The sequence below is a fragment of the Oenanthe melanoleuca genome, chromosome 1A (genome assembly GCF_029582105.1).
Source record: "Oenanthe melanoleuca isolate GR-GAL-2019-014 chromosome 1A, OMel1.0, whole genome shotgun sequence".
NCBI classification, from domain to species: domain Eukaryota; kingdom Metazoa; phylum Chordata; class Aves; order Passeriformes; family Muscicapidae; genus Oenanthe; species Oenanthe melanoleuca.
The window spans coordinates 34,943,324-35,231,681 of NC_079334.1; the positions used below are offsets into that span (position 1 = coordinate 34,943,324).

The 288,358-nt window shown below is 39.6% G+C and overlaps 6 protein-coding genes across 14 annotated transcripts; 4 read left to right on the forward strand and 2 right to left on the reverse strand.

Moving 5' to 3' along the window:
• Nucleotides 1-19,689: 19,689 nt before the first annotated feature.
• On the forward strand, nt 19,690-25,798 carry KRR1 (KRR1 small subunit processome component homolog). Its single transcript, XM_056512572.1, has 10 exons — nt 19,690-19,823; nt 20,075-20,250; nt 20,729-20,863; nt 21,109-21,234; nt 21,323-21,406; nt 21,983-22,039; nt 22,537-22,707; nt 22,873-22,950; nt 23,078-23,168; nt 24,781-25,798. The coding sequence occupies exons 1-10, from the start codon at nt 19,727-19,729 to the stop codon at nt 24,921-24,923; spliced, it is 1,158 nt and encodes a 385-aa protein (XP_056368547.1). The 5' UTR covers nt 19,690-19,726; the 3' UTR covers nt 24,924-25,798.
• Nucleotides 25,799-28,317: 2,519 nt separating this feature from the next.
• Nucleotides 28,318-39,669, reverse strand: LOC130264426 (glioma pathogenesis-related protein 1-like). 2 transcript variants are annotated; one of them, XM_056512597.1, is made up of 6 exons: nt 39,324-39,669; nt 34,504-34,749; nt 32,411-32,520; nt 30,500-30,582; nt 29,310-29,336; nt 28,318-29,227 (listed from the first exon to the last, which is right to left on the reverse strand). In XM_056512597.1, the coding sequence occupies exons 1-6, from the start codon at nt 39,501-39,503 to the stop codon at nt 29,076-29,078; spliced, it is 798 nt and encodes a 265-aa protein (XP_056368572.1). In that variant the 5' UTR covers nt 39,504-39,669; the 3' UTR covers nt 28,318-29,075. The 2 variants fall into 2 exon arrangements, with proteins under 2 accessions (XP_056368572.1, XP_056368580.1); XM_056512605.1 differs by having other exon boundaries at nt 32,411-32,516; nt 34,500-34,749.
• Nucleotides 39,670-41,243: 1,574 nt separating this feature from the next.
• LOC130264418 (glioma pathogenesis-related protein 1-like) lies at nt 41,244-47,543 on the reverse strand. The gene is made up of 6 exons (XM_056512584.1): nt 47,364-47,543; nt 45,038-45,283; nt 44,495-44,607; nt 43,706-43,788; nt 41,932-41,958; nt 41,244-41,847 (listed from the first exon to the last, which is right to left on the reverse strand). Exons 1-6 carry the CDS (start codon nt 47,541-47,543, stop codon nt 41,636-41,638), a joined length of 861 nt encoding a protein of 286 aa, XP_056368559.1. The 3' UTR covers nt 41,244-41,635.
• A 4,752-nt stretch (nt 47,544-52,295) lies between these two features.
• Nucleotides 52,296-60,164, forward strand: CCDC107 (coiled-coil domain containing 107). Its single transcript, XM_056482130.1, has 6 exons — nt 52,296-52,504; nt 54,997-55,202; nt 56,359-56,425; nt 57,540-57,630; nt 58,769-58,878; nt 59,483-60,164. Exons 1-6 carry the CDS (start codon nt 52,336-52,338, stop codon nt 59,770-59,772), a joined length of 933 nt encoding a protein of 310 aa, XP_056338105.1. The 5' UTR covers nt 52,296-52,335; the 3' UTR covers nt 59,773-60,164.
• Nucleotides 60,165-65,248: 5,084 nt separating this feature from the next.
• On the forward strand, nt 65,249-88,153 carry CAPS2 (calcyphosine 2). Its single transcript, XM_056516255.1, is given in 14 exon segments — nt 65,249-65,439; nt 70,474-70,611; nt 74,515-74,582; nt 76,894-77,013; nt 78,110-78,184; nt 79,437-79,532; nt 79,638-79,731; nt 80,928-80,987; nt 80,989-81,044; nt 83,072-83,148; nt 84,737-84,891; nt 85,434-85,553; nt 86,610-86,706; nt 87,978-88,153. Coding segments are annotated over 14 exon segments (1,470 nt in total). The 5' UTR covers nt 65,249-65,301.
• A 16,338-nt stretch (nt 88,154-104,491) lies between these two features.
• KCNC2 (potassium voltage-gated channel subfamily C member 2) lies at nt 104,492-200,364 on the forward strand. 8 transcript variants are annotated; one of them, XM_056481954.1, is made up of 4 exons: nt 104,492-105,236; nt 189,973-190,903; nt 193,272-193,439; nt 197,260-200,358. In XM_056481954.1, the coding sequence occupies exons 1-4, from the start codon at nt 104,607-104,609 to the stop codon at nt 197,394-197,396; spliced, it is 1,866 nt and encodes a 621-aa protein (XP_056337929.1). In that variant the 5' UTR covers nt 104,492-104,606; the 3' UTR covers nt 197,397-200,358. The 8 variants fall into 8 exon arrangements, with proteins under 8 accessions (XP_056337929.1, XP_056337930.1, XP_056337932.1 ...); XM_056481955.1 differs by having other exon boundaries at nt 104,514-105,236; nt 199,235-200,364; XM_056481957.1 differs by having other exon boundaries at nt 104,514-105,236; nt 198,091-200,358.
• Nucleotides 200,365-288,358: the final 87,994 nt, after the last annotated feature.

Consider the following 288,358-nt stretch of genomic DNA (forward strand, 5'->3'; position numbering starts at 1 on the left):
TGTGCTCTTACCATTTCATAAGCAAGCCAATTCACTACTTACCTTGTTCTAGCCTGGCCATTCAAATGCTTTTGAATTTTTGTCACTAAATTAGTGCTAGGCTTTGGATGAGCAAGGCTGCACTGCAGAATTAACAAGGATAAGGGATAAAGTAAATAGATGCTTGTGTTCATTCTGTAATTTACCAGTTTTTAAATTCTGAGCTCTGAACGAGAAGCTGTTCATATTTCTGAATATGAAACTTAACAGAGGTGTGATTTGGTTCTCAGCCTGCCTTCCAGCTGGGCTCCTTGCTTCTGGCCCTGGGCAGTCAGTAGCCCTTTATGAGTCTCTGTTGCAGCAGGCAGCTTTATGTCAGCCACTCTTAAAATCCTCATGATGTGTTGATAGTGCCTGCTTTGGGCATCAATGTCTATGAGTTATTAGTCCCCAGCAAACCTGCATTAGGCTCCTTGCATTCAGGGGAAGAAGAAAATGCCAGGATGATTTTTTTTATATGTTCCAGCCACTGAAATGTGATATCAGGAAGAGCAGCAGAGACAAACAAAGATACCATCCCAAGATAGTCTGTTCTGAGAAGCCCTTAGAGATAAAAAGAGGAGTATTATTAAATGTATTTTTGAGGTATGGCTTTGCACAGGACTGAGTTCTGCAGGTATGCAAGTCACTCAAGATTGCTCCCATCAAACATTCTGCTGCAGACACTTTCATGTACTCTGAGAGTACTTGTGGGAAATAAGTATTTTAGACCCTTTTACTCATTTTTATCTTTCTCAGACTTGTTAATGTTTCATTTGGAGTTAGATATGTACAGGATGAAGGTGGAATTATTTCATCAGGATATCCTCCCAATTTAATTTCCTCTAGGAATCAATCAAAGTGCATTTAATGCTCCTTCATGCTTCACAAAACACTACAGGAGCATAAGAATGAAAGTAAAGATGTAATTGAGCATCTGTGTCTGTAAAGACTTGGTTAAGCTCTAGGAGGGTTATATCTGTTAAAAACAGACAGAATTCAAAAACACAGCTTTGCTCTGTGCTCTTCTTGCATTGAAGAAGACTGAGGTAATTCAAAAGGAGGCTTTATTTATGCAGAAATGACTCAAGACAAGAAAAAAAAAAAAAAAAAAAGAAAAAAAAGGAGAGATCTTTTAATTACACCCCAGTGACAGAAAAGTATGAAAGCACTATTCATAGTACCCTGGAGATCACACGATATCTTGGTGGCAGTTGTTCTGTCCAAACAAAATTGCTTGAAGGGAACTATTTACATTTTGTCTAAATACATTCCCCTGAGGATTAATATTTATGGGAGATTTGGAAAAAATTGGTTTCAAATCAACACAGATTGTTTAAATGAGAAACTGGACATTAAATAAGGGATGAAGGATTCCAGAAGAATATAAGATCAGTGGCTCTGTTTTCTAGGACAGAGAATCCAGGTGCTGGGAGTCAGTCTGTAAACCTGGCTTTTAGGAATGGGGTTTTAATTGATGCTGGCCCCACTGAGGATGCAGATGTGGCACAAGCAAAGAGTGTAACCCTGGGGAGACAAGGGACCATACCTACCCACTTTGATGGAGGATGGTGTTGGGGTTTGTGGAGTTCTGCCTCATTCTTTTGTTCACAGAAACAAAGACATTTTCAAGGTGTGTCCCTGAAATCCTGCTGCTCAGCATTGCTAGCCTGGCTGACAGAGAGATGCAGCAGATCACAGACATGGGCATTTGCTTTGTCAAAGGCAGTTCTGATAACAGAGAATGTTGATTTTCATATGAAAAAAAAAGGAAAAAAATATTGCTGTTCACTTCTATATTCCTTATTAGGTTTGCATCTTTCCCTCTGGAGGGTTTGCACCTTTATTCAGGGTGATGCTGGGGCTGGTGAGCTATTTTGGTCATTCTCCATATTTAAAATTTATAGCTTTTTGATGTATGTTTTTTTTTTTAAAGCTGGGGTTGGGGGGGAAGGGGAGAAAGACAATCACAGCCTTTCAAGGAAGGAGGGAAGGCCAATGGGGATTTTTGGTGTGCTCCCAAGTCATTAATTAGTATCAGCTGATGAGTCAGAAAAATGTGGCTGTCTGCTGACTTGTAATGTGCTCTAGTAACAAAACAGGTTCCTGTAGAGGCAGTTCACCGTTGCTAATCCAGAGACAAGCCCTCTGTCAGCCCCACATCCAGATAAAGGGCTGCCTTTTGCCTCTGATCTCTTGGTCCCCCCTACCGACCTCTGCGGGCAGCCTGATGGAAATAAGGTCTCTACAGCATTCTGCAGCTCACTGTGTGTAAACACATATATCCAGATGGAATCAATAAGGATATTAGATTGTGCAGTATTTAACAGAACAGTAACCTCCATGTTGAGACTGGAAAGCTGCAGAGGGTTTCAGGTCATTCTCGTGGTGAAGTGCCTGAGGCAGTGGCTGAAGGCAATCCTTCCCCTGCATGTCGTGTCCCCCTGCAGCCCAGCACTGTCCTCACTGCCCAGGAAAGGAAGCAGCCCCAGCTGGGATACACCACTGCAGAGACCTGGCTGCATCTGCAGCAAGACAATCCCCAGGGCCAGCTGTGATGGAGGAGAAAGGCAAAGGCAGATGGCAAATGGGCTGCTCCTGCTCTGATGGAGCCTGGGCTACACCCACACCCTGCTGAGGTCCCTTCCTACCTGAGTCACCCTCTGATCCTCTAATCCACACCAGGACAACTCAGGACCAGAAGTCCTTGCACCCACTTGCCTAAGTCAAATATTTTGCTCTCTGGCCTGTTTCCAGATTTTTGGCTACACATTTGTACCCACATCATCATTTTGTGAGTTGAAAATCTGGCCCCTGCTCTAAATCTTCAGGATGTGCACAAAATAGAAAAGGACGTAGCATTTTATGTTAGGGAAATTATCCAAACCTGTGTTTTCTGGTAGATTTTTATGGTTTGAGATGCAGACTTTCTATCTGCTACCAAAGCTGAGAGACAGGATTGTGGTAAGAAACCTTAAGAACTGTGACAAAAGGCATTCAGGGAGGCTGAACTGGCACCACGGGGGTATTTGTCCTCTATGATGCTGTGACACACTTTGCCCAAGACAGAGATTCTGTGCTCTCCTGACCAGGATGATGCTGTGACAATGTCACTATGAGAGGTCAGACACACTGGGATCACAGCAGAGCTCCCAGCTCCTTCCCTCTGCAGTGGCTGGGAAGCTGTGCTGCCTGTTTGGCAGGATACACCCTCTGTCTGATCCAAGCTCTTCCTGCCTGTCCTGCACAGTTGTGTCACATGTCTTCATTCCTCTATCCAGGCTGAAAAAAACACATGTAATCAGGCAGGCAAAACTAAGAGAGACCACGTCAAGCTGTTGAAGGATCACAGCATCCACAAAGAGGAAAGGAAAGGGGAGGTTGACCTCTTCCCTCAAAGGGCTGGGATCAGGGGAGCACCCAGCAGGAGTCAAAGCCATCACTCATTCTCCCATGTTTAGTAAAAAGAGCCAATGATCTCTGCTTTGGGACTACTCTCAGTGGTCAGATTTCAAAATCACACGAGTGTCTGGTAGCAAAGAGCAATGAAAGAGCCACATGGATTCCTTGCAGCTGTTGGTTCACCTTCTCTGTGCTTCCCCCACCAGTACAGACCTTGCTGTGCAGATCAGCTCAGGCACCTTGTGAGCCATTCCCCAGCTCCAAAATTCACCAGTGTTTGAGCAGCTTGGGAAGCTGAGCCCTGACTGCCCATCTCTGGACAGATGTAGCTGTTCCTGGCTCAGACACGTCCCCATCAGTGACACAGGCTGCAGGCAGCTCACTGCCCATTGCCCACTGTGCCCTCCTCCAGCTACAGCCCATGGCAAACACGAGTTTGGGCTGGATGGGGAAGGCTTCAGCCAGCAGCTCATCTCTCTTAATCCCATGAACCCATCTCCTCATGGAACCATCTCAATCACAGTGACTGGGGGGGAAAGGGGCATTTCTAAATGTCTGCCCAAGTGGTGTGACCAGCAGTCTGTAACATCTGTATTTCACACTGGGATTTAGAGCTGGAGTCAAACCAAGGTGCTGTGGATCCCTTCACTCCCTTATACAGGGTAGTGACTGCATGTGAATTATCTAAATTAGTTAATAACTCTGATCAAATGTGGTTATCCACTAATATAGTAGATAATTGCTGGGCCATAACCCCATAAAAGCATTTGCTTAGGAAGGGCAGCTTGGTTCCAGGCACCTGCCGGTCATTGCTCAGAGTGTTTTGAGACCTAGCTGGCAAGTGAATTGGGTTTTTTTTTTCTTTTTCTAGTCTGACTAGTCTTACTTTCCTCCCGGTGAAGTTCTTGCTATATAAAAACCAGTTAAACTAAAAATCAGCTCATGAGGCTGTTCTGTGTAGCTTCATGGGTTTCTATGTTAGTTTTTTCCAGACAATTGCATATTTCTAATCACTCCTGTTTGACAAGCTCAGAGGTAAGGAGCTAACTGCCATTTATTCATGTTCAGGAGAAACTCAGGCACATCTCAGTTTAATCATGATCACTGAACCTGTTTTTGAGGAAAAATGCTGTTCAGAACATGTACAGTGTCATGGACTGTGCAATGTTTCCTGTAAATACAAAGTGAATTAAGAAGCAGGGTGGGAGGGACAAAAATATTTAACACAAATAGACAGAACAAAATTTTTTTCTAGCAGTTAAATTTCAAAATAAATATCCTATAGGATTTCAAAATAGAAATCCCTTTTACATAATTAAATCTTTTGAGAGGTTCATCTTCATGCTTGTCCCTGCTGTGGGATGGCTGCTTTGCTCTCCATAATCAGGCACAGATGGCCCCCTGTAGCATCCCAGTGAATTTGTAGTATGGTCTGCAGCTCCCAATGTGTTTGTGGGGCATGTGGCCTCAGCTCCAAGCAACCTGGGAGGGGAAGGGCTTTAGAGAGGCCCAGCTAAATTAATGAGAGAAATTAACATAGTCCCCAGGGGCCAGATTTTCAAAGATAAGCATACAAGCAAGTTTCTAGCACTGCTTCACCAGTAGCCAGTGTTGTCCACCCAGTTTTAACATTTATTTAGAAATATATAATCTGAATATAAAGCAAATGGAAATTATGAGCTATTGCAGATCTTTATCCCCTGTTCTGCATGAACTCAGGGTGTGGAAAAAAATGTGTCTGCAAACATTAGTAGTACTCCACACTAAAAATAACTGGGTAGTTTTTGAGCAGGCTGCTTTTGCATGTGGGTGTCTCCCTTTCTGTCATCAGGCTTCACAGATTTCTCTGCAGAGCAGAGAACAACAGCCTGTTATCTTTTGGGGTGCCTCTGTGTTTAAGACCTTAGCTGCAGATATCTTGGGTATAAATAATCCCAACCACATCGTGCCTGAGTGTGCAGAAACAAGGCACCACTGCCCAGCCAAGCAGTCAGCACCAGGGACATAGGGGAAGGCATTTGCTCCCATGGCAAATGCTGGCAGGCAGCCTTCGTTCCCCAAAGTAGGGAAATGCTTGGGGAGGGGTGACAGAACCTGACAAACATGTCCTGTAGATAGATTGGTGCCAGCAGGGGGCTGGGGAGGAGGGAAGCAGCCCCCGTGCCCAGCACACACTCCTGAATCACCCTCAGACCTGGGATGAGGTGCTGTAGTGGGAATGGTTATTTTATGCACACAAAAACACAGAAAGTTCTTCACAGTGTGCTGCACAAGGGACCTTCCTGGGTCCCAGTGCCACCAAGGCACTGATCTATGCCAGTGCTGTGTGGGAGGCAAGCATCCAACAGCCATGGTGCTGGAAAGCTCCTGGAGATCTTTCCACCATGGGATGCCCCCAGGTGCCTTTCCCTGTGGTGACACCAGTCAGGCAAAGCGTCCCCAGTGCCACCACACTGCTTTGCCTGCTGCCCTCCTGGGTGGGAGGGAACTGCCCAAGCACCTCGTGCCAGGCCAGGGCTGATTTTCACTGGTGCCTTTTGCATGCTGCAGGAGCTCAGAGGTAACAGATGGCAGCGTTTATTGCATGGCAGTGGCGTCCCCTGCCAGCTTTGCATTGATCCAAGTCTGCAGCACAGGACAATCCCTCCCATTCATAAAATCCTGGGATTGTCATTGTTTCTTTGACGCTGGTTTTTTTGAATGATACTGATTTATACTCGTGAACGGCTTAGCAATCTTGTGACAAATAACACCGTGGCATGGGGTCAGGGGCAGGGAGGCAAAACCATTTTTCTTTTTGCCCCAGTTCTCTCCCAGGCTGGGTGTGAATTATGGTCTGCAGTTAATGATGAAGTGCTGAGGCTGCCAGAACATTCTGCTAACCCAACAAAAGGAACAAAGCACATCTTTAAACAAAAAGCAATATTTTTCTGTATTTGAAAGCCCAATGGTGCTCAGAAAGCACTGAGGCTTTGAGGTGTTTGGGGGGAGGTTGAGTGAATGCAGCAGTAAAGCTGACAGTTTTAGCAGAGATACCTAAAAAACCTCCTCTAATAGAACAGTGGTGCATATAAAACGACCTGGATGGTGTATAGGTTTAACTCCTGCTCTGGCTACAGCTAAGGGTAAATGACTGCCAGAATAAAATGCTGTTATGGTACAGTGCTTTCACAGTCCCATATGCTGCTACAGCACAATTATAACCTAAAGAGCTGGTGAAAGGGGACCATAAATGTTAGGAACAAAAGGGCAATACAACAATATAATGAAATTTCTCAGTACTAAAGCTGTGAGTCTGCCCTGGATTTCATAAATATATGAATTAGTATCTTTGGCATGGAGATTCAGAGACACCCTGGGCCATAAGGCCTCCCAGTGGGTAGCAGTAGCCTTGGATGCAGCTAGAATTCCCTGAAGTGCCCCAACACTTTTCAGGAAGGAAGAATCACTGCCCTGAAGCACCTCACTCCCTCTCCAGAAGAGGAAAAACTGGGAAAGCTGCTGCCCCCACAGCGTGATAAGTACCCACACCTTACTCAATCCAGCACCTTTCACATGGTTCCTATCTTTACTATCACTGCTCTCTGCTAGCCTAGCCTGGTCTTTCACCATTCCCTGAGCATGCTGGGTCACAAATTTCATTACATGGCTTCCATCTGGTGGAGTGGAGGTACACAGCACTGTAATTCACACTGGCAAGGGATAACAAATAAAATTAAATATTATTTATTATTTGAACAAATACAGCATATTTCTTACAAAATATTATTAAATATAAATTTAAATGTATATGGACCAACTCACATATTATTTTAAACTTAGCTCTTTTTTTTTTCCTTGATGTAATTATATATTTGATATTTAATTCACAGCCATGATTGTCTATTTTAAGGTTATAGTAGAGAATTAAAATAGCTTGAACTGAATAAACACTGATAGATAATATTCAAACATCACTTGTTTGTTCTTAAAGTCCTTTAGACAGTTGGAGCTCTAGGACAGGAGCTGATCATATTGAACCAGAGTTTCATCAAGGAGATGCAGCAGCAGCAGCACTTCTCCAGGTATAGAAGGAATATCCACTCTGTTTTGCTTTAGTTGTTTAAAATCCATGACTATGGATAAGGCTTTCAGTAACCAGGCTATTAATTTCCAGGGCAAATTGCAGTTTGAGAAGAGTAACTGAAACATATGAAACCAATTTACCATAGTTTCAAATTTCTGAACTTTTGTTAAATCCCACTTTCCATCCAGAAACAGCAGGATGCAAAAAAGAGTTAGCTTTCTCAGTTTTCATTTACACAGCATGAAGAACTGAAGCAGGGTATGTTAAGTTATGTAATGGCTTAGACATGTTCACCATGCATCCCTCTGGAGAACCAAAAAAAAAAAAAAAAAAAAAAAAAAAGACTAATTCTGTGCAAAAACAGTGTACAACTTCAAATCAACACATCTTTGTGGCTAGTAATCAGCAAGGTCTACCTCTCCCTTGCATAAGAATCAAGGAGAAGAAATTATTGAAATTAAAATGTCTTGCTGCTAATTTATATTGTAACTAAAGATACTGATTATAACCCCTTTGATTGAGATGAGTCCATTCACGTGCATTGCTCTCTGAAGATGCCTTTGACTAGAAATCATTGATCTTGGTGGAGAGAAACTTTGAGGAAAAACCATTAGCCCTCTGATGCAAGTGGAGTAACATGAACACCAAATCTGAAGCAGGACCTGCTGGCTAGGCAAGGCAGCCAAACTGAGTGCCATGAGAGGAAACGCTCTTGCTGCAGAAGTGGGTGAGCATAGTCATGCTCTCTTCTCTCAGCTTAAGGACCTGGTATGAAAATGTTCCTGAATTAAAATCTTGTCCTGTTGCAATATGTGCCCTGACTTTACTTCTCCAAGGCAGAGGTAAGTGTTATGGCCCTCTGGAAGGGATATGTGAAACGTTCCTGCTGGTCTTTCGTGTGTGCTACAGGAATTATTCATGAGGTGGTATCTGCTCTGAGGTTCCTCATTCCCCAGAAAGATGTCACAGACCAGCTCTTGCCAAACACAGTCTCATGAGCTACAAGGAGAGAAGTTTCCTCCTGTTTGAAAAGGAATAAATGATGCATTGTGGTATTCAAAACATCAGAGGAGTCATTCTAACTATGAAGAGCATTGTCAAATGGCAGGTGTTGCCTTGCTGAGATTTCATAAAATCCCTTCAGCAACTTGTGTCCCATTTCCAACTGGCAGTGCTGTATGCAGAAACCAGCCCCATCCTGCTTTTTTGTTCACCAAGGGCCAAGAGATGCTAAAGTACTCTGGAGCCTTTCAAGTGATTGCAGAATACTGCTGGCTCTCAAGAGCACAATTTCATCTGAGCTGCCAGTATTTCCCATGGTGTTTATCCCTCTTGGTTTTGCAGTCTCAATGACTCCTGAGTCTCTGTGGGTCTGCTCCGAAACATGATGCATAAACATGAACATAAACAGCTCAAACTCTTTCACATCTTTGTCTCATTCCCATGTATCCTTTGGTATAAGATATTTAATATGTTTTAAGTAGTTTTTATCAGTGATGTAGAGTTACTGTTCAGTCTATTATCTTTTGACCATCATTTAATTATAGTGATTACTATATTCCTGCAGGGTAGATTTAACTAAGTACATTTGACTATTCTCATTTGAAAAACAATATTCTTTGCAATATTACAATATTATCTTTTTTTCCCTCTCCTTTTTTTTTTTTTTTTTTTTTTCTAAGTGATGAAGCAGTCTGTGGTGTCAATACAAATGCTGTGACATTTACAGCAGTTCAGCTGGGAACACAGCACCTGCATGTTCCTTTTATTCCTAATTTGCTGATGATTTCCAGCAGTGTAAGAGCACAAGCAAGCACTCTGTTTGATAGCAGTGTCTGCTGGTGCCCTTTTCTCTTTTTGTACAACCCTTATCTAATTTTGGCAGGACCACAGTTCCTGCTCTTAGGCCTGATAACAGGATCAGCACACAGCCCAAACCTATAGTGAAAGGCTTTGAGAGCATTTAGGTGGATTCTCAGTCCAGCACATGCTGAACTGGGGCCACCTGACCCACGAGACAGGGTATCCTTTGGTTCCAGTGAGCTTGTTGGGTACCCACAACCCAAATAATCCCAGCACTAGTACTGCACTTGACATGTCCTGTCTGTCTTTCTGACTCCCTTTGTTCCCTCTCTCCTGATTTGTAAATGGTCTCAAATGCTCTGTAAGAACTGCTGCTTAACCATGGAGTTTTACAAGTTTTTACATTTTCTAATTTCTTTGTGGTTTCCATGGTGCAAACCTCAATGTGCAGAACAATGTGGGGAGAGAACTGGGAGGGTCACCAATCTTAAGGCAAGAAAGAGACATGAAATTTAGCACAATCACAGGCAAGGAACAGATCATTCAGTTTTGAGTATTCCTATATTGAGATCAATACACTAGAGCATGTCATCCAGAAAGGCAACAGGTCATCAGCTGATGCCATCAAGAAGTGGAGAAACAATTTACATCTCAGCCCCTTTTTAACCACACTTGTACTCATGTACAAATCCACTTGAGTAAGAAATGCGTTTCTTACTTCTGCTACCTAAACCTGATAATTATTATCTGTTGATGATATAAATATTACCACTGAATCATTTATCTGAAATATTAATACCTTCTTAATACTAGGCATTTTAAGACACTATAGAAAAAATTATATTTTTTCACAGAGTCTTGGCAATTTTCCTGTGCTCCAATTGTTTGGTAGGTCTCTTCTGCAAGTTAATTTAATTTTGTAAGAAATATAGTCATTAACTTGACACAGGGGTTCAGGATCACCTCACCGATGTTGTATTTAAGCATTCATTGCTCACTATTTTCTTGTCCATACATTTTTAAAATTTATTTTTTCACAGCATTGTTCTGAGCACTTCAGTGGCATTGCTTGACCTCTTTTCATTCACAAGCTCTACAGAGTAATTTCTTTCCAGAATCTTATTACCTGCCACACAGATCCAGCATTTCTCATCCCTAGATGTGTGGTTTTGCACTGCCTAGTGTTACAATAGTTCTTGTTTGGGTGATCTGAGCTGAGCAAGCTCAGAGGTGCTGTGCCCTGGTCCTGCTGCCTGACTCAGAAACGTGACAGTCCATTTCATGACTCTTCCTCACTGTTAATAAGCAAGGGCTTAGTCCACTGGGTCTGTCCTTATTATGTAGTGAGGAGTTTTTGTTGATACTGGTGGGGTTTTTCTGAGATAACACCCAGCTAGCTTGTCACAACAAGTATGGATTAGCACTATTGCCTTTTCCAGGGAAACTTATAAACCGGAAAAGTAAGAGATGTATTAAACAAAGTCAGCTTGTTCTTGTGAAACAATGGTTTCAGTGATGAAATGTACTTCTTCTTGATGTGATCTTCTTGATTACTGAATTGCATATCAAGCTTCTCCATAGTTTCACTCAGGATGAAAATCTTTAAACCAGTGACTTCCTACTCATCCTGTTTAATTAGCACATCACAATCTTGTTTCAAATTTTCTATAATGCCTCCATACTCAAGAAGTTACTGAAAAAACCATTCCCTTATCTTTTGGGACATTTGGGATGTGCAAGACTTGCTCTGCTTTCTAACAGAAGCCAGCATCCTACATCCTCCAAAAGTCGAGGAAAAGCACTTTACTGAATGTTTCTATCCTTTTTTGTCTCATTTGAAATGCATTTTAATCTTCAGCTATTGGAGGCCTTCAGTCATTTTATGTTCTTGTTTTGAGTATATCTACCCTGAATAATTTTCCTCTAACAAATGGTAGATTGCCACAGTAAGAAGATGCATCTATCCAGCCTTGTTCATGAGACACATGTACTAGGGTTACCATGATGGACTTTCTCTGAGTTTGGGAACATCCTAGCACATAACTCATGCAGCTCTGGAGTGATGGGATGAACGTTGGGATGGGTGCAGCTGTGATGCTCTGTATGGGAAGCTGTGTAAGGTTCCCTCTTCCCTATAACCTAGTGGTTGTGCTAAAGGAAGGCTGGAGCCTGGCACCTGCTGCCTGCTCCACAACGGTCTGCCCATTCTACTTCCACTTTTCTTCAGAGGATGCAGCAACAACTTTGTGCTTTACAATTGTGACTTCACTTGAGAGAATTCCAAAGCACCCTGCAGCTTTCCCAAGCTGCTCAGACTTGGAGTCTCCTTGTATGACAGCCCTTTGAATTGACCACAAATATGTTTTCTCGTTATCCATTCATGTATTAAATACTCATCTCAATGATGAAATGCTTGCCTGGATCTCTCTTAATGAACAAGTGTCAGATGTTTAGCACCAGTAGACTTTATTGCTCAAAGGCACAGGCTTCTTGGAGTTCCTCTCCGTTGCTTCCAGTTCTGTCTGACTCAAAATAATGGGGAGGGGGAGAAGGAAAGGAAGAGGCTGTTCCTGTCAATGGGATTCCAGCTGGTTTGTATATAAAATCTTTCCAGGACACCCAAAATGCTTTATTCACCAGTTGGATGTCATATTCTAAATAAAACCAATTATTTGGTTGACATCTACAACCCTGCTGAGGTATGTGATAATGGTGCCCCTTGTCTGCTCAGACAAGCACATGCATTCTCCCTGCAGCCAGCAATCGAGCAGTCCTGGCCAGCCCCGGCAGCGGAAGAATGCCCCCCTATTCCCTGCCTCCTGCTCCCTCCTCCCGCCTGTCCTGGCGAGCCAAGCCCCTGAGAATACCCTGGCACAACTTCCTGGCAAGGACCATAATTTTTATGTTGCTTTTGGGCAAACTTCTATGACTCATCTTGTATTCATGCTCATCTATGGTTGGCTTTTCTAAATTTTTTTTTTCTTCGAATGTTCTGATCTGCCAAGCTGTGAGTAGTTTGCTTAACAATGTGCAATGCTTGGAGAACAGATGGGCTCTTTTCTTCCACCCAGTGGCATGCAAAAATGAAATTTTATTCATCAAACTTCAGACTGTGGCATTTTATTTGGAATGGCTTTTTTTCACAGCTACTTTGCCACCCAGCAGCTCCATTGTATTTCCTTCAGCATTGGATATAACTTAATGACAAACTCAGCACTGAGCAGTCAGCAGTCTGCATTGTGGTGGTACCTCACACAGGATTACCTCAAATTGCCCTCCTGCACAAACACATACTTAGAAAAAGTTGGTGTCCTTGAAAATGTACAGTGTAGGCAAGGAAATTGGTTTTCCAAGTGTAGTAGCAGCTCTGGAAATGGATACCCAGGTTCTCAGACACACTGTAGGGCTAACTACACCTATAGACTCCCCTTTTCCAGGACTGGTGCAAACTCACTTTTTTTAAACCTACATATTCTGCTTTAACCCAGAAAAGGCATTTTTGAGAAATAACATGATGTCTTTCCGTGTGCCATTTCATGAAAAGCTAAGGAAAAAAATAAGAAGGAATGCTTCATGCTCTGCTGCTCAACTTGTTCAGACTGCCTTTCTAGAGAGTTGACTAGTATAATTTTTTTTTCAAATTGAAACTGTTTTGCCACCTTTAGTACCAAATGGCACTTTGCTTAAATGCATGATGCTCATTTCCATGAAATACCAAGGGGAATGGCTGAAATCAGAGCTAGCCTAGGACTACTGAAAAAGTCACATCTAGGACTGCTGCATTCCATACACTCAGTCCAAAGTGCTCTGGAAGCCCTTATGGCCATCTGTGCAAAGAAGAAAGAGTCTGTTCTTTAGCTGACTGACATACTTATTTCCCTGTAGGTAAAAGAAAATAGATGTAATAGCTTGGACATTCCCATATGTTGCTGGTGAATCTCAGTTTCTTGAAGCTGTTGATAACTGGTGCAATCTTGCCTAGAGCAAGAGCAGCACACAGACATGATAGGTTTTTGTGAGCTTTAAAGATGGATTAAAGCAGAATATTCACAAAGGCTAATTAAGCAATAACAGCTGCTATTCACAGGTCATTCTGCAGGCAGTGGGCAGAGGGAAGCTCCCCTGGAAATGACTCAGAACACATCCCTACATTAAACTCTTGTTCTGAATCACCTCCTGGGAAAGCCTCTGCTCCTCTCCCAGATGCCCATCTCCACCATTTCACATCATTCATCTTTCCAGCTGTGTCCCCTGGGCTCCTCTGCTGTCACTGTGGACACAGACCAGGGGAAATTGCTGTGAAATCTATTGCAGGTGGAAGGATAAGCGTGTTGTAAATGGCTTCACAGACTCAGATGGGCTTTGATCTTTCCAGTGATATAACACAGCTTGCTAAATTCTGTGTTTTGAAACTCACTGCTAATATTTTAAAGTGAAAAACAATAACCATATGGGATTTAGCAATTCGCATGCCAGGTTATGATGAGCTGCTTGGTTTGTCAGTTCCCAGCTGTTCCTTTGAAAAATCACCAGGGGATTTCCTCACTGACTGGGCTGCCAGCTATCCTGGGGTGAATACAGGGGACAAGAAGTTTTGTATTAGATTTTATGGGCTGGAGCCTTCAGCATGCCACAATCCCTCTGACCACATGAATGTGAACCTGACAAACTGACTCATGAATCCTGGTGTTTAAGGGGAAAGAGCTCTCCATGGACACAAAGCTGGTGAAGGAATATTTCAGACACATATCCTATGGCACAGAGAGGTAGGAGGATGGAAGATATGTGGGAGTAGGACTCCTCTGGGGCTCATCCTCTGCCTGCTGGCTTCCTTTGAGCCTGAGTTACAGCTACAGCAGATAGGTGCTTTTACAGCTTCTAGGGACAGCTGTTCATCACCTACAGCTACACATGTTTACTGACACATACGTCTAACAAGGACGAGAACTGAGGTTTTATGTGCTCTGTGGCACAGAAAGTGTGAGAATGTTCAGGGTGAGCCAGTGGGCTGTTGGCATGCCCTTCACCCAAGAGAGCCTTATCAGACTTTGCCTCCTGTCTGGCACTGACAGCAGCAGTGAACTCGCCCACACAGCCTGGCTCAACTCAGTGCAAGGAGAAGCAGTGTGTTGGCTGTAGAAAGCTCTGTATCTCAAAATTAATTTGCCTGTGGTTCTGCTGACACCTTCTGATTATGCTGTTCTCCCAGTAAAAGAAAGGGTGTGCTGAAATCAATTTCCCACCCCCTATTCCACTGCAGATAGAAGACAAAAGATATATTGCTAATTAAAATGTTCTAATCTGCTGGAAAGCAGTTTTGTAGGATTGATTTGAATAAAAACTGATGATGCAGCCCCCTCAGATCACTGGGAAACGACCTCTCTATTATGAAGTCCCAGAATAACACAGCCAAGCAATCTTGATTTCCCAATATCTGTCAAAGGAAGAACTTCTTAGTTAGTTACAGCATATAATATGGATATTCCTGAAATGTCCTCTGCTTAATGAACAGCTGATATTGGCTAACCTCACAGAAATAAGAGAGAATTAGTACCAGCTGCAAAATGCATTCACTGGATAGTGAAACTGGCAGTTGGTATTATGCCTGCTATAAATATTTTTAATTAAAAATTGTTTTCTGTCTCTTCAATTGGTATAATAGCGATAATGCTTACTGAGAGTTACTGAAGATGTAATAGGATTCCCCTTCGTGTATAGCAGAGCTATTTATTCTGCTGTAATATTGCTATAGTGGAAATCTGCATAATAATGTCCAGATTCTAGTGCAAGAGAAAAATAGACTGCGGGAGTGTTTCAGAATAAGGCACATGAGCAGGCAAATTCCTAAATAAAAACCATGCTCAGACTCTGCTTTCTCAGGTATGACTTAGAAATTATTATTTAAAATTATATTAAAAACCTTTGTGGGGGGAGAGGGGGAATTTTCAGCTTCAACCCACAGCCCTGGAGTATTGTATGCCTGTAAGAACAGGTTTTCTCTTTGCATGCTTACAGAGAGCAGTACAGCAGATCCTCTTGTGCTGCTCTGGCACAGATGCCCTGGCAGCCAGATAGGGGTTGGGGGTGCTTCTCCTGCCCTCATTCAGAAAGGACCATCCCCTTTGCCCTTGTGCAGGGGCTGGGAGAGGCACTGGCAGAGGGGACTCTTCAGTGCTGCAGCAGACCCGAGCCTCTGGGCACCTGGTCTCCACTTGGTGCTCTACTGCCATGACCACCCACAGGTGATGAGGGACACCTCCTCCTTCAGGGAGTCAAGAGGCATTAGACCAGCTATGCTGGCAGGCACAGCCCATGTTAGTCATTACCTAAATAGGATGGACGACAGCTGGAGAAATCTGTTAGCTGTCCCTACTGGGCCTTTGGGAACTTGTGCCTGCTCTCCACACTGTGTGGGAGACTTTCTAAAGCTGATGGGACCAGTTGCTTTCTCATCCCCACTTGACTCTCTACCCCTCTGAGGCTTTGGACCAGTATAATGATATAGGCATTTTCTCCTCAAGCCCTGCCTTCATCCTCCCCAACTCCCAATACACCTATCCCTGACCAGCATTCACCTTCACTCTGGTTTTTAGTCTCCTCTGCATATCTCAGAGGTCCTGGTGCAGCTTGCCTTGGTCTGGTGTTTACTTTCTGACAATTCCCAGAGGCTCAAGTCAAGACAAAAGCCTCATTCTGTCAATCACTGTATGAATACAAGATTAGGCACATTCCCTGCTCTAAAGACCTTTTGATCTAAACCTGCTGGTTTTATTTCATGACACTAAATTCCTTTCCCAGTTTGGCTCTTCTCATCCTTTTCTTACCCCTAAACTGACAGCAATTTTATTGCAAGCAAGTAATTTCCCAGACAAAGTTATGGTCTCTTTTACCAATAGGTTCTTCCTTCTTATTATGAGTTCTTTCTGCCACAAATTTGCTTTGCTTTGCTATTCCAGCCAGTCCTTTAAGATGCATTTATGGTTTACAGTCCTTTTCCAGCTCCTTGCTACTCCTAGGGTTCAGCAGGTACTGTCCTCTCTGCTCTCTTTCAAGGGGAAAGATGAACTCTGCTTGCTGGGGCATTTCCCAAGCTCTCCACAGAGAATGCAGCAGCCCTGCTGCAGTGTGCCCCTGCCTGGCTGGGTTTGCAATGGACACCAACACCATCATCAGTGAGCACCTCTGTAGATCAGTGGATTCCGAAGCAAAGAGGAGCAAAACAAAACTAGAGGAGTGACTCACACCAGTGCCCAGTGAGATAAAGGAAGGGAGAGAGGGAAACAGAGAAATGACACCACGACCTCATCCGCCTGAGGGCACAGGGGTCATGTTAGCCAGGGAATGAAATAAAATGGACTTTTCTGAGGGTGGCTGGGCAGGGGGAGTTTCTGTTTGATTATTTTAATTCTTCCAGACTCCCTCCAAGGGTCAGGGCACCTAATTTTACTCCAATAATGAAAGTACTCTATTATGAAAAAGGACAACACATGATTATTTTTTTCTCCATCCAATCCAATGAATTGGTTTTTGCAGCAAGTGTGAATGCTATTTTGACCACTTGACAGGTTTTCTATGAAATACCTGATAATTTAAGAGCCTGTTACACCAGGAGAAAATCTCACTCGCCTCTGTGCCTGTTTCTTGCCCTGTTGTAAACTAAAAGAATTAAGAACACCCTAAGCCAAGATAAATTAGAAAAACAATTCTCCAGTTATTTGAATCAAAAGGCAGTATTGATTATTTAATTACATAGAAATGATCCAGATGCTTAGCATTTACTACAGATTAATGACTGTCCCAGAGCAGTTAATGGCCCTTCTTGCTGCCATCAACAAAAGCTGCTTATTAATCCCTGGAAAATGGCTTGCATAACAATCATAACCTGCTGTTAAAAGTTTATAAATAGATAAAAGTGTCACATGGATTTACGAGTGCTAAGGCTGAATGGGATCTGTGTGGCACTTCTAGCAAATGAATGCCATGTGCATGAGCTCATCTGATTGCTTGAATTATCACAAAATCCCAAGTTGCTCTTTTGGATTGGAAAATGGCACGTAAGAAAGTGCCAAGTGGCTGGAGTCCTATCTACTGACTAGGAAATAATTACTTTGCTGCATAATAAAGAGGCACCTTCCTTCTAACAGCAGTGTTCTGCCCTTTTTATCGTATAAGGGAGGCTGTGCTGTTTCATTCCCCACCAGATGAGCAGTAGCTGGTTATTGCATTTGAGCTGTGAATAGTAAAAATTATATACACATGCCATTGTCTGCAAAAGCAAGGAAGGTCTGTGTGAGCATCTTGTTCCTGTTAAGAATTTAGGGAAGTGGCTTCCCTGTATCCAGCCAGACCGCAGACACTGAGGTAAGAGGACAGATGAGAAATTACTGTCTCCTTCAAAGAATCAGACAGAAGGGGACCTGATGGTCCTTCTCAAATCACACCTTCCAAGCCTGATAGCATTACTGCTTCTACTTTCTGTTATTGCCAGTGTATCTGTCTTGACTGGGCAAAGACACGCTTCAGTGCAGCACTGGACCACAGAGGGTGGAAAAAAAGCCACAGGGCCCCTGTCCCATGTTCCTTACCCACACACCATTCATTCACCCCAGCACAGAGGCTCAGGGGCTCAGTGACCCCCTGCAGCAGCAGCTGGCCAAGGGGCTGGGATGCAGGAGAGGAGAGGCACATGAGTAAGCTGTCACTGCCGCTCAGAGGGGTGGGATGTACACGTGGAGACTGCACTTCTCAGGAGCTTGGCAGGCTGGAGGCTGCAGCCTGTAATTCTTCTTCACACTCTCAACACGCTATGGACTGCAGCCTCTACCTCTCTCATCCCATCGGGACCTTACTGCCATTTCTTTGGTGGGCTGCACCACAGGAGTCGTCAGACATTAAACAAGAGCAGAACCAAACTAATCATCCTCCCTCAAACTCTTTCCAGCCCGTGGCCAGGTTTCAGTGAGAGCAATCTGTGCGCTTCACTGCACCGCGCCGCCTCCCCAGGGCCCCCGGCGCTCCCTCCACCGCCGGGTGCCTTAGTCGTGTGCTCAAAGGCTGACCGGCACACAGCCCCAGAGCCTCCGTGTCCAAGAGCCGAGGCAAATTCGCCTCCCTGCGCTCGTCCGGGGCACGGAACCTTCCAAGGTCAATGGCATTCGGCATCCCAAGCCCGGTGCCGGGCGGGCAGGCTCTGCGGGCGGCGGGGGAGCACATTCCGCACCGCCGCCATGGCTCCCTCCGGAGCCGTCGCCCCGCGGAGGCTCGGCCCCGTGCGGGAGGCTCGGCCCCGTGAGGGGGGCTCGGCCCCGTGAGGGAGGCTCGGTCCCGTGAGGGAGGCACGGCCCCGTGCGGGAGGCACGGTCCCGTGAGGGAGGCTCGGCCCCGTGAGGGAGGCTCGGCCCCGTGAGGGAGGCACGGCCCCGTGAGGGAGGCATGGTCCCGTGAGGGAGGCTCGGTCCCGTGAGGGAGGCTCGGCCCCGTGAGGGAGGCACGGCCCCGTGAGGGAGGCACGGCCCCGTGCGGGAGGCTCGGCCCCGTGAGGGAGGCTCGGCCCCGTGAGGGAGGCACGGCCCCGTGAGGGAGGCACGGTCCCGTGAGGGAGGCACGGTCCCGTGAGGGAGGCTCGGCCCCGTGAGGGACGCTCGGCGTGGCGCGGCGGCCGGTGCCATCTAGCGGGATCGGGCACGGACAGCCTGCCTTCCCTCCCACAGCGCCCTCTGCCAGCCTCCCCTGCCCGCTCCTTTCCCCTGGCCGGGAGCCGCTTCCGCTCCCCGCCTGCAGGATGCTGGCGGACGGGAATTCAGATGGATGGTTGAAAGCTCGCAGCAGCTCGGTGTCAGGCCTGCGGACGGAAAGGACCCTGCGAGTCCGCAAAGGGCGGCCGAGGGAAAACTGCAGCCACGTCCGAAGGAAAGCTTTTGGGAGGCTTAAAACGGATTTTAAAGTTAGTATTTTACTTAGGTATAGATCAGGTGATAGAAATCTCTTTCTCATCATTTAGGTAATTAAACATCGTTTTGATGAACACCTGCCAAAGACAACACTGTGCTGCCCCAGGGTGTTCTTGCTCTTAAAGGTCTCCTCCAGTTTTTCACCCTATCGGCTTTTCATATTTTTCATATTTTTTTTCAAGAGAGCGGAGAGGCACATTCTTGCTCTTTCACTGAAGGAAATGCTCAGCTACAGGTATAGGACGGAGGACGCAGAGCATCCCTCAGAAAACCTTAAATTACTTATTTATTAACCAGATTCATCAGCTGAATAGTAGGTTATTCAGCTGAAAAAGCAGGCCTCACTTTTCTTTAGTTCGGAGCACCGAAGTACCCGCGGCATTCCCGCAGGTTTTCGGGCGCAGTCCGGCCGGGCCGTCCCGCCCCGGGGACGGGCGGAGTTCCGGCGGCAGCGCGCGGCCCCGCCCCTTCCGGCGCGCGCGCGGACATGGCGGCCGTGCCCCAGGAGGAGGAGGCCGGGCCCGCGCCGGGCCCCAAGCGCAGAGAAAAGCAGAGGAACAAGAACAAGAAGAAAGCGGCGCCAGGTGGGGCGGGACGCGGGGCCGTGCGGGGCTGGCGGCTCCACGGGAGGGCCATGGGGCGCTGCGGAGGGTAGAGGCGGCGGGTGGGTGCCTGTGTGTGGTGTGGTGTGCCCGCCCGCCAGGTACTCGGCCTCCTCGCCTCAGTCTGTGCCTTGTTCTCTGTAATACACGTTCATAATCATCTTGTATATACCCGAGCAACAGCGCATATCTCAGCTGCGGATTTCTTAGCTTCTTTTCCTTTTTAATAACAGTTGATGAATCTGAACTCCTCACTGTGCCAGATGGATGGAAAGAGCCAGCCTTTACAAGAGAGGATAATCCCAAAGGGCTGCTGGAAGAAAGCAGTTTTGCAACACTGTTCCCGAAGTATAGAGAAGCCTACTTGAAAGAATGCTGGCCACTTGTCCAGAAAGCTTTGGGTGAACATGTATGAATTCTTAATAATTGTGATACTGCACGTATCCTTTAGGGACATACAGGTCTTACTTTAGCTAAAAAAACTAGTGCAAGCTGCTTTTCTCATACTATATTTGTACATTTCTACTGTGCTTGCATTTTGAATTATCAGTGTCATATTTTGTCATCAAAATTGGTGAAGAACTGTGTAGCCAGACTTCACAAATCTTTACAAATATTGTCAGCAAAGTATTTGCAGCAGCAAATACCTCATCATCCAGGCACTGACAGCTTTGTTGTGCTTGAATTCAGGGAGATGACAGAAGTGGTGCTTTGGGCCTTGTGACACATATGCAATCTGGGTTTTGTCTCTTGTGTGTGTGTGAATTTTCTTGAACTAAAAATCACTTAAGAAATTTTGTGAAGTAGATCTACATTCTGTTAGTTAACTGCTTACTGCCAAAACTGAATTGTGATATTGATCTGGTGTTTCTTTCCAAATACTGCAGTATGTGAACGCAGCGCTGGATCTAATTGAAGGAAGCATGACTGTCACTACTACTAAGAAGACTTTTGATCCATATGCAATCATTAGGGCCAGAGACTTAATAAAACTTCTGGCAAGAAGTGTTCCATTTGAGCAGGTCTGTAATAAATCCTGAAAATTTTAATCCATCATAATGCTTATATTTTGTCTTAAATTCTATCATAATACTTAAACAATACTAAGTTTTAAAAATGCGGGACTTGCATGTGAGTCAAGTAAAATAAAATATATATTTAAAGTAAATATTTCTGAAAGTAAGGGGAGAAGAATAAACTGAAGTATTCTCTTGACTCTTGTGAGTAATGCATTTGAATTCAGATGATATTGCCTGCATCTTTTTAGGCAGTTCGTATCCTTCAGGATGATGTTGCATGTGACATCATTAAGATAGGCTCTCTGGTGAGGAAGAGAGAGACTTTTATAAAAAGAAGAGCACGGCTTCTTGGGCCAAAAGGATCTACTCTGAAGGTATTTCCTATAGGTGTAGTAACCAGATAATACTGAGACCCAAATTTGTGTCAGGATTATACTAATTTCATTTCTTCTTTTGGTGTAGGCTCTGGAACTGTTAACAAACTGTTATATTATGGTGCAAGGCAACACTGTTTCAGCTCTTGGACCCTTTAGTGGGCTAAAAGAGGTAAGATGAGATAGATGAGCCCTTGGTGTAGCAAACACAAACTTCTATGCCCAGCTCAAGGATGGGCAATACACAAAATCTGGCAACCTCAGCCGTGTGTTAGTAAGCTACATTTGCATCAATGTCCATAGCATTATCATCTAAGCTGCTGAATTTTTAGACTCTAAGATCTTTCTGTTTGGAAGAAAAAGCATCTATATGTGTTTTAATAACTATGTGGGAGAAGAATGCTTGTCAAAAAAAGTTCCTCATGACACCAAAAGATCCATAGTAGCATGAATATAATATAATGTTTGTGGGGCCTGCTGGAGTCTGTTAGAAGCATGACAATATTATTGGCAGTTTTGAACTGCTGTTCCTTCCAGTTAAGCCTCTGCTTTACCTTTTTTAAAGGCTAGACTCAATGATCTTGGAGGTCTTCTCCAACCTTGATGTTTCTGTAATTTTAAGTCTTACTACTTCGGGGAGACAGAGGTGGGGAGAGGAAGCATGATACTTTATAGCTGATATTTTAATTGATTAGCATGTGAAATACTTGCTGAGTTTTATGTTATTTTTCTTTTGTATTCAATACAGGTTAGAAAAGTTGTTCTGGACACAATGAAGAACATACATCCCATATATAACATCAAGGTTAGCGTGGTCCACTGTGCATATTCATTTACAAGAAAATACTATTTCTTCCCAGAGGGTTGTATATTATTAACTTACATGTTTCTGTGTGGTAATCTATTTTTGAGAATATCTGTAGTGTGCTGCTTTATAAAAACCACTGACTTTGATAGCCATCATTTTACTAGGACACATTGCCATAACAGCATTATGGCAGTATCTGCAAAATCAAAGGAAAAGTGTGTATAAACTTTCCCCTTTGATTGTTGGCTTGACACTTGCTCATTTAAACTGAAGCACCTTCTCCAATGCATTCTGTCCCTGTTTTGAGACATCTTTCTGGTTCTGTTGTTCATAATTAAGCCCCTCTGCTCTTACTGAAGTGAGATGTGGAAGGTTTGGATGTAGCCTATTTCCTGTAAGAAAGTCTACTGAAGCTTCTGTTTTGGATCTCTTGACTTCTACTGTAATACTCTTTTTTAAAATAACTTCTTTGTGATGTTCTGAAACTACTGAAGACTTTGATGATCAAAAGGGAATTAGCAAAAGATCCTGAACTGAGGACACAAAGTTGGGAAAGATTTTTGCCTAAATTCAAGCGGAAGAACTTGAAAAAACGCAAGGAGCCCAAGAAGAAAAATACTAAGAAGGAGTACACACCATTCCCACCTCCACAGCCAGAAAGTCAGGTCAGTTGAAACTTTATTTGGTTTTGCAGGAATATAGCACACCTGAAATTGTGTTCATAAAAAGAAATGGGGATACTTTTTCTGCCATGGTTTGATACCCTGATATTACACATCTGGGTTATAATGCATAATTAACTAAGGCTTCTTGCTGCTTGCCTTACACAGATTGATAAAGAATTGGCAAGTGGTGAATACTTCTTGAAAGAAAGACAGAAGAAACGCAAGCAAATGGAAGAGATAAAGGTAAAGCTGTACTAATCCAGAGTCCAGTTAAAAAGCATTTGATTGCTGACTTGGAATCTGATTTCTTTTTTTTTTTATTTTTTTGCCCTGTGGTATTGCTACTTGACCCTTTTATTGGTAACTTCAGGCAAAGCAAGCAGATGCAGTCAAGAGAAGACAAGAAGAAAGAAATAAAGCTTTTATCCCACCAAAGGAAAAGCCAGTTGTGAAAAAGAAAGGTAACCATTTTTTGTGTGTTCTAAAACCTTCTGTTGTCAATTTCTAGGCTGAGTGATTTTGCAAATACAGCCTAGAGAAAAGAAAGGTCATGCAAAAAAAATCTTGGTGGTAAGATCCATGCTCAGAGTTGCCAGGAACAGCAGAAAGATCATCTAGCCAATAATTCCATACCTATAAAATCGCAGTTCTCCATGTAAGAGTCAATCTGAATTGGTTTTTCTAGCTTCATCAATTTTTGTCTTTCAGTTTTACAGTGAAGCTGCCATGAGACTTTTATAATGAAGTAAACAGACAGCAGTACTTGAAACACTTAATGACAACTTTGGTACAAAATAGGGTAAATAGCTTTTCTAAAGGTTAAAGTAAAACCACAGTATGGGCAGAGTAAGAGCTTATGTTCTCAAATGATTTATTTTTTAATGCACTACAGAAGTAAGTCTTTAGTTCTCACTGATTATGGTTTATATTCATAGTATTAAATATACTATTAGTTATACTACCTACATATTATTACACTATATATTACACACTTTCTTATGAACTTTAAAGCTTGTGTTTTGTAGCATTGATACAGTACTTTCTTTTGTTGTGATGGCAGTAAATTTCCAGTGATCCTGTTGTTTGCACTGTGTCTCAATTATGGTGCTTTTCTAGCTGCTGTGTGTTTTGAGCTGAAATCTTTCAGTCTTCCAAGGACAGATGACAGGAGAAGTTTGTATGGTACCCACCATTAGATTCAGGAATTAACTGTGCGAGGTGGTGGAGTTACCATCCCTGGATGTGGCATTTGGTGCCATGGTGTAGTTGAGGTGTTAGGGCATGCGTTGGACTTGATGGTCTTGAAGGTCTCTTCCAACCTAGTCATTCTGTGAATTCTGAGATAGGAAAGTTAGATCCCAACTCATGACTACTTGTGCTCAAAAGAGAAAATACCATCACGTGTGTGAACATAAGAGTAGGTTATTCACATTACTCAGCACCACATGTTTAACTTCAGTACTCTGAAGAAGCTTTTAATAAAGGTTTTCATGCAGGGGTCAAAGATCTACATCATATTCCCCCAACCCACCTTTCCTCATCCTTTGTCTGACAGTGGCCATTAATGGATGGCCACAGAGAGAGTATAAGGATGGGACAGGCATGTTTGGGATCTGAGCACTTTAGTTACTTGCAGAAAGACAAAATGCATTAAAAGCTTCTCTGCATATAAGCACTCAGCAGTTAACTTTGTTTCTTGTGCAAGACCAATCAAGCCTGTATCTCAGAGCGTGAATGTATTAATTCCAGAGGAGTACATCTGTGTTCTGAGGAGATGATAACAGTTTGTATCTCTGTCGGGTGTGGCATCTGTGTTCAAATGTTGTTGTACGGGATTTTTTTATATAATTATTCTTCAAATTCTACTGAGTAAGATTTGTAGATAATACTAGCTTCAAAAAAATTATTATTAGAATAATCTATAAAATTGTTAGTGAACATAAAATGAGTCCTAACCAATGCCACAGGATGCAATTTACTGTGTTTATATATATATGTAGTCTTCTTGTAGACTGTTAACATTTTTCAGAAGTAAAATTCATGTCTGTTACCTTTGTATTTCTTACTGTGTAGCCTCCACTGAGAAAAAGATTGATATTGAAGCCATCAAAGAAAAGGTAAAGAATGCAAAGAAGAAGAAATTAGGAGCACTCCCTGAGGAAGAAGTAAAGTTAAAAATGGCAGCAGATGAAAAGAAAAAAAAGAAAAAGAAGTAATTCACCACCCAAGATGTTTACTTGTCACCTCTGATAATGAACATTTTTACACTTGGAAGATGGGAGATATTTTGTTGTCAGTATAATATGGACAAGAAAAGACTTAAGTAGAACGACCATTCTCTTTTCCTAAGTACAGTTTATTTAGTGGACCTACAATAGCTGTACAGACTTAGCGAGGTTGGTGAAGAAAAGATGTGCTACTGTGTTGTTTGAGAAAGTTAATGTCTTTGGATAATACCCATCTGTCTAAAGGGAAGGTTTCACAAAAGAAACACTGAGGAGTGTGATGTGGAGTGTTAAACATTTGGGTCAGAGAACTCTGGGAGGTGAAAGCTCAAGGTAATTCTGTGAAAGACTACTAGACATATGCAGCCTCAACTTGTTGTGATTACTTTTGCTAAATGGGCTTATTACTATATTGTGCTTTTATTTTTGTAAAAGCTGATTATATTTGTGTGTCTTGTCTCAGTATTAATAAACTATTTTAATACAATGTTCTTAAATCCGTAGTTCATCTACTGCACCACCTCCGTTGTGTTGTCCAGGAAACAAACTCACAGTTTCATTTGAAAATCAGACAAACCATAATCTTCATTGCATACATTAATAAACTGTAATTATCCTGATGGGTTTTTCACAGAATATGGTACAAAGTAAGTGTCTTTACTTAGGGATTTTGCTGTAGGGAAAGCAAAAAATTGTTACTTACCTTTAAATATATTCTTAGTTTATTTCCTCCTTGCAAGAATGTCTTAAAAAATTGTGTTCCTCTTTTAATTTTTTTTTTAGGCACTTCGCCTATTTTAAAGGAAGTTTAGAGGTTTTTCAATTTCCTGAAACTGAAATGTGATGAAATAAAGTGCACCAGCAGAGCAGCTGTTGCTTATTTCATACTTCTGAGATTAAAGATACAAGTGTAATGAGGAGGAGATAGAGCCACACTAATTTCGTGGCTCTGAGTGCTTTTGCTGGGCTTTTTGGAATTTTGATCATGCAGTGGAAATGATACTCCTAGCAGCTTTTTAGAAACACCAATTGGTGTTTGGCAGCTGGCAGAGTAAAGGGGAGACTAAAGTCCAGGTCTTGCTGGGTAGTCCAGACCTCTCAGGTAGTGAAATGACTGATTTCAACAGGAGACGCTGCAACACTTGAGTTAAAATTCCTGCTCTCACACACGTGCTTCAGCAGAAGAGCGCGGAGCAAGGACCCATTAAGTTTGACAAGCCAGGGAAGGAGCACGAGTGCATTAGGGGAAGGAGGGTCCTTGGTTCTGATCTGAACTGCATCAGGCCCCTTTCATGTCAGAGGAGTGGCACACATTCCCCTGCCCATTGTTTAAGAAGTTAAAAACAAGTGTAATGTTTTGTATCACACTGGTCTTTTAGACTGGTGTATGTTTTCAGGAATCTGGCTGTGAAAGTATCCTAAAAAAGGGAGTTTTGAGCTGCATCTGCTAACTTGGTGCCTGAGTTGCATTGCAGGAAAATGTAGCTCAACTTGGGGCAGCCTGGCTTTAAATTATGTTTACTTCCATGGAAGTGCGCTTTTTAAAAATTAGGACCCCCAGCTGAGTCATTTATGTAGCTTTTACATAACATCTTTCTCTCCAGTAAAATTCTTAGTACACTTCAGGAAATCTTGTCCTACTGTTAAGGGGTGGAAAGGCATCACATGGTGTTTAGTATTTCTTGGTTGTTACTATTGACAAGTTTAAAGGATTGTTGGTAGGATATGAGTTACTTAAACTGGAAAATCAAGAAAGCTTATTCATATTCCCACAGGCAAGCCAAAGGATTTGTCTGCCCAAAGAGTCCATATTTGAATGGAAAGGGGCTGCAAGGTGTCACTTGCTGGTGCTTTGTGCACCTGTTTTCTGAGAGTATGGCAATACAGTTGTAACACTTGTGTAAAATATAAATAATAGAAAATAAAGTGGGCTTGTCAGATGGAAGAGGTTTTTTTTGTGTTTTCAGAACACCTTGAACTACTGTAAATTATGTTCTTAAACTGATTTTAGAGTTTACAGATTTGCAAAAATGTACCTGAAGTCTGTATTTCTGTACCAGGGTTTTCCATTTATCATGTGGAATTCATGGGCATATGCCATGTGGATAATTCAAAGTGGTTTGATCAACCAGAGCTAAATACCTGGATTATTGGATATCCTTGAAATGACAAAGCTGCTTTTTTTCCTCTTGACTTCTTGATTTTGAAGTTTTTGTTTAAAAGATGCCACATTGTAAAGTTTGGGGTTTTAATCCCCCGAGGCCCACAGTTTTTTTAAGGAAGGTCTTAAGATTTCCTAAGAGCTACCTAAGTATATAGTTAAATGACAGTGTTAACATCGTGAACTTTAAGGTCTCTGCGTTGCTTCTGTTTCTTCTGGAGACCTCTCATTTAAGAAACCAGGAAACGGAGAACTCCTGCTGAGCTCATTTTAAGCTCCCCTGACACATGAGTGTATCTGGTTCCCTTCCCTGTGTTCCTCTTTCCCCTAGTAGGATATTACCCTGCATGGGGGGCAGAGACCGTGCTGGGAGGTCTGCTGTGGAGCCCTGTGCAGGAGAGTGCCCCCACATTCAGTCCTGCTGCCCATGTGCCACTTGCCAGCCGAGGCTTGGCTTTCACACACGAGTGTGCTGTCGTGGCTAACGAGGCTCCAGCAGTCAACAAATTAAGATGTATATATATATATATATATAGATATATATATATATATATCAAGCATGAAATTTGTAATTTGGTCCCCAGTCATATTTGCATTTTGAAAAATTATTTATTCAAGGAGCACAATATTGAAATGATTCCAGTACAAGCAGTACTAGCAGATAGCTATCTAGAAATGTCATGCGAGAAATGCTGGGCCCCAATTCCAGTGTTTTCAGTTAAAATCCATGCCAGCAGTAAGATCAAGAGTCAGGGTCAGGAGTGGGCATGCAAAAACACTGACAGGCATTGTAGTAACAGTACCACAGAAATGAAGGGGTGAGGGGAACTTCCCAGCTTCCTCTACAGCAGTATGTGCAGAAGCTTCTAAAAGTACAGACCGGGATTGCTGTGGTCCAGCTGTGAGTTTGTGCAGCTCTGCTGCTTCCAGACTCTGCTTGAGCTGAGTGAGTGTGTTTGGTAGAGGATATACTGACCTGAACACAGCAGCTGTGCCCGCAGCCTTCTGCCTGCTCCAGATGTGCAGGTTCCAGGAGACTTGTTCTTTGGCAGCTGCTGAGCCAAAGTTGTAACTCTGGGCACAGTGTGATTTTATTTGGAGTTCTATCTTTCCCAGCACTGTTTCTAGTGTTGTGCAAGTTGCAGCTGAATCTGGGGTTATTTTGTGCACCAGCAGTTAAGCTTTAGCTCATGTTGCAAATTCATGATTGCCATACACAGGAAGCAGGAAATAACAATTTATTGTTTGAAACAGCAGTAAAACCTCCATGCTCAAAAAAACCAAAACCACAACAGGAAGGATTGCAGTGATACATAACCATGTAATCATAGGTAAAACTGGTTAGGCACAGATGCCATGAGTTTAAAAACAAATTCTAAGCAAAGCAAAATACCAGTGACAAGCACTCTGTGAGACTGGGAAGTGCGTTGCCTGCCACAGGATGCAAATTCCAGCACTCACAGGGATCCAAAAAATTCCTTAAAATTTTTTTTTAATTTTACAGACCACTCTGCATCTTGCTGTAGGAGCGCCCAAGATAAGAGTGCAATAGGAATGAGGCAGGTGCATGCTCTGTCTGTGCCTTAGCTGTGGGCTGGGGCCTGGCTCCTGGGCTGGACACTCTCCAGCCCTTCCTAAAGTGTGTTGGGCAGCTGCCTGCACCTTAGTGTGCTGCCTGGACTATGTGCTCCTGTACCCACGAGATCACGTGCACACTGCTCCACTTTAAAAGTATTTTAACTTTTTAACTTTTAAAAAAATTTTAACATCTAAAACCATTTTAACTTTTAACTGGTTCTGAGCAGTGAGAAAGCTGCTTATCAGTGCTTGTAACTATGACCTGCAATAAAGATGTTATTTCTGTATGTCTTAATCACCTGTGGATGCAAACAATGTCTCTACCAATGCTTGTGCTGCCTGTAACTTATGTGAATGGAAGAGATGAGTTGAGCCAAATGCTCTTGTGGTCTTCTACATGTGTGTTACCCACTGGCAGGTACTAGAGACGAATATTTTGGTATGAGCCAGGTGGCCACAAATGTCAGTATAAGGAGTAGAAATCTTAAAGTAGTAATGGAGATGCAGAACTCATCACATGCAGATCTGTCCCACTCTGGACGCCACCAGGAATCCTCTGTAAACAGAACAATTCACTGTTTTCAAGTATAACTGCAACAAAGGCAACAAACGGAAACAGTAATTCCAGTGGTACTTACCAATGACTTTGTCACGGTCTGCATTTCCTGGAGAGAGAAAAGAAGTAAACATAAGCACACTTATCATTTAGAAACAATTTGACTCTAACCAAAAGGGAATGAAATGTGACCATCACAATGGGCTTAAAAATACAGCAGATGTGTTTCTTCTCAGGAAGCAGCAAAGACCCGCTGGCTCTGGGAGAGCCCTGCAGTGACTCTCAGGACTCTGCTGAGGAGTGGTTTATCACACTTTTTTGACTTCTACCACCAGGGGCTGGAGTAGACAGGATTCCCCTCCGGGTGCTCCCCAAGATCACTTTGTCTTTTGCCCTGTGCCCTGTGTTTTGAGAGCCTGCAATTAACATTAAACAGCCCTGAGAATCCAGGACTCCCTTACATTCCTTAGGTACTGGTGTTTTAATGGGATCCTCCCACTCCTTTAGTTCACTTATGGTTGGGTGATGGGGAAAAGTGTGACCATACTCTCAGCTCCCTGCAGGCCAATGGCCACAACACAGTGCCTTGTCTTTATAGAAATTTCAGGTCTCCTTCCCTCCTGACTCCATGCAGCCATTACAAAGCCAAGTGCAGGCATATCAGGAAGGCTGCCAGACTTGGACTGAGCACCACATCTCCATGAAAGCTCTTGCATGTCAGCCTTGCTCTTTCCCAGTGCTTAAGGGAAAGCAGATGGCCTGGCTGATGTTCACTGGAGTGAGCAGCTTTGGCAGTGCCATGGCTGCTCTCCCTACCTGCAGTGGCATGGCAGGGGCAAAGCTTGCTTGGACCTGCACCAGCTCAAGCTACAGCTCACACGTCAGGTAATAACCTGCAACCCACAGGATAGGACAGGTATCCATCCCATTCTCTGCTTTCTGTTTCTGCAAGCAGTAATTTCTGGCAGGGGTAATAACACCTTAAACTGCATCCACCGTATCTCCTGTAACACACCCTCCAGCACCTGAAGAGCAGATCCCATGCCATCACTCCCCAGGGCAGAAAACAGGTTCCTTCTGCCATCCTTCCCTCTCTTTGTGCATCGCTACCCACTTGGCTTCTGACTGCAGTTTTCCAGCCTAAATTTAGGAACAGGAGAGCGCTATTCCTGCCTGCTGCTGGTATCTTTTGTGTGCTCTTTGCCCTCCTACATGTGCTTGGGGACCCTCCTACATGTGCTTGGGGAGGATGTCTGGTTGTCTTCTACTTACGACACAGCTGGTCGACACACTGCTCACCACCACACTCGCTGCATGCTGCTCCCGTCTTGTATGGGCGCACTGGGTAATTTCCACTGTGAAGGAAAATAACACTGCTCTCAAATATCCCTCGGGAAGAGGAATTAATTCCTGCTGTTAATTAGGTTTTAACCTGAGTTTTGATTCACTTGTGTTGATAGAGAGATGGTTTTTTCAAGAGTCCTGTCTGAGTGCCCTGGGCCCAAGACATACAGTGAAACAGAAGAGATTAAGTGTAATTGGACACCCTCTTGTTTAGGAACCCGGAGACAGCAGTATTGCATGACTGGGAATTAAAGCAGTCTCAGAGTTGGGTAATTTGTGTCTGTGGAGACTCTGGACTCTCATAGCTGGCTCTGGCTATGGAAACAAGAGCAGGTTCAGTTACTGTGTATGTATGTGTATATTCAGCCTTGAAGAGGGATGCTCTGGTTTTGGAGAATCTCTCATAGGTGGTGATTCCATCCATTTGTTGGTTAATGTTTTAGGAGTGATGTGGGTCTCTCTCATGATCCTGCCCTCTGCCAGTGGTATGAGTGGGACCAACTACCTCTGCCTAGGCTGATACTGTACCGAACACAGCTCAGTGCTTTGCTCAAAGCATGGCCAAAGTGAGACTTACAGCATGCCTCAAACTGTCCATGAACACAGAGACAGATTTTGTAAGAATGAAATCTCAGCAGTGAGATGAAACTTCATCGTAAAACCTCATTACTTTCAGCAAGGTGAGGCTTGCATTGCTTGGTCTAAGCTGAAGAGTACATTCACTTGAGGAAACTGAGTATGCATCTTGCCTGGGCCCTTGGTAGAGCTGAAACAAAGCAATGAAGCTGCTGCTTCTCAGAATCAACAGCTGGATGTGACATTACTCCATTTGTTAACATGCAAGTGACCATTTGTGGTGTCCTTCACACAGCAGGGAAGGGGCCAGCTTTAAAGCCCTCTCTGGAGTGCCTTGCCTCTCCAGAGAGCCTCCTGCCTGCTCTGCTGGCTGCTGGTGAAGGGGCCACTCCTCTTCCCCTTGCCAAAACATGGCAAGAAGTCTAGTGGAATTTTGGCCTTCTGCACATTTGGATGTGGGACTTCTGGGGAGAGCAGCAGTTGTGTCATTTCAAGGTATCTAGTCAGGGGTACATATTCTTCCAAGGATGACACATGGGCAAAAAGAATGCCAAACTTAAGCTTGACTTGAAGGGCTGCCTGGCCTTGGCCCAACATGGTATGCATGTAAGGCTTTTAAAGCTGCATTTATACTGTGGTGATACAGCTGGAGAAGAGAACAATACATCCATCCTAGCTGGATATCCTACTGACTATGCACATGAAGGACCTCTAGATCAAATTTTATCTTGAGCAGCCCCAGCCTTCTAAGCAGCCCTCAGCTGCTAAGAGTGCAGGCTGCCAGCACTGCACATTTCAATATTTATCCAAGCCATTGACTTAGGGGCTTAATTCTTCAGGCATATGTGGGAATATCTTCAGACTTTGGGTTTGCACCTTAGCAACTGTCTGGGGCCATCTTGGCAATCAGGAGCAAGGGATAAACTTTCAGATGATCACATCAGTATTTTCATGTCAGCATCATATATTTAATCCTTTCTTTTAGTCCCACTACTTTTTTTCTCCAATATATAGCCCTCATCTAGCAAAAAAAAACAAACAAAAAAAAAAACAAAAAAAACAAAAAAAAAAAACAAAACAAAACAAAACAACAAACAAAAAAAGCTGTACAAAGCTGGACAAAGGTGTACCTCCTCTCTATTTTGAAGACTATTTCCTCCCACAAAAAACAAGATTAAACAGGCTTATCTAATAAATTTTCATGTTGTGGAAGGGAAGGGGTAGGACCAAACCCTGTGAAATATTCACAACAAAAAACCTTACGGCGGCCCATAGTTGCAGACGAAGTGTGCTGCATTGCGTATGGAGATGAGTGCCATCTTGGGACAGAATTGGACAGCACAACCAACCTTGTAGCTTGTAGCCCAAACTACCTGCAAAGACAGATGGATACACTGGTGAGAAAGGCTTTGAGTCAGCACCTGAAGAGTCAGGACAAGACCTGCTCTCTTCTGTTTTATCACATACAAATGGGATGAGGACGACTCTTTTGGCAGTCTTCACAGGGAAAAGCAGCAGCAATGGATCTCAAAATCATAGTTGTTTCTGAAAAAAGACTGACTGTTTTACCCAATTCACCATGTATTTGTTAAAACTATGCAGAAAGAAGACACAACTGGCTGTAATAGGTTTTTTTCCTTTCTTGCAAAGGAGAAAGGTAAAGTTCATCTCCTTTGCTTCAACGTAATCCATTAACTTTCTGTCTTTCCTGCTTGGGAGCTGAGTTTGAACCTGTGTAGAAAAGGCTGCATGATCTGCTACAGCTCTTATGAGGGCTGGCTGCCCCTTTATTAAATCCTGTGGGGACACAAAGCAAATTTCCAGAAGGTGTTTTGGGAGGAGGATTGTGTTTGGGCTGCAGTCCAGCCTTTTAACATCATAGCTGTGACTAAAATAATCTAGAAGCAAGGCCATTACTTCACTTACTGATCCTCCCTCTACTAGCAACTTTTCTGTGGGGCCCAGCATTCTATCAGAGTGCAGCTAAATGCTTCAGTCCTGAAAAAGTAACTCCCATGACAACAGCAGAGGGGAGACAAGGGCACAGCAGTACTTGAGGGGGATAAAACAGCAGTGATGACTGACTACATGAGCAATACAGAAGGATCCTGGCAACTCAGAACATAAGTACATTTGTGCTTCCACTGACTTAAAGGGGAGGTCTGGCCCTTTCTGTTTATGGCTGTTTGGTACCAACTCTGGGAAGAGGGGACAATCCTCAGGATCTTGAGGGTCTTCTCAGTGCAGTGGCAGAGCTGAGGTTGCTCTTGGCACTAGCCATAGATAACTTCATTCCTGTGAACTGTGAAGGACTGAATAAAAGGACCTTCCCTATCCCAGGAGGCCACTGACTCAGCAGTGATTTGTGGTAACTGCAGTAATTGTGCCCAGGGAAAATTCTCCTCACCACAGTTGGGAAGAAGAGGAATGATGACTTCCCCGGCAGTAAAGACCTAAGGATGCCTCCAGAGGCTGCTGGATATACATCTTCTAGCTACAGTCATCATCACTGCTAACTCCAAATAAGAATAATCTTATTTTTTTATTCTACCCCCATGAAACTGCATGGGCCACTCCTCTATGGTCACCATGTGCTTTAGTGTCAGGTAAGGTGTGCTCCTTGCAGTTTCCAGGTGCTGGCTCTTGCAATGTCCTTGAGAGCAAGCTCAAAGAGCAGCACGTTCACCTCTCACAGCTCCTGCATCCAAGTCATCTTCTCTGCACACAAGTTCAGAAAGCCCACCAGCTTCACCTCATCTACTCAAGTCCTAAATGCACATGCGTATCTCTGCAAAAAATATTAAATAGCCTCAGGTCAAAATTTAATCCTAGAGCTGCTGTTGCAAGCTGTCCTGCTTTCCTACAGCTGTGGGTAGTGATTGCAGGGTTGCAAGGCAGTGGCAGTCCTTTTCCTCACTTTGCCTACTTCCTTTGGGAATAGCAGTTGGACAAAGTGTGCACATGATGTTTGCAGAACTGCAGACATCTCTCTTCACGATGGTACTTCTCCAGCCCTTAGAATTTGAGGTGTGCCTGACAGAGCTGAGACCTCATTCCACTCTTGCACTGCAGCCCACAGCCACTGCCATTGCCTGTTTTTTCGTCACTGCTTAACTAATCTGACTGCTTGATGGCTGCACTATTTTCTTCCAAAAAACCCCCATAACTGCTACATTTAGAGCAATAACACAGTGACCCTTTTCCTCCCATAAATGAGAACATAAGAACATCTTGAGCACACAGACATACATTAAGACTACAGAACCTGGAAAAGTTCACTGAATCTTCAACAGAAAGGTTTTGTATCAAAATAGCAAAGCTGGTTCATGGTTTAAATGGAGAAATGCAAAACCTACCTGTGTATAGTGGCCACATACTTTATCGCACTTATTGGTGTCGTAATCGTAGAATTCGACCTCGTTGAACCAAGAGGAGAGGGCTGTTTTCACAGTAAAGACAGAAACCGAGCCTGTCCAGATGTTTTCTCCAGCAAAATCAAATCTGGGATGAACTTTGCCTCGCTCTCTGAGGTGTATATTATGTTTAAATATGCATTTCTTTGCCCAAGCTTTTGCAGTCTTTGCCAAATCTGGATCCCAAGTCTGCAAAATAAAGACAATTAAAGATCACTTTGTTATATTGGCAGAGCAGGAATTCAGGGCAGCTCTCAGGAAAAGCTGTATCTCAATACTGTAGATGCTTTTGGTTCATTCATTTTTTACTTCTGTTGAGACTTACAGAGCTACATGGTAGATTGTGTTGTAGGTTTGTTTCTGATTTGAACTTAAACTGCTGATTAAGCTTGAGGAAATTTTTGGGGTGGTGTATGATCTTGGCTGACTGCCTTGTTGGACACCAAAAGCTGTGTATCACTCAAATACAGTGTTTGTGGCACAATGAGCATTTCAAGGCTGTGCTTGCCATGTCATAACATTAATTTAAATTAAACTGAGTCTCACATGGAATCTGAAAAATGAGGGTTATGCTTACCATATCAGTAATGCAAAAGTCTTGTGTAGCCTCATATTTGCTTAAGGCCATGGCTTGCAGGTAAGTTCACAACCACACTGGGATTCTGGGGACAGTTTAAACTCAACCCTTTGGTGAGCATCATTGTGTTTGGTGGCTTGAAACATTAGTGCTGAATTCATATTTGTGGAATGACTCATTCACTTGCTATTCAGTTTTAGAGAAAGTGGTTATTTAAGTAACTGAGTTATGTAAATGTCTTTTGTTTGCACTGGAGGTGGTGTCTGCTCTTGCTGGGTTTTCTTGTGCACACACCTTGATTGAGCAATTACAGCATTGTACCTCCTGGTAGATACAGTACCACAAGTATATGCTTGTAGTCCTACTTATATTTTGTATTTGTAAATGAAGTTGTCCAGCACTGAATTATTTTGAACTGAAGTTTTTTTTTAAATAAACCATTTATTTGTCCTCTTCTAAATTAATTAAAATAGCTTACTTGCTTCTGCAAATGATGGAAACACTATGGAAATAGTTTTGAATGGCTCAGAAATGAGGAAGGAAAAGGTGTATTTTACAATATAACTTTTTATAGATTTTTTGGTAGAATCTAACAAAGGTAGGTTGTTACATTTTATGCCTGTGTTTTACCTAAGTAATGTTTTTTGTACCATAGCTAAGTCTGAAACAGTGTGTATTGTTTATGCTACCAATTAGTAATTAAAAAGCACAAGATCATGCCAAAATGCATCTACAGAGATTTGAAAATATTTTTAAACCTATGTCTTCCATTTCTTCTTTTGCCTAATGTTTGTGGAGGGTGTATTTTCCCATTGTGGTGTGGTGAACACTGGCCAGATGCCCACCAAAGCCACTCTATCACTGCCCTCCTCAGCTGGGCAAGGCAGAGAAAATGCAACCAAAGGCTTCTGGATTTAGATAAGACTTTATGGTAAAACAGATTCAGCTTGGGGAAATTAATTCTATTTATTACAATTTGAAACACCTTCCTCCCACCTCTCCCTTCTTCTGGGATGTAACTTCAGCCCTGATTTTCCACTCCCTCCTCCCCTCCAGCAGCACATGGGGACACAAACTGGGGGTTATGCTCTGTTCATCAAACACTGCCTCTCCTGCTCCCTCCTCCTGAAGGGGAGGACTCCTCACACTCTTCTCCTGCTCCAGTGGGGTCCCTCCAACAGGAGACAGTCCTTTGCAAACTTCTCTTCCTTCTCATGGGGTATGGCTCTTCACAAACTGCTCCAGCATGGCCCCTTTCACAGGCTGCAGTCGAGTGGGTCCTCCATGGGGTCACCAGTCCTGCCAGCAAACCTGCTCAGTGTGGCTCCTGTCTCCATGGGGCCACAGCTCCTGCCAGGACCCTGCTCCAGCACAGGTTTCCACGGGGTCACAGCCCCTTCAGGCTCTCCATGCTCCAGTGTGGAGTCCCCCCCAGGCTGCAGTTGGATCTCTGCTCCTCCATGGACCTCCACAGAGCAGAGGGTCACATCCTGCCTTTCCATGGGCTGCACCATGGGCTGCAGGGAAATCTCTGCTCCAGTGCCTGGAGCACCTCCTGCTCCTCCTCCTGCACTGACCTGGGCTTCTGCAGGGCTGCTCCTCTCACATGTTCTTACCTTCTCTGGCTGTAATTGCCTGTGCACAATCTCTCCCCTCCTTGAGTGTATTATCCTATAGGCACTACCACTCTAGCTGACGGACTTGGCCTTGGCCAGCAGCGGGGAAATGACTCTGTGGGACATGTGGGCAGCTTCTGGCAGCTTCTCACAGAAGCCACCCCTGTATGGCCCCTCCACTTCCAAAACCTGTCAGTGCAAACCAAATACACCCACAAAACTAGGACTTATATAATTAAGATGGGCACTCAGTGTATCAAGTACTGCATTTGGGGCAGGGAGTCTTATTTCAAGTGAGCGGTTGGTATTTCCTTAGACACTTTTAAGGACCATGGATAAAATCTGGCATTGTACAGAACTTCCAGGACGGGAAGATAACTCTGGCAGTTAAGAGAGAAGCTTCATTTTACATTTTGTCAAGGCTCTGAGATGATTATGATGAAAGATGTGTGACTTCACAGTCTCTTTTTTTCCACATTCTGCTTTTTAAGCTTCTATGCACCTCCTCTCCTTCATCCTATAGTAGTCATAGGTTTAAATTTCAATAAAGGTATGCATAATACTAAATTTAAGGTTGCATAGTAAGTTTAAATATACTTTCCATTTTGTATGAATGCTTAAACTGGCTGGCAGATGAAAAGCAGTGTACAGAAATGTTCACAATGATCTTTAGTTTAACTTCAGTTGCACTCCTTATTTGCTTATAATACTGCTCTTAAACAGACTGGACTAAATGGCATGGGAAGAAAATGCACAGGACAGGGAGATTTGCAAATAGATATCACTGCTGTTTGAGGAAACAATACATTTTTTCCCCTCATGAATTGCTTCTCAGTTTACATTTTATAACCAGTTGCTTGCTGACTTAAGGAAGAAAAGTTTAATGTGTAACATGTGAAGAGTGATGGAAGGCAGCACTAATTCAAAGGAGACCATTGTGAAGCCCTGATGAAACTGGTGAGACTGCTGTTTTTTGAGGAGCCTTAGAACAGAACTAAGTGCTTTGGGTGAATAAGAAAGAGCTCGCACTTGTCAGGTAAAAAAATTTTAGATCAACACTCTCAATTTATAATACATGTATTACAAATATAATGATTGAGCTTTGTTACTTACAATTAAAGGAGTTTCCACTCTGCATTTTCTTTTAAAAACTACTTTTCCAAAAAATGGGAATGCCCTGAATTCAGTCTTAATTTTTACATATCTAGGTGGACAGTTACCTCCAGCAAAAAAGTTTCCTGTGAAATAAAAGCACCATCTTCTTTTCTGCCTTTTTGAAGTGCCAAATGCCACTCAAAATACTGTTTTCAATTCCACTGCTTTTACTTTTGTAATAGATTTTATCAGGTATTGCACTGCTATCTCCACATTAAATAGTTCATGGGAGAGGTCATATTTAAGATTAAGGGTTTTGCAGTGTTTTGAAAGAAACTTATCATGATTCAGTTTCTGTTTTAGATGCAATTTATTTGTCTCTTTCTTACGATGCCCTTTTTTTTCAGGTTTCAGCTTTTTAATTTTTCAAAAGAAATTAAGCACAATTTAAAAATACGAACACTGCACTTTTAACACATCCTAACAATATTTCGTTTGTTTAGGGCCAGTAAAGCAATGTAGAAAATAAAGAGTCCAAATCAACATGTTTTGAGGGTCAGAATGCACAGCTAAGGAGAGCTGATGTAAAAGATTCATCTAGAGGAGAAACTAAGTAAGTTTCCTGTCATGTTTGCCATTCAAGTTTGATTGCTGTGCAGCTACCCCTCTCAAATGGGGCACTTATCTTTTAGTGTCTTATAACCAGAAACGGTAAATGAATTTTTTTTTTTTTTTATTTCAGTGGGAGTGTTGCTAATTACAGCTGTGGTTATGTCTTCTTCTGGTGGTGACCATGCGAGATAGTAAGAAAGTGGGGCGAAAAGCAAGCTCAGAATTAGGACAGTGGTTGTGGCCCACTGAAAGACAGGCTGTGTTTTCCATGCTAGCTGCAGATGTTGCTGCTGAGGTGCCTGGGGAGCAGAGCAGTGGGGCCACGATTGTCTCCAGCACTCGATCCTTGCACTTGGTGCTCTTTGGCTTTCCCTGCAGGCCCAGCGCCTCGGAACCGCCGCTCTGCTGGCCCAGTCCGTGAGGGCCTCGCAGAGAATGCTCGGGGAAAGCTCAGCGAAAGAAAGCTCTCCAGCGCTGTTTGGCAACAGGGTCTGCCCTCGGCGACTGGAGCATGAAAGCTGTGCTCGGATGCGCACCAAAGCCCGCACCCCCGGCTGCCGAGCAGCGTGTGGCGCCTCGCAACAGAGGCTCCTCACACACGGCTGAGGGCTGCGAGCCTGCGCTTCCAGAGGGAGCTTCAGTCCGAGCAAACTCTGCACATACCCAGCTGCATAAAGCCACGCTCCTGAGGGTTAGAGCTTCCTCTCTGCTTCAAAAAGCAGTCGGTCTTATGACCTCAAGATTTTGTGGGGTTGTTTTCTGATTTTCTTTTTTTTGCATTTGCTCACAAAAGCAACCTTTGAGAATCATAAACTGCATCGCAATGCTACAAATTTGTACATAAGTCATGAAAATTCCCTTACCATGTAGCGCATGTTGCTGGCCGCAGGATCCACTCTCCCCCGCAATGTGTTATGGGTTTCCACACAGTCCCGAATAAACGTCGGATCCCGAGGATCAGGCAATGTCGATGCTCCATAAGAATCAGAGGAGTAACAAAAGAGTAGCAAAGCCAGCACACAAGAAGAAAATCTGCTTGTCATTGAGAAAGGGAGCAGAGGAGAGCCGGCGCGAGCGGAAAGTCACCGGAGCGGCGCTAGGGGCATGCCGGGGCGGCCGTCCCGAGCTGGCGGTGCTGAAACGCGCCCGGCCCGCGCCGCGCCTGGCCCAGCGCGGCGAGCCCCCGCTCGGCTGAGGGCTGAGGGCTGAGGGCTGAGCGCTGAGGGCGGGGCCTGCCCTGCCCTGCCCTGCCCTGCCCTGCCCTGCCCTCACGGCGGTGCCGGTGCGGGCCGAGGGGCGAGGCCGCGCTGCTCCGGGCTCGGACGGGGCGAGCACCCCGGAGTGCAGGTGCTGTTTGAGAGCCCGCTGCCCCTGCTCTCACTCGCTGTACGCGCCGCCGGGAGAAGTATCACTGGCGGTCCTGCGCCCGCAGGGCCAGCGCTGAAGTCAGTTCATTTCTGCGGTTTGTGCACAGACAACCAGTTCCGTTACCAAACACTTGCTTAAGGCGTGCACTGCAATTGTCATTAGCCCTTTCCTTACAGTCATGCTTCTCAACATCTGGTCTTCCAGCTTTAAAAGCAGAGTGTTTCAGCTGCGCGGAGCGGTTTTAGCTCTACCAGCAGCATTTTGCTTGGAAGATTTGTGGGCTGGACTTACCTTAGCCATGGTAATTGAACACAAAGTTAGTCACAGGAAACGAGTCATATTTCAAGAACACTGCTATGAGAATGAGGAAATTAACCAACAAGTTCACATCAAAGCGGTAGCAGGCTTGTTTCTTTCTTTTTTTCTTCTTTCTTTAATTGTGGTGGACAAGCATCTTTCTTGTCCTTAGGCTTCTTTGTTACTATTTGTTTGGCCCCTGTAATCCTATTCATAGCAATCACTATGTATTGCAGAAAAGTTTTGGATAAATTTTCTTCTTTCAGTGAAACTAGATTCTGTTAATATTGTTGCTTTTTCTCTTTCTTTTCCTTATAAATTTTCTTCCTTTCCACTACAATTAAACCATTATAAAATAAAGCTTGTTTATTTGTTTGTTTGTTTGTTTGTTTGTTTGTTTGTTTACTGGTCATTCAGTGTAATTTCACTCTAATCCACCCCAAAGGATCTATTAACAAAAGCCTCGGTTGGGGCCCATTTTTTATTCTGTGGGATGACATGCTGCAGCGTGGCACAGAATCTGAGTCACTGTGTTCTTAAAACATTAGAATGAAGACAAAGGAGGAAAAAATCGATTTAAATATTGATAGCACAATTATGCATTGCTAGTATCAGTCAGTAGCTCCTGGCTTGAAAGATTGGTTTATTCCCCTCACTAACAAACATATATTGGAACAATGGGGGTCAGGTTGAGGGCTACATGTCTCTTAAAACAAACTCAATCCATCAGAGTTTTGGAGCTTTCAAATGAGGCTGAGATATTCCATTTCTAAATCAGAATCTGTCCTGGGCCCATTTCATCTTCTGTCTCTGTTTTCTGCTACCTGAAAGTTCATGATGGTTACCATCTACTTTGCCTTTTAGATATTTTCACCATCTCACATCCTAAAATTAAGCTTTCCCCATTGACACCCTATCTTAATCTTTACTCTGTCAACTTTCCATGGTATTATTCTACTTATGGAGAATAAGGATTAACTGTGAGAGAAGAATTGAATAGTACAACTGACAAAAGAAGAACGGACACTGACACACATAGGCTAAATATAGCAAAGGGCAAACTTTATTCATGTTCATAAAAAGTAATATATACAGTTAAATCTCCATTATCTGGGGAAAATTGTGTCCGGAATAACTGAAGGTTAATGAAGATGAATCATTGCCTCTTTTGGATACAGTGTGCCACTTCAGACATGTCTTTGTGATGCTCCAGGCTTCCAGAAGGATTGTTAGCACATGGAGTAAGTCACATCAAGTCTCTGTTCTCCCTCTAGCAACCTAGAGCTAAGAGGTTTGTACAGACACAGGAGCATGTTGCAGCTACTGCCAATAAATTATACTACCTCTATGCACAGCCACTTATATTTTGTCTTGAGTGAAGAAGCAGCTTTTCCTATGCTGGATAAATGCTGCAGGGACAGCGAGAGATGACCAAATCTTTTTTTAAATGTGTGGCAATTGTGTGAGAGTAATACAGCAGTAGGATTACAATCAGTGTCTTAACTGACCATTACACATAAAAAAAAGTGTGTGGAAATTTCTGTTGTACTAGAAGTACAGCACCAGCACTCAATATGAGAAACAGTGGCCTTAAAATTAAAACACTAAGACAGTATTGGTCACAAGAGGGTCGTGAATGCTCAGCAGGTGGGACAGCAGGCCTGGGGGGATGGGGCTGTGGTGGGGACTGTGTATCCCAGTCTGGATACCAGTTGGCATAACCTAAAAGTCAGTGAAGAAACAGGTGTTAAGAGCTAGTCTTAGCCATACTTACAGGAAAGCCATTAAGAACACTTTGATACGTACTTATCAGCTTCTCACGTTCTGTATTTTCTGCAAAGAGATCAGAAGAGGAAAGTAATGTGAGTACCATTCAATGGCAGTTCTTAATGAAAAGAGGTAAGCCTTTGCTCCTGCCTGGCTGATTGCACTGATGATGCCAGTTAATGCTTAAAACATCCTGCAAGGGAGAAGCAGGCCAGCAAGAGCAGGCCCCCAACTGGTGTGGAGTTCATAGTTTTTATTGACTTGAAAAAGAAGCAGAAAAACAGCTGTATCAGAATGAATTTGTCATGGAGATCAGGGAATAAAAAATAACAACAAAATATGGAATTCATTTAAAATTGTTACACATACAAAATTTAAGTAGTTACAGACAGACAAGTATAACTACTAATTTATCACAGAAGTACACCTTTACTGAAAGTAGAGATGTATTTGCAGGATTGCCTATGCAATCTTATTGAAATTCCTCATTTGCCCTATAGGAGAAAATGATAAATGTGGGTGGTAGGTTCTAGCACTTAACTTTTAAATACTCTGTTCCTCCTGTCCCTCCCCCTAGTCTTTGAGATATTTCTAGTTCTCCTGTGATGCATCAGTCTGAGACTTTAAGATGAGTCAGCCAGGATATTACAGAAGGAAATAAGAGTACCAAATGCTCAATAATTTCTACAGCTGAAGCTGTCTAGAGTCTGGCTGGTAAAGACTGTCCCCATTAAACTTCTGTATAGAGTTCATATTTGATTTAAGACATTGCTGCATCTCCTTTAATCTCTGTTTATTTAAAACATTGCCCAGTTTGGGACTAGCTGAGTTGACATAAAGGTCCACTGCTGTTTGGAGCAGACTCAGAGTGATGAGGTATGGGCTGTGGGTTTCCCTGCTGTGCCCCCACTCAGACTGAAGAGAGGCCCAGCACAGAGTCACTCTGGCCTGTAAGAGGGGAGGCAAGGAGGAGGGAACAGGCTGAGCCCCTTGCCATTGCCCACTGCTCTCCCAGGCCCAGGCAGCATGTTTGCATGGAACACCTCTGCCCCAGAGAGGCTTTTACTCCAACCACACTGCTTTCATTGTTGCATCTTTGCAGGGTTTGGGAGTGGGCTGTGCTGACTCAGCCCCACACTGGCTCCCAGCACTGGCCAGCACAGCCCACAGCTGCCACAGGCCTGTTCCAAAGGAGTTACCAGTCATCTATTAATTGCTCCTTGAGACTTGATTAAAATCTCCTCATCCCTGGAGCTCTGTTACAACTGTTCATTTAATTATTTTCCACCAGCACTCTGATAATACTGAGCATAGTAGGGAAAAGATTTACAAACATGCTCTCACTGTTGTTTTTCAGAAAATTGTGAAAATTAGAAATAAGTGTGCTTTTTGGTACAGTCTTATTATTAGTTCAGAAATACAGTTATCTGGAAAATGTGTTAGGACATGCTAAACAAGCAAAAAAGAAGAAGATAAATTTCCTATTTCTACTGGGAGAGAGGAACTAGACAGTGAATATTTGCTGGGGCTAAAATTTTGGGTTTGATTTCCTGACCAGATAAAAGGGAGAAAATAGTCTAACTGATACTTCCCTGTGTCAGAAACTCTGGCTTCTACTTCTGAGAGCATTCAACAGCAAAGTATTTCAATCGTTTCCTTCTTACACTATTTCTACCAGAGTTTGGTACTGTTGCTGTGGGGTGCGCTACAGACCCACTATGCACTTAGTGCAAATTGACTTGTTGTCTTTCCCCTGCTAATTATGCCACTTTTATTTCTATGACATTTTCTTACTTCATTTCTTTGGTCTTACCACAGAGCCTGTCTACACACTTCTCATTACTGCATCTACTGCATGGCTGTCCTTCTTTATATGGTTTTCTTGGATAATTCCCCCTGCAAAACAGGAACAGTATTTTGTTAGTTGTCATTGAAAAGCTGTTTTGGGGAGGCAATACCCTAATCAAAAACTGGTCATTGCAACTATTTGAAATTCCTTTTAGATTTGATTAAAACTCTCACTGACATGGGGAGCAGTTGACTCCTGCCACTGGAAATTAATGAGACTTCTCAGGCAATACTGTATTATTGTCAGCATACAAGAATTTGCTTCTAGTCCCTCATTACCCATCTGGATTATAAAAACAAACCTGTAAAAAGTAAGTAGAAATACTGCAAGGTACCAGATAAAATAGAGAACGGTCTTCCTTTTATTTCTTAAATTACAATGTCTTGTTTGAAATTTGTGTAGGGCCAGAGAAAGAGGTAATCTTTCTGAAGTGTGAAGACTACACCTTTCCCACTATTTCTACAGAGACTGAAGTCAAAACAGATTTTCTTCCACCATCTGCATTAAGGTGAGTGGTCTCAGCTATGATCTGCTCTCCTACTTTTTTTAGAATGGGATTTTCAGACCTAGCTATGTCCAGTAGGCTCTGTTCTCAATGTCCAGGAGAAGTTTCCCTTGGACAAGTGACATGAGAATGTAACTTATTCTGAAATTTGTAGCAACTGCACCCATCATTGTTGACATCTGATACCAGATCAGTTGGGATATTTAAAACAAACAAACAAACAAACCCAAATGCCACAATTAACTTACGGTGGCCCGTAGTTACAAACAAAATGTGCTGCTTGGAACAGTCCTGGAAAATTTTCAACTGTATTACAGAAGTGAACTGCACAGCCAACTTTGTAGCTCTCTGCCCAGATGACCTGCAGGACACAGGGAAGTACATAATGCACTGTTCAAATACTGCCAACAGGATTAAGGGAAGAAGGAGAAGTGAAGTTTCTCAGGAAAATTTAAATCAGCTGACACAGGAGCAACTTAACTCTGGAGGGCAGCTGGGATAAATGACAGATTGATAGCCATTTTTGAACTCATTGTCTCCCCTGTAAGTGAGAAAATTGCAAAGTATAATCCCTTTCCACCATTACTGGAAGTAGAACTTGACATCCCTGGGGCTCATAATATTTATTTCCAATCTCATGCAATAACAAACTGGGGGGTGCAAAGCCCTGCTGTAATTCCTGTTCCAAATCAATCTGTTCCAATCTGTACTCAGATCTTTAGTGAAATTAGACTGTATATATTAAACTATCCATATGTTAGGCTATAAAGCACTGGGCATGTAAGACTCACCTGAGTATAGTGACCACACATGTCAGTACATCTATTGGTGCTGAAATCATAGCTGCTGACTTCACTAAACCAGGACCTGAGAGCTTCATCCACAGAGAAGATGTGGGCTGTGCCAGTCCAGATGTTTTCTCCAACAAATGGAAAGGTGGGGTGCATTTTTCCTGGAATTTTAAGGTTGGCATTGTGGGCAAACTTGCACTTCTTTGCCCATGCTTTGGCAGTCTTAGCTAAAGCAGCATCCCAGGACTACAGAAAAGGAAGAAAACATACTATAACCTGCACTGCAGTGACTTAACTGAATTCAGACATTTTTAAACAGAAACTTGCTAAGAGTTTTTTTCCCTTTTCTGCTTCCCATCCCTGCCTTCAGTTTCTTTTTCTCACTTGACATTTCTACTCCCATAACAAATTTTTGTCTTCTCCCTTAGCTATTGCAGGATATGCAAGATCTATCCACTGTCCTGTTGTATCTGACCTGTTAATGTATTTAGAGCTTGAGTGCAGTCTTTAAATTGCTGGAGGGGGTAACTGTGTGAAACTTCCAGCTGAAGAGGGGCTTGGGAGACTCTGTGCATAAGAAATGTTGTCTGTCCAGGAATTTGCACTTGGCAATTTTTACCAGTCTAGATCGGAATTCTGTTCCGCTAGCCAGGACTTCCTCAGCTCCTTCTGCCTCTTTTCTCTTCTCCCTCCTCAGCACATGGACAAAGCAAAGAAATGACCCACTCATCTATGCTGGGCTGAGAAGGAAACACTCCCATCCAAAGAGGCACAAGTGATAATTTAACAAACCAGTCCGGCAGACTTGCAGATTTTACACTGACAGGTAAAGTTCAGTACAGGGAAATTCAAGTTAAAGTATGTGAGAAAAAATTGAGTTGTGTTCCTCATAACAGGTTTGGAGATGGCTATTACCACTTGAAAGTAGTAAAGTAAAAAGCAAACAAAGTATTAGAAACTCTTTGCAAAGAAATGGAGAACAAAACCAAATATATAATCACACTTCTGCAGAAGTCCTCTTAAATGCTGTGTGCAGCACAACACCCCACCTCAAGAAAAGTACACTAGAACTAGAAAGTCCAGAGAGAACCTGGAGTAGGATAATGATCTTCAAGTTTGGAGGGCTTTCATATAGCAACAGAGAGTGCTCTGCAGCTTCAATCAGAGACATCTGGACATCTTGTGTGAAATAGGTAAATAAGCAGCATTAATTGCATCTTCCAATGCAAAGACCAGACACCATTAAATGAAGCTAGGCACTAATAGGCCCAAATAAAACACAAGGAAATAGCTTCACACAACCTGTGGTTAGGCTGTGCCATGAGATGCTATGACCTCAAGGCTGAAAAAAAGAAAAAATCCATTAAGAGCTTGTACCATGATTGGCACACCTTGTAAGTACACCTCTGACTCAAGAGGTTTAAATATATTCATCCTGCTGTTATTCCAGAATTGTTGGGTCTTTGTTCTGAGTAAGTAAGTTTGCTCTTATCCAATAGCTTTTTAAATTAAACATCACTTTTAACACGGCAAGAAATTAAAGTCACTGGTAGTCTGAATCTCACCCCTTTACTCTGAGCTTCCACTTGCAGAAATGATTCATAGTCTGCATGTGGTTATGCATTTAACTTCCTTTGCAGCTATGCAGCACTGCTGGAGGGCTCAGAGCAGTGACACTGACTGGGGTTAACTCCCTCAGCCAGCTATACACACTTCTCCTTATGTATTCCACTGAACAACATGCGACCTACCCAAAACCTGTTCTGATATCCACTGTGTTAGTAGCAAGCTCTACTTTTCAGTCTAGGTATCACTACTCTTCAAACTCTGTTACAGCAAATGAAGATCAGGTGTCTAAATGAATGTCCTGGAAAATCCCTTTATACAACACATGTTCTAGATTAGAAGAATCAACAGTAGATGACAGTTTTTCAACAAAACCTGTTGCAGACTGCCTATTCAGAAACTTTTCAAAAGCCAAACAGCTTCTATGAACCTGGCATGATATAAAACAGATTACTATCTCTCTTAGAAAGAAGTAGATGACATACTGAATTGAACGCTATTTTTTGCAATACAGCTCTTTGACTGGCTGAGGTTGAGAGTAGCTAAATCTTGTGCTAAAGAAGAAAATCCCTTCAAGTTATTAAAATTGAACAATTCTGTGAAAATTAATGTATTTGCTATTTCATGCAAAGAACCAACATATATGTTACAGAAATCATTAACTGATATGGAAAGAATAGCACAGTGCAGATGAAGAATAAGATGGGCTAAATCAGCAGCCCAGTCTATAATAATTTCAAGATCACAAACACCACCTTACCATGCGAAGCATATTGCTGGCTGGTGGATTCACTTTGGAGCGAAATGTGTTGTGAGCTCTCACACAATCTTCAATGAACTTTGCATCTTCTGTGTCAGGCAAGGGATATTGCAGATAAGCATGAAAGAAAGTGAAGAAATACAGTAAGAACAATGCAGCAAAGGAAAGTGTGATTGTCATAATTCTCCAGTGTTTCTTCACAAGTTTTAAAGTGAAAAATCTCCTAGGTGTGGATGATACCAACAGTATTTTCAGAGCAGTATTTCAGAGGTTGTCCCCTGGGTGTAGGGCGTTTGGAAGTGTCAAATGGGAAGTGAAGAGCAATTGCTTAATCAGGTACAACTCTATCTGACACCACATCTCGCAGTCAAAGGGTAAAGCGTGAAACAGGCATCTGCCATGCACATCAGCAAGGAGCAACACTCCAAGTATACTTCTGCTTTTTCTTTGAGTGTGCTCCATCTTGGGTGATTGCCATGCCATTCTGTGACTGTTGGTCTTATCTGCAGAGATGCTGTGGAACAGCTTTCTTAACAACTGCATCAAGCATAAAAAAATGCAGCTTTGACAAAACAGAAAACTACTATTCAGCTGATTTTCCAATAGTATTGCTTAGTCATACCAGCTTAGTTACAACTATGTTGCAGGACACTGCTTCCATATCAGAATTACTCAAGAAATAAACAAAATTAGGAAATCTGTGCTCAGCAGGAGGAAAAAAAGGTTCCTGAACAGCATCTTGCTGCAGAACAGACATTCTGGCCTGGTTTGCCATGTAACAAAAATAAAATTTGGAAATCCCAATCTTGAGTATGTGTTGATTCTCTCCTCAGTTATTTGCTATTACCTGCTAGCCTGAAATCACTGGAGCAGCTTCCTGTGCTCTTGGAGAGCAGCTACAGGATTAGCACTCCTGGTGTAACATTCCAAGTCTGATCACTTCTCAGGACAGTAGGATGGTATGTCTTGGCATTTGTATTATCTCTCCAACTGTTCCACAAGCTGGTTGATTTTTTTTTTTCCCAAATCTAAACCAAATTATACAAACATGCAAGAGCATAAGAAGAACCATATGTTTTGAGAGCTAAGGTCTTGTAACCTTGTTGTAGGTAGGTTTACAGGGAAAATTTGTTGCAAATAGATTGTAAAATATATTAATGAGTTTTATTCCCTGCTCAGTTTTTCTGGTCTGACTTAATGTAAGACTGTGATTATATTACAACTATATGCAGGTTACACAAAAAAAAAAAAAAATCATCACACTAAAACTGCACCATTAATTTAACAGTACAGTGACCTTGCACTTATATATACATGCAGCTGAAATTCTGTATTTGGAAAATGAACTGAGATTTTATGCAGTAGGAAATTTTGATGCATCCAGGGTAGTCCAGGTTATAAAATGCTTTTGTGCATTTCTGGCTCCATCTAGTGACTCTGTCTATAACTAAAGCAGAAGTTCAGCATGCTCTCGAGCATCTATGATATTTTCCCAAGAAGAGTTTTAGACTTTTGCCAGCATTAAGCAGTGGATCACGACAATAAAGTCGATTTGGATATCACATTATATAGTCTGGACAATACTAGCCATTGTCCATCCCTCCACAGATCTCAAGTGAAATTTAGCACCATGAGCTGGGTACATGCAAGAAGCTTTACAGCCTCATGATTTTGAAAATTTCCCCATGTTTACATCCCACTTTCACACTTCTGACCTGCTTTTAATTGTCAAAATGGCTGGAAAAAATAAAACCTCAGATTTTAAATTTTTTCCTAACATTCTATTTAGTCAGAGGACTAAAAACTGGTGAATTACAGCCTATTACAGATATCCATGATGCCTGGGAATCTGTGAAATTACATTTAATTTTTTTCTCAAATCATCAACTTCCCCAAAGAGGGGAAGTTCCTTATGTTAAGGAGAGGAGATGTGACCTTGACTTACTAGGTTCAGTTGAACAAATTGACTGGATCTGCTGGGTTTTCTTATTAAGGATTAGGCAGCTGCAAGATCACTTGGCCTTCCAGACCTGTGAATGAACTAATATACTGACATGCATTGCTGCTGCTATTACACAATGGCATGTCAGGGCAGAGAACAGATTACTGGACAAGAAGGTGGTGGTATTGAATTTCTACAAGAAATATTCTGTAAGAAACCATTTTGTATTCATTAAAAGCTAAAAATTCCTAAAATTATTTTGCAATAATGAGACTGTAAACAGTTTACTTAACATTAAAATTATTGACTGTTTTAGATCAGTGAAATACCATGTGTTTGCTCATAGATGAAACTGATTCTATTGCAAAGCTTATTTTTTCAACATGGGAATGAATAAATAAAATATTAAGTGTTCAAAAGAAATGTTTACATTCTCAGCAGCATTAAGTTTCTCAGAATTAGCACTGAGAAATCAGAAATATATCATAAATCCTGTTGTTGATTTATCATTTTTATGAGATTTGCAAGAAGGAAAATTTACTTTGGCTGTATTTTATCCTTCAATCGACATTTTTACTAAGAAATACCCACAGACATTCTACAATTCCTGTGATTACTTTGAACAGCATCTCCAGACTTAAAGAGTTCTGAACTGTGTGGCTTGGTAACTGGAGAACTTTTATTTTATATATAATTTTTATTTTATAAAGTTCATGTAGTAATCATGTAGTGAAATGAGAAGTGAGGCTTTCGGTGGGGTCGATACTGTGGACAAGAAGAGTGAATTATTGTAGGAGACACTGAGGTGAGACAGTGCAGGGGTAATGCAGTACAGTCATTGCTTGATATTAAAAGAGACAGAGAGCTGCCACTTGCTACCATATATATTATTTACATATGTGTTATTTACAGATGGCACTGATTTATGTGGTAGGCACTAACCAGGTATTTTGCCAAAGACAACTCTTACTTGAATGCAACAAATCTTAGTACAGTTCTGCACTACGAAAATTAAAAATCTGACCTCACCATACCAATTTAATGGCATCAGCAACATTGAAAACTTCATGGCTTCCAATCCAAGTATTCTCTCCAACAGATGTGAAATTAGGATGGTGCAGATGTTTCTTGTTTAAGAATATTTTATGTTCAAAAATGCATTTGTCTGTTCCCTTGCAGTCTGTGCCAAAGCTGCATCCCAAATCTACAAAGCATGAAAGGTGAAATAGTTGTGCAATGTTGAATTACAACAAAATCTTAAACAATCAGATAAAACCAGTCAGCAATAAGCAGATGAATATCAAACACTGGAGTTTCAAAAAGAAATACTTTCCCTTATTTAGGCAAGTACCTGTGTTTTATTTTAATTGACTTTTCCTATTGCAGCACAGAAATATGGACTAATTTCATTAGACAAGATTTTCCTCCCTTCAGTGTTGAAAATTAACTTTGTAAGAGTTCTTGCTAGCAACTGAAAAGATATTTGAAATGCAGTTTTGTCTTCAGGCAAGGAATCGCTGGCATGTTAATTAAACATGGAATTTTTTGGTTTTATTGTTGAACAGGTCATTAAGGGTTTTGATTTGATACATAAAAAATTAATTCAAAGTAAAAATGCACATATGCTGTAGATTCAATAGTACAAATATTTTAAATATTTTTAAGTGAGCCTCTTAAAACAAATATTTACTCTTCCTATGGAATGGCTTTAAATACACATCAGGGCATTTTACAAAGACAGCTTCATGAGGTAAACATGTCAATTCCTGGCCATCAACTCATTCTACTACCTCTTACTTCTTTGCAGCTGATTCCTGAACATGAACAATCTTCAGTCTTGTCTTCCAGTCATGACTGTTTTTCAGAAAGTTTACCATTAAAGTACTCAATTTGATACCTTAATAGAAGATGCTGTGATTCATTACCTAGGTTTATTGGTGCTTCTACATTTCAATTCACTCTTAGCATCTTTTTGGATTTTACAATTAACTCCACTGGCTGCTGATCTCTTTCCTCCAGAAGGCCTTTAGTTTTTGCTAAACTAAACTTTGTGGTTTTCCTATTCCTGAGCATTTAAAATTGCGTGTGGTGTCTTTTGCAAACTTAATCACTTTCCAAAATCACCACCCCTCCCTCATCTGCCAATCCAGCTGAAAACCCACCCAAGCAAAGGACATTCTTTGCTGAATAAATGCTCCCGAGTGTGTTCAGGATGTTCATCGTTTAGCTGCCCATTGCTAACATGTTCCTCTTGTGTCACTAAGCGGACTAAACATCAAACATCTGCTTTTTCTGCATCTTCTTCACTTTCGTTTAACCCTTTCCAGCAAAAATTTCACTTGCCACTGGAAAAGCCCTTCGGGCCTCGGGGTGCCGCTCGCATGGCTTTGTGAGGGGAGCCAGTGCCGTGCCGCGGGGCGCTGTGCCGTGCCGTGCCGTGCCGTGCCGTGCCGTGCCGTGCCGTGCCGCAGGGCGCTGTGCCATGCCGTGCCGTGCCGTGCCGTGCCGTGCCGTGCCGTGCCGTGGGGCGCTGTGCCGTGCCGTGCCGTGCCGTGCCGTGGGGCGCTGTGCCGTGCCGTGCCGTGCCGTGCCGTGCCGTGCCGTGCCGTGCCGTGCCGTGCCGCGGGGCGCTGTGCTGTGCCGTGCCGTGGGGCGCTGTGCCGTGCAGTGCCGTGCCGTGGGGCGCTGTGCCGTGCCGTGCCGTGCCGTGCCGTGCCGTGCCGTGCCGTGCCGTGGGGCGCTGTGCCGTGCCGTGCCGTGCCGTGCCGTGGGGCGCTGTGCCGTGCCGTGCCGTGCCGTGCCGTGCCGTGCCGTGCCGTGCCGTGCCGCGGGGCGCTGTGCTGTGCCGTGCCGTGGGGCGCTGTGCCGTGCAGTGCCGTGCCGTGGGGCGCTGTGCCGTGCCGTGCCGTGCCGTGCCGTGCCGTGCCGTGCCGTGCCGTGCCGTGCCGCGGGGCGCCGCCGGGGGCGCTGTGGCGGGCGCGGGGCGCGGGGCGCGGCCCGGCCGCGGGAGCCGGCGGGGAGGCGGCGGCCATGGCGCTCTCGGCCGTGCAGCAGGTGCTGGTCTCGGCCGTGCTGGTGCTCTGCGTCTTCCTCGTCATGCCCAGGATGTTCGGGGGAGGAGGCGGCGGGCGGCCCGGCCGGTCTCCGCGGGGCGGCAGGGCCGGCCCCGGCCATTACGATCCCCGTCAGCACGGCAGAGGTAGTAGCCGGGGCGGTGCCGCGGCCGGGGCTCCGTGCGGGGCCGCGCGGGCTCGGGCGGGCTCGAAGGGACCCCAGAGGGATCCGAGAGGGATCGTCCGGCGGGAGGCGCGGGTGTGCAGGGGCTGCGGACCGAGAGGCCTGCTCAGACCGCTTCCAGCTGGCCTGTGTGCGCCTAAACACCCCCGCTCCTGCGGTGTTTTGCTCTCCCGGTTCGCCGTGCTTTGGGTTTTGTCTGCGTTGTCTTACCAAAACTACTCTTACATTACCCGTAATTGGAAGCGCGGAGCGGTGTGACGAGCGGGGCACAGTCGAACGGATGAGCTGAGAGGTCTCACAGGGAAAAATCAATTGCAATAAGGAAGCCGAGTGTTACTGTTAGTAAATATATGCACAGAGTCGCACCAAATCTGTTCGGCAATACATTAAAAAAGAGTCCGAGATGCCTGTTTAGAAAAGGTATCAATGAAGGGGTTACAGAGTTTACTCCTTGTAGGAGCTATAGTGGTACCCGTGTATGTTAAGCCATGTCGGTGCATGTCACCTTTTAGCTCAAGACTGAAAGGTACGCCTTTGTTTTTGGCAGTCACAAAACGTCTGCTTTTGTGAGGTAGCTCTGAGATTCATTGATGATGCCTTCCAAGGTATTTCAATCCAAGAGATAGATAGCTAGTTGCTGTAATCCTCCAAATCTGTCTGTGCTTTTAGCTGCTGGCCAAGGACATGCAGGCTTGAGCTGCTACCATGTTCTTCCCACCTGATGTCAAACTTACTGTGCTTCATAAGCTCTTGCCTGGCCTGTTTTGTTTGATTATTTTTTATTTATAAAGTAGCTGTATGTTTCCTATAAATTTTAAAACTACATACTTAAAAAAAAAAAAAGAAACACTTCACATGCCTGTGATTGTACTGAAGTACTGGCCCAGCACTGACTAAAATAAATTTCAGACAGATCTCCTATTCTCATCTCTCTGGGTGGTGCTTTTCTCCCAGTTGGCTGGTAACTCACTTCATCATTTCTTCTGTGGGATAAACTTGGTGCAGGACACTGGACTCCACTAGGATTCAAAATTCCTCCTCTCCACCCTGAAGGTGTTTCCCTTGCCACATTCTTATTTGTATGATTTGTAGAAATCTTTTTTATCTGTGATAGTAACTATTTTAGTAAAACTTCTGGTTTACTTTAAAAACAAATAGAATTTAAAATAGGGAAAAAGGTGAGTGTAAATGTAAAATTAGGAATCAATATGAAACATTCTGAAAGGTGGAAAAATATATATAATATAAAATGTGATTTCCGAATTAGTTAGTGCAGTTTTAGCACTTGTTCTAAACCTTGTCCTTGTTCAGAACCTACTTCTTCTGAAAGGACAATGCCTGCCTGAATGGTGAAGGTAGTTTGAGTTCTGATTGTATCAGCTAGAGCATTTAGGTTTTGTGTAACATTAATTTTTTCTCTTATCTGATCATGGCTGTACTTTGCACATTTGAGTTACGTTACTGTGAGTTCCTGAAATGCCACTGTTAAAGTATTAATGGATAAACAGTGATTTACATAATGGTCTTTTGCTTAGGAGTTTTTATAGAACGTGAACCTTGCCATACCCATAGTCAGCTCTGATACATTAAGTTTGCAATTGTAAGTCTAGGCACTCGGTTGAGGCACCAGTGTAAAACTTCACAATCCCCCAGTCCCCTGCAGTCTGCCTCTGCAAGCATCTGCATTCTTTAGCTGATGGTACTATTCCATATGTGCATGTCCCATGAACCCTGGATTTAACTACCAAATAACCTGTTTCCTAAGTCAATGACTTTCCTAAGTCATCCTAAGTTGGAACAATGACATTGGCTGTTTTCTCATCTGCTCCCTGTTCCAGCAGGCAAATTACGTGCAAAAATACTTCTGACTTCCAAGGTTGCATCTCTTGGCTATTGTATAATGTTCTCTTGCTGAATATTTGATTTGCAAAGGTACAGTACTTCTGAGCCTGTATCCATGTAAAACTGAGTGTACTGTCAAAATAATGAGAACAGCAGCACAGTGTGTTTCAGCAAAACCTTTTATTTTCTGGGACCAGACAATTCAATTTGTAATTAACTCAGTTCCTTTAGTGCAAAGGAAAAAATATTAATTACAGTTTTCAGCATTATCAGTAGTTTCTCTGAGTATGCTTTGATTTCAAGTTTTAAATTGTTTCTTGTTACATCTGTCTTTCTGTGATTTGGTGAGGATTTGCCAGTGTTGCTGTGAAGCTTAAAAATTGTGCATTAAAGAAACCAAGCTTGGCTTGAGAGTTTTTGCTGCCTAGATTTAACTGCATCTGGTTAACATAAGAATAATTTTTAATTTTTTAAGTGATACAAGGCTGCTCACACTGTCTTAATAGAGTGATAAACAAAGATGTTACACAAGAAGAAAACAATTTAATTCCAGTTGTGGACTCCTGATTTTATTTCTTACTTTGTTATCTTTTCCTCAATTTCATTTTTAAGGTGGTCCTCAGGCAGTTTATCAAGGTCACCGGGATCCAGGAAATTCTGACAGTAATACTTACCAGAGTATTCAACAGATGAGAAATGCAATGGAAAAAGAGATAAAAAGTGAGAGAACGAGAGGGAATGGTCGAGAGTTAGCATTCACCCTCATGCCATTGTATGCTCTTGGAGTGGGAGTGTTTGCAGCATACAAACTTCTTAAGGTAAGCCATAGGAAAAGTATTAAATTATTGTGGTTAGGAGGAAATGTAACTGCTTGGCTTGTTTGTTTGTTTTTCTAATTCTGAGCCTGTGTATATGGTTGTCCAAAAGCCATTTCTTGCTCTGTTTGACTTTGAATGTGAAGTCCAAAGTTAAAATTTTAGCATATCTAATTCTTCTGGCTTACGTATTTTTAGATGCTTGAAGAAGTGAGAATCTTACCCTGCAGCTTCAAATGAGAATCTGAGAACCTAAACTGTGCTGCTACCTGAGTCTGTAACCTAAGTCTCATCTGTGTTTCAGTTCCTTTTCATTCTTCAGAATGAGACTGAGTATGGGAAGGAGGGGACAATTCCTGCTGAGCAGTGGTCTTAGATCAGCAATTAGATAGAATAGCGAGTAGACTTGACCTTTTGTTTGGACTTCTCATTTGATCATGCAGATGCAACATGGAGGTTTATTTCATTATGGCTACTTGTTCTACCATTTGTAAATTCAAAAAGGAGAACACATGATAGGTTGCTTTTTAAAAGGAATCAGTCTTGAAATGTATTATTTATAGTAAGAGATACTACAGGACTTACAAAGCTGAGAGTGCACCTGGAATATTGTTACTTGCCCTTAGGGAAAATAAAAACGAACAGGAGTAAGACTGGAGACAATGTTCTCATTTCTGGAGTCTGTTCATGTTAGTCTTGGTATGAGAAAAATATCACAGCTTTGCAAAATTAGTGTGGAGGCTTCCCAGTTTAGTATAAGATTTAAAAACCATGAAAACCGTATATGTTGCAATTCTTTACACTTGGGCTTGTGGGATTAAAATGTAAATATTTTTATGAAAGTATCTTTAGTACTTTTAAAAATAAATTCTGTATTGTAATTAATGATAAGAGACTGGAACCAGTTACCTAGAAAGTTTCTTCTACTTCTTTTTGAAATAGCAACTGTTTTCTTTTCCAGCTTTTGCCAGTCATGTTGTATTTGCTTAAAATCAGAAGTGTTAGTTTAAGATAGGAAGAAGGCATCATAGAAGAAAAGTTTCCTTAATGCAGCATATTTTCATGGTTGCTGTTTACTTTCACTAAAATTCTAAATGCAGTTTTGTTTTTACTACACAAATAGTGATGAAGTTGTTTAACTTGATTGTATTTTTAAAAGATGAAGTCACATGAAGAAAGTCACTCCAAAAAGGAAAAAAGTACAGAAGACAAAGCAAAGGAAACAGGTAAGATACCCATTCAGAATGCATATGTTCAACAAAAATGCTTATTTCCTACTGGAACAAAACATGTTTTCATTGATACAGTCTAGCTAAATGAAGATAGTCTTTCAGGTTACTGACAGCAGTTAGGAATCTACAAACACACACTTTGATTTTCTGTATGTTTGAAATGCTTGTTTGAGGTTTGTTTAAATTCTCCAGATGTAATGCTCTTCAAACAGCTGTAGTAATGCAGTATGATTCTCTGCCTTTAAAATGTCTGATGTTTTTCTCACTCAAGATCTATTCAGTTTTCTTCAGTTTAAATGGGATATAATTAAATAAATAGGGTGTTTAAAAACAATATGATTATCTGGTCTAGAACTGAACTGTATTGACAGTGGAACAGTGTGGCTAAACAGTTACAGAGATCATTTATGATTTCTAGGCCAAATGAGAAACCTGTCATAAACATTAAAAGTTAATGCTGTTTTCATACCTTTCTCTCCCTTGTATAGACACATTTTTAGTGAATTAAACAACTAGCAGCATCTTTTGGTATCTGCGTACATCAGGTCTGTAATGAGGTTCAGCAGTGGTTTGCTACATTGCCTACTCATCATCCTTGTGTGTTGCATTCTTCTTTCTTCAAAGTTTAATTGTATTTTAGGAGGAGTGACTCCTTTTGATTCTAGTGCATTAAGCATTAAATATATTTATAAGGTGTGAACAGACAAACACATGAAAGCATATTAAGAATAAATACAGGACTTACATCTCAAGAAGTCTTGCAGGTGCATAGTTTTTGAGACTGGGAAGGTGACCTCCACATTCTTGCTCAGTTTCTACAAAGGTGTCCTCTGTTTGGGCACTATTGGAGATAGGTTGCTGGGTGGAAAGGACTTCTGTTCACACATAATAAGGCTTCTGTTCTTACCCCACCACTCCCTTTTCATATTGTAGAATTTTATAGATGAAAGAAGCTTTCTGTTTTTGAATCTGTTGAATGAAAATATAAATTAATATCCTAATGATATTATAAAGACAGTTTTTACAAAGTTCTTTCTCTCCTGCTCCCCCTCTCTCCCACCTCCCTCTGTTTTTGTTGTACTGTTTTTGTTTGTGGTTGTTTTGTCAGAGCATCAGCTTTTAGAACTGGAGCAACATTTAGCACAGACAGAGAAAATGTTAAATTCTTTATTGACTCAGTTGGATCCACTTTCAAATTGGTGAGTGTTTCTAAAAAATCTGTGTTGTTTCCTTTTATATTGAAATTCACCAAAACGTTAACAAAGAGTTCTTAAAATGATCCTTATATATAGGTAAGGAACAGTTTTGGAACCTTCTTTGATTACTTATTGTTTCTTTAGCCTTTTGCAGGTAATACCAATTCTGCCATTTGTGAACTTTTTCACAGATACCTCCCATCTCTTGTTCACCAAACATAAAAGCAGAAGACAAATTATCATTTTTCTGTGGCTTAAAAAGGTGAACTTTAATATTGACCAAGGAGACTAAAAGTGAAAATAAACTCAGTAGCATTTGAAAGTTTTTGTGGGAATTAGATTTTGGTAGCAGAGTGAGTTTCTTCTTTTAGATGTAATTATAAGAAAAAAATAGTTTTCAAGGTATAGCTGCTTATTTTTTTGAAATGAATCTGTGAAGTGTGTTTATTTCAGTGAAATAGAACTTGTTTATTTTAGTATGATAAGGAAATCAGTAGTATAAAAACTCCTAATAGTTTTAGAAAAGTTCTATTCTTCTTAAGAACTTCTGATGAAGCTTCTTAAGAAGTTCTTCTTAAGAAGCTAGAGTCTTACTTATCTACTAGAAATAGAAGTATCCATGCAGTTAATTTTCTAGACTGACATCCTTCATGAAACACAGGTTGAAACATGAAGAATTTCATAATTGTTTCTTCAGTGTACTTCTGAACTTGATGTCTGCTGAAACTGTTAAGCAGCAAATTCTGGCCAGTTTGCCTAACAAATTTCTAGTAATGATGGGGAGGAAAGTTAAAAAACCTTGAATGAGAAAAGCCTTCAAACTCTAAAGATGTGTATTAGGCATTGTTGTACTACTAATAACAGTACTTCAGATAAGTATTATTTTCAGTAGTCATTACCCAACTTTGTCCATTGGAGCTCCAGTGTTAGGGTACAATGACATTCAGTAGTTGTATGATGTAATGGCCTGCCCACTTCTCAAGAGACAGTTCTCAAAGGAAGGCTTGACCTAAACATTTCATAAACTTACCTATGGTATTTATGTACAGAAAGAAATGCTGCAATAAGTGTATTATTATCAAGTACTCCCTTCCAAGATAATCTTTCAGCTGTTAAACATTTTGTCTTTTTTTTTTTCAAGTGTCAATGCTTTAGCTTGTGAGCAAAAAGATGAAATAATGACACAGCTCCAATCAATTAGACGACTGATGAAAGAAAGTGGATTGGATAAATCAGAAAACAAGATGAAAGGTAATTTAATTTTCAGACTGATAGATAATTAAGTAGTTTATATTTTAGAAGAATAACTAGATCTTACTATAATAATGTTCAGCTTCTGCACCTTAGGTAATTTGTGTGGAATTAGTTTTATTCTGGAGGAATACCATTCTTCACATTTGAGATGTATCCAATTTCAAATTTTTGATACATTATGATTTATTTAAGAATAGGTGCTCAAGACATTGAACTGGAATGTCAGTCACATTCTGTTTTGATAAAACAAGCTTTTGGGACACCGGTTCCTAAGCAGTCTGTTAGTACTGGACTAACTTTAGGTGAAGGATTTCTGAATGGGGACCTCTGAGGCTGAGTAATGCTTGCATAAAACACTGGACAGCAAATTGTATGTTAGTTTCAGCTGGAAAGAGAGCTGCAAAGTAGCCCGAGATAAATCTTAAATGTTAAGAATGGTCCATTAGAAATTTGGGAAAGTTTTGCATTATTTGAGTATTAATTGAATTGAAAAATAAAATATTTAAAATAGTCTACTTCTAAACTTACCCTGAAATTCAGAGCCTTTCAGAAATTCAGAGCCAGCAAACTTTAATTTTGATTATTTTTTGGGAATTTAAAGATCTTGGACACATTTGTAATGAGAAACTTGAAGATCTCATTCAGTCATTTGCTGAACATTCTCAAGAGAAAGAAATGGACAACAGAGAAGATGATTGTAATGAAGATTTGCTTGAGGATATTGATAATGATTACAAAATAGAAGAGCATGAATTACACAGTGAATGTGAAATACATCAGTTGGAGCCAGATGTTGTAGAAGATGAAGAAATGATAAGCAAAGATGCCATTGAATCAGAAGAGATGGGACTGAGAAGACGCAATAGATATGAATGGAATCTTCATATGTAAAACTTCCAAAAGCTTATGAATTCTTTTTATAATGTTGTATGCACTTTAAACTGAAATGAAGCTATGTGCACTGCTATATGCTTTAAAAAGAGGGGTGAAATACTGCCTTTGCTTGTATCTTTGACAATTCTGTAACTGACTTCAGTGGCAGCAGAATTTTACTCAGGATGTTTACATATTTTTTCTATTTATTTTTTCCCTATAAAAATATTTCTGTACTCTGTATATAATGCACTGTAATTATATCTGATGCTTCACTAAAATATTAGAATATCTTCTAATTTAGGCTATAAAGAATAGATGTTTCATAAATGTTTTGTAACTAGAAAGCATTATGCCACTTGAACTGTGACTTTCTTGAGTTCATTAAAGAGCATGCACTGATGAATTCAGCTCTTTGTGAAAAACTTTTCTCTGGGAGTGCAAAAAGCAGTATGGGTTAAGTCTTTGATACCCATTCATAGTCAAGTTTCTTTATTTGAAGAGAGAAATTTAGCCATGAACACTATATGAAAATAATGTCTGAATTTGCAGCTCCTGAGTAATGATGTTTAGTTTTGTATGTCAACTTAATCCCTTATGTATTACATTAGATCACTTAGTTTCTTCCCCACTTGCCACTGCTTAAACTCAGCAGCTGTCTAATAACTGATTGATACCCATTAGTATTGTATGTCTGTTTCACATTTATTTTAATATCATAGAATCTGATTTTTTGATTCATTTTAATACCCTTTTTTAACATCAGAATTAACAGATATGTTGCTATGTACAATGCAGGAACATTGGGTGGGGCATGGGATCTTTTTTCAATACACTATGCCAACTTGATAGGGACCTTTTTAGGTCACTATTAGGAAAAGCATTTATTTTACTTTGCCAGAGTCATTTTTGTCCACACTTCCATTATTTACTAAATTTTTTTTGTTCACTTAATGTACACACCTATGGTACTGCCATCCTTTAATGACAGGAATTGCCTTAGAGGTAGATCTGACAGTAAAGCTCTGTTACATTTTCTGTTTTATAATTGCATAGCTTTTAAGTAGGCCAGTTATGATGCCTGAACTCTTCTGGCGTCCTTATTCTTACAGGAAAAAAGCACGTGAATTGTTTTTTAGGGAGGAAATGTACTGTACTTAAAGGCACTAAATTTATTATCCCGTCACTCACTGAAATGGAATGAATTGTTCATTCTGGTGGAGAAACATGGTATGTGTTTTATTCTAAAACTGGATCACACAGGCTTGCAAGTAGCAGCATCCAGAAATACATGCCTAGCATCAGTGTGTTAGTAGTTTTGCACTTAGTGAGATTTTGCCTAACTTTGGAAAACTGGTTGACTACAGAGCCAGGGTTTCTCAAGTGGTGGCCGATTTTTTCCCCAAGACAGAACGAGTGAATCAGAACTAATACTTGGATACAACTTGATTTTAAAAAGAACTGATGTTGCTTTGGTCATTAAGGACAACTTTTTCTTTGAACTATCTAATACATTAAAGTGAACCAATGTCAAAGCCGTTGATCTGAGGGAACGATGGAGCGGGAGCCAGGTGTGTGCAGGGTGCAGGTCAGTCCTGCTCCTTCCCGGTGCTGCTGCCGGTGTCCTTTCCCCGCCTGGGGCAGAGTTTGAATTGTCCCCGCTGTGCCTCTCGCCTCTGCCAGGTTTGGGATGCTGCTGGCAGCTGTATCCCTTGTCCGAGAGGCTCTGCGCTACCGCGGGGTGATCGCTGTGTTTCTGACCCAGGCTACAGACACGCAGTTCCGAGGACTCCGGTTCCAGCAGCCGGGGTTTGCGGCTTTGATAAAAGTAACCCCAGCGGGTGAACCATTCGGCACAGCAAGGCTGTTTCCCCCAGCGGGGAGGATGCTCCGTTTGAGGAGCCCGGGGAAGGGGAGGGCAGTGCGGGTCTGCGGGCAGGCCCTGCAGCCCTGCTCCCGCTGACTAATGGAAATGCATGGTGGGCTTTTGGCTCAGAGCTGGCTGTGTAGGAGCAGCCAGCAGAGCCGGGATGCTTGGTGGAATTCACCCTGGAGCCTGGCAGTGTGCCGGGACGGCCCGTCCGCCTTCCTGAGATGTTCCCAGGGCACGGAGCGATGGAGAGCCGGGCTGCAGCTGTGAGAGGAGAGTACAAAAGGTTCGATGTTGCCAAGGGGTAACAAATTAGTAACACTGGAATGAGAAGGTATCGATAAGTGTAAGGGAGAGAGGGAGTTAAGCTTGAGGCGAAAACATAAATTTGAGCAGGAGTCTGATTAAGCATTACTAATAAAAGACTGAAATTAAGAGGCAGTGAAAAAGAGAAACCAACAGCATTTCATAGCTTGCTGAAGACAATACCAAAATTCTAATGCAGTTTTTTTTGTTTTTTCCCCAGAAGTACTTAGATTAAAAATACATGTTTTTCTCCATAGGATTTTCTGTTTTTCAGTTTTTTCTGAAAGCTGTCATTGAATTTGCATGGATTTGGAAGTCAAAGGAGTTGCTGCATCCCCTCGAAGGAAGACTGAGTTGTCATTGAGGGAGAAGAAATGTCAGGTAGTCAATGAAAGGCTTGTGGTTGTTTTTCTTCCTTACTTTGGCATTTTAAAAATATTTTAATCATACTTCAGAAAGTTCTTAGTTTGAGGTTAAAGTCCATTCTATAGAGAAGGCACCTTTTAAAGAAATTATTTTTGTTGGGAAGAGATAGTTTAGTGCAACAGCTTCTCAAATGAAGGTGAGAAATTCCAATATAAACAGCTATCCTAGAATAACTGCTATTCTGAGTACTTAATTAGAGTGTGGGGAATTTAAGAATGAGCTAGTACTTGCAGTTAAGAGCAACAGAGGCTTGAACACATACTGTGTGCTGTCTCAGGCTGTTGGTGAAACTGGCAACTGGTGTGTCTGTGTTTTTGTTTTGCAAGACAGCAATAAAGTAAAGCAGCCCCCAAATTATAATTTGAAGAGGCATGATTTCAGGTCAACATGAAAAATGAATCTCAGTGCTCTGTGTTCAGTAAGAAAAGAAACTACATTTTCCAGATATTCTTGGTAGTCTTTGCTTTGAGATAGGGTAGGTGTGCAACCCTCACACATTCACTCTAATAGAAACTTTAGGGCTAGCTTTTGATAATCACTACTAACATGATCTTGGATTCTGAGGGCCAGTATTTTCCTTACTGCTAAAGCAATCTCAGTATTGTTAGTAACAGTTGATTTTTCTCACAGATACTGTGTATTTTATGTCCATGAACTAAAGTTAATTGCTAATCCTCCCTCAGCCCCCAAGCACCCACTTTACTTCCGTATTTGTGGTGTGACCCCATTGGGAATTCTTGCAGTTTGACTGCCAAGTTCTTTTCAGTTTGGTTTGGAATGAAAAAAGACCCTTTGTAAATGATAACACATCAATGTTATAATGCTACTGTTAATGTTTTAACCACGTTTTTGAAAATTGAATACCTGTGGACAACAAGAACATTTGGGGCGTTTAGTGTAGGTTGTAAAAGAAAAGAAATGTCATTTTTCCTCTAATCTCTCATCCCTTTTTTTTTCTTTCTTGTGCAACTGCGTTTCCAAATTTCGACTCTCTAGTTCACATGACTTTTGATAGCTTGCAAAAATAAATCTTAAATTAAAATTATGCTGAAAACATGTGCTTCGTCCCAGTGTTCATAATGTTTTTTGTTTGCTTTCTTCCTGACTTGTTGACTCCTAGAAAAGGAATTATATCAAGGTTTTAGTATCTAGAATCAGCTGTGTTCTTTACCTCACCACAGTTGCAATGGTACAGAAAAAAGATAAATGTGAGATGTAGTGCCTTGTTTTTGATGCCTTGACGGTCTTGCATAGGTGACCACACGGTGGCGATGCTCATTACGTGCGGAGCTCTCAGACCTACCCAGGTTTGGGACCCGGGCTCGTTCTGGAGGCACTAGAGGGTAGTGTTGCTGAGCTTCTGTTTTGGGAGCAGCCACGAGGCTGGATGGCAAGAAAGGAGTTACAGTTTTGTGCTTGCTCTCAGATCGTGAAGGATGTTCGGGCACTGCTGGAAATAGGATTCTGCTCAGTTTAGGCTGTGATGCTGAGATTTATGACCTGAGAAGTGTAAAACCAAAAATGTTAGCCTTGGTTCTGAATGTTCTCAAACCATTTTTTGTTTCGGATTGGGAGGCCAGTTAGGTGAATCGTTACTTTGTGCTTGCCCCAAGCAGCCTTCCCCACGGATTTGCTGCTAGCTGTTTTCAAAAGCCATATGGGGATAGGTGATGCTTTGGCTCGAGTCTTTTTTCTTGCTGTGTTCTTGCTCAGTTGAGTTTGGAGGTCTGTGTGGTATGCAACCTTGCAAAATAATTAAAGTGAACCACCTAATCATCACGACTGCTGTAGTAAAGCTGAGATGAAACAGTTACACCCAATATCTGGGGTTCTTTGGGGTCTGAGCTAGCTCCTTGTGAGCCAGCAGTCTTGTGGTTTTGGTTTAGGGGTTGGTTCCCAAACAAGGACAATGTGACCTAAAGCCTTGTGAGCAGTGACGGTACAAAGCCTCAGGAACATGGATTATTTTTAATGTATTATTAATAGCTGATGTGGATGCTGTCTAGATTCTTAATGGCTGGAAATCTTTCTGTCATGATGAATATTCAGCCTTCTAGTCTCATGATGTGTAAGAATTAACTTTCAATGAGAAGTTTTTGATTTTTTCCCCCTTGTTAGTAGTGTCTTAGTCAAGTATGTCGGACAGATACTTTGATCCTCTAATTTTAGATATTTCTGGGAAAATTGAAAAGGACAACTATGTATTTTAATCTGGATCCCCTAGGTATGTAATAATGTGTCATTCTTTTAGGGCTGGAGACTGAATAGACAGGCTACACACAGTCCTCGCCCACCAGAGTAAGTTTGCTTCTATTTCTGATCAGCTTATTTAATTGTGTGTATTATTAACATAATGCATTTGAATTTGTAGTGACATGCAACTTAGTGTTCCATGAAATTTATCATTATAGGCTTGTTTTCTGTGATGTATATTTGGAGTAGAATACTTGATGCATTATTTACTTTGGAATTGATTTACGTTTGGCTGAGTGGAGGTGAAATTACAGAATGGGTAAAGATGGAAGAGACCACATTGGGTCTAACCCACTGGTCCACCTGGTCCAACCTTCCTGCTCAAGCAGGGTCATCCCAGAGCTCATTGCTCAGGATTCCTGCAGATGGTTCTTGAGTGTTTTCAGTGAGGAAGACTCCACAAGCTCTCTGGGCAACCTGATCCAGTGCTCAGTTACCTGTGATGATGAAGTTTGTTTCGAGTGGAACTTGCTGTGCATCAGTTTCTGCCCATTGCCTCTTGTCATATTGCTGGGCACCATCAAGAAGAACCTGGATCCATCCTCTTCAGAGGGTGTCACTCACTGGTTACATATTTATACATTACTTTTCTTTAATATTTTTAACATGTCTGCAAAAGGAGAAAAATAGTATTTTAGCTATTGACTGCTTTTACAAGTATTACAGTAAAAAATACAGAGAAACTGTTGTGAATGGTTTTTACAAGCAATGGGAAATTTCCCATTTTATATTTTTTTCCGTACACTGGAAGTTCTTCTCATAGGTGCCAACTAGATTCATCTTCAGAGTGGAGAACGTCATTACAAACTCCATGTGCACAGCATCAACATGTCAGTCTGCCACTACAAATATCTTTATAATATACCCCTTTAGCAGTAATTTAGAAAAACATACATATATATTTTTTATGTAAGTTCTTTTTCTTCTTTATTCCAGTTAAGCTCATATCTCCAAGTGTTGTTGGTCCAAAATATTTTTAGCAAAGTCCTTTTACTGGTATTCTTTAGAATATTTAGAAAGAATTATTTTATTACATAGCTAAGCTCTTTGTTGATTGATGCACTTACCCTTTTGTTGTACTTGTCTTTTAGGAGATATATTAATAGTAGTAATAACAAAAATTAGTTGTAGAAAGTGCATGATTAAAGACAAAATCCATGTTTACAAACACTAAATATTATTTTGATGGAGCAGTAGTTGCTTCTGGTGAAAATAAAACTTTTGAAGTTACTTGTAGCCATTTCATGTTTTTTCTGTTAGAGCTGTTGTCTTTAAAACAGAACTGGGACATAAACTTTGGGATTATGTTTAATTTTTTGGCACTCACTTTATTGTTGAAATTTCCTCATCATGTTAGCTTATTTTGCCCTGGATGGCTAAGAAACTTAATCACCACTAGTATTAGGTGCTTCTTAAGGAAAATCAGTAGCCCAGATGCTAATATTTTGGTTTACAGTACAGTACAACATTGTTCAGGATCAATATCCACTACAAAATTTTGAGAGTTAATTACTCAGTTACTGCACTTCCCTGAATGCAGGAAAAGAGTTCTTTTGAACTCTTATATCTGAATTTAGTATGAATAAAATAAATGTGACAATTTTTTACTTGATCATTATACTGTTTTCCTTAAACAGGCGTCTAGAAAATTGTGTTAGAACAAAAGGGAGGTAAAGAAGTTGAAAAAATACAGACTGACTTTTCTTCTTTCTCTTATCTCTTGTTGCTTTCTTTCTGCCTTCATTATGTCTTAAATAATGAGTGCTCAATGTATCGGAATGTATCTTCTGTTTACTTACCATTTCTCTCCGTCTCTCCCTCTTCCTCTCTCCCTTTTTTGCCTGACTTGCTCCCCATCCTCCCTTTTTTTTTTTTTTTCCTTGCTTCTGGGGCTCTGACCAAGTTTTTTTTGAGCCAGATAGATTCCAGTCTCTTCAGTAACTGTGTAAGTAAGTCTTCCTAAAATAGGTCACTTTTGAAAGAAAAATTTAAATATACTCTTATAATTCAGGAATTAACCAGGGAAGGGATCTGAGTCTTCTTTTGAATGAGAAAGTTGCCTCTTCAAAACATAAATATTTTTGGTTTTTGAGAAATGGTTTTCTAGAGCAGGACTGTAACAGTGTTGTTACAAGATGAGTTGCAAGTGTTGAGTAGAGATGCAAGAGAAGGCCACCTTACTTTTAGCACTGAAGGAATATAACTTAATATTGAAGGTGCTAGTTACTCATGGAGACAGAAGAGAATGGAATCTTGGACTTCTGTCATTGCTGCCCTTTCTACTGATCCCAGTTTCTGTTGTGAAGCCCTGAAATGGGTGTAAGGTTAGAAAGGTACTTAGCTGTGCAGCTGATGTTGTTCTAAGGAACTGTCCCAGTTCTCATCTGCCATACACGTGTATTAGGACTTCTGACCAAAAAACATCCATCCACATATTTTCAGCCATCCCAAAATTAAATGTCAATTTCCATTTTAGTAAAGGCAGAACCACTCAATCTGACTTCTTTCTTTAAAAGTGATATAAAATCATTTGAGTATGTATTTTTTAGATTTAAAAATTATAGAATTTGAAGAATTCAATGAAAAGTAAGCCTGAATATGTGGTCCTGTTTGCATTTTTTTCTTAATTTAAAGCATCATGGCAAAGAAGTTACAGAGATTATACTGGATAAGAACCAAAAAAATGCTGTTCTCATTCAATAGACCACCCAGAGGCTTTTATATTGATTACTCATTGTTTTTACATTCTGTTATGTAGCAGAAGACAAGACCAGAAAATCTGCTATCCCCCCACAGACAGATCCAAACTGAAGCATGGTCAGTATGAAGCAGGTACAAAGGAAGAATATAAGCAGCATCCTCAGAGAATTGCAGAGAAGGAAAAAGACCACCTCCAGTGTCAAGACACTTCAATAAAGGTAGCTGGCAAAGTAGAAACTGCATTTTTAAATAGCAAATGTACATCACTGTTTAGTTACACTGTTTGCAAAAGTTTGCACATATGCGGACTTAATTTCAATTTTTATTGTAAAGAAAAAAAAAAAGTAATTTAAGCAGCTAATGTTGAGGAGGAAGTAAACTGTAGCAAGGTTGTTTCTGTTGTTGCAGAGCAAGAAACTGAAGTGCTCTGAGAATTTATGTATGGTTGTGTTCTCTGGTAAGGAAAGTAATACTGGCCTTCCTAGTGCACCTCTAGCCTGAGCCTGAAGATTAGCATGATTGATAAGGAAGAATTTACAGCCTATAAGAAGAGGAGAGATAGCAGGAAGATCTTGGTAAAGTGTTATTTCCAAAACCAGAAATTCATTCCAGCTTTTTTGTTTTTTAAATCCAGAAGTATTTTAATTACTACTCTGTAAATTTGGACTGTATAAAGGACTTAAAAAAGGAGAAATTAAAGATTTAATCTGTTCCTTAGATAATTATTAACACTGAAAATGCAAAGGATTATGGGGTTAAAATAATGAAAGACATCTGTACTTTTTGCTTTGATGTTGTATAAAATTCAGCACAGTTAAACTGCAAGCTGTACTAATTCTGCCAGGTTTCTTTTGTTTTGAAATTAAGGTGCAAAGAAGGGAAGATCAGTAGAGAGAAACTGGAAAAGAAAGGGTTGAAAAAAACCAATTTTCATCTTGTTTGGAAGAGATAGCAGAGGAGAGTGGTTGAATAAGGAAAGGTGCATCACTGTAGGTGTAAAGAAACAGGAAACCTAAATAAGCAACAGCTGTGAGGACTGGTTGAATGCTAGATTCTGCTGAGGGTAGATGACCATTTAAGAATCTTAATGGAAAGTTAAGTATGCAAATGTTGATGGAACATATTGTGCTCATTGCTTTTCAGAGAAAAGGTTTGTGATGAATAACAATGAGTTTATTGGATTTACTTTCTTCACATTCAGTAGAACGAAAAGGGAAAGTTTTTCAAAAGAAATATTGTTTCACATAATGTAGATAGCTTTAAAAGGGCTTTCTCTTCATAGTCATGCTTCTAGGGATCAGATAAAGAAGAATTTGCAAAAACCTATTAATAAATATTCTGTGAATAAGAAGTGAATTTAAAAAAAAGGTATTTTGTGGTTTAGTTTTATGTTTGGTGGCAGATAAGATTTTCTGTTCTGGAGATTTGTTATAGTTTGGTGGGGTCTCTCCTTCTCCTCTCCTCTCCTCTCCTCTCCTCTCCTCTCCTCTCCTCTCCTCTCCTCTCCTCTCCTCTCCTCTCCTCTCCTCTCCTCTCCTCTCCTCTCCTCTCCTCTCCTCTCCTCTCCTCTCCTCTCCTCTCCTCTCCTCTCCTCTCCTCTCCTCTCCTCTCCTCTCCTCTCCTCTCCTCTCCTCTCCTCTCCTCTCCTCTCCTCTCCTCTCCTCTCCTCTCCTCTCCTCTCCTCTCCTCTCCTCTCCTCTCCTCTCCTCTCCTCTCCTCTCCTCTCCTCTCCTCTCCTCTCCTCTCCTCTCCTCTCCTCTCCTCTCCTCTCCTCTCCTCTCCTCTCCTCTCCTCTCCTCTCCTCTCCTCTCCTCTCCTCTCCTCTCCTCTCCTCTCCTCTCCTCTCCTCTCCTCTCCTCTCCTCTCCTCTCCTCTCCTCTCCTCTCCTCTCCTCTCCTCTCCTCTCCTCTCCTCTCCTCTCCTCTCCTCTCCTCTCCTCTCCTCTCCTCTCCTCTCCTTTCCCCTCCCCTCCCCTCCCCTCTCCTCTCTTCTCCCCTCCCCTCCCCTCTCCTCTCTTCTCCCCTCCCCTCTCCTCTCCTCTCCTCTCCTCTCCTCTCCTCTCCTCTCCTCTCCTCTCCTCTCCTCTCCTCTCCTCTCCTCTCCTCTCCTCTCCTCTCCTCTCCTCTCCTCTCCTCTCCTCTCCTCTCCTCTCCTCTCCTCTCCTCTCCCCTCCCCTCCCCTCCCCTCCCCTCCCCTCTCCCCTCCCCTCCCCTCTCCCCTCCCCTCCCCTCCCCTCCCCTCCCCTCCCCTCTCCTCTCCTCTCCTCTCCTCTCCTCTCCTCTCCTCTCCTCTCCTCTCCTCTCCTCTCCTCTCCTCTCCTCTCCTCTCATGTTAATCCTTCTCACAGGTTTTAATATAATTTCTATCAGAACAATTTTTTATGTTAGATATTATCACTACCTGATTAGATGAATAAATCAAGAGATTTCAATACACTTGTTTTGCTTGATTAGTGGAACAACTTATCTTTTCTGGAAAGAAGATGCTCATGGAGGAGATTGCTAACAACAACTACTTCTCTGATTTCTTTCCTATGCTACCTCTTTCCTGAGTTCTGTAAAAACTTCCTGTATCCTTCTTTTTCCCCATATTGTCCATGTAGGAAATATTTCTGTAATACCCTGGAACTGGTTTACAAGTCTGTTAGAAGCAGCAGCATGCTTTGGCTTTTCCCTGTCTAGGCTGTATTTAACTTCTTCACTGTCACAAAGTAGTATCCCTACAGTGAGCTTTGAGCTTTATACCTAACAGCAAATCCTCTGCTTCCACTTGACTATTCCTAAGCAGAACAGAAAATGGATGAGTTCTTGTCTTCTCCCCTGAGATACTAAAGTCTGCTTTCTCTGACTTGCTTGTAGGAGCACAGTATTTTTGAGATTTTTAAATTTATTATTTATTTCAGTATGAATGAAAACTCATAAGTATTCAAAAGATACAAATTTTGCTCTCTAGTCTTCCCTTGTAAGTTCAGTTTCTGTAGAAAGCTAGGCTTAAAAATATTCTTTTAATTAGCATGAAGTGGAAGAAGTAGACACTTTAAAAAGTAAAGAAGAAAGAAAGTAGTACTTTTAAATAAATTGTTGAGGAAAGTGTGTGGATTTTTTAGTTTGTTTTTATTAGAATTCAATAAATATGAGTTATGAAAATAATGTATTTTTGTGTAGGGTACACAGCTTGAAGATGGACATGATGATTTTGTAACTCTTGATAAGAAAGCTCTCCTGCAACAATGCTATACAAAAAAGCCTTATAATATGCAGCCCAACATAAGGAAATCAGAAGCTTTAAGTATTTGGACTGGTGTTATTCTGCTAACAACCTAGATGTGGAGAATGGCTTCTTAGATATTCAATAGAAGTTATGCCTTTGGGGATTTGGGTCTAGTAGGTAATTGCACCCATTGAAATTGTGTGAGTTTAAACTCAGCTGAACTGAGCAATCCAGTGAGCACTTTTTAAATCTTTTCTGCAGTGCTTGTATTTTATGCAGTAATCTGTAAAAATGAGAACAAAAATTATGAGTAATATATACAGATACATTCATACAACTAAGAATAACTGAGGTAGTTGAGTGAACTTAAACATAATGTTACATTCAGTGTCAGAAGTTGGACTTCAAGGATCCCTGTGGGTCTCTTCCAGCTCAGGATATTCTGTGATTCTATGATTTCCTCTGATCTGTAGCTTTTAGCTGAGCCTGTATGCAATGGTCCATGGATTCCATAATTCCATCAGCTAGTATTAGACTGGTTCAGCAACAACTTTGGCTGTGTCTTCAAGCTCTAGGGATAGAGCTTCTACAGTGTCTCTAGGCAACATCTTCATGTGATATTCTCTGTGTGAAGGAGTTCTTCCTATTGTGCACACCAATCCTGCCAAGGCTCAGTTTGTAACCTTTACCTCCTGCTATACTGCTGCCTTCTGTCAAAAAAAGTTTGGTTCTCTTTTCTTTGTCACATTCCAACTTTCTCATGGAATATTAAGCCATGAGAAATTTTATAATTTTTAAAAGTAAATAGCAATTTTAATTCATTTTATTTGCTTATCACTGTGCACTGAATTTTGCATCATTGTAAGCATTTATTTGATTTCTAGTCTTGTTGAAGTGAATGCAGATGTTGCTCTACTGAGGTCACTATTAATTTTTATGATAAGAAATCTTTTGAGAAAGTACTTAAGCTTTTATTTTTAGAATAAATTAAAAAATCTATACTATTGGCTAAAGATAATGGAAAAAAGTCTTGAAGTATCCCCAGAGTAACTACTTAATGCTAAAGCTAGTGCAGTGAAAGCCCTGAGAAAGGAGCAGCACAGAACCACAAAATAGAAGATATTCTGTAGCTGCCATGCTTTCAAATAAAGCCAGCAGGTGTCTGAGCAAGGTGTTACTGGGACCTTCAGAGGCCCCTTTGTAATTCATTAGCACTCATGGTCATTTCATTTTAAGGTACTTGAAAATTTTGCTTAAGAATACACAATGTTAACGTATCCTTTTACTGTAATCATTACCGAAAAGTCAAATTTTAAAGTAGAAATTCTCTTGATTTTTCTGTAATTTGGGATGAAAGTTCATTAGTGGGGTTCTGCAGGGCTCCATCTTAGGCTCTGTGCTCTTCAACACCTTCATTAACAACTTGGGAGCAGGACTGGAAGGGATATTGAGCAAATTCACAGATGACACAAAAGCTGAAAGGAGCTGCTGGCTCCCTTGAGGGCAGGAGGGCCCTGCAGAGACTCCACAGATCAGGGATCTGGGCAATCACCAACCACATGAAGTTCAGGGAGGGAAAGTGCTGGATTCTGCCCTGGGACAGGACAGCCCTGGATGGAAGGACAGACTGGGGAGTGAGAGGCTGGAGAGCAGAGCCTGGAAAGGGTCCTGGGGGTCCTGGTCCATGGCAAGTTGAACAGAGCCAGCAGTGCCCTGGAGCCAGGAGGGACAGCCCTGTCCTGGGGGCATCAGGGACAGCAGCACAGCCAGGCAAGGGAGGGGATTGTCCCCTCTGCTCTGAGCTGGGGCAGCCTCACCTCCAGTGCTGGGGCAGGCTTGGGTGCCACAATATAAAAAAGATATAAGGCTGTTAGAGAGTGTTCACAGGAGGGGAACAAATATGATAAAAGGTCCAGAGGGAAAGCTGTATGAGAAGCAGGTGATGTTGCTTGGTCTGTTCAGCTTGGAGGAGACTGATGGGAGACCTCAGTGTGGTCTTCAACATCCTCATGAGGGGAAGAGGAACAGCAGGTACCAATCTCTTCACTCTTGAGACAAGCGACAGGACCTGAGGGAATGGCCTGAAGTTGTGTCAGGGGAGGTTTAGGCTGGATGTCAAAAAAGGTTCTTCATTCAACCACTCTGGTGGTTGGGCACCAGAACAGGCTCCCCAGGGCAGTGCTCACAGCACCAAACCTGACAGTTCATGAAGTGTTTGGACAGTGCTCTTGGGCATACGGTGTGATTCAGGGATGGTCCTGTGCGGGGCCAGGAGTTGGTCTTTGTAGGTCCCTTCCAGTTCAGTTTGTTCTGTGATTTTGTGATTCACAGTCCATTGCATATAGATGTCATATATTACCTCTGAAGAAAGTTGGTTTTCTCTGAATGCTCATATTTAGGGAATAACAGTTACTAATTTTGTACCAGTGAGAGCTGCTGTGAGTTCAATGTTTGCCTCTGGCCTCTGCATTTTTGTAATTTCATAGTAGAGGTTTTGTCAAAGAGCAGAATGGAAGATGTTTCATGAAAGATTACATTCAGTGACCTAATAATATTCAATTGAAATTTAAGGTGTAAGGTTTTCTTTGTTTGTTTGTTTGTTTTTTTTTTTTTAAATCAGATTCTTTTAAGCATGCTAACTGGTTTGAATCTATAAGCCATGGAATATGTTATAATAAATATTGCTCTATACTATCACTATACTATCTATAGTATCACTATCCTCCTTTTCATTGTTCTTTTTAACATATCTGTTGCAACAGTTAATGGGTAAAGAATCAATAACTCAGAATAAAGCACCCTGTAGTTCTGATAGGTGCAAAAACAGTGCATGAAAGCAATCTAAAAAGCCCCTTATCTCTTATAATTCCAAAATCTTCTAAGGCTTAAAATCTGTTTGGAATAACCAACAGCTGGTTTGTTGTTGCATTAGTTATTTGGGTTTTATTGATTAGACTTTTTTTTTTTTTACTAGTGCCAGTTAGTATTTATTTGAAGATTGCAAATTCTACCCATAACATTTCTGTGGGATTAGGAATTATCTCTTATATGTACCTGGGAATTTTTCAGTTCTTCATCCACACAAAGGCTAGATCTCTTTAGAATTTGCTTTGCACACAAGACCAATTAAAGAAATATCTTCATTCTTTAGTTTCAGAATATTGAAAAATATGTAAGGTTGCATATACCCCTCAATAACAATAATCTCTACTTTCTCATATATAAAAATTATTTTTTTGGAATAAAAAGCAAATTTAAATGCAGTATAAAGGTTCAGAAATGTGGAAGATAAAGAGAGGCCTGATTACTGCTGGTGGACTCCACACTATCCTGGGCTATCCTCTTGTGCTTCGGTTTCTCTCTTTGAACAGGTTATGATCAACACCTGCACACTTTACAGTGAATGGCACAGGGTTATGGTTCAGTGTAACTCTGATAAAAATAATAAGAAGATCATGTTAAATCCCCTTTTCCCTCTTGAATGATATTTCCTGAAAGGTTTTTCAGATTGATCTGTCTCAGCAGAAAATTGTTGTGGCATGCAGGAAAGAAAAATCTTACAACTGAGACTAAGTCTTAAAAGAATTTTTTTAACTAAATATTGCTGGAGGTAAAGTTTTATTCTCTTAGCTGGAATCTGTGTCACCCATAAAACCTGGAATAATGTGGGTCTCCTCAGGCTCTATTGTACTTACAGAATGTATCAGAAACAATGCAGAAATAAGGATTTTGTCTGTCAAATATTAGAATTCAAAGAATTCTAGTCAAAATTCTCATATTTATTACAACTAATATGCATAGACAAATCAAGTGTGTAGCAGAGAATATTATATGTCTATTTTTCATGCAAATAGAACTCTATTAGAATGTAAAGAAGTATTAATTGTGGCATGGGTAAGTTTGTGACCTCTGAATGCTGTCTTAAAGGGTAACTTACTATTTGAAGTGCTTGCTGTTATTTTATTCATTTGTTCTCAGCCAGTTTTTCATTGCAGGGGGATGTTGCTGCAGAGAGGAGAAAACAGGCTGTTGTAGAACAAGTAATGGTAGATCAATTATGTAGGTAAATGAATTTATAATGTAAAATTTCAGTTTTCCCTACAGAAAAATTTAAATCTGTAATGTTTGGTTTTTCTTGCTTAAGAGGTGCTTTGGTCATCTTGTTCCAAGTCTTATGAAGTCCTATGTAGTAGTATTATTTGCAAAAATTCTCTAAGTGAAAGGTCTTTTTAATGCAACTTAAAATATCAGTTTAAAGTGCCATGTGTGTTATTTTTTTTGTGGAAATAATTTTTAATTTTATGCTTGAACTTATTTTAAGATATTTAGAAGAGTCTCTTGCACCTCAAGAAAATATATGGATGCCTGATATTATAAATTACACATCCTCAATATTTATTGTTCTTTCTGAAAATCTTAGCTTTATTAACATTTACTAATCCTTTATTAATACTGGAACAGCACCTTTCAGGCATAAAGGAGTATTATACTAATGCTGGGCATGTAAGGAAAAAAAGGCACAATTATAAATTGTTGATCTCCTGCCTTTGTTGCTATCCCTTTAGCTTCAAGAAAGCATTGCTTCTGTGCAAAAAGATCCCTCTATTTTAAGCATGCTTTAATAATTCAGGGCTTTATGCAAGCTGTCTGGTTATGACAATATAAGAAGATGCAAGCTAGTTTAATATAGTTTCATGTTACTTTACACTTACTAAAAATTATCTGTGGGTATGTCTAGGTTATTTTGCATTCTGTGCATAGTTTACAATCTCTGCAGTCATCTGCACTGGTGTTCCAGCCCATCAAATCCTAAGATTTTGAGGCTGAAATGTTGTTGCAATTCACCATTTTAGTTTTTCTTTGTTTCTGTTACGATGGCAGTTTAAATGACCTATATTGTTTAAAAGTCTATTAACATTTTTACACTATTTAAAAGCTGACATGACAAGAAGGTTGCCTGAGGGAAACAAGACTGTCATGAAACACAATGTTAAATTCCAATTTCAATTCTCATTTAGCAGGATTAAAATTATGGAACTCTACAGGGTAGAAACCCCCAGTTTTCAGATAAGTGCTTGACCTGTTTAATATCCCTTTAAAGATTATTACAGATGTGATCTTAAAAATACACTGGTTATGTTGAAACGTTTCAGTACTACTGATTTGCATTAAAGGTACAGCTTTGTGCATCTTGGATCATGGATGCCCATTCTGTGTTTAACCTCCTTCTGCTGCTTTGCCTTATTTTTTCCATGTATTCCTTCTCCTACTCTGAAGCCTTCTGTTGATAATGTCAAAACAATATTCAGTAGTGCTGCAGCTGCATCAGGATGAAGTTTTAATTTAAAAAATCTCTCTGTTTATGTTCCAAATATAACTGCCAGTATTTCTAAACAAACTGGTATCAGATATCAGGATGTTAATCGGAAAAGATTAGCTCAAAGCTGTTGCATGAAAAATAGCTATTAAAGGAAATACAAAGGTGTTTTGAATATTTTTTTGGTAGAGCAAATCTTGCAGTAAAATCAGTGTAACTGATGTGTACAAAGATGTATCTGTATAGATCACAGGGCAAGCTTAGAAAACTATAATAGCCATGCAAAATTATTTTTTCCTTTCTGATAACTATTTCAATAGCATAACAAGCATAATTTATTTTTAAAGGGTCTCTTTTGTTTACTTGTTGAACTGATACAGAGAATATCAAAATGTTCAAAACCCAGTTCATCTGTTTCTTTTGTGCTTGTTGGGACTTTGAGATCCTCTCAGCTGTGTAGTTAGCACTTTGAGGGAGGAAGTGCCAATATTTTTGTTGGATGACAGGTTGGATGGGGCTCTGAGCAGCCTGGTCTAGTGAAAGGTGTTCTGCCCACAGCATGGGGGTTGGAACTGGGTGATCTCTAAGGTCCCTTCCAACCTAGGCTAGTCTGTGATTCTGAGGTGATGTCACTGGCCAGTGCTAGTAACTGATATCACTGGTATTGGAGGGAGCCATGGTTAAAGAATATCACTGATGGAGTATTTATAGAAATAGTAGAAATGATGAAAAACTGCACAACCCTTCATAATACTAAGATTTATTTTATTAAAAGATATATAAAATATACTTTAAATAATACATGTCTGCATGTAACATTACTACATAGCAGTGCATTGCCAGAATATTATTGCATATGTTTAATTTTGAGAAATAGACTTAAGGATTTGTAAAAACAAAAAATTAGGCCCACAAATGTATGCAAGCTTAATGGATAATTCCAAGATTGTATTACTGTATTATTCTTGGGTGTTTTCTTTCCTGCATAAAAATATGTAAGACCTGAAATTCAGCCATACTAATTGTTAGAGGGCTTCTCCCTACTCTTTGTGGTCAGAGCTGCTATAAGTGATCCAGAGCAGTCCACACGTTCTGATGCTTGCAAGGAAGCTCAAGGACTTCTGGGAGCTGGGATAGCACCGATGCATTTTAGGAAAAGGACACTCCATGAAACAATGTAAGTTTATAAAAATAAATTTTCTGCTGTATATTTTTTTTTAGCTCTGTGAATTCTGTTTGCCTTTCCAGATGTTCTGTATTTGGCTTGAATCCACCAGCTTCATGTGAGCTTTTTTGTAGCTTTCTTGAGCTTGTTATTGCCTAGTGAGATAATAGGGATCTTTTTATGTGAATTCTATGTGTATTATGATTGATTCATAGAATTTATAAAACCTGGGAGAACACTGTTTAGCTTTTATTGATATTATTCTTCTCAAGGATTTGCCAGCCTTTTACAAGTGGTTGCAATCCTGTCAATATCCTTTTAAAGATTCCTATCCTTAGGTGCATAAATTGCATAAATATGCATCTCTAAATGCTAATGTAGATCTTCACAATATAATCATACTTTTCTTTCATGTTTTGATTTCTGCTGCAATTAACCCTATTGGCATTTAAATGACATTCCTGGACTGTCAGCATTGAACTAGTCACTCCAAGGACTTAAAAAACCTGAGGAAACACCATGATCCATAAAATTAAATGAATATGCAGGTTGTTTTCTGTTAATTTTTCTCAACATTCAGGCAAGCATTTCTGCTTTGTGCATTTTAATATCCTGCTTTAAAGTCTTTCTCATCAAAGGTCATCTTTGTATTCGTAAGAAAAAGAAAAAAAAAAGACAACAAAACCAGTCTCAAATTCTTAAATCCACTGCATAGACAAATCTCCATTTTTGGAACTAGTAATTGGGCCAATATAAAATATTTAGGTGGGTAAAAACGCCCCAACCTGGGCATTTTTGCAAGAGAATGCATTGGTTCATGGAAGTATGGTGAGTGGTAGAAGTAAAGGTTAATTCTTTATATAAGTGTATGTAAACAATTTTCCCATTCATATCTATGTTCTCTGTGAATGTACTCTCATATTATATAATATCTGAACACTTACAGCTCTGAGTTGCTTTCTAATTCAACTACAAAGGATCATCTCCTCAGCCAGTTGCCAAGGATACCGTATTTCATGGTTTTTAGCTGTTTGGAAATGGTTGAGATTTATGTAACATTTATCTGTGAGCATGTAGGTATCATTAACATGCTGCATTATTTTCACAGAATAAGGACCAAATCAGGACTAACTGAGAACATGCTCTCCAACAAGCTACGCTTTGATAGTAAGATTATATTGAGGTAATCACAAATTTTGTGAAGCTTTTCACTGCTCTCAATTTGTGAATGAGGATTACTCTCTTGAACTGATCAATTGCACTGAATGTCTCTGCTCCCTGTGTTGAAGAAAAAAAGTATATGTGGGTGTCCATGTGTAGTACCAATTTTGACATGGCTAATGGATAGTGAGTTTACAGTCCCGTTGTACAATAGTAAGTTCTGTAAGCAACATTATGGTGCCATCATACCCATAGCTTTATGTGTACAATAGTACTTTTAGCTCTTATATAATTTTAGCCTTATCTTAGATGTGGGAACTACTATAAGTAGTAATGGCTTTGCAACTTGTTCATAGTTCTGTATGTATTAAATTAAAGAATGTCTTTGAAACTGTTCTGATTTGAGTAGTGGTAGCATAAACATATGTTTCAGTTTTGAAAGTGATGCTTTTCTGCAGCTGTGAGCTATAGACTTATTAGACATAGCTGAGAATTCAGCAACATACTTTCAAATACCTCAATGAATGCAGTAGTCCTGGTGTATGTAATCCTTTAGTTAATTAGTGAAAATTGTATTGAGATACTAAAACACGAAGACCAACCATGTCCTGAGCTGCTCCAAAAGAAGCATGGCCAGCAGGGTGAGGGAGGGCATTCTGCCACTTTGACTCTCTCTTGTCAGACCCCACCTGCAGTGCTGTGTCTAGCTCTGGGGTCCCCAGCATGAGAAAGATCATTTGGATATCCACAATAAGGTCACAAAGGTAATCAAGGGGATGGAGCACCTCACTTATGAAGATAGGTTGAGAGAGTTGAATTGCACAATCAGGAGAAGGGAAGGCTCCAGGGAGACCCTCTTGCAACCTTCCAGTGCCTACAGGAAGGCTGCAGGAAAGTTGGAGAGGGACTTTTTAAAGAATGTATAGTAATAGGACAAGGGAGAATGGCTTCAAACTACAAGCAGGCGGGTTTAGATTAGATATTAGGAAGAAATTCTTTACTGTGAGGGTGGTGAGGCACTGGAACAGGCTGCCCAGAGAAGCTGTGGCTGCCCCATGCCTGCAGCATTCAAGGCCAGACTGGATGGAGCTCTGAGCAGCCTGGTCTTCCGTGGGAAGTGTCTTGGCCCATGCCAAGGGTTTTGGAACTAGATGATCTTTAAGGTCCCTTCCAAATCAAACCATTCTGATTCCAAAATAAATGTTGCTTATGTTTGGGTTGAATTTGATTTATATAGATAAAAACATAAAAGTGCTTTTCAATTTTCCTTCTAGAAATGGTCACGATGCTTGTAGGGAGTTGATTGGGGTTTTTTTTGCATGTGACAAATCCCTTACTGTGTATGAATTTCGACAGTTTGGAAAAAACAGGTAGGATTAATTACTTTTTAAAAGGGTTTTAGAAAACATTTCACTGTATCTAAAAAGCTTAAATAAATTTAATTTTTTTAGTGCCAGTTTTGAATTATTTTACAGGACAAATGCCTTGCCTTTCATTCAGAAGGGAGTTTATCAACATCAACGTGGACAAAGAAAGGGAAAAGCTTATGATCTTAGTGACTTCTACATTGTACGTATTCTTCTGCTGAATGTAAAACTATTTTTTAGTGGTAATATTTGGATATTTGAATTGTAAATTGTGATCTAGCCTTCTGGGAAGACCCAAAGTCTTCCCCTTAAGTGGCATTTCTGAATTAAAGATTTTCAGAAGTCTGGACTGTTTTGTTGCCCCACGTTTTAGAGGTTCTCAATTAAGGTTTCAGATTAAGCTGTGGTTTGTAGTTTCCCCCCTAGAGGGCACAAGACTGCTGACAGTGAGGACCTTTTTTGGATGAAATGATCCACTCGGGAAAGAGAGTCCGGAAAAGGAAGTAGACCAAAGTACTTGTTAAAATCTTTGCAAGGTCTGCTGGCATATTTAACTTGAAGCAATGATAAATATTTTTTAAACATGAAGAAATTGCAGGCTAATTGTTTTTAACCTACAGTTTGAAATGCAAGCGACCAAATGCTTAGAGCAAGTGTATGAAACAATGTTAAGCTTTGTCTAGCAGCTAACTTGATGACTGATTAAAAATCATATTGCACCTTCTGTACTGCTATGCTCTGTACTGGGAAAGTGCTAATGGTTTATAAATATTTGAGCATGTTTTCAAGTACAGACTGTTTTCACCAAATTCTTTACATGCTCCTGCAAATCTGAAGTTTAGAGGAAAAACTGTGTTTGTGAGAAATGTAGAAAATAAAAGAAGTCGACATTAGTTTTTAGAGGGTTTTGTCTAATCATATGCCTATCCTAACTGCTTATGCAACTATGATATGGAACATAAAACTGCTTGTTGGGATTTTCAGATTTTATTGTTGTGTATTTTTGCAGCCTGCAGATGGAAATGTGTTCTGAATAAAGATGCATCACCAAGTCATTTCCAGAGGATGTACTGCACTGAGTTCAGCAGCTCTTTGGAATGATGCAGTATCTCTGAATCTCCGTATCTGCAATCATGCTTTCTGGGCTGACATTAAGATATGCTGATCTCTCACAAAGCCCAAGTGGTTGAGACTCTTGCACAGTAACAGTGCCTCTGTCTCCTCCTTCCAAATCCACGAGTTTTAGAGACGCTATAAACCAAGCCTGCCCAGATATTACAGTTAGAGCATTCTTTTATTCTTCTTTGCTTCTAGTTTGCTGCTTTTCCTTCTTGCCCCTTCCCCCCTGTGTATGAAATACATGACCTATTTTTAAGTCATTGTGTGCTTTACCAACAGGGAGCCAATCTGACTTTCCAAAGTGTTGATCATAACCTCCCAGAAAGTGTTAAGCAGAACCCCCATCTTCACCCTTTGTGTCACAAGTATTGATGAAGCAGCTATGGATTATCTAAAGTAACTGCTAACTGTTTTTCAAATTACCTTTCCTTCCTTATGCAAAAAAAAAAATTTTTTTTTTTTGAGCTCCTAATACCTTATTACTTATAATGCTAAAACCAGAATCCATATTTAGTCTGTTCTTAGGAGAAATTAGTTGTAGATGTTAGAGGATTTTGTGTAATTCAGTAACTTCCTAGAATGGTAAGAAGTAATTTTAAAGGAAGAATTGAAATGGGAAGCTGTTCTATTTGCTTTTATATATGTTTTATATGCAAATCATATATCTCCTGTGTTTCAGTTTATGCCCATTGTCTCTTGTCCTGTCAACAGGCACCACTGAGCAGAACCTGCTCAGTTTTCTTTACTCCTTTCTGTCACATATTCATACATACTTGAGGGTAAGATCCCTCAAGGCTTCTATTCTCCAGCTCTCCCAGCCTCTCCTATATCCTATACTTTGATCCCTTCCTGATTAGGAAGAGAATAATTTTAATCTCAATTAAACATGTTCAGTATCTAAAGACTACTTTGTTAGCAGAACTTGGCTATTATTTTCTTTCTGCAAGTGTTTAGACACATGAAACTTGTTCTCAGATACGGTAATATTCACTTAAAGTCCCTTTAGACTGAAAGCTTTGCAAAGGAGCCATAGTAAGCTAACAGTGCGTAGAACAGTAAATTCAAATTTAATTGGTTCTAGAACTGTATAGTTGTATGATGCTTAGTGCTAATTGTTCCCTCTTGGCAAGGTTTCAGTGAAATAAAACACAAGATAGTTTATGTAAGACATTTTACATCTCAGAAGCCTATTGTTGAACTAAACAGCTTTTTCTTTCCTTTGTTGCTAATCTTATATCTGTGAAATTTGGAGTTGAACCAGTGTTATCTCTGAATATAAGAACCAGAAGGAAGACCTCCTCAGTGGGTTCTAATTTTGGATTTTGTGCTACCTTTGGTGGAATAGATTATTTCTTTTTTTATACTCTCTCTATATTCTTTCCATTAGTGACTAAATTTTGGTCTGTCTTTTTCTTCTGTATGAGGATGTTACTGAGCTCTCTATTCTCTGGTGCAAAACTCTTGAATTGAATCCTCTTACCTTCATTACTCTACTGACAGAAAATCCTGTTCAGCTACAGTCCAAAAGGTCTACTGCATGTTCCCAGAAGCAGCTGTGCCCTTCTGTCACAAACCAGGAATCTTTTGGTTTACATGTGTTCTAGAGGGAGTACATTGTCCTCTGTGGGTGGTTGTTGATTTTCCAGTTTAGGTGATCTGATATAGGTGAGCTTTTTAGGGTCTTCATAATGGGAGGTACCCAAAGTGGAGATGAAAAGTTCTACAGATAGTAGAGACATAAATCTTCGGCCTCAGAAAGAAGGAGTATGTCATGGCAAAACACTGATGAGCATGCAGCTCAGAGTTGACAATAATGCTTTTCCATTTTTTTTCTAATATTCTTATTAAAATAATTGTAGGACTTTTTTGGTTTGGTTTGGTTTTTTTCTTGCAGTAGATTCTTCCACAATATTTTTTTATCATCCTTTATAGTAATATCTGATGAAGGCTTGTGGGAAGCCCTTCTCAGATGGGAACTTAGCACAAAATTTAACCATAATTTTTACTTTTGGTCTACATCTTTGCTATTTGTGTTCTATAGAGAGATTTGAAAGTATTTAATGTGATTTTCCTTGATGTGGTTAAATGTGGTTCCTTTAACACACTCTTCTTGTGGTATGAGATTAGGATTGAACTAAACTTCTGAAGATTTTATGCATGGGAGGAATTATCCATGGTTAATGAATTAATAGAGGAGATTCCAGTTAATATTGTTAGAAAAGAATTTCTGCATGTCTGCAGATGGTCATCAAGGACTTTTGTGAGTGTCCTCTCAAACTCAAGCAATTGGATATTGTTATTATAAGCGTAGTATATGAATTAAATATAAAGTTGAGTATGTTGGGATATTTTTTTACTACATCTGTTTTGAATATAGTCATATTGCATGTAATTTCAATCAACATTAATTTTTACTTCTTTAGAGCTTCTTCTGTGGAACTCAAGGAAGAGAGTTCCAGACAAGTGGTTGATGACAACAAAGTTTTCAAGAAGATTCAAGGTTTGTATCTACCAGAACCCATTTAATTTTAATTTCTCTGTCTCTATCTTTACAGATCAGTGCAATGAACAATAGGGATGTTATGAAGATTTTATTTGTGTAAATGAAATTAAACAAAAGTTAGATAATTATCAGAATATTATTAGAATCTGATATCAGCACAAATCAGTCATAAGAAAGCTTTCTCCTATTTCTTCAAATAAACACTCTGGGTAAAAATTGTGCAAAATGTACAGAGTAATTATGAATGTAATCAATAAGATGTTAATCTCTGTATCAACATAATCTCTGAAAAAATTCTGAAATGTAACACTGATGCTATGTTACATTGACATTAAATTTGTTATTGGCCAAGTGTACAATTGCCGTCTCATTTCTTCCAGTAATTTTGGGCTAGATACTTCTTTTGGCCATTGTTTCTATACATTGATAAGTTGCATTTTGGTATTTTTTATTATTATGCTTTTTAAAAATCATGAGTGTAATTGTGTAGTGTACTCTGGGATATTTACAGTCTTTAGGACAAAGGCTTAGCTTTTTGGTGAAGATTATGGAAAGATGTTTGTACATCTGTGTACAAACAAAGTGTGTATTATTTTTGTAACCTTGTCAATAGAAATGGTTGATCTGAGTAGCTCACAGCTTATATAATCTTCCCAGTTTACTGTCATTAACTAAACCTGCTTTAAGTAGGCCCTCTTTGGTCCCTAGAATCTGCTTGGACATTTACCAAAAAAAAGTTAGAATAATAATTAGGGTTATTTTTTAATCTCCTAGTTATTCCATTTTCTCCCTTATATAATAGGCACAAGCTGACTTTTCAGTTATCTGAATATATCTAAGGTTTGCTGGTGTGGCCTGGAAGAATGTTGTGTTTGTGTGTGCTTCAAGGCACCTTTTAACATATGTCTGAGTTTCAGCATCACTGGAAAAAAAGCTTCCTTCTTTCACCTTGCCCCTATTTGTCTTTAAAATTGTAGATACAAGTAATTTGAAGGTAATGGCAGGTGACTTCTGTTAACAGAGTATGCTGAGAAACTCAGACATCCCTAAGTGAATATGCTAGTTGAAGGCTTTCATAAGTCTTACCATAGAAATTGCATATAATTTGGGAATTATTTTTTCCAAATTAGTCATGTTTGTTCTAATTTCCACATGTATTTAACAAGTTTGTAGAATAAAGAAGCAACTCTGTGTCTCATAATTGTATTTTTCTGAAGTAGTGGTTCCAAAGTTATTTTGTATATTAAATCATGGCATGTAATTAGTTCTCACAGAAATAGGCAGTTTTACAGTCTGAACATAGAAGAGCCATTTTTTCTTTCCTTATGTGGTCTCTGGAAAAGGTTTGTTAGATATTGATTGTTAGATATACTTTACATGATTTTAACTCCAATGTTAAATAACTCATGGTTTCCTTTTGGACTGGCATTCTTTCACCAAAGACAAGGGAGCCTGAATGCATGGGTATGTCTTTCTAACCAGCACCATCATATGTAGACATGGTGTTCTTTACTTCTATATTGTCTCCATAGCAAGTGGACACCTTCAGGTAAATGTTGGGTCCTTTATTTCTCTAAATCCTCAGGTATATTCAGAGAAACACTAAGTAAAAATAGAGTTTGGGTTATAACAGGCTTAGGAAAGTATTTCTGACAAATAGACAAGAACAGAAATGGCTTTCTCTCTCAGGCAGCCTTGAAAGAAGCTCTAAAAGTATTCCATTTGGAAATGCCTGAAGGAGTGAGACTAGCTGAAACTGTAAACGTGGGTATTCTCTTCCTTAATTTATGGAATTGCTTCTTTTCTTTGCTTAAATCTATAGTTTAATACCTGGGTTGTGCATGGTTTCTTTTGGTGTTTTTTTTTCCCCTTATGGTATGTTGCCATTTCTGCATTCAGTTCTATGTGAAGTTCTTAAAAATAAAAAATATTATATTTAGAAAAATGCAATCTTTTTACATCATGACATGAAGAAGCAAGTGTGATTGCAACCCATTTTTTCTCTTTAGGCTTTTAAAAAAATGCTTTAGTTTATGTTCACTTAGGTTTTTCTTTGTTTTATATATTATATTGTTAAAGTAACTCACATCTATCAGAACTGCAAATAATGGGAATTATGGTCATCAGTGACCGCTGACAACGTGTTATTTTTACAAATCTTTGTGTGAGTTTCAGTCTAGAAGTTTGGGGGGTTTTGTGGGAATACTGTAATTTCCCATTATAGAAATTGTTCTATTTCAGGATATAATGAAGGACTTTGGCAAAGTATTTTTAAATTACAGGACTTTGAATCCTTATGGCTTATTCTTGATGATACCAAGAGTGATAAGGTCGACTATGGAGAATTTACTCGTGCCATATTTGGAGAAATGAATGAATATAGGAAAGTTTTTGTAAGAAAAGTAAGTTTTATTTCAGATATTTTAAGTGTCAATATTTTGCAGTCTAACTTTGGAGTGAGTTAGTCATATTCTAGTTGTTGGGTTTTGTTGTTATTTTTCTTAAAAAATAACAATTGAATTGAAGTTTCAGATCAGTTTCTCAACAGAAAGGTAAATTAGTGGGCTGCATGCTGTTCCATTGTTAAATTAATTAGTTTTAAATTCTAGGATTAATTCCTTTATTATTTAGAGTTTTCATTACTACATGCTAGTCTTATAGTTCAGTCCCATGTACAAAGAATCTGGCACCTTGAGATGATCTCTTCCTGAAGTGTGTTTCCTTATTTTGGCAAATGACAAATTTTGACAAATCTACATGTGTATTAGACTTTCTTCCCACAGTGCCTGAAATAGAAGGCAGTAATACTTGTCTCCTTTGAGACCTACAGTAAGAATCATTATATTTGTGAGACCTGTTATATGTGAAATGCCAGTTGTTATTTGTCTATAATCTAATGTGGAGCTGTTTTCAGTATCAGACACTGATCACAGACTAGCCCAAGGAGCAGCAACTGGACATCAAAATCAAGAAAAATGACATATACTTTCATGCTTTCAATCATGGAGGGTCTGACTCTCCTAGCCCTATGTATCAAGTATGTGTATTGGAGTAAGCTGAAATGAAAATGAAGCTGCTGTTAGCAGTGCTGGAGAGGCTGTGTGGAGGCTTCTGTCAGAATGACGCGGAATCTTGATAATTGGAGGAGGCAGAAGGGAAGCAGCTAAACTTCTGATTCTGAGGATGAAAGAAATTAGGGAGAGAAGACAATTTTTTTTGTGTTGACCAGGGGACACATATTTGATTTGAAAGCTGTTATGATAAAATAATCATGAAGCTGCATAATCTAGAATGATTTTCTGATATCTGGTGCTTTATGTAAAATAGGTAAATTGACATAATCAATTGCACAAGATCTAAAAGTATGTGTTAGGTAGTTAAGTGTATTTATCTTTTAATCTTTCCACTTTTTTTTTTTCCTCTGAGATACTTATATGAAACTCTTCTCCCCCTTATAGGCTTATAAGAAATTAGATTTCAACACAACTGGGAGTGTGCCTATGGTAGATGTCAGAAAATGTTACTGTGCAAAGAAACATCCTCTGGTACTGGCAGGTAATTCACATGAACAAACAAACAAACAAACAAAAATCTCTAACTACAGAAGTCATCTTGTTAGCAGAGACAGCAGATCCAGAATCTGGTTGGAAATAAAACTTGAGCTGTTAAAGGGGAACTTTTTCATCTGAGGACTTAAAATGAGTCTCTCCAGAACATGACTATAAGTAGTAATGGAGTTCATATACACAATTTTAATACTTGCTCTTTATCAAGCTGCTAATACTGCCTGTATGCAGAATAGTTTTTTTCCCTACCTCTGTAAGCAGTTATTTCTCAGCTTTTATGTGTAAGTTATCAGTGGCAAATATGATATTAATAATTTTCACTTATTAGGATACTCTAATTTTCACATTACTGTTTTCATCAAAATATGCAAAGATTCCAACTGACATGAAATGTACTCAGCACTTGAATAATTTACTCAGAAGGATCTTAAATTTATTTCTGGGACAGGTTTGTCATCCTTTACAGAGGAAATGCTGGTTTCTTCATTATTTTTTCAGGATTCTTAAAAATGTTTAAAGTCTGCCATTGAATAAATAGGAATTTAAATATTTGTATATCAGTTTTAAAAAACAATACCTCCATATACCAAACTAGTCACTGTGAAGGTCTCCATGGTGTCATGACCCTTTCTTTTTTACCTGTAGAAGAGAGGATTTTTTTTTTATATTGCAGTGATTTTAATGGTAACAGATGAAGTCACATGGGGGTATAGAGTTACAATATGTGATTTTTTTCCAAGTTCTGTAATGCCATATTTTCTGTACTTTTTTTTTTTTTTCAATGCTATGAAATCATCTTGAGTATTATCTTCATAAAATTGCTGGGACACAGACGTAAATTACAGAACACTTTTCAAATGCCAATTTCCATCTCAAAGTTTTCCCAGAACTTTGAAGTTTTATTACAGTAAAATTATGCTTTCTTACAAGATAATTTAAGAATTTTAGTTTACAAATGCATTATGCAGCTTTTACAGTCATTTGAAGAAAAAAATTTTCCTGATCTCATAGTTCATTGCAATTGGCTGACCCCATGTTTTCTGTTGATACTTAGTTCTATCATGCTATTAAAGCAAGGGAATTTCTACAGGTGGTAATAAGTGAGCCAATGACTTAATTCTGAAATCAGAATATTGAATTTGTTCATGCCAAAAAAATATTGGCAAGCTAAAATTTCAAAATTTCTTGCTTGAAGTATATTAAATGCTACATATTCACTCTTCTTTAAAATGTATTTAATAGAAAAATATACTTTCACAGGCAAAACTGCAGAGGAAGAAATTAAATCGTCATTTCTAGAAGCATTAGGAGAGTCCTGCAGCAACCCAAATGAAGTGTCCTATTCTGAGTTTGAGGATTACTATGAAGGACTAAGTTTTGGAATTGTGGGAGATGATGATTTTATTAATATCTTTAGGAATTCATGGGGAATTTAGAGTGGAAGATGAAAAAACAGAAGGGACTTCTTCTAAACAAGGAGTGACTAAATAAGAGAGGATTCAGTTTGGATGTGCATTACTTTGTAATTAGTGTCTTAAACTGATTTCAGGGACAGAAAACTTTAGATGCTTTCAGAATAATACATGGCAAATTTCATGGAGTGTCTGTAGAATTATGTTAGCCACTCTTTTAATAAAAATGCTGTTCATGTCTTTTCACTGGAAATGATTAAAGCTGTTTCCCATGCCAAAAGCTATATTTTTTTAATATTAAAATAAAGTGTCCTATTTTAAAATAAGAGAGGATTAGAATACAAAATTGCCTGAAGGGGTATGTGCAAGAGAAACTTTGGCTTTATGATGTATTGTGAAAATCTTCAGATTTGACTGCATAAACACACATAAAATTTCTTCAGAAAGTTTCTTTTCACATTCTTTGTTTTGCTTGTTTTTTCTTATGCTGGTACTTAGCTTAAGAGAGCAGATCATCCTTTTGCAGTTTTGAGGATGTCTGCTGTACTGAAAGTGCAGAGATATTCACAGCATTTAACCCCTTGGGCTGTGCACCATCTTGACTGATCTTGCTTTGTCATTTTGGTCAGGCATCTGAAGAAAAGCACTGAATCTCAAAGGTTTTAGTAATCACACATGTGTTTTGTAGAGCATGTCTTCCTTTCCTGTATTTTGCTATTTGTTATTCAAAACAAGTATTTTATATTTAAATATCTGTTTTCTTTATACTGCTGAGATTTTTAAACTAAAACATAGCAATTATTTATTTTTTCAAACTGATATATAGCTTTTCCTATCTACTCTGAAAGTGTAAAACAGAACAGTGTTTTTAAAAAGGCCCAAAACAGCCACCTCTGGCACAACAAAAATTGAATCATAAATTAAAATACTCTTTTCTATTTCAAATCTTCTGACTGTTATGCTTTTCAATGTAATACATCTTGCTAATGCTGTAAAATTCTTTATGTTAAGAAATAAAAATATATAGTTAATGAGAGAGAGACTTTGGTTTTCATAGTCCTGTCACTGAAATTAACTGTATGTTGAACTGCATTTCTTAAGTCTATGCAATTAAGATATATAACTTTCCTCTAAGCTTGCCTACCTGGTTTTGAATTTATAGTCTGTTGTTTAAAGATTCTTCCTGTGAGACAGAATTTGTGTTTCATAGGAATTAAAGGGCAGTGCTGGTATGGATGCTGCAATGAAGAACTTTGGTCCCGTGTGGCTGACTAGCATAGTCTAGATACAGTACTTCCTTTGTTCCAATAACTAGTGTTTTTATGTCTGGATTCTTTGATTGTGGCGTCAGATGTAAGAAGTATTGGAGGTTCTACTCTAAATCTGAAAATGAGGGATTTTGGAGAATTCTTTTGGGGCTGCAAAAGTCTGTATGTATTTTTTTACAGGGAAAGGCAGATTTTGTCAATGCATATTCTAAGCAAGAATTCTGACTCATTATGATTTTCTTGTTCCCCATTCCTGCTGGAATTTCTCTCACTGGAAAGGTTTTGTTAATTAGTGTTCTTGGAACCGGTGATTCTGAGAAGGGCATGTAATTCTGAGAAGGGAAACTTTAGTTGGTTGTATAGTGATCTGCTTATTAATGTGTCCATTCAAATAGCTGAAAAAATACCAAGTCGAATTTTTGTTAGTTTTTTAAAGTATCATGTTCTTTATTTAGACTTTTTCACTTAGGAGAATTGTACCAACAGATAAAACTGTAGCTCAATTTAATGAATGAAAGTGATTGTGAAATGAGTTACTGGCATATTTCTTTATGCAATGTTTAATTTTATTGTGAAGCTTTTAGAAAAATTGTCCCACATTTTATGGAATGGAAAAATTCAAGACAAAAACATGTATATTAAGTGGGTCTGCTTGTCAGACGAAGCTGTATAGGTCATATCTGCCACAAATTTATTTTTTTGTTAGCATGGAATTGAGGTGCTGTTACAAGAACATAGCTTTGGTAGGCCTGCATTTTTATTTTTTTAGTCTGAAGATAGATCCTTAACAGGATAATCTAAGATTAATTTTAAAGGTCAAAATTTTCCTGAAAATGAAAGCAGTACTGTGGTAATTATGTGAAACCTGCTATCTACAGGTCTTGCTTGGCCAACTTGATCTCCTTTTATGATCAAGTGACGTGCCTAGAGGATGAGGGAAAGGGTTTGGGAGTTGTCTACCTGGACAAAGTCTTTGACACCAGTTTCCACAGCATTCTCCTGGAGGAACTGGCTGCTCATGGCTTGGACAGGTGCACTGTTGGCTGGGTAAAAAACTGGCTGGAGGGCCAGGTCCAAGAGGGCGGTGGAGAATGGAGATACACCCAGCTGGTGACTGGTCACTGTGGCTTCCCTGGGGCTCAGTAGTGGGGATAGTCCTGTTTATACCTTTATTGATTATTGTATGAGACATTCAACTGCCCCCTTAGTAAGTTTGCAGACTCTGTGGGAGTGTTGATCTGCTGGAGGGTAGGAAGGCTCTGCAGAAGGATCTGGGCTGAGGCTAATTGTATGAGGTCCTACACTTGGGCAGCAAGACCAAATGCAAGGTCCTACACTTGGGTCACAACAACCCCATGCAGTGCTACAGATGGGGACATGGTGGCTGGAAAGTGGCCTGGTAGAAAAGGATCAGGGGATGCTGGTTGGCAGTAACCAAACATGAGCCAGCGTGTGCCCAGGTGGCCAAGAAGGCCAAAGGCATCCTGGCCTGGATCAGCAATAGTGTGGCCAGCAGGAGCAGGGCAGGGATTGTCCCCCTGCCCTCAGCACTGGTGAGGCCATGCCTCAAATCCTGTGTCCAGTTCTGGGCTCCTCACCACAAAAAGGACATTGAGGGACTGGAGTGGGACCAGTGAATGGCAACAGCACTGGTGAAGAGTCTAAAGAGTAAGTCATATGGGGGGCAGCCTAGGGAGCTCAGGGGGGCTGTTAGTGCAGAGAAGAGGAGGCTCAGAAGAGATCTTATCCTCTCTACAACCCCCTGAAAGGAGGCTGTGGCCAGGTGGGGACTGGCTGCTTCTCCCAGGTAACCAGCAAGAAGACAAGGGAAAGTGGCCTCAAGCTGCAATGAGGGGAGGTTAAGATTGGACATCAGGAAAAAATTTTCAGTGGAAGGGTGATTAAGCATTGGAACAGGCTACCCAGAGAGGTGGTGGAGTAACCATCCCTGTAAGTGTTCAAGAAATGACTTAGCACATGGTAGTGTTTGATCAAAGGTTGAACTCTGTGATCTTGAAGGTCTTTTCCAACCTTATGGATTCTGTGATCAGTTGTTGCCTCATCAGAAGTCATGTCTATGGTGAATTTTTAATGGCACTCACAAAAGTCACTTTTATCTGCCCACAGTTTCTCATTGTCTAAACTTCAGATGGTGGCAAAGAATTCAAAGCAAATTCTTCCCAACCTTTGCCCACCACGCTTACTGTGAGTAGACAAACACAGTAACTATTCAAACCAAGGTCTGTGGTATCTGATTTTTCATTAAGAGTTGTCTCAATGGCCTGATTAATTGTGCTCTGACTTGCTCTTATTTACTTGTGAACATTTTAATGAGCCTGAATCCTTTTCTTTAATCAATGCTTTGTAGCTTTAAAACTGTCTGGAAATGTCTACTGGGTTTACTGCCTTTAAATGTATTTCAAACAAAACTTTCTACATTTGCTTTCTTTTTAAGAATTGCCCATGTTTTCCAAATTAGAGTGTGTTCTTAGTTAAAGTGGGGCTCTCAAAGAAGATTCTTCACTGAAACTCACTGCTTAATAAACTAGTTATCTTCATGACACCATGATTCACATTTCTGCTGAAAAGTTTTAGCAATTTGCTGTAATTGAGAACATCAGAAGTGCATTATGGTGTGAATGTATTTTGTCCTATTAGATGTGCAGGCTCCCAGAAGAGAAGTAGAAATTAGTTAAGTGATTTAACTCCTTATTCTTAAGGTCTGTAGCTACTTCATGAAATGAATATGCACTGACACTGTAAGCTGGAAAGTTTAAGAGCACTTTGAAAAATTGAAACACAGCCACGTAGAGCAAACCTTCAGTAGTTTCACTTTACAGCATCCTCACCAGGGATGGCTTCATTACTGAGAGGAGGCATTTTTACTGATTCACACTCAAAAACTCATTTCTCTTCCGTAAGTTACTGCCAGGTGATCAAATTGTGTGCATCTTTACAGCCAGAACAACAAAAAGATTAAAAATGTATCTACCACTTTGTCTTTGGAGGGATGTGCTGTTTACTTTTGGAGTTTGGGTTTTTGTTTTTATGGGCATTGGTTATTGGATTTGTTGGTTGGGTTTTTGTTTGTTTGTTTGTGCATTTTGGTTTTTTTATTGTTTGAGGGTTTTTTGTGGGGCCTTGCTTGGCCTTGAACACTTCAACCTCCCTTTTTCCCCATATGTCTGTTATATGCCACATCTCACATATGGCAATGTGAGTATCTCCATGGAGAGAGACTCCACAGCCTCTCTGGCAGCCTGTTCCCATGCAGTCAGCCATAGCCAGCCCTAGTGGCAGTGGCAGCCTGGGGTTGGGCCTGAGGACCCCAGGAACACGGGAGACCCAAACTGGAAAGGTGTGAAAGGAGCAATGCTCGTGCTAGCCGTGCTCCCCTTGGCATGCCTTTCCCAGCCCTGGTATCCCTGGAGCTGTAGGCTTGGTAACTCTCCAAACCCTAGCACTAACTGCTGTATACCTCAATAGGGGAAACCCCATTCTGCTATAGCAATGCACAGGTTAACATCAGAGGAAGCTAAAATAACAGCTTTGGAGATATATCTTAAAGCAATATTCCTTTCTCCTTACAACTTGTGTTGAGTAAGTGAACACTTAATCACTCCTGTGTCTAATTCTGGGATCCTATGATTTGTCTTGGCATGAATTAAATCCTGCACTCACAGTGGTAAAATTATTCCCCTGAAGTAATTTCTTTTGACAATAGCATTTGCCTTGCAGATGCAGTGATTAACTGCAGGCTTCACTTGTGGATACTGCAGTTGTTTTCATCCTCTAGACATTCTTGAATTCTTCTCTCTTCTCAATGGTCCATGACCAAAGGAAACAGCAGCAGAAGTCAAACCAGTGCTTTTATTTTTCCTTTAGAACAATCATTTTGGAAGAGCCTGATGAAGCAACACAGTTTAAACCAAGATATAATATTCTGCTTTTTATGGGTATAATATGCTTTTGAGAGATATCTGTTGTAGATATTATTGTTGCATAGATCCAAGTAACCACAGGAAATAGGCAGTTATTTATTTATTTGTTTATTAAAACCAGTGCAGCGAGAAGGAAATCAGTTGTCAGTGCCAGATAATTAACTTTCCATATTCTTTGTGTTTATTTTTTTATACTCTGCCCCTTGTTTGAGACTATATGATTTCTAAGTTCTCTTTCGTTTTATCTTGGTATGCCTCCAAACTTTTCTTTTGGGAGCATCCTTCTTGGAAATGAACTTCTTCAGTAACAGCCATAATGCTAAAATATGTTCAGAAATAAATCAAAATATGAACTAACATCCAGCAAGAAAAGTCTCTGCGGAAAAGGATAGGAGATAGAGCAGATGAAAAAAAAAAATAGTAGCTGTAATCACATTCCTAGTCTTTAATACTTTTTGTTCATTCATATCTTTTGACTTCTATCTTCCTTCTGGAACACCAGTCATAAAGCAAAGCCTAACCTGTACTGGTCTGCGTAAATACTCTTCCTTCACACCAAGTCAGAAAACATCTGTCTAGAAGAGATTTTACAAGGTTATCCACTCCATTATTCTGTATTATCTGAAAAAAAACCCAGTTGTGCTGCTTTCTCATTTGTGATTGAGACTCCACCACATTCCCAGGTAATCTGTTCTATTGCTGGTACAAGTTGCTTGCTGATTGACCTGAATATTTCTTGCTATGGTTTAAGCTGATTACTGTTTCTGCTATCCCATCCTTCCCTTATGTAACAGCTTTAAAGACTATTATTGCACCCCCTTTGATCTGAAGTCTGCTAAATATGGCTGTTTAGAGAAATGGCATTAACTGGTCAGATCAAAGACCATTCTCATTTTTCTCCCATAAGTGCCAACTGGTACTTTCCTTGTGTTGAATTGAATGTTCTACACAAGGTGCAGTGCTCTGGTTAAGCTCTTTCCAGTGAGGTACTTGCATTATAAAGCTTACTTTTTTATCAGGTGTCTTTCCTCCCTCTCTCTTTCCTTTCACAATCTGAACTTACTAAGTCTTCCTGACATTGTGATTTTAACTCACCAGTTTTCTTCTCAAGAAATTATTTTTCTTGCATCATTTCAGTTGAGGTGGAACAGTGAAGTTCTACCATGCTCTGAGACACGGGGACATGTTTCTGCTGGAAAATCTAGTATGAATGTCTCAGTTTTGTGGGAGCTTTGTGCTTAAGCTTTTTTTTTTCAGATTCCTAACAGGTTTGCATCAGCTTTACCTGACTAGAAGTATTATTTCTCCTTCCCAGTCTTGCTTCTAGGATACATGTTAGTGAAATCCACAGCATAAACACGGAATCTTTAATGGAAAATGAAGAAGAACTGCACAATTTCATTTTTTAAATCATTATTTTTTTAAGAGCAGGGGTAAGGGAAGGCAAACCAAAATGTAAGATGTTTAACAGCAGCTTTTTTCAGACACTGTATGTAAATAGTCTCTTACACATTTAGTAAATGTAATATGATTATGTATGCAGGTATTTATTAGAATAGGTTTTACCATTGCTTATTTTTGATAACATATGGAAATGGAATATATGGAAAATACTTTGTGTCAGCTGAAAATATCTTTATTAGACTTTGAGATGTGCAGTAATCCCTGTTGCAGTCTGATGCATAGAAATGCAGGTAAGACAAGCCAAAGCTTGCTTCTCTACAACAATGTTCAATTTGCAGGATGTCTATTATTTCCTGCTCCTCTCTTTTCTTCTTTTACTTAAGTTAGGCTGCCTTTAACCTGGTGAAGTGAAGGTTTTATTCAATAAACATAGTGGAGGACTGCTGTTTTCAGGTGATATTTTTCTTCAGCCCCCTTGTCAACTTACCACTGTATTAATGTCTGCAGTGCCTTCCTCCTCCTCCCCTGTGAAGTTACTGCCATAAATAATACATAAAACTGTGAACTGCCTTTCACCCTGAAGGAGCAGTCCACAAGGTTGCTTTACACACTAGTCAGGATTATGCCAAGATTACTAACTTTTTAGTATTCTTTTTGGCTTAATTGCACTTTTCTCTCACTAAAAGGAAAGTAGCACTAAAACCTGCAAATGTATTTGTTCCAAATAAACATGGACTACAAACTGTTCCTTTGCATTTTGAGTTCAAAGCCAGTCTTTTTGATAATTTGTTAGATTGAATCATTCTCTTGGGCTGTAGAGACTATTTGATAGCAGCAGGAACACAGGCTGTGAATTCTTAACTCAGATCTATGAGCAGTTTAAAGGTAGATAAATATGGTTTTGAAACCTAAAAATTCAACCCAGAATGAGGACATCATGATTCTCAGTTTAGACTGAGTTTTAATTGCTAGTTTCTAATATCTGTCTTGATAAAAAGTGTTCAGAAGCATCAAACAAGAATTGGCATGGTAGGTGTCAGTTTAGTGATCTAATAAAATGTAAATGGAGGCTGGTGTCATATCTGTGCTTCTAGAAATGCCTTATATCCACTCTACACCATGAAGCTGATTGTCCTGTTGCCAAAACAGGATGTGGAGATGCTTTTCCCTTTAGGAGAGATGATGAACCATAGGACTTCTTGCCCACCTGTATTCTTGAATGCATAAGGAAAGGGTTGGGTGGCTGCAGGGTGAAAGTTGGCACATGGAACCTCCTAAGAAATTTTCAAAATTAATGTTAAGAGCCTAAGCCAAGGAGTTATTAAAAAATGTAAATGAACCTGATAAGTGGCGGTCTTTTTTTGCCCCCCCAAGATTAGCATAATATTCCCATTAATTATGATACTGCTAGATTTTAAATTAGAGCTTCCTTTTATGGAGGAGGAGTAGCAATCTTTTAGTCACAGTAGTGGGAGAAACTTAAAGGTATATTTAAGTTGGCAGCTCTGCTCTCAAAGTATCTCTTTTTGTATTTTTTCTTCTACTCTGCCTCCCCTTTTGCTGCTGACTCTTTTTGAGCTGGGACTTTTTGAGCTGTTTCATTAATGTGCTTTCTACCTTTGAAGAGCCTAAAAGATATGTCATGGCCTGAGCTAGGCACAGTGCACACTACTACATTGGGATATAATCCTTGCCTCAGAAAATGCAAAATATGAGTTGGAAAAAAATATGAGACAGGGAAGAGATGAGGGTAGGAGACAGGGAATACTATGTTAATGATACAAACACCTCACTTTTAATGTAATACCAAGCATCTCAAATTGCATCTTGCTTAACTAGTACCTATAGGCAGCAATTTGTAGTATGAAAAGATTATTGAAAAGTCAGAACAAATCTTCACCTCTGTATAGGCTAGCAGGAACACTGAGGTAGCTCCCTAGATAGGTAAGGGTTTAAAATCTGCAAGCAGATTTTAGAAGCCATTCTTTTTTAAAGAAGTCCTTTGAATCTCCCATGTGATACTTCCTGGCTGCATAAAGTTTTATAAAAAAACAATTGTTACATGATGTGAGAATGCTTCTTCCATTTTGACAGTCAACATTTGCCAAAAAATCAGATGGGAAGGATTTTGTTGGCTTTGTACGTGTGCTGTTGTGAACGTTGATCTTGAGAAAAAGCAGTGTTATTTTCCTACTTCTAAGAAGGACTACTAACTCACAGTTATCTAGGCTCTTTCTGCCAAGACTTCCCACCTCAGCATGACCTTGCACAGCTGCTTAAGGCTCACTGCACCTTGTCTCTGAGGAGGAAATGCTGATGATGGTGCCCTCAGTGGATCTGGTGATTCCTGTCTGGCTCTCCCCTGTCTGACAGGGGAATGGTTCCAGTTCATGGGTCACAGCAGAAATCTGTAGCAGCACCTCTAACTGTGGCAAGCAGGACCAAAGCACAAGCAGAGGAGATGCAGTGTTTATCTCTTGAGAATGCTCTTCTGTTTCCATGGCAGTAGACAGCTCAGTCCAGATTTGGGCAATCTCGTCTGCAAAGTAGCACAAAAAAAATTAGGAGAGGAAAAAAGTTGACTGCAGCTGAATGGAGGCAGTCAAAATTAATCAAGCTTGCATACACTGAGATTGGGTCTGCCATATGAGACTGCAGAAAGTAAGAAGAAACCTCATTGCTTCCTGCACTGCTCAGGCATCTGATTACAAATCTGCCTGCCTCAGTCAGTGATGCTCTGCAGGAGACTTCTGTGCCTTGAACTCTTGGAATTGCCTTCCCAACAGGTAAGCTATAGCTACTCACAGTGGGAAGACAAAACCATTGCAAAACAAAATTATTAAACTTTGAATCAATAGTAGAAAATTATTATTACAAAGTATCCCCTATACACTGATAATCAATTAAATTGCTGCTGCTTCAGGGTTGCCTCAATGATCATCAGTGCAAACATCTCCAGAAGATGATCTATTAAAGCACATCCCTGCACTCTTGAGGCATGTGTATTATGGTCTGTTCCTAAAAATTAATGAAAAGAATGCAGATTGCTAATCATGGGAAGGAGAAGGATGATAGATGAGGTTTGCAGTCAACTTTGGTGAAACACAGAAACTAGGTGTAACAATGCCAGTCACCTGAAAACCTCTGTAGGCCTTTTAGTGTTTCTCCATTGATTTTGGTAGCATGTGAGGGATTGTGTGCTGACTTCCTCAAATAAATCACTGTCATATGTAGATTATATATCAGATTTGAACTGGTTTTAGAAGATTAGTAAAAGCTAGCATTAACTGAAACATAAGACTGCTTCTAGAATATTTTATTGAATGGATCTCATCTTTTAAGAACACAGACTAGCTGTTCAACAACAATGTGAATATCAATTAGGTAGTAGATAGAGTGTATGCTGGATGATAGATAATTTAATTTACCAAAATGAAAGTGTAAAGGTTTTTTTCCCATTATTTTCCCTACAAGTCAAAATATGTCCAAGTCAGTTTGGTCACTTCAAAGACTTAGAAACTAAATATTACTTTAAATTTCTTTGCAAAGTTGTTTAGTGGTACATATCCAGTCCCCTATAAATTGGCTATTTCTTAATATAGTCTTTGCCAATGAAATGAAAATGACATGTTTCAGAGCAAAGTGTATTACAGATGTTTTTATTTTGTTTAGGGTTGTTGTTTTGGTTGGTTTGGGTTTTTTGGTTTCTGTTCTGAAGAAAATTATATAATTAGGCACTTCTTGTTTAGATAAGTTTAGTTCTTTCAGAGCACATATTTCTGTAGCTGAAGAAACCTAACTGTCCTGCAATCTAGGTGATTGTTTATTATTTATATTATGTGAATGCTTAAAACTTGAAACCAGATGAGGCCCTCATTATACTGACACAAAGTTTTATTATTTATGTGTTGCCCAAAAACTTCAGTTAAAATTAATGAGAAGGATAAAAAAATAGAAAATCACAGAAATTTTAGAAGTAGAATTTCCCAAAATTTTCATGAGACTGCCAGAAAACAGAAACTCCTCCAGGTTGGTGGAGGCTACCTTGGCTTTGCTGGCCAGGCTGTAAGACACGGCTTTGGCATCTTCCCATTTTCTGTCTCTCTGCTTTCCCAACAGAAGTGGAAAGCTTTATTCCTTTTGAATGAGAAAAGCTGTTTGGAGGTACTGCATTCATTTTCCTGTCTCTTGGGACTCTGCATGCTTAACAAGGATATTTCAAGACCTGTTTCTTTCAGTCTCTGCAAGTGCTAAGAGCACCTGGAAGAAGCTCAGTCCATGTGTTTACACTTGAACTAGGGAGTAAATGCCTGTTGAGGAGCTCAGTACTGTTCTCACTGCCTAATGAGTCTTTACAAGGACAATGCCTTGCTGGGAGGTGCCAGACCCTCAGAAGTGGTATCCTGTGCTGGCTAGCTGCAAATGAGAAAACAACATCACTAACCTTTACCTGAAATAGAAGAAAATTTTCAGGATAGATCAAAAATTAATTTCAACTATTTTAGCACTGGCCACTAAAAAAGGTAAGTGTGGACAGAGCCTGAGGCAATGCCTCCTTTTATAAGCAGAATGCAATATCCTAAAGCTCTTGAGAAAATCTGCATCCCACAAACGTGAATCAGCACTGACGGAGATGCTTGAATCACAGCAGAAACAGGTGAGTAATCTTGCCTTCCACCATCTTGCATTGCTAAATCTCTGGCATGAGTACTGGGGGGGCAAAGGACACCCCAGGGTCATGAAGGGGAAAGGCAGTGACTTGAAGATTGTGCTGAGGCTGGCATTTGGGCAAAGAACATGTGTAATTTACCCCAATCCAAAGGAATCAAAAGTGAAAGGTGACAGTTCCTAAGGGAGGAGCAGGTGAGAGCAGGTACCTGTGACAACAGGTACTTTGGATCTGAACATTCATGAGTCTGGAGGAGGTGATCTGTTGGAAAGGCTGCACTTGCTGTGTGTTTTCTTGTAGCATCCCAGGCAAAACAATCCCAAGGTGAGGGATTTTCACCCTTGAACACACCAACCTCTCCCTTTCTTTTGAAATGAGAAACCCAAAGCCAGTTTTAATGTACATACACTTTAGAATTCCTCCCCCACCACTAGGGAAGGCAAAGATTTAATCATATAGCCTGGGTTATACTGGGGATTCCTAATTAGGCAATGCAATTAGTGCTCACCTGGTTTTGTTTTTTTTTTTTTGTTTTTTTTTTTTTTGTTTTGTTTTTTTTTTTTGTTTTTTTTTTTTTTTTGTTTTGTTTTGTTTTGGTTTTTTTTTTGTTTTGTTTTGTTTTTTTTTTCCTACTGTCATCTCTTTTCAGGAGATCCCAGTCTTGTGATCCCTATTTTTGATTTCCTTGATAAATGTAATATACAAGGACCTTTTCCAGGGTTTCATTTTTTTAATGGGAGACACCACATTCCCCAGAATTTCACAATGAGCTGAAATTTGGGGGAAAGCATATGAAGCACACCTGTCTGTATAAAGCCTGTCATATGGAGAACTCCTGTGTGCTAGTGTAAGAGTAGGATGACTTCATCATAGCTTTCACATTTTGTACATCTGTCTTGTCCATCTTACTTTGATTTATATTTCTCTACAATAAGACTTTTTTTTCAATAATTCTGTGTTATTGATCAAACCAAGCTTATATCTCAACTGCATTAACTAAAAATGCAATCCTGCACTGGAATTTAAAAATAATGACAACTTTCTGCTAGCTGTGTTTTGAACTTCATCCAATTTAACTACACCATGGCTCCTCGCAGTTCTATTTCAGAGATATTTACTTAATCTATTAATTCAGGGGTTTTTGTGGTTTCAGAGTAAGATTCTGACTGATCATCAGTGTACTTCAGTATAATGTGGCTGCCATGTTCTGCAAGATGTGTAATGAATTAGCACATGTAATTGTAAATATTAGAGATGATTATAAATAATAAGGAAAAATAGAAAAATGCATGAAATGAATAAGCAGAAGCTTAATAAAATGTTAATGACAGTGGATATTTAAAATAATTATTTTACTTAATAATTATTTTACTAAATTGATATAAATGATGAAAATGGATTATTTTTTGTTTCCCAATTACAACATCATATGAATAATATGAAATAGTGATCTGCACTCGAAAAACTTTGTGGCTTCAACATCTCATGCCCTCCTCAGGATGGCAGATGTTATCTGGCCAGGTTAACCTTCCCAGGGACCCACTAGTTTACAGGGACAGATTTCCTCCAGGAGGTGATTCAGAGCATGACTTTAGCTGAGGTACAGTGCATTTGTCCTCAAATTTGATTTGCTTTTGCACAAATCCCTTCTTCCATTTACTCTTGTTAGACAGCTGGTAACCCAATGACTTTGCATTCCAGTACTCAAGTTTGCACACAGAATGATTGCTCCTAGTAAGTAAAATGCTCATTTGCCTTGGGTCTCTCATAGTGATCATTATATCTAATTTGATTGCTTTGCTGGTTAAAACCATAACATAGGACCTTTCCCTTTGTAAAGGAATTATTAGCCAGCAGGGAAAATCAGGTGCACATTGCTCAGTATCACTCAGTTCCTCAAATAAAGCCCCAAATTCTGAGCTACGGAAATGTTCCCACTTACCTTTTAAATGAATATGTTTGAGCATGTGTGTAAATAGTTTTTGGGTTTGTTGGGGTTTTTTCTCCCTTGCAGACATATTTCATGGTAAGGCTCACTGAGCAGACACATTTCTCTCTCTTACATATGTCTCTTGCTTTCACTCTTACTGGAAGCACTGAGGAGTGCAAAAATTCAGGTCAAACTCTTTTAGGAAGGAAATTAATTCATAAATGTCACTATGTCTATGTAGAATATTGTGATTCAAGAAAATTTCAGCTCTGCAAAGTCAACATCTAACATAATTTCATCCTTCATTGAGAAGTCTGCCTCATGATGAAACTACAAGGAAGAATGACACACACGGAAATTAGCAGCATTATATTTAGTAACAGACAAGTTACAGAATGTGGAAATTTTTATATGACTGAAGGACTATTATATTCTGAAAGAGATCATTCCTTTTCTTACCTATTAGAAAAATTCTTTCTGTTGCTTATTCTTACCATACAACAAAATCCCCTGAGTGCTTTACAAGTCTGAAGTGTCAACAGGTTGCTCATAATACATGCCTTTTTCATGGCAATAGCATTACAGGTATGAATGTAAAAATTCTGTTTATGAGATGCCATCCTTGTTAGTCTCAGGTTTCTCAGGATTTTGGGTGGGTTGTGAGGGTTTTTTTTTTTTTAGGGAGTGGTTAGTGGGGCTTGGTTTAGGGGGGGTTGTTGATTTTGTTATTGTTAGGGCTTTTGCTTTTGTTTTGTGTGTTGTTTTTCTGGAGGGATTGACTTGTTAACTTGGGCACAGATGGGGGACTGGAGCACACAGTGATGGTTCAGAAGGAAGTCCTAGTACTCAGTCATGATACAGTTTTTGTAGTGTTTTGGCAGCTACTGCCACCCTATGGTTTTCAATAATGGATGAATGCTGCAGAGCTTTAATGTGTTGCATTTCTCCAAAAACCTCTTGTAGGTCAGAGAGAAGACAATGAAGATTCCTTTTGTCTTACTCACTCCTTCTCTATGTCCCCTTTTCAGAAAAATCCCATCTGCAAAGAAAATCAAGTATAGCATGAGAGGCCATAGGTGGCATTAGGATGGTAGAACCTTTTTGACTGCATTCTCAACTATGTCATTGAATATTAATTTTGATTCCAAGGGTTTTCACTAACTGATTATATCTGCTGTGGCAGGATAGATTTTGCTCTTTTTTTTTTTTTTTTTTTTTTTTTTTTTTTTTTTTTTTTTTTTTAGGAACTTTAAAATGTACATCTGGAGAAAGCTTCCAAAACCCATTCCTTAAAGTTGCTGCTGCTTTGGGAGCCTGTGTTTACATCATGGATGCCACATAGAGACAGATCTGGGTTAAAGCAATCTGGTCTAAGCAGAGTGTCCCCAGAGCATTGCTTCCAGCAGAGCTTTGCCCTCCAGACGCCAGCGAGTGCCCAGCCGAAGGCTCTGATGCGGAAAGAGGACGTTCCAGACACCATTATTCCACCCATTGCCCTCCTTCAGGCCAGGGAATACCCTCTGCGTGGAGGAAGACTATTTTTTCTTTTGAGGAAGCGGCAAGAGGAATCACCTCATGTTGTATTTTCTCTTTGGGGCTGGAAGCTTCTTTCCCTTTGACCAACCCAGCTGAAACCAGGCAGCAGTGTAGGCTGTAGAAAATAACCTAGCTGGCTTGGAAGCAGGGATACGGGACTCTCTCATATACTACAGTGCACAGGCATTGGTTTCCCTCATACATTACTGGGGACTCTCAAGTTCCATCCCCTCTGCCACACCCAACCTCGCACCTATGCAGCGCACGAAGCCTGAAGTGCTCCCAGTGCGGCCGGGGCGGTGCGGGCGCTCCGTGCTCCTCTCCTGGGGGCCGAGCTCTCCGCAGACACCTGTAGCTACGGCTGCTTTGTCTGCATTTCTCCGAAAAATAGCTGTTCTCAGCCCCGCTCCCTTCCCGCGTGTTTCACTGAAGTGAACCAAGTGGCCGTGTATCAGGAGCGGAGGTGGTGTCTTTTTCGGCAAGATGCAGTGTTTGTTTTCGCTGTCGCGCCCCCAGGCTGGTAGCGGGACCGGAGGGGTGTGTAGGGCTGGCTCGGCTGCCCCTGCCTCCGCCCCGGGGCGGAGCTGCGGCCCCAAATGAGGCGCGATTTCACCTTTGGGTTCGTGTGCCCGGAGCGCCGCGGGAACCGCGGCCGTGCCGGTGCCCGGTGCCCATGGCTCGGCGCTCCGCCGGTGCTCCCCGCTCCCAGCCCCGACGTGGAGCGGCCGCGTCCCCCCCGTAAAATGAGGGGAGCGGGGTCTCCGCGCGGGCGGCGGGAGCCGCTGTTACGCCTGTCGGAGTTGGGCATGGAGGGAGGTGAAACAGCCACCTGAACGCGGAGAAACAGCCGAGCCGACAACAAGTAGTCTCGCCTGGCAGGGCGGCGCGGAGAGCGGCTGGGGCCGGAGCCGCCCGGGGACAGAAGCCGCTGTCGCTCCTGCGGCCAAGGTAGCGGCGGGGGGACCGCGGGGAGCGGGAGGGACCGGCGGGGAGCGGGAGAGACCGGCGGCGGCGCTGAGCCCACCTGTCCCTTCCCCGAGATGCGCGCTCGCCTTCGCGGTCTGTCAGAGAAAGTAGCCAGCCGAGCTCCGCACGGACGGCTTTTCCCAGAGTACGCCTGCTGCCTGCGCTTATGGGGTGCTCGGTATTGCTTCCCAAAAAGCAGCCCTTTCCTTCCTCCCACAGTGGGGGTGGGGAGGAAGAGAAAAATATCTAAGTCTTCTTTTTTTCCCCTTCATTAAGCTGTTAGGATAATAAAAGATAGATGCCCATTAAATAATTAACCGTACACTTTCTGTTCCATCAGCTCGGTTCACACAGCCCCGCGAGGGAGAAGGGGGTGGGGACGGTGGCGGATCCATAGGCGGTCGAAGCAGCAGCAGTGCCATTTCGGTAGCCTGCTCGCAGGGAAGCGGGAGGCAGCCCGGAGCCGTGCGCGAAGCAGCGTGCGGAGCTGGCCGGCGGTGGGTGCCGGGCCGGGAGGGCTCTCCGCGGAGTGCGGGAGATCCTGGGAGGGGTCTGGGACAGGCCGTGACCGCGGGGAACGCTCCTCCTGCGGTGGTGCCTGTGGGGCTTCTCCTCGATTTCTTCTGTTTGCGTTTAAGGCAGAAGCTCGTCCGCCGCGGACCTGCCGGCGACCGGCTGCCCCCCGCCCAGCGACCGGCGCGCCCCGCTCCCGCTGCCCGCCGCCGCCTCCCGCGCTCGCCCCAGTCATGTCCCACCCGGAGCGATGGGGAAGCTCGAGGACAACGAGAGGGTGATCCTCAACGTGGGGGGCACGCGGCACGAGACCTACCGCAGCACCCTGAAGACCCTGCCGGGGACCCGCCTGGCTCTGCTCGCCTGCGAGTCCCAGGGCGAGTCCCCGGGCGGCGAGGAGCCGCCGCCGCCCCCCAACCCTCCGCCGCCTCCGGCGGGCGGCTGCCCGGAGCCCGGCAGCGGCTGCAGCCCCCGGGGCAGCGGCGGCATCTGCGAGTTTTTCTTCGACCGGCACCCGGGGGTGTTCGCCTATGTGCTCAACTACTACCGCACCGGCAAGCTGCACTGCCCCGCCGACGTGTGCGGGCCGCTCTTCGAGGAGGAGCTGGCCTTCTGGGGCATCGACGAGACCGACGTGGAGCCGTGCTGCTGGATGACCTACCGCCAGCACCGCGACGCCGAGGAGGCCCTCGACATCTTCGAGGCGCCCGACCTGCTGACGGGCGAGCCGCCCCCCGACGGCGACGACGACGACTTGGCGGCCAAGAGGCTGGGCATCGAGGACGTGGGGGCCGCCGAGGGCAAGGGCGGGCGCTGGCGGCGGCTGCAGCCCCGCGTCTGGGCGCTCTTCGAGGACCCTTACTCCTCCCGTGCCGCCAGGGTAAGCGCCGCCGGCGGCGCTCCCACCGGGCTGGGAGCCGAGGGGCTGCCGGGGTCCCTGAGCGGGGCCGGCATCGCGGGGAGGCTGGCCCCGCTCGGGGGGTGCGTGCAGAAGTGATGCTCTGGTGCGCCGCTGCCAGGGCACGTCGCTCCACGTGGGGTGGTGATGCTGGTCCCCTCCGCGTCCGCAGGCAATGCCAGGCAGCGCGGGGGTCCCGCTGTGCCAGCATCCTGCTCGTGGGAGCGTGGAGGTGAGGGGGAGCTGTGCCCCGAGACACCTGCAAGGGAACCCCAGTCACCCCTGGTCTGGGTGCGGGTGTGGAGGGGTGACTCACTGTGGACCTGTTTGTACGTGGGTGTGAGCAGGAGCAGCACCCTCTGTCTCCCTGAAGGTGCATGAAGGTGCTTTTGGGGCTGGGGAAGCTGGCCTGAGGTCTCTGGTTTGGGGTCAGGTGGTGACAGTGACACAGGAGAGTGACCTCAGTACTTTCTGAGCTTTGCTGCATTGGTAGGTGATCCTGGTTCAGCAAAGTGAATGTGACAGGGGGTCACCCTGTCTCTTCCTCCATTGATTTCTCAGGGTGACCCTGACTGTGACTGAGGGCCTGGGGACAAGGCAGTAAGTGATCATGCTGACTTTCTCTTACTTAGATAGGGATTCTAGATTTTTATGCACACTACTTTATACTTTGATGTCTTGGATTTTAGTTCTATCTTTTCATTGCAGTTGCCAGCGGTGATACAGGTTCATTCTCTAACTCAGGGCTTTGGAGCAAACAAATGGTTGTAATTCCTTTGAGAGAAATATACAGTGGTGTCTCTAATTTAACCAGAAAAGCAGCCACCAGCAAATCCTCCTTGCAATACATGACAAAGGACTTGTAACTGGAAATGTTTGATAATGAAATGGCAATAAGTATTTTGTAGTGTATTTATCAGGACTTCCATGAAGTATTCAGAGCTAAACCTTATTCTGCAGAAAGTGCGGTTATGGTGGGTATAATCTCCTAATCAGTTCCACCTATTCTGCTGGCAGTCTCATAGATCTGTGATTTAATTGTGTGATTTAGTGACTTCTGGAAGTGTAACCCATGGCATGATGCAGTTTCTGCTGCTCACCCTGTGAGCTTATTGAGGTAAGTTAAAGAGAAAGTAAAAGTCCTCACAATTACTACTGTCACTTGCTGAGTGCCAATGCTGTTTATGTTTTGAAGGTTGCCTACCAGTATGTTTTCCCTTGAGAGCTGGCTCCAGTTGATTCTTAAAATAAGTTTTTAATAAAGAATGGGTTCTGAAGAAAAGCTAAAAGCTAAAGTGTCTCTTTGCTCATCAGTGACATACCCACATCTCACATCTCAGCTGTCTGAATCCTAAAGAAAATTTGGCTGTCAGTTACCTGACAACCTGTAGTGTATGTGGTGATTGCCCTGCAGGTTTTCTTTCACCTACTGTCTTGTGGAAAGTTGCTGACAGTGTCAAAACTGCAGCTTCTGTGACAGAGAATCTTCCTGCTCAACTTTGCTGGAGAACTGAGAAGTATGGAGTAAGTGCTAAATGGAGGATTCCAGGAGAAATAGGAAAGTAGGCATGCTCTCGTGCCCTGGAGTTGCACTTGGGTTTGACAGAACCTGTCAAACTTTCTTTCTAAATTTTCCGTCTGTAATAGGTCATCCTGAGCCATTAGTGGCCTGGGTGAAGATATTTCAGTTTTGCTAAATGAATACTGTAATTGACACTGCAGTAGGAAATTGACACATGACAATATTAATCTCTTAGAAGATAGGGTATTTGCCTTTTTATAACGTAACTGTTTTAAAGATTTTATTCTGATCTCAAACCCAGGCATCCAGAATACGGCAGTGTCAGAACCTTCACAACAGCGTCTAAATCTGTATTTTCATTTTCTGAAGATCTGTACTTGATCTTTCAGGTAGGGAGTCAATTTCAAGAATTTCTGGTGGGTTTTAAAGCATTAAAAGGAATTTGTATTTAAGGACTTGCACTTAGTAAGCACTCTTGAGCACTGTAATTTAAGGTGATGGTAACCTTAGTTTGGAACTGAGAATGTTTTTCCACACCTGAAACAAGAGCCCTTTTTCTGGCAAATACACTCTTGTTTTATGTCAGCTGATATGATGACTAACTCTAAAAACATTTGAGTGAAATCCTGGGCTTGCTGAAATCAAGACAAAATTCTGAACATCAATCTTTTCCTCACAGTGTTAGTTACTGACTCATACACCACTTAGATTATGATGGGGCTGCTTAGTGGTGAACTTTTCTAAGAACTGTGATAATTATTTTCTTTTAGCATTACTGATTTAGGTTCACTAGAGTCTTTTTTGGGAATTATGATGCTGATAAAAATGGGATATTTTCTGTTAATGAAATGGTACTTAATATTTGTGATTTTCTTTATTCGAAACTGTGATCTCTAAAAATAGAAATTTATAGAAATTCAAATATAAGTTGCCATGGTAACCTCTTCGGGGATAGTGCACGCACAAGATTATTCTAGCAAGACCATCCAGTGATGTTATATAAATAGTGGAACTAGTTTGTTGACAAGAGGGTTTACTTTAGTCGAGATTCTAAAAAAATTCAACTTCTAGCGCACGCAATTTAATAGTCAGATAGCGACATCTACTAAACACAGACCTTGTAAATATGAAATGTAACCCATGCATATGTGATTGCTTTGAAACCTGCAACACTTTCCTTTGTTTCCCAAGTTCAGGAGTTGGGTCTGAATGTTATTTTTGTCTTCATGTTGTCGTTCTGGATTTCATAGAGCGTGAAATGAAATTAAAGAGTGCAGCCGTGCTCCTTTCACTGCATGCGGAATGGAGCGATCATTCACCAAGGGCTGTTTGACACACTGCTGTTATGGAGATATGGAAATCTACTGCCATTAGGGGCTGGCACAGCAGGAGGAGTGCTGGGAGACTGAGCCTTCATGCCTTGGTTTAAATGTCTCTGAAAAAGACACCTAATTCTTACCTGACTAAAACATGTGCCTGTTTCATGGGTTAATATCTGTAAGTGATTGTGGTAGCTCCTAAGTGCCAGGAACTTCTTTGCTTTAGTAAAGTGCAAAGATACATCTGAGTAGTTTGTAAGAAAGCACAAGAGGCAATATTAAGTGCTGAGTTCAAAAGTGTCTGCAGATGTCCAGCAGGAACTGGAATGCTCATCTCAAATATCATATTTCAAAGTAATTACCTCTAAAGCCTTTTTATTTTTGAATAATAGTTGAAAAATGATGCTGTTTAAAGAAGTAATTAGTATTTGTCATTGATTTTTCCTAAGGATTACGGATTACTCCTGTACTGAGTGCAGGAATGCAAAAATGGCCCTGAAATTCACCAAGTCCATAGCTATATATCCTTAACGTTTGGAGAAGACTATAAATCTGTTCATGGATAAGGGGAGAGCAGCTGCCACATGGGGTAGTTAAGCAGCATGGCCCAGGGCACTTGAGCTGGCACTGCCCTCTGCAGCAGCTGAAGGCAGCTTGCACACCCCTTTGCTATGGTTTTTATCTCTAGGAAAGATCGTAATTACTTGGTTTACAAGGAAATAGAAGTCCTAATTAGCAAGTGTTTGTTAAGCTTGCTGTCAGTAAATGTTCACTGCAATGCAAATAAACCCACAAAAGGCTTATGGTCTAGGCATCAAGATACCTCTTGCAAGTGTTCTTAAAAATACTGAGCTGCTTTACAGTGACATGGGGAGCATGTATTTGAGCAGTGGGTGGTATTTTTGGAGGGAAATAAAGTTCCCCTCTATTGCTTTATATGATGTTAAATTGTCAGAGATTCCTTTCAGTGACCCGTTGCATCTACACCAGCTTTGAACATTCGGTGAGGTGAGGAATCAGCTGAATGAGTGGGATGGGAGATGGGAAAAATATGATTTTACAGATTCCCTCGAGAGGCTAAAGATACAGAAATTATGTTACAGAACATTCTTACCAAAGATAACTTACGTGTTTATTTGGTGGCTTGCTTATGTTTTCTCCAGGTACCTAGATACCTGTTTTGATACCTGTCAAGAAAGCCTTGATTTAGGAAGCCTGTCATGTACTATAGTGAATGACTGAAGTGAGTTATATTTTTAGGGCTTTGCCTGTTCTGATTCAAGGCAGGTTTTATTTTTGGTGGAAACAACACTGCTGCAGTAGTCTGAAATACTGTGAATGGAATGGTGCAGGTACATTAATCTCAGAATATATGTTTGTATATTAATACTGAATAGCAAAGGTTTGCTTTCTTAATAGATAGGAAGCCCTTTAATACATAAATGGAAATTTTTACTCTCTGTATTTAGTCAATGACAAAAGCAGGTATACTTTAGATTTTACCAACTGATTATTAGGCAGACATCTGTCTGAAAATGGCACAAAGAAAATAGTTAAGGGTGATGCTTCAAAGAGAGTATTCCTTTTGTTAGTAATCAATGCACTGAATTTATTTACAAGTGGGAAAATAGTCAGTTGCATTAAATTGGTGTAAGACAGTCATTCTGCTTGAAGCATTTACACTGTGGGAGCTGTCTTTAAGAAAGACACATCAAGGTGTGTTCCTAATGACATTACTGTTACAGATACTTATACACTCTGTAGATTCATGTATACATGGGCTGATTAAATCACATTGTAAGTAATTTTTATTAATTTAATTCTGGCATGCTGGCTTTTTAAAGTCCTAGTAGGAAATTCTAGCTTAATACATGATGTATAATCAACTGGCTTGATCTACCCTAAGTGTAGATGGTCTCTGATGGTACTGACATATCAGTGACGTAAAACCAGCAAGATTTCTGCCTTCCTAACTTCTGCCTCTTCCTCTACAGCTGTTCTGCCTGATGCTGCTAGTGTTTCCATGGAAACAAGCCAGCTCTTCGCTTCCTCTTCCCATTGAAAACAGCCTTCTCACTGTCACTTACTCATCTGGGAAAAGGACGTTGTCGTGGCTCTGACACAAATGACAGAGATGATCTGTCCTATCATTTCAGAATTAGATGCTGTTAGGTATGTTCACGTGCATACAGCCAGATTGTCTTTCAGTGACTGAAATAATTTGGTTAATGGACTTAGGTTGAATTTGCTTTGGTGTATCTGGAAGTGGAAATCACCTAATTAGACACAGCCCAATATAGTAACAGTGTGAGAAGAATTTTAAATTGGGAAATCTGGCAGACAATGCTTTCTTTTTTATGTAGTTAATATAGAATGTAGTATTTGTCATGTTTGTTTACAGTGATAAAATTCTTAAATGGTTTACTTTAAGGATGAGAATTTATCCTCAAACTGATTGAGATGGTGGTGGGAGGAATAGCTCAAAGCTTGGGATGAGTGTTGTATAGGTTTCAGTGCTACTGTCAGATGAGGAATCACGTTATCATGCCCATCATGTGATGCAGTCAGAATATGAAATAAGAGATGCAAGAGAATTGGTATCTTCAAGGTCCTTTTATTCTTAAGGTGTTTGGTACTTAGTCCAAAGTAAATACAGCAATCAATACCCTATAAAGGAATCAGCATTTTTGCTTGATTTAGTGAATTTGTGTTAAGTCATAATCAAAAAAGTTCAGAACTCAGACAAATTCCATATCCTTGATTAATATCCTTCACTGTATGAACTTTAATATACTGTAAGAGAAGTTTGTGTAGAGTTTGCCTGTCCTTCTCTTCCTCAGTGTTCATTGGCAGAACATCATTGTTCCCTTCCTATGAAGGTGCCTTGCAGAAGATAGAAGAATAAGAAAAGAGGAAAGGCTCCCTCTATAAATTTTTAATATTTCAATAATCTCTTATAAAGGCAATGTCCAGTAGTTTTAAGTGGGAAGAAAGAACTTCTGATTATCAGGTGCTGTTTCAGCAGTGCTCATTTCTCCAGAGATGGTTTCTGCTCGTCCTGTAATTCAGATTTGTGGCTCATCTTAGGGAAGGACAGTTTCCTTCAGCCATAACTGGAAAAAAAAGGTTTATGCTCTCTATATTTGGCACCCAGTGGGGGTAGTGTGTTTCCTTTTAATTCTCTTTACTAAACTTTTCTTTAGACTTCACTTCTGTCAGCATGGTTTGCATTAACTTACTGATTCAGTGTAAAAACTTGTGGGGATTTTTGTTTTGGTTGTTTTTTTAAATTTTTTTTTATTGTGAGTAAATTAGTTAAGCAAATAAATACTGATATGGTAATAGAGTATCAAACTATTAGATGTTGGTCTACTTGCTGTATTTCTTATAGTTACACAGTTCCTTTACACACTCTTGTTCTTTCAGAAGCACACACTTTTCCAGTATAAATCAGTAATTGCATGGGAATAAAGGAAGTTATTAAAAAAAAATGCTAAGCAAGACTATTCAATAATTTTATATGCAGAGGAAATAGGGGAACTACGTCCAGTCTTACTTACACATGTTCTTACTTCCAAAGAGCCTTGTCCCTTGATCTGAGGGCTGAAACATGAGAATATTTCACACCTAAGAAATAATTTATTCTGATAAACAAATATATTATTTTTGTCTTGATGATACTTATTAACATGATCAAAGGGATTCAAGTTGTAGTGATGATCTGGTACATCATATACATGTGTATATGTTGATATAACTAAATGGTAACTGTAATTTCAGATGCTGTAGAAATAGCTGTAGAGAATGAACATGAAATCACACCTTTTTGTTTTTTTTTGTCTTGTTCTTCTAATTTGTTTAATTAACATCTTTGTTGTTACTTTATGATGACTAAAGGAGTTTTGAAGGAAAAACTCCACTTCCATCTGTTAATCAGATGTGTTAAAAATAGAATGCCATCTAATCACATGAAATACAATTTCTTATGATTTGTGATTTGCTTTACAGATTTCCTGGCTGAAGTGGTGGCTTGAAGCTTGAAAATCAAATTATCTAATTATGTATTATAGTAGTATGTTATTATTCCCCCTGCTGCTTTTAAGCTGAAAATTCCAAGATACTGCTGTTGTTTTGGTCTTTTTACCAGTAGGTTAATTATTACAGTAGTGTGATAATTCAGTTCTTTCTTGTTACAGACAGCCTTTTGTAGTTTCTTAGTGTTTCTGGGTGAAACTTAGATATTGGGTCTTTGATAATATTCCAGCAAAATGCTGTAAACAGGAACAGTCTCTTAGCCCAGTGCAGAATAGTGTGGTAGAGTTCATTAATATGCATGAAGTATGACACTCAATATGATCTAAGCTTGTTTCTGAAATAAGTGTAGTTTTAAATAAGTATAGTTTAAACATAAAAATGTTTACATTTTCATTAATGTATAGCATAGAGAATTACATTTTTCCACTTTGCCTAGTCTTTATAAAAGTATCTCTTGAAGATTGTGCATTTGGCTTGGATAATTTTTAGAGTACTAAAGATATAGTAGATATATAGCAGTAAACTTCATTTTAACTGTTTAATCATTATCTTTAGAAAAACAGTTCTTTGGCAAGGACTTTCACCCCACTAAAATGGTTGCTTTGATAAAAGCACAAGGCTATTCCAATATTGGGGATCTGATCGTACCTGGGATTTTAGAGCAACAGAAATCAAATGCTGAAACTCAGTTAATAGCAGATAAAATTGTATTGGAGAAAATGAATTTAGTGGAGTTGAAAAAGGAAGTGTTCTGGGTGCATGTTGTTGCCATAAGGCAGAGCACAGGCTGAGTTCATGACAGTTTTGCCAAGGGGACTGTGTTGGTGCCTGCTGCAGCACTGAGCAAGAGAACCATCCCCAGCAGCACCCTGCTGCTGGTGGGCAGTCTTAAGGAGTGGGGGGAATAATAATGTCTTCTATCACATTCCTGTTTGCCTAAAAAATTTCTCAGATTGTGAACATTCACGAAATATTAGGCTTTTATATGCTATGTACTGTAAGATTAAGGATAATCAAATATGTAGTAATTAATATTTTATATAAAGTCTGTGCAATAACAGAACTTTAATGTTTTTCTTAATGTAAGAAATTTACATTACAGAAAAATGTAAAAATGTTTTTGAAGTATAAAAATGGATATAAATTTTCTTGAGTTCTTAGACAATATCAAAGGAGAGGTCCTCAATGGTCCTTATTTTTACATAAGTGTTTAAAAATTCTCTGAACTTTTCAAGTGAGCAATAGTCTTTATTGGCAGTTGGTAATCCGACTGTGAATGGCAGTTATGTTTAATAATTGGTTTCAGGAGTATCTTCATTTTCAGAGGATGATTGTTAAAAGCTGAAAGAGATAACTTTGATATTTTTTTATTAACATCATCAAAAGTGTTACGCATGTCTGTTTTGTGACAGGAATTTTTCAGTATTCCAAGCTGAATTCAGATATAGTTTGGAGAAGAACCTTATTCATCTTCCTGGTTTCTGATCTCTTTTGGAAAATAAATTTTCTTGCATTTGCAGTTCTAGATCTGATAACTACCGTCAGATTTTAATTTTAGAATGTAATTGATGCACACCTCTGAATTTCACCTTGAATGTTCTTCCCTTGGCCTGCAAAATTATTTTAAAAAAATTATAAATAACTCAGTTCAGCTGTGAAGTGGTCAAGCAGTTGGACTAGATTGTTGTAGGAACCTTCCAACTGAAAGAATCTGTGCTATTCTGAAGAAGTAGGTTCTGGTTTTCCAAACTTACCTTCTTTCCCTTTTATTTAATAATGATGTGGTTTTATTTAATAATGATGGTGTTTCATAATTTCATGGTTTAGAAACAAAAGTGTATGTAGTAAAAGGTATAATAAATGACATCAGCTCTTTTTCAGGGTAGAAATCAAGTGGTAGGATATCAATGTAGGTGTTGAACATAAGCTTTGCTGTATAACTCATTATCTCTTCATTATCTGGTAATATTGTGTATTGATTTAAACACCTTAGGCATCTTAATCCTTTGGCCAGTGAATTTTATTGCTGGCTGTATAGAGGCTGTTTGAATATAGTTTCAAATTTGAGAATTGAGACCCTTGACAGCAAGGCAGAGTTATTTTCCTGATTGCCTAGGTGTTATACCTGTGCAGCTTGGGAAACAAATGGCTGTGGTTGTCATTTGTCTCCCAAACAGGCATGTGAAACTAACAGTGCAGTGACCTGTGAATGGTCAACAAAACTGGTTTGATGCATTGCAGCTACAAGGTCTCCTTGGTTAGTAACTGCATTTTTAAAGTTGGTGCTCTGATAGCAGAAAAATGAACCAGGGGAGTTAAAAATTAAAATAAATATTTAATAACAGGGAAAATTATGTCTTGGGAAAAAATGAGCCTTTATGGACTGAAGCAAAGAACGTTTTCATTGTCTTGGTTTGTCACAATATAGCCAGCCAAACCTTAAAACTGGCAAAGATATTTCAAGTGTGTTTCTTTTGACTGATGGTCACTGTTTTAAGGGTGGAAGCTGATGGGTTTTTATGAACTGCAGGTTTATCTACTTAAACTTCTTGCTCCAGTTGCCACTTCCCTAATCTTTTAGAGATGGGAGCTTTGATCTTTCAATCTTTTCAAAATTATTTCCCTAATGACTAGGTTATGATATTTTTGAAATGGTTATGGTAAGTAGGTACAGTCTGCACCTCCATCCAGGAGCTGTGACAGCAATAAGTGTCTCTCCAAACTATCATTGAAGGGCTTCCAAAATTGGTTCTTAACTTGTTTCTTCACTCTTCAGCTGCCCTGTGTTGCATTCAGCATCTTGCACTGTCACTGAGCCAATGATTAGCTATTCTAGTACTTCTGAATCAATGCCCTTTCCAAAGTTTTTGTGTTAAAATTTACCATTTTGCAATGGCTTGAAGTGCATTGATAGCTGTAGATACCTATCTACTGTGAATACTGCTTTAGTAGCTGTGTTAGCAGTTTTTCTTTGAAAGTGTGGTAGCTATGATAGCTTGCCTCACTTACTGAAATGAAAACTCTGCAAAATTCCAATGACTTTGTATTCTCAACAATTGAAAGACATTTAAATTTAGTATTTGGTAGCAGAAGTGTACCCATTAGTCTCTAGAGAAGTGCAGATGTAGTTTATGTTGGGTTTGTATTTCATTAGAATAATCTCTCTTGCAATAGAGTCCTGACAGATTTGTGAGGTGAAGACATTCCTATTTGAAATGATACCTGCTTTCTTCAAATATGAAGAGCTAATTTTCTAAAATGTGAAGAAATATTAAAATCTTATTTTGTACTGCTGCTGTTTGAATGCTCCTTGCAAGTAGGGGTCTGGAGGTGTGTGTTAGTAATTATAATGAACAAACTTTGCAAATATTGCTTTGGTTTTTACTGGCAAAGCAATTTTAAAATAACAAGGTAATTGTTACAGTTTCCTAATCGTGCTGTGAGTAATATGTTGCCTCCAGAAACCCAAGCCTTGTCTCTGCTTGGGAAAGTCTTCAGAAAAGTGGAGGCTGGGGGAAAATGTGTGACCTAAATTTTTCGTTGAAGTTCTACTGTTCAGATGAGTACAGTGTGACAACTGTGTGCACTGAAGAAATGTGAAAACGGGGTGAAATGTGAGTGTGAGACAGAAGAGAGGATGTTTGGGATCCTAGTGCTTTCAGACTTCTGATGTTCTTACCCCTGTATATACAAATGTGGATGCAAATATTTTGTGTGTGTATTGATGTATGTACATGCACACACACACACATTTATAAAAAAATACATTGGTGTTTCTAACCTGTAGTTCTGATAGTCATTAAGATTTTCTTTTGATTTTCAATTTGTCCTTGAAGATTTTAAGGAAGAAGGCTGCATCCTAGATTTCATTACTTAATTCAGTGTTCTTGCTTTTACATGTTTAATTCAGCTCCTGGCTGTAAGTTTGAGTAGAGTTTTTTTCTTAGTAGAGTTTTGTGGACTGTATGAATATCTTGCTGTTTTAGGCTGTGATGGATCAATCTTACTAGATATGCATCTATATTACAGTACTGGCATACAGTAATTAATCATGTTTGGTAACAGGAATAATGTTCCATTCTTTATAAATTTTATGTCACTAAATGTGGGAGAAACCTGAAGGAATTACACAACTGAAAACATCTTATTTTCTGTGAAGTGTCTCATCTCAGAGCCAAATAAAGTTATTCCTGCTTGTCACAACATACATTCTTTATAACATTTTATAAGACATTTTAAGAAAACCAAGTCTCCCAGGGATGCAGTTTTCCCTTTTTCAGCTTTAGTAAGGGGATATATGAAATAAAACCAGATTTGGCAATCATTGACATCAGGTCATGTTGATAACACACACAGTGATTTTGCGTCTTTGAAGTATTACAGCCTGTTTTATTATTCATCTTTTTTCATTTAGTTCTTTTTTTGAGAGGAGTAGAAGATCAATTCAAGTTAAGTTCATACACCTCTGCTTCTTGTGAAGATTATTGATTAATGAGAAGCATAAAGCCATGAAACCAACATTTAAGCAGAATATGCAGAATGTCAAAATAGAGTGAAAGCTGGGAATGGTGTAGGGATTATTCACAATGAACTCATTTGGTCAGGCTTGGAGGACACTGAGGGTTAAGAGGGATCAGGCACTAAAGTTCTGGCAGGGAGTTCTGGAAATCCAGGTTTATGTCTTCTGTGGTTCACCCTTGACTGCAGACTGGGAAGACACAAATGCTCTTTTGCCTTAGATAATAAAAACAAATAAATTAAAAAATAATTAGTGTTTAAATTGCAGAGTTTATAAAAAGGGAAGAATTGTATTTTTGTTTGTGACTGTAAAATATGGTACAAAGGAGGGCCTAGGTAATTTTTAAAGAAGGTTGGGGATTGTTTGCTGGTTTCTGTGCCTGAAAATTTAAGCATACATAATTATTTAAAGGTCCCTCTTTTTTAAAATTTCATTTAGAAATAAATAAATCTATGGTAGAAGTAAAGTGTAACTGTGTAGTAATTTGAATGTGTGCAGTAATGAGTATGAGAGGAAATCCTCAATAATAGATCTGATAATAGTGTTTGCAGAGCAGAAATGGAAGAGTGTATTCAGAGAAGAAGGCTTACATCCTACACCTGAAGAATACAGAAAAAAAATAATTTATTTCAGTAAGAAAACAGTGACAATTTTGTGAACTGAAGCTATGTGTGTGGAAGAAAACTCTTCAGTCATCTTAGTAATAGTTGCTTTGTTGGATGTAAACACAAGAAGAATTAATTAAAACCATAGAACAGTAGAAAAGACCTTTAAAATCATGGATTAAGGTGGCACATACTGGTCTGCTGTAGTTTTTCTTCCAAAATTTTATTAAGCAGAAAGTTTGCAGAATTTGATACTTTTCCCTGAATGTCTGCAAAGACCTTTGGTATTCAGCCCGTGCAGTTAAATTCTAGTCCAGCAGAATGTAGAGTCTCAAAGTGAAAAATGTTCAGTCTTTACAGTTGGCTCTGCTGTCAATTTGATCTGCAATATATTAGAGTGATAAATATGTTGAATGATCTCATGGTGATTCTTGGTTGTGTTCTGTAGCTGCTTTCTAGGGGATGCATTTTATCAGGCTTTTAAAAAAGGCTGGGACTCCAAGGGCATGGCCAGTGCCATCAATACTTACAGTAGCATCTAATTTTGCATTTCAGGAGCATTTGCATTAGTTGCTGAAAGCTGGTTGCTATTCTCTGCTGCTTTTTAATAGATTAGCAATTTGTACTTAATTATATAGATCAGTGTTGGCTAAGCATACAGTGGTGTTGTAATTGAGTTACTCTAAATTTTGGTATGAGATTTTTTTCAACAGAAGTTAATCCTTAATTCTGAAATAACACCCATCTTTGTGTCCTGCTTTTCATGTACAAGAGCTGTAGCTGTAAGTTCTCCCTGCAGAGATGGTGAATTTGTCCTGTGTGTGGTGAATGCATTCTCATGAGCAAGATGTGTAACATGTTGTGTAACAGTTTATTGTGGAACAAAGCCAAACATTTTGTTTATTATCAGAAATGTGAATTGCTATCTAATGTGAAAGCCATGGAGCTTCCACAGGAAGAGCACTGACATTGAAATTTAAGTGTTTTGAAGATTCTGGGGCACTAATTTTTTTTTTTTTTTTTTTTTTTTTTCCTTTTCCTTCACAAGTGGAAGCTATACTGAGTTATTGTATCAGGAAATATATTTTAGGGAAGCTGGACTGACTTATTACAGGAAATTCATTAGTCGTCTAGCTGCAGTGTTTTCTGTTGGGGAAAAACAAAGCAAACCAAAACAAAACTAACATTTAGTTATGTCTGGCCAAGATTTGAGGACGTGCTGGAAGCATGTGACAATATTGGCTGAATGAGTGCCAGAAGACAGCAGTTGGCAAGGCTGAAGTCTGCTGTGGTCGTGGACAGGCGAGGGATTTCTTCATTCGGTTAATTGCTTTGGAGCAAACAAGGTGCAGGATAAACAAGTTGGCTCAATTTCTACCTGAAGTGATGGCTGCCTGTACTTTTGACAGAGAGTGGCTGTGTTGTGTGGATTTCTTCTGAGGTTTTGAGGTTTGAAAAACTCTTTTCTAGTGTATCATTAATAGTTGTTTAATACAGGCTGGATTTCAGCATTGGTGCCTAATACAGAGTAATGTCAAAACTTAAACCAACATCCAACATTTTGCTTAGAATTCAGTGCACACTCCCAGTCAGTAAACCAACTGTAAAGTATTTGTCAGGAGAAAATTTATAGCACTGTAAGTTCATGTCTGTCACACACACTTTCCCTTTTGTTTATGTACTGTGCTGATGTGTGTTCTGAATTTGGGAGAGCTGGTTCTGAAACAGGAGTGTAAGGACAGATCTGGTTTCATGTTCACTGCATATCTTAAAAAACTCCAAAACTCTCATTATAGGATTTTACCATGGAGAAATAATTTTGTGTATTTCTAGTTGTTGTTGCCAATTTCTGGCATGAGTGGCTAGTTTGACCCTGAAAAAGCTGAGCTGGTAGCCGTGATAATGATATGTGGTGCATTTTAAACTGAGTTTGGCACTAGTTGTTAAGAAGACTCTCCTTCACTCCTGTGATATTTGAGTTAAACCCCCTACAAATGGAATTATTTTCAAGACTTACCTAGATAAATACCTTGTTTTCCTAAAGATTGGAGTTCATGGTACTGTTCTGTGGAGTCAAGGCTACTTGTGCTTAAAAGGAGTACACTGCTTCTGCATTGGTCTGGGGATCTCTGAGTCAGGAGGGGATTTCCTGGAATATGCAGGGAATACTGGACAAAGTGAGTGTTGTCAGACTCAGAGGATGGAAGTGCACCTATAAATAGGAAACCAATCTGCAAGAAATGCATTAAGATCTTGAGGAGAGAGGATCTAAGAGGAGAAATCTAATTGGGGGATACTGAAGAAAAGTGATGCATTTGAAATGGCTGTTAAATAAAAAGGTCAAGAGTGAGAAAAGAAAAGGCCTGTTGGGGAGGGGAGTTTTGTTTGAAGATTATAAATTAAGTAAGACTCCAGAAATTAGGAACAGATGATGCCCTGAAATATAGGTTGTGTTGGTTATAGTTGCTTCTGGATTTGTTTTATTCTGCTGCCTAGGGAAGAAATAATACATGTTAACAATTTTGTAGGGTGAAATATTTGCTTTTATCACAGTCCTTGGGAATTCTTCAGCTGATTAGAATAAAGTATTGGCAGGGGAAGAGAAAGGAGAAGGGCAGGGAGAAGCCTCAATGTCCATTTGTACAAAGCTGCAGTCTTAGGTTTAATTACACAGTTGGTATTTTACTTTTGAAAAGCAATATATTAAATCTTTGAGTTTACCATTAATCTCTCTGAAGATTTATCTGAATGGCAAAATTTCTGTTTACTTCTATAAGCTTTAGAATGGGATCCTGTATCATGCATTTCCTTTTTATTTTCTGGAGAGTCCATAGCTCACAATCCTGATGCTGTGCTTAATAACTCTCTATTAAACATGGTGCCTGTTGTGCAGTATCTGTAGCTTTTTAGATAAGGGATTTTGAAGTTAAATATTTAACATATTTGGCATTGAGGTGTAACTGTGTTAGGCAAACTACCTGAGTTAAGTGTGTACCTGTATGTAGCAATATTAAGACTATTTTTAAGATGGTGAATTTGAAGTAAACACTGAGTTGTTTTTATTTCAGTGCACAGGAAAATAAAAAATAGGTCATGTAGGAAGAGGCTAGTAAGATAAATGTTTAATACTTGAAATTCAGGAAAACCACTGAGTGGTGTAGAGTTTTATTTTTAATTTCAAACTCATTAGTTTTTACAAAATTGCCTTGAATAAAATTATCCTAAAGGGACTGTCTTATTAGCTGATATACTCAAATGAAGGCTTTATCTTCATCTCACAACCTATTTTAAGGCTGTTGTTGAAAGAACATTGATACTAAGGATGATGATTCCACTTTTTGTGGCACTAATCCATAGCAGAAACAGTTCACTCTGAAATTCCTCTTGAAAAGTAAAACTCCTAGAGCCAAGCAGAGGACTCCAGCTCTACATTCCTTACAAGCATGACTTCTTTACACTGAATTAGAGAGACATGCCAAGTGAACAGTGAAGCAAAGCACCTCTTCTGTGTTGCTGTGAATATAAAAAGACATTATAAATCATAAACACTGTATATAAAAAAAGCATTTCTTATTGCCACATTGTAAGTTTGCCACAAAACAACAACACAAAAGGGCTCTACTTCTAAGATGCATTTTTATCATTTTTATTAGTAGGTTTAGGAGACTTATGTATGTGTTCAATTAAGATGAGACCCAGGGAGAGGCAGAACAGTAAAAATTAAAAATGAAGCTTGGAAATTTATAATACCCCTTTTCCTGAATTTAAGTGATGGCAACTAAAGAGTCAGACAGTCTTGATAAACTGCTTTGTCTGTGTTCATAATCAGACTACTGCATGAAAATTTGAATTATTTGGGAACAAACAGGAAGAAATGGAACAACAAACCATATGAAAACTGTATGTGTAAATGATGATTTTATGACACCTTTCACCAGAGGTTCACTTTAGAATGCCTTATTGATAATTGTGTGGAAAGGAAAACTGCCTACATATGCACAGTCAGAGAGAGTTCTACTTCTCCACTAAATTTAGATTTATTTCTTTTTTTTTTAATTCAAGCATATGAATCATCATCATCATCCTTATTTCATGAATTTGTTACATTTTGGAACAAACTAATTTTCTTCAGGCTATTTTCTGCTTTTTCTAATTCACTTATTTTTCTGCTTTTTTTTCCTCTTTTTTTTTTCTTTATTATTTGAGGACTCTCTAAATTTAGGTAACCCGTTGCTCCTCTGTAGAATGATTCATCAGCAAGGCTTCTTCCTGTAAGTGTGGGTCTTTATATCTGTAGAGCTGGTGGTGCTTCTCATGAGTTCAGATGTCTGAGCCTGTAATACAGAATACATGGGTAAAGTCCATACCCCCTTCTTTTTCCATGTTATTGAGTAATGTTAAAAAAACACAAAAGTCTCTATAGGCTCACAGCTCAGAACTGTAAGTATAATGAACAATATTACTCTCTTTTCAGACACAGTTAGCCTTAACAATCTTAAAAGTGTGAGAGAACTGCATCTGGTTTTTAATCCTATCTGCAGATCCATTATATCCCTGTTACAGAATCCTTACTACTCAAAATCTGCCTGAAAAGGTCTTAAAAGTTGTGGTATATAATTTCTCAGTTGTGTGGCCTGGAGGTGCAATTCAGTGCACCTAATATTAGGAATCCAAGTTCCCCACCTTTTTAATAATTTGAGGTACAGGCCTAGATGACTGAAAGTAGCTGAGAGAGGTGCATTCATTTGGACACAGTAAACTCTTTTGAGTGTTTTAAACATAATCCTGCTATATGTGTGTGACTGAAATGGGTGATTGTGCTGTCTACTTCATTGGACTGCATTTGTTTTCCTATAAGCTCTACTAGTGTGAACTAAGCAATGTGCAAAGTGGAAATTGTATTTGTGGCCTAAATGTAGAATGGGCACTGATCTAACTAAATTTTTTGCTAAAGCTGATTTACCTAAATCCATGTAGCAAGCTTCTATGACTTTGGTTCAATTAGTTAAAGAGTGCCCAGTACTCATTTAGCTTAGTTTGGCTTCCAGACCCATTTCCCCACACTTAACAGAATGTACTAGAGGCTGTCTCAGAAGTAAACAAGTTAATTTGAAAATCAGTTTAGATAAATTGGAGAAATTTCTTTGTGTTTTCTATAAAGGTCACTTGTGACATTAAGGTGTTCTGACCCTCATAAGATATTTTGGGGAAACCACTGTTGCATGTCTTGAGCTATCAGTTCTGGTCCTGACTGCCTGAGATGTCTGAAATACACTTGCTTTCAGTATGCAGTGGTTTTCTTGAAATTAAAGTATTTGAGTGAAATCAGGTTGAACTGATTCTTACCTACTCAGCTATTCCTGAGACACTCATTGCTTGTGTTTGGCACTTTTCTTTGTCCAGTCCTTGCTATAGCCTATTCCAGCTCTAGGTTCCACTATGTGCAGACTGTTGTTGCCATATGTCTGCACATTTTTGGCTTGTGTGTGTTTTGGATTGCCCAGCATGTGCCCTGGTAGAGAAAGTAGTTGAGTTCCTAAGGCAATTCACTGTCAAGTTTGTGACCTCATCAAAATCCAGCATATTTTAGAGAGCTTGGATGTTCTTTTTTCATCAAGTCAGTAAAATAATCTTTATTCCATTCTAGCCTATCTTCTTAATGTTAATGTGGAAGAACTGTGACAGCTGCCAGCATACTTTATTGCAATTTCTAACATCACATAACCACCAATTGATTTTTTTTTTTTTCTTCACTCTTCACACTCGTGCTGAATTCCCTCCTTGTTTGCCATGCCCCCCAAATGCAGAACAGAGCCACTGAATTCTCTTGGGGTGTGCTGTGGCTGCATGAACCCTGTTTAGGCAGACCTCTAAATCTGTTACTTCAGTATTAGTGATTTCCATTCCCCTTGGCACACCCCCTTCTGCATTTCCAAGCCAGGGAGCAGAGGCTGGGATGGCTCACAAGGGAGGATTTACACAAGGCTGGGATTTGTTCAGAATCAGCAGAGAAATTCTTGTAGTAAATAGCAGGCTTGTGTTTTTGTGGTGGATTGCACCCAGGAGCATCACAGGGTGAGGTCTGTTTGTTGCTGTGTGGGGCAGTGAGAGCAGAACTGATGGGGCTGCTGTGGGCAGCTGCTGTGGGCACCTGTGGAAATCCTGCAGGTGCAGCCTTGGTTTGTCTCTAACTCTGTCACAAAAAAGGCCTTGGTTTTGTCTTTCAGGCCTTTTTTGTGACAGAGTTAGAGACAAACCAGAATGCCAGCAACCATAAAAGCTGTTTTCCTACATGGGTTTTGCCTATTGCCCTCTTCTTCATTAACAGTCTTCTTTGCACTGCTGTGTATCCCTGTACATTTGGAGGAAATGAATGTGGCCCTCTGTGTTGAGTGGGCTAGTAGGTTATGTAATTGCAGCTTTTATACAATTTCCTCTGTCTGTCTCCCTGGGGAACAGAAACACCAAGATGTTCAGGAGATCTTTTTGTCCATGTAGATAATGAACACGTACTTTCTTGTGGATCTTGTGTATACTCACAATATATAGCTTTTAAATGTAGAAATTGCAGTAAAAGGCACCTAATAAAATTGTACAGTTAGCACCCTGAATTAGGGAATTCTGTGTTTAGCAGTAACACCACCCTATGTGTATAATTAAGACACAAGATTGTAGTGCTGGGTGATACTATTCAGACTATGGGGCTGTTGCTGCCTCCACTGTTCACCAAATTCCATTGCATAGTATAGACATATTAACAGGTGGTTACTAGTTTTTCATGTCCATATATTTCCTTGAAAACTTTGCAAGGGATTCAGTATCTGGTGTAACCCAAAGCAAGGATTCCAGTGTGGACTGGGAATTGCATTTATTCAGGAGTACTGTGTGTTATTTTGTCCTAAAAAGGCTTCCCTTTCAGTAGATTATATCTATTCTACCTTTGTGGGAAATGAAAATATTCTTGTAACTTTCAAAGTCATTCAGTAGATGAAAGGAACAGATTCAGTGATTAAATGAAGAATAACAAAGTGGATGCTCTAAAGATGACTTTTGATTTTCTTGTTACATATTAAGCTGCCTTCTCAACACTGCTGTGGGCATCAGAATGATTTGTGTCCATCCAAGCTGACTTTTTATTGAGTTTTACTAATGTGTACACTGGTCTGTATGGACACTTTACAGTCTGGTGTTCAGCTGTGTCAGAGTAGAGTATAAATGCAGACTTTCTGTCAAAGACTAAGAACTGCTCTCCAAATACTGCCAGACTAAATAATCATGGAAAAACTGCTTCTGAAGAACAGCTCCCTATTGCAGCTTCGTTTTTCCAGAAGCTGGAAGCCAACACTTTTCTTAACTGCAGTTAATGAATTCACCCACTTCAGAGAAAACTGTCTCCTAGTTCACTAGAAAGAGATTGCTTGTCTACATGTCATTGTAAATGTCATAAATATAAAAAAAAATAAAATAATTGATTTAAATTTCAAAGCAGCAGTTCTTGCCAGTGGGACCCTTACCTGTTCATACAATGTGTAGCTGCTCAGCATCAGTTCAACATCTTTTGTTTCCTATGTTTGTATTATAGTTTTTAGCAAATGAGATGATCTGTGAGAACCAGGTTTGCTGCTTTAGTGGCTGGTGGATGCTTATGTGATACTTTAACCTTGCACTGATGTATTTCTTTACGTGAGTTTGTTCCCAAGTAAAGTAAGAATTATTACATTTTTAAATGTTTATGTTCACTGTAAGATCCGAGTTAGAGAAATTTCTGTTTCATGATTTTGACCTGAGGGCATACAAACTTCCAGGGTTTGGTTTTGCAGAGCTTATGTTTAATTCTGTGTCCAAAGTAATATTTTGTTTAGTCAGGAGTTAGATCATGCTTCTTGACATTAATGTTTACCTATCTCATTTGCTTCAGTAGATGCTAAAGCCCTGATTTGACCAAAAAAGCATCAACGTGATTAACCCTTTAATTGATTAACACATTGAAAGAAAAATATTATTTTTCTAGTTATGTAATCTTATAAAAATGTACATCCATTAACTTCAACAGATTGTACCTTAAGGATTAAGATTAAAACTAAATATTGAGATAGACTGATATCATAGAAGATAATGCTTTCATTAATTAAATTATGAAATCCTAGTATCATGAAGACAACATGTTGTGATTTACAAGGGTTTTTTGTTTTTCTATAAAATAGAATTGTCTTAATAGATACAAAAACTGTGTCTTGCATTGAAGCTGAACATCTGTATAAATATTTCCTGATGACTCCCTTTCAACAATAGCTGACAAACCAAAACAAAACGAGAATAATAAAAAATACCTGTTTGTATTACCCTGGGCTGTAAACACACCACAGTATTCCTCCCTCCTGAGATTACACACAGCTCTGTCCCTTGTGCTTTGCCAGTGCATTAGTGCCCTCCTCCTGCTGTTGAACCTCTTCTAAGGGGCAATTCAGGGCCAACAGCAAAGTTCCACCTCCCAAGGACTTGGTGGCTGTCATCCAGGAACAGGAATAGTTCAGTGATGCTGCTTTTCTTCCCCAGGGCACTTGTGTCAGTGGGTGGGCCTGGCTCATTGCATCTTCTGCATAGATCATTTAATCATTGCCTAAATTTCTGTTGAGTATTATCTGTTCATCAATTATGTCGGTCAGATTCTCAAGGGTGCCTAAACTGCTCTGAATTGATGACCAATAACAATATGCTTGGGGAAAGGTGGAAACCAGGAAGGAATGTAATGACTTACTGTGCTCAAGTCTTCCAGGAATGCAAGTATAATTTTCTTCATAACCTCTGTTCTTTTAAGCATGTTTGTTTTTATTATGGAGCCAGGATGGCAAGATGTGGGCTCGTGGATGCTGTCCAGATCACCAAAGTAGTGAGAAATTTAGAAATGTGTGACCTCATAAGTCCAGCATATTTTACAGAGCTGTTCCTGTTCCTCTAAAGAAATTTAGAAATTATGGCTTATTGGAAAGAGTACAACCTAAAGTTGTTTGTCTTAGGGAACAGTGTAATGTAGAAAGACATAGGGGACTTCAAATAGGCTGCTGCAAAGAAAGGGTAAGCTTTTCCAGTGCCCACACCAAGAAGAGCAAAATATAGTAGGTTTAAATTGGAGGTGGAAGGATTTAGTGTAGGTTCAGTTTAATTCAGTGCTTTAGTTCAGCCAGAAGAGATTCTGATGATACTGAGCTGAAGCCATAAGCATGAAACACCAAGACTTTGCTCCTGTCTCCCTGCATTTTTCCAAATTCTGTGGAGCTGCCACCACGCTTTAGGATTTAAAGTTTAAATTGCAGTTCTGTAGCCAGACAGTTATAGAAGAACAAATAATTGTCTTGGATGAGAAAATCCATACTTCATTCCCAGCCACGCTTGTTTTATGTTTTGTTCTTAATTGCAATAGTACTTAATCGGAGTTTTAAAAGTGGTAGAAATTGTTAATTATTAGGAGATTATGTGTTTCTAGTCATGTAAATTTGAGAAATGTGCATTTGTCAATGGATTGTAGAATAAGAGAGTGGTCTCAAATTACAGGTTAGGGTTTTGTGTTTTCTAGATTAATTTTTTTTAATGTATCCTTACTCCATGCTGTCGATGTGTATAGCTGCTAAAAGCACAAAGAGGCAGAAGTAGTTCCCTCCTTTGAGAGGAGTGTTGTGAGCTAAGAGAATTATGGAGTCTGAAGTTGTGTTCATGTTTGAATAACTGTGTAAAAATAGTGATGTTGAAGAGAGCAGGAGTTCACCAGGAAGAGTTGGCTGGGAAGTTGGAACATTTTTGCTCTGCAGTCTCTATGTTCAGTCATGAATCCCTGCTCCAGGGTTTCTAGTCATGAAGCAAGCTGTAGGCTTTTTTATGAGTCTGAAAGGTGACTAAGGAGGTACAGCATCCTATTGTTTTGGCCACATCAAATTCAGAGTCATCATTTATGATTTCTGTCACACAAATAAAAATTTACGAGCCTGTTTGGCATAAGAGAAGATGCCAGCCAATTTGTACCTCTGTATCTAGACTCCATATGAAAGACTTGCACTAGTTTATAAATAATCCAGTGAGGGATCTAAATAAGTGCAGGGAAAATAGAAACATTCATAGTCTGTGCCTGTGCCAAAAATGCTTCATCTTTATTGAGAGATCTGTCTTCTCATGGAAAATGGTAGCAAGATTTTTACCTGAAATAAGATCTGAAAACAGGTTCTGAAAAACTTGAAAATAATAGCAGAAGCTTTCTGAAATACCCTCCAAAACCTTGACATCAATCAGACTTTACCTCCCATATATCTTGTATTTGTTCAACTGTTTCTTCTTCTGAATTTGTGATGCCTTCTGATGTTGTGCCTTTTGTTGTTAGTGCTTATGCAGGAAAACGACTTTTTAATGCTCTTAAATGCTTTTCTAAATCAGGGCTGTAATGTTTTCCAGTAGTGAGTGTCTTTTATATATGGAAGTACATTCAAATGCATGAAAGGCAGCTGAAATGCTGGGTGATTACTATTACTTGGCTAGTAATAAATTTGTCCAAACTGCAGCTTGGAGGAGTGAGAATGTATTCATAAATGTTGTGTTGTTATTCTTGGATAATTTAGATTTGTGGAAGGAGAAATAATGGGAAGTGGCAGCATTTTTAATTTTTTTGAATCAGCTGCTAATTCTGAAATGTCATATTCAGTAGAAATTTCACTAAAAATTAGAAAAAAATATAAGATAGTTTTTGATATTTTGATGTTGAGAGAAATAAACCAACCAAAAAAACTAAACAACTAATAAAACCAGAAAAATGACCAATATGGACTGATCTCTTTTAACATTTAGTTGTTCTGTGTGCTTCTCAAACTGAGAAGTCCATCATTTTTGTTGTTGAGGTGACTGTCTCTGGTTAGGCATTTAATGCTTCCTGGGGAACCAAGAAGGCAGCAGGCAGGATTTAGAGCTCTCTGGAGGATTTTTACAGTGGCAGTGTTAAAAGGCAAACCCTTGGATGTCAGGCACCCAAAGCAAAACCAGCAGATTGCTGGGGTCAGAGAAGAAGGTGTTCTGGGTTCAGGCTGTCTGAAATGTGTACCAGGACACCTGAGCCAAGCACAATTCAGACAACTCCTGTGTGGCCATCAGGAGAAGATTCATTAATTTTGGAATAATAGTTATCCTGGGAAAGGAGAAGTTCAGTAGATGGAAGAGATGTGCAAAGCATTTTTAAAAGAACCCAAAGCCTGGTATGGTTGTTGGTCTTGATGCATTCATTAAATCTCAGGCTCAAGTAGAGGCAAATTTTAGAAAAATATAGATGAGATTTCTTGTATAAACATGAATATCTTTCATTAAAAGCCTGTGCAGATTGATGTAGAGAGACTTTATGAACATCTGTTGACTTTTTCTCAGAGTTCATTATGCAGAAATATGTCTCTTCTGCTCATTTTGAAGTTTGGGCATTAAACTTAATTGATTCATCAGAAGGCGACATGGATAATAGACTGCTATTAATGTGCATAACTTAGTAAGGTGAGCTTTGTTCTGCTGAATTAATAAGTGAATTATAACAAAAATAGCCCAATTGCCAACAGAAAGGGAACGGAATTTCTTTGTATAAATAAGATATAAATAAATGCTATCAATTTAGAGTCTTCTCAGTGGAGGAGAATGACAGAAGTTTCAAGATGAGAAATTACAGCAGTTAACATCCCTGTTAGAGCAGCTATTCTGAATTAATGGAGTATGGCTGCATGCAGGCAGGGGAAGGGCTTTTCCTCTTACACAAGTGAGTATTATCCTTACAGACACCACTGGGAAAAAACACTTCAGAAAGCATCTCTGCTGTTTGGAATGCCTGCCACCAAGGGGAAAAAGTTCTGATTGAGTCAGAAATTTGGTCCAGAACTGTTCTTTGCAAGAGTAGTTACTGGTTGCAGGTAAATAATCTTTTGAGGAGGAAGGGTTTGTACAACTTGCTGTCAGTTTCATACAAGAGGAAGGTGTTCCCTGTGCAAAGAGCCTTTTACAAAAGTATGACATAAAAGTTGTGCTATGTGAAGGAATAACTACTAAAAAGTATCCTAATCCTTAAGTATTTTAATTTTTTTAAATATTAACAGAAATTTTCTGTCCTTATGTTTGCTGTACTGAGTGCTGTTTCTCAGTCACTGCAGTAGGAGTTGAAATGTGAGTTAACTCAGTTCAGTGGTCTGTTTGACAGAGTGATGAAGATGGACACAGGCTGAGGTGAAGGCCTCTCCTACAGGAACATCAGCAGACACATATGCCCACCATGTAGGCTCATTTTGTTACTAATATTTTTGCTCACAGCACTGTCAAGGTTAACTGTCTTCAGCAGATGTTTTACCAGGAGTGCAGCATTCTTGATGTTGCTGCAAGGTTTTCACAGAAGAGAAACAACAGCATGTTTCCCTGGTACTCACAGTGTCACAGAAAAATTGCTCTCAGAGCAATTCTGCTAAAGGGAGAAAGAAGTGCTAAACTAATGAAAGCACGTGTCTTGAATATTTATGGTTAACAAGGTCTTTGAATGACCAAAGCTGCAAATAATTCAATCAAAAGGGGAGGGGGAGGAAAGAAGCCCTGAAAATATCAGGCACCCCTTGATAGCTATATGACCAGGTATGTGGATTTCTCAAATGTTTGAGCAGTGCCAGGATTATTTTGACAGCTGTGCAGAAATGGGCAGTGTGATAATTCAGCTTGTGGTCTTCTGGCTGGGGGTTTGAAACATGCCCTTTATGTCCTGTTTTATTGGCTGACTTGGCTGCCTTGGAAATGAGTAATTGTCCAGGTAATTCTGGATATTGCATCCAGTTGGATCTGGACAGTAGAGAGGGAGGTGAGCAGTGACCCACCTAAGGAGCTTTTTGAACTGACTCTCCATGAATATACATCATGGGGGGCTTTTTGGAGCAAAATGGACCTCATGGTTTTTTCCTCTGTTGAGGAGACTTCTTCAGAGAAGGAGAAGCAGTAGTAGCTGTGGTCAGGAAAGAGCTTAAAGGCTAGTTGGAAAATGCATATGTGTGGTTGAAAGGGCCAAATGTGGCACCTCTGCTCTTCCTTCTGGCCATCCCAGCAATAACAAGGAGTTCCAGGCCAATTTTCTAGGATTGGTAGATAGAATGCTTCATAGCTTTTCTATTACTGATAGTAAATAGAGCTTGAAACAGCAGAGTTTTTATGTCCATCTCTTCTACGTGGAAACTCTACTTCTCATAAAACAATGGAACATAGAATGAATGTTTAATTTTTCTTAATGTCTGTGATATTTGGAACAGATAGAATAAGATGTGAAGAAAAAAGATGAAAAAATGCATTTTTCTTAAGTCTCTCTGTTTATATCTATCTGGGATTTTATCAAAATAAATGAATAACAATTTACTTAGTCATATTTTTAGTGACTTCAGGACAAGTTGGCTACTAATGTTGGGAATAGAAGCTGGCAGATGACTACCCCAACTCCACAATAACATTTGTTAAATGTCTCTTTCCTTTTGCTGTGTTAAATAGAGCTAGTAATCTGAATATATTTTCAATGAAGAGTGGTAACTACTATAATTATTAATGCAGTGCCAGTCACTTAAACATGTGGTATTTAGTATGAGTAATAGTCTTTCTTTTAAAACAATTTTTACTCCCACGGTCATAATTTCATTACTTATTTCATGTCATGTTATTATTAAATGGAGTATACCTAAATGCTCTTTACAAAAGATATTGCTGACACTTTCTAATTGGTTTTAGGTCTGATTAAACTTTCACCATAACAGATCAGGTATTTGGGGTTTTCCAAACTACCATTTTTTTAAACAGCAGATGAAGTGCCCATGGAACAGAGAGACAGGGAGAAAGGCAAGTTGCTGTGACATAATATATTTAATCAACTATGCCAGAGTCTTTTTCCCACGTGGTGGAAGTGTTAAATGCAAAGTGCCAAGTGTGTCAAGACACGACAGAAAATGAAAACTGTCACATTTGAATGTCAGCTGAGATGCCATGGAGCTTTATGAGGCAAAGTAAGAACATCTGATGTGTTGAAGCTGATGGGATTATTGGAATGGGTAAAAGTCTTGGAGAAGCCTTTTTTGTAAGTTAATGTTATTAATCACTGTCTTCAAGTATAGAGCCTGTTAGGTTTCCATTAGCAGACAAGTAGTGAGATTAGGTCCAAACACAAGGAGTGCTGAATGCCCTCTGTTGATATAGAGGCAAATGGTCTGGTCTTCCCAATATCACAGAATGATGGAATGGTTTGTGTTGGAAGGGATCTTAAAGATAATCTAGTACCGATATTCCTGCCATGGACAGGGACAACTTTTACTAGACCAGGTTGCTCAGAGCATCATCCAGCTGATGGGGCACTCACAACTTCTCTGGGTAACTTGTTCTGGGGCCTCACCACTCCCACAGTCAAGAATTTTTACCTGATTCCCAGCCTAAGCCTCTCTTTCTGTTTAAAACCATTGCACTTTGTCCTGTCACTCCTTGGGCTTGTAGATGACCTCACTCCATCTTTCATGTGGGCTCCCTGCAGGTACTGGAAGGCTGCATTTCAGTCACCTGCAAGTCTTTGCTTTCCAGGCTGAGCAAACCCAATTCCCTTACCCTTTCCTAATAGGGGAGGTGCTGCATCCCAAGTGCATCTTCTAGAACTTGGTCTTGTTGAACTGCATGAAATTCCCCTTGGCCCATTTTTAAAATTATTTTAGGCCTGTCAAAAGAGTACTGTCTACAGTGAAATTGCAGGAGGGATCACATTATAATTCATATGTTTCATTTGCTGGTGTTCTGAATGCAGCATGATTTTCTGATTTGTGGTAGTTGTATTTTTTTTGGTCTGGAACAGACAGACATAGTGGGAATAGACTTGAATTTTTCAGCGCTGAAATGTTTCAGAATGAGATATTTGAGAAGGGAAATTGTGGATCTATTGCATCCACACTTCTGTAGCTAAGAGAAATATCACCTGATTGTCTTTATTCTACATGCAGCTATTAAAACTGCTGTCACATGTGACTTCTTTTGTTCCAAAGGAAAAATTAAACTATATTCTGGCTTCTTTTTGCTGGTGTTCTCCATGGCTCAGAGTTGTGGTTTTCAAAGGAGAAAACCCAGAATTTGTGCCAAATTGTATTGAGTGCCAGTAATGTTTCAGCTTATTAAACTGCTCTGTGATTTCTGCTTGAAAGAGGTCAATAGTCATTTATCACTTGTCTTGTAAATTGCTATAAACTGGGTTTAATGGATAGTTGTTACTTTAATGGAGACACTCTTTGTTTACACCACAATAGAAACTGTCTTTTTTATTTACTGAATGTATCAAAAAGCTTCAAGAAAATTCAGGATTTTTTTCCCCCTCAGTGTCATTATCCTTTATTAAGTAGGAAAAATGTCTCAGTTTTTGCAAGAATTCCAAGGCTAAACTTTTGATAGACATTCATGTTCTTAGGTTTTTGCTTGTGTATCAGATGTTAAAAAATATTTATTCTTTTGGCTATTTAGTGGAAAATCATCTTGGGAGAATATTTTAATTTTGTGAAGGGCCATGAAATTATTTTTATATTAGTCCGAAATGAAGTGCATGAGAGGCAGTTGCTTAAGAGTTTGGTATGGGATTCTTCTGGGCATATCTGCAAACCTTTAGAAATTAATTTAGTTTGTGATGGAAGCCAAAATACTCCACTGTTTATGAGACTCTGAACAATTATAGGTGCAGTATCAACTTCTTGTTAAATGTCACTCTCACAACTGATGGAAATATTTCCTAGACCTGATCAGGATTTTGATTTCATGCTCTTTCTTCTTATCTTGATAGTTACCTGCATATCTGATGATACAGTAAGTCTTTTTGCCATGCTCACTATATATTTATTTTCTTCTAACATTGGTAGGAGTTTGAGCCACATTTTTTTCATTTTCCTCGTGTAACACAGCCCTATTTACAGTTCTGGCCCAGTTAAGATCATGAAGGTGCTTTTAAGTCAGAATTAAGCCAGTAGGTTTACTTATTGGCTTCATGGTTCAGGCTAACAGGAGGGCTGAGGTCATGGCACACATACTAAAGCAATCTGTGATCCCAGTAAATCACAGAAATCAGTGATCCAGTCAAAGCACAGAATGGTTGAGGTTGGAAGGGGCTTCTGGAGATCCTCTAGTCCAAAACCATGTTTCAGCAGGGCAGCCTGGAGCTGGTTGCTCAGTCAAGTGTGCTGTCTGAGTGTATCTGAGGATGGGGACTCCACAACCTCTTTGGGCCACCTGTGCCAGTGCTTGAACATCCTTGCAGTAAAATGAGTTTTTCTTGCTTTAAAGCTCCTTTCCTATATTCCAATTTGTGCCAGGTTCTATTGTCCTGTCTCTGGGCATGTATGATAGGAGTCAGTCTTTTGTCATAGTTTTTCACTGATGGATAGCAGAGCTGGGACAGCCCAGACAGGAGCTTGAATCATTGTGATTACCTGCATCAACTTTTTTGTATGGAGAGGCTTAAAGCACTAAGATAAAGATCTAGTTTTTTCTAAGACCATATGGGAATTCAGTACTCTTAATGTTCCATTTGGTCTGATTTACTAGTGTTGCATTTTGATGATTTTTCAACATTTAAAATAAATTATCACTCATTTGTTTAAAAATAAACACTGGCTCTATTGGGAGAAACGTGCTGCTTCCTTCTATTTCAGAGGAAGCATCACCTTCTTATAGCACAATCAGCTGCCTATAGTTTTCAGCTGGTGGGATTGTGGGGTATTTTACTTTCAGTAAGGAAGAAATACAGCACAGAAAAGAAAAAGTCCAGATGTTTACTTCAGAACATGGGGAAGAATCTTATTAATCTTGCCTGCCATACCAAAGGGTGAGAGCATTTTTCTCTGTTAAAGCCTGTGTAGCCTTCATGAGTTTATAATTGCCTGCTCTGAGCAGTGCCTGTGAAATCTCCTGTTTTAGAGTGGCAAGCATTTCAATAAATCTGCTTGAACTATGAGCACAGCACACTAGCAATAGAAACCCATCTTGGATTAATAAGAAATGGTTTTGTTTATGGTTTCTTCAGTGCTGAGCTATTTCCCTTTTACGTAGAAAATTTGAAGCAGACTGGACTCAGAGACTGCAAGTGTCTGTTTCCAAAACTCAGGCCTTTTGATCTCTTGTACCTGGGCTCATCTGTGATCTTCAGAAAAATCATATTGTCTGGACAGCTTTTTTTTTGGGTGGCATTATTAACTCTAACACTATTCTCTACCCTTGTTCCTAAGTTACTACAGCAGTTCTTCAAAGCTCATTTAGCAATTACATTGCTTGCTTGTGTCCTCAAACAATTTAGGATATGTCAGTGCTTCTGTTACAAACCACAGTTTTCAGGATCTCCCTACATTCTTTCTGCTCAGAAATATCAAGGCAAGGTATATTAATATCAAGATTTGGTTTTAATTGATTTGTTCTAACGGAAAGCTCTTGATGACTTTGGCTGGGGTTCAAAGCTGGTGTGCATCCTGCAGATTGCTGTGTTCCTCACCCCATCACACAGCCCCAGCTTTCCATACGTGGTCCTGCATCTGGAAGGCTTTGCACTGTGAAAGGATAAAAGGCTGCTGTGAGGGCTTTTCTCCTCCAAGTGCTTAGGTTAAGAGAAATAGCCTCAGTTTCATTCCAAGTCAACTTTGGGGACAGTTTAGTGGAAAACAAACAGTTCTGTTATTGAGACATTTAAACATATGGTTTGCTGATTTAACTAATTCATGTTCTCTGCTAAAAGAAAAACAATTATTTGTGAAACCATTCTGAATCTTCAACAGCACTCTGAAGAAAATGTATGTTCGTGTATTTCAGATAAGTAGAAATCATGGTTTGATAATTAAAGAGGAGATAGCAGAATTACGTGTAAGTATCATGGTCTACTTGTTTTAAGCCTGTAGATTTGTAGGGTATTGAGCCTTCAGATAAATAATTTTTTGGTGCTTTAGTGGGACATAAGTGCTTTGAGATGATTCTTCCCTGAAAAGAATATATGCACTCTGACTGGCCAAGAGTTAAGGCAACAGGACATTGCAGCTGTTGTACTGTAAGAAGTCTGCAAGCTTTATCAAGGATAATTACAGTTCTTTTGGGAAATAAAATTCCCCTCTCTTCAGCAGCTGCAGAATATATGATTAGGTATCATGAAGCATTGCCTTGGATTATAACCAGTCTGATTGCTGAGCCTTTAAACTGCCTGCTGTTTGATTATAGCTCTGTGTCAGGATTTGGGATTACAGCAATGACTCCAAAGAGCAGAGGTACCAGAAGTAGATTGAAAACAGCCCTTACACTTCAACATAATTTCCTTGTGGCAGGTCAGGACTGTACATGCATGTGTGTAAATGCTGAGAGGAGAGTGAAAACTTCCTAAGGAAGTCAGCAAAACTAGGCATTCCTTGAATATCTGCTCATCTGGGGGTAGTTGGGGATCTTTCATGAAGAGGACAGCCATGGGTGGCTTAAAGGGGAGAAATGCTCAGATGCCAGGAGTAACTCTATGTACTTGTTATCCTTTTTATGATCACTGTTTTTATGCATTACAGCTTATTTTGGACTCTAGTGGCAAAATCAGTGTTGATTTAGGCTAGCTTAGGCTTTGCTGAAGCTAGGAGAACTCATTCCATCCAACAACAAAGATAAAAAAAATATTTAAGATAGAACATGGTAAATATGAATGGACTTGAGTGATAAAGTTGCTAGAAATCGACCAACTAGTCTGAGTCCAGGTGTGTTCAGTCAGCTTGGTGATATCTCCAAAGGTGATATGACTGGTATTGAAAGTGTGTGTCCATCCTTTGTGTATGAGTCACTGCCCACAGCTTATTGGAATTGTCCCTGGAACTTGTGTTGCATATCCTGTCTTCTCAGGGGCTTTCTCTTTTTTTTTTTTTTTTTTTTTTTTTTTTTTTTTTTTTTTTAATTTTTTTTTTTTTTTTTAAATTTTTTTCTTTTTTTTTTTTTTTTTCCTTTTTTTAAGGGTACAAGAGTGTCTGCAAGTAGGTAGATAGTAAACACTGGTGGTATCTGTTGATGCTATGGGAAGTACCAGTATGTCATTGATCTGAACAGTTTGTCACGTTCACATGCTCAGACATGTCAGCACTGCTAAAGGTAGGGCAGGAGTGGGTTGGTTTGTTGGTTGGTTGGTTTATTAATTTTCATCTTCATTCCATTGTAGGTTGGAGTCTGGGTTACTTCCTTTGATTTTTAGGTCCCTTCTAGGACAAAAGTGTGAGGTTTTTTGGTTTGGAAGGGGTTTTTAATGTATTGTTTCCTATGTTTTAAATAGTATTTAAAATGTTTATTAGCAGCAACATGGGGTCACATCTTAGAAAAAGTAAAATAAAATAAATATCTGTTGTTTACTTGCCTGCAATGGTAACACTTGCCTATTTGAGCTGTGGGCTCAGGATTGATGGTGGTAACATGTTCTGTTCCTGTGAATGGAGGTGGAACAAGTAAGTCTGCATTTCTCTCTTCTGAGTATTTGATTTTTATGGTCTCATTAATATTTTTAATGTTTTTTTTTTTTTTTTTTGTGAGTGGAGAATATAATGCAGAATATAGCTTTGTGCAAAACTTTATTTTTGGAAAAATACAAATAGAAAAATACCTCCTTCTTTTCAGTTCTAGAAAACTGCAACTTTGACATGTAGAAAATACCTACAATGATGATTCAAGATACTTTTTTCCATTAGTTTGGAGTATTTGGTTTTATTCCTTTTGCATTTTCACTTTTTATATCAATGTATTTGTCAGGCAGCAATTTGAAAGGTGAAGTATTTTTCTTAGATCTTGCAATTTAAAAAACCCAAAATATAAAACCAACAGGCATATGCTTCACCTTTTGTTCCTACAGCTACATTCCAGTCACTTATGAAATGCATCCTTAAAATATGGTTTTCTAAAATATGGATCTCTGTCAAAAAAAGATAAATTTCTATTAATTATTTAATGTTCAGTCTCTTTTAAGCATATGCTAATTTAGTTTGTGTTGATATAGTCCACAAATATTGTACCTTTTCATTCAATAGGTCTTTTATTCAAACACATTAACAGATTCCCATGTTTAATGAGTTATTTTAAACTTGCCTTGCTGTTATGTGTGCTGCAGCTGTTGAGAGTTGACTAATGATTGTATATACATCAGTGAAGGAATTGTTTACCTAAATGGTATTGATCACTTGTCTGTGAGCTATGGGAGTGTTTATTATAGAAACACACTTTCTTTTGTCAAAAGAAATACAAAACTGCTTCAAAACCTCCTGAATGGAGCACTGTCCAGGCTGTGTTTGGAAGTGAAGCTGCTGCCTTCAGAGGGTTTGCAGTACACCACCAAAGCATCCAAATCCCAGCTATGAAGCTCTTGGAATCTGTCCTCTCTCGTGCTGTTTGGGGTATGGGAAGCAGCATCACAGCAGCTCTTGGGCTGGAAAAGCAGAGTGCTGTGAGCTGGTGTGAGTTTGTGGGGTTTGCACATGCAGGTGTTTGGGAAGGGTCTCAAGGCTGGTCCTTCACTGGGGTCAGAGGGGGGCCAGAAATCAGTCTGGACCTCGAGGGGATGACCAGTTTATTTAAAGTTCTTATCATGGACTTTCATTTATGGATAGACAGTAATGAGAGAAGCGCAGATTTCTCCTGTATTAGGAATTAGGATGAAGATACTTACTTAATTCTGTAAGTTTTTCAAACTAAAGGGTTGCTCAAATTTTCTTCTCTACTTCCATTTCCTCATGTGTTTTTTTTTCTTTACAGTATTTATTCTCTTCTAAAGAAACGCTTTCCTTAGTTGCATTTTGCCCTGCTGTCTGACATAAATTTAGATGCTTTTAGCAGTGTTTCTGCTTGAGTTGGAAAGACAGAGGAAATTCACTAGCCTTCCTTGTCTGTTTTCCATGTGATATAATGCCTTTTGTGATAGGCATTGGCAAAGAACTGAGGTGCAGAAAACTGTGAAATACATGAAAATCCTAAAGCCATCATATAAAAAATTGAATATCTGAGTGTATGAAGCTCACACAGCATATCATCCTACTACATATTTAACAGTTTCTCCTGAGTAGTAGGCAGCTAGCTTTGGAAAATCCATGAATATTTAATTCCATGAGATGAAAAATAACTATGTAGCAAATATATGACTTTTGTTGTTGTTTATTGCTTTTATTTGTGTGTGTTTTGCTTTCATATGAGTGAATCAGCGTTTAATCTCCCAAAAACTTCTAAAATTATTCCCATGAACTTAGTAGTACTCATTGCTGAGGCAGACCTCAGTTTCCCTTTGTGAAGATGTGAGCTCAGATTCAGGGCATGACTGTTTCTTCAAGTCTTGGGGCAGTTTGTGACAAATAAAAACAAAGAGTTCTGAAACTATAATGCTGAATTTCAGTTTTAAAACACAGCTTGAACCCTTTTTGCTGCTGTGGGAACTGTAATGTTCTGTAACCTTCTGAACTGAGGGGAGAAGCAGAAACATGGGATGTTGGCAAATGGTTTTTTTGGACAGCAACTAGCTGGAGAGAAGTGAGTGTCCTATATAAACTGTTTGTCCTACTTCTGGTGTTCAGGCTGTTGTGGTTCTGCTAGAATACAGATTGAAGAGAAACATGATTTACAGGTAGAAATAATATCTTTTGTGAGATCAGAAGGCATAGAGGGAAGAAATAGGAAAGGCTTTGGCTGTGTAAGCCCTTGTCAGATGAGAAACAGTAAAAACAGAGATAGTAGGTTGATAACAATTGCTATGAATTTAATTATGCAGATCATCTAGACAAGTCAGAGAAAAGAATTCTTCCTACCTGTGGTGCAGAGTGCTGCTGTGATGCATAATATTGTTTGATCTGGAGGAGGAAAGCCTTAGGCTGGTAAAATCTGCTGACATACAGATTTTCCTTGAAGTCTATAGGTATGTTGGGGGAATGCATGATCATTTTTGTCTGGGAAATTCCTTTGTCACTATGCTAGAATTTATTTTACTGCTTGTTGACAGGCATCTGTTCAAATTATTGTAATGCAGTTTTAGCATACTCTTTTATGTCTTTTTTTCTTCCTAAGGACTATTGATTCTGTTGTACTCTGCTCTCATTTAAAAAAAAAAAGTTTTCTTCTCTCTGTCTCTCCCTCCATCCATGATCTGTTTAGCTTACATCTCACTCCCATTTCTCTTTGCTAATCAGAGTTCTCTTTTCTGTGGCAAGATATCAGGGAAGGTAACTGAACATGCCAGTACAAGTTTCCCAGATGTCAAGTCACATGCACGGTATCTAGAATGGAATGATTGCTTAGAAATAATAAAGAAATTACCTCTCTGCCTCTTGTTGGAGGCAGAGAAAAGGAAATCCTTCCACAGCTGCCAGCATTTATTTAGTACAGATGCTGAAACCAGACAATCAATCTGCAGCTGTAATTCTGAGGTGGCCAGGAGATCTTCTGTAAGGGGCCATCAGCTTACTGTCTTTTAAAAATAATGGAAAAGCTAGTAACTGGTACCAAATTCCAAAGCAGTCCCTTGGTGCAGAACACATGCAGTAGGACAGCCAGGAGCACCTGTGCAATTCATGGCTGTCAAAGGGGACAGAAGCCAGTGGATGAGACAGTTTGTATATTCACAGTTTATGAAGATTTGTCATCAGTTGGTTTAAGACTTCCTTCTGTAAGTCTTAAAAGGCACAGTAGTATTCCAAGTGTGTTATCCCTTAAAAGGAGTAAGCCAAAACACACAGAAAATATGTACAATTATCTATAGCTCCTCATTTGGAAATGAGGATTTGAAACACAGTTTGGTGCATGCTTAAGAGCATTCAGGATAGTTTGTGTGTAATAAAATGTGCTTATTTACACAGAGAGCAGTTGGAGGAGAGAAGAGAAGGTTTTGTTGAAGAGGTAGTATATTGTTGGACTGTACTTGGAACAGGAAACTCACTGAACCTGCTGCCTTTCTTGCAATTTGCATAGTCTAGAAAGAAGGCTGCACCTGCACCTGCCTTGAAGGGGCCTTTGCCTTGCATATCTATCAGAAAGGATGAGCACTGCAATTGGAAAGGCACAAAGTGACTACATTTTCCCATTTGCACTCTTGCTTTTTCCTGCTTTTTCCCCCCTCTGTGTGTGTGCCTGCCTTTCATGCAAGGGTGGTCATGAGGATTAAATGCTCTGTCATAGTATTGCAAGCTAGGCAGGAACTCCTTGAGTCCTTCTGCAATTTTCCAAGTCCTGATTGCTTTTCTTTTTGCACATGAGCTTGAAACTTTGCAAATCTCCAAAGCCTTTAGGCTTTTTCCTCAGCATATGTTTAAACCAGCAGACTACCACTGAGTATTTCATCACTACAATCATGCCCCCTAATCAACACTGTCTGAAGGTAAGGCAGATGGAATTTGTTTGCTTATGAATTATGCAAAATTATAGTTTATTAAGTTCCTGCATTTTAATGGACAAATGAGCCAATGTCTTATGTGGATGAGCTGGGTACTACACTGTTTGTAGATGGACTAAAATTGCTTCAATTTCCTAACTATGCTTTCCAGTACACCTGTTCTTCATTGTGACTTTCAGCTGGAAAATCTGCCATATAGAGTCAGACCAGGTTTGGAACAAAAAAACCCCAAAACAACAGAATGGCCATAAATTTAGGTCAAAACACTTTTTTCTCAGCTGAAAGAAAGCACATTTTCATGAACTTTATAACAGAAACAGCTGTTTGTTGAGAAATACAAATATAATTAGAAAGCAGAGTTTCATGTTGCATGCTAATGGATGATGAGAGAAGAAAGTAAGAGAAACATGTGAAGTGTATTGGCATCACTTTAAATTGTGCAGATTGTATTGAGTCCGAACCCATTTTGACAGTTTGTGGAAATTCCATTTTTTTTAATGTTCTGAGAGACAGAATATGAAGCTCCAGTGTCTATTTTGGACTTAAAGGTGTCAATGTAGAAGAAAAGGTTACAGACAACCTTGCCCCGATAAATCACAGTTGTATGAATTACTAAGGAAGAGGAATAACCTTGCCCTTAATGGGTCACAGCTATGACTAACAAAGATAAATGTTGATAAAAGGGGTGGGTTGGCTGGTCAGGGAGGATCTTGGAGGAAGAGGAACCCTGAGGAGGTAGAGGAGCTCTGAGGAAGGAGGAATGGTCCAGCGAAGAACAAAACAAGGAAGAGAGCTGCTGCAGTAAAAGATCTGCTGTGAGGTCAGTCTGAATCTGATGGAGTCAGAGCTGCTGTTGGTCCCTGCAGTCACAGCTGAGCTGGTGAAAGCTGTTCAGAGTCTGCAAACCAATATTGCAGTCACAGTCCAGCAGGAAACAGCCACAGTCAGAGTCTGCAGCTGAGCCCTGCAGCAGGAGCTTGCTGCAGTCAGAGTCAGGATGGCAAAGCTGTAAAGAATAAACTGAGACCCTTTTCATGCTGTTGAGAGTCTGTGCCTTGGCTCATTTCTACCCCTAATGAGAGGTCTGCTGTAACATAAAGGGAAAAGATAGGAGGCAGCAGATGCAGGTGTGTTCTTTGTCTGTTGTCCAGCTTTTATTTACTTTGTATGCAGACAGGATGGGCATCTTTTTGTAGCTGGGCAAACTTTGATGCAAGATTCTTTTAAAAATTGTCTTCAGTTTTGGTTTTGAAAGACTCTGCACCAACCCAATTTCAAAGTAGTAACCCCAGAGTACAAGGAAGTGTATTACAGAGTCTCTGGTAGTGTAGTAAAAGGCAATAATTAAGATGGCACAATGACTCTGTTAAATTACTCTGAGTTTTCTCATAAAAGTGAAGAGTTAACAGCCATGTAAACTTAATGAAACAAACCAGTACATAAAGAGAAACAGGAACAGTAGGTATTAGCAAATCAATGTTTAGTGGTTAGTTTTACAGATTCTCTTCTTCATGTTGCAAGAGAGTCAGAAACTAAAAAGATGAGATAAGGTAAGCTTTTATATACACTAGGGGCAGTTCATTGACTTCAGTGTGATTGCAGAGCTGTAGCCAATGCTGAAATGTGGCTGTTAGGAGGGAGCCCGAATGATAAACCTCCACTGCTAAGGGCAAAGGCAGATGCCCTTTCCTGCAGGCATCAAAGGCAATGTTAACAGTTACCTGTGTGTTACCACCAGGATAGAGACTATTATGACTGAAGAATAATAGTTGCAAGGAAGAATAATTTATCTGTTTGTCATCCAGGTCTTACAAAATGCTTTAGGAAAGTATTTAGAGCCAAGATGAAAAGCTGTGCTGTGAAATGAAATGAAGATGCTTACACAGGTGGTTTGGGTTTTTTTTTGGATTGATAAGCCATAGGAGAGGACAAGTAACAGGCAGCTTGTAGAAGACTTGTAAAACTGAACCACTCTGGTAGATCCCAAAATAGTCAGGGATATATCTTCCCCAATTCTTCAGTCACTAGTTTTTGATGATTACTATTTCCTGTTGCTATTTTTATGCTAGAGAAAGTGATTTTAGGTGTTGATTTTGGGGATTTGAAATATTTTCTTCCCTTCAGAAGGGAAGTATTTTACTGCTGATACTGCAGGATGCATAAATGATGAGCACTGATGACAGCTGCTCACTCACATTTGTCATCATTATGTAAACTGCCATCTGCCTGAAATGGGCACTGTCCGAATGAAAAGCAGAAGAGCTCAGCTGAATATCAACCACCAGGCTGGGCTGAGCTTCAGCAGAGCTGGAAGATTGTCTGGTCAGAGATGCAGCTTCTCCCTTCTGTACTGGCTTTCAGACAAAACTGGTGCACCTTGTTTGGGCAATTTGCATGCCTTGATTCTGGTGCTGTGCTGCAAATGAACATTCAGCAGTGAAGAACAAAGCTGATGATCTAAATTGTTTCCAACATTGCCACTGACCATGGTGGCCTTTATACCATGCTCACTGTGTACGTCAGTGCTATATTTGGGAGAAATGTTGCATGACCTGGTTATTGCCTTTCCAACAATGCAGCCCTGAAACTCTGCAAATAAGAAATGAAAGCATCCTGTGGCCAGAATAGAAGGAGAAGTAATGACTAATCTGAAACAATAGAACTCCTTTTTGGTCTGCAATGTAGGTAGATTGGAAACAAGATAGAACAATTTTTGTCCAGTTAGTAAGAGATTATGCATGATAAAATTCCAGTTAAATATATTTTTAAAAATACCAATGGCAGTTACAAATTGTTGCAGGGTCAGCACAAGTTGGCAGCTGTGATGCCCATCTACAAGAAGGGTTGGAAGGATGATCTGGGGAATGACAGCCTCTCATCCTGACCTCAGTGCCAGGGAAGGTCATGGAGCTGATCATCTCCAGTGCCATCACACAGCATGTGCAGGACAAACAGGGTCAGGCCCAGCCAGCATGGGTGAGTGAAGGAAAGGCAGGGCCTGCTTGGCCAAGCTTCTGTGACAAAATCACCTGCTCAATGGATGAGGGGAGGGTTGTGGATGTTGATATCCTGGACTTTACTAAAGCCTTCAACAGCACTTCCCACAGCATCCTTCTGGAGAAATGGATTTCTCCTGGCTTGGGCAGGCGCACTGCTTGCTAGGTGAAAAACTGCCTGGGTTGACAAGCTCAGGTGTTGGTAGTGAATGGAGATACACCCAGCTGGTAACCAGTCACTAGTGGAGTTGCCCAGGGCTCAGTGTTGGGGTCAGACCCGTTTAATACCTTTACTGGTGGTGAAAGAATGGATCAAGTGCACCTCAGTCAGCATCTGCAGGTGATACCAAGTTGGGTGGGAGTGTTGATCTGCTTCAGGGTAGGGTCTGCAGATGGGACATTTGAGCAGGAGGAGTGGCAACTCTTGCTCTTGGGTCACAGCAAACAGGCCTGGGGCAAAGCAGCTGGAAACCAGCCTGGTGCAGAAGGAGCTGGGTGTGCTGGTCAGCAGCAGCTGAGCACGAGCCAGGGTGTGCCCAGGTAACCAAGGGGTAGTGGGGCATATGTTAGAAATAGTGTGGCCAGCAGGGTCATGGCAGTGATTGTCCCCTTGTACTTGGCACTGTTGAAGCCACACCTTGAGTCTGTGTTCAGTTTTGGGCTGCTCACTGTAAAAAGACACTGAGGTGCTGCAGTGAGCCCAGAGAAGGACTGGGGAAGGGTCTGGAGCACAAGTCTGGTGAGGAGCAGCTGAGAAAGCTAGAGTTGTTTAGCCTGGAGAAATGATGTTCAGGAGAGATCTTGGTGCACTCTGCAACTACCTGAAAGGAGGTTGTAGCTGGGTGGGAGTCAGTGTCTCCTCTAGGCAGCCAATGATAGAATGAGAGGAAATGGCCTCAAGTTGTGCCAGGGGAGATTTAGGTTGGATGTGAGGAAAAATTTCTTCACTGGAAGGGTTGTTAAGCATTGGTAAGGGCTGCCTAAAGGAATGGTTGAGTCACCATCCCTGGAGGCATTTAAAACAGGTGTCGATGTGGCATTTAGGGACATGATTTAGTGGTGAACTCTGGTGTTAGGCTAACAGCTGGACTCAGTGATCTTAGAGGCCTTTTCCAACCTAATGGTTCTATGATTCTAACTTCTGTGCTGTTCAAGTGCTTTTCTGCAAGTTCATCTCCTTATTTTTAAGTTGCAGCTAAATTAGCAGTAATATAAACCCAGCAGGGTAATATTCCACATTGACCATTATGCAGTAGTACTGTAGTGATCAACAGCTGAGACATTTCCTACAGCAACAGGACTTTGTTTTGTTCACAAGCATTAGGCTGCTGTAATGTTCGAAATTTTCAGTCAAAATTACTGATTGACTGTGAGTCTTGATTAAAAAATAATATTGAGACTTCAGTTTTCTTCATGTCCTGTGAGTAAGAGTCATCAGAGAGCAATGATGCCTGCCCCAACAGTGCAGCAGCACAGTGCTTAAACAGGGCAGGAGACAAACAAGGGCTGAATTTTGTGTACTTGAGAGGTTTACTGCTCTGTGTTGACAGTGACACTATATGATAAATCCTTCTCTTCATAACAGGCCATTTAAAATGTGATTAGTGCATTTAGTCAAAGCCTGAATATAAATAGAAAATAACCATGCATATAAAGATGTTTGTTGTGTGTAGATTTTCCCCAGGAGCAAGAAATTAGCCAGTAAGAGCTTTTGTGCAGTTTTGTGATGTTTATTAGTTACTGTGCCACATTGTATTTTAGGAGAAAAAAGCACCTCTATTCAATTTGATGAAGCTGTAGAAGAACCTTTATTTGAACAGTTTGTGACTACATGTCCCAGATGATGGGTGCAGGGAACAGTAAATTTAATTTTTAGTTTAACTTTGCTTCATCAAATGCTCAGTGCATCAGAAATAAAAAATACTTTTCATCGCAGTTTCCACTTGATCTCCCTTATCTGAGAGAGCAGATTTTGTGTCAAGGAGTTTGGAAGTACAAGGACAGCAGTTCAGGGTCTGCAGAGTTGGCCCTCTGGAGCAGAGCTATGGACCACAGAGACAGGTAGCACCTGGCATCAACATCCAGCATGTCCAGTCTGTACACTGTAAACAGTTCTGTGCACACACAAGCAAACAGATACAGATTTTCCCCCAAGCCTGGACTCCTCCTTAACCTCCTCTCTGTTTCTGACAGTGACACAAAGTCTTCCTTGTTCGTGCTTGCATTATTTATGTTTTGCTGCCAAGCCTTTCTCCTGGTTCTTCTTAATCCACCTTGAAAAATCCAGTTTTTTTCTTCCTCTTTTGGCTTTGCTAGGAGTCAGAAAGCTACAAGTCAGCTGTGTTTTCTTTTTCTCTGTTTAATGCACACCTCTTTTACTGCTTTCCAAACTCAGGAGGTCAGCTTCAGGCACCAAGACCACCTGTGTTCTGCTGTTGGTTGACTTTAATACTAAATATACCCACACCTTCCTACTGGGTGTGATACATTTTTCAGTAGTCTGTGGCAGTCTGTACTCTAATGCCTAAGCTTCGAACTTTCTCTAGTCATGTTAGCTTGGGGCTTAAGTTCAGCCTCAAATTGTGCATTGTCTTTGTTTATTCAGTTTGTTTCAAGGGATGTAGTCCTCTAATCTTGACTTGAGAAGAGAGACAAACTTCTTGAGGTTTTCCCTGGTTGGGACTGGTTGAAGGAGGGCCTTCAACCAAATCAGAGGCTCAATGATTCAGACTTAAAAGCAAGCAGAGAATTTCAAAGCCTTTTTCACTTGCTATTTGCAAGGGATTTAGGATAAAAAGGTGGATGAAACATCTGATATAGATGTGTGGACCATTCTGCTAATGTAGTTAGCTGTCCTTGTGTGCCAGATACAGAAGTACCTTCATTCCAAGAGATCTTGTGACACTAATACTCAGGAAAAAAATATTTTTCCAACACTTCTACAGTATTTAAAATAAAACTGTACTGTTCCACAGTTACAGTGGAAGAGCTTTTTCTTTTGTGTTGAGTTTATTTTCTACTTACTCTTTTCCCTCTTAATTTTCACCTGAGAAATGATTCATAGGGTTTTTTTAAATCTTTCTGTAACATGACACATTTGGTCTGATTCTCAGAAATTTTTAATTGTGCATTTGCTGTTGAGATAAAATAAGGAAGGGGAAAAAATGGAAAACTGCTTTGCTGAAATGAACCTTATTACAGCTTTCAGGAAATGACACTGTAATTAAAGCTGAGATTTTATTCAAATCCCTTCTCTTCAGCTGTGCATAACATGTTGAAAATAATGCTGTGATAATTTATCATGTTGACACTCTCTAATGGACAGCTTGTGGAGAGAATTTGTACTTGATTCTGAGAGAGAAAATGGAATATTTCTGTGTATATTTAGACTTGGGTGAATTTTTTTAGAAAGTAACTTGGAAGCTGGCTTTAACTTCCTGTTTTGTGCCAAACCTCATGTATACTATTTCCATGGATGTCCCTTTAGAGTGGAATTCTGTCTTCTCTCAAGAGCCATGGAATCAGAGTTTAGGTTATTGCATCAGTACATATGATATTTTTGTAATGATGAATTATTTACTTTTGCCAGAGTAAAAGTGGAAAGGGAGCAAACAAAGGAAAACAAAATATGTAAAATTGACTAGTTCTTGCATTGCACCTGTTATTGTACCATGTGGAAACTTTCCATTTGGGATTTTGGGGGGAAAAATAATTAAAAAAAAAAGATGTGAATAGGTACTAGCATACTTGCTCTCATTTGCTCCCACCTCAGCCATATTTACTATTGAGCTGAAAAAGCCATGAGATCAGACCTTTTTTCTCACTTGTAAGGAATAGTTGCTCTCTTCTGTCTTTCTTTTACAGTTCAGTTTCAGTAAGTCAATTAGATGTCAGTTCTCATTTCCACAGCTTTTCCATCCCTATTTTAAAACCAGAAATATATTTTTTTCCATTTAGGAAAAAAAATATCGAATGGGCAGACAAAATATTGAAGAATTTCTGACTGATTCAGACATGTTCGATAATTTGCTCTTCCCTTGTTCTGGTCTACAATGCCTCATTTTCTTTTTTCAGTATTTTCTTATTTCAGCCTTTTTTAATGCCTTCTTTTCATTTACAAGCAAACACTATAGTTTTTCAGAGCACAAAGAATCATTTCAGTTTCTTTGAACACAGTGAGAACCAAAACAACTCATAGCTGTAGCCTGCAGTTAAACTGTTATTTTTTGCATTGCAATTTTGTTTTTTTAGTTGCTTATATTTTTGTCAAAATCACTCCATACTGGTAAGTACTAAACTAATTTGCACTGCTCAGGAGGCAAATTTTATTAAGCATAATAATTTCCCTTGCAAAGGAGAACTGTGTTTTAAAAGGTTTATGCTTTGATGAGGAACCCAGGTTATATGCATGAAATACAACAAATTTCATATATACATAAAAAAATACACAGTGGTTGAAAAATGGAAATATAAATATTTGAGGAATCTAGATTTTTTTCTTTTAAAGAAGTGTGAATTTTGTGATAGTAAGTAAGAGGTTTCTATATTTAGACAGGAAGTGTAATAAATGCTATTTTCAGTTTTCTTTGGTGTAAGGTCAGGGTTTCCAGCATATGAGGTCTTTAAAGTGGCTTGTAAAAACTGCTTAGGTAGATAAGTGGTATCTCATATTAAGTTTGAAAACCTTTGATACAAAGTGTGTGGGCTAAACTGAAATCCTTTCAGGTGACTTTCTGCACTGTCACCTCTATCTGTATAGAAAGTTTAACTATGAGCTTTTGGCTGTGAAAATTCATGGTATATTGTCAGATATAAAGTAGGGAAACAACCTTTTTTTTCCTATTGCGAACTTATATTTAAAAAAAAAAAAAGATTATGTATTTTTATAACCAACAGGAAAAATGACAAAACTACCATGGAATACTACACAGCTTAAGATCTCAACTGTGAGGAAAACTTACGTTAAAAAAAAATAAATCTATTCCTACTTCAGCTTTAGTTATCTCTTATGAGAATATTTTCACAGTGCTTTTTGAGGAGAGCCTCCCAGTGCAGGTGCTGAGCTGGAGAAGACCTGACCAGCAACTCTTAATAAGATAAGATTAGTAAAAGGGTAAGCTCTGTCATCTTGATCTGTAAGATGAAATTTGTTAAGTTGTTCTAATAAAGTCTGTGCATAGCAGCAGATAACTTATTTTCAGTTGTCAGTTTTGGAGATTGTTCAGAAATAATTGTTAATAGTGCTGTGCACCAAAAAGGTCTGTGATGCTTCAAAGGGATGCCCAAGCCCTAGAGAGATGCTCAGACTTACTGCTGTGTGTGGTTGCAGAAGAAAATCATGAGGCTTGCACACTTCAAAAGTCAGGGCATGCAGAAGGTCAAGCAGCCCAAGCAAATTCTCCTCCTCCCTCCCTTGCTCATTACAGTGCATATAATTGCTCAATCAGTTTCATTTCTTTGGAGCATCTCCTTTAGCAGTTAAGGGATTTGATGATCTAAGTATGAACAGAGTTCTTAAATTACATTTTTTGGTATTGATGTTTTTGGCCAAGTAGAAATGTAGACTTTTTTGTTTCATTACAGCAGCTTTGCCTTTACAATTTTTTTTTTTTTTTTTACTGTGATCTGGTCTGTTAAAGATCTCTCCTGTGTCTCAAAGCAAGATGCTTTCTCAATTGTCTATATGGTGCATAACTTACTGGTTTTTTTGGTCTGTAGGTAGCATTTTTATATGTTCCTATAGCTGAAAGAAAAATTACACGTGAACAGTGCCCTGTCTGCCAATATTTAACCTCATCTATGAAAAATATTTTATTTCCATGCAGAAAAGAAACATATTTCTTTAAAAAACGTTTGTAGGGCTAGAGTCTTAACTTCATGTGTGCAGAAAAATAACTCTAATGTGATGCAGGCATCCAAAGCCTGGCATAGTTTAAGCCCTCTCTGGAGCATAAAGAGGAAGGTGAAAATATACTGATCAGTATTACAGATTTATACTGTAAATATCAGTAAAGACAACAGTAAAAAAGATGATGAAACTACTTACTACTGCTGTTATTGTGGCTTTTGTGTTTTCAGTGAGAACACCCAGCCTCCTTTAACAGACAGACCAGTCTTTGCCTTTAGTTTCAGTGGTGTCAGGCCACCTGTAGAAGTGTTCTGGATCAGAAGACTGTGGTCTTGTTTCTAGCAAAATAAAATTAATCCATTCTTAAATGTGGCATCAAAAAACCCCCTGACTGCACTGCACTGTCTTTATCCCTATAGAGTCAGGTAGTTTCAATGTAATGGCTTCAAATGAGTGCTTTTTGACATTTGCATTTCTTGCAGAGCACTTTCCATAAAGATAAAGGTAATAAATGGGTTACAAGTATTACTGTAAAGGATTTTTATGATAAGGCAAAATAGCTTAAATAAATTTATACTGACTGATTATACTTTAGACAGAAATGGTGGGTGAAATTTGATAGCTTTGACATGTACTAATTACCTCTAGATCTAGCTGTTGCTGACTTACTAGTTAAAGGCATACAGTAATGTCAAATCTACAAATGCAAGCTATATTATTTGGATTTATGTTCTAAGATATTCTATTCCCCTGCACACTGAGACAATTTACTTCCAGTCACTGAATTGTGAGGTTTTGATGAGACCACTGCAGGCTTTTTAAAATCAAGTAGTTGTGTTTGCTTTTACTCCTGTTTCCCTAAACAGAGAAATGCTAGAGCTGGTGGTGAACTGGGATGTTAACAGTGAAAGAGAAATAAGGCAAAACATTTTGAAAATGCTGCTATTTATATTAATGAAAATTTACTTTAGAAGGGAAAGGAAAAGACTTATAAGTAAAACAAAGAAATAAGAATCAGGAATTATCTTTATTTGCAGCTCTAGCAGAAGATTTAAGGTGTCATTTTGTATTTTTCCATGTTTTTGTTTCCATGATAAAGGTGTACAGGAAAGCTTGGCTTATTCAAGGCTGCAGAGCTGGTAGAGCCCAGTGGATGTGTCAGATGAAAATGACTGCAATTTCTTTCAACTGAGAATTTACTTTATTTAAATTGACTTGATTACTATGCTACTTACTTTTTTTATCTAGAGCATAAAGCTATTGAGTGGCTCATTTTTGTAAATTGTAACTTTAGTAAGTCATGAAAAATATTGGAAAACCTAGAAATTAATGTAATTTTCATATCACATGAGAGAGACCACTTTGAAAGTCTATATTTAGTTCATTCCAACTCTGAAAGAATGTGGAATTCCTATCAAATGTGCAACAGCAATAATTTTCAGGCATTATCTAAAAATAGAAACTTAGATTTTCAAATAAAGTGAGACTTAGAAATTCTGATAGCTTGAACTCAAAAAGCTAATTTGGAAACCCTTGAATTAACTTTCACAGATTTTTAATGCATGGTCTGTCCTTCTTGGCTATCCTACCTATTTGATTTTGGAAATGCTTTTAGAGTTCACCAGAGATCATTTGTTTGGGTTAATAGGGAGGTGAAGTTCTTTGGAAGCAGTTTGGTTGAGATGATTGAAAAAAAGCATTTGGCTTTGAAATTTGGATCTGATTTAATTTCATATTGAAGCGGGTGGTGAAAAGTAAATATCCTTCAATACAATTAGTCAAATTTTTCTACTGGAAAGCAGCTTTATATTCTATAAAATAACTATCCCATTAGGATTTAGCATACCATTGGTTTTTATTTATTCTGGATTAGAACATTTATTGTCCCATGGTAAAATATTCAAGAATCAGTCTGTGCAAATGAAACAAACAGCTAAAAATAAGTGAATAATGAATTAATCAGATGCATGTTACTTACTAAAGTGTCTCTAAGGATTTATTGCCTTAGTGAAAAGAAAATTGAATACAATGTGTATTTTTCTTGTGGAAAATCAGTCATCAGGAAGATACTGTCTTTGCTGTGAGTAACCTCCCTGGGAACAAATATAGAGGAGAAAAATCCGAAAACAAATTAGTTCTTCATCTAGGAAAAAATACTGAAAGTACCAGGATTAGCCTTCTTTTAATTAAATGATAAGCTTTTATCAAGGTAGACAAGCACCATGTATTTGAAAATTTTATCCCTAGCATGTTATTGAGGTTACTATTTTTGCTGTGCTAAGAAATAGGGATACATAAAACAGGTGAAAGAAGAAAGTTCTTTGAGATCCAGAAAGGAAACTCTTCTAGTGTTTCTTTTCAAGTTTGCAAGAGCACAAAAGACTTGCTTGCAAGGCATTATATAAGAGAGAGGAATGAGGAACCTTTCAAAGTGCAGGCCTTCTGAGTACAAAATCAGTGTAGGTTTCAAAACCAAGTAGTAACCAAACTAATTCCACCTTTTCCTCCTGTACTCAGCACTGTGAGGCTGCATTTGAATCCTGTGTGCAGTTTTTAGCCTCTCCATACAAGAAAGATACTGAGGTGCTGGAGAAAGTCCTAAGAAGGGCAGCAGAGCCTGAGGAAGAATCTGGAGTTTTATTAATGTCTGATTTACTTGTTAATTCTTACACTTTTTGTGTGGCAGCTCCAAAAGCTGTTTCACAGTCCTGCCCAGATAAAAGTGGTTGCTTCATAGATGCAAGAAGTTGTCTTACCACAGCTAAGTTGCTCACTGCAACTAAATCAGAATCAAGTAAAGAATCACAGTGGAAGTAGTAGGCCAAAGATGATGACTTAATAAAGCACAGTATTTGTCTGTGTTCCTTCCACTCTTAGAACTGTGGATGTTTGTTTCATTTAAATCAGTTGAAATAAATGATTTACGTTCTTCTTACTTAAACCTATATGTGCAGGAGACAGAAATGTCTTAGAAATGGAGACAAGAAAAAATTAAATTCCTCAAACTTTGGTTTTAAATTTTTTTTTTTTTTCTGTCCTGTTTATTAGTGACTTTGAAAAGAACCATAACAAGTGAACTTCAAGTTGGCTTTTCAGAATGGGAATTTGAGAAGTTATAGTTCTTGAAAAAAAAAAAGATCATTTGCACATAAAAATCTTTGCTTTCACATAAAGGTCTTTGTCTTACTAGAACAGTTTTTATTAGCTAGTCATATGTGATTTCTTACATGGATTTTCTTTTGAAAGCAATGACTTAAATGGAAAATCAGGCAAGTTAAAATGTTTTCTAGAGACCCTGTCTTTAAAAATGGTAGTTATGAAATGTAGGTTAAACCACACTGATTTTATACTGTGTTACATAAAACTTTAGAATGCTATCCAGGCAGAAAGATTTGAAACACCATATGCATCATCTAGTATGAATATCCATGGAAAATTAACTGAATGGTAATCTAAACTCATAGGCAGTTGCCTGTAGTTATGTTTTTTGATGTATCTCTAGAGAAATTTAGAAGAAATCCATCAGAGGAAGATTTTCAGCTTTCTTATAAAGCTCTTCCCCACCCTCCACTATTTAAATGCAAAAATTAAGAGTCAGATATCTGGGTGACAGCTATTAGAAATAGAATGCAGGAATTTTTTATGAATGGGAGTAGGATTATTCTTAGCAATTTATGTCAGGCTTGTAAAACATCTTTTGCCTACTCTTTCAGAGCTATAGTAACAGATTCACACTGAGCTTGAAAGACATCTGGGCTTTCAATTACATTTCTTCCTTTTTGTTCCTAATGGACTGAACAACTATCTCAGAAAATAAAGTTGTTACCTATGCTGGAGAGCCAGTGATTTCACCATATTTCTCTTAGCCTCATGGGGAAATAGGATGTCTGGCTCTTTTGAAGTTCCAGCAGCTTGGCTTCTGAAGGGAGTTACCAGCTCTCCTGGATTCTCCAGGGTGGAGATTGGTCTTGGGAAACAAACTGAATTGTTTATGGTACCTCTGAAACCCATGAAACCTTTCAGAAAGAGCTTGCCAGAGAAAACCCTCTGCTCACTTTGAGTAGGTCCCAGTGGAGTCCTGTATATGATCTGATGTAGTTGTCCCTAACCAGCAGGCCAGGCTTAAACAGGCTTTGTATTAGAGTCTGTCCTTGAGTGGGAAACAGTGCTTGGTCAGGTAGATGGAACTCTAAAGGGCTTACTAATTTTATTTGTGCTTCCCAGAAAAAAAAAAAAAAATACTGACTTCTGTTCTTTAGACCTTTTGATAATTCATGTTCTATTTTCATGACAACTTCTAGGAGCTGTTCCTGCAGCTCTACACTTGTTCATTTGGCAGAGACAGGTATGTTCATTGCAGTGTCACATGCATAAACCTTTTGTAAATCTCTTTTTGGGATAGTGGTGATGATGATGTAATGATGATGCACATACAGGTTAGAAATAAAACTAAGTGGAAATTTCTCTTGTAGGTATTTAATTCCTAATTTCTCATATTACATGGCTTGTGGTTGGGGACCATGCCCAATTTCTTTCTGCAGTGGTATAAGTTGTCCAGTGTTGTGCATGTGGGTCACTGACTGGCATGTGTTACTCTTCCTGCTGGTGGTGGAAATGGTCAATGAATAAACCATTCTCTTTGCCTGGCCTAATCCATCTAAGCATTATTTGTCTGTACTCTAACCATAGTCCATGGAAAGAGTTTCCAAAGGATAAGATGAAGCTCCTTCCTGAAATGCTTCCTCTCTCCAAAGACTGTAAAGGAGTAATTCTGCTCTTGGTTCCTCATCCAGCTTATTGCTTTCCTGAAGGCATCCCTAGTTCAGAATGATGTTTGACAAAAGTATTTGTGGTTTTTCTAACATACTGGTTTTTTTTTCCCTTGTATTATGTGCAACCAGGTTTATATTCAAAAAGCCAAGGGTATATATTAGCCCTACCTGGTTTATACCATGAAAAAAGGTTCCTTTAAAACACTGTTAAGCCTATAAACCAAATTAGACAATTTTTTTTCTTTTGAAAAAAAGTTTTAGTTAGGATTTACTTTTGTTAAGTTTTCTTGAGGGCTGATATTTAGTTGAACTGTAGTCTAGTGTAGAAGGGGCAACTGAGTGCTCCCTTGAAGTCCCTTAAGCAAATGTTAATTGTCTACACTACATAAGGACAGTAAGTGCTGGAGGAAAGAAGCTGCCTGCAACCTTGTGGTAAATAATCAAAGATTGACTATAACACAAGGAAGGTAACCCTTGGCTAAAGTTAGACTCAAAGTGAGATGATGCCCGTGAAAATCAGAGCTTAAAGCAAAAACACATGATGGTTGGGGATTTCTGCTAGCTAGAAAATATTTCTAATAAGAAAACAAGGACAGGCAGGGTAGTGCTACTTTTAGCAGAAATTCTGCTCCAAGGCTCAGGCTTGGACTATACATGGAAGCTGTGACTTTGTGTCTCTTCTGCAAATTTTATTTAATGAGCTGTAAATGTTATGTGCGAATAACCATCTTAATATTTGAGGCTGTCTGCCATGCCAAATACTTAGTTCACCCTCAGATAAGCCTATAGACTATGCAGATTCCATGACAGATTTCACATCTAAATATCTAAACATTGAAACTGAATTGAAAAGACCTGTTAAAGATGTATGAATTTATAATTTTCATTTCAGCTGCTTTTATTCCTAAGAAAGCACTTTAAAGACAAATTTTTAGGAATTATTTAATTGAGTATTTATTAGCATATGTGTCCATCTCTCTGCAGGCTCACAGTCTCAAGCTTTTTGAAAAATTAGTGGTGTTTTGGAATGAAGTGCTAGTGCAAAACCAAGTATCAGTCAGCCTAAAGAGATGTAGGAGTTGATGCAGAAAAAATACATACAATCAGTTTGGAAAAATGGTTCAATGATAATTTTATAGCCCATGAAAATATCTGTTTTGATTCTGCTGGTATTTTTGGTAAGAATCATTAGGAACATGAGATTGTATGGCTCCAACTATTTCATTGTCCAGAGAGAAAAAGCACTGAGAAAATGTATGTAGTCTGAGTTGGGCTTAGTTGGGCTTTGTGACAATGTTTTTACTCTGTAGGCAAAATATGGCAGGATTAAGAAATAATTTCCTCTCCTTTCCCAAGTGCTGTGGGGAAAAAATGGAAACGTGAGCACTTCCATGTTTTAAAAGTGTTTTCTTTTTCTTTTTGAATGGCCATGTGGTGTAGCCAACCAGTAACTAAACTGGGTTGCTGAGCTTGTGTGTACATCCTCTGTTCTTAATGGCATAAGAAAACTATAACTGACCTTCAGCCATTTGTTTGCAGACTAAAATAAATCAGTGTGGAAACCATTCCATGGTTACCTACTGATTTTGAGCATTTCATCCTGAATCATAATGCACAATGTCTGCCTATGTTCTTGCCTGCATTGGCCACGCTTAATGAATAAAGTTAAAAGTTTCAGTAAATTAATTCTTACAACTAGTGATTTATTAAAATTTCTATTGATTTTTTTTTTCTTTTAACTCATATCAAACAGAGAAGCTTCCAAATTAAAGCTGGTATGCTATGTCCTCTCTTTGGATTCCACGTAAAATTAGTTACAAGAATAAAGGAGAGAGTAATCATTCCAGATTTACTCTTCTAGTATCATTTCACTAATGTGGTATAAGGATGAAAAGGAAGGAACTGGTTGGCAGGACCTGTTGGTTAAATGCTGTGTTAGAGCACTGTCAAAGCCTTGCTTTACCTGACTGCAGAAAATGCCTACTTATAAGTACCTGGGAGAAAGGCAAGTTTCCATAGTGTCAACCTCCAGGTCTGGGAATATGTTCTCAGAATGAGCATGGAGAGCCCACATTCTTGTTTTTGAATATGTTAGCTCATTGAAAGTGCAGGAAATGTTGTCTTTATCAATGAGTGAATGGTTGTGTGTGTATATACAAATTCTCTCCATATATTTATTTATAACACATAAATTATAATGTGTATATATACACTTATATGTAATTTTGGTGTATTTTAAAGTGAGAGAACCAACTACTGTGTAACTGTTTTAATTTCATATAATCCATGCAGTCACCTTCCATTCTGCTTGAGTAGTAGATACAGTGCAGCTTTTAAGCATACAACTACAGGGCTTAACAGATTAATTGCTGTAATGTAAAATGACTCCAATGTCCCTGCAGATCATGCTCTGTGAAAATTGCAACTAATTAAGGCTTGTTGGCTATCCAAGTTGACACAGTAAAAATAACTGTACACAAAGCTATATTTTTATAATAAATTAACAAACAGCATTTTCTCTAAGCTTTTTCAGAAATTTTTTGCATGCTTACATCAAATAGATAAATTCATCTAAAATTGTGAAGCAATTAAGCCATTAATGGTTTCTTGGATTTGAATTATGCTGAAAGCTCTTGGGGCAGGGACTTGTCACTTTGGAGTTGGTGAAATTCTGCTGTCATTGCAATTGTAGGCTCAGTACTACCACAAATAATTCAATAGCAGAAGGTAGGAATTCTTGGATTTCAGATATTTAGGATATGCATTAGGTAATGTACTGAGGTTTTTAATTTGCTTTTTCTGAATAAGGCACATTTTACGAGGACTTTCTTAAAAATTGGACATTTCCTCTTTTTATTTTCATAAGTACTTTATGAATACATATCCATTTCCATCTTCCTATGTAATAGAAGTTGTAAAATTATAAGATTTTTACATTTGCTTGTCTCTGGAGAAATGTTTCTTTTATACAGTTTATTTTCTTCCTTATGTAAAATAGTTCATATTTATCATGGAAATAAAAAGCCCTTTAAAGTGAAAGGACAGTATAAATTAAAAAACAAAAAAAACCTGAATGTAAAGCCTAGAAATCATTTAGGTAATGATATGGGTGTGCACATTTTTACTTCTGAATGAGTACTGATAGTTACAGAGATAAAGAACTTAGTAGTAGTTCAGTTGTAGGCTCTGAACCCTTCTGTACTGAATTGGTGGCAGTTCATGAAAATATTTAGAGAAACTGTTAACTGCAGTATTTATGAGTATTTACAAATCCTTAATGTCTGCTTAGTAGCAGTCAAATAACAAGATGAACAGATGTCTGTTCCAAGCTTCTTGAAAGAAGCTTAAGAAGAGTGGAATATAACTTATTAAGCATAACTAATGCTGCACAACTACCTCTCTCTTAATCATAAATTCACATTTGCATGGTGTGGTGACGTTTCAGTTATGAATAAAGCAAACCTGTGCCTGATTGCATCCTGACTCTGGTACATTTATAGTGCTAGCCCTTGGCATAATCTCTGTGACATTTGTGTGTTTAGGAGAGCTGCACGCATCTAATTTATTTTCAAGCTCTCAGCTAACCTTCTCAGGTTATTTGGGCATATGGAAAGGAGGCAAAACATACCCCAGCCTGATTGTTGTGAGGCTGCAGAGCATCAGGAACCAGGCAGAAATAAATTGCTGCTGGTCTCAGCATCTCACACATTTTTAAGGGGCTTGGGAGAGGTTTTCTCACTGTGCTCAGATCTGCCTCTGCAGTCCAAGAAGCAAGGTGACTTTTGGGGACTGTCTCCTGACACCTATCCCGGTCATTATCTCCAGCTGGGTGACTTTTCCTCATTGTTAATGCAGGCCTGTGATTAAAAAGCATTAGTTCAGAACATACAGTTTGTTCTAGAGGTTTATCTAGATAAACTTGTACAATGGATAGTGTCTGTCCAATGTGGGTGGAAAATAACTCAGGTTATGAAATTTGCAAGAAAAGCTTGTGGCCACAACATTTGGAAAATAAAATGCATGATTACTGTTTATGCTTTTGCTGTTCTTTATGCAAATTAGCTGATGAAAAATGAATGCAGTATTTTTTTTAATTTTTTTTTTGTAGGGAAACTGAAACCCTTTACCCTGCACAACTCTAGCTCATCAGTAAACCTGAATGACTTTTACATCTCTGGTTTCTTTTCAGTGGTGTAGCATGGAGAATGACAATAATAGTTACTGCTTTAATAAATATATCACTACCTAATCTCCCTGCATCATATGTGTTGAAGTATTGTTAGAAGTACTTTGGATGTGGGTGCTTATGCAGAGATTCCCACTTCTACTTTTCAATACATTTCACATCCAGGGAGCAATGTCCCAGCTCTGCCTCTTTGAATAATGCCATGATGGTGTCCTCCTCTGTTTGCTGTGCTTCTTCTGCCTTTATATTTCCTGGTAAATCACACCTCCTCCCTTGCTGAACAAGCCCTTAAATTCTATTTTGGGAATCAGGAAACTCTGCAGCTCCCACTATGTGGATATGCTGTGCTCTGTGCTGCAGCACATGCCTTGTGTGCTCACTGTGTGCACTTGGGCTGTAACTCCTTGTGTGTTTACCTGTCTCACTTCACAGAGGAGCACTATTGCTCCTTCCCTCAGACTCAGACACATGTGCATCTCACCTTATCAAATTTTCTCTTTCCTATACCACAGTCTCCTCTGATGACAATTTTGATGCTGCCAAGGAAACAATAGAAATAGTTTGCTTGTATCCCTGGCATGATGTAGGCAGATCATCAACAAGAATACCAAATGCAGTCTGTTTAAAAATGCTGTGCGGTACTAAGAATTGAACATTTCTAGTCATCTATATTGAGTAGATCAACAGGTGATCAATGTCATGTCATTTTATGAGACTGTGTATAATTTCTGTCCTCATTTCCTCAAAAGGAAACCAGTGAAAACAAAGCTGTTCAATGTATTTGTCATCTATTCCATTCAATGCTACCAAGAGATGTGTTTCATACAGGCTGTCTTTTGAATGTGTTAAGATTGACTTTGCTTGCAGGCTGTTCAGTTTCACCATAATGTTGAACTATCTCATTGCTTTCATGTAGTAGGTGGTCTTGCTTCATAATGCTTTTGTTAATTTTTCTCAAACCTTGCCAGGTCAAAGTTAAAGCTCACTGAACTTCAAAAGTCACCTCGAAATCTGATGAGGACTTGTTTGTTTTTCAAAATTTCAGTAAGTCTAGAAATTAGAAGCAGGATTATGTTATCAAGGGCTTTGGTGGCAGGTAAGAGCATGGGAAGATGTAATGGGAATGCTTAGGACCCTTTTCAGGAGTAATGCCTTTGCCCTTGAAAGAATTCTGACAATTTCAAGTGTTAATGCTACTGAACATTTGAAAACACACTATTCACTCATCTGTCAGAATTTCTTCATAAGCACCTTGCTCCTGTGCATCGAATAAAATTTATTCTGCAGGTAGTGTTGTGAAATCTTTGTCAGAGTTCTGACTAACCACTCTCCTCCATGAGGAATTATTACAGGGAAAGCCAGATACTGCCTCTCCTCATGTTGTCTGTTTTTCAATTCCTTGTCCTGTAGATTCAGGTTCCTTTCAACTTTTCAGGGAAGTTGCAATGGAGGATGAGGGAAACAAAGTAAAAGAGGATAGTAAGGAGAGAGTAGTCTTCTGAGAAGAGAATAACTTTTGACTATTATTACCCATACATCTGAGTACATTACCCATGCATCTGAGTGGTTTGAAATAATATAATGAATATACAGCAGCAAAACAATCACATTGCAAAAGCTGAAAAATATTGAGACAGAAAGTCATATGAGGTAACATCTACAAAACGAGAAAGGAAAAGCCCTCCATCAATTTCTGAATTAACAATGTGTTTTTCAGATAAAAGTACTGGCATTTTTAGTAGAATCTAAACATCATATTATATGTGTGAATATAAGTTAGAAAGTAGTTTAAACAGCTCCCTCCAATTTTCCAGCTGTTCAGGAAGATCCTATATTTCTCTTAAAGGGCAGTTTAAGTTATTTTCAAATGATGAGATAAGGGAAGAAGCTATAGCTATTTTCCACCAAGGTTTGGCAATTCTGCTGAAGAAATCAGGCAGTGACACACGGAAAGAGAGCCCTGTATACAAATAAATCATTCTTGACATATCCCTTAGGCAGTTGGCTTTCTTATGCTATGCAGTGCACTGGGACGTACTATTATTATTTCCCATGTGATTATATGTGTGCATATGCTGTCACTTTCCATTGCTGGAATAAGCTGTTTGAGCTGGATTTTTAAAATATTCCCTCTTTATTCATCAATGAAAAGTCATTTTGATGCAAATGAAGGGTTTACTGAATTTCATTAACAAGGGAAAAAGTCTTTTTCTCCTCTGTCTCATCCCCAGTTGTACAGCTAAGGCAAGTCAACAACCTCTAAGGTGTTGCTTTAGATGCTGGAAGAGGTGTGAAGTAAAATGAAAAGGGTACAGCTTTAGATGTTCATGTCCCATTTGAAGGCCTCCAGTTTAAGCATGTTTCATCTAGCACTGAAACCCAAAAAAGCTGTGTGAGTATGCATTATCTCCCACATGTAGACCTAAGGAAAGATACCTCTGCATGAAGCAATGGGGAGGATAATTGTCTTTTGTAAATTGCTGCATGATGCCCTGTGCAGTTTTCAGGGTGATTTTATTTGTGGCTCTCTGTCCTTCTATCTCTCCTGCTTAGAGCCTGGTAAGATAGTGATGTTTTCACTGCATTAAATCAGGACTAAAATCTTTGTGACTCCTGGTCACAATCATATCTGGTTTATCCTGCAGGGAAGAAGGGTCTGGTTACATTTGTTTGTTCATGAATGCTGTTTGTCATATTCCTTTTGACAGTTATAATTCCTCACTGGCTTGAGGTGCTTGTTGTAGGGGGAAACAGAGTATTTAGCATCCTTGTCAATATAGGGAATATAACACGCTCAGTATTTTGTAAAACTAGTATGGCTCATTCTGTGGCAGATTGGTTATTCTAGTAAATGTTGCTGGAAGTTTTGTCTCTGAAAATGGATCTTTTTTTGTTGATCACTGGGTGTTTCAGGGTGTCTGTTGCTGTGGAAAGGTGCAGAGATTGAAAAGGCTGGCTACAGTGAGAGGAGTGGCTTCTTAATGCAGCAACTCTTGTTTGCCCTTAGGTTGTTGTTATTTCCCACCTCTAATCACGAAGTTGTGGGGGAAGAGAGGAGATTTCATCACCCAAATTGAGGCATTTCAATAACCAGCCACAGCCGAGGGTTTATCAGATGAAGCCATATGTGATATTGGCCTATGGCACTCCTGCTTTCTCATGGACCCGTCATTTTCCCTCCCACTTTGCTCCCTTTGCAGTTTTGCCACAAAGCTTTGTGCAGCTGTGCTGTGAATTGGTTTTGGAAATGAATTACTTAGGAAGTGCATGAGCTGGGAAAATCTGTCAGAAAAACAGTGTTTCTCATGAAAACACAGGCAAATCCAAAGGATCTTCTTCTGAGGAACCTTTATGTTGTGTGTGAAGAGAATGAGTGTTTCCTTGGTAATTCTCTTTTCTGTACAGAGGGAAATGGCTGGAAGTTAACTGGTGTCCACATTTTACACGACAGCAGAGGAGCCCTAAGTATGAATTGCTCTGCTTTGTGGCTGTAAATATGGATTTTATTTTTTTTTAAACAAGCCTTCCTCCGCTCACAAGATATGTAGCGTTGTGTATTTGTGCAGACCAAGTTGCAATGCAAAGCAATGACCTGAGCACAGATGGGATCTTTTCTTGCATTGGTTTGTTTTTCCTTCAGTAGTTCAGTGGTACCTGCTCTCTCTGTGCTTTTTGAGAGAAAATAATGTAACCTAAAGCTATTTTGTGTTTCTCCTTTAGCAGCTCGTTATGCCTGAGACTTCTGAGCTGGAGTCCCCTGGCTCTTGCTATGGCTTTTGCTGTTCACAATTAATAGTCACTGTGCTTTGGCTGCAGCTGCCTCAGAGCAGAAGTGAGAAGCCACAGCTGGAGGGGTTTGCCTTCCAAACACACCTAGCACTGGGCTGGTGACTTCAATCGAGTTTGTCTCAAAGCCCCTTGGCTGGCTGTGCAGGCACTGTGAGTTATCGTGCCGTCAGATGTGCATGCTGGATCCGGCTCAGACCTCAGAAGGTTATTTCAGCCTGCTATTATTGAAGTGTGTAAAAATAAACTGTGGCTTTCAGCCGCTGCCCAAGGTGAGGGGATGGTCAATGCGCCCTTCCCTGCTGGGAGCACAGCTGAGAGCCAGCACATTCAGCTCTTCCTCATAGGCAGAAGGAGCAGCTTTCAGTCCCTTCCCCATATTCAATATCAGATTTCTTTTTGCATGCTATGATATCTGTTGTTAGGAAAGAAGACTGCTTTTGACTCTGTGGGTTGCATAGGGTACGTAGGAACTACCTAATAGGTGAAATTATGGGTCCATCTTGGTCAATGTTCTTTGAAAAATTCAGATCAGCCAGCGGCATTTCTTCTTTCTTTGCTTTTTCCTTTTTTACCTATGGGATCTGTCTTAATACAGTAGAGGCATAGAGAAAATTGTTTCATATAGAAAGAGATACTGTTTTAGGATTGCAAATATTATATTGGAACGTACAGACAAAGTTTATTTGGAAGTGAGAAATATGCCTGTATGCATGTCTATACAGAGATGATAATTTGAAATTATTTAGTTTGAGATGGTGTACATACTGTCACTTGAAATACATTATAAATTTTTACACAAGAGATGTTGTGGGGAAAGAATGGAGACATAACTTTCCAATCCTTGTGGTTAAGTGTATGTCAATGCCTTAACGAATAATTTAGAAGAAAGCATTCAAGGCCAAAGCCTTCTAAACAGAATGGTGATTTTATGGCTAGCCCCAAGGATGTGTCTTAAGAGACCATTGCAGAAATGTATGTTTTCTGTAACTCATTATTTCACAGTTTCATAATGACTCTTGTAGTGAGTCAACTGGAGTATGAAATTATGTAAAGCAACCATTTCAATACCAAAAAAGAAATGCAATCAAAGCAAGTATTCAAATGTCTTCCTTTATTCCTTGTTTACATGACAAATGGAACAATAGTTAAATGATATATCCATGGTAGAATCCAGTAGAATTGAAATTTTGCAAAAACCATCTGTTATCTTTCGAAACTCTTTCTTAATGGTATCTTACATGTAACCTTCATAGTCAATGGCAAAACTATTTCCCTGCCTCCTTTTAATTTTTTTTTCACTTCTTTTGGCCATCTAACACCTTCAGTTCCAGTCCCTTAGTCAAATGGATGTTCTCAGAGTGCAGCCTCGTGACTCCCGTGGTCTCTTGTGTGAGGGATTCCAGCTGGTGTCATGCCCATGTTGTTCCTGTGCTGTGAAGCACCTACAGTAAAGTGCAAACTCACTGCTAAATTATCTTACTCAACCATAGGCATGTGCTCTGAGGCCAGATGCTGACACATCATGGGCAGTCATGTAGGTGTTCTGTGGGCTGAAGTGTGCCTCACCTCCTGTGTACTTGTCTCATGGGATATGCTTTTCACTGCCCAGGCTGCTGACTGCTCATTGCATGAACTTTCAAAATGACAGTCCTGGACTTGTACTGATAATTACACCCTCCAGCTCTGTGCCCCTTTGGCTGCAATTGTCCTTGTTACTGGCTTCTCTGACCTTCTTCTAACTCTTCACAGCTCCATGACTGTCAACAGTCCCAATGTTTCATTGAGAAGACCTGCAAAGGAGAATACAGCTCTAGAGAGGACTGTATAAAAACCAGGATTTTGTTGAATGTTAGGAAAACAGTTATTGTTTCCCTCTCCTCTACTCTCCCCCCCCACCATATTGTAAGAGGGAGGTGCCTGAAGGCAAGGAGAAATCGCCTGTTTAGCAACAAATAAATTTGTCCTTTTGACTTGTAGAGGTGGAAAATACTGAGAAGGTTCAGGGAGGGCTTTGTCATGATCATCTTCTGAGCTTTGAACAGTGAAACAGAGACTTCTCAGCCCTCTTACTGAGAGGTGGCACATGCAACAAGGGGAGGAATTCTGTTTTACATTATGCAATACTGTGTGTGATGGAATTCTTCCTTTTCCTTGGCTTCCTGCTGGTTTTGGTGGTCAGTCAGAAATGCCACCTTCAACCCTGTGAACCCTGAGAAAGGTAATAGTAAATAGGCCAACAAAGCATGCTGCAAATGTCATATCTCTTCATGTGAAATTTGAGCTGAACATTCTGATCTTTGTTCATTTAGCAAGCTTGAAGAGCCTTTTTGGTGTATAATGTCTCAAGGGCAAGCACAATTTAATTTTTGATCTGCAAAAGGAAGACACCTGTTTTTCTTATGTCTAATTAATTACTGTTAAATATTTGTAAGAAGGTGGACACAGTCCATACAAGGGAGGTGAAGATAAGCCTTCTTGGAGAGAGAAAAGAATTTAATGGAATTATAAATGTATGAGAACTTAACTTTACAGCTGAAATGAAAATTAATGCCACTGAAGAACTTTTCATCTGAAAGAAAATTTAAAAGTCAAACCAAACAATGTTGCACCACTGCTTTAGGAAAATACTTCCCTTAATTGAAGTTGCTTCTAGGTGTCTACAGTGTATTGATAATTAATCCCTATTTGGTGTGTGAAAAGCAAAAAATTAAAGCTGTAGCAGTTCAGCTTTCACATAAACCTGACTGTTAGGCATTTTTTTTTTTTTTTTTACCATTATGGGATGTGTAGGGATGAAGGACAAGGAGAGTAAGGCAAGTAAATACCTTTAAGAATTCTGAGAACTCCCAAGGCATTAGTTCATGAGTCAGACATCCTTTCCCCTTGGGAGGCTTACTGGTGGAATCAAATGAGAAAAGACAGTGCTTGCTTTCTTTTGTACTCTTACTTCTGAAGCAGTAGGGAAAGGAGTTAATCAGGTACTGAATTTTTGCTTTGATTTTCCTCTTTAAACAAGGAGCATTTATTAGATTTTTGTTTTACCTTGCTTTGTCTTGCCTTCGGAATTCCATAGGAAGATGCAGTCTTTGTATGTGTAGGCCAAGGATGGAAAAATAAAAAGGAAAGTATCACAGATACTTTTTAATTATATAAAAGCCATATTTATTTGTTAGAAAATGAAATTAAATTATGCCTTCAAAGGCTGTGAAAAAAATTTTATTTTTACTGGAATTTCATTAATTTAAATGCTTCTAATTCCTAATTGCTAATAATTTCTAAGCTTTGAAGATTTAAAGATCTATGTACAGAGCAATTTTTTGCTTCTTTTGAACTTGCATTATTTTTTTTAGATGTTTTCCAGAACAAAAAAGAGAACATAGAGGCTAAAGGTGCATCTGCCAGGCAACAAGTCATAATTTTCTCTTCATATGCTGAAACCATAGAGATATAAATAATGCATTTATCAGTGAGTCTAAAGATCAGCAATTTGAAAAATTAAGTTTTCAATCCATAGGGACATTGTTTTGGTTAATGCCTGCACTCAGTGATTATAAATCTGCCTGTGTTAGTTTCTACCTGTTGCTATTTCTTACACAGGAAAAGTTCACCAAGCAACAAAATAATCATCCACCTGTTGTGGGTGTAGTGAAGTGGCTGCTCTTTTCCATTCATCTGTTTATTTTTGCTGTTGTTACATGCATATAAAGTCCTGAAACAAGAAATGAAAAATATGTTGTAGTAAAATATATCTAACTTAGGAAAATTTTGTAATGATAACACATCTAGGAAACAGGAAACTGGTTGTGAATATTGCTGACTCATTTAAATGGTATTTTGAAAGGGAATAATTACATTGGCCTCTGTGTATCTTAGCTGTGTAAATGTATTTTGTGAAACAAGTTCATAAAAATGTTCAAAAGCGTATTTTTTACAGAGCTAGGGTATTGTGATATGCATTTTTTTTCTGAATTAGTTTTTCTATGATACTTTCTTGATAGGTTATTTTTAGATAAAATAATTGTAATGGCAGCTACATAGCATTGTATATTTTCAAAGCATTGATACAATGGAGAAAACGTGAATAATTTTTTTGGAAAAAGAAAGATTTTTTTTTTTTGAAAGTTTTTGTTTTTTTCTCATAAAATAAATTGTGTGGTCTATAATTACTGTTCTGATCTTTGAATTCAGTGGCATTTTACCTTGGGAACATAAGGGAGAGGTAGGCTTTGTTAGTATTTCTGTAGTTGGAATGGGAAGTAGCCAGATTAGACTGGATTTGGGTAAACCAGAAAATGTGATGGCTGCTTTAGTGAATCAGAGACATTCTTCTGAAAATTCATAAAAGTGACTAGCAAGGATACTCCATCCCTGCATAGCAAGGGATGGGAGGGAAACTGTCACTCCAACCTCCTGTTAGTGAGCTCATTTCACCTTATTAAGTGTCAGTTTCTTAATTTTTAGAACAAAGATGCCAAAGAGGTGTGCTGTGATGGATTGCTACGTTTGTGGAACAGGTTTGTTGTGCTGCAGTCACTCCTGCTCTCAGCAGCTGTCAGTGCCTCTGAAGAGCCCTCTCAGCCCTGAAGCCTTCAGGAAGGTTTCACCTGAGTGTGTGTGTTAACACACCTTTGAATTTCTGGTGAAATGATCTCTGAAAATGCAGTTTGCTGGTAGGTCTCTGGGGAGACCTTCAGATCTCATGTTCTCTGAGTCATGATGTCTGGCTTGAGCAATAACCAGGAAATCCAGGTTTGCCCCTGTTAAAGAGAATTTTGCTAGTGTAACAGTAAATGTCACTGGTCCCTGGGGTTATAAGCACTCCTTGAATCATACTGTATCAAAGATACTTTTCTCTTAAACTTTCCTGTGCACTGTTTCTCTAGAACAAAACATTTCTCTATTTCTTATTTAAAATAAGAAGGTTTGCTCATTACAGTGCATTGTTGCTCTAAGATAGAGGTTCATTTGTAGATTTATTAATAACTGATTGTTTCTCTACCCTAGGTTATATACCTGCTTTTAAACAGAAAGAATTGGCCAGTCACTCAACCAGAGTGTCTCAAGATCAAATTAGGATGTCACGCTTTGTTTCCTGATGAAATTGCAATGTCATTCTCTTGCTAAAAATTTCTTCTGATCTGCTTTAACCATACATTGGAAAAAGCTTTTTAAAAAACTGCTCTTATGTTACTTTAATGCCTAACATAGCAGAAATTTATTGGGACATAATTTTATAGCTACTGTATAGTTATAGTCTGATATGCAACAAGGAGAAATTATTCTGTTGTGTTTTAGGATGTGAGGCAAACATTTTGATTTGAAATTTTAAAAACATTAATGGATTTTCAAAGATACCTGAAGAATGTGATGTAGTCTGGTCATAATGAAATTATTTCAGAGGGCAAATAATCTCACTGATTTTTTTTTTTTTAATGAAAATTCACAAGTCTGTGAACATTTTGAATTTTCTCTCTGATATAAAATCTTGTATTCAGTGGTTCAGATTCTCTTCATGCTATGCAAATTTTACCATCTGTATTCTCCCTCTCCTCAAAACTAGGGTAACTGAAGCCTAACAATTCTAGATACAATTGCTGTCATTATCAGTCTATTTTCTTTAGAAGTCTGCTCTCTGAATATGAAGTATCCTCAGGTTGTTTCAATGGTATTTGTATCCCAAGTGCATTAGAAGTGAGGATGGGAGGCATTTTCTCTCAAATGTTGGTGTGCAGAGAGTTGTTCACACTGATCTTCCATACTCCACAGTCAAATGTCCACTGTCATGCCCTGTGGTTCTGTTCTAAAGGAGAACTCTTCACAATGAATGGTAACCTAGAATTGCTCCACTCTCTTGACTATAAAAAGAAACTGGAAGGTAGGAATTCTGTGCAGGCTCATTGTAAATGTCAGAGAATATCTATTTTCTGGAGCCCCAGTAAGCTTAAGGAAAACATAGACCTTGAAATTCAGCTCTGAATAAGGAGAACATGTATGTTTCCAAGAAAATGATGAAGACACAACAAGGAGTCAGCTGGTAATTTTGTGCACCTCCAAGCTCAGAGGAAAGATAAGGAGATTATTTTATATCATAGCTTTGATAATTTTGAGGACTGTAGATCACATGGCCACATGTGACTATTACTTCTGAATTTGGCCTTATTAACTTAGGAATCTGAGAAAGACTGAAGTTTTTATCTAGGAAGGAATTGGCACATAGATGCCAATTTAGAAAAACAGGCAAATGCTGGATTTTCAATGCCAGCTTATTTTCCTCTAACTTTGATGAGATTTATCATTTCTACAATAGCAGGAACTTACAAGATGTTAGAAAACATCCTTTAAACCACCTCTTTGAGATAACTTCCAGCCTGGTTAAGGATTTCATAACATTTGCCATTCAAAGATGGTTTGTGCATGGACATCCTAGATACAGTAATTGTAATAGAAGCTGTGTAGCACTTTTATTTTCAAAGGATTTCAAAGCACATTTTCATAGTATTATATGTGGCTTCAACTGCCCTATCTCAGCACTTAAGAAACAAACATCAAAGAGTTTTAAATCCCACCAATCCTACAAGCTCTGTTTCCCCCTTTCTACATAATTAAGTTAATCTTTCAAGGCAAGTTGACACATGTAGTCAATTGGTTACAGGGATTTTTAAGATCATATTTTGTATTCTTCTAACAGGCTAGTAACTATGGTGAAATCTAACTTAGGAAATTTTCAGCTTGTACTGACAGTTCTTCATTATTAAATTCAAAGGGCATATGTGCTGATTGATTTCTGATTATATCCATGTCTTATAGAATGCTGTGTGTAGTTTATCTAGACAGTTTCTTTTACAGTCACATAGTAAGAGGGAATAATTCACTGTGTTATGTGCAATTATTTGAAATAATAGTGTTTTGATCAGTAATATTTCCAGGATTCCAGACATTGGCAATGTAAGCTGCAATAAAATGTTCATTATAGTTCATATTGTTATAATTTTCCTCCTATGTAGCTGCTTTCATGCATTATTAGTTGCTGTGAAATTTATAGGCAGCTAGAGAAACAAACAGCTACCTAGTGTGGAGCATGAAACCTGCATTTAGTGACTGCTGGCATCTTGACTAATGTGCTATTATGCTGAAAACATGGTATATAAACAGTTTGCTGATGAAGGAAGAACCTTTAGCTGGGAGTTTAACCAAGTTCAACTGGATACTAAGGAGAAGGTCAGGGGCAGAAAATTGTTTCACCAATAAATGGCCTGATAATCTGCAGAGTTAAATCAGTTACTTTGTATGACTGATGGCCAAAAGGAAGAGTGTAGTAGGGACTACAAGATAAAATAATGTCATCACAGTGAGCTGATGGTGGGTCAGATCTGCTCCTGACACACCACTTTGAATCTGGACTTCTGAAATGGCTGAACCATCCTTGGTTTCTGTTGCCCTTGTTTTTCACTGTTGCATAGCTATTTCTGTTCAGTGGTTTCTGGAGCACATGTGCTTATCTTCACTTTTTCCTGCATCTCTGTAGGAGAAGCATCCAACAGGGATGGTGAGCCAGGGAGGGTGAGAGGGACTGGGACCTCACACCCAGGGCTGTTTGCAGCCCTTTGGCTTGCTGAACCACCACGAGCAGCCTTTCCAGCTGGCACCAGGGCACAGCTATGATGGACTGAAGATACAGGACTCTTACATTCAGTGCAGTTAGTCCAGGCTTGCAATAAATCAAGTGGCCTTTTGTTGACAGTGGCATGACTGTTGTTGCTATGAGAAACCAAGTACGTACTGCCAAGAGAGAAAAACATTGTCTGCAATCTGTGGCATGTTTATTTTCCTTTTCATTAGGAAAGCAAACAAGTTAATTGCCTATTGCAGGGTCAGGTTAAAGACAAGATGATTTTTTTTTTTACGTTCCTGGTGAAAAGATGGTCTCTCTTTAGATGTGCTCTAAAACCATCCTGAATAGAGGATCTAGCATGCTGTGGAAGTTACAGAGCAGCCTGTAGCAGTGGCATATTTTCAGCTATGTACATTTGCCAGGGAGAGATCCTGTCTTCTAAAGAGCAGCTCTTTCTCTGCCCTTTGTTACCAAGTGTACAAGAGCAATTCTCAAAACTATTACACTGACAGAAGGAAACACTTTTTTCATTCAGTGTTTTCCAGTTATGGTAATTGTGATCAGCTCCTTCCTCACGGATTTTCAGGGTTAATTCACCACCTGCAGACATACTGTGCCATACTAAGTGTCTAATCTTATCTACACACAGTTTGTGGTCTGAATCTAGACTACACATCCCTCTTTCTGTGGGAGGTAGTTGATGTTTATGGAAAGCTTGGTTTTGGTTATGGCACAAGTGACTGCCAAAACATGTGTGAAGGGTTAATTACGTTAAAGAGGTACTGGTGATCAGAGCTGTTCAAATTACATGAATCTCAGAAACAGGATATTCTGAAGAAGTGCTCCTTCAGTACTGCATGGTGGCAGCAAGCCCCTGAGACAAATTGTCCTATTTGCAGGTAACTTACTAAAAAAATAAATAAGAGGACACTGAATTGGAAAAAAAAAGAGTTTTATTTTTCTGTATCAAGTATGTGAGCTTTCCTTTCACTCCTAACTTGGGAATTCCTCCTGTCTCCTCCATGAGCTAGTTAGCCCACATATCATAACAGCTCTCAAGTTTAGCCTAAGGTTTAGAGTAAATTCATGCTGAAGATCAAAATGAGGCTTCTAATCAGCCTTTAATTCAAAACATTTCTGCTGGCATTTCATCAACTTCTGTTGCATCTAAGATAAGAATATCACCAGAGGTTGAATAAGGCTGTATTTATTTTTCCTTTGTACTGAGCTACATTATTTGGCATAATTATTAGCACTATTCTTAGAAATTAGAACTCACTTTATGAAACTAATGTTTAAAAATAGCATCAACTCTTTGTCTCCTATAAGTCATTCCAGCTACTAATCTTTAAAAAGGCAGTGTTATAGTCTTAAAAGTGGCTTGGGGAAGGATGGGTAAATTTTTATTTTATTGATATTTTCTGTTACACCAAGCCATCCACTCATGCCTGGTTTACAGTGACAACTGAGTACTTTATATTTGGCTGGTGTGGTATATAAAGAGTCCAATGGCTTGATTCATACATGTCATACAGATTTAGTTCAATAAACACTTCTACCATGCCATTAGCTTAGTGGAGACATTTAATGGAACCTGGGAGCTTTCTCACATACCCTGACACCATTTTGAACTTCGTTCCCAGTTTACCTCTGAGGTAAATGTGTGTGAGAATAATAATTAATGATTCATAGATCAGCATCTGGCTGTGTGTCTGTGTATCTTACAAGCCTGTACTGGATATATTTGTTGGGTACTTTGAAATTACAAGTTTTTCCAGTTTCATTTGGAGTAAAAGAAAGATCATAAAGTCCCTGTTCCGAGCAGTGGATGTCAGGGTTTGTTTTATGGCTTCTCTATAATTTTATTGCACCTCGTAGCTGCAGACCAGTTCAGCAGCAGTCTGTGCACATTGAGTGAGCTTATGCATACACAGGCACATGGAGACAGAGTCACATTGCCAAAATCAATGTGCTCATTGCTATTTTAGCAAGGTTCTTCAGCACGTGCCTCATTGAAAACTCTGAATTGCACAGTCACTGTCTCAGGTGATCTGACATTGCCAGGCTGGGTTACTTTTTTTGGCTTACTCTCTCATTTCCCCAGTTCTAGAGATTTGGTTTGTTTCTGTTCTCCATTCCAACAGCATTAAACTTCCCTGTGTTGTGCTGAGTTATCTTGTTACTACACCAGTGTGGCTGCATTTGTAATCGGGTCTTGCATGGTGATGATCAGGCAGTCAAGGACTACAAGCCTGAATCAGCTCATAGTTTTGGAAGAGTGTCATTGATACTGGGAGCATTACAGGCAGCCTGGATCTGAAAGAAATGAGGGAAAGATGTCCTTGCCTGTGCATGCTGTTGCTGCTCTATAATGTGGATGCATGGATACCCCACTAAGTCTCATGTAATGGCCTGCTGCCTCTCTGGCATGCCTTGTAAATGCACATTTAACTGGTAAAAGTTCTTTTGCCCTGGAATGGGACTTGCCTTTTTGCCTTCTGTGTTCTTTCACAGGCCTAGGTTTCCAAATGGGCTGTTCTGATGTCTGTGTGCATCTATTCATAAATGGAAGTCGACCCAATATTGCATAAGCCAGTTTTATGCTTTGTCATTTCTGCAGCCAAGAAACCACTAAAATGTTTTAATACCTGGCTCTATCTACACAGAATTTGGCTCATTTTGCTTGGAAATTTTCCACCTACCTTATATTCTTTCCTTGGAAAGTACAAGAACCTCATGGTCAAACCAGTTATAGCAATGTCACACCATGGCCCCTTTAGCCATTTGCAATGTACAGATTCAGTAATACAGAACAGCAGGAAACAAATATAATCATATCTTCAGACACTACTATTGTCAGATTAAGTAAAATAAAGTAAAAACTACTTTAACTCAACTGGTACAGGTAGTGACTTTGTTTTGGTTGTTCAATGTGGTCACAGATTTGTGACAGTGGATAAGATAGTACACCAGTGGTCTCTTCATCTAGAGTAGGCTCTGGTCTATCTGCAAGTGCATGAAAACCTTTCCAGGCTTTCATCCTCACTTTCTAATATCTGTTAGCCAGTGGTAGATAGAAATGGATTTAATAATAGAGATTTGAGTACTTTTTCTGATCACATCGTGCATAATTTTTCATGCATTTGAAATAAACTGTTATCATGAAGTTTTGAAACATGCATTTTCACACTTCATATCTGAAGCATTATGTGACTTGATATCATTTGTTAGCCAAAACGTTTGATGAGATCCCTACATGTGACATGAGAAATAAAACCTCCTTTATTTTGAAATGTAGATCTATACTCAGTGATCAGAATTTCATCTTAGCTGTCCTGACATATATTTCAGTTGGGGTTATAACTCTGTTTTTCAAAAAATACCCTCATAACCTGTTTTGTATTGGTAGTCTGCTAAGAGAATCAATATTTCCTGCTTCCCAAGCTCTTGCTATCCATAATTTTCCAGCTTTTAGAATATTTTTCCCAAGCTATATTGTGTATCTCTTCCCCAAGATGCCTATTGATATTGAGATTCAGCTGAAATTTTATGGCTGAAATGTAAAGAAAAAAACAAACCACAAAAACTCACGTTCTTCCCCCCCTAAAAATAAGTAATTGATGCTCTTTGCACCTCAATTATCTATACTTGAAGTATTAGCTGTTTTCTGCTTATTTATCTTATGAATAAACTACAGTGAACTTATGAACAAGAAAGGCCCACACGATGAGGAGGCTTGTGTAATGGCCATGTTCAACAAACCCTCTTAATCTTGTTAGTGATTTAACCTCATGTTACACAGAGAATTTTCTGAATCCCAGAAAGTTTTTGCAGATTGGGCCAAAAGAGAAAGCTATGTCTGGTAATGTGGGTAACAGTGAGAGCTGCATTAGGAAATTAAATAATCAAAGAAACATATGAAATTTTAATCAAGAGAAAAAGATTTACAAAAGCTGTGACAGCAAGGCATGAGCTCTAGAAGGAGGAACATAAAGTTTGCTGTATATCCCCTGCAGAAATGAAGATGAAAGCCCAAGAGTGTCAGTTGAAGCAAAGTGAAAAAAACTGATATTTCTATTTGGTTTATTTTCCGTAAAGCTAAAGACCTTTATCAGATTCCCACATTCATATGCTTGCTGCAGGCAGCCTGGGCAAACAGCCTTCACCAGACCAGTCCTGTGCTCTGCTTGTCTCTCTCTCTAGTGAGTATCCCCAGTTTCCACTGCAGGAGGTGCTCAGTATTTCATAGGGTTGAGCCTAAACAGCTACATATATTTGGCTCCATTTGACTTCCAGATAGCTTTTTTTTTTTGTTTGTTTGTTTTCCCAATAGAAATAGTCTTGGTGCCAACTGTGCAAAACAGAAAATAAAACTCCCAAACCCAAACAAAAAGCTCACCCTTGCTTTGTCTGATCTCTCCTGGAGTGAAGCTCTTGTGCTGAGTGAGTGCCTGGCCAGACCATTTGTCTGAAGGCCAGTTTTTGTTCTGGGCTGCTGGTGTAGTATTTTTGTGAGCTACCCCCTGCTATCACTGCAGCTGCACCTGGCAAGAGGAAACAACCCACAATCTAAAAAGCTCATCAGAACAATAATGTCTGCTTCTCTCTTGACAGGTTAATTAATTGTGTGCTATTATATTTTGTGTGTGGTTTTGGATGGTTTTTGTACTTCTCTTTCACATGATTCCCAGTAGGTTTTGGAAAGGCTGGTGCATTGTCTGCCTGGCTGTCACTTCAGGTGGTGCTTGATGCAGAAGGAAGAGATGGAGAGGAAAAGAATGAGAGAGAATTTTGGGGTGTTACAGTTAGAAAATTTTATGGGGAACTGGGATAAAATAATGCTTATGACTGGAAAGCAAAAACTTATTTTTAATAAATATTGAGGTTTGAAGTTTGTTTAGCCCTTTGGAAGGCAGAGAAGGGTGGGCTTCTCATCAGTCCAAGGCTCCTTAGACTTGACTCCTTACAGATTTTAACATGGTCTTTCATCTCCCCCATGGGCATCTGGATCCCTGGATGCTTTTTTGGTTTTGGTGGGACACCTCTTTTGTTGGGCGTGAGACAGGGGAGGGAAGAAATTAAATTACCTCCTGAGGAGACTGAAATCCCCAATGAAAATCTCATTAGCAGTTCTTGTCTTAGTAACAGCAGCTTTTTACCTCTTGGATTACATTATTTTAGAAATAGAAGAGGCAGTGTGCAAGTGATGTGCTAGAATTAAGGGAGTTGACCAGACATTATGATTTTCAAACTGGAACGTTTCCAGATATTGTATAACACTTCTTTATGTCCTCCCACCCAGAAATATATTGAGACTTATGGGAGGCAGAAGTTTGACAGTTTTCAGTGTTCTTGGAAGATCCACTTGCCACAGAAAGTTTTAAAATATTTAAGTGCCTTATTCATGCATTAAGACTGTATCAATGTCCACATTCAGCATGATAAAAGGTATTACTAGAAGAGAGTTAGCTGTGTCTGTAGGTTTGGAGAGCATCTATTGCATTGCCTGAGACAGAAGCTTTGTCTCTGCACAAGAACTTGGCAGTGAAAGACCCTGCATGCCATGCAGTGTGCTGTCCTTCCAAACATTCACAGTAAACTGGAAATGTACTGGAATTGCTAATAGCTCTTACTGGGCACTGCTCTTGTGCCCACTCTGTGTGGTACTGATGCAGAAATTGAGGGTTCAGCTTCACATGGATGAAGGTGAAGGACCAAGAGAAAAAAATTAAACCAAAGCACAATGACTTAATCCAAACATCCTCACTTATAACTGGATGTCATTCACAGTTCAGGAGTTTTTTATTTTTAGATGAAATTACTTCAATGACAGGGAAGTGAGAGACCTGAAGGTCTGGGAAGCAACCAGACTGCATAGATGTGGGAGACAGGTTATTTTTATATTAACTTTGATGGTTTTCATCTCTGTTCTGTATGAGGAATCTAGAAATAGTCCTTTTTTGGTACTGGGGCAATCTATAATAGTGTTGTGGCCTGACAGCTGTCTGCTCTTGCTATGGTGGGATGGAATTGAGTCAGGATCAGGAAGCACTATAGGCACATGAGATTCAAAATCCAAGCCCACACAGTGCAAGTGGGATCATGGATCTTTCTGGAGTACTTGAGCTGGGGAGGATGAAAAATATTCTGTATAGATGGCTCTCTTTATTTGCTAATTTAGAAAGTAACTTCTCTTTTCATTGTTTTCCTCTAGAGAAGAGGAGGCCTGGATTAACAGATGGGAGTTACTACTGCTGCTTTGAAATCAGATCAATGTATTTATTGCAGTGCTAAAAATTCCCTTTGTCACAAGATTCTTCCATTTGTTGGGTAGTGATGCTGCTCTCAACTTTGGTACCTTGCTCACCTGGCACCAGTCACCCTCTGTCTCTCCCCAGGGGTCAAATTCATAATTGCACTGAGAGACATGCACCAGAGCATCCTGATGCAAAACTGTGGGTCAAACACAGTGATGTATAAGTAACCTGTACTGCATATGTGATTATAAACATAGAATACTTGCACATAAAATCTTAAATGATTTTGTTCTGAGCTGTTCACCTGTTGAGGGCAGGGGAGATACCTGACTGGCTGGGATAACATTTATATAGCATCTCCTTTAGTAAAGGAAGAATCAGCCTTTTATTCCTAAAATGGGATACTCTCTGCTATGTGCTGCAAACTAATTTAAATCCTTTGATGTATTTAAGTTTTCTTCTGTTTCCCACAGTCTTCCTGGTTTGTTACATACAGTCTATTAATGTGTCTCTGCTCTTGCTTATCAAAGTAATCCTGAACACTGCAAGTGATAAGCTTTTAGCAAACTATTTTAATGATCATCTGTCCCAAGTAACATCAGTCCAAAAACAAACACCCCAGAAAAACCCCACAGCTGATGTTATAATGCAGTTTTGTTGTAGTTCTGAAGGGACATCTTAAGGAACAAAGAGTCCTAATTGTCAAGAAGTGGGTTTAGGATTTAGGAGGCTAGTAAGAACTCTGGCATCCTGCAAATTTTTTTGGTTTACCTCATAACCACCCCCACCAGTGACCAACTTCTGCTGGTATGTCACATGCATATTTCATCAGTGACAGCACTTTTAATTCCACGTACAGCTAACCTGCTCTTTTTTTAAAGAGAAGTATGCAGGCAGATGTAACCAGTCTTGAAAGGAAAGTGCCAGCAGTAAATATCCCATGTAAACCTTACCCTGGAAGTAGAAACTGCAAAATGTGCCTCAGTGCAGCATTGCGTGCCACTCCTTTTGCAGTTTGCATCCTCAAAAGGATTCTGGTGAGCATAATCTGCCTGGTAGTGGCAGCAGTGACAGTTCCTTCTCCCACAGTCCCCTTGGTGCATAATCATCAGCAAGATCTCCAGACATGTCAAAGATCTCTTTTGCTGCCTTGTTTTCACCACAGAAATGCTCTCTAGAGAATTCCCTTAATGTGAAGTTTCCACTGAATGCTGCAAGTGTTTGCTGTGAGAATCATTGGACACCAGCCCAAAAAATAAATAAAATAAATTAAAAAAACATGCCAGCCCATTGTAAAGATAATTAGTGCAGAGTTATTTGCCTTTAGCTAGCCCCAAACCCTAGTTGCTCAGAAAAACATCTACCCCAGCCAACTCAATGGCATGTTCACTCTATGATAATCAGAGTACTTCTTACTGCTGGCTAATTTACTGTAGGTGAATTTTGGACATCCAGAACATCCAAATTTTTATTATATTAAGTTCCTATTTCTTCCCACACTCTTGTGTGGATAATGTAATTAAAAGATCCTGGAATGGGTCTGCTGTGTGTATTCCAGTATTGATTTTTTTCATAAGTAAGCTAATAACGTAAGTTAAAAAATAAATGATGTTTGGAATCACAAGGAAAAGGACAAAGATACTTATTTTCTGAATAACTGTTATACCTCTGAAAGGGATGAGTTGTCATAAGCATTAGACAGACAGTAACTTTCCCTGGCCTTTTGGGAAGGCTTCTGAAGCCCACTGGATTGGGATGAATGCTCTTGTTCATATCAGCACCTGGTTGTGAAGAAATACATGTGCCTAGAGGCTTGACATATCTGACACAGGAATTCATTCCTGGATTTTCCTGAGGGCACAAAGCTTAAGTTCCCCTCTACTGCTAGCAAGCTTCTGCTCATCAATAACAAGCTTTTGAATAAAGGAATCTTCAGCAGGATGATGCATAGTGTCACTGGTTTTTTGTCCTTGTGCTGATTAGTCCAGCCCTGAGTGTCAGTATTAGTGTCAGTCCCTAGGGCAAACTGGTGATGAAGCACTGAATGTTTAAGCTAAATAATAGGAATACATTTGAAATGGTGCTATTCACAGAGTCAGTGCTAATGCTTGCAATGGCATAGCTTAGCACATAATCTATGTATTAAATAAATGTGTAAATTGGATTTGGAAATATTCATGGGGGCAAGGGGCTGGGGGAGTCTCTTGGGTTTCTGAGTCCAATCCTCTCTTATCACAGGCCCAGTGTCATATAATCCCCCTCATAAACTTGTGTGATCTTTTTCATATACTTCTCCCAGGTTCTGGAGGAGGGCCTTGAACTATCATTTCAATTCAAGTGTCTTCTTTGAACAGAGAATGGAACAAGAGTGTCGTAGTAGTCTGAATATCCTAATAACTGTTGCACTGGTGGCTTTTCTCTTTCTTACATTTGGTTTCTCAGTTCAATTGAACTATCACTTCTGCATTCCTGGAGACAAGAGTAAATGAAATTTTAATGTATTAATAAATGGAAGTAAGCTACATATAGTTGTTTACCTATCTTTCAAAAAACCTTCCACAAGATTCTGGATAACTTGTTGACCAACACAATTTTTTTTTTTTGTGCTGTGGAGTCAAAAGATAGGTCTGAAAAAAACATGTCTTTGTGAACTGCTGTTGTCTGAGGTGATATGTTTGGTTCCAGATAAGCCTAGCTGACTACAATTGCAATGAATAATTCACTATCTCTAAATTTAGCTTTGATCTATGTGATTGTGTTGTGAACTTGAAACATACTCACATACATCAAGCACGGGAGTTTCAGCAGTCTCACCCTTCCCTCTCTCTGAAAAACACCCATCTGACCTGAAATTCTTCTCCAAGTGCATCACTCTTTCAGCTGTACCAGAGTGTTAACGTGCATTGATTTAGGTATCTCAAAAATTTATTATTTTTTTTTAATATTAAGACTTTCTAGAGAGTTGTGTGAGATTGTGGAGGAGTTGCAAGGATGCTGTCCTGTCTGGCCTAGGAAAAGGGTAAAGACTGTTTCTATTTTATAGACTGTCCAGTGATTTAACTATAGAAAGATATAAATATTTCTCTGAAGAGGAGCTGTTCTAATTTTATTAGAAGGTAGATTTTTAAAATTAGGGTCAGCATATATGCTCTCTTCCATTTTCCTGGAATCTAGTTGATGTGGGGGAGGAAGCCTTCATGTGAAAGTCAAACCAGGAAAAAATGTCTTCCCTTAGACCAGTAATTCAGTTGGAAAAACCAGATGAGTTTCCAGGCACATGTGCCCTTCAGATACCCTTATAAAAGTCACAGAAACTGCACAGGGAGTGTAGGCTGGCAGAAAAATCTTGATGAGGTTGTGAGATGAGGAGAAAAGATGCATGACAGTGAGTGGCTGGACCAGGAGACCATGGAGTGGTATCAGCACTGGAGCAGAAGGAAGCTCTTTTACTTTTGGAGATGGAAAACAGGAGGGTGGTTGTAATTTATATCAAAGGACAAGGGCTTGAAGGTCCAGAAATGTGGGGAGAGGTAGAAAGATGCAGAGACTGAGACCAAGAAGCTGAGCAAAGTAACCAACTGAGCAAATAGCCTGGGACAAATAGCCAAGTAGGATGTGAAGAGAAGGCTGAGTCTGGAAAAACAGAGGCACATCAGCTCTGGAAAGAGCTGCATATGAAAATAAAGAATGGTTAGAGGTATAGAACATGGATATACAGATAAGGTAAGAACAGGTTGCTCAGAAGAAGAGAGGAAGAAAGTCTGGGATCCAGCAGTGAACCTCAGAACAGAGCTGGGCTGAGAAGGGGAGGGAAGGACAGGAAGAGAAAGTACCAGTGCAGGGACACACTGGAGCTGGAAATGCAGAAAAGCTCAAACTGGACATCTGAGGGTGGAAAAAAAATCTCTACTTCCTAGAGGATTTTCAAGACAGAAGCAGGGAGCTGGAGACTGCTGAGTTTGGGAACTGTGTGCTCTGCCACGAGTCAGTTAAACCATCCTGCTGTTGGCAACCCTGCTGGTGCAAATGGCAGAGAGGTTTTCTCTATGGGATTGCAGCTGTGACACTTCCTGTAAGAAGCTACAGGCTGAAGTTTGTGTGTTCATGATTTGCTTTTATTAAGTCTAGATTATCCACAAAGCCTGCTCCATTGGAAGCTCATCATTAGAACTGTCCTACCAAGCAACTAATGCCACAGTCTGGGTATCCTATTCCTTATGGTTTTGCTTTCCCATAACTAAGTTGCAATGATGAGGCAGAGGTACCATTTACTATCAAATCTATTTTATTACTGTGGTGCAGGTATGAAAAATTAACCCAGTGCTACTTAAATAGTGTATGGAAGGAAAAGCTTCCAGTCAAAGTAAGACCTTAAGGACTTAGTATACACTTTTGAGTAGCTTGAAGATGGCTCCATCCCTTCAATTTTTAAAGGTAGTTTGGTAGTTTTCATTTCAGAAATTGCAGTAGAAGTCTTATTATGTTTTACAGGAAAGACACAGGCCTGGAAAACTAGTAACTAACTCCAGAATGTTTGGATTAGCTTTGGGATAACAGAAAGAGGATATATGAGTTGGTTAAAAGGCTTCTCTGATGAAAGCTGAGATGAGCTCTATGACAAATCTTAATGGATGCCAAGTCTCAAAATCTCTTCTAAATTCATCCAAGTGTAATTTTAAATTAGGCCATCATACTTGTTTTCAGTGAGGGGAAACATAGACATAAATGAGCCTGAGTGCTTAAGTGAGATGGAGATGATGCAGATGAAAATGTTTCTGTAATTTTAATAGCTGTGAGATTTATGTGCTAGGCAAACTACATTATAATAGAATTTTCATTAATTTATATTAAGAATGTCTCTCTTTTCTCCATTTGTCTGCATAGTTGTAAAAGCCTATTAATAATAAATGGTATTATACTGAAGATTTTTTTTCCAGTTTTGACCCATTGAGCCAAATGAGAACTTCTCATGATAAATCAAGTGCAGAAAGAAAGATACTGCCTGTGTAGTATTTCAAGTTGCCAGGTCCCAGAGCCTAATCTTTCCTGTAATGATGTGAACAGCAGGTAGTCTAGAGAAGGGCAACAAAGCAAACAGAGAGGCTAATTTGACACATTATGTAAATTTGGGATTGGCTGAAATGCACACTTCAAAATCTGCATTCTTCTTCCCTTCAGACAAGTTAAGCTTCATTTTGGAATATGCTCTTTGAGTAATGAGAAACCTCTGAGTGTCTTAGATCAGGCCAGAATACAAGCTGTGAATTCCTCTTTTTCTCACCTTTGCTTTGACTCTGGGAAGAACATCCATTGCGTTTTTGCAGCTGCTATAAATATTTTGCCTGTTTGATTTATGGCAATGTTTAATGAATGAGTGGCAGTGGTTTGCTTATCAAGCCACATTGCCATGCAGACCTTTCTTAGTAAGACAAGGGCAAAGTGAACCTTGCTGATGCCTTTTTTTAAAAAATGATTGCTAGAATATAAATGCCAAGTCTAGTTAAAATAAAGTCCACAGCTAGCTGTTAAACCAAAAGCATTGCTGCAATAGTCACAGCTCAGAAAAATCACAAGTGCAGCAAGCTTCATAAATTCCAGTGAATGGAAACAGAAGCTTCTGAAGGCAGTGTGATTGCTGTTCAAGGGCTTCTGCTGAGTCTGCAGAGGCAATAATAGCATGCAGGGGATGTATGTTGTGTGTTGGCATGGTGTGTTTTACTGAGCTGCTCCATGGGGCAACAAAGTCAGAGGGTTTTGATGTGCCTAGTGGGAAACCACACTGGTCATTTAGGAAATTAGTAATCTTCTTGGATGTAGGCAGGGAGGGATGGAGTACAAGGGAATGTCCTGGCTGCAGAATCAGTCCTGTTCCCAGGAATCCCGCTGCATGAGGTGTGGTCCTGCCACTGAAATTCATTCTCAAGTCTTCTTTCCTGTTACTTGGCAGAGGAAAAAGTTTTCCATGCTGAGTAGGAGAGCATATGTCTAAATCAGGGTAGCTTTGTAAATCAGTTTTGAATTCTTCAGGAAGATATATATCAATGAAATGCAATTAAAATGCAGGATGATTTGTAACTCTGGTTTTCTTTATAATCCGCTTTAAAATGTAGATGTGACTAAGACATGCATCTGGGTCAAACTCATGTTAGACTGCTGATTTACCTAACAGCTTAGTTAGAGTGACTTAATTTTGTGCCTGGATTTCTGAATATGAAAAAATGCATTATTAACCTTTTTATTTGTGCCCAGCTGGTAATGAAAGACAACAGTTTTTTTAAACTATAACAAATGAGAAAATAATGAACAAACAAGAGAACATTTGCGTTCTCACTGCTGCATATGGATAGTAGCTACTCTCAGCTGTAAATACTCCAGCACTATAAATCTACACATTGGACATTAGCTGTAGGCTGTTCTTAGACAGTATATCAATAAAAGTGTATTGACATACACATTTTTTTCATTCAGCTATGACTATGTGTAGAATTGTAACAGCAGCAGTTTAATTGCTAACTTGAATGCCAAATATTGTTAGCAGGAGGTAGAACTGTACTGGTGATTTGAAAAGAGTAGACCTATCTTTTGTAGGATGAAAACAAAATTATTGGCAAGAACTGTTCTGATTGTCACTTGAGAAATTATAGTGGCCAGTTTCCCAATTCGGATTGGTTGGGCTGTTAAATCTTCATGTAGACATTAAAAAACCCACTTTAATGCTGACACATTATTCCCCAGAAGGAGGATGACTTACAGATTTTTAGAGACATAAAATTGGTCTAAGTGCCTGATACTTCATGTATCATGTTTTTGTTTGTCCTTTGATGGTTTATTTAAAATGCTATGTCTGTATCAATTTATTAATCTTTGGAGAGAAATAATGTAAGAGATTATGATTTATGAGTGGTGAAGTAAATTGACAGTATGTTTGCTTTGAGTTTATACTTTGGTTAGTAGCTTCTGATGGTATTTGTTTTCTTACTAAATATATCCAGATACAGTGCACTGAAAATGCATCACACCATAAAACTTGTGACTTTGCCTTCTTTTTCCTTTTTCGTGAAATGATAATTTTCCAAAGGCAACTTACATCTAAGGAAGAATAGCAGCTTTGAGAATAGAGTTGTGAGGAGACTGATGGGATGTTTGGTGGGGTATTTGGGTTTATGTAAAACACATTAATGTTCAAGTTCTACCACACAGAACATTAAACTATATAGAGAGGTAAGTTCATCACAAGAGCTCATTCTGAAATCACATTATGATTTTAACAATTTCCTGATCGCCAGATGGAACTAAACAGAGAGAAAAAAAATCTATCATGTTGAAATCAGAAACGAGGACAATCTGTCAAATCTAAACAAAAAGAACTCTCTTTAAAGCTGGAAGTGGTATCTCATTCTGTGATTTCATTGCTGAGGTTAGTTGCTACTTTGAGTGAAGCATGCCATGTACTTTACAAATGCAGTTTCTTTTTCTGCATAAGTAACGTTCACAGCTGAGTCGTATTCTCATTGAATGCTCAAATCCCTCAAATGTATTGGATTTTTATGGGATTTTTTTTGAGACTTTAGTTTTATCTGACTAAGCAGCTATAAAACTAGATTAAAAAATCAGCATTGCAAGTTAGTTTGGACTGATTAGAAACAGTATGTAATTTTGGCTTTGTTCCCTGTTTGACCGGGTCTCATTCAATCCCCCTACAGAACAAGGGGGATTTCAGAAACTAACAATTTGAATTCCTGGAAGAATAAAAAAGCCTTCTGGAGAATATTACAGGAAAAATTTATGGAAGTATTACCGGAAAAAAATACTTTTCTTTCCTGAACCTTGAGAGAGAGAGGAAAAAAAAAATCAATATCAGCTTATAATGTTTATGATGGGAGTATAATAATTTTGGTATTACCACTCTTAACTGTTTTAGCCTTAGAAATAGATCGATGAGTCTTAAAATACAAGTGAAAAAAACTTGTAAAATACAATTTTGTAATGCATATATATGACTAAATTCTTGCAGTCAGTGAGAAGTGGGTGCATGTAATGCATAGATCAGCTTACTTTTTGTGGTCAAGGATTAGTAAGAGGAAGAAACTGAATCAGTTTTTTTTGTTTTCAAATAATTCTCATTATATATGAAAAGACGAGGCTTAAACTAACAGATGTGGGCAGACCTCACTGGGAATAATTTTTAAATATCCAAAGTGTGGATTTTTTTTATTTATCAAAATGAGCATGGTATTAAAAAAAAAATACTGCTTTCCTTTTAAGTATTCTATTATCCTACAGAAGTTACTCTGTTTTGAGGGTTCTGGTTAACATGAATGATCTGGGAAAGCAAAGAACTAATGAGTGGAAACTCCTCTTGTTTTGGTCAGAAAAAATTCAGTTCTTCAGTAAACTCTTACCTTTTGTAATGAAAGCAGGATTTTGGTTACAATAGTGAGCAAGCCATCAACGTTAGTTTCTTTAGAAAAAAAAAAATCACAGTCTCTTTTCTTGGATGCTCTGTAGTTGTATTTTTAGTCTATGAGTGTGATGGGGAGGAATATTGATTTTTAAAAATTGTTTTAAGTTCTAGCAACACACATGTATTAAATCTCCTAATGTGCCTGTGAAGAAATTTATTTAAAACAACATTTTAATCTTTTTTATTTAAAAGGAATTCTGTAGCTGCATTAGAGAATATTAAGTATTGTATTTTCAAGGGCTTATTAAATATTCAGTCATTTTGTTTTTCCGTTGTTAAGTGTGTCAAGGGCAAACCTTCAGTGTCCTGGAATGTAACTCAGACTAAGTGAATCTTAAAAGCTGCTATTAAATGCTCACATTAGGAAATATACATTACATAGTGTAATAGTTGAAAGAGGAGGTGTTGAAATCCAACTCCAGAACAAGTTGTATCCAGACAAGATACAACCTTTTTATGGGAAAACACTGAAATATGGTGAGAGATTTTATTCAAAACTTAAATATGAAGCAAGAAGGATGGCTGTGACTATAACCTCTTCACTGACTATGATCTATCTTGGAAAATGAAATAATTGTGTAGAAATAACCTATTTAAGGGTGTGGGATGGACAGAAAAAAATTACTTTAAATATGGAGTAGGATCAATCTGATTTTATGAATGTGTATAATACACCTGAGTGTGAGGGTCAGTTTCTAGCTCCCCTGTTGCTTTGTTCAGGCTCTGTCTGAGCTGTTGAGCCTTAGAATGGCTCAGGAAGTCCCTGCCTCCATCTCAGGACAGCAGCCTGTCCCATGTCTGGGTTTGCTTGGAAAGGGAACATGTGTGTGGGTCAGGTGTGAGGCACAGCATCCTCTGACCTTGTGCCTTGTCCTGCTGTGAAATCCAGACATGGCCTGTGAGATAACACTGTTGTCAGGTCATTTGCAGCCACAGTTTTTAGTGACCTTAATTTTTCAAGGCACTTAAAGAGCTATGTGCAATATAAAACAAGACTTTGGACTCATCAAAGTTCTGCTAATCCAAAGACTGCTCAGTTTGGTGTTCTAGAATTGATTGTCAGTTTTGAAAATTCTTCAAGCTCTGGGCTACTCAGTCCCCCATGAGACACTGAATTCAAAAATACGAATCATGAAGTTTTCTACTTCCAACAAGTCATCTGCAGGCACCTCACACTCTACATTAATGTGTTTCATTGAAAATCAAGTTCTAGATGAATAATCCACTTAATGTGAACATGAGTAGAACTTAGCAGCAGAGCTTGGCTGGTGATCCTGACAACTAGACAAGCTGGGGGATGGAGTCTCTGCTGTCTGAACATGTGATGCTGACAAACAGGAACAAAATTGGGTGCACCCTGCCTTCAGACTGTGAGCAGAGGGAATCAGCAGCCTACTGAGAGCTTTAAGTGCTTAATGGAGAATGCTCTACGTGCTATGTATTGCATACTGAATATTTTTGTAACTTAAACTGCTCTCTTCTGGCAAAAACAGACTGAACTTTTTGTTAATTCAGTTTGTGTTAATTTCAGTTCCAAAAATGGTGGCCCCAGAGTGTGTCTACAACCATTCTGTCACTTAGAAAAATGCTCCTTTCAGGAGGAAAAAAGAAAACCTAAATAAGAAAGTTAATTTTATCACATCATTTGAAGCAAACAAGAAGCAATTACTTAAAAAAAAACAAGCCCTTTTTAAGAAATGAGAAAAAGATCATGATTACTTGGATATTATTTGAAAATTTTTCTTCAGCTTTTTTTGAAGACTCTCAAAAAACATTTTAGAGCTGCAATCTTTGGTTTAAAAAAGGGGGTGAATGAGCTGTTTTCCTCTATACCAAGGCTGAACTTGTCTTGCAACTAGTCAAAACCAAAGTTTTCAGAACTTTTCACAGTGAAAGGTTGCTAATGATTCAAACAGATAATTATCTCTTGCTGTAACCTTTCTGAAATAATGATCAGGCTAACTCCTTCTAGGTTTTTGTACTTCATAAAAGAAAAAAGGAAACAAAAATTCTGTGTGCTACCCTAGTTATTGTGGACTGAGGAGCTATTGCAGGACTGAGAAATAGAATTTGCTTGGTCACATCCACCAGAGAATCTGTGAGTTCAAATCTGTACTGTCTTTTTCTGAAATGTGGTGCTTGCCCACATGACAAAAATTGATGTATTTTTAGAGTCTAATTACTTTAGAAAGCTGGAATTAGGATGAAGGAGAAGGAAAGCATAGAATGGGGATAGCACATGACTCCACTTAGTTTCTGTCATTACAGATGTATATGAAAAACCTGCTAGAGACTTTTCAACACATTGCTTGGCATTGTGTAACATAATACTGAGGAAGCATCTTTGTTAATGTGAGCATTAATCCCTGAGCATTTTCTGTTGGACTGATAAAATGTTCCTGCTTTCATTGGTCTTTGCATTTTCTTCTTGCATGTTCTCTGAATCCTCTGATTATTGAAATAGCATTGTAGGTCTCTTGTGTATGCAGCTTTTTCTAGGTGCTGTGCAAGCTCTGTCCTGATCCAAGGAGCTGGCAGTTTAAATGCAATGAGAGATAAAAGGAATGTGTGTTTTTACCCAAAATCAGTGATGGCATGCATATGCATGGCAAAATATGTACATCTTACTGTTTCATGTTTCTGTGAATACTTTATTGCAGACTTGGTCTATTGACCAAGAAATCTGTCACCAGATTTCTTGTCTCTGTTCTGACCTCTGGAAGATGACTGTCTTTAGGACAGATTTTGGACATGACAATGTCTTTTGCCTCTGGGGATAATAAAATACTGAATGTAGGTGCACAGCTAAAACTTTCAATCTGCCTTGCCAAGTGCAATGTCAGTGCAGTGTCAGTGTTGAACAAAACAGTAATAAATAGCTTGTCAGCCAGTTCCACCTGTAGTTACTCTCTTGGTATTTGGCATTTTTTTAGAATGGTTCTGAATGTGAATGGACTCTGAAATGCACTCTAGAAAACTGTGGTAATTATTTACATACTTTTATGTTCAATGCACTGTTCAATGCACAGTTAATCCTTATTATGTCTGAGTTGTTGGTAAATTATTTAGTTGTTGGCAAATTTTACCAATTTTGGTCAGGCTGAATGTAGTTTTATTTTATTTTCAGACAAAAATTCACAGTTGTCTGAAATCACCAGTGTTGCTGTTGAAGAGGTTGCCCAATATTTTATGTGTCAAAAGTTTCCTCCCAGATTACAAACTACAGTGCTGACTTAGCTTCAGTGGCTCAGCCTCCAAAGATTTGCTTTTTCCATCCTTGGCTGCATAGAAGGATTCTGGAGGATGCTCTAGGAGACACCCAAGGGTCATTCTTAGGCCACCAGTGGCTTAGAGTCTGATAAATTCTCTATCCTCTTGTGGAGAAGTTTTGCAAAGATCTGCTGAGATTAATTCACTTAAGTGACATAATTCTGGTTGTATTTGCTGACTCTTGTTGTCTCACAGAAGATTGAGGCTCTTTTGTGTGTGTTGGTGTCAGGTGCTGTGAGCTATGAACATGCAGCAATTTTGTAGTTAAGGCAAAGGCAGAAAAGCCTATTCAGTAAAAATCAGACAGTGTAAGATCGTTTGCTTAGCTTGTGGCTGGAAGTCCAGACTGGATGATAAGTGTTCAGTTCAGTCTCTGAGTCAGTACTTTTTGAAAGGCAGCAGATTTAGAGTGTTTGCAATAGGGCATGTTGTAATAACTTTTTTTTTTTTCCTTGATTGAGGAAAAGGAAGCCATAAATAACCTGCAAAGATCTGATATAGGTACTTATATGGGATTTTTCATAGATTCATGTCATGAATCTGAATGTAATAAATTTGCCAGACCTGCACTACAAATTTAACCTTGTTTCCAGAATAAAAGGAATTCTCTCAACAGGTTGTAAAGACAATATTTTGTTGTCTAACCAGTGTTCTGTGTTGGAAAATACAAGCATTCAGTACTGTAGGAGCCCAAATGAGTTCCTGCAGCACATAACACCAAATCTGAAATACTAAATCCAGTCACTGATATCCAAAGTACACAAAGTCAGTTTTGCCACAATGCTGTATCCTGGGTTAAAGTGGCAGAGCAGAGGCATTCCTGCTTATGGCTGTTATTTTGTCTGCCTTGCAACTAGAATTTTTTCAATGACATTCAAGATTTCAGTGTGGTAACTAGATACTAGATATTTTTTAACTGTTTGGGCATCTTTTTGCCTCCTTAGGCCCCTAATGCTTTCAAAAATCTTCTTTCAAAAATCGGCTTCATGTCTCCAGAAGGCTTTTTTTTTCCCCAGGATAATATTGGCTATAAAATGTTTATTAAGATGCAAATTCAAAATAATAAAAATATTGTTATTTTTGTACCTCACCACTGTTTGAGTGCAAGCTGCTGTGGTTGTAATGTCATTGAAAAGCATTTAACCATTGTAGCAAAGGAACAGCTGACCTCAAAACACCTTTTCATTTGGTGTATATTCCTCAGTGTAAGAACATCTATCTCCTGCTCTAGCTGTTTGGCTCAGTGTTAATTTTTGAGATCTTGTCCTGGATGTTCTCTGTTATTCAATGCTTGACTGTGATGACTGGAAGGTCAGGCAGTATATGCTTTTTAAGCCCTAAACAATCTTCTGTGATGGCTGTTTCCAGGTTATTTACCTGTATTTTATCAACTCGTGTGCCTCTATTAGAACTGAATTTGTATTTCCCTTTTTGTTTGGATTGCCCAGAATTTTTAACCTGGTTAGCAGGACTGTGGATCCTAAGACTGTGGCAAAGCTCTGCCACCACAGTGTGTGAGGTTCTGCAAGGTTTACTTTTAGTGCTGCCCAAAAGAATCAGGGATGGATGACTCCAAACATAATAGGTTGTGCAACCAACTCTATCTGTAACATAGAAGGCAGTTTCTATCAGTAAACATCCTGTATTTGCAAATTGTTGAAAATCTAAAGGAAACCCAGAGTTTGGATCTACTCCTAGATCCCTCTGAGGCATTTTTCAAGACAGGTGTGAATTCTGAACCATAATCTCAAGACTGTTAGGGTCAGCCCTCATTTTCCACTACGTGAGTGCTGGACATCTTTGAGCTGCTTGCAAGGAGCTTTGACAACTGAATCAAGTTGAGACAATTTAGCAGAGATTCAAGATTTTGTTGCCACTTTCCTAATGAGTTGCATTTTGTCGTGACATCCATTGCCAAGACTTTTTCCTGCTCGTGGACTCCTGACCTGTGTGTGAGAGCTGTCTGCTGCTCTCCTCTAGCCTAGATGGAAATTTGTATGCATGTGAATTTGCCAGCCATTTGGGGAGGAATGAGTAAAAGTTTTACTATAAATGCAGACATCATTTGATTGATGTGAAGAGCTATGTGGTTCTGACATCTCTTTTATCTCTTTGTGTTTCAGTTCATCGCTTTTGCCTCTTTATTCTTCATCTTAGTTTCAATCACAACTTTCTGCCTGGAAACACACGAGGCTTTCAACACTATTATAAACAAGACTGAGCAGGTCATCAACGGGACAGAAGCTGTGTTCCAGTATGAGATTGAGACAGATCCTGCACTGACATACGTGGAAGGGGTCTGCGTGGTATGGTTTACATTTGAATTTTTAGTACGTGTCATTTTTTCTCCCAACAAACTTGAATTCATCAAAAACCTCTTGAATATCATTGACTTTGTGGCCATCCTGCCCTTTTACCTAGAAGTGGGCCTGAGTGGGCTCTCCTCCAAAGCTGCTAAGGACGTGCTTGGTTTCCTCAGGGTGGTAAGGTTCGTCAGGATCCTCCGGATTTTCAAGCTCACCCGGCACTTCGTGGGCCTCAGGGTGCTGGGCCACACTCTGCGAGCCAGCACCAATGAGTTTCTGCTGCTGATAATATTCCTGGCGCTCGGTGTGCTGATATTTGCCACCATGATCTACTACGCAGAGCGGGTGGGAGCCCAGCCCAATGACCCGTCAGCGAGCGAGCACACGCAGTTCAAAAACATCCCTATCGGCTTCTGGTGGGCCGTGGTCACCATGACCACCCTGGGCTATGGGGATATGTATCCACGGACTTGGTCTGGCATGCTGGTGGGGGCCCTGTGTGCTCTGGCTGGAGTGCTCACCATAGCCATGCCCGTGCCTGTGATAGTTAACAATTTTGGGATGTACTACTCCCTGGCCATGGCAAAGCAGAAACTGCCAAGGAAGCGAAAGAAGCACATCCCTCCTGCTCCTCAAGCCAGCTCACCCACCTTCTGCAAGACAGACTTGAACATGGCCTGCAATAGCACACAGGGTGACATCTGCCTGGGCAAGGACAACCAGCTGATGGAGCACAACAGATCATCAGGTAGGACCCCACTGGAAATGCATGTCCTCTGAAAACACTTTATAGACCAGTATGTTTGGTAGGGGTCAGAAAGCAGCCAGTCTTTCTGCCAGGAGAAGATGTAGCTCCCACCCTTCTCCCCTCCAACATTTGCGTGTGTCAGTCTCATAGAGGACAAAATAGGTATAGTGATGTTCCCAAACCTCTATGTAGCTGGTCTATACAGTTTTGCTTGCTCTGTTGAGAATGCTTTCCTGCTGATGATATCAACCTTTTCTTTTGCCTGTTGTTTGTTGCGTTGTATGGATGTTTCTTGTTTTTCTGCATGACTGTGACTATTTGAGCAGCCACCGTGTCCCACCCTGTTGGACTCCATGGTGTTTTGCCTCAGTGTCTGTCTCTTGTGTCAGCTTTGCCTGTGCCACATCGTGGCCTGTTAAGCAAGATCCTACAAAGAAGCAGTCATTTAAAAGGAGCAGGTGCTTTACATCCAAAGCCCAGCACTCAAAGGAAATAGGAAGAAATTTTCTTTCTTGTTTTCTTTCCATTTGGCATTCTGCTTCCCTGGCTAAAAGAATCTCCTTCATCTGTGTTAGATGAGACATTGCATGATATTTACTATTCATTAAATTATACTAGCATAGCTGATGTAAATCTTGTCAAGAAAAAAGAAAATGACAGCCCTTAGCACCATCATCGCTATTGCAGTTGATTTTTGTGATTTCTATTACCTTATTTGTTAGAGTTCCAAATGATGAACAAGGAGTATTTGGTGCTTTACTCAGTGAAATTGCATATCAGATGACAGCCTCAGTTCCTCCAAGCCACTGCTCCATACCCCAAATCTGTTGCAATTAAAGAGTAAATTTTACTTCTCAGTATAATTAAATAGTTTAGCAGCAAGATTTTTTTATTTGTTTCTTAAAAGTATTTATTCCTAAGCGGAACACAATCTGTTTTAAAAGCTCATATACCAGTCAAGAGACTCCAGCTGTAAAGCTGCTAAAGAGTAATAAGAGCAAAACCACTCAGAACTGGTGTAATTCAGTAACTGAAATACAGTTTTTAGAAAGAAGAGTCTGGAGAGTCAGACTCTGAACAATATCCTTCTTGGGTCTCTTGCTCTGTTACTGATTAACATTTTTATTCAAAGAAGCTCGGTTTCAGTCTCCGAGTTACTGTTCACAAAGTTAACAGTTTTTTGAACATCCTAAATATATTTAGGATGGAAATGCTTGAAAAGTCTCAGACTGATGTTAAAATATAGCTAGTTTTTCAGTGCTTAGACTGATACTCATTTTGAGATAACATCTTTAAAGTGTTAATGATAACAGCTTTTTCATGCTATCAGGTCCTACCAAAGGCTCAGTGTGATCACTATGTCTCTTACTAAGAGACACCTTTTTTTTTGTGTCTACAGCTTTATTTACAAGAGGTTATAATCCTTGAAGTTAGAGAGAAAGCAGACATGCAAGAAGGAGCCATTTTAAAGTGCTATCTTTCTTTTCAGCAGTGCCACCGCTCACATCATGCACTGTGGCTTTATTTCTGGAAGAGAATGTTATTAGAGTCACTATGAATTATGTGCAAAACTTCAAGGCTGAATTCTGCCCTTTGCATTCCCAGTTCAGGAAAAAAACATGCTCAGGTTTAAATGCAAAGGTAAAGCTGAAGTTATGTGCTGTACTGAGAAGAGATTTTTTTTCTCGAAGTGTGGCCTGAATTTGAAACTGTAGATAATTTTAAAATAGAGTCCTTTGAGAGTGACAAATCAGGAGAGGTACAAGTTCTGCTGTTTGACAAAATAAAGTACAGAGACCAAAACAGCCTTTAATGTTGGGTACTTATGATGACAAGCAGTGCAAGTGTAATAAATATGGAAATGAAAGCTAAGTGTGTTATTAAATAGTGTATAGTGCCAAATGTTGAAAATACAGCCCTCTGGGTGAGGGCTTGTCTTTAAAACATTAAACAATATATTCTAGACAAAAATGCCTAACCTTGTTTAGCAAAAATGATTGCCAAAATAGTAAATAAGTGTTTGAAATATCCAAGGCTAACTGTATTCTCTAACAAGTTACAGTCCAGAGTAAGTGACTAACTGAGCCTTGGTTTGATTATTTCTTAGTTCATGTTAATTTGATCAAATTTTAATAAATTTTAGAGGAAGAACAGGGAATTCAAAAGATCATTTGTTCTTGAAAAAAAGCTTATATCTTTTGCCATTTTGTACTGATTGATGATGAATTGCAATCTTGTTTTCTTCTAATGATTTACTTTATATCTACTTTTTGAGTGATGGGAATATCTGGCATTCAGCGTAAGCTCTTTGTGATGTCTCATTTCCTCATTCATTATTGTCTGTAAATGGGCATGGTGCTTTAACCAGTGTTATCAGGTGAAGACAGTGCAGGAAGTGAGCAGCCACTCTCACCTGGTGAAAGGCTCCCTCCCATCAGACGTTCTAGTACAAGAGACAAAAACAGAAGAGGGGGAACATGTTTCCTACTGACAACAGGTGATTACACGTGTGCTACTGATGGAGGGATCAGGAAAGGTATGGACTTCTTTCATTAGATCATAAAAGGTTACTCAGCAATGTGCTTGTGAAAAACAATCTTAGAGTGAAATGATGTGCACAGTGCTCTAAGAGGAAAGACTGTACTCACAATCTATCTTTTTTTCTTTACTCCCAGTCATTCTTTTCCTTTTAGAAACACTCATCCCCTTTAGTCTTCAAAAAATGTGCTTGATGTTGGACCCTCATTTCACTTGTGCCTTCATGTGTCTGTAATCGCTAATGGAAAAGCCTGCAATTCAGACATTGCTCATTCAACCACTCATCACTCAATATAACTTGTCATTCTAAAAGATAAATTAATCATGTTATAACTGCAGTCTGCTCTTAATAACTTAATAAAATTTACAGCTGAATACACTTGAAAAGGTTAACATGTCAGAAGTAAGCAACATTTTTGTTCTGAACACAAAAAAGCTTATCCTAAGATACTATTTAGATTTCTTTCAAATAAAATTTTGACCTTATAATGCCAAAATATTTTATTTTTCCTTGGCAATACACCACTGATACTAAAAGATGACTGTCTACCCCAGCCATAATTCATCTATGTAGTAAAGCAGTGCTTCACCTTGTAAGGTGTTAAAAATCCCTTTCTAAGCATTTAGTCTCTTCAAATCTGATTCCTTGCTGGTCAGTAAGGACTGCCCAGGTGGAGTTTGCAAAGCTGTTTTGTACTTGTATCTCCCACATGAGTGATTGTTTCTACCCCTGCAGCCACATCTGGCTGCGGCTGCAAACCAAACTTCAGGACATAGTCCTAAGATCAGCAGGTCAGTGGTAGTCTTCCCATTTCCTTAGATAGGAACTGGTTTTTCTTCTTGGCAAATTATATTTTTCTGACATTGTATCATTCTGATAGATTTTTCATTCCTGGGTGCTGAAGTGTAGTTTTTCACCTCATAGTCCATCTTAAGTAGCCATGTGGCACTGGACAAACATTATTACCTGAGATTTTTCTGGCTTTTAATTTTAATTTTAATTTTAGTTTTAATTTTTAGTTTTAGTTTTAGTTTTTAATTTTAATTGCTTGATCTATAGCAAACACAGCTGTCCCAGCCAGCCATATATCTGAAGGAATTCACTTGAGTTGTTCTGCAAATGCTCTTTTTACACTTCAAAGCATGAGCTCAGTAGGTTAAACCTCTTTAAGGCAGATATGCAGCCAGTTCCATGTGTATGGTATTTGCAAAGAGTATGACTCTCTGTGCTCAGGCAATTTATGTACTCCTATAGATAATGTTTAGTTTGAATGAAAAATCACTGCAAGCATGTTTTTGCACACATTTACTACATTTTCCACTGAGCATATATTTCACTGTCTTCTCAACAGCTAGGATTATTTAAAATCTCTCTAATGGTAAGAATCAAGGTAGACTGCCATGGTATCTTGCATGATCAGGTTTTTGAGTTCACTCAGCAAGTTATGACATCAGCCATGACTAGATAATAATAAATAATAAAAGAAATTACCCATCAGCTACTAAAGCATATTTATATAACTTATTTTATCCTGGATCATTTGAATTTGTAAATCTAGATTTAAAATAAACTGGTTTTGTAGTTTTTACTAGAAAACTGGAGCTTGATTTCAGAATGGACAGTTTTTTGATGAGAAATGTGCTCTTTGTCTGGCTCTGATGATAATCTTAGTTGAGGCTGAAATGTTTTAGCCACTGGCTTTTTCACACAGAGTAGGAAAGTTAGCCCATAACCAGAAAATACCTTCAAGTAATATACAAATGGGTTTGAATGCTTGAATGCCATTCACACATCAAGTCTACTACTTTTACATTTTATTTTTTTCCCTTTCTTTCTTTCTTTTGGTATATTCTTCCTGTTTGGTTTGTTCCTTGGTTGTGTTCAATTGTTGTTTATTCTGAGCTTTTTTTTTTTTTTTTGCATCTCCATCTCCAAGATGATTCTGATTCAGAGCTGATCCACTAAAATACCTAAAAAGTGCTAATTTTGGATCATGCATCACTCACTATTCATCTTGTGTATCTGGTTTTCATTTTTTAGGAGTTTCTACTTTATTTATAATCTTTACCATCTTCCTCTATCAGTTCTTTCCTTTTATAACTAGAAGAGTAGCAGGAAAATAATCTTAAAAATTACTTTCCTAGTTTCTATGTAAAAAAGCTACCTGATTATTTTGATTTTTTAATAAGCTTTATATTTACAGAGAGTTTAAATATATACACTAGCATTGTGCTTCTTTTAATTCCCTTTTCCAACATTATTCTTTCTAGTCTGTGTAAATACTGATAGAAACTCAGAAACTGGAGGTGGTTTTAGAAATGTTATCAGAATTCTGTGTAGTATCACAGTCCAGCCTGCCCTTGCCATCTGGAGAGAACATTGCACAATGTTTTAGCAGACATGAGGTTATATATTTGCTTTAAATATAGTTTTACAGCATACAGGTCTCAGGAGGTAAGAAATATGCTAATTGTTGTAAGGGGAGAGCCTAAGGTATGATTTTTCCCAAAGATGCTTTTAAATGTCTGTTACCTAGAGATCTGGAATTTGAGCCAATAACCACTTCAATCAAAGAAAAAAAAAAGTTTGCTGACATTCCACATGGTTTAGCTTTATTGTTGTTATTATTTTAAAGTTTCTGTGGGAAAAAGTCTCATTATTTCCCTGAAGCAATTTAGACCTGAACATCTTAATCTGACAAATGCTTCAATGCATACTTGTCTTTGAGGAAATAAGTAGTGCCACTGAAATCAGTGAGACTTCTCATGCTTGCACTGAAGCATATGCCCAGGTACTTCACAAACAAGGTCCTGCCTGTCTTAATCTTTGTAGTATTTCCTTGCTGATATCTTCAGGCCAATGAGCAGATCCTTTTCTTGACAAATGGGGTTACTCAGCAGCTGCTGAAAATAGTTGAATATTAAGATAGTGATGCAGTGACTAGCAATGGTTTTTTCAGTTTTACAGCATAACCTCTATAAAGTGAAAAAAATCCACAGTAGCAAAAAGTAGGTAGCTAGAGCTATGTGAACAGAAATGTCTGCAAGTGCAATGTTCCCTTCAAATTGTGAAGCATTATGTGTTTGCCTCATTTAGTGATTAATTATTTTCTACTTGCTTATATGGATTAATAACATTGATTTTGTTCAAATCATCTGGAAAAGAAGCACAAATTCAATGTTTTAAGTTTGCCATTCAGAGGGCATTTACAATTACATCAAACTCTGCTGTCTTATTAGACTTCAAAATTAGAAGCAAAGCCTAAGGGTTAATTTTTTTTGAAGATAAAGCTTCTCATGTTATCATTCAGTCTTCTGCAAAACTGATTTACACATATTATATAAAATCTATCTGGTTTCTGGTTTATTTTAAAGAAAAAATTGTATTTTATTAGGAATTGAATTTAGCAGAGATGATGTAATTCTATCAGTTCCTATAGTCTGTCTTAATGGGTTTTTAATTATGCTTAGCCAGATAGCTCAGTCACCCTGGTGGGATCCTTTATCTTGCTCTCTCTGCAACCCTGCTGAAGCCCACTGGGTGATACTAAGTGCAAGATGGGATGTGGAAGAGCAGGTCAGACCTCTTGTGTGGTGGTCTGTTTAATTTTTTTTTGGGAATAAGTAGATGCATTAATTTGTAAATAATTTTATTTATTAACATCTTTTGGTAGTAATGTGTCTCAGCACTGAGTTCTTTTGCAGGCAGATTCCCTCTGAGTCCCTGATAGCTCTTTGGATTACATTACATTGTACTGTTTGTCTCTGTCTATTTTTTGGCTGAATCCAACTGATGTCTGTGCATTTTCTCATACAAGGCTATGAAAAATCTCGAAGCTTAAACAACATAGCTGGCTTGACAGGCAATGCTCTGCGGCTGTCTCCAGTAACATCACCCTACAGCTCACCTTGTCCTCTAAGGCGCTCTCGGTCTCCCATCCCTTCCATCTTGTAACCCAGATGGCGTCAATCGGCTACATAGTATTAAATCAAACACTGTTCGCCACTTACTGGAAATAAATGTAGCATTAAGCGTAGGCTCCACTAATGCTGTCTGACTCCTGCATGATACAACTGTCAGTAGTAAGAGAAGCCACCTGGGTAGCTGAAGATTTTTGTCTTGGCTTTTAAAGATTACTTGAGGTAGCATTTCTCCTTTTATCTACTGTATTGTCCTACTTTCCTGTGGCAATAAAAGGACAGTTAGTGGATGCTGTTGTCCAGTATATTCAATAAATAAGCATATTTTCAGGGAGATTTACTTAAAATAATGTGCTTCCAAGTAATTATCAGTCACTCCATTGAACCTCCATTTGTTGTGACTCTAATCCATTCTGAAGATGTCTGCTCTGAAGGGTCTGCTCATTTGCATGGACCATCCTGTCTCCATCACCTGACAGCAGTGTTGCCGATCGTGGAGACCACAGAGGGCTCTGGATGTGTGTTCTCACTTTGTTACCATCCTGCTGAAATGAAAGCACTGATAAACTGGTCTGCATGTGGGATTGTTTTTCTTTGTTTAACCTTTTCATTTATTTTTTTTTTTAAACTATCTACTTGTTTATAAACGACTTTATTTTGTGATTAACTTATTTTGGTACTGGATTGCTGTATCAGAGTTCTGAATGTCTCCGGTTGTTTGCACACAGATAACTGCAAAGAGGTTGTCATTACTGGTTACACGCAAGCAGAAGCCAGATCTCTTTCTTAATGGCTTGGGGAAGGCACAAAACATGCAAGAAAGGTAAACGCCATCCAGACTTGCAATTTTAAGCTAGCAAGTGCTGCTTGGTACTGTAGTATTTTCTCTACTCCAGGGTTCTTCAACATTTTCAGAAGCTGAGTACCAAGTCAAATTGAAACAACTTTTGGGGGCTTTTTTTTTATTATTTTTTTACCATTGTAAGAGGGTAGTAGTTCCCAAGTCGGGTTTTGACCAGCCTTATACCTCTGGCTCACAGGCTTCAAAAATTTCTTCAATGTTTTTTGAGGTGCTTTGTCCTATATGTTGTTTGTCTGTCTGTTTTGCAACCTGTCTCCTTGTATTCTCCATCTGTCTCCATAAAGCACAGAGATACTGTTAAAATGCCCCCCTCTTTTAAGTTGAACTAAGAACACTTTTTCTCCTTTTTTCTTTTTTTTTTTTTTTTTTTTCATATGGACTATACATCTGTGTATAGATAGAAATATACATATTTTTCAAGTGCAGTTAGTATCATCTAGACTAACTCGTGTGCACTCCTAAGATTTTTTGAGCAGCTTTTCAGCACTGACCAGTTGCCTATTGCATCAATCTTCCTCCTAGCAACCAGCATTCATAACAATTTTGAAACTGTGTCTCCTCTAGTGGCTTTTTCATTCAATATTAACCTCTGTTTATGCAACAGGACAAATGCAATGGCAAATTTGAGGTTCTGGGCTGGTGAGGAAAAATTACCCTTAAACTGTAGAGCTTTAGAACTACATGGGGAAGACCATAATGACTAAAATCTTAAGTGATCCTTGAAATTGTTGAATAATACCTGACTGTCATGTTTTACTTTTTTGTTAGGAAAAGAAATTAAATTTATTGTTGACCGTGTAACATGTTCTGTATATAGCCAAGCCCAATAGCATGACCTGCATGTCAGAATTCTTGTACAATAATGTATTTATCAAAGTATACATTTCTGATATTTAGAGATGTACATTGATTTACTTTTGGTAAAATACTGTCAATAGAGAGATAATTGCAAACAGCTTTTAGCAAATGAATTAATATACTATCTGGTGCTGCTGTTATATTAACTACAGTGTTGTACAGAATTTATCATGGATTTTTGACTGCTGAAAAAGGGACAATGGAATTTAGCCATACCAAGGACTGTACTGGAAAGAGACTGCTGCTGCTGAATGGACCCTGATAAGCGACTCACACCTTGAGGAGGTCACTGAGACTTTGCGTGCCAAGCAGAGCTTGTTGAAGATGACAGACTGCTCCTAATTACTGCTGCCAGAGGAAGGGGTGACTAGTCACTGCCCATGAGTCAGTGTAAATAAAACGTGTGTGCATGGAATATCAGTTTTTATCTATATCAAGGGAAGCTGAGTTCATGTCATCGTTGCTAAGGCTCCATGCAAAGACCCACACCCCTGTGTTTATTATTCCTGGTTCCTGCAGTGAGCTGTGCTGTGGATCATACAAAGACACGCTTAATAATGATAGTGATGTAAACTACATCTGTCTTGACTTCTGTCATACTAATGGCATATATTGCAAAAGTCACAAATTTTAACAGAGTAGGTTTGCCTAAATCCTCGCTTTCTCAGTTTGCCATGACCTAAATTGTTATGAATTCTAGTGTACATGCCAAGTCCTAAGTTTACTTTTCACTTTGATAACAAAAATGTGACTGCAGACAAACATCACTGACTTTGTTCACAGCACACAGTCTTCTTTCATTGTTACCTCAAACTATAAGTATTATCAGAAATAAAATTCTGGCAGCAAGAATATTTTGTGGGTTTGTTTTGTTTTTTTTTAAATTCAAAGTCTTGCAAACCCAACATCAATAAGTATAAAAATTGTATTAAAATTATATTCTACAAATGTATATTTTACATAAAATATATATTCTTTGATAAGTTATTTTCTGTGATTTTTGTGGTAAATGGATCTAGTCTATTCTATGTTTATGAGACATTGTAGTGCTACGATGTGATAATTATGTTCTCTCCATCCTATTCAGTGGGAAATTCTCCAGAATCTGTTTTGTCACCCTGGTGTCCTGATTGTAGGGACCTGTCCCAGTTGTGAAACTCTGTATCGTGGAACTTCTGTGAACATGTCAAGGTGCATGCACAATCCTGGTGGAAACCAGTGGAAATGTAATACCTGAATTGGAGAATAAAAGGCAAAAGACCTGGGGAGGAACTTGGAACATACCTTCTGAACTGGCTCATGAGCTTTCTTTAGCTGCCTCGGTCCCCTGCCTGCCACTGTCCTTCCCAGTTCTCAAACCTGGAATGCAGGAGGAGCTAATCCAAAAGCTAGCATGAGCTGGCTTCTGCAACAATTGCAAATTTGTCAGCTTGTTAATGACCCTATGCCTCCTGTGGAAGTTTTGGTCAGGCTGGATGTCTGAAACCTGATGGGAGTTTTGTTGCATCCTAATGTGAAGTCAAACTAAAAAGGAGGTGATAAATGGTTAGTTAAAACTTTGAATATACTTTATTTGTGGCGACCAGAAATCCACAAATACATAGGTAGATTGTCTGAGAGCAGCAAGGTAGCTAGTACAGCTTTACAAATTATCTGAGAGGCTGTATTGCAGTATTTTGGCATATATGCTGTAATGTAAGAAAGGTTCCAGAAAACAGGATCACAAAACAGGTGTTCAGTTTTAGAAAATGTATTACAGTGGTATGTCAGGAAAGCTCGGTGCTGTTTGCCCAGAGTTAAAAGTTGCCTGTACTGTGATTGTGAGCAGTACCCAAAGGAAGAAGGTGTAGAGGTCAGCCAGAACAAGGCCCACAGCAGCTCCAGTTGCTCAGGTGATGTCTGCCCCAAGCCCCTAGAGAGAGGTGTCTGGTTTTCCTCAGTGCTACATGGGACAGTGACGATCTCCAGACAGGATGCAGACAAGGGGGTGCATTTTGTTGGTCAAGATTGTAGAAAACACTGATGGCCAGATGGTGTCTGACATCTTCTGCTGTCTCTGGGTGGTAAGGAGCCTGGATGGATCTCCACTGACACAGGGCTTTGAGTCCAGAATATCCTGTGTCCTGCAGTATTGTTTATCTGCTAGAGAACCAAGCCCATGTTGAAATGCTTTCTTGTAAAACACACCTGGAGGACAAGCTGATGGTGAGTCTGCTAACTGTCCATGTGTTTTGAAACTACAACCCAACTCTGACTATTCTAAGAGGAAAAGGGTGACAACCACCAGCCCCCTCATGGTCCTTACCTGTTTCTCTGCCCAGGAAGGGGTGAAAGGCTATTTTTCTGAGAGGTGGGACACCAAGGTTTAACTTTCTCAGGCTGAGGAAGGCCTTGAACCTAAACCTAACTCTTCAGAGTACTGCAATTCCTGTGTCTCAGGTAGCATGTAAAGATTGGGCTGCACAATCTCATTCACTTCCATTTTTTTGCCATCTTTTAAAGGAGAGTAGATGCAATGATCAGAAGAAAAATTGCACCAGGAGAAAGGAGTTTTGGTGCAAGGAAGATGCTGTGTGGGTATTCTGGGGATCAAATACCCACCAAAGGGTGCTTATGGCCATCTTGATTTAAGAGTCTAAAAACTTATTTAATCTTTGTGTAAGTATTACTTAAGGGTTAGAAGTCAAATCTAGAAAACAAGCCATGAATTTACAAGCAATGCATCTGCTAAGACAATTTAGGGGAAGCTGTTACTCATTCACCTTTTAAAATTGTGAAGTCAAGATGTCAAAAATGAGCATCGTTTTGAAAGATGAGCTAATACAACAGCAGGGTTTGTGTGGACATCAAAAGCTGTGACATATTGTGGAGATGAGCAGATTATGGGATGTTTGGGCTTTGAAGGCAGTTATTGTTCTTATGAGGCCTTGTTCAGCACTGAGAAAATGTTGTTCCAGCAATTTTTGAGACATTGCATTACGAGGTTTTATTGGTATGTACTGCAAACTAGTGCCAGAATTGCTAAGAAGCAATTGCAGCTAATGATAATTAATATAATCCTGTATGATCAGGGGGCTTTCTCATGTGTGAAAAAAATTGCTGTTCATAAAAGTTCTCCTACAAAAGGTCTGGATTAAATTAAAGCTGCTAAAAGAGAAGGAAATTTAAGGAATCTGTTCAGATGGATAGCTGAAAACTATAGGGGGAAGGGATCAATCTAACATGAGCAAACTTGCCAGCATATTTACGTGAAATATGAATTTTAAAAGTCATGAATGAATTAACTATATGAAAGAGAGCATTTTATCATTTGAAAAAGTCATGCAGAAGTCAGATAAAGGAAATTGGAATGGAAAACTGCTATTAGGAAGAGAAAATTAATTTATTAATATGCTGTATTACAAGTAATGGCTTGAACAATTCCATAATACAGCCTTTGAATAGAGCCTTCTCACTGAGTGAGAAGAAATTGCAAAAAGGTATAAAAGTTTCTATCAGGTCAAATTTATCAGAATTATTAATATTTTTATAATACATTATCTTCTGCTTGGAGATAAATTTTATTTATACAATTTCCAGAGGGAAAAGTTATTTTTAAAATGGTGGGTTTTAGAAGTCAAGAGTTGGCTTGAGAGAAATACTGAGCTGTTAGTGCTGGGTGTTGGGTACCTAGCTGGTGTGCCATTACCAGCATTCCTTTCCTGCTTTAGTGAATATCCCTGGGATGTGCTGAAATTGCAGAGGTGCCTGATTTCTAGCCCCAGAGGCAGGGATCTGTCCCATGCTGTCTCCATGGGAAGGCTGGGGTGCTCTCCAGGCAGGAGTGAGAGGTGCAGAGCTCCTGGCAGAAGCATCCCGAGTTTGGTCTAGGTGTGGCTTCTCATTGCCTTCTGGCAAAACAGGCATGGTTCCCCCACCCTCTGCAACCTCCTCCCCAAACCCCAGCCTTCTGCCACTTGCAGTTTTTTTTATTACCAGCATGTTGATGCACAGATGACAGGTTTCAGATTCATGCTTTCACAGCTTCACATTCACAGATGGCAATATTCTAGCATATTTAAAAAAAAAAAAGAAGTTGGAGGTGGATGCCTTTTGAAAATTTGGCACAAAAAATGTTATGCATTTCAGTTAACATCTCCTGTATTATTTGCAGGTGGAAGACTGGAGATTAGTTTAAACCCAGGGCAGAGCTTGGGTACTCTGAAACTTTTGGAATGTGTTCCTTTTATATTCTGCACCTGGTTAGAGCATTGCTGCATTTTGTTACTGCACGAAACTCTCAGTTTTCTCCTCAAATGTGATTTTGAGATAAGATACTAGAGCAAGTCAGAGAATACTATTTTAAACTGAAATTGGAACTGGCTTCCCAAGGAAGTGGTGGGATCACCATCCCCAGAGATATTTAAGACATGTAGATGTGGCACTGGGGGATATGGTGAACAGTGCTGGGTTAACAGTTGGACTCAATGATCTTAGAGGTCTTTTTCAGTTGTAGTAATTCTATGATTCTTATAGGATTGTAAACATGAATTGTATTATGCAGAAAAAGAAATATTTAAGCTGAAAAGATGGCTGTAGCTTAACAACTCTTTGTTTTGCAGAATGGTGTGGGCACCTTTTTAAAGCAGACAATTTTGTGTTGGCCTCCTCAGAACAGTATTAGACTTGCATAAGACAATGAACTACCAAAAGAAGAAAATGGAAGTTGTTCTCCTTGACCTCAAGACAGCTTATTTGCAAAAGTAGCAAGATCAGACTTCTTGAAGAAGTCTGGCCTTTTCAGTGAAACAATGCAAAACTTCATCAATCTGAAGAATAGTAAACCGTAGCCACATTATCCTGTTAAGCTGATCCTAAATATAGAATGGATTTTCAGTTCCTTACAGGGATTTCCTTGCTTGTGACTAAATACAGCACCAAGGTTTTAGGAAAATCTTATTTTCTTCATACCTTTGAATGTTTTTTGGTACAATGAAGTTTGACAGTCTGAATGTCTTCAGATGATGCCATTGTTTAGAGGCAATTTTTACATTTTTCTAGCATAAAAAATCAATTTTTTTTTCAACTGGAACACTGGAAAGGGGGGTATAGGGAGCACTGAATGACATGATTTTCTTGAATTCTTACGAAATCTGCCACGTGAATCTGACCACATAGAGATAAAAATACACAGCTTTCCCTATATCAGTGTCATAATATTCAGTCTTCCATTTCTGAAACTCATCTTAGATTTGTTTGGAAATCACAGCAACAAAATTTATTTAGTTACTGCTGTTTTTAACCTTCATAACTTAAACTTTGAGAACTATGCTTTAAATCTCTGAATAATGGAGCAATTAGAGATCTCAAGAGCATGAGGACTGTGCTCAGAGACGAACACAAGTACAAATTTAATAGTTTCATCTGTAATTACTGAAGTGTTTCCTCAACATGGGACATTATCTGAACAAGGTCCCAGTGTCAAATAACCTCACTAGCATGAATTGCAAAACTGTCCTTGGCTTACTTAAGCCAGACTAGGTCTTGGGAAGTAACTGGCTTATGGCATGGGCGTTTCCAGGATGTTTATCATCAACATCATAGAATCGTTGAAGAGTTTAGGTTGGAGAAAGCCTCAAGATCATTGAATCCAACTGATGACACAGCAAGTCCAAGTCCAGGACTAGACTAGCTCTAAGTGCCCCATCTACACATCTTTTAAAACTTCAGAGTGTTTGGCAGCACCTCTGCCCTGTGCACACCTGGTGCAAACTCTAAGCAAGCTGGTTGTTAAGAAGTTAAAGAAGATGGAGCAGTCATGTCTAGAAACTTAGATACCTCTTTCATTATGGGTCAAATTGATAAACTGATTTTTGTGAGTGCCTGTTGACAGAAAAATACCCGGATCTGTCTCTCCCCTTGTGCAGGGACAGGGAGGAGTTCAGGAGTAACATGGCCCTGCTCCAGTGCCTCTCACAGGCAGTTTCTTTGTTTTGGTTGCTCTTGCAGGTGTGCAGTGGCAAGACATGGTTGTTTCCCCTCCACTGCCACAGAAAATGTTTATTTTTCAGCACTTGTTCTCTTCTGAGAAGAGGAAAGGAGAGTGGTCCCAGAGCCTGCCTGGGAGGCAGCTCGTGCTCAGGTGCACGTGGGATGAACGCGTTCCCACACTGACTCCTGAGCTTGCTTCTCATTTTTCGTGCTGCAAGAAATATCTGGTGAAACCATCCTGTCATGTGAGCTCCAGGTGTACTTCAAGAACACTTCTTGGAAGAGCATTTGGCTAGGTAAGAAGTTTTAAGCAGAGTCCATATTACCAGTTTGTTTGTTTCTTCAATCTACTGAACCCACTATGTAGATTATTCCCTTGTTTTCTTTGCATGTACCTTCACTGTCTCTGTCTTCTGCAGTTTCCTAGCTTCAACGCTGCCCATCCTGTTTTCAGGACTTACCCACATGCCTTCTTTGCCTGCCTCCTCACTACAGTGCAGCTGTAGCCTGCATGAGAGCTGCTGGGAAGGGAAAAGGTAAGTGAATTTGGACCTGAATCACAAGGGGAGAAGAGTACAGGACTGAGACTTCTTTTTAAGCTAACTAAAACTTGTTGGAGGTGTTGTCTTTTGCAATTGGGTCCAGCCCAGCTTGGAATAAATTTGCTGTTCTCTGCAGCATCTTTTGTATAGCAGCCACAGTTGGGAACATTAAATTCTGGAACTACAAAATGCTGTCTAAAAAGCAGCACAGCTGTCAATGAAAAGCAGTTTGCAACTGGAATATGTCCAGTGCCTGGGCCACTGCAGAGAGACATGCCAAAAAAACAGATAGAGATGATTGCTTAGAAACCAAATTCAAAAATTAGATTTTCCAACCACATATTCACTGAACTATTCATTTACCAATCAATATGATAGTACTGAGCAGAATGATTGGAGTGCTGAATATATCACAAGCTAGCAAAAATAATGACAAATACTGACATGATTCTTTCTGCCCTTTTTTAAGGCTTACTGTAATAATGAATTTCCTTCAGATCCAGAGATAAATATAATGAAAATAGGTGCATTAGCTAAATTAGTGCCAGGAATTAAACATACCTCAAAGGTAACTACAAGAATTTACTCTAAGAATAGTTTTTATATTCTAGTCCTAGACAGAAGCTCTGAAATAAGTTTTATTCATAATCTTCAGTACTCTTTGGCTAGGGCATAATTTCTAGACTTTTATTGTCCTTATTACTAGGAAGACTGTTTCACTTATCTGTGTTTATATCTTTAGACAGTAACAGGTAATTTTTAATTCAATCATTCCCTCATTCTCTGTGTCTCTTTAAGAATACTAAACAAACTATGTTATATGCTTATCCAAGTTTTCAGCTGTTTTGTAAGAGCTGGCAGGGCAGGCAGGCATATGCTTAGCAAGAGCTATGCTCCAGGTTATGGGCTGTAGTTCACAGTAGGTTCCTGGGGAAAATTTGTGGGCCTGGCTTTGTGTTAGTTGGGATGTCTAAGCTAAAAGAAGGGGTTGGAGCTGCAGCTGTCTGATTCCCCATTCAAGTTTCAGCACACAGAGCTGAGAGGTGCAAGCATCTGTCTGTGGCCAGCACTGGGATTCAATTTGCTGCCTTCCTAAAAAGCCCAGCCCAGTGGGCTGAGCAGTGTGATGTCCTCTGCAGGGCACAGCTCTGGTGATACAGCTGCACTGCCAGCAGCCCTACCAGCACCCTTTTGGGCTCTGGATCTGATTTCAGCCCTGCAGCCAGCTGCCTTGTTGGGACCCAGCAGTGGTGTGTGGGTAAGTGTAGCAGGATCCAAACCCTGATCCTAAGCTGTGCAATTTCTGACAAAACTTTTAGGTGGCAGATGGAATGCACTGCCTGTCCAAGAAGCAGCATTATGTGACAACCACCACTCTGCTGTGCTGCAGTATGTGTCCATGTCCCCTTCTCCTGAGGATATCACAAAGGTGTTTTCTCCTTTTGTGATGGGCTTCACTCACTGGGCTGCTGGCAGGGAAGCAGAGCTGTGCACTGAGTGTCAAAATGTCACAGCCCCCTCCATGTTCCCTTTTGCCTCCACGGCTTAGAAGAGTAGTCACATCATCACAGAAATATTTGCATAATTCCACATCTCAGTGTTTAACAATATCATGTGCTTGGTATAAGCTGCAAATTCTACCACGTGGCACAAGGCAGTGGGAGGCAGGGATCTGCTCCAAATCTCTCTGTAGGAGCGTGCCTTTGGGAGCTCAGCTGTAGGTTATTTTATTTTCAGAGACAGAGGAGTTCGTGGTTTTGCCCACTGAGTAGGTGGATGGATTTGGAGTGTTGTGAAGGTCCCAGTGGGAGGAGGACAGAAGAGGACTGGATGGTCCCTGTGTCTGCACCAAGATCCAAGGGATCTGTTGGATGGACACCATGCTGTGGGGGCTTGAAACAACCTACCCCAAATCAGTCTCAGTGGCCAAGTACTGCTGGTCCTCTTAGCTGGGGCTCAGGGAGTGAGTGGGCTGGGAGGGGTGAGCCGTGCTGCACAGGGAGGGAGACACTGCAAAGGGGCAGGTCAGAGGGGAGAGCTGTGCCAGGGCTATGAACGAGTACAGGACACCTTGGTGGGGTACAGCATCACCCACTGCATGTCCTGTCCTGCTCACAGCCAGAGACATTGGCCCCTCTGCCACAGCATTTTACCTCGTGCCTCCCCAGCCCCTTGTTTTCTCTTTTAGGGCTTGGCTCGGCTCCTACACACTGAGAGAATGCACAGAGCATCCTCCAGGATGCATGCACAGAAAAGCATTTGCTCCTTGGGTGCCCTGGTTATGAGATCCTCCTTTCCTAGCCATCACCAGAGCCACCAGCTTCTCCCCTTCCTGACCCATCTTGCTCCCCATGCATCCCCATTGTGTTAATTTTCTTCATAGCAGCTCATGTGGGATATTTTTTGGATCTTCAAAAAAAAACCAGTGTTGATAACACACCCATGTTTTAGCTATTGCTGAACAGTGCTTACACAGGACTCAAGCCACTTCTGCTTCCCAGACTACCTTCCAGTGACCAGGATGAGTGTGCACAAGAAGTGAGGGGACACAGCTGGACAGCTGACCCCAACTGACCAAAGGAATGTCCAAGACATTTTATATGACCATTCCATACCATATGGCATGATGCTCAGCAGTAAAAGCTTGTGAGGGAGGGAACTCTGCAGGGCTGCTGTTGTTTGAAGTCTGCCAGCATTGATCAGCTGGTGGTGAGCAATATTTTTGTGTTTGTTTTTCATGACTTCTTTTTCTTGGCTTTGTTTTTCTACTTTGTTGGTTTTTATTTTACTTATTAAATTGTCTTTATCTCAAACCATGAGTTCTTCCAATTTACATATACTCCTGGAACCTGCTTATGGTTGCATTTAAGGTGATAAGAGGGCTTGTTTGTTTTGCTTGGATGTTTTTATGTCCAATTAGGTTTAATTATTGAATTTAGTGTATATGTGGGAATTAGTTTTTTCCTTTTCTTGCAACATTATTTTATCATTGAAGACCAACTTAAGACAGTTTTAAGGAGACAACAAAAGAACAGCAGCTGGCATTGAAATGCAAGTTCTGGCTTCACAACTGCATGTGGTCTTTAGCCTTGTTGGATTACAAGGCCATCAGTGTTTCTGAATAAATTTTACATAGTGCCAAATAAATTACAATACAAAACAATACAAATTACCCTCTTCCCCCCACAAGGGTTCTAAGCAAAACTAAAGGAGAATTCTGTCCTTTCACTGGCATGGTGGAGCTTCATGGACAACAGATTTCTTGTTAAATATTCAAGGAAAGATCCCAGGAGCTTTTACAAGGTGCTTTGTGTAAAAGGTTCTCTGCAGAGGTAAGGTGGGGCTTGGGTAAATAGTACTCAGCCTTGGAAAAGGCCTTTTCTTGTAGGCAGCCCATCTCTGGTCACAGGTGGCTCGGGGGGGTGGCTGATAACCTCACTGCAGAAATCTGCAGAGGGCCTGCCAGAGACCACTAATCCCCAGTCATTCTGTACTAACAGGCAAAAACCCCAAACCTGTGTCATCATCCTCTCCTCCCCCTGCAAGGAAGGGAGTGTTATCTTTCTCATCAGACACTGCTGCAGGTAATGCTTGTGAGCATGATTGCAGTGAGCAATATGTGTGCAGATGTACTGCATATTTCAGAGCTCAGCACTGAATTTTTAGAGCTATCTGGGCTAGTGTGTTGTGCCACTGGTTACCTTCACATCATACAGAGCTGTCTGGAAAGCACAGAGAAGCCACAGCTCTGTCTGGGAGCTTGAGTTTGGGTCTGTGGCTGGAGCCAGCAAAGCTGTGGCAGGCTGGCTTTCACCTCTGGGGAAAGGTGTTTATGGTCAGGACATGCTCTCTCATCATGCTGTCTCTTGGGCAGCATCCCCACAGGCTCCTTTCCCTCAGTATATGGGAACTTTCCACCAGCTTTAATTCAGATATACTAATTCTGCATTTGGAAGCCCTCATCTGTGGACCTGGACTACAAATTTGTTTACCAGCACTCTCTTTTTCTTCTTTCTGGAGAAAATGAACAAGGATGGAAAAAAAGTAAAAAGATGTAAAAAGAAGTCATCCATCAGAAAGATTCATACTTAATGTTTACAAACAATAAACCTAAAGTAATAACAAAAGTAACTCTCTTCAATATTAATTTCAAATTACTGATACTGTGTTTTTGTCATCTTGATCACACTGGGTTAATTTTTCCCATCTTCATAAAAACTAGAAAAAAATTTTAAACTTTTAAAAAAATATTTAACACTATCAAAATATAATTTTCTCTCTTGGAGTGCAGTGCTATATGTTGGAGGGATACAATTTTCTCTAGAACGAACTTTGTACTTCCAGTACGTGGACTAGAGATAAAGTAACGTTTTTACTGAACAATAATAAAGATTATGGCAGCAGTTGTGTTGTGTGGGTCCTGTTCAGAGTTAAGGGTTCTTAACCTTTTGGCTTTCCCCCTTTTTGTATCAAAACACTTAATGAAAGCCATTGAAAAGTGGTATTGCCATGAACAAATTTTAACAAGTTATGATGGAAAGCTGAAAGAAGTACTTTGTGTAAAATATCTCTGTCGAATTTCTGTTTCAACAAAGTTACTTTCAGATTCCATATCTATTAGTCCTTTTCATTGAGACCATGTTCAGCTGTTCTTAAGACACACTTGCTGAATCTGCTTTAGTTTCTGGATTAGCTGGTTCTGACATGGTAGCCTTTTCAAGCATGTGCACCATTCTGAAGAGGAAAAGCACATCAGTCCCGTTTCAGCATGCAGAGGTTAAATGCTGCTGGTCACACTGACCCTCCATGCAGGATGCATCTGAGAAAATGAGTGCTGCAAATGTTTGACACATGCAAACATTAGTCATTAAAACATTCAACCTATCTCAAATGGTGCAAAGACTATTCACACACTCCTAATTGACATCAATACAGAACTTCTCATATGTTCTTCAATTCATATCATGGCCAATCTCGTTTTAGGGAAGATATTTCTTCCTGCCAAGTAGGACTGGTAGCACAGTTTCAAACCAAGGAATTGAAATTTGCTGATGAAAGTGGTATGAGAACCATGAGAGTACACAGTGTTTGCCCACTGCTCAGTGACAGGAGGGATGAAAGATGAGGGGAGCACTTGAGAAAGCAGAACAAAAACCCCAAATCAACCATAGATGGAGTTGTTCCCATGGAACAATGTCCAAAAACCTGTCTATGTATTCTGAGGTCAAAAGAGAAAAAGGTAAACCCCAGCCCTCCACCTGTGAAAAAGTTTAGGAAGAGTTGCTTTTCTGTTTACCTTACCCAAATCTCAGTGCATCTTATTCTCAGAACTTTATGAAGATTGTGTCATGTGAATTTGCTTCAGCAAGAATTCATTTGCAGTTTCATGAATGAGAAACCTGGTGACTCCTGGCTGGTGGAAAGAGTTGGCACTGGCCCACTGACTACAAAAATTGGAGACCAGTTGTAACATACACCAGATGAAGGTCCATCCTGCCTTTGGCATGGGATGCCCACAGTTCCTGTCCTTCTTTGGCTGTGTGAAGACCCAAACTGTTGCATCATGCTCAGGGTCAGAGCAAATTGAATTGCAGGAAGAACAACTAAGAAATCAAACAGAGGGAAGTACAATAATCTTTCATCAGTTTATGTGGTTTTATGTCTCACTCTGCCTCTCAGCATGGAAGACACTTACAAATGCAGCTCTCTTGGCCACCAGAGGAAGGATATAAATGGTTTTGATAGAATCAGTCAGGCTGGTGGGCTGCAAATGCTCCATATTGCTTTATGTGCAGCCTTTGAGCTTCTGCCCACATTTCATGTATTCCTCACCAGCAGCTAGATAAGTTTAGAAATACCACTTTTCCAGAAAACTCACATGAAAGTGCACACTGACTTGCAGGTTGGCCTCAAGCACGTTTTTGTTCCTTTTCTCAAAAAAGCACCAAAATGGCATCTGCCTTCAGATTTTCAAACCAGAGTGACCCTGTGAAATTGTCTATTGAAATTGTACAAGTATGAAGAATACTAGTGCAAAATGATGCTTCTATTAGTTATAATAGAAGATTGAACCTTAAGATTAAGAATAATAGAACTGATAGAAAAAGCCATCATATAAAGACATCAGAAGCCACTGGTGAATATGCAGAGTGCCAAGAGCAAGCATTTGGCCCTGAAAAGATTAATGTCCTAGAAATCTAACTATGAAAGGAATCTAGATTATCTGCCCAATTCTGAAAGTGAAAAAACAGTAAAGGAATAAATGGCAATGCAATAATTTGGGACTAAACTCAAAAGTTTAGTCTTTTTTACTTCTTTTGAGGCAGTATAAATAGATAGAGAAAATGATTTCTGGGAAAGGATCTGGGTGAAAAAATATATATTTTTTAGTGCATTTAAAGTCTATGAATTAAAATTTAGGCATACATTCTGGACCTAATTATTTTTCTTCACTTCTTGTAAGAGTTATCCTCCTCTGAAAATGTTCTTATTGGTAGCATTTGAGAATACTATCTAACATATAGACACATCCAAGTATGTCTTAATGGGAGTATAGAGTCCATGGGGTCTGTGGGTGATCCATGTTTCATCTGCCTGTGGTCATCTGTGATTACTTATAACAATCTCATCCCTTACTGGACTTGTATTTCTGTAATAAAAATTACTATGTGGGAATTAAAAGTTTGTTTTTCTACGGCTGTGTACATCCATAACTTTTTCCATCAAAGGCCAGTGCAGTAAATATTTACAATCCTAAACCTTGCTTGTTCTTTTGTGATAATTAAAATAGTGCATTGAATTTATATCATAGTCTATGCAGAGATGAATTTCACTCAAATTAAATGGAGGTTCCAGTAATAGTCAATGACGAAAATGTTTGTCAATTCAAAAATGCTTAATAAATGCATTAAAAAATATGTGATGACTCATGCAAAATATCTGAAAGGATGTGTTCAGACTAGAAAGGAGTGTCTGCTAGTTTAGAAAAATATTTGTAAACAAGAAGCATTTTTTTTCCTCCAGATTAAACAAATTGATGCTTACTTTGCTCCAGGCAGCAAGTTTTTTGCCTTTTCTGTACCACCAATATGGGTTATTTCATTTGTCTTGTCTTATATTTTGCTACATGTGACAAATCTTTAGACATTCTATAATGCCACAGTTCAACTGAGGTCAATCTAAAATATGTCTGGTTCCCGTCTGAAATTTTTCGGTCCCTGAACGACCCCCACAGAGCCTTTTAAATGCATTATTTTTTTCCTGTAAGCATTTAGGGATGATGCACCATGCTGTTTCTAGAGAAAAACCAAAGAAATTCCACTGCTGAGAGCTCTGCCTCTCACTGACACAAGGGGCTGAGAACAAGGTAGCTTTTGGGGATGATAATTGCTTCAGTTTCCTTCTGCCAAGCCTTTTTATCTGAGCTCTGGCTCAGTTTTCATCAGTCAGTACAGAGTCTTGTCCTGGTCCTTGTTGGCTCCACTTGAAGTACAGGTATCTGTGACCATTGGGCTCCTCTTGCACTTTCACCTGTCTGGAAGTGCAGGAATCAGTACTGCCCTTTGGAAATGGGAATACTTTGGTCATTTCCTGGTAATACTTCTCTCCTGGGAGGTACCCCAGCATTTTTAATATTATTTGCAGAAGTCTTCATCACTTGTATGTTTATCCAGAAACGTTCTGATTTCCAGTTTTCCTCACAATATTGTAAAAGTTGTCCAGTTCTCCATGGAAAGCTGAGAGTTTATCTACAAAGTACATCTTGGTGTTAATAGCTCTATCTGCATTTGAAAAATCTAATAAAATCAGTCAACCTGAGTTGATTAGCCTGTTCAGGGGACTGGCATAATGCAATTAAGTTTTCTCCAGCACCTGATAGAATTTCTACAGCCTCTCACTATCACTTGCTGTGTTATTGTCATTGTCTTCTGCTGTCATAAAAGTTCAGGGCTCCTTCAGCTTCTTGAACTCTTGCTTAGATTTCCATCCCAAGTCCACTTAAAGCCTCTGCCTTGTAATTGCTCTTAATGCTGGCTATCTGAGCAGGAAAACCAGTCCCAAACCCCTCATTTCTCTAATATTTAGAGCCTTTGGCATCCTTCCTCTCTCTCTGGGTGACACACACTCCAGTGAGGACACCAGAATTTTGATCTTTTAACCTCTGCATTTTTCTGCAATGGATTTTTTTCTTCACACAGTCATGACCCGATGTTGTTTATCAGTTTTTTGCAGCCAATCTGGAAGTTGTCTGCTTCATCCTTTTTTGTAAAGTTTTGGCATGTCCATCATTTAACTTTCTTCAATGTAAGGCAACCTGCTTCTGAGATTGAATGTGTAAGTGCTTTTCACTGTGCACATTTCTGCCAGAAACTCTTGGTCATGATTGCAGACCACTGAGATGAATGTCAGGGCTAATATCTAAACCTTCATTCTGAAAAATGATCCCTTCCTAGCAGAATAAGTAGGTACACTTGAATGCATGCACTTATGCAAGATCCATTGACTTCAGTTGTGCTTAAACCATGTCTTTGAGTGTCTTAGTCACCTTTATGATCAAAATCCAGATTTCAAAGTAATGCCCTTTGAGCAGATTAAGATCTTGTGAGGTATTTCTGTGAGAAACTGCTTAAAGATTATTTTCTTTTCTAATTCTTCATGAAGGTGACCCAGCTCCTCCTGGTCATTCATGCTGGAAATCTTTAACCAGTTCAGGAAAATTCTGACAGCTTCAAACTGAATTTGTCTTTCAAGGGCAACTGTCATGTCTGCTTAGTGGTAGTCAGAGAGCAGGAACAAAGTCCCAAACAACCAGCATAAATTAACCTGAAAATAGCAGCATTAAATATTGAATGGCTCTGGAGGCTGCACATCTTTGGGTTATTCATTAACATAATTATATGTAACATTTTTTCCAACAAAATTTTTCTTTGGGAAATCTCATACCATTATCCCAGTTTATGAAACCCACTGCCTCAGGGTGTTATTCCATTCCCCTTTCTGTTCTCACCTGTAGCTCAGGGGCATGAAAGGACTTGGGGACTCACCTGAATTGCCCCCTCCACCATCAGCACTTACATCCAAAACCCAGAGCCTCCAAGACATCACTTAGTACTGCCTAATCCCAAAGGGGTCTTGTTTTCCAGCACTACCAGCTGTAAATCTGTACAGCTTCCTACAGAGCTGCCTTGGGTGTGCCAGCTGCTTTCCTTACCTTTGGAAGAGCAGCAGCTGGGAGGTTGCAGCCCTTCCCCAGTTTTGCAATGAAGGCTTCATGTGCTCAGATTTGCAGATGGAGGTACAGTGTCAAATCTTGAGGACCATAAATTGCCTCTTAAGTATGCCTGGAAGTGGGTCACCCGTGTCATGTATCCATCCTTTCAGCCTTCCCTGAGCTTCCTTGCTCTCTAAAGAAACACATTGCACTCTCTACACATTTTGATCTTAAAATCTTGATAAGGGTGTGTATCAGAGAAAAAGATGATAAGGTAATATTTCAGAAGCCACCTTAATCAAATATTTATAAACTAAAATGCAATTCCTTAGGCTATCATAGAGCTATTTCCCACAAATAGAACATTGGTAAATTTTTTAAACACTCACACCATTTTGAACTGCATATTTAATAGGAACACCCAAGTGACAGCTGGCATTCATGAACTGAAATTTAGCTTGGAGAAAAGAGGTGATCAGCAGGCTGGCCTGTTTTGGGGAATGGATGGCTGGCTGGGCACAAGGGATTCACAGGCATGGAAAGCATGTAACTCTCAGACAGTCACAAGGGAAACTCACAGGGTACCAGCCTTGCTGCTGTGGTCACTGGTTCATCTCTTTCCTGATAAACATTTCTGCAGCAGCTCTTAGCTGCTGCTCTGCTTTCTCTACCTTGTTCAGAGTGCAATTCTGAATTTAACCCTGTTAATGGAATACAGCATCTTAAAATTTACTCTTTATCCTGTACTTACCAAATATCTGTTGCCTAAGACTTGCTTTTCTGTATACCCCTTCACAGTCCAGTGTGGTAAACACATTATTATCTTACTGGCAGTATTTTCCCCTTCTTTCTTTTCTTCTTAGTTCAACTTCCTGTCTGTTCACAATGCCTTGCCTCAGGTGAGATCTTGGCTCAGTTTGCACAGACCTGATGAGGAAAGTGTCTGTCCTCCAGGTAGGTACAACCTGGTTGCCCTTCAATGGGTTCACCTCTACAGAAAGCAATCATACTCTTAGGTGCAAACTGCTTCTCTCTCCTCTCCTTGGTTTCTGGGGCTTGCAGCCTGCTTTGTGACACCCAGGGATGTAGTGCAGAGATGGCAACACAGCTCTTTAAAAGGGGAGATGTAGCCTGATACACGTGAAGCCTGCAGGTTAAAGTGCTTGAGTTGACTTCCCAGATTTGCTTTTGACTTGCTGGGAGATGTTGGGCTCAGTCTGTTCCCCAGTTCTTATAGTTGCATCAGTATTGTAATATGTGCTGATGTCTTTAATAAAGTGAGTTTTATGAATGTCAGAATGATGATTATTTGGCTCAGACTCTTTCTTTTGAAATGCTTACTCACATGAAAAATATTTTTTCTTTTCAGAGGTTTGAAAGAAAATTTGGCTAGATTGTTCCTTTCAAGTAAAGCAATCTCACATTTGCCATGGTTGGATGCAAAGTTGTTCAGCACTAGCTTGCCATTCATGTTCTCAAAGAACTTCAAAAGGGATGCTTTGATGTATTTTATGGACTCCTTCCAGCTGCTGTATAGCTCATAGTGTCTGTACTTCTGTAGCAAATCATGACTTGTGGGATTTTTGCTATTTTACTGACTGCCTGAGGAAGCAGTCTGAGGGGTGCCTTTTGAACAACACACAGGAGCTGGATATCAAGGTTACAGTCATAAATGGAATATTTACACCAGAAGCAAAATATCCTGTGCTCCTGAAAAGAGATAACCATTCCTAAAATTTACAATTCCCTACAGCTCCTTAGATTTCTGCAAAGGGAAATGACATTGTGTGGCATTTAGCTTGCTTCTGGCTTCATTTTCCCCTGTTTCTCAGCTTCCCAAAGGGGTTTGTTGAAATCCTTTAACAGTCCCACTGGCTCTGTTTGTCCCATGGCACAGTTGTTATCCTCTCCAGGTGGTAACTGGGCTATTAAAACTCCTCTCCATGGGAGCAAATGGGCAGTGCTGGGAAGGGCCCCAGGAAGCTTTAGGAAGTGTTTTGCATGGTGAGAAAGCCTGATGCAGCCTGCTGGTGGCTGTGTGTGCCTGGGACGGTGCCCTGCTGTCTGTGAGAGGGATGCTGACAATGTCCTAACAAAGCCCTGCTTCTCTCCAGGGGCTGTGAGATGGAGGGATGTGATGTGGAGGCATGGAGTGATCTGTTGTCACTGCAGGATCCCCCACCTGGGGATTTGCTCCAGTACCTCCTGGCTGTGGGATAACTGTCTCTGCCCACCCAGGGACGCCAAATGTCACAACCCGAGGTGTCTCCTTAAACCTGAGATCACCTCAGGAGGACATGCAGGTGGTTTGGAACCCAGCTGTTTCTGCTGCCCGCCAATGAGAGACTGCAGGAGGCTGTTCTTAGAGGTTTTCATCGTTGTTTATTCTTCCTTATCTCAGGAATGCTTTGTCCAGTGAACAGCGGTCTGCTTGCCAGACGTCCAGGGCAGAATCTGCCTGGCAGAGGCAGGACTTATCTTTTATAGTCTAAATTACGTGCTATATGTTTATAACAATTTTTCAATACAATACCATCTTGTTAAGTGGTCCAACTCTGTTCACATCCAATCTGAAAGTGCCAGTATGTCACCCAGCATGGATGACATGGAGAAGAAGGAGGAAGAGGTATCCACACCCCCAATTCTCCATGTTGGCCACGTGTCCCTTAATATAAGCATTCTAGAAATCTTCTAATTCTACATTCTAACAGTCTAATTTACACTCTATTTATTTTTGCAGCTTGCATTTCTTCTCTCAACGTTGGTAAATTGTTCCAACTTAGGAGCTAAATCCAGCCCCTGAGACACCTGGGTCTCATTCGAGGGTCTTTGGGGACCCCGCCAGGGGGGTCTTAAACCTCCCAGGGAAGCCAGAGGAATACTCTGGTCTCCCACAGGTAACCTAAGGATAAACACAAACCTGTGAGCTGCACACAGCTGGCTCAGAGCTCCTCCAGTCCTGTGCTGCAGCTAGGCAGGGCTACCACTGCCACAGCTCAGCCTGCACATCAGGTTAGGGCTTAGGGCTTGTAGCTAATTGCTAGATTTTAATGGTTATTTTGAGCCTGTGCCCATCTTCAAAATGTCCCGACATGCTGGGGTCAAGAGCTAAGCTGGTAACTCCCAAGTTTTGGCTGGTCCTTTATCACAGGGGTGAGGGTTGTCAGTCCTGGGCACAGGCTTGACTAAGCCAAGACTGTGAAGCTAATTGTGCAGGAACTAAAGGCTGTCCCTAACCTGACCATCACATACTCTGATGTTAAAGGACATTGCTTTGACTGGCTCAAATAAAAATATTTTAAAAGAAAACATGCATGAGATCAAACTAAAAATCCCCTTCAAACTGAATGTTCCACATGGTCAAGACTTCTACCTCTGGGGCAAAGCTGAGGAGCTAAACAGTGTGTGACTGATTTTTAAGTCCATCACTTAATGCACTGTGGGTCTGTTGTTCAGATGCTATGATGAGGAACATGTTATAAAAGCTGACATGGAACAGAATGAGTTTGAAAAAAGTCAGACATCATGTTGAATTTGTGATTCAGATTGAAGTGCATTAATAATAAATTGAAAACATGTATTATACATGGAGGTTCCTATTGAAACATTTCTTGAGGGCAGATGAATTTTAGTGCCATAGCAGAATGATAATAGTTTTAGAGGAAATGTAGATTACTGTCATTTCTCTTGCAAATTGTGTTGAGAAAAAATTATGAACAATGACAGAGCTGCTTACATGGGGTATATCATAGGGAACTCAACCTACTGCTAAGCTCTGCACTTTCACCTCCAGCCTCAGAATCAGATCTTACCAATCTCTTTGGTGATGGAAGAATGAAAAATATGCTGTGGGCTATAGGTCCAAATATCACCAGGAATGTGCCAAATGATTTTAAAGGAAAAACTGTTGATGCTGGAATTAAAGACCTCAAACTGAAGTCAAATTGTCCCCAGAAATCCAATCCACTCATCTTATAAAAAATACATGAAGTAGTGGAAGCTTTCTGGATACTTGTTTCTGAGCTTAACCTTAAAGATGATGGGTTTCAAGTGGTATCCAGAGGGATTTCTTCACATCTTCCGTCCTCCATTAGAAGGCAGGGAGAGGTAGACAAGGGGTGTAGTCACAACAGCACATTCTCTGATTCCCTCAGAGCCTGCAGCTCTCCCTTTGCCCCAAACTCTCCATGTAGCCCTTTTCTCGTGGTATTGGGCTTGTGTGGTACCGGCAGTGGTGGGGCTACAGGAGTGTTTTCTGTGAAAAGCTGCCAGAAACTTCCCCCAACTCTGACAGAGCCAGTGCCAGCCAGCTCCAAGCTGGACCTGCCACAAAACAAGACCAAGCCAATCAGGGGTGTTAGCAACACCTCTGTGATTGCATATTTATGGTGAGAAAAAGGAAGAAAAAAAAAATTGGTTTTAGCAGTATTAGTGGCCAGAGAAGAGCAGAGTGAGAATACCTGAGAGAAACAACTGTGCAGACACCAGAGTCAGTGAATAGGGATTCCTCCCGAGGAAGAAGGGTGGCAGAAACAATGTGATGAACTGACCCCATTCTCACCGAGTCCCTGTGCTGCTGAGGGGAAGGACACTTAGAAGCAAAAACAAACTTAAGCCCAGAAAATAGGAGAGACGTCTGGGAAAGGTGTTTCTAGGATTTGTTTTACTTCTTATTATCCTGCTTTGATTTTGATTAGCAATAAATTAAACTAAATTCCTCAAGTCAATGCTTTGCCCATTACAGTAGTCAGTGAGTGATCTTACCTCAGCTCATGAGTCTTTCATTATATTTTCTGTCCCTTGTCCAGCTGATGAGGGCAGTGATAGAACAGATTTAGTGGGCACCAGACATTTAGCCCACACCCACTCACCACACCTGTACAGAGTATAGAGATGGTTTTCATGAGCTCTGCCTGGGCCCTGGAAACAGAAGTGGTAACAGGCAACATCTGGTACTCAAGAGTGAAAAGGGAGATTTGCTTATGATGGAGGGCAAGCACTGCTAAATTCTTAGTTAACTTTAAAATTGTCCTGGTTTGAAGGACAAGTGTCTACCAGTAAGGGCAGGAGCTTCTCTTTGAAATGGAGAATGTAAACCCCCTCCCTCAAATTATTATAATTTTGAAATTAAGGGGCTCTCAGGCAAAGATATGGGAATACGGAATAACATTTCTTTACTAGGAAAAATTAAAATAGAAATGCAGTATTACAAAAAACAGTCCCAAAACCCTGACAGAGTCAGAATACAACCTGACACCCTGTCAGTCAGGGTGCTGGTAGCAGTCCCATTAAATGGTGGCTGCATGCTCCTGCAGTGGCAGATGTGGTTCAGCTGGAGCAGTGCTCCTGTAGAAGGTGCAGTTTTCCTCTGAAGGTCCAGGGATGATGTGGAAAGGTTCAGCTTTCCTCTGGAATCCAGTGGAAAAAAGGTTTCCTTGGTGTTCAAAATCTCAGTTTTTATCTAGGTAAGAAAGGCTTGGCTCCTCCCCCTGGCTGGAGCATTTTCAATGGGATGATGTAATTTTATCAGTCATACAGTGGGACTTAATGGCTCAGCAGCAGATGATATCTTCCTGGAGGATGGATGGATTGTGGAAAAGATAAAGATGATTGCCCCACCTGGTTTTAAAGATGGCCCATTAGCAGATGGTATGTGCCACTGAGATAAGGAATCACTACCCCACCCAGCTTCAACAGATCGTGATAGAATACACATTTCTGCTCACATCCTGTATTGCAAACCAAGACAAAAATCTTCTGAGTACAAAATGTCTTTGCTCCCCCCCCAGACCCCGTAATTCAGCTCAGGACTGTGCCAAGTGGCCTTGGGGCTCTGGGTAACAGAATTGCCCCTTACAGAGACTTACAGTGGTGCTTCCCCTATGAGAGGTGTAGTAGGGATCCTCTCCCTGCAGAGAGACTAGAGCAACTTTGTAGTTCTGAACCCAAACTCTCTATGTCTTTCCACATACAGACCTTTCTGTTGAGACAGTGCTTGAGGACCCTCAAGAATTGTGTTTACCTTGTAACCTCCCTTCTGCCAAGAGTAAATTCTTCATGCTGGCAGGGCAGTCCTTTCCTGCTTCCTGCCTGAGCCATGTTGGTGGCTTTGGGCCCTTAGAAATGATTGGAACTCCTGCCCACCATTCAGTGCCTTTCTTTTTCCCTAAATAGAGAGTGGCAAAGGCCTTGGAAATGGCAGCTTCCACATAATTCAGAGGGTCCTGGGAGCTACTGAGCATGGGGAGCATCACCAGCCTAAAAAAAGACACCTAGACACTAAGTGTTTTCTTCCCTCAACTGCTGTTGTTGCCAGGATAAGAATTTTACTCCCTTTTTTTTTGGACATTTCTTCCCTACTTCAGTGTTTCTGGATATTTTCACTTGGCTTTCTCTTTGTATCTGAAAGGGTTGGCCAGGGAGAATGCTTTTCCAATTATAAGGGTCCATTTTTGTTTTCAGAAGGAGCTGGATGCAGGAGAAGAGGCAGGGGGTGCCACCTCCTCTCCTTTTGGCAGTCTCTTTAGCTTGAAGTTTGACCTGACTTTGCCCTCAGCTGAATTTCTGCATTGAGTACATGGGGAAATAACACCCATGCCAATGACACATTCTGCATTCATGGTCATCCATTTCCAGGCCTTCTACTGCTAGCAAACAGTAAGAGCAGCCAGAGAAGAAAACACTGCTTCCAAATTAAGGGAAGTAAATGACTTAGATGAAAAAGAAAAAAAAAAAAAGGCAGAAAAAATGCTAACTTTTGCAGAGTTTATCAGGAGAAACCTCAACACAGAGGTGGGAGAGACCATCAACATCAACAACTCAGGTTCTGCCTCAGCCCTGGATGCCCAACTGCAGTGACACTGCCCCAGTTCCTCTATTCAGTACCCTACCATGGAGCTAAGCCTTCATGTCAGGGTAGGCAAAAATGATGACATGGGCTCCATGCTGCATTTCCATCAGTATTCCAAACAAAGACATAAGCACTGGTGTAGGCAGTAGCATCCTGACCCAGGAGCAGGAGATGGGAGGGAGCCACACAAACTTAGTGATTGTGAAACAGAAAAAAAATCCAGCCTCCTACAGACACTACAAAGATTTTAATCTTTTAATTTGAAAAGTAAAAGGTAGGAGGTAGGAGTATCAGGATTGAAAAGCAGACTTTTATAGCTCAGCAGAACATGCAGACCTCTTGAACTAAGACACCAAGAGAGAGACTTTGAGAAGAAAATGTGAAGACTTTGTGAGTGAAGTCCTAGCAAACTATTGGCACAGCTTCTAATAGCTTCTAGCTGCCCTATTACTCTTAGGAAGAAATACTTGTAAGAAGCCTAAAATTTGTTTAAAAATAAAACAGCCATACTTGGCTGTTAGTTGGCAGAACAGCAGAATAAATTAAGCAAAGTCCAAGTAGGTGTCTCAGTAAAGATAACAGAGCAGTGAGAGTTAGAGAAGGCAGCACAAACCTGGGTTTCATGTGACATTTGCATATGAGTGGGGTGCTGGAACGCCCACGTTGGTTGACTTAGAGCTAGTCAGCAGCTAGTGGAGCCTAGAGAATGATTCAGTCATCTCCAAAGAAAACACAAGGCATGATTCAGATGTCATTTACAATGCCTTTGAGGAATCTAGACATCTCCACTGGGCTGTCAGATATATCTCAGGATCTACAGGGGACCCCAGGTCACCTCTAGTGACTGATGGAGGCACGGCAGATACCCAAGGCCACCTCAGATGGGACCAGAAGGCTGAGTTTAAGCAGTTAAATCCATCTGAAAATGTATCCTGCAGCCTAGGCACCACTGTCTGTCCTTTCTTCACTGGCTATATTGGGAAATAAGATAAATTGACACCCAGCTTACATGTAGATAACCTGCATTTATGTGTCCAGAGCTGAATCTTTCCAGAAAACTCTGGCTAGGAAAGGGAGGATGTTTCTCCTTACCCAGGAGGTTGACAACAACCTGAAATATGCACCAGAACTTGCAGTGTTAATGAAAAGACCTGGAGGTGCAGTGTGCTATCCATGCCAGGGCAGAGGTGGGAGCAGAGCTTGGGGTTCAGGCAGTACTCTGAGTGCTGAAACCACAGTGCATCAGGAGCACAAGAAGACCAGGGAGCCCCAAGTGGTGAAGTTACTGCCTTTAATTGAGCTTCTGCCTCTTCAGCTGAAGTATTGATCCTCCCAGCCCCAGCCATGCTCAGTGCCAGCCATTAAGTTGTTTTATGGAGCATGGCAACAGGCTGTGCACAGATTATGGGCAGATACTGTGCCTCAGGTGAGAGGGCTGGTTCAGACAAGGAGTCATAGCTTGTAACATTGCTAACTCTGTTTTTCAGGTCTGGCAAACCAGATCTTAAATGCTCAGAAAGGTTATGTCAGCCTTGAGCTGTTCAGTTACACAGCCCAAGAAACTTATGCCTTAATTTTCTGTATCTGTGGAAACAGAGATATCAGTTCAGGTCTTTGTAAATTGCTTTAGGGTATCATGAGCAAAACTTTTGAGTAAATTTCAGAGAGAAAAGAGAGATCTAATATCAGTTAGTGCTACACCAAATGCAAACAGAAAATCAGCAAAAAATTGGTCATCTACTCTTTTGTGAAACCACTGAGTCCTCAGCTTCACTGTTTTCCAGATGTCAACATGGAGAACACCTTAGACAACTTCTGTAGCCAGCTGATTTAGGAAGCCACAAACTAATGCTGTCTGAATTTCTTTACAAGTGGAAAATGTTGGACTTCAAATTGAGGCTCTTAATGCATCTACTGTTTCTAATGTTACAGGGAGAGTATTTGGGGCACTTAAAGAAGCAAAGCAACAGAAAAGCCTCATTTTTTCATGTCTAGATGAGAACCTCTCACTCATCTGGGTGCTTTATGGCAGAAGACAGACTGTAATGATAAACAGTCTATGTTATAATTTTGTTATGAAGGAGTGTCACATGTTATTTCTTTGGTTAGCCACAGCAAACCAGCATATTTAGAAAGAAAAGTTGTGGTATCTGGTTGTAAAAAAATTAGCTGAACTTTTCAAAGCTTATACCTTTCAAGAAAGAATAATAAATAAGAAACAAATAATGCAAAACTAGAATTAGTAAAATACGTAGCTTCTAACTTAAGTGAAAAATTCAGCAAATTTTATTTTGTAGCTGAAGGCAATTATTGCAAGCACATGTCATAGAGGGTGCTGTTGGAGAGGTCACAAACAATATTTCAAGAGATTTCAGGAGGTTGTTTATCTGTCAAGCTTCTCTGTCTGGTGAAACTGAAATTCCAGTTGAGAGAATTTGTTCTCATGCATCAAACTCCACATGTGTGCCCAGTTTTCAACTAGGTACCATTATCATGAGCTCTTTCAGCATGGAGAGAAGCCATGGGCTTCTCAGAGTGGGCTGAGGTCTGCAGGATGGAGCACCCATGGGAGCCACAAGGAGAGCCACAGGTACTGTGATGGTCAGTGAAAAGAAGCATTTACAAGGGCTAAAGAGGTGATGGGGGAGTTGGGAGCTGGGGGTGTTTCTTGTACAGCCTACACTTGCAACCAACTAAAATACATGAATTTGGGGAATGTACTAAGTTAAGTCTAAGCTGGAGTGGCTACAAGGCAAATCTTCCCCTTGCTCTTCAAACATTCCTCATGCTTATGAGGTCACAGCAAAAACATTTGTGACAAGATGAAATATGACAGATTACTTCTGTGGTTTACCAAAATTTCAAGTCATGCTGTGAAACAATGATTCTGCATTTTAACCCTGGGCAGAAACTTGGGCAGTTTCTCCTGATTAACTTCTTGAAATGTGACAGTGTTGCAGACTTGTTCTCCTATGTGACAGGACATAAGAGAGTTTGAATTTATAATTCTAATTTTTGTATCACTTTTCATCTTACTGTTGAACTAGTTTTCATAGTCAACAATTCATTTTACATGTCCTCATTCCCTTAGCAAGTTTTATTTAGCCTGTATCTAAAATCAAAATACTAGTAATACAGAGATAATAATAGTGTTCTCACAGTAATGAAATTCAAATAGCTACAGCCGTTTTTCAGTCCATGTACTTTTCATCAGCCTCAAAAGTTACATTTTATTGCTATCTATTAGAGAAAGTGCTTCCCATTACCAAAGGATATAATTATATTCAATTTTAGTGAATTTAACTGCAAATTTTTAAAGGCTATCATATGGGTTGCTTTCATTAAAAAACAAAAAACAAAACAAAGCAAAAACCCCAAAAAGAAACAAATGAACAAAGCCAAATCAAACCCAAAAGAAGTAACCAAGCTTAAACATTAAACAAGTAAAACAATCTTTAATCATGAATTAAATAATACTAGAATGAGAATGGTCACTTTTCAGGATGCTCTTTAGAGGCAGTGGAGAGACATAGGCACCTCCTGTGGCAATTAATGCCATTGCTAAGAAAATAATTGAAGCTAAATGGGATGACTTGCTTTCAGATGTCATGTTATTGAATTTAAAGAACAGAAATGTTGTACCTTAGACCAGATGTCTGACTTTAAGATGGTGACAGCTAGGTGTCCAACCTTATCAACCACCATTACAGATAATTACATTAATGGAAAACACTTCATAACAGACAGACACTGCTTATGGCAGCAGTGCTGAAGACATGCAGGTAATGGCAGAGAGTTTCTCATGCCCTCTGTATGCAACTGTTTGGATGTCAATCTGTCTCTATTGGTGACCTCTGCATGCCTTTCAGTGTCTCATTTTCAGCTTTTACATAGAGTGTTACTAGAGTAAAATGTCACTTGTCCTGATGCACTGGGAAATCAGTCTTACCTAGCTGACTGAAAATAATATAAATACCAAAAGATGTGTTAAATGTTTTCTAATAAACTGTTTTTGAATCATCCAGTCAATGACTGCTGGAACTAGAAGAGAAAAATATTTTTCTCATAGCAGAAGCATCTTTCTTGTCCAGAGCTCAAGTGCATCTTGGAACAGGACATTGCTGAGCAGAGATTCAGATGCTAAAATCTCCCCTGCTTTCTTTATCAGCATTCAGAAATGCAGACTTGTTTACTACTGTGTAGTTATGATGGTACACTACAGAGTATTAAATTGGGATCTCATTAACTCGAGGATCATATGTAACCACATTATTTCCAGAAACGAGCTGCCTTCTGAATATTGTTTTCTGTGTCCTTCCTCAGCCTAATGACAGGGAGGTCAGCATCAGGATAAACAAACCTTATGCAAATTCTGGTATCCTTCTTCTATTTCTTTGCATGCTTTCATGCTTCTCTTTGGGCTTACCACTGCATCTACACAGCCAGGGGAAGAGGTGCTGTCTGAGCCTGGCACACGGTAGCTGCTTGTTCCAGTCCCCTGATGGCACTTATTGTGTCTGCAGTGCAGTCTGTGGCCATGAGAGCACTTGTCAATCATTTCTGTGAAGTCTGGTGGCCTGAGCTGGCCTCTGAGATGTCTGACCCTGCTCAGGTAGTGATCACAAATCTTTTCTACCATTTACTCTCCTGCTGGAATAAAACACATGGTAGAGAGAAGTAATGACATCTGATGTCATTGTTGCCCATTGCTACATGAAGGAATGTCTAAGTCCTGGGGTTAGCTTAGCCAAACATTCAGAATTCACTGATCAGAATCCAAAGCATTTGAACAATGCCTGAAAAATGAGGGCTAAAAATAATAAATGTGCTAATTCTTCCCTATATAGCACCTGTGGATTTTCCAGATTTTCTTTGCAGCTAGGAAGGGTAGGTATTAAATAGACAGCCTGCTTATTCTATGATTTCAGAACTTACCAGAAAACACCCAAAATATTAAGAAATTGTACTCTGCCGTGACAAAGAGAGAAGGTCTGTATATTTATCCATATATTTCTGTTAATAAGTAGTTATTGATGATATACCAGATATTTTTAGACTGAGCTGAAGTGTGTTTTCTTACAAGTTGAGTTTGGATGCCTGAAATAAAGCATTTACTCACACCTTTTATATTCCAGTCAGGAAAACTCAGCAGGGATGTATGCATTTCTTCTGAAGTTCATTAAGTTCCAGCATTATCTGCAAATATTTATCTGTTGGTTGCCTTGTCTTTTATCGATGAGGCTTCTGAAAGATGCTTTGGTGAAAATTGTCTTTTCTTCAAGGATATCTAAAATCTTGAGATTGTGGAAGAACATTTCTTGGTAAGTCCATCTTTCCCAAATAGAGATTTGAACAGTTTGTTCAAAGTGCTCAGAGTATTCAAAGTGTTCAGTGTCACTGCCCCAGGGCTCAGCTTCTATCCTCTTCCTCTCTCCTGGAACCCATGTGTTTAACCAGAGTGCTCTCCAACAAGTTAGCTGTCTTCACAGCCAACATCAAAATTATTTGTAACAACATAAGAGGTTTCTGATATGTCATCTGTCAGAAACAAGATGAGTGACAACCACAGCAGTAGTCACTAGAGGAATTGCTCCAAAAGCCATCACTGAATCTGTTTTCAACTCACACATATATACACACACACATATATTCATGAAGTATTGAATCAGGATATTTATGTTTTCCCTATGTTCATTACTGAATATTCTTTCTTATAAATACAAATTCCTTTCTTACTCCTTTAACTCAAAACACTTCTGTGCTTGCTGTACCAACATATGAGAGAAGATTTTCATTGGGTTGTACAAAGGCACCTTCACAGGGTAGGTCTTGGCAGTGGTGCAAAAGACCAAGCTGTAAGCACAGTTTTTAAAAGCAGGGCAGACCTAACACAAATTATATAATTTTTTTTTTCTGAGTGACACATGGACAGGTGAAACTGAGAACTAATGAGAATTTCCTCAGTCTGAGGTACCGTGGATTCCAGTGTTCTAGGTTTATCAGTATTCAAACAGAGAAATAGATGGCTATAGTGTGTTGACCCTGGCTGGATGCCAGGTACCCACCAAAGCCACTCTTGCACTCCTCTCTGCAGCTGGACAATGAAGAGAAAATATAATGAAGGATTCATGGATTGAGATGAAGAGATATCACTTATCAAATACAGTTATGGGTAAAACAGGCTTGAATTAGAGATATGAACTGAATTTATTGCTAATGAAACCAGACCAGGATAATGAGAAGTAAAATAAACCCTTCAGAACACCTTTCCCCCTCCCATCCCTCCTATCCCAGTGGCACAGGGAGAAGGGAATGGGGGTTATGACCTGTTGTTTTTCCTGCTGCTCAGAGAGGGGAATCGTTCCCCTGTTCCACTGTGGGGTACCTCCCTCCATCCCATGGGCAGCAGTTCTTCCCAGACTGCAGCAGCATGGGTCACTCTTCCACAGGGTGCAGTCCTGCAAGAAAAGGTTTCTCCAGCTGAAGATCCTCTCTCCATGGGCCTCCCTTGGGCTCACAGTCTCTCTCAGGCATCCACCTGCTCTGGTGTGATCTCCTTCACGTGCTGCAGGTGGATCTCTGCATCCTCATGCTCCTCCGTGGGCTGCAGGGGCACAGCAGCATCACCATGGGCTGCACCAGGGTCTGCAGAGCAATCTGAGCTCTGGCACCTGGAGCACCTCCTGCCCCTCCTTGTCCACTGGCCTTGGTGTCTGCAGGGCTGTTCCTCTCACATGTTCTCACTCTGCTCTTCTCTAGCCACAACTACAACTCTTCTCTTTCTTCTTAAATCTATTATCACAGAGGTGTTATTGCCATTTCTAATTGTTTCAGTCATGACCAGTGCCACATCTGTCTTTGGAGCTGCCAGGGATTGGCTCTGCTGGACACAGAAGAAGCTTCTGGTAGCTTCTCCCAGAAGCCACCTGTGTAGCCCACATGCTACCAAAACTTGGCCATGCAGAACCAATACAATGGCATATAACAGGCTGCAGATATTATTGTAATACTAATCTTAGTGTCCTAAAGCAAACTGCATGGGTTAGTCTATATAATTCATCCATTCGAGGAAAATAATAAACTAACATGTCCTTCCTGATGGTGACTGAAAGCTAAGACTCTAAACACAAGGCTGTTGTCTGGTGTTCACACACAGCTATCAAATTCAGTTAATTGCAACTATTCTGAAAGGATTTTTCGATTTTAGTCTACATATTTTGATCATGAGTCATGAGTCATAATTTTCTGTTTGGTGTTGTTTTTTTCCACTATTTTCCTTTCATCCTTGGCTCATTTGTATGACAAGCTGGAAATGTGCATTGCACAGTGAGTGACAGCACTTGTCTTAATGGATGGAAATTGACTGGAGGCCACCCTTGCAAAATAGAACATATGAGCACTACTTCATTTTTGGGGAATAAAATACTCTACTGTTGAAACAAATGGCAAAAGCAGCCCTTAAAGAAATGCCACAGGCTGTAGGGCTTCTAAATGCAAATGCTTGTTTTGGATCCTAGGTGATGAGCAGAAATGAGGAAGGAGCAACTTATCTGAATTAATCTTGAACTCTGTTGGCAGACTTTTGTTCTTGCTTTGAGAGTTGAAATTGTCTGCAGAAATTCTTGAACCTTCCCAAACCATCCACAGGGTAGGAAAATAGACCTGCCAGGTGCCTGAACTTTTAAATAAGCAGTAAAAGTAAATGAGTAATTTCTAGTACTTTTCTTTTTTAAAAAAATTCTTTATGGTTTTCCCCATTCAAAGCAAGAACACTCTGCTTTTGTAATAGGGGATATCAGTGTTCAGCCAGTACTCAAGTGCATATCTGGTTTGGTATTTGGAGTTGGTGTTGGCTGGAGAATCTCCAAACTGGTCTACATGACTGTCTTAGTCAAAATGTTTTAACTAAAGTAAAGCCTCACAAATTCCAAACCATTGATTCAAACATTGTAGGTGCTCTAATTGATGGAATTTTGTACTTAATATAACCAGCAGTGTTGTCAGACTTTAACTATGCTGAGGGTAAGTATTTCAAAACAGAAAACATCCTCATGGTAAAATAAGGCAATTCAACAAAACACTGACTTTACTATTCAGCAACCTGGCCATTGGCAATAAAAAAATCATATCATTAAATTAGATTTGGCATGCCTCTTTTGGTATTTTGAAATATGTTTCTAAAATTTTTCCTTTCCAAAAAGAGAAGAGTGAACAAAATTGCATCACCTCTCTACAGGCAGACAATATTAAGTGTTCCATTTCTTCAGGTAGTAGTAGCAAGATAGGAACTCACTTTTTTTTTAACTAAATGAGATGATTGTAGAGTAAATGGGGAGAATATTTCCTTTTGACAGAGAAAGGAATGTAATTATTTTGATTTAATGAAGAAATGTAATTTAATTGCTTGAGCTAGGCTTTTCCCTCTACCATGTTAGCTATGTTTGCCTGAATATAATTAATTCTAACTGAAATAAAATGCTTTGATTTGGAATGTTCTTAATTGAACTTGCCAGCTAACCAAGCTTTTAAAAACATATAAAATAACCCATAAATTAAACAATAATTGACATGGAAATCGTTGGTATTGCTCATTAGAATTCTACTGCCAAAAATCTTTGGTTGGTTAATTTTAAGTGTTTTTAAGTAGATAAAATGCAATGCAAAAAAATTTGTGATGTCTCATTGAATAGAATGTTGTAAAAAACTTTAGGGTTATTACTTTTGCTGAAAGGAAGGAGGCAATCAAGTACTACTGAAGTGTATGAAGCAGGTTGTTGGGACCAGTTTACAAACTCAAGCTGAATTGCCAAGGAAGAGGTACTTAAATTTGTTTATGTTATTTGTCTACATTTCTAAATGTTCATGAATCTATTTGAATTGCAAGTTTCTCAATATGAAAACAATACAAAAAATACCTTAGATTATGCATGCAGTAATTATTTGCAGTGCTGGAACAGAGTTAAAATTGCAAGAAGAAGGCTATTATGAAGGATTTCTGATTTTTTTCTGTCTTCAGTGAGTGAATTAAATCCAGTCTGTAGTATCAGCTTTCCTTAATGATGGACAGGACTGTGTCTGAGTATTAATGAAGCACCAGCTGTGATGGATGCACTTGACCCCTTGACCAAAGCAGCAGCAGCTTGGTACGAGCTCCAAAGGAGGTAAAGCCATGTTCTCTAGCTGGGCCAAGAACTTTTCTATTCCACTTCTTCTATTCCACTGCGAAGAAGTGGAATAACACAGTAAACATTGAAGCTTTTGCATCTCTGGTCTCAGTGTAAATCATTCTAGCTTCATTATAACTTGATTTTCATTTGTATCTTTCCTCCATGTAGCAGTTAATGGAGGTATGCATCTTGCCATCAACTTGCCATCAGAATTTGTTTAAATTGTGCTTTTGTAAGATGATCTTAAAACCACTTTTGCTAATCTCTTTGAAAGTGATTCTTTAAGTAATTTAAATCACTCACCAAATACAGTTTGGCATATTCAGCAGGATCCTAAATCAGGATTCATGACACCAGCAGACATGGGCAATATAAGTGAGGATGAGAAGGAAAATTCAAATTTGCAAGGCAGATGAATGCAACACTGCATGTAACTTCTACACTGTTGTTCCTGCTTCTGGAAATTAAGGTCACTGTCTTACAAGCTCCAATATTAACTGTTCTGGAGAACTTCAGAGGGAGGCTCTTTGGTTCCAGTCATCTTTTCTAACTCTGAATGAAGTGCTTTCTTCTCCCAGGAGTAGCAAACATCAGAACTGATTAAAAGTTTCTTTTGATATTCCTGTTCTTCTGCAAGCAGCCTGGAAAATGATGGTGTTTTTCTTTGAGACCTCGAGCTGAGGCAGCAGCACCAGGGAGCTGAGGGAGCAGAGCCCAGACTGGTAAGTTAGAACTGTAGTCATACAGCAAACCATGGCCCCACTTCTCCTTTCTGTTTCAAACCTGTGCCATAATATTTAATACACCTGTCAAAATTATTAACTCCTTCAGATAGTCATACCTGCCTCCCTTAGATCTCTTCTCTGGAAATCTGGAGGCTTTTCAGTCAGACAATTTTTTTTCTGCTTGTTTGGATTTTTTGTTTGTTTTTTTGTTTTGGTTTGGTTTTTTTGTTGTTGCATAAAACATTAAGGAAAATGCTATTTTTAATTCCCAAAAATAGCACTCTTTCTCTTATGAAATATGATGGGATTTGGGCAAAGCTACTTAATGGCTGGTTGTTTGTCATTCTGGTTTGTTTGTCATTACTCATGCCAGCTCATTTCTGGGCTCTCTCCAGCAGGTCCATGTTTCTGGTGTACTGAGGAGCCAGGTTTGGCCTCAGCAGTGCTGCTTGAGAGCGAACAATCACCTCCCTCACTTCTGCTAATGAAGTCCAAGCTACTTTTAATCACCTTTTCAGAAACAGCAGGCTGCTGGCTCATGTTCAGCTTGGTGTCCACTGTGACCCCCAGGTCCTTTACTGCAAAGCTGCTTTCCACCTGGGTGATAAGAAGCACATTTTGCAGAAACCTAAATACTTCCTTAGCAAAAAAAAAAAAAAAAAAAAAAAAAAAAAAACCAAAAAAAACCAAACATGTCTGGCTTATATTATTTCAGAGGAAAATGCTAACAGCCCACTATTGTCTGCCCTCAGTGGCAGTGCCCTCCTGGAAAGAAAACCTTGCAGATGTCTGTGACAGCAGGGCAGAGTGCCATGAATAGCTATTTCAGGTCTCTGTGCAATACATTCCCATGAAACAGCAATAACACAATTTTTTCCCACTGATTAATTGTTACAGCCTTTTCCTACTGTGTGAGGGTTTCTCCTGGCTTGTCCCTTGCTCATTAGCAGCCCTTAGATCAGGCTGAACACAGCTTTGTTTTTCCTTTTAGCTCATTTTGGCTTTAAGTATAATCTGCTTCCTTAGTACATCCCCTATGCTTTTTCACCAACTGGCATAATCTCACTTTTCCTATACCTCATGGTTAACACTCTATGTAACTCATAGAAATGAGCACTATTTTGCTTTAGATTCTTTTGAAGATGATAGAATTATCCAAGCCCTTTAAAGGTACCATGGACATATTTTTGTAAATTATTAGGTATATCTAAGCCTTCCTATCATGATAACCTGCTTGTATTAGTCAAAAAAGGAAAGAAAATAAAGACATTTTTTGCAGTTGTTACTCAACTGACACCCAGCACTTAGAGCCTCCTCTTGAGTGCATCTCTTCTTACCAGTTCTTCAGAGTTACAGGTTTTTTTCATTGTGCATTCAATGTCTAAACCTGTCCATGTTGCTGGCATCTAACAAACAGGACTAACACCCACATATTTAAATGTATTTTACAGCTTGGCCTGTGTATCCAGGATATGCCTCAAAATTCTTACATAGCATCTATACTACAAAATTCTTTTTGAAGGGGGGGCAATCATTGCTCCCCATCCTTGTGCAGCACTGATATGCTGTTCTGCCTGCCTGATCACTTACTGTTGAAATATATAGTGTTTATACACATCAAAGAAGTCAAATCCTTACATAAGAATGAGAAAGCCTTTCAGTGAGAACCAAAAAGAAAAAAGGAAAGTTGAAAGATTTAAGAAAGAGCACATAACTGCATGTGGGTTCAAAGGAAAAATACTGGATCCTACGCCTCATCTTCTAAGAAGAGCTACAATTTTTTGCCACCTTATTTAAATTGTATTTTGGAAAAAGTATTTGAAAAAATCACTTTAAGCTGCTTGGATATGTTTTTTCAAACATGCAGAGAATTTCTAAGTCCTTTTGCTCAAGCATCAGGCTTATGTACAAAATAATCCCCCCAAACCTGTCACTCTTGGAGCTGAAATTCATGTGTTTCTTGCCTTGCTCCCAAACAAATGCTTTTGCATGAGTCATTTATTGTGGAACTATTGCCCCTCATTGAAATGCACATCTAAACTGACACTTAACCTTGATTTTTTTTAGGAGCACATGAGGGTGTGGGTGATACTTATTTGGATAGCACCTTGCAGCCTTGAGGCTTTAAAAGTGTTTTATTTACATAATGTCTCATTTATTTTGTAAGGATTACACTCACCCTATCACTGCTGTGATCTTCTTTGGCATAGAAAATATCCAGCAGCTGTTTATCAGCCTACAGAAATGCTGTGTAATAAGAAATAAAAAGAGATTGTGCTTCTAACTGAAACCATGGAGTGAGTCAAGAAGGAACACCATCACAAGAAAAGAAGGAAAAAAAAGTCACTGGTCTTCCAGCTTTCATTTGTACAGTCCTGCAGGTCACTGGTAGACAGCATCAGATGGGGGGAAAAGCATTCACTATGTTTCCACCCATGATTTCTACAGCCCTGCTGGTCAGTGGCAGGCCCAGTGCTCTGAGGCACAGGAACCATCCTGGGCACTGTGTAGGGAGAAGTATTTTACATAACCTGAAAAAAAAAATGCATAAGCCAAGATTTTGAGAAGTGACACATTCTTTGGCTGTGGAATAGAAGGTATTTTTAAATGGAGTGGAGCCTGTATGTTTTTTTCAGAAGCATTTACCTATCAGGGAATAAACACTAATATCACCACTGGGTGCACCCTGTAACAACCACAGGAGAGTCCAAGGAATAAATAGCAGGAGATAAATTGCACAAACCTTTAGAAATTTCCTACCTGCTGAAGTAGTTTTTGTTTTTATTTTATTTTATTTTATTTTATTTTATTTTATTTTATTTTATTTTATTTTAATTGTTTAAAACAGATTGGTATTCTTCTTCACCTTTGATTAGTGTAATAGCACAGGAGAAACATCAAAACTTCATTAGCTGGAGTGGCTGTGTGATCTTAAACATGTTAGATTACCTCAGATGTATAGTGGGACTGATATTTATAGAACAATAGGAATAAACACTGCTGGTATCTTACAGGTAGGAGAGTATTGTGCATAGAGAAATGAAACAAAATTTGAGTTGTGAAAATTGTAGCTCTTGCTAATTATAAGAGACAGAATTTATGAAGTGTGGTATTAAATCCTGGGGGAATAACAGAAACTTTACTAAAAGATAATACCTTTTTCAAGACACAGTGTAAGTAAACACGTTGGAAACCAATTCATGGAAACTTGCCTTGACATATAGAAAAGAGTGAAAATCAACTGAGCAGACATTGGGCTGGCAGGCTTGGTGCATTTGTCTCTTCAAAAAGAACATTTGGAAATAAGTACTTTGCCATTTATCATTATCAACTGTAATTGAAATTGGGGCAACTCAACACTTTGTTCTGAAAGTGTGAAAGCTGTGTCATCAGGTGTTGGGCTAACACAACAGAGGGACTTAATGTTCACTGACAAGGAAACTTTGGAGTATTTAACACACTTCCTCATCAAAACTCTAGGTAGGTTATTGAATATGATGGTGGAATATCTGTGTAGAGGGAAAAGGAGCCTCAGCCACAGATTTGGTAATCAAATCAATTTAGCAGTGACTAGTGACTAGTGATTAAGGAAATACAGAGATACAATTTGTAAATTATTCTGGTTCTCCAGGGTGAGGGTCTTTTGCTCAGTGGTGCTCTCATCCATCTTTCTTGTCTGATGGCAGAGACCTGCAGGAGGACATGATGCCTTGCTCTGAGCCTACAGCCTGAAGAATACCAGCTCTTTAGCTGGGTTTCCATTTCTAATTTTTTTTCTACTAAATGCTTTTCTTCTTCACCTGTCAGACTCTTCTGTTAATAGCAACATTCAGATAAACTACAAAGACTGAGATAGAGTGAGAACTGCACATTAATTTCAGCATAAGGTCTTGAAATTTAAGGATGACAAATCTGATGAAGAGGTGTTTAGTCATCTCAGTCACCAAGACCCCCCTCTACAGACAAGGGAAAGAGTTCATATTCAGGAGGGTCATTCCTTCCATCTAAAGACAGGGGTTTAAAGTACCTTTCAAGGTGCCTTTAGACTCTCCTCCATCAGCTGTAGAGAAGATGACAAGCTTTCACTATGTGTCTGGGCTTTTGATCACTAAAAATAAGATAATTCCTCAGCTGAAATGTGACAGTTCCCAACTTTGGAGTCCAGAACTGCTCTTCATATGTTCTTTCCTGGTGAGAGGAAGAGTTTGGATAATCAGCTGTGCTGAGGGAAGGGATTAATCTCAACCAATAGTGAAGCAAGTTGAGGTGTCTGTGGTTTCCTCATTTCAAGATACAGAAAGACCAAAGGATGAGATGAATGCTTCAGAAAGATGGGTTGGATTGTTCTGTGAAGATGTTATCCTCATCATAAAAAACCCCCATATTTTGTAGTTAAACTTCTAAATGTTGAAAGCTAAGTGAGCTGAATCTCATTAATATGAGAGCTCAGATTGAAATGAGTCACTGTACTGGGTGTAAGTGTCAAAGTGGGGGCTGGAGAGGTGGCCTCTGTGAGAAGAGATCAGGGGCTGCACAGCCCATCCCAACAGCCCCAACAGACCTTCTGCCAAAACATGGTCTGTTCCTCTGGAAAAACACGTCTGAGAAAGGCAGAACGCCACAGGGAGAGGAGGAGGGAACAAAACTGTGAGAAAAAGCAGAGGGAACACAAAACATCATATGAGCAGGAGGAGGAGGAGGAGATGCTGCAGAGCAGATATCCCTCACAGCCCATGAAGGATCCATACTGCAGCAAAGGAAAACATGAGAAGGAGGGAATTGAGAGAGCAACTGCTGTGTACTGACCAAAATAACCCAGCCCTGTGCTGCTTGCAGCAATGGAGAGGACCTAAGTCTGAGAAAAGGGGAAGGAAAAGTGGTTTTTAAATGTTTGCATTTTTGTTTTCCATTACTAGAATTAGCAATTATGCTTTGGGGTTTGGTGTTATTACATTTTTTTTATCATTTCAGTTAATTTTCCCAAAGTTGAGTCTATTTTGACAATAACTAGTAAGTGAACTCCCTGTCTTTTAACTGATGAGATTTTTTGCTCCTTTTCTTCTTATTCTCTCCCCCATATCACCAAGGGGGTGGAGTGAGCAAGCATCTGGTGAGTGCTTGGGTGTTAGCCAAAGCTAACATTTACCCTTTTTTATTATTATAAATTAACTTCATGTGCCTTTTCTAGGGAAAAAAAAAAAAAAAAAGAAAAAAAAGACTACAAGTGTAGGATGTTGCTTTGAAAAACATAGTAAAATTCCACATATGATATCTAATACATAGGAGAGATAGCTAAAATTCAGATAATATAATATTTCCTTTTCCCAGATAGTTCATGAAGGAAGATTAGAATAGTCTATGAGAAGGTGAAACGGCTTTGGTAACATCAAAATATTTCCAGATGTTTCTGCAGAATATGTGAAAACCTATGCTAATGTATGCACAACCTCAACTGGCTGTCAGATTTGCATTGTAAGAGGAATAATTGAATTTGGGATGTATTTTACATTGAAAATTCTAGTTTTCTGATTTTTTCACTTGCTCTGAAATAAAAGAAGAGCAACAGCCTTTTCAAAAACTGTAATAAATCAACTGGATTTTTTGGTTTTGATTTGGGGAGACAAAACATTTCATTTCTGATTTCACCTTTTCAAGAAAGTATGATTATAATATTTTTTACTTTAAAACATCTTTTCAAGAATGTTAAAGCTGGGCTTTTCTATATCATTGCATTTCTTTCCCTAATGAAAGGCTGTCAGTACTGGCATATATTAAAAACGTCATGGTGGGTGTGTATACCACTTATACAGGAAAAAAGATTCTGATTAAAACGTTCTGACTGACAGGCCATGTATCCCAGGCCATCCTCTTTGCCATCGAGGGCAGAGCAGGTTTTCTGCTCAGGAACAAGATGCAGCAGCCTTCTTGGTTGTTGTCACAGCTGTCACCTCCTCTGTAGTCATGATGGTTACATAGCAAAAGCTGAAACTTCAGCTGTGCCTATTCCACTTCTACCAGGACTCCCACCATCCTGGCAGGGCTGCATTCCTTGTGGTTCTCCTTCATCCTTTTCTCACTGGAAATGAGCAAAGCCCCTCGTGCTGACTTTCTCTTAGGTGTTCACCATGGTGTGATGTTTTGAGAACAGGAGCACCTTGCAGGGAGTGTCCACCGATCACTGTCAGGTGTGCTGGACTGGAGTTTAATAATGCAGTTTTGCATAATATTCAAAACCAAAACCTGCTGTTCCTTAGGTTTAGTTGCAGCTGGGTACTCCTGGGAGCAGAAGGTTGTTTTGTAGGCATTGGGACAGAGAAAAATGGACAGAAGGATCTGAATAGGATACACAAGGTGATTGCACAAGACACAGCTCAACGACCTGCTGTAAAGGTAAACAATCTGAAGTCAGGCTACTTTTAAAACAAGCTTTTGGGTGGTTCTTTTACATTTCTGTCATGGCTTTTCATTCCTTGTTTTAGGCCAGGCCCAACACAGCTATTCTGAAGTGCCTCAGCAAGCATATGGTGCGTGTGGTGTTTCCATCATTAGCCAGCCAGGCGGCAGGGAACGGAGCGCCTGCTTGGAAACATTGTGGGAATGGCATTCCTGCTGCTGGGAGTGCAGGCTGTCCCTGAGACTGTGCACGTGCCTCCTTGCCAGCTAATATCTGGACAGAGCCAGAAACTGAGCATTATAAGGATAAGGATAATTTTGGCACACATCACCTGTTGATTCTTTCCACGGCTGGTTATATTTTCTCTTGTTGGAGATATCTATTCACAGAAACAAGCATTCATACTGGGCTTTTCCAACAGTGGTGCTGCTATGACAGAGCTGATGTGTTGCCTGCTTGTTGACAAAAAGAGAGGAAAATGAAATTTAATACAGATGTTTGAGTGCAAAAAGGATCAGCAACATTTCAGCCTTCTTCTTTCAGTCCTGTCAATCAAACATATCCTCTCCACCAGATAAGTTAACATGCCCTGAAAGAATGCCTGTTTCTGACAGGCATGTGTGATTTTTTTCCTCTTTTTTTATTCTCTGTTCCTTTGCCCTATTCATATGTGTATTTCTTCATAAGACTACAGCCCTCCTCATTCACTCTAGTGATGAATTCAGATGAAGTTTTGGCCTCACTCCAGGGCTTTAAAATCTTTGTGTGCAAATGAGTAATTTCAGCTGCACAGCAGATCCCTATGTACATCTGAAATCAGTTGTATGTGTGAACATATCAAATAAGTATATTGGCATTTCTGAAAGTTTGATCTCAAACCATTAGTTTATAGACCCTTTTTTAAAAAATTTATTTATGCTTGAAGAGATGTAGTCTTCACAAGTTCTGACCTCACCCCTGCCTTTTCCATTTTCCCATCTTCTTGATAACAAACCTTGTCTGTTTGTACTTATTTCACCTCCTAGCTTCTGTAAAACACCCCATTTAAAGCTGCCCTTGTATAGATGTTATACTTTGGTCCTGAATAGGGAACTGATGTGGGAATGCACATTATGTGGACCAACAGCAGTTTAGCATTTTTCCACCCAACTTTTGTAACTTCCGTATAGATAATTTTTATTCTCTCATTCATATATTTTTAAAATAGGAAGATAAATGTGTCTGGAGACTACTTGATAATGTTGTGAGTTTCTAGCTGGTGAGATTTCTCTAGTGCTAATTTCTGAATTCAATATAGTGAATCCTTACTAGGCCACCTGTCAGCAGATAAATAATATATTTATGAGACTTGCAATCCAGTTTCTGATTTATAATATTTTTCAGAAAAGGAACTGGCAAAGGGAGTCAGCTATATTTTGACCTTGCTTATACTGAATATTTGTAACTATAGGGAATTTGAGATCATCCTGATGGGCAGGAAGATTTATTATCTGTTCAGTGAGATTCTTAGGCTGAGCTCGCTCTGCCAATAAACCTTGATATTCATCTTGCCTAATTCTTTGGGAAATTAATGCAGAACATCCTTAAGGCAAAAAAAAAGATAGTTTGACTCACTTTAATTTTATAATGAGTGATACAGGATGAATTAATTCAAAGGGGGAAGAAACCATTCTGTTCTATGCTGGTTTTCCTGGATTCCATGACAAAGGAGTGAAGGGCAGGTACGTGGTTTTGGCAAGGGGTGAAATGAATGAAATTTTCATTCTGCTTCAGACAGAGCTGTCCTGATGTGAAATTTTATTTTTCAGCCATTTATTTCAACATGAACAGCAGTGCTAAAAATACAGACACTGTTAAAAATATAGACACAGTTGTGTGCAGAAGCATCATTAGGACAAGATTTAGTTAGCTAAGTGTGTCTGGGGAGCAGTCCAAGAGACTCTCTGGACCCCACAGGACTGTCTAGAATAAGGAACCATAAACCTGTCTTAAAAAAGATATGTTTGAAAAGGAGAAATACAAGACAAAGATATAACTGTCACTGGAAACCATGGCAACAGGTGGGGAAATCTCAAAAGAGCAGAGAATCCAGGAGCATGTTTTAAGACTAAAATGTATTAATCTCTTCTCTATCAACTCCCTGTCATCTAGGGAACTGTCCTTCTGCAGCCTGCAAAAATTCACATTGTGGAATGTTTTGGAAACACGTTAATTTCTCTGGAAGATTTCAGGTATGTAATTATGAGGAGGTTTCTACATGGAGTGACTGCACTGGGGTGAAGATATGCAGAAAGGGCAAATGTGCCCCAAATGTGCTTTACAAAGCTCCAGCCTATTAAATCACAAGAATACCAGCTGTGTCCCTGAAATGGGGATTCAGAATCCTGTAGGGTCAGGCAGCCTCCTCTCTCAGTCAGCTGTGGGGAGCCTGTCCATTTGTCCATCCAGGCTGGTGTATGACAGGACATGTGGTCACCCAGTCTATGCACACCTTGGTTTCTCTGCACTGAGCAGTTGCCACTGGAAGGAAGCTTAAGTGCCTGCCTGACATCTCTCATGTTTAAGGAAATTGATTCTTAATCATGCAGTTAATTCTACTCATCTTCCTTATTATTCTTGCAGGGCAAAATTATCATGTTTTAATTTATGGAGCTATGCATAACATTTATCAGTGTCTTGCTACTTTTTACTCTCAGAAATATGACACCACAATCTTATTTGCTGGCAATATTTTGAAGCCATGTTACATATCAGAACTAAGAACAAAGTCTCTGTACTTTTTAGTGACATACATGATCTCTCTTGGAATTTTCTGCATAAAGATGATGAGACGTGTTTCTCAAAACATCTGAATACCACAATGCTAGATCTCTGCTTTATATCCTTTTGAAAGATTTAACATGACACTGACAACATAAGCATTTAAAAGAGAAGGAAGCAAAGTCAATACATGCATTTATACATAATTTTCTTCTTTTTTCCCTAAATTACAGAAAAACTCCGGCATTAATAAGAAATTGTTTAACTCTTTAAAATTATTCAAAATTATAGATTGATGATTGAAAAGTCCAAATATTTGGACAGAAAAATTTTCATTTAAAGGGTCTAAGAAATCATAGATCTGAAATATAAAGCAAAGAATATATTGTTGGTTTTCTTTATTTATATTCAAGCTGATAGATCATGCAAGGATTTTACTCCATTTAGGAGGGCTAGAAAGCCATCTTTTTACTCAAGTGATCATAAATGCATTGTGGCATTTAAGCTTCCCTTTGGATATTTTGTTCATGATCCATGTAGATTCTGAAATGTCTCAGTGACTCCATCCAGAAACCTGTGTTCATCCAAAAGGATAACTGATATCCTGTTGCTAAGCCACCATTATTGTAGAATTGCTGCCCCACAGATTATCTGAACATATATAGAATTGAGAAACTTAAATTTCATTGCAGTATAGATGCTTTCAGACAATTTCTGATTAGAAAGAAGTATTAATGTGCTTTTATATTTTTTGTTTGTTGGTTTGTTTCTTCTCACTGAAGAAATGTGACTGGAGGTTTTTGAACAGGTTGCCATTCTTGCTTACTGTATGTGTTTCTTCCTAGAGATCTTTGCAATGTTGCTGTCTTCCTCCAAACTAACTTTCTTTCTTTACACAGATATCCTCTCTTTTGTCTTTGTGCTGATGGCAGCAAAACATGTCTATCAAGTAAGATCCTTTCCCTTACCATTTAATTATCTTTGAATTTGTGTCGTGATCATCAATTATTCCATTGACTCTGTCATCTAATACTGACTGTGAAAATGACATGTCCCAGTTGACAGCCTATTTTCCAAAAATAACAGCATGAAAAAGCATGAAAGGCTTGTCCTAAACTGTGTTAAGAAGTCCTGCTCAGCCTGCAGTTCAATAGAAATTCTGTCATGGGACATCTGAGAGATCAGTTACATAATATTTTTAAAACAGCAAGAGGCCACTATTTTTTTCTGGTAAGTTTTGATGAGATAACAGGTAAACTATTGGTTCCTTTTGAAATAATTGGGAGATTCACAATAGACACCACTACTAGGTTTCATTCAAGGGAAAACTCAATATTGAGTATTATGCCTTGTGTCTTCAGAACTTGGAATTGATTCATGCTGTGTATCACTCATGGTCACTATTTTTTTTTTTTTAATTTTAGGAGCTGGTCCACCTGCAAAATACTCAGTTTGGCTCATGAAACAAATTCTGAACCTAGACCACTAATCTAGTCTTTTCCTGACTCACCCAAGTCAGATTTGTTTTTCATTGTGGCCACAGCAAGTCCCAGTATCCAATGTGTGTGGGTTCCAGCAGGCAGCGTGGGTCTGTGGAGACCCAATTCCTGGGAAGAGCCCAGGGGTACAGACCCCACAGCCCTCCCAGCATTGCCAGGAGCCAAGGGCATCAGCCTTCAGAGAGGGGCTTCTGCCAGCAGCATGCTGCAGGATTGCTGGTGAAACATACCCAGCAGCTGACTAATTCATAAAACCTACTATGACTGATCAGGTGACCAATGCCAAAAGAAAAACAACATCAAAAACTGGGAGAAAATTCTTAAAATAGGAAGTATGAGCACATGTCTGCATATAGCTGGACAGATGGCATCCCTTTAAACAGGGTTTGTCCATATGGCAAGCAAGTATATTGAATCTGAATGCTGTATAGGATCCCAGTGGAGCAAAACCCGAATTTTTTTTGTTGAAGAGTGTGCGCTATGTATCTCACTTATGCTTCAGATAACAACATAAGCACTTTTATGCCATCAGCTTCTGCTTGTAGCTGCAAATAATCAGAGAGAGAGGGAAGAAATGAAGAAACATCAACTTATCAGAGCATTAGGAGTCTCTCTGAGTGCGGATTTGAATAAATAGAAATGAAGAACAGGAAAAAAGAGACATTCAAACCCCAGTAAAGAAGTTCGCAAAGACAGTTTAATAATTTAACAGCTGACTAAGAGAAAATTACTGAAACTGCTCAACCACCCAATCATTAGCACTGACAGAAGGCAAAGTCTTTCAGTACCAAAAAGCCCGTGTCAGTTCAGAAAGCCTGCTGAGCACATGACATTTTTCTAATACAGTAGGTATCTGCCCAGGTAGAGAAGATTTCTGAATCAGAATAAGAACATCTCTTGTCTATTTATCCCTCACAAGAGCTTAAGCATTCAGCTCACGTGCTGGTTTCTGCTCCTGAGCTGCAAACTCTTCTCAGCAGAGATGCTCCAGGCATCAAGGCAAGGTTGTGGCTGAGAATGTATTACCTGCTGTGGCACAGGGATTACAGTGCTTACACAGGAGGAAGCCTACCTGGCAGCTTTACAGTGCAGGACAACTGGGAAGAGGCCAATTTATCCATGGAAAAAAAACTTTAAAGGTAGTTACACCATTCATTTCAAAAGAGAAAGTTTTTATTCCCTTTGAAAGGAAGCATTGTAAGGCTATGATGCTTGAAAACAAAGAAAGTGAATGTATCAATATGAAATATCTTGATTTTAATGGAAGTTTAATTGCTGACAAGTTCAATCAATCTCGCTTACTTGTTGACATAGAAAATATTAAAATTTTTTCTCTTTTTAAACAAAAAAAGGTAATAATAGAAAGAGCTCAGTTTAAATATTTCTTAGCTGAATAAACGTGCCTGCACATTTGGTGAAATGGTGAATTAAATATAAATAGTTTATGAATTAAAAATTTTGCAGTTATCCACATTTTCAATTCTATTTAACAAACACTTATTTTCCTCTTTTACAGACAATATTATCTTTAGAACCAGGAAAAGAGAAAAGATATGACATTAAGGAAGCTCTTTGGGAGATACTATACCTGAACTCATGTGTAAAATACCAGAACAGGCTGAAGTCAAACTGTTGTGCTTTTACTGCTACTTTCATTACTGAAGGTACCAGTTAAAGTGAGACTGGACTACCAAAGAAATTGAGATCACAACTTTATTTTCAGGCTTAAATTTTTGCCTTCAAATGAAACATGATATCTGAGCACGTTTCTGATTATTTGCAAGCACCTTGTGCCAGCAGTAAAACCTGAGTACACAGATAGCAGTACCTGCATGCTGTCTTGAAGACTTTGGAGGTGTCTTGAGGGCAATAAGGTGTCCATTCAAATTATGGTGGAAAACACTAATAAAGGCCTGTCTTCAAAACATCATTAAATTATTTCTGAGTCTCTTGTTTCTGAGTCCCATACAAGGCTAGAATGCATGCAGTGAATGAGAATTCAGTCATTTGCCAGCCAGCTGCCAAATCCCATAAAGCTAATCAATTTCAGGTTCCACCCATCCAAATTTTTAAGGTTCTCCACAAGGAAGGCAGGATTTTTAAAGATGCACCCCAAAGCAATTAAGAGATTAGTGAAAGAGTTTGCCAAGCCACTTTCAATCAATTACCACCAGTCCTGGTTAAATGGATAAGTCCCAGTTGACTGAAAATTGGGAACTGTGACTCCCATCTACAAGAAGGGCCAGAACAACCTGAGGAAGTACAGGCCTGTCAACATGACCTTGGTGCCAGGGAAGGTCATGGAGGTGGTGATCCTGAATGTCATTGTGTGGCATATGCAGGACAACCAGGAGATCAGGTCCATCCAACATGGGTTTATAAAAGGCAGGTCCTGATTGACCAACCTCATCTCCTTCTATGACAAAGTGACCTACTTATGAGTTGAGGGAAAGGCTGTGGATGGTGTTTAACTCAACTTCGTGAAGGCCTGACACTGTCTCCCACAATATTTTCCTGGAGAAATTGAAAGCCCATGACTTGGAAAAGTGTACCCTTTACTGGGGGAAATAAATGGCTGGATGGCCAGGCCCAGAGAGTGGTGGTGAATGGAACTAAATCCAGTTGAAGGCCAGTCACAAGCCAGGCTCCCCAAGGCTCAGAATAGGGGTCAGTCCTGTTTATATCTTTATTGACTACCTGGATGAGGGGATTGATTGCACCCTCAGTCAGTTTGCAGTGCAGACACTGTGCAGGAATGTTCTGATGGATGGTGGGAAGGCTCTGCACAGGGGTCTGGACAATGGCCAGTTGCATGAGGGTCAATGAGGTGAAGTGCCAGATCCTGCACTTGGCTTGCAGCAACACCATGCAGCACTACAGGTGGGGACAGAGAGGCTGGAAAGCTGCTCAAAGGGAACAAAGGACCTGGGGGTGCTGTTTTGCAGCTGGCTGAATATGAGCTTGCAGTGTGGCCCAAGTGTGGCCAGGAAGGCCAAAGGCATCCTGGTCTGGATCAAGAGTATTGTGCCCAGCAGGACCAGGGCAGGGATTGTCCCTCTTGCCTTGGCACTGGAGAGGCCATGACTCAAATCCTCCTGTTCAAGTTTGGGTCCCTTACTTCAAAAACAACATTGAGATGCTGCAGCATGTCCAAAGAAGAGCAATGAAGCTGGAGAAGGGTCTAGATCACTAATCTTTTTAGGAGAGGCTGTGGGAGCTGGGTTTGTTCAGCCTGAAGATGAGGAAGCTTGGGAGAACCTCTGCTCTCTCCAACTACTGTAAAGGAGGTTGTAGTGAGGTAGGGGAAATCTATTTTGCCACCTCTTAAATGAAAGCATGAGAGGAAACGGCCTTAAATTCACCAGTGAAGGTTCAGATTAGATATTAGGAAATATTTTTTCACTGAAAGAATAGTTAGGCATTGCAGTATGTTGTCCAGGGTGCATTTGGAAGGCTCTGGAAGTGTTCTAGAAGTGTTTGGATGTGGCTTTAGGGAATATGGTTTAGGGGTGATTATGGTGGGCTGATGGCTGGACTAGATGGTTTTGAAGATCTCTTCCAATCTTGATGATTCTGTGAAGAATGGATGCTATTGCTAACTATAGCTATCAATGATTATTAAAACTAGTCATCAGTGTACTGTTACATTTTTCCCAAATCTTTCCTGTTCACTGGACACAGAAAGTATATTTGACCTCTTAGACAAGATAATGAGGATCAGAAAATCCTTAATCTTTTCAGCATAAAGAAGGCTGAAGATTGGCAATTCTATCCTTCCCTCCTTTATTATCTATAGAAAGGGGATGTAAACTTGGGAATGTATAGGCTGGTGAGTCATGCTGATTAACAGATATTTAGCCAGGCTCATTTGCTTAACCTTAATGCTTGTCACATGCCTTGCCACAAATTTCACTGTCCATTACAAAGAACTTGACATCATAGAAGTAATTATTCCAAAATGGTACTGATAGATTAAAAAAAAAGGTAATTTGGTCCTAAACCAAACATTCTCTAATGAGAGTGTTTCTGGGTCTGCAAATCCATAGTCATGTTTTATTTATAGTCTGCCTATGATTCATCATTAGTGTTTCTTTCAGATGTTGAAACAAAATTGTTCTTCCATGCACGAGTGTTTTTAGATAACCACAGCTGCTCCTCACTAGCTGCTGTTTCAATAGCAGAAAGCCTAACACTAGTATTCTTATGCATCTTTACTGCTATCTGCTCAAATTCAAACATATTTCAACACACACAATCAATCCCATTGTGAGGAATTCAGGCAGCAACCACTGCAGCCAGCATTTGGCTTGTCAGCAAAACCCCTTTTTGTTCCAAAGAGGAACAGCTGATGGAATGAAACTTTGCTCTTGGCTAGAAAGCTTTGAAGGGATTGTGCTGTCCCAGCTCTGTCCTGGCTGTGCCAAAATGCCTCTGAAGATGTTTAAGGCAATTGTTAGAAACTCTGCTGGGTAGGCAGCAAAGAAAGGCAGGACGGTGCTTAGCCCTTCTGCAGCTTTGGCATCATGGGCAGCAATTTGAATTTTTCTGTGTATTAGTTGTTGGGTGGTAAAAAGATGAATAGTCTAAATTGATTTGTCATTGAGAAAATTATTTCTGGAGGTTTTGTGGTTGCAGTTAACATTTCTGCTCTCTTGATTTAAAAGCCTTCTCTACATTGGACAAGTTTACAGGTTGTTTAAGAAGCAGAGCTTGAGCTAAATCTTTCTGGTAATCATGTCCTGAGAATAAATTTTGATCATCTCTGCACATGCATTTCTCCCTCTATATACCTAGTAAGGTTTGTTTCCACTGGGATAAATCCCTGTTGAACCTTCTGGGCTGCAGGGGTCCTGTTTACCAATAGATGATCTTGCATTTTCAGATACCATGCCAGGTTATCATTATGCCCATACATGCTCTTTCAGGATCTAATCAGACTTGAATTGAGAGAGACTGAGTTAATGACCAGCTCACCTACTCTGGCATTTCTTACTGTAAACCTCTGCAGACAACACCGGAGAAGTGAGACTGCAGCTTCACACATATGACTGGCACAGCCACATCAAATGGGACTGGATTGCTGTCTCCCCTCTGTTCATCTCAGTGCTGGAGTATGGGAACAAATAAAACTTTAATTGATGCCAGCAGGGATGCAGAGGTGATCGAGTGGCAATGTAGTTCTTGCTGCACTTGTGGAGCTTTGTGTCTTGAAAACAATTCAAGCATTGTGACTGTAATCAGCACATCTGGGAAACTCATAGGATGAGTTTGTAATCTTGGCCTAAGGTTGTAACATGAATGCTCTTGTCACTTATACTACTGGCAGCTTACTGCTGTCTGGCAGCTTGGAGAAGACAGAAAAAGCTGTAGGGAGCAGTTAAGTGGATGACTTTTGACACTGTAAACAGAAAAGGAAAAATTGAGGTCTTTGAGCAGTTCCTATAACTCCAGTCAACTCAAGTCGGCTATTTCATTCCTGTAGGCTGCCAGAAGACTTGTCTCTTTCAAGAGTATGTTCCTCTTTCAAGAGTATTGTGATTATATGGGCCTACAGAGCAAAACGCCTCATACTGCATGAGTACTTTGTCTTGTGCCCATAAAAAAAAATATACACCAATTAGAGTAGAGCAGCTTCAGATAAATTCTGGTTTTCTCATTTAGAACTACATGCTCATACTTATTCACTAAATATGCATGTGAACAAAAACCAACAGTCATCAAAGAGAAGAGATTTCTTTCCAAGCGAGAAGATATCACAGATTAAATATTCATACTGGGATCACTTTTATGCTGTTGGTAATCCTATATTCAACATATTTGGGAAGCATTTTCTATTTGTTTTCTATGTTCTCAGAGCAAAATACATGCATGATTTCTATAACCTTTTCAATTTGATTTCAGCATAAACCTGTTTTCTAAAAATTTATTTCCTGTGCCATATTTGTATGGATATTGCCTCTTAAATATGCTGAGGGGAGAGGTCAGAGCTCTCTTTATTTGTTAAACAAATTAGTGTTAGAGGTTCTGTACAATTCCAACATAGAAAACATGAGAAATGGGAACAGCTGGAGGTTTTTGAGCTCTGATTGGTGTGGGTAAATATCCGTGCGTATGTGGATGCATGGCTGACACTGATCCCATCTTTGCTCTGCTCTCTTCCCATTTCACATGACAGACTTTGGGCTGTCCTGCTTCTCTGAACAGAAGACCAAGGCTCTTAACAGACAGACCATGTCCCTCCCTCTCTCCCTCAATTCCATCTCCAGTTTAGCTCTTCCCTTCTGGATATGCGTGTGACTGACATTTATCCAGGGTTTCATGAAAAGCTCTGATCAGGTTTAAAGTGAAACACAAGGGTTTGCAGACAAGGTAACAGGGTAGTTTTGTCTGCAAGTTTATGACTTTTAAAGAAAGCCAGATTGGATAACTTTTGTGCTCATTGCATGAGGAAGACTTACAGTAATCCTAAACTTAGATGAATAAGAGGAATGACGAAATAGGGACCAGTTTTATATGAAGAAAGGGACTGGTTGAAAGAGAGGGAAAACCTGAAGGATCAAGACGCAAAGAATTGCTGATTGATCACCCATCATGACAGAAAACCAGGAAAGAGAAGAAAAATGGGAAGAGTAACAGTCCCTGTAGAGGGATTAAAAAATTTGAAAGAGAAAGAAAGACCAAAGAAAAGAAGGTGTAAGGCTTCTGATTGCTCTTTTGATGGTGGTAGTACCTTTGTTACAGGAATCAATAAAATAGATCTGCTTATCCAGCATCTGTGCTGATTTAAAACTTCATTGCCTGGGAGCTGCTTTTTACCATCTTCTGTTGGAGGCTGCCCAGCCCACCTGCCCCAGCAGAGCAGAGACAACAGCAATGGGCTCCCTTCATCCCTTTGGCCATCTGGCACTCTGGGTTTGATGGCCAGGAGTGATAAACCTGAGTTTACCTACACAGCTTCTCACTGGAGTAGGTGGGATCCATGCACACAGTGAGTGATGCAAAAATGGTTCATGCCGTGAAGAATAAAGCAGACAGAGTCTGTGCTCCATCACTAAGCCTGCAGGTCCAGCAAATAAAGTCCATTACACAGTCCCACCACATGGCACAGTGGGAACCTCTGGCAGAAGACTGGGAGATGGTAAACTGTTTTGCATCCACAATAATTCAGAGGCTTTTGAGGGAGCCACATGTCTGTTAGGTGAGGTGAGATATTGCAGCCAAGTAAATAAGGTGTTTCTTTACTGGGAGCAATTTTTTGGATGTTGCCATACTTTGTAGCCTTTTATTAAGAAAGAATTGAAAAAAGACATTGTTTTTTTTTATCCTCAGTTTGTGAAGCGTGGGAGAACCAAATGAAAATTGCACTGCTCCATAGAAGGCTGCCCCTGTTTCAGGGTTCTTATATGACATCTCTGTGAAGTTGCAGGGGTGAAGAAGACGGTCTCAGCAATTCAGTTAGATGATTTTATTTAAAATATTCTCCGAAATATAATACAATTAAGTCACTAGAGGAAAAAATAAAAGATCCATTAGACCAAGAACATGTATTACATTATGATTGGTACCATCATTCCTGGGAAAATAAATCATAATAATATGCTTCCTGTTTGAAAACCCATGGATATGGTGTCTCTGCCAGGATGTCTGGTCAAACTCATCTTCTGCAGAAAATAAATTAAAATTTTCTGATGTTAAACCTGGGAAAATAAAACTTTTGCATGCTGGACATTTTTCCTTAATATAACCAATGTATATGGTTGATTTGAATGCACTGGTTTGGTATCTCAAATGACTGTATATATCTCTCTGATGATTTTTTAAAATAGCTGGCTATTTTAAAAAGTCATCAAAGAGATATATACAGTCGTTTGAGAACAAAATATAATTTCATCATTTGTTCATAATGTTCTAATTTTTCCCTCAAAATTTTGCTGAAAGTGATGGAAAATGAATTGGTATTGCATATTAGGGTCAAAATTTTCAAATTTGAGCTCCTAAAATTAGATTTCTAACTCCATATTTAAATAGCTAAATACAAGCAGCCTGATTTTCAGAGCTGCTGAGCAATCCCAGCTGCCAGTGAAATCAGTGGGAGCTTTAGGTAAATACCAGATTGCCTATTTAGGCTCATTATCATGTAAAGACTAAATAGGTTTGATATACTTTAACCAATGTTATTAAAGAAGGTTGCTGTGGTAGGACAGGGATCTGTAGAAGGGCACAGAAAACTCTCAGTGGGTTTCTGAAGCCAAGCTGCTGTGGGCACAACCTTTCCTAAGCCCTCTTGCCCCTTAAGCCATGACAAAGGGTCCCATCCCACTTTTGGATGGTCTCTGGGAACTAGGCTGCAATTACTGTCCTAGAAAAAGGATTGCACCAATCTCCTTAGCTATTTAAAGACTTTTCTTGATGTATGGGCTTAACCAAACCTTTTCAGCTTCCTTCCATTCCCTTCTTTCAGATGCAAGGTGGCTGTTTCCCTTCTCCCCATGCCGTTCCCAATGCCTGCCCTCCAGTAGCACCATCCAGCTGTGCATGGGCTCCTGCACATCTCCCAGCACATCTGCTGCCTGTGGGCACTCCTGCAGCAGTGCCTGCTGCCACTCTCCCAGAGTCTGGGCTGGCAGAGCTGGCAGTGGCTCCATGCCCCTCTGCCACGTGTCCATGGCTCTGGGGAAAGGCAGCCAGCACCCCAGCCTTTCTTGCATTTCTTGATTTTTTCCATGCAATGTGGTCTGAGACCCTAGCACAGCTCTCCACTGCCTCACACCCTGGGGTAAGAGAGGCTTTCTAGCTCTGGGACTTGCATTTTGTGAAATAGTGTCGTCTGATGTTAGTTCTCCATAATGTCCTCAAGCCTCTTTCCCTACAATAAGAGTTGTATGATGTTTATCTTTCCTCCTCGTGGCTTTGGGAGCCTCAAAAGCTTCTCTGAGCCCTCTGCAGAGCCCAGGAGGAGCAGGTGCCCAGCTGCTGGCCTTGCTCTCTCTCTGCTGAACCCTGCAGCAACCCAATGCTGCTGATTATGAAGCAAAACAAAAGAGAAGCAGCTTCAATCGAACAAGCAATTGATGCAAAGATCAAAGAGGAAGCAAACAAAACACAACTTGAAAGAGAACAATTCAAAGCATCAAGCAGATGCTTTATTTTCCCTACCTTGTGGTACAGATGCAGAGAAAAGCCTCAAGTCACTGAGGTGAACATCCAGTCTGACAGGAGCCAGGTTTCCACCCCTGGTTTATGTCAGAGCTGCTACATTCTTCACATGTTTGGGATTTTTTGGTTTAGTTTGAGAATTTTTGTCTCATTCCACTTCATTTTCACAGCCAGGGGAACTCTGCTTTTTAACACAGTCCTCCCTAGGAGTAAGATGGATATTCTGTGTGTAAACCCTGGTTTCATCAGGCATGTGACCTTCCAGGGTTATATTTCTGTTTAGCTTCTGGAAGCTCATTTAGCTATCGTGGTCTCAACTGAGGTTGCAACAGGATCTGGCAAAATTTAATTTATGCCTTAAGTTTCTAATATTCTATTTGATGGTTAATAATTTCACTGGGCATTAGTTTGTAGTCAAGTCTTCCATATAAAATATAATCTTTAAAAAAATGGAGAAAATACTTATTAGTTAACATTTTTGGTAAAAATACAGAGAAGGAGTGTAAACATTCCATGAGGGAAACAAATTAAAAATTAATTTGTTTTTGTTTATGTTTAGGAAAAAAAAAAAATCAAATTGACATTCATACAAATGAGAAGTTTAAATGCCTCCATGCCTGGAAGTAGATGATCCTTGGGAGAAGTGGGAAGAACAGACTCCTATTTTCATACCAGTATAACTTTCTATGCATAAAGGAAGTAAAATTTGTACTCAAACTCAGTGGACAAATTTCTGAACCTGAAGACATTGAATGCAAAGAAAAGAGAACAGAATGTTTTCAGAGGCACTTATAATCATCACAGCGTGAATATTGATGGAAAGAGATGAGGACATTAGATTTTCTGCAGTGCCTGAGTGAATTATAAGCTTGAGAATCACTGAATTTGAATGATGATTTGAGACACCTGCCTGGTGTGATGCAACACTGGGCAGTCACTCTTGTGCTCTTCACAGTTGGCCCTAAGGTATTTTGACAGGAATTTACAACAGAGAGTCAACACTGAATGGGATAACGTGGATTTCTGACAGTAAGGAAGGGGCAACTTTTAGAAGAATTTTGTAAGACACTTAGAGAGAGAAAAGGTCTGGAAGGAAGAAAATAGGGAGTAGATAAAAGAGGCTATACCAAGAGTCAGTGGCAAGAAACTTTCAATTCTTTTTGTAGGTCAACATCTCTGAACACATTTTTGTGTTACATGTCAGATACTCAGAGGGAATTACCTCCCACTTTATTATTTTTAACGTTATTTCTAATGATGGTGAAAGAGATTATATTTTGATACAATAAGTTATGAGCAATTATCTTGTCTGACAAGTGTTACTTCTATAATTTCCATTGACAATATTTCCATCATTGCTGCTAGATGGTATTGCCTCCCTCTCATACTACTCCACCATCTTTTACAAAAATGGTCTTTGGTACCAGAGTTTCTGCCTCCCCTCATCCCTTTGCCCCATCCCCCACCATTAATTTCCCCTTTCCTGTCACAGCCTGTCTCCATTTCTGAGGTCTGTGGACTATTATCTGCCTCTCATCTCTTCAGTCCCTGCTATTTCAAGCTCTCTTTCCTCCTTTATTTCTGTTCTCATTATCTCAGCCTCACCTTCAACTCTGTTGGCTCCTGTCCCACTGCCTGAAAGCATGCTCTTGCATATTCTAGGTCAAAATAAGGCTTCTTTATTCAACTTGCCCAGTTACAATCCTATCTCCTTCCTCACCTTTGTTTTCAGCACTCTAAGGCCCAGGTCCAAGGATCTATTTAGGCTCCTAATTTGTCCTTGAATGCCTAAAAGTATTCTGGAGGCAGTACTGCCTCAGTTTTCTTTTCTTAGCTCTCATGATGACCTTTTAAATGTCCCTTGTACCTTGTGACAGCTGACTTACTTTTTTGGGAAATAGAAATGAAGACAGACTGTAACAATTGAGTGGGTTGTACTTGTGCTCCTACAGCCCCAGCATCATTCTCCTGGTACTAGCTACTTCCAAGATGGAGCTGACAGGAAATTTCTTATGTTCATATTGGACTAGTCACCACAAATTTGTTCACAGAAATAGAGAAATGAAGAGTAATTCCCATGTTCATTATATTCTCTCTCCACCAACAAGAAATCTTCCCATATTTTAACAAGACTATGGGCTATTCAACCCTTCTATAAATCTGCACTCAAATAGGTCTGAAGCTGTCCCAACTAGTAGGACAATGACATACATGAATTCTTCACAATTAGCACCTCTTAAGTTTTATAATTAGCTTAATTCAGTGGAAGCAGTATTTAGGACAGAGAGGAGATGGGAGAAGCTCAACACAAAGAACAGAGATGGAGGGAATTCAGCCAGGAAGCATGGAGAGAAAAACATGTTAGAGCATTTGAATGCTTTTCTTGCTTTTTAGTCCTTCAAGTCACAGGCACTTGCAGAAAATCATCCCATCTTATTCATTCCTTTGGGACTAATGTTGCTGAACTGTTTGTTGGAGTGAAAAAAAAGAAGAAGATAAATCCAAGTCCTTAGTTTAAAAAAAAAAGAAAAGGGATTAGTTTTGCATCCAAAAGCTGGCTGTGAGGAAAATGAAGACCCTTAGCAATACCAAGTATTTGGTGTTTTCCTCATTAACTCCCTGGCTTGTCAGAAGCTGGCAGAGGTGCTATTAAGACCTGAGTTCTGTGTTTACACCTCAGGTCAGCCAGCCAAGGTTCCTTCTTTGGATTCAGCTCACAGGTATTATTGTCTTAGTTGTGTCTGAGAGCATTTTATGTTTCTTAACTTTGCATATGAATGGTTAATGGCCTGGAACAAATTTTGGAAGGACACCTGAAACAGGACAAAAGTGTAGAATGATGACTTCTCTTGGTACAGACAGCAGGAGCCTGATTCTCTCATCTGGGCTTCAGGAGCTAAAATGTCCCCAGTACTGTCTTCCTGTGCCTGCCCATAGCAATGCTGCACACAGAGGTTAGCAGCACATCTTCCAGGACTTTACAGTGTCCTGTCTCTAAGCTGACCTTGTTAGTACAAGCTTAGCTTGAGTGTTTCATCTTTGACTCCACAGATGATTGGAAATTGCTTACTGTGCAAGTGGGGTAACCAGAAACCCATTGCTTTAATACCAACCTACATACAATGGTTGATGATCATTGTTGGGGTCTCTTTACATTTTAGGGGAACAGAAAGCTGTGTGAGCTTTCTTCAGTCAAGCATAAAAATATCTTCCTCTCATAGAAATGAAACATAGCAGCAGATAACTATTTAAGTGATGCCAATAGCTACATTTCCTTTTAATAATTTAGACAACATAATATGATTTGCTTCGCTAGATCACTTAATGCCTGTGTATCAACTCAGATCAACCACAGAACACCAGAACTTATTAATACAACAGAAAAACATAAAATATAATTTGCTTCTTAAAAAATTCATTACAATATCAATAGGTTCAGCTGACTTTGAGTGTGTGAATACATTTGAACTCTGCTAATAAAGGCATGATCAGTTACTGAAATCCAGTGGCATACAGAGTAGGGATGGAAGAGAGGGCATCCCATGGTGATGTGACCTAAGACACAGTGTCACAACAGGGGACATGCTGGGATATTTTATAAGGTCCAAAGACAGCACTGAAGTTTTAGTCCACGAACTTCAGCAAAATTCAATTAAATTTTGTTGAGCTGTGCTCACTTATTCCAGAAACCTGAACCAGCAGCATTTCAGTGATGTGGCAATAAAAACTATCCACCTTGTGTGTCATAGAAGTTTAGTCTGGGAAGAAAAAAGAAGAGAGGGGAAAATAACAAATGGATCTGAGATGAAAGAATGGAAAATCATTATTTTTTTTCCTTTCTTGCCTCCCCTCCTGGGGTGTCTCAGGGACCCACAGAAGGTGGCAGTCTGGTGTCACACTTCACCCTACAGAGGCTGGGGTTGTAGCTGCCCTGGAAACATCCCTCTTGCTGCAGGGTGAGCAGTGCTGGGCTTGCTGCCAGCGAGAGGTCTCTGCTGTGATTGTGCATTTGTTTGAGTTATGGGCTCAGCCCTTCCCTATGCCTGGCACTTGGCATCTCTCTGCCCCTCTCCAGAGCTGTTCAGGAATGCTGAAGAAGCTGGCAGCTCCACAGATGTGCTGTGACTCCCACTGTGGTGTGGCCAGCAGGTCAGGGCTCAGCTGGGCACTTGTGAAAAACTGAGTCCCTGTGCCAAGTGTCTGGCAATACTCACATTCTCCATTGATCTGAACAAGTAACACCATTTTCTCATGTATTTAGTAAGCCAGTTTTGGAAAACTCTGGAGAGCAAAATAGTCCAAGGAGATGTGTTTGCTTAACAGAACTCTCCTGGTTATTGGATGGACTGGCAATGTTACCAAGCATAATTTCTACCAAGCATAATTTCTTCTACTTCTAAATACTGACTGGTGTATAGTGCTCAATGTGATTGTATGCATTTATTACTTGAACATTAACAGTGCAATTATGTATACAAATATACAAAATATGTCTATGCATATATCTTTGCATCTCTTCAGTCATTAATGTGCTTAAATCAGGAAAAAACAGATACCTATTTAAATAATATTATTCTATACATTTTTCCCAATGGTGTCTCCTAAAATCACATTACAAACAATAATAAAGCTTAATATAATAAAAAAGTGATGGACAATTAGGTTATGGAACAAAAACAGAATTTTGTCATTTGATATGATATTAAAGAAAAAAATTGCCTCAAAATCTGGGGTTTTTTTGCTTTCTCTTGTGATGGAAGATGATAAATGTCAATGAGCTTTCAAAAAAACCACTAGATTCATTGGAGCCAATAATGTGAAAACTCTCTGTGCAACAATAAATTTGGAAAGTTATTTATTCTTGGGATTGAAATCCTAGGCTGCAGGGGTAGCAGCACTTAAGGTTCTCACTTTGTGCATTTTCCCTGAAAATGGAAAATAAATAACTGTGACTAAGCCTTTTTGATCTCCATTTAAAATCCTAAAATAAAGGCTTTTAGATGCAAACCAATTGCTCTACAGTAGCAAGCTCCCACTAACACTGTGTCCTCAACCCTTTTGTGAGGCACCCCAAATAAATATGAGGTGACATACCTCCTTTCCTGAGAAGAAATTCCCTTGGAGTTGCTGCACTAATGCCAGTGCTTGGATGTACTTGAATTTTTAAGGTGGTGAAATATCTGGGGATCTGGGATCTGTGCCTGAGAGCTCTATCCATTAAGAAGAATGGATAAGGCAATACCTTTCATTGTAGCATCTTTATTTTAGGCTCCTGGCTCTGCATCAGCACCTCTACCCCTCAGAGTGTGGATATACAGCTCCCAGGCTGGGGAGGAGCCCAGGGGAGCCAGCAGGAGTGCAGATTTGCATTAGCCAGAAAGGAGGAAAAGCATGAAGAGAACTGGATATAAGTTTAGTACATGAGTCTTTATTCCAGCACTTCACTCAGGATTCACAAGACATCATGAAATGAGGTTCCTAGGACTTTTTCTGGTGATGCATCTTTATGAGCTGGTAGGTCAGGAATGATGGTGGGATGCAGGAGATTGAATTTCCATTAGTTTTGTCCTTCTGCATTAGTATTTACTTTCATGTTTACTACCTTCCAAGGGCAGGATATAAACAGCAGCATTATAACCTCATTCTCCTTCTGCTTAATTGCTTCATGTGTGGTGCATTGCCATACATCACATGCATGGATGCAAAAAACAAGGGGTACAGTTCTTTATATCTGTGGTTGGTGCACTCATTTGGAAGTGATGAAACCTGGGCTTCAGTTGCCCACTCCTGCTAATGTTTATGATCTTTATATTTAGTCATCACTGAATAAATGTATTTCTTCAGTGTTTCAGAGACAAAATTATCTAGCACTGAGTTGCTCCTAGGAATGCTTAGATTTTTGAGCACCTAAATATTCCTCTTTTTTAATTTTTTTTTTATTTTTTTATTTTATTTTTTTAAAGATAGATATGTAGAATTTTCAAGTACCTTTTTGGTGAGGAGCAATGTTTTTGCATTTGAAGATGATTGACCCAAGAAGAGAACTTGGATTTCTTGCAGCTGACAATCTCATTAGTGTTTGTATCTTTTCCAGATGGAAAAAACCAAATAAATAAATACAGACTTTTAAGAAGTTTAAAATAATTTTTAAGCAGCAGAGACTCTCCTGTGGTACTGTTATTCAGTGCATTATCTAGGTACTGAATCAAAAGAAAATTATAATTTATCAGAGGAAGTCAGAAAAATGCTTAGCTGAGTTCAGTCCTTCATCTCTGATTTGGGATGTGCTATTTTTGGTGCTTTGTTATGTTATTTGATATACATAGCTGGTAAAGTACTTGAAAAAGGTGAAGCACTCTCACTCCTGTAGCATGCAAGGTCACAGGGCTCTCACAAATAGGAGAGTGCAGATAAAGAGAAGCTGGCATGTGGCCTGGAAAGATCCTGCTAGTTGATCAAAAGAGCAGACTAAATCCCTAAGCAGTCTTTTTCCACAGTTCAGAAATTAGGGGTAAATTGAGACTTGGGTTGGTTTTATTTTTTTTTTTTTTGTATGTGTGTTTTTTGTTGTTTTTGAATAGCTAAGAGAGCAATAAATAATGGCATAGAGATGCTATCGTGTGTATCCAGTGGAGATGTACAGAGACAGCAAATGAGAAAGAAATAGTAGAAAAGCCTTGTATCAGAATATTCCTATCTTTTCTTCTCCCAGCATCCTCAAGTCTGCAGACCTGATCCTTCTCCTGGCCATGTCTGGGGCCAGAGCAGCAGAACACAACACAATGATTGGCCCCAAAGCCAATTTGTGTACAGAGAGAGGCAGGACCTGCAACACCTGTGCTACTCCCAGATTTCTACTATGGTAACTCAGTTCACTGGGGAATACAGCTGGAGCACCCTGGAGAGCCTGTGAGGGAGATGGTGTTTGCTCTGGCTGTGGGTGCTGCAGTCTGCCCTTCTCTGAACCATCCAATGCAAGTTGTTAGGAACCTGCAAAATCTCCCTGGATAATCTGAACCTGTGATTTTAAAAATTTTCTTACTCATTTTCCTGAACGAACCTCTGATAAAGCATTTGTGAAGACATGTCCTGCCTGAAATGTAGGAAGTAAAGACTGTACAAGAGAAGTTCTCCAATGCCCAGGTCAGAATGAGGCTTTCATATCAAGTCTGAACACTATCCTAGGGAGAAAGTATTCACCATTTTAGGGAAGAGAGGATTAAGAACATCATTTGGGGGTGTTAAAGTCCTTTCAAGCAGAGTGCTTTACACATTGCAAATCACCTCATTTCTCACCTGGAAAGGCCTTTAATGTGCTTGTGGAGGCTGTTGTCCATTGTGAATAAATCAAAACCACCCAGTGTTTGAAGCATAGCTGTAATTGTGCCAGGCATCAAATTTCATAGGTGTTCTGTACAGCAGCAGACTTCAAGCTGTCCTGCAGTGGTGAGAGGGATACACTGTACAGTGAAAGAGTTCATTTCTGCTGATACTAATGCTTTAGCAATTACTTGCTCCATTTCATTTGAATCACCTTAGTTTGTTTAACCTAGAACGATGTAAAAGGAGTAATGAAGAAATCCAATTACTACAGCTCTACTCAGGAAAAGAATAGAAATAAAAATGAAATAGAATTCTCAGGATTTTAAAAATAGTACTCTGATGACCTGCCTAAGCTAGAAAAACAGTTAAGAGTGACTCTTACTGTATTAAGTTAAAATGCATTCTACTTCTCCCAAAAGACAGAGCTTCCAAAAATTGCATTATGATGCCAGCAAAACATGTTTTGTCTAAATAAAGTCTGAGAACCAAAAGCGGTGTCAACTTCAAAGCTTAAGAGATAATAGTTAATTAGAGCTGAAATCACTGCACTTCTCACTTTGCAGTCCCAAGGACACAAGGTATTTCATTAGGGGAATGGTGAAGAAGATAAACTGTAGCCATATAGTAAAACAAAACAGAATTAGCTGGTCATTAGCAACCTGGAGCTTCCTGAAATCAACAGTTTTTTCCTGCTGTCTGAATGAATAAGGGAACACATTTCCCTGATACCAGTGTTGAGGACATCCCTAGACAATATAGTACAATTCATTAGAGAAGCTCTTTCGGTTAAACCAAGAAAGCATTACAAAAATTTTTGGCCAGTGGAAAAAAAACAGATATTTCTTGATCCTCAGCCAAATTTGGGCATCAAATTAAATTATTGTTTTCTTTTTAACTCTGTTGAAACCAAGGCTGTATAAAAGTAATTTCTCCAGTCATCAAAACCTATTTGCTCCTTTTTTTCAAGATCTGCCTTTTTATAATCCAAGGAGCAGAACCACTAACCCACAGAGGTGAACTGACACTGTAAATGTTTCTCCAGTTTGCTTTGCTCTAGCCAAGCAAGGGAACAGAATATCAGCATATGGAGATCAGGTTCATTCCACTTATCTGTTTCATGTTCTGATTTCAAAGACATCAGGACTGCCTTCATGCCTGGTAAATACAACTTGTTTGCTGAGTGGTGACACAGCTTCCTTCTGCCCTGCACTTGCACACAGTAATCCTTGTCCCATTAGCACCCAGGGCACACGTCTGCCAGCCCAGCTGGCAACTGGCCTTGCTTATTAAATTCCCTTCTCAAATTATTTAAGCTTGTATGTAGTGTCTATATCAGCATTATCCATGCTTAGCTCACACCTCTCCTCTGTGGAATCAGGCTGAATAACTCTGTGTTGACAGAGGGAGAGTAACAATTCACTGTCTGTCTTAATTAAACATTTTCCACAGTGCTGTAGCCTGATAGAAAGTTAAGTAATTTTTACTTAGAAAATAAAGTTTTCTTTTTGCAAGGAGAAAACTTTTGTTCTGTTTGGAAGATATGTATCTAAATCTAAATCTAAAGGTATGCCCTTTTCTCCTGCCAGCAGCCAGCTGGAATGGTGTGATTCCTGATTCTCCATTAGGGACAAAGATATCATCAGCATTTGGGCCCCTGGCTGCCCTTGCAAAAGCTCTAGCAGCAGGTGTTATGCAAAGATTGGGAAAAGGTAATATTCCTTACAGAAATGAGAAAACCAGCAGCTTGTAGGTGTAAGTGTACAGATGTGCTTTAATGCTGTGCATGTTTCCTTAATGGCCTTAATTATAATCTAAATTATTTGTAGTGTTCTTGTTGTTATGTTAATGTTCTCATAAGAGACAAAATGCTACTGAGGTTTGTTCATATTGATTTAAATTGCTCTTCTTTAGTACTGTAATCCTTTTTCCTAGGGGTAAACTACAGCTGAACATATTCATGCAATTTTTCTGAGGGAAGAATAAAGCTATTGGTCTATTTACAGTCTTAGAACATGCTATTCTGAAGTGGGGCAGTTTCATTTGGAGCAGAGGATGGGCACTGAAGGATGATATGGTGGTTTTTCCATGGAATGACACTCTCTATCTATCTTGCCCCTCAATACGTGCCTGGCTTGCAGAGTGTGCAGCCTTTTGGGTGTAACACCACTGGGTACAGGGGGTTCAAAGGACATCCATCACAGCCTTGGAAAAGCAACAGCCTCCATGTAATCATGGCATGAGTTTGAGACAGTGGAGAAGAAGATCACAAAGATGGAAGAGGAAAAATAAAGTGCTGAAGGAAAGGTGAAAGATGGGGCAATAGTGTATTTTATGTTAGCATTTGCACATTTAACAATTCAGGAATTTGGCTGACTTCTTCATCTCTGCATTACTTTTTCTTTTCCATTAATTTAAAAGTTTGAACACTTCATTACAAGATTCAGTGGCAGGATGACTTCCCAGCAGCTTGATAATGACTGTTTCCCTGGCTAATGAATCCCTCTGTTGTGCTCGCTGGGGCTCATTCCACTGATTCCCATATTATCTTACAGGGAGTAAGGCAGCCTCAGGTTATCAATTAATAAAAGATACTCTTCTTTACTCTCCTCTGCTGTTATGTTTTTGATGCTATTATGAAGTATTTCCTGATCAGCTTGTTCATGATCATTTCAGATTCAAATTTCAATAAAATGAACAGGAAAAAAGAAACCCAGGAAAAAGAGAAGCAGCCCTGATGGACCTTCCCATTTACCAGCCTTGGGAACAGGATTGAGTGGGACTCCTCCCAGCCCTCCTACAGCTTGCTGGCATTATTGCTGCCTTCCTCTGCCTCCCCTCCAATTTGCTCCCATTCTTTCTCTGAAGATAATGTGAGTGGGGAGGCAAGAAGAAGTAAGTGGCGCTGAGAAAATGGGAAGAAAGGGAAAGAAAATAATATGTTACAGCAGCAGCCACATTATTGTGGCTTGCTGCTTTCTGAGTTCAGCAAGGCTCTCCCCTCCCTTCCTTCCCCTGCCTTGCTGCACACTTGAGGCAGTCACCCAAGAGCTCTGCCTGCTGCTGCCAGCTCCTGCTGCAAAGGGAGGGCAGCTCTGCAGACCAGGGACTGCGTGGCTCATGAACTCAAAGAAAGGAGTTCTGCTTGAGCTGCCTCAGGGTCACAGAGACCAGGACAGAAAAATAGTTGACAAATCAGAGTTTTCCTGCAGGTCAGGTGTCATCAGCTCTGCTGGATGTCTGAGTTATATTTTGCTGTTTTATCCAAAAATGCTTCAAATGTGACCCAAAGGTGCGACCACTATTGAGCCAGACACTGCTCAAATTTTTTGTTAAAGTAATTGCTCTTGGCCACCTGTTCATATACTGGCCTGTGTCTCTCCTCCCCTTATGATGGAAGTGCATCACACAGGGCACTTGGAAGAAGACAATTTTTCACAAACCATCCTACACAAGCCCTGAATTTGCCCTTCTGCCACAGACAACTATGCAGCAGATGCTCAGACAAAAGCTCTGCAGAGCACCCCTTCCTCACATCCTTACTCAGCACAGGCCACAAAACACTCACAGTAGCCTGGGAAAAACTCAGACTTCAAGGATAAGTTTAAAAGGCACAGGTATGCTGTTTTACATGAGAAAAAAAATAGAGGCAAGATCATGTGGCATTCATAGGGTAAAAAAATAAGCCCTAGCAACCACTCATGCCTTTGTCTTCCTTCAGAGAAAGGCAAAAATAAACCCTGATAATCTCAATTGAGATAAAATTGTCTTCCAGTCTTAAATGTGGCAATAGTAAACAAGACACACCAGGCAAACACTTCAGAAGCCTTAACACTATGGACAAACTGTGCACTTTGCTTTCTTATTGCTTCTTGGAGGGCCAAAAACCTACCCAAAAGGAAGGTATTCAAGAAATATGTATCTAGTCTGGTTCCTTCCATCATATTTACAGCAGCTTCATTAAATAATTCATTAACTCAACCTCAATATGATGCTTCTATGTGTAGCAAGGTGCTACTGAAAAAAAAAAAAAGAGATGTCTCAGTAATGTTCAAGTAGGACCAGGGAGCTTTGTGAAACAGTCCTGCAGCTTCTGATTTCCACTAGTCCCATAGCTGTAGCAAAATCTTCAGTTGTATATGATATAATATGTATATTATTCAAATGTGAACAGTTCATAGAAGCTTCTCCTCATAGGAGTTCAGGGCTACAGAGCATGCTATGCAATGGCAAGGGCCTGTGTGAGCTCAGGGGTGATGTCACATCCAAGACTGCGAAAAAGCCCTTACACATGTAACACAAACTTATGTAAAACATCTGTGTCACTGATTCTTTTCTATCTTACAGCTTGCATGAATATCAGCACAGGAAGTAGGACACTTCTCAAGGATTAAGGATTTTAAACCAATTGGACATTTTTTTTTGTGACATGTCATGTAGAGAAAAAAAAGGGCTGTGACCCAATTAGAATAATTTGCTCTAGTGAAAAGTCTTCATATCCTTTTTGATGGGTTGATCAGGTTGTTTCAAAGCATGACTCATGCCTGCAGCCAATTTTGATAACTAATCAGGAAACTCCAGTGAGCAATGCAAGGAATGAAAGCACCAGATGAGAGCATGCAGCAATGAATCTTGGTTTGGTCCTAACACACAGGGTTTACCTGTGAACCTCATAGACTGAAAAACTGTATATGATGTAGCAGAAGGAAAGCCTCACTTTGTGCCACCAAATACTTCTTGTATTTGGAAACAGTCAGTAATACATAATTTGATGTAGAAATCATGAGAACACGTGTGCACCAGGAACACCAATTTGCATGGATGGTGTTGGCCATGGGGGCAGTACAAATAGGAAGTCCTGATTCTAAGTGGGTTTTATGTGGCCGTGCTGTAATGTTTCCCCACTGAGCACAGGGCCATTATTTTGTATGGTGCTTGCATGCAGCAATGCACTTTGTTTGTACTCCTGTTTATGGCTATCAGTGAGAAAGATGGGAAAGAATGATGGGCAATAATCTTAAAATGGAGGAAAATTTTGCCAGCAAATCTGTCTGCACAGATAAGCAGCACCAACATTTCCTCCATCTCCTAACCCAGGTTATTCCTATGTTGCTGCCTGGAAACACCAAATTCAACTCAGAGAAGCTCTGCAGGTCCTGGTCTTTTGAATGCATTATTTTTTTCCTCTGTGATTCAAGACTTGTTTCATTTACAACACTTTCCCCTCCAGCTGCCATCTCCCCTGTGTCTTTTATTCTTTTCTGGTTCTCTTTTTTCCTGTTTTCTTTTCATTCCTTTTCTTGCTTTGACCTTTTACTTTTTTTCACACTCATCTCAACCCTTCCTCTCAGGCAGTGTCCCATTTTCTTCCTTCCTTTGCTTGTCAGTCATAATCTCCTCACTTCTAACTCAGCTGTTGTGGTTCACCACAGCCTTGTTGCATCTAGTCACTCAGTCCTCAAAATGTCCTGCAATTGGAAGAATTTCCTGCACTAGTCTGTAGGAGGTAAAGCAGATCTGCACATCAGCATTAGGTAGAGGGGGAAGTTTATAATCTAAAGCAGACACCAAATTATTTTATTGCATTGGTATGAATGGTATATATGCTGTGTTTAGTGCAATGAAATTGGGATAAAGGATGGACCAGAATTAGCCAGGGATTATTTAGCAGATATTGAGCTCTCTGAAACTGTTTTGGACCATTCCAAAGACTTCTTATCTAGCTGGTGCCTGGCACATCCTGAGGGATGGCAGCCCAAAGGCTGCTCTGCTGCAGATATCTTGCCTGGGGGAGGATCCTGTGTTTGGTGGGAGAGCTGAAGAATAAGTCCTCCCTACAGGAGCTGATACCCTGCTAGGCAATGCCAATGCAGTCAGAGTCCTGTGGGTCTAATTCATTTCACTGCAAGAAAACAATGATTATTGATCAACCTGGTCTAGTGGAGGGTCCATCAGTCATGGCAGGTGGCTTGAATCCAGATGATCTTGAAAGACCCAATACAAGCCATTCTATGATTCTATTAAAATATGTATGTTTCTCAAAACTTAAAGATGCAGGAATCTCTTCAGCAGCTGTTGCACATCTTTCAGCAGAGGTTCAGGGTAAGAATCTGTTCCATAAAGACTTTGCATTAGAAAAAAAGCTGATCATACAGAGCAATTGCCATCTGTGAAAAGGAACACAAGCATACCCATGAATAGCTACATTTTCTTGATCACTTGATTTGGAACTGAAACAGTACTAAAAATATTCAGAACACATTATAAACTGTGCAATAAATGCTCATCCTTTTTTGATGCACTCTCTTGTACTTACAAACAAGTTTTAGTCTGGACTAGGTAAACCACAAGTTCTGTATTTTACATTACATTTGAGTAGTGTCACAGGCATGTAACATGTCACATATCTTAAAGCTGGGAATTGGGAGAGAAAGAATTTGGTGTTTGGGATTTTTTCTTGTCTTTGACTCTTACAGGACTATGCCTCCTAAACTTATGTTTAGAAAGTAATTGGTGTTGCCTTTGAGTGTGAGGAATGAAGAGATTCAACTGAGAATGTGATCTCTTTTTTGCTAGAAATATTATGGGGGCTTGGAGATATTGCTTTGATATCTTGATTCTTCTCCCAGGGAATGGCATTGCACGCAGTATCCTGATTCTCACACATTAAATAACTGCTAGTTTCACAGAGTCACAGGATGGGAAGGGCTGGAAGAGACCACAGTGGGTCAGCTGGCCCCACCTCCCCACTCAGGGTCATCCTAGAGCATGTGGCACAGGATTGGATCCAGATGGTTCTTGAATAGTCTGAATACCTTGGACATCCACAGCCTGGCTGGGTAATCTGCTCCACTGTGCAGTCCCTGGCTCTTGGCCTTCATGGGCACAAGGGCACTGCTGGCTTGCTGCCCAGCACAGGTCTTTCTCCTTGGAGCTACTTCCCAGCAGGTTGGCACAGCCTGTGCTGCTGCATGGGGTTGTTCTTCCCCAGGGGAAGGGCCCTGCATTTGCCTTTGCTGAGTTTCAGACAATTCTTCTCTCCCATCTCTCCAACCTGTTGAGGTCTCCTTCTGAAGAGCTCAGAGCCCTCTGGGGTGTTGGCACCAGTCACTGCAGCTCTGTGTCACCAGTGAACTTGCTGAGGAGGGATCTGCTCCTTCACCCAAGTCATTGATGAGTTAAACATTGATGAGTTAAACAATGCTTGACCCAGTATTGAACCTTGGGGGACATCACTAGTGACAGGCCTCCAACTAGACCCTCTGTCACTTATTATGACCCTCTGGGATCTGCCAGCTCTCAATCCACCTCACTGTCCACTCATCCAGCACCTCCTGAGTTTGTTTATGAGGATATTCTGTGTTTCACTGACATGGTTGTTTATCTGTATGACTTATATCTACATGGTGGTTGGAAGATGTATTTTTTATGATACTGATGGTAAATGACTGATCAACAGTGGGGTAAGTAGAGATGGTCTGATGGAGTGGTGGTTACCATGTCTGTGGTGGGAATCACTGGGAAAATATTTCAAATGATGGAAGTTTTTACTCTGTGCTAGATGTTCACTGAAAGATTATTAGTTCATGTTATTTGCAATAAAGACTTGTGTGTTTGGCTGAGGAAGACTTTGCATGTTAAGGATCACCTTGAAGATGATGTAAAGGGGATGAAATCACAGCACAGAAACACGTGAGCTGATAAAGAAGAGAAACAAATAGCAAAATTGAGTAAAAAAATTCCACAAAAAGGTTGTTGTCCTCTGACTCCTGATATTCAAGATACAAAACTTCAAAATATGTTCCTGAGAAACAGAATTAATAAGTTTCTTGACTTCTAGGAGTCATGAGATTAATAGAGGTACAGGTTTTATGGCACATAATAGTTTCCCAATCTCAATTAAACTCTTGATGCTCCATAAATAATTTTTGTTGTTCTTTTGAGGACAACTCCAATGGGGATAAAGGAGGGATACTAAATGACTGAATACTGCTTACAGTTCTATTCACTAAGAGCTGTTCCTCTATATTGCTTTCTTTAGAATAGAAGAATCTTTGCTGAAGCTTCTGACTTCAAATGAAATGTAAAAAAATACATTTTATAATAAATGTAGCTCTTATTTAAAGAAAGCAACATAATAAAATAAAAAAAGTAGAAAGGTGTTTCATTAATTACTGAGCATTTATGTTTCCTATATCTCTATTTTATTTGAGCAAGCAGAGTTAATTTAACCTGATTCAGCTATTCCTCTGGGTTTCAGGGAGTAATGAAAGTTAAAAAAATGGGAGACATGATTTTTTTTATGAGGCATCTTATGTAATGGAAGATTCAGTACAGCATATTTATTTTCATACGCTTTAGTGCATTATATTAGGAATTAGTCTAATGTTCTATCTTTAAATGGTTTTCTTCCTAATTAATTAGTTTTTTTCCTAATTAATTAAAAATCATGAAATATATTGAAAATATTTAAAGATGCTCCTCTCAGATGCAGCTATAGGAATATTTTCTCCCAGTACACAGATTAAAATGGATTTCGGAAACTTTTAAAATATTGATTTTTCATGCTTTCAAATTAATTTTATCTGTGGATGTAACAAGTTTAATAAATGTGTGTTCAAAACCACCAGTTGTAGTGAAATATAGAAAACCTGATGCAAGTATCATTTCAACAAAAAAATTGATTCATGATAACTGAGTTGACTTTCAAGAGCACTAGAAATGGACTTTTGAGAACAGAGGAGAAAAAAATTTCTCTTAAAGGAAAAAGGTTTTCTGAAAAGATGAAACAAAACCTTTTCCCTTGTTTTTGGTTTTTGGTTTTTCCTGGAGATTATTTTTTATGCCAGGGTATATAAAGGTGGTAATTCTCTTTAACGACACTTGTTTATTTAATATTGCCCTCAGAGTAGCTTTAGTTGATGCAGAGCTGTATAGTAAATCAAGCAAACCAAACCTTCTGTGGGTTTTCATTTCTATAAATAGAAAAAGATAATAAAGCAATTTATCTGCCTTTCACAGCTAATTTCACATTCAACTCATGTGCAAGATTCAGCATATCATTTCAATCTACTCTGTAGAAAACAACTTTTGAGATCAGCTGAGGGGTTTGGTCTCAGATAACCAGACATAAATTTAGAGAACACCCTTTGGTTTGTAGTTCTTATGTCAGTGCATGTTGACAAAGCTTGTGCTGACCATGTGTCTGTCTTCCTGACATTTTGAAGCATGCACTTCCAGATTGAGTTTCCATATGCATGTTTTAGAGTAGAAAACAATTAACAGCAGAACCTAAATAAAGCTGGCACATTTTCTTTTATCTGAGCTGAAAGGCTTTGTGCTTTCTGTGGCATGAACTCTATGGACCTCTGTGGTGTGGTGGTGAATGTGCATTGGTCCAGAGCAAAATGATGGCTCAGCAAGAGGGAGAGTCACAGCCACATTGGTTTTTTTGTGTTTTCAGGAATGAATTTGACTCTTAGTTGTGCTAGCACCAGCAGAGCTAATAGAAACCACAGGCTCTGGCACTGTTTCCCTGCTGCAGCAGGAGTCAAAGGATGGTATCATGAAACCTCCTCATAAAACATTTCGTGTTTCCTTCTGGTCTCTATCCTCTCAGTGAAGCAAAAGGATTAAAGTGTAGCAGAGGCCTGAGGAGATATCATCATGTTAAAAAACAGGGTTGCTTCCAAAATCTTAATAAAAATTAATCTGGTAATAATTTTTGGCTTTTTTAAAGATGAGGAAATGTTATAATTGTCTCCTGTTAAAAAAATGTATTTACTTAGGTAGAGGAAGAAAAAAATCAAAACAAACAACAAACTTTACTTGAATAATTTTATTAGATTTTGATGAAGGGTCTTTTAAAAAAATTATTCTTCCTTTTTTTGTTGTCATATCAGATTTTGTTATTACAAAAACCAATAATAAACAGAAAAAAAGTAGCAATTGTAAAAAGGAAAAAAACCACCTAAAGGAAAATATTGTAAGACAATGATAGGCAATTTAATATAAATAAAAGATATCTAGTTTTACACTGTTTCATGGCTGATTGGTAAACCACAAAGATGAAAATGGTTCAGATGTTAATGAGTAGCTCAAAATAAACACTAAGAAGCAAACTGATGGAAAAACTGTTTGATATTTTCTTTCTCATATTTTTTTCCAGAAAAAGAGAAATAACTTACTTGTTGGTCAATACTTCCAATTTATGCCAGGCTAAAGGAGCATATGTGTTTCCAAGTGAGAAGAGACTTTTGTATTTCATTCAGGAGCAAAGCATATTTGCCAGAACTCAACTCACAGCCCATGGGGTAATGTGGCAGCCAGGAGCCAAGTCTGTCAGTCTTCTGCAGAAAGTTATTTTCTGATTTTATTGACCTACAAATTATGGTTTGAGACAAACCTACCCAACTATGTTTTTCCAAATTACCTGCACTATTTCAGTAACTTTTGCAACTATCAAATAGAGTTTCATAGACCTTGTTCATTTGGACCCATTTGAGTGACAAATTACTGAATTCTGTTAATGCCATAAAAATTTATGACTGCCTTCAATACTTCAGCAGCTATTGATCCAATAAAATTTTTATAATGCTGCTGAAAGAAATTACCTTTGCAATGATCTTACTGCATAACCAGTATGTATTGCACAGTATATGAAAGAGGTGGGCAAGAAAGTCTCTTTTAAAGGAATGATTTTTACGCAATACAGCAAGAAACCATCCATTCAGTGAAGTACTAATAACATTTAGGTCTGCAAAAAGCTGGTAATAGAGTTTTTTTGCAGCTTATTAACCCCTTGATTTCTGACAAAGACTAAAATCTGTGTAACTGCCTATGGTGGTCCTGTTTTCTTTGCTGAAGGTCTGTAAAATCTGCTGTGACTTCAGGAGACTCAGTGGAGCTTCTGAAACATGTGAAGTAACACAAGCAGAAAACTATCAGTCCTCTTCTGACTGGATCTTTTTATGTATGCCCACAGAGTTACTGATGAGCACATCATAAATCCCTCTGTCCACAGGAACAGAAATTTTCCTGTATAACCATCTGTTTTTTCACTCTCTTGTCATGTTTTGAACTTAATGACTTTTAAAAAAGTAAGTTGTAAGTTGGTAAGTTGGATTGAAAAAAAAAACCCAGCAAGTCTTAAGTGGTTTTATTTTTTTGGAGGTAATATTTAGAATGTTTTCTTCTTAATAGTTGTATGGTATTACCATAGAACCAGGTATTACCACATTCCAATGCTCTTGGAAAGCTGCATGCTGTCCTAAATCTGAGATCTGCCCTTAGACCTCAGAAAACAAAACCATAAGATCATTGTGCTTGCAAGGCTTGCCCTGAGGACCTTAGATCGATAGACATTTGGAATAATAAGACTGAGCTGCTATTTTCCTTTGATGTGGACTAAAAAAAGAGCAAGAAATACAATGGAACACTAGTAAATAGATATGACATGCCCCCAAACTCAAGAGAATGCAAAATTTGTTTTCTCCACTGTTTGAGGTCAGGAGAGAAAGTTTGCAAGAGTTTTGTTATTCTGTGACTGCAGAGAGCAGAAATTGTATTTCTGGATACTTGGCAAAGGAAGGGCCAGCATGAAGGTTATATTAGCAGCCTCTTATATCAGCCTGAATATTTATTTTCCATCACATTACACTGCAAACAGCTGAGACTATTTAATATAGATATGCCAAGTAGGGAATTTCTTAGACATAGAAGTATTACTAACACCTTTCTTCTCTGAGTTTGCAAATTCATTTCTGTAACATTTTCCTTTGTGGTCCTCTTACTATAAATTGACAGAGCCCTTTAAAAAAGCTGGATATGCTGTAGGAAGAACTTTGAAGGTTCCACTCATTTAGTCCCCATGCTACAGCTTTTTGAACTCACCATTTGTATAATTGGAATTAATCTCTTTTCTTGTCTAGCTTGAACATAGCTGTGGCACAGCAATATTAGCAAAATGGCCCTGTGGGCTCCCTATTATTAACTTCATCTTTTGTACCAATACCATGATTAGCTTTGCATCAGCCATTAATGGCACAGATAACAAATGCAGTCATTTTTACAAAACATTCTAATTTCACAGGCACATGGGAATTTATTTTCTTATTATTGCTTTTGTTTCAGTGGTGTTTTCTGTCAGATCTGTGGATTTAGTGTGGGAAAATACCTTTGGCTGTCAATTGTTTGTCATTTGTGAGTACATCAACCAAAAGACAAATCTAGCTAATTTTCCTTAGGAAGCAACTGAAGGGGAAACACTGTCAAATTCCATCTGTCTTCAGTTCAGCTGGAAAGAGCAGAAACACCTGCCTGGAGGGACAGAGCTGTGCAGCTCTCTGAAGCCACAGGACTGGAGTGCTCTTTCTCAGATGCCCAAAACCTGTCAGGTGTAATTGGAAGAGACCTTTTCAAGCCTTCAGAACATGACATCATGGTAGCATAGATGAAACTAGTGAAAATTCAAGTGATCTTTATGTAAAAAGAATTATGTCTAGAAATGCCATGAAATAAAATTGCTTCGTATTTAAGTATGCATGTTGTCTGGATACAATTTTCCAGAGCAGGACACTTCATTTTGAATGCAACCCTCATTTTGTATGTGAGGTTTTAATTCTTGACATTTGCCATTCTTTTCTGACTTCCACTCTTTCTGTAACAGATTGAATCTCTGCATCTTGCATTTAAAATTTAATAAATATTTTTTTTTTTCACTTAGGTGAATCAGAGGCAATGTATTCATTGTCAATCAAAGCTTCCTCTCACTGTCAGCATTCATCTATATATTTTTAGAACACATTATTTCAAGAGGTAACAGCTGAGCTTTGTTTTGAGTTGTGGACCAGTTGTAAAGGAAGAAGCAGTCATAAAATTCTGTTCACAGAAACCTGCTGTGGATGTCTCAGAGGTGGGGGAGTCCCCAGCAAGTTGCTCTGCATCCCCCTCTCCCACATCCATGGGTAAGACTCTGTCAAGAGCAGGGATGGGACATGTCCCAAGTCCAAGGCTGCATTCCCAGCTGATCCCTTGATGAAGACCAATGGTTCTTTCTAATCTCAGCAATTATATAAAGACTCAACACCATTTTCTTTCTGAGCTCTGTTCATTGCTAAACATTACTGCATTAGATATTTTAAGAAGATGAGAATAGCTTGTGGTGAGGGGAGCTGAAGCTTCCTTTAGCTATAGAAATCTGTGAGTGTCTCTGGCTGGCTTGCCCCAGGGAGTGTTCCACCAGCTCTAACTTGACATGAATGTTGAGAAGCAAAGGAAAAAAATGAAGGTACAGTGAAAGGAAAAAGTCACTGAACACTTAAAAATATTTTTAAAAATAGGGTATGTAGCAGTGTTTTCACAGGCAGGTGAAATTTGTACAAAGTAATACAGAATTGAGAGAGTTTTCCTCCAAATTGAAGAATTCAGAGAATAAACAAGAGTCTTCTCTCTCCCCCAAAGAGATATTCAGAAGAATCTGAGAAATTGGTATCTAGGATGATGACAAGCCAAATAATATCTCCCCATACACCTCTGCTAAGCACCTGGGATAACTTAAAAAGCTGAATGAAATTATTCAACATATTATTATAGAAGTACAAACCTGTAACTCCTACAGCTCTGATGGAAAGCAGACAACCCAGTCCTCTGGATGTTTGTACTTAATAAAGTGGTACTTACCTATTTCTCTAGACACAGCCCAGCAGCAGGGACAAAATGATAGCCTGACACAACATGGACAAACTGTACACTGCCTTCTAAACTACTGAAGATATTTGAGAAGTTCTCTGCATGTTTGTAGGTCTTGTCTAATTCATTCTGATCTCACACAGATCCATTAATTTTTCTTTGTGCAAAAAAAATCATCAGTCTTGCCAGAAGCAAGTCAGAGTTTTCCATGATAAATCTTCTCAGTTTTTCTTCTCTTAGGCACCAAATACTCTTGTATCTGGCCCTGGAGCACCCTTTCTCATTCTGAATCTGCCAAAAAGATACACACTGCTGATGGTTTGGTTAGAGGAAGATGGATTTCACTGTCATGCCACAGAAGTGTGAGATCCCATCATGTAAAAACTATCTCCCTTTGCTCTTCTAATGTCAGGCTTAGATATTCATGTGCATCTGAACTTTCTCCCAGTAAAGTGCACCCCATGGCTAAAAGAGCCACCTCCATCACCTCCAAATTTGGAAACAGCCCAGGAGAGAAGATGGGGGTACCTGTGATAGCCCAGCCCTGCAGCCAGCTGGTGTCCCAGGCTGTGGGAGAGTTCAAGAACCTGAATGAAGAGGCACACAGGACTGAGCTCCACATGAGAAGCAGAGACAATTTCTTCACCCTGCTCAGGAGGAGGTGGTACCTGCAGTAGCACAGCTTTGGGCCCAAGGCATCCCTTCCCTTGGATCAGGCTGTGCATTTTGGCTTTCCCTCTGTCTGGAGCAGAGCTCCTGGTCAGAGAGCAAGCTGGGATGGACATTTATTATCCTTGTGGGTTTTACTCACATGGGGTAGATCTGCCATCACAGGTTTTATGCCACAGAAGGTAAACATAGTCAGGGAACAGCTGTTCCACATTGGATACACACTTCATCCCTTGTTGTGGGGCACAGCTGCTGATTTCCCCTCCCTTAGGGAAGAGAACTGAAAGTGTGTGCAGCTCTGTAATGCAGAAGCCAGGACTGCCATTTTTGTGCTGTCAGGATGAACACATCCCTACAGAAAAGAGAACACCATTGCTCTGCTTCTCTAGTATCAAAGTTCTTCAGTCAGACTGCAGCAAATCCCCACCTGCAGTGGGTGGGCATTGCAACAAACAGGGAAGAAAAACAGAAGGGCAGGGAATTCAGGGAGGGACAGGGTAAGAATATCTCACAGAATGCCAAAGCTGGGCTTTTGGAAGTAGGTTACTGAAAATTTCTGAAAGGAGAAGGAAAATATAATAGCTCTTTCATTTATTTTTTATTTGAGTAAAGTCTCTGAGGAAACATATTATTATCATTTGGAATTATGAGAGTATTATAAATTACATTTTAAATCATTCATTTAAGTCAGTATATTTTTTTTACAGCTCTGTGCAGATACATAGGAAGGTATTTTGAACAGCACTAAAAATAAGTAAGGGAGAAAGAGCAAGAAAGTGAAATGGATGTAATTCTACCACTGACATGGTCAATATTTTATTATGGCTTCATAAATCTAACTGTCCCAAACTGTCCTTGGTAAAAAAGTGAAACAAATTACTGTCAAATTCCCTGTAGGTGTTAATGTGTGACACTACTGTGGTCTCCATTCTCTGCACAGTATTGAATCATTCAACTGGAAATGCAACATTACTTTCTTACTTTGGAGCTGACAGGGATTATTGTTTGCCCAGTCAGAATCTGGCAAAATAAAGGGGTTAGAGGAACATTACATCTCAGTGCTGTTTCAGAAACAAAATTCTGCAGCCACCGTCAAGAAACACCAGACCAAACCTGCTATGTTAGAAAATCTTAGCCCTAACTTACTGATGTAAAGATTTTGTTTACTTTTCCAATTGCATTCTAAAAGCATACTTCTATTTATTTTTTTAAAACTCAATTTTCTCTCTTCCAACACTAAGAATTTATGCCAAAAGACCAGTTGAGAGCCACAACTGGGAAAGCCCTTGGCTTATTTTTGACATTGTCCTTCTGAGAAGTAGTTTATTTTTTCAGAGATATATCTTAGTTTGTAAAACCAATTAAATATGAGACCAATTTATTGTGATTAAAGATGAGTGAACATTTGGGGACATTTTTATAGGAGCAGAAAGTACCTGATGGAACATGATGACAAGTCCTAGCTGGAACAAATGCCAAACTCTGGAGAGGACTGCAGTTTAAAAAAAGCATATTATAGATTTGCTCACTTGCATTCACAGAAACACAAAGGAAGTTCTTGGGCTTACAGCAAGGTTCAGAGTTTTCTGCCTGGCTGCAGCTCTGAAATGTCAGGGGGACAAACTACTCTCCTTTCCAAAAGTAATGAGATCTTTTGTCAAGGCCATGTAATGAGCAATGACAAATCTGTTTAGAAGGTGCATCAGTCTTAAATAGCATCATGAGAAATTAACCAAATCCTGACCAAAAAAAAAAAAAGTTATAATTTGTTTAAAAAATCCATGGAGGACACTAATCTAAATAGTCTCCTTCACTCATTTCCTTAACTCAGTGGTCATACTAGTGTGTTCAGGAAAAATGATTGTGCTCATGGATTTGCATCACCTAAATGCTGTAGACATGGGCTAATTACTACCTTTTACTGATAACCATCACAATGAGGAAAAAATTGAATCCTTGGATGATGATCCAGATCTAGTCCTAGTCCTGGTGTCACTTTCACTGGCTACTCCAGTGAAGGTTAAGCCAAATGGTGAAGGGGGCTGCAGAAACATGTAATGCTGTATCAGTGGCTGTGAGAGAAGATAAGCATCAGACAAAAATCCTCAGATCTATTAATCAAATTTTTTGAATGTTCTAAATATATTTATCCCTTATAAATTTCCTGAAACAGTAGTAAAGAGTAAGAAAACATTTTGATGAGTCACCTAAATAGTAGCCAGACTATTTTTCTCTAATGACACAGCAACATTGAGACCAGTCTGACCTGGGAACATTTTGTGTTTTAATTAAAAGGGGCATCAGTCGTGAATTCTTTCTTGCTGAATAGGATTTGGCCAAAGTTCTTTCTATAGAGAGTAAATTTAACTTGTTAAATGCCACTAAGACCTTCGTGTATGACAGCCATATGATAACAAAAAAAGCCAGTGTAACTCATACTGATTTTATCTTGTCATTCTACACAACAGCTTTCTAAAGAGAATGAAGGACTTTCATTTAGCTGCAAAGAAAAGTGTTCCAGCTTGGTAGGGACTGAGTAGAAAAGTGTCTTCAATTCATTAAGCTGTGCTGAATATTAAAGCTATTTTTCACTGCATTCTTAAAAAATTGTTTGTTTGTTCTCCTTCCATTTTTAGCAGTTATTCACTAAATCCTGCAACAATGGAGGCTGAGGATTATACTGGATTATACCATTTGCTTTGTAGATTTTACGTACACACATGGAAACAAATGCATTTATAGAAAATGTCTCATGGACCCATGTGCCTGGCAGAAGGAAAGCTCTTATTTCCAGTTCTGGTCTGAGAGTGCTTGCTCACCCCTGCCTGGCCATCTATTGAAGCAGAGGATCTCTGAGCTCACAGTAGGACAGAAGAGATGATGATGCTTGCTGTATTTTTTATTTAAATGCTCAATGATTGGAGGTTACCTGCAGCACTTCAGAAACTGAATCAAAACTAGGTAAAAGGAAAACACAAATAAAAATTCTTAAATACTAAGGAAATTCAAAACACTTTTGTAATCAAGTGTTCTTTCTGCTTGGATTCTGTAAAACATTGCATGCTCATGCTTTTGTCACTGGTCTATTTATATATTCTCTGATGGATTCCAAACCCACCACTTTGCAGTAACTATAATGAGGAATGATGATCCACTGGTGAAAATAGCCTTGATTCAGTCTGCACTGCAATAGGTAGGAACATGTCAAGGGCAAGGCATCAGGATGCTGTTAGCTAAGATCTTTGGAGTCAATTTCTGCAGCATACCCAGTGATTTGGGCATATTATTGAATCTCAGTTGTCCTCTCACCAAACAGCTAAGAATAGCTTTTGCTATAAAAAGGCTGAATTTTGCCATTCAGTATTCTTAGCTTGATCTGATATGGAAAGTTACAAAAGAAAAAAAGACAGCAAAAAAAAAGCAAAAAAAAGCAAAAAAAAAAAAAAAAAAAAAAAAAAAAAAGCTATTGCCATTGCTTAAATGCTTAAAACATATACTAAAAACATACACTGAGAGGGATTGCCCAGCCTGACTTGGAAAGCAGTGGTCCCAGCTTTCTTTGGGAGAGCTAAATTGGGATGGCATGCCAGCTCCTGATGGCAGAAGCTGAGATATCTGTGCCAGTCACTCCCAGAGACCTGTCCCCTCTTTTGATGCTCTGCAGCAGAGCTCAGTGGGGACTTGCCTGTAGGCATGGCATCACAGAGCCTGGAAATTCCCCAGACCCACTGAAACTCTTCAAAGCCAGACTGCAAGTGTGTGCCCAACATCAGAAATCAGAATTTGATCTCAGAGCTTTGAATTCATAGGGCTTTTTGCAGCAAATTTAACTTTCCATGAACCAAGTGCATGGCTCTCCAGTTTTGATATGTTCTTTTGAAGATATCTGGTAGTACAGGGGAATGTAAATCATTAATGGGGAACTAAAAATATTGATGATATGTTGTGATGTTTCCCCCTTGGTCTCAGATGTTTATCAGCTATCAAGTTATCTTAGCTCCTCTTGAGGATTTTAAATTTAAAATAAGCAAGTGAAATCCAGTCAAAACTTCCTTAAGGACATACCTGCTTTTCCCAAATGAAAAGGTAACATCCAAAGCATGAATAATCTGTTTTACTAAATTAATATGCAGCAATGAGCTCTAGGTTTGGGCTTTGACTTCAGCTTAATTATCTGCTAGCATTTCAGAGATCATTTATTCTACCAGAATCTCCTCTCCAGACATTATATAACTGCATTTCAAGGACTGTGCTCTGCTTTCAGGTTAATACCAGTGAATCTGAGAGCAATTTTCTTCACTGGGCTGTCTTCTGATTTACCTCAACATAACACCAAAAATAGAATGTAGCCTCTATGCACATGAGACTTATGTATTTTCTTTCTCATATTTTGGTGATATAACACTTAAAGGTACACCAAGTTGATATCTGGGGAATAGCTGGAGAGCTGTGCTGCCTGGGAAATATTTATATATATTTTATAAATTGCAAGTGCCTCTTTCTGCTGCATGAAACTTGCTGGAAAATACATTTATTTCATTCTAAGCTACTCTTGTCCAGAAACTGTTCATAAAATAATTTCATTTCAGTGAAAAAATAATAATTTCTGTGACAACACATACAGCAGCTTTATACCACAGGGTGGCTCACTTGGTCAGAAAAGAAAATTCATGCCCACTCTGGCTTTACAAGGCATCTCCTCTGCTTTTACATCTGACCCAACAGCCTGTAGAAGGGGAGTGGGAAGAGGGTTTCTCAGCCTTTATAACCTGCTCAGCTCCTGATGATAGCCACCAACATGGTGACATGTGCTGCTATCCCTAAATTGAGGAGGTGACTCCCAAAGAGCTTTGGCAATGCTGCAGGGAGTTCAGTGCTATTCCCAGGCAGAGGGACATCTGTGTGTCTGATGGATCTCTGTTATCTGAGCAGTGAGTAGTCTGTGATCACAGCATTCATCTCACACAGGTCTGGGTGCAGCCCATCCTTTTAATGCTCAAGCAGAATTCCTACAGTATTGTGTCCTTGTAGTCCTGCAGTAGAGTCACCCTGCTGTTCAAAACACCTTTTTGCACCATTTTTCTCATCTGTAAATTTAGGTATCTTGTCTGGCAATTTTACTTCTAGAACACAGTTTTTCCTAAGGAACAGAAGAATTATGTGGCACTGTTTGAACTCTTCACAACCTTCTGCAAACACTGCCAGGGCAGTACCTGAAAAACCATCCCATGAGACTGGCCTCATGCATCAGTTTTAAAATATAGCATAGAATCATGTCATAGAAGAGCCTGCATTGGAAGGGACCTTAAAGATCACATATTTCCAGACTCCCTGTCAAGCACAGGGACACCCTCCACCAGACCAAGTTGCTCAGAACTTCATCTGACCTGCCTTAAATAATTCCAGGGATGGAGAACCCATTACTCCTCTTGAAAACATTTTCCAGTGCCTCATCATAACATTAACTTTTGAAAAAGGCATGCTTTTCCATTAAAAATGTCCATATCTACCAGGTCCTTCTCCAGCATGATCCAGACTATGCTTCTGAAAGAAACTTTAATCTTTCTCCTTCCAGCTGGTTCATGTTTTGGTTCTGCCCTCTGACATCCTTCACAACTTTCTCTGTCTCCTGATCTGCCTCTGGTGCTGGTCTAGCCCAGGGATGGATGGGTCCCTGAAGCTGTTTGCCAAAGTTTTGTGTGTGACTCCACAGGAAAGGAAGAGAAAATCAAGTTTAAAAATGAAGGGGAATGACAAAATAAAAGAGAACACAATGTTTTTTTCTTCCATCCTCTGTAAGAGCTTTCTTTTCCAAATAACATTTCTGCCTGCAGGTGTTGTTTTTCAATATATTCAGAAAAGACAGAGGAGAATAACAAACACCACAGCTTCATTTTAGCAAAATGAATGGAAACTCATTCAACATTTATAAGGAGTGGAAGATAGAAGTGGGAGCAAAGGGTAATGAAGGCAAAATATCCAAAATACCAAAAATATAAATGTTCTGCAGTGGTTTGTGACGAAATCTTGTTTGGTTGATTTAATTCAACATAATCAAAGTCCCCCCAAGCCTCCACACATGAATCAAAGTACCAGTTTTCCTTCCTAAAGGTAAGTACTTTAGTCCAGCTACTCAAATTCTTCCAAAGCTCTTGGAACAGGAGCTGCTCATTGTTCCAGTGTCAGGATTCTTTTTTGTCTTCCACCAGCACATTGTGAGTAGGAGCTTGCCTGAGTCACTGACCTGCCTTTTGGAGCTCTTGGAGCCACAGCAGTGAGATGAGGACCTGCAAGAGAGCTCAGCAAAGCTCCAATCCTCCCTACCTGTACATGATGGGAGACAGCTACTTATCTAATTCAGAAAATAATTTCCACTGTTTCTTCCAGATGGATGGATTAGCATTCATGCTCAGATTAGAGAAATGACAAGTGGAAAAGCATACTCTACAAAAATGGATTATTTTATTGGAAGTCAAACTCTAAGAAAAGCCCATCACTTCAGCTTATGGAAATTTGCCCTCATTCTTAGTTGTCTTTTTGATGGCCATTTCTTACCCTTAGAGATTAGGCTTTCACCATATACTCTGCATGTCACTGCCTTATGACTAATGCCTTGTAAAGGAGCATGTGATTTAATCTCTGCCATCTGGACTGAAAGTCTAAGCATAGTGAGCTTAATTTTTTTTTGTTACATACTGAAGATGGATATTCAGCAGCCTGAACAGTATTTCTAGTGTAATATTCATGCAATATTCATAAGTAATAACCACAATGGTTTATTAAGTTTCTGAGAGAAGAAGAAGAAATAGCACATGTAATTAATCTGGTTGTGTCATCACAGGCATTTGTTGTATTTGCTGATAAGCTCAGGACAGCACCCTGTAAAGAAAGCTGCCAGTTGTTCTTGTAGATAAACAGACATTTACAGGAGGCAGATGCTCCTGGCCTACAGGTTCACAACCCAGCCACAATAAAATGCAGTAGGAGAAGTGTGAAGCTCTGCAATGTGTGCTTTTTTAGCACAGGAGAGTTTGAAATCCAGCTTTAAACTCATGCCTGCTCAACTTGCTTCCTGGGATTGAGTCATGATTCATCATGACTGTAACACTCCCAATCAACAAAAGAGAGGTTTCATAGTTGAGGGAACAGCATTTTGCTATCTCTATCCATCTGTGCTTTAACTACAGGATTCTTTCTGCTTTCTCTTCCCAATTTTATGTTCCATCTGTATTATATTCCATCTATTCCATCCACTGAAGGATGAGCCAATATTGCTTGTGATGTCGAAAATCTCAAGCAATCTTTTTTTTTCCCCGAAGGAGTATTATAGAAACTGTTTAGTTGGAGCACTGGTTTTGGTTGTTGTACTGAAAGAGTCATGTTTTGAAAAGAGTCTTGTTTTATAAAGCTTGAATTGATCAGTCACCTTTATCAAGGTGCCTTTACATCCAAAATCTCTTTGCTGTTCAAGCTGATAGAATGTGGTCAGATAGGGATGCTAGCCTCTGTGTATTTATTTTTATCTGGATATGATCCGTGAAACTGCACTTTATCCCATTTGACTTCTTCTAAAACTGATAGAAAGAATTTCTTGAAATAGCTTATCAGGCCAATGGGCAGAAATAAGCAGTGTAGCTTGTGTAAAAGCTTTTCTTTTCAACTTTCCAAAGTTCATTTCTTTTTATATATAAAAGGATGAACAGAAGAAATCTGATGAACTAAGACAATAGTGTGTTGGGTTTTTTTTTAAATAAAAGGCCATGTAATCATGAGTAACATTACTTTGTTTTGATTTTGTATGGTCTTGAAAGTCTCCAAAGTCATCCTCTGAGACCTGAAGTCAGTCCAAATAAATAAAATAAACCCACTTCCTGTTTTGTGATTTTTTTTGAGTAAGATACAAGTGGAATAAATATATTGGATATGCACAGGCTGCACAATCAATTTATTAGGAGAGAGGTTTTACTCACAGGCAATTTCTTTTCAGTGACCAAAGACTGCTTTTGGCATCATCTTGAAGCTGAGTAATTTCCGGACTAAGATGAAACAGGACCTTATTTTCATTTTAGAGATCTTCAGTTTTTACATGAAATTAGATTCCAAACTGTTAGTTTCTGTGAGAAAAAAAATGGTCTTTTTCAAATGAAAAGTTAGATGAGAAGTTAGCATTTCCTTCTTCTTCTGTATTTTTTTTTAATTTGATTTTTTTTTTCATATTTCTAGTTATGTCTGACACTATCGAACAGTCTGAACTGTAAGGGAGGTTTGATTAAAGCTGAAAGGAATTTTTTACATGTATGAACATAAAAACATCTAGCTTAAACATATCAGAGAATCATAGATTGGTTTGGGATGAAGAGATCTTAATGATTATCAAGTTCCAGCTACCTGCAGGGACACCAGCTATGCCTTGAACACTTCCAGGGATGGGGCATCCACAACTTCTCTGGGCTGAACTGAACTGAGCTGAAATAGAGATCTCACTGGTTTTCCATGCTTTTTTAGTCTGTGAATTGAGCTGGCGTTCTGCATTATCACAAACAAAAGTTTTCACCTTTGCTGAGCTCGGAATGTGGTGAGTGGTCCCTGTAAAAAATCTGTATGAAAAATACTATAAAGGAAGGAACCAAATGGGGCATAGTGTTGGGAAGATGTGGGAGGTGAAACTTACCTTCTGTTTTGGAAAATGCTGCTGAAAATCTGTTGAATGGGTTCTCTTGTTCTCTGAGAGTTCTGTGGCAGTAGAGAAAAGGTCCCAAAATGATGCAGGAAAAGGATGCTTGGCATTTGTAGCCCTCATTGACTATGATGAATTGGTTTATAATAACAAGGTGAAAAAACCCCAAGGCTAAATTAGATTAAGAGTTGCTGCATGCTTTAGAAGCAAGAGTAGTTTATGTGACCTGAGCAAACTAAGCAGAAATAATTAGAGTTCTGTTAAGAGCTAGTGTTTAATTATGGCTGACAAGAATTCAATTATGTAATCAAATAAGGTTTTATTACTAATGCATCTATCTTTAGAACACCATGACAGAAGCAGAAGATTTTCAAAGATGTTTGTACAAAAATATAGGCTGACAGGTTCCAAGTATACAATAAGCTTGATGTAAGCTGTTGACTTTTTTTTATTTGCCTCAAAAGGATTTGCTCATGAAGCAGTTGGTGTTTAGCACAATCTCTTATTATATCAACTTAAACTTTGTGTTCTTTTCTTAAGGGCAGTTTAAGAAAAAACTAGCCATGATACTGTATGAAGAATGATGAGCAGGCAAATGGGGTCTGCAAATGTGACAATGGAAGAAAAATAATTTTGGGAATTTAAGAAGTGGAACTTAAAGACTGTTATCTGACACAGAAAATGAAGGAGTTAGTAATATATATGCTTTGAAACATCCATTAGCATAACAAGAGTGATGTGCTTATATCAAATGAAGAAATGACAATACATTTCTTTCAGGACAAAAGGCCAGCTTTGAACACTCATAACCAAACATGGCAAATGCAGATATAATGTGGAAATGCAAACAAATGAAGAAAAAGCAAGGTGCATATTGTGATAGCAAGCACATAAAAGAAGTGCCAAGTGGCATCAGGAATGAACAGGAAATAACCATCATTATCATTCTCATTGCAAAAGACTGGGGGCACTGTTGACCCACCACAGCATCCCTGACCCCAGTCAACAATTAAGGGGCCTGGAGAGCAGTGGAGGGTGAACAGACAAAAGTCTTGGTTCTAGGAAGTGTGTGTAGCCACAGTCATTCTACCATTGCAAAGACTTTTACTATAATAGTATTCTTTCTTCCCCATTTTGGGTGGTAATTATATAAATTATATGAATTTGCAGACAAAATATGAATGACATAAGGAATTCCTGACTTTGTGTATAAGATATGTTTCTTTTGCCTAATACATGATTTTTAGATCATGTATCAAATGCAAAGTACCCTCTTTGGTATTTACAGTAAGTACAACATGTTAAAAATCACCAAGGCAGCAGATGTAAAACATATTAATAACTTCCTGGCTTCCATGGATTATATGAAAACAAGAATTAACCCACAATCTTTATGATTTCAAAAGTTGTGGTTTCCAGTAGAAACACCATGTCTGTATAGGAAGACCGTGAAAACAGTAACTCTTCATGATGGAAAAATGCCCTAATCTATAATCTTAAAGACTGACACCCAGGTTACTGCTTCATGTATTTCTGTTGCTAAATGACCATCATTAAAGATGTGGAATGAACCACAATTTATCTCTTCTTACCTTCCAGATCTTAGAAATGTTTAGTTCTGAGGACGAATTTGTGACCATTGAGCTGTAAGTTTTCTTCAGCAAGAAACCCCAGTTCTTCCACATATTTGCTTCAATTCCTGCCAACAATAGTGCAGGATATATCTCAGTCAAGCACAAGGTCTAACAACTAAAGTTGTTACATCACTGACCTAAAGCATGTTGCTTCAGGAGACAAAAGCTCTCTGTGCAGTGAGTGTGTGCACCCCACCTGTGTGCATGCCTCTGTTAGTTTCTTCCTGTTCCAACCCAGTGAATCAGGAATGCTTTGCAATGGATAAGCCAAATCAGCTCAGTGTGGCTCATGAGAATTTCCTCCTGACAGCCAAAAATGGGCCTGACCCCAGAGCCAGCCCAGATGTTGCTCACCCTGTGTGTGACCACCAGGCATGCACAGCTCATCCCCTTTGTGGGTGGCTTTTAACTTGAAATTTAAAAACTGCTTTTAGCCACCATAAATTGGTCTGCCCTGCTCTGAGAACAAAAATGTAACAGTTAGAAGAGCTGCACTGAAACTGAAATGTTTGTGGACACTACCAGGACCAGATCAAGGAGGTTCTTGCTAAGTAGAGGAGGAAGCTGAAGACCTTGAGAGATATTAAATGCTGTCATGCTGTACATATAAAATAAACATACAGAGAAGACTTTTAAGACCAAAACAAGGTTCAGCTTTCAGGCCCAGTTTGTTTCATAAAATAGCATGTATAATCATGATGGTTTTCGGCCTGTAAGTCACTTTGAGTCTATTATATAGTATTTTTTTACAGCTCAAAGTCAAATGTAAAAATTTTTGTATTGTATGTCATAACAGCTGTGGCACTTCCGTCTTTTGACTTGCATGTAATATTACCCCTGCAGTAACTGGACACTGTTTTGTACAGAAAATTGTGAAATGTGAAACTACCAAGCCCTTTGGAACTATCTTTTAGAAAAAATCAGTCAAATGAATGATCTTACTCTGTTGTCAGGCTGGAGAACACTCACTTGATGGTGCTTGCTTTCATCTCATACAGAGCTCCTGGGCTCTGCCACACAAACATTTCTCATTTCATGACTCACTGGTCTGAGGCACCACAAAAGCCCCTTTGGAGACGTTACAGCTGATCGTCTCCATCTGTCTCGTACATACACAAACTCCACAGCTGCCACTTCCTAAAATCTGCATGGTATTTCAGATATCAACTTAATAACACTATGGGAAAGGCCTGTACTTTTACCCTTGTTTGTTGTACAAATTGTGCTGCTTTTGAACCCTACTGGGAAGCAAAGAGCTATGATTTCTTTAAAAGTTTTTGTTTCTTTTCTGGTTAGTAGCATCTTCTGCTTACAGGCATTCATCAAGTACTGCATAATTGAAGTTGCTGAAATAAATGAAAAATTTATGACCTTATATAATGCAAACATAGTAACTGATTTGCATTTTGCAACACTTTTGCCAGTGACACATGTACATTATATCCTATTTAATACTTCTTTCACCTTGATCAGTTTTAAAAACAATGACAGCATATTATTTTTATATAGACATCCTTTAATTTCACCCATGCCATTATAAATTACAGATTCTACCACCATGAATCAAAGACTACTATGTTTAGACTATTTTCATATAGTTTTACAGTATTTTTGAGACCACTTATATACCATTACTTTGCAGTTAGAATAACTTCTATTTCTTAGAGAGACATCAAAAACAAATGACATTACATTTGGTAGTAGACAATGCCAGATTCTAATGGGACATCTAGCCACAAGATTAGAAATTATCTGCATTTAAACCACCTGTAGGTAAAAAAATGGTCAAATTCCATGTCTAAACCCTTTTGGAGAAGTGCTCTTCAGAGCAGAGGTGTAATCCAGGCTGATACATGGATCCCTTATCAGAGATGTTGCAGCCATGAGTGACAGTTCAGCTGCCTGTGACATTGGCTTGTAGGATGACTTCTGAGTCCCACACAGTTTGATTCCCCTGGGATCCTTCCCTGGAAATCAGGGTTCTCTGCCAGGTTAGTAAGCCTTGAAGCAGCTGTTGAGAGCTACTGAAGAAGAGGAAGGGAGTTCAGGATGTCTCCAGCTTGACCCAGTCCTCAGGACTGCTGTGGCACATGGGCAGCTCTGCAGAAGCCCATCCCTTTCTTTCACTCCCTTCCAGAGGTTCACACTGCATTCCTCTGAAGATGAGTATGAGCATTCTTTTTAATATTTACTTTAAATTAACATAGCTCTAGTAATGTTAGTACCATTTCTTTCCTTGCAATAAAATAATTCTCCCCATCTTTATGGGTGGCATAGGAGAATAGGGGCCAGGTGTATCCATCAGAGGTTTGTTAACTCTGCTTTGCTAACCCACCTGGCTCCTTGGGGACATCACCCGTGGTACCTGCTGTGATGTGCATGAAAGCATGAAAATCCTGGAAAGAGTTTAGCTATTTGCATGATTTTGCAGTTAGAGTGCTCCCTGGGGACAAGCAAAGACACAGGCTGGAGATGTTCCTGCATGGTCTGTTTATATATCCCACATGCACCTCTCCTGAGCTGCAGGGCACAGGCAGTCCTTGGGGCAGACACCACAGCTGAGACCTCCTCCTTCCCAGGAGAACGACCTAAAAACAGGCACAGGAAATGTGCTTCCCTTTGCACTCTGATTAGAAGTGGCACAGATGTTATTCAGCTGCCAGCTCTCAGTTAGGTGGAGCAGAGGGTCAGGACTCTTCCTTGTGATGTAGGTTTGAAAATTCTCAGGTAAAGGAGGACAGTGAACCTGGGTTCCTCAAACTGTGACTGAGCTGGCTGTTAGCAGGATGGAATATGAGCAGCAGGTGGGGCAGTGACCTCTGCAAAGAGGCATAATCCACTCAGGCAGCCCTGAACCTGCTCAGAGAAGGCTTCAAGAATTAAAACTCTTCAGGGATGAGCTGAAGTTTTCAGGAGCAGAATTTTAGACATAAGCAATTAAAGTAAGATTTCCCCAAAAGAGATTTTGGTTTGGTTGCAGGTTCTGCATAATTCTTTAAATTTAAATATCATAACCTACTAGGGAATTCTTCTTTATCATATTTCTAATACCTAAATAATTTGTCCTAATGTGTCCTGACTGGCATTTAGTTCGATACCCAGCAGCATATATGGAAAGATTTATTCCCAGATACAGAGATAGATCAAGGGCAGTTTTTGGATCACACTGACTTTCTCTTGAGGCCCCCCTTTCATTGTTATACACAGGATTGGCCTTTCTCAAATTGGACAATGTGACTTTATTATGGACCAGATGTTAAGGTTCCAGGACCCTTCATGTGTTTAATTTCTTCTTCATATAGATTTCTATTAGTTAAATTCCCTGCTAGTTTCATAGGTAATGATGTTACTTCTTCTATATTAATAAAAATTGAAGGCAGCTTTAAAAATTTCCTTTTAAGGAAGCAAGAAAATGTGCATTTACTGCACCAGAGTATCTCCAGCTAGCAGCAGTTACTGTCAAGCATAATTGGATGCTAAAATTCTCTTTACTGAGGTCACAGTGATGACAGACAAACACTTTGACTTAAGAAAAAGGTAAGGAAGACAATACAGAAACATGTTACTGGGATAAATAAGTGCAGACATAACAGGAAAAAAATAGTTGCTAAATTTGCATTCTCATACATGAATGTGTGCCTTCTGAGAAAATAGTTGCTAGCTGAAAATGGATAATGAGAGACACAATTTTGATGACAGAGGGTCCTCAGAAGAATGAGCAGGTTCCTTGCAAGCAAAAGGACCCCCCTTAAAGGATGTTATGGTTGCTAAAAAAAACATGAACGTTTGAAAAGGCTCCTAGAAGAGAAATCCAGTCAGAACCACTAAATAGCAGTTGAGTTGGTATGGCTGGTCTTCTGTGAGAATCACAGACCCTGCTGAAAATCTTGATTATTCTGAATAATCTCAAACAGTGAAAATCTCCTGAGCCTTGTGGGATGGTATGATTTTTAAATAACCTGAGGATATGTTTGCATTTTACAGGGGCAATAGATGGTTCACTGTGAGAATAACTTACATATTTAATCTCTAATATTTATATCTTTCCCATGTTTACTTGAGGGTTTTTTTCTGTATTTCGTATTTTACCTTTTGACCTCAACTCTGGATGAATTTTGAAAATTTTATTTATGTCATGTGGCAGATAATTTTGATTTGTGCTTTAAGGATTTCTATACACAAAGCAGAGGTTGTAGAGATAAAATTCATATAATTTTGAAGATTATGGTAATTATTCATACAAAGTACACAAAATAAAATCTACCATCCAATTCTGATCTCAAAGGGAATTCTGTTCCAGCTTATTAGATAAAATGCAATTTTATTATTTGTCTCTTTTTTGAGCTTTGGTTTAGTGCCAGACCTCTTGGAAAGGATGATTTCTGGAAAGGCTAAATTAAAATTGATAAGCAAGAGTTAGACCTGTTCTTTTGCCTGGACAGGAGCTATCCTTCACACCACCCTGTGCAACCCCAGCAGAAGTGCTTTAGGTAGTGAAATTGTATTCCCAGTAGTTTCTGTTTTTTACCATTGTATAAAAATGAGGAGAAACAGCTTCAGAACATCAGAGTCCTGGGGTGCTGGGAACACAGGGTAACTCCTACTGATTATTTTTCCTGCACTGATGGGATGCTTCACAAAGCAGTAGAGCACCATCAGGCTCCACAAGCAGATTGAACTTCCCAGAGTCCTTTACAAGCACTCTTCCCACTTTAAAGAGAAATGGGAAAGTTAGCTTAGAAATCTCATTCAGTCCTCTTCCCAAACACAAGCACCTAAAAATGAGACATCCTCAAAGCTGGATCTGAGGTGCTCTGGATCTGGGCCAGGGCTTTTATGAACTTGTTTTTCTTGAGGAATTGGAAGGCAGAGGAGTATGACAGGAGTCAGTGTTAAGATGTTCCAAATTAATATGTTGCACGGCACAGCATGAGTGTTGTTGTTGTAAATTTGTTATTGCTGACAACAAATGGGAGAAAATAAAACCTCAGCTGTTTACTTTTATGACTGGCC

What these genes read in the sequence shown, in the direction of transcription:
- KRR1 (XM_056512572.1), top strand. Translation starts at nt 19,727, where the DNA reads ATGGCGGCCGTGCCCCAGGAGGAGGAGGCCGGGCCCGCGCCGGGCCCC. An exon ending in CAAGAAGAAAGCGGCGCCAG is followed by an intron (nt 19,824 to 20,074) that starts GTGGGGCGGGAC and finishes TTTTAATAACAG; the next exon opens with TTGATGAATCTGAACTCCTC. An exon ending in GCCAGTTGTGAAAAAGAAAG is followed by an intron (nt 23,169 to 24,780) that starts GTAACCATTTTT and finishes CTTACTGTGTAG; the next exon opens with CCTCCACTGAGAAAAAGATT.
- LOC130264426 (XM_056512597.1), bottom strand. Translation starts at nt 39,503, where the DNA reads ATGACAAGCAGATTTTCTTCTTGTGTGCTGGCTTTGCTACTCTTTTGT. An exon ending in TATGTGGCCACTATACACAG is followed by an intron (nt 32,521 to 34,503) that starts GTAGGTTTTGCA and finishes CTGTCTTTGCAG; the next exon opens with GTAGTTTGGGCTACAAGCTA. An exon ending in GTCTGCAACTATGGGCCGCC is followed by an intron (nt 30,583 to 32,410) that starts GTAAGGTTTTTT and finishes TTTCCTTCACAG; the next exon opens with TGGAAATTACCCAGTGCGCC.
- LOC130264418 (XM_056512584.1), bottom strand. Translation starts at nt 47,543, where the DNA reads ATGACAATCACACTTTCCTTTGCTGCATTGTTCTTACTGTATTTCTTC. An exon ending in CCAGCAATATGCTTCGCATG is followed by an intron (nt 45,284 to 47,363) that starts GTAAGGTGGTGT and finishes CCTTTTCTGTAG; the next exon opens with TCCTGGGATGCTGCTTTAGC. An exon ending in GTGTGTAGACAGGCTCTGTG is followed by an intron (nt 41,959 to 43,705) that starts GTAAGACCAAAG and finishes ATCTCTTTGCAG; the next exon opens with AAAATACAGAACGTGAGAAG.
- CCDC107 (XM_056482130.1), top strand. Translation starts at nt 52,336, where the DNA reads ATGGCGCTCTCGGCCGTGCAGCAGGTGCTGGTCTCGGCCGTGCTGGTG. An exon ending in TCCCCGTCAGCACGGCAGAG is followed by an intron (nt 52,505 to 54,996) that starts GTAGTAGCCGGG and finishes TTCATTTTTAAG; the next exon opens with GTGGTCCTCAGGCAGTTTAT. An exon ending in TTGGATCCACTTTCAAATTG is followed by an intron (nt 57,631 to 58,768) that starts GTGAGTGTTTCT and finishes TTTTTTTTCAAG; the next exon opens with TGTCAATGCTTTAGCTTGTG.
- KCNC2 (XM_056481954.1), top strand. Translation starts at nt 104,607, where the DNA reads ATGGGGAAGCTCGAGGACAACGAGAGGGTGATCCTCAACGTGGGGGGC. An exon ending in GGAGCACAACAGATCATCAG is followed by an intron (nt 190,904 to 193,271) that starts GTAGGACCCCAC and finishes TGCTTTAACCAG; the next exon opens with TGTTATCAGGTGAAGACAGT. An exon ending in TGATGGAGGGATCAGGAAAG is followed by an intron (nt 193,440 to 197,259) that starts GTATGGACTTCT and finishes TTCTCATACAAG; the next exon opens with GCTATGAAAAATCTCGAAGC.